A 262,325-nucleotide genomic window follows, 5' to 3' on the forward strand; every position below is an offset into this window, starting at 1 on the left:
TCTCTACAGTCGACGGCCACTATGAATACCTCGTTATGCCCTTCGGCCTAGCAAACAGTCCTTCCGTGTTCCAGGCTTTTGTAAACGAGATATTTCGAGACATGCTCAACAAATGGGTCATAGTATACATTGACGACATCCTGGTCTACTCCAACTCACTATCTGAGCACATTCAGCACGTCAGGGCAGTGCTCAAACGCCTCATCCAGAATCAGTTATATGCAAAAATCTCCAAGTGTGAATTCCACCAAACATGCATATCGTTCTTGGGTTACATCATCAGCCCCGAAGGCGTGGCCATGGACCAGCAAAAGGTCGACTCCGTGACGCAATGGCCACAACCTGAAACCATCCGACAACTGCAACGATTCCTGGGCTTTGCCAACTTCTACAGGCGCTTCATAAGAAATTTTAGTTCAGTTGCTGCTCCACTTACCGCCATGGTAAAGGCCAATAACGCTCGCCTAAAATGGAACCCAGACGCTACTCGAGCCTTTACTCAACTCAAAACCCGCTTCTCCAGTGCACCTATCCTGCGTCATCCTGATCCCGAGCAACCCTTTATTGTTGAAATTGACGCATCCAACACTGGCATTGGAGCCATCCTGTCCCAAAGATCCCTAGTCACGAAGAAACTCCATCCCTGCGCCTTCTACTCTCGCAAGCTCAATTCCGCTGAGCGGAACTATGACGTGGGAAATCGAGAACTCCTCGCCATGAAGGCGGCGTTAGAGGAGTGGAGACACTGGCTTGAGGGCGCCAAACACCCTTTCACTGTCATCACCGATCATAAAAACTTGGAATATATCCGTTCCTGTAAACGTCTGAACCCTAGACAGGCAAGATGGGCTCTGTTTTTCACACGCTTCGACTTCCAAGTCACATACATCCCTGGTTCAAAGAACATCAAAGCAGACGCTCTTTCCCGCCTCTCAGACGATGAGACCTCAGAAAACAGTGATGAACCCATTATCAAAGATCCTCTAATTGTCGCTCCCATCCAGTGGGACATCGAACACGAAATCCTTCAAGCCGCCGAAACCAGTTCCACGCCACAGTCCTGTCCAGAGAATAAGATTTTTGTTTCCCCGTCACTTCGGGAAAGGCTCATCTCCGAGGTACATGACCACCCCAGCTCCGGTCATCCAGGCAGCACGGCCACCGTGCAATTAATTCAATCCCGCTATTGGTGGCCATCCATAAACAAAGACGTCATCAGCTTCATAAACAAATGCTCACCCTGTCAGATGTCTAAACACTCCCGTCACCATCCAGCTGGATTACTCCAACCCCTGGAGGTGCCACAACGTCCCTGGTCACATATCGCCATAGATTTCGTCACCGATCTACCTATATCCCAGGGCAAAACCACCATCCTCACTGTAATAGATCGATTTTCGAAATCCTGCCGTCTCATTCCCATACCCAAACTGCCTACAGCCATGGAGACAGCCGAATTACTCTGCGAATGTGTGTTCCGATACTATGGTCTCCCCGAAGACATCGTGTCGGATAGAGGTCCCCAGTTCACATCTCGACTCTGGTCAGCATTCTTTAAAAATCTTCAGGTGAATATTAGCCTAACATCCGGCTACCATCCCCAATCCAATGGGCAGACAGAGCGCTTGAACCAAGAGATTGGCAGATTCCTCCGCACATACTGTCACTCTAACCAGAATGAATGGGCTTAATTTCTTATGTGGGCAGAATATGCTCAAAATTCTTTGAGAAAGGCATCAACCGGGCTAACTCCATTTCAATGCGTCCTGGGCTTCCAACCTCCTCTCTTTCCCTGGTCCGGCGAGACCTCCGAACTCCCCGCTGTGGACACCTGGTTCAAATGCTGCGAAGAGGTTTGGAACGCAGCTCACACTCATCTCTCTCACGCCGTACGGCGTTTCAAGGAACAAGCCGATCGACACCGACGTCCTGGTCCCACGTATTCCCCAGGACAATGGGTATGGCTTTCCACCCGTGACTTACGCCTCAGACTGCCGTGCAAGAAGCTCAGCCCCAGGTACGTGGGTCCGTTCCAAATTGAAAAACAAATATCTCCTGTTTCGTTCAGACTGACACTCCCTAATCATTTCCGTATTTCTCCCACTTTCCATGTCTCTCTGCTCAAGCCTGCTGTTGGTCCAGCCGAGGTGGATAGGGAGGTGGCAGCCGATGAACAGGGTCCCCCGCCTCTCATGATCGATGGTGAGGAGGCCTACCAGATCCACGAAATCCTGAGATCCAGACGCCGGGGTGGACAACTCCAATATCTCATTGATTGGGAGGGGTACGGCCCGGAGGAGAGATCTTGGATTAACCGCAAGGACATCCTAGACACTACGCTACTGGAAGAGTTCCACTCACAACATCCGGATATGCCGGCCCCTTGCCCCCGTGGAAGACCCCGGCGTCGAGACTTGCCTCACTTCAGGAGCCGTTCGTTGGGGGGGGGAGGCTCTGTCACCGACTCGGTCCCAGTCATTCCCCTCGCTGGCCAGCAGAGGCCACCATCTCCGGACTTCTAACCATTACGTCATCCCTTCACCCTGATTCCAGCACACCTGTTCTCCATTCCACTAATGACCCACGTACCACATATAAGCAGCTCTCACTCACACCTCAGTGCGAAGTCTTGTTCAGCCCCGGCCAGCATTTCTGAGCGTTCTATCCTGCCTGATCTCCCGTTTACTACCATAGCCCGTTTCTCGACTCTGCTCTGTCTTCTGCCTGCCCTCGACCAAAGCCTGTTTCCTCGGACTCTGATTCTCGCCGCCTGCCCCTGACTATAGCCTGTTACACGGACTCTGAATCACGCTGCCTGCCTCTGACCCAAGCCTGGTAATCACACTGTGTCTGTCATCTGCTACTTCCCCTTTGATGTGTATGTTGTATGTCCGCACAGCCGTGCGAGTTGTTGATGTTTAAGTGTGACTTAATAAATACTGCAAAATGGATCCCTCCGTGTCAGTCTCCCCATTACACACACACACACATTTGCATTCTAATCTTTTCTTCCTTCCAAATTGTTTCAGTAGCCTGATAATATATTGAAGCAATTACTGCAACACAGAGTCTCTAATTTTCAGCATCTAATTCATCTACTCTCAGTTACTTTGTACTGTATAATGCAAGAATAGCTTGGCATTGAGATTTTTCCTCTATTATTCTTTTTGAAAAATAAGTCTAATACATCAAACGTTCTCACTGAGCCATGCTTTCATTTTTCCCAGTCTAGTTAAATTGTCTTCAGTAAATCAATAGACTTTGTTCCTCCACTGATTTAGCATTAGTTGGTTACTTTAATACATGTTAGTCCAATTATCCACTGCTACTGTTCTTTGGATGCAAATAAATAAAAGCCACAAGACCATCAAATGTCAAACTATCAGTGGCTACTTGGTTTGATTTAATCATAGCCACACTTCATCTGCTAAAATTTTTTTAAACTACACTCAAAACTGTTTCAAATATAACATCGTCTTTAGACAAAACCTAACTACATCAGGACTGTGTTGTAATTTAAAACAGTTCAGTTAACCACAGCATTTCATGTGTAAAATAGTCTATCAAGTTTAAAACACTGCCACAGTACGTCAGGCAAAACTATTATCTTTTACAGTGTCAGACTCCCTAGCAAACACAATTATGTGATCATAATGCGTCAAGTCAATTTAGTTACTTTAAAATTTCCATACAATTATAAAAACCCTTTGATGCACACCATGGGTCTAAAGTGACCTAAGTTTATTTCTATATCTTTGAAAGATTTTAACTTCATCAATTAGTGTTCCAGGAAATCTTTAATAAACTAGTTTTTTATCAGCACAGAAGACTTGTATTGTTTTTTTTTTTAACTTTTTGAATAAAAATAATTTTTGTGTCACTACCCTTTTAATGCACACCATGGGTCTAAAATGAGCCGCATTCATTTCCTGTTGTTTCAATCATGGCTGAGCAATTTTTTTTTTTTAATCTTTAAATTAAATTCATTTTGTTATTAACAATTACATGTTTTCATAAAATATCTTGTTTTAAACTCACACAAATACTTATGTTTATTACAATTTTTGTATTTGTACATCAATTTAAAAATTAAAGTAAAAAATGACCCATGTAGGAACCTTTGCAGATTCATAATTGCTGAAAAAAGAAAGACATTTACTGCTAAATACTGTTCACCTGGCACGTTTCACAATTCATTAAGGCTGATTTCTGATGCTTGTTAGTATAAAAATGTTTTTATGTATATACATATTTATTTTATAGATAGAAAAAAAAAAAAAAAAAATATATATATATATATATATATATATATATATATATATATATATATATATATATATATATATATATTGTAAAAGACGGACAGACAGATAGAGCTAGATAAATATATAGATATAAAAATATAGTTGCACTTTGAATTTCTTTTATCCAGAGTGTAAGTATGGCTCGTCGCTGTCATTCTTTATTTACAGCTGAAATGGCTGTAGAGGTGCTGCAGGCTGGAAAAGATGAGGGAATTCTTTTGATTCAGAGTCAGATTTCTGATGCTAATGATCTAGATCAGTGGTTGTCAAACTCTTCATCAAGTACCACCTCAGAAAATAATTGTCTTTCCAAGTACCACCATAATGAGCAGTATTGAAATGCTGTAGCGTAGTAGGCCTGATGAAGCAGCTACAGCACTGCACAGTTAAAAAATGAGGCAGATTAATAATTATTAAAAATATTTATTATTGTCAACCATTTTAAACATTATAAATAATTAGAATATTAACACTGTACTGTGTTATATGTAAAAAAACTAACAAAAAAGTTTAAATTAAAATATGCTATTATTATTGCTTATTCTTAAAAAGCAAAAAATAAAAACTTTTGTACTTAAATGTAAAGTATTAATTTTGCCTAGACCTTAGAAAATAGGCTATATGTCATCATATTCATATATAAATCAATTTTGATACATTTTTAAATATATGTAGCTTGTACATATGACATATTTGATTCCTCCGCGTACCACTAGTGGTACTTGTACCACCGATCTAGACTATGTGCCACAGGCAGGGCCGGCGCGTCCATAGAGGTGACCTAGGCGGCCTCCTAGGGCAGCAGAATAGAGAGAGCGGCATCAGAACACCTTCTGCGACCGCAGTTATACCCGCACCTAGGGCGGCAGAGAGGGCGGCATCCGAACACCTCGTGCACCACCTGCATTCGCAGTTATATCTGCGCCTAGGGCGACAGAATAGAGAGGGCGACATCCGAACATCTCCCGCACCCGCGTCCGCAGTTATACCCGCGCCTAGGGCGGCAGAATAGGGTTCTTCACTTTGATAACCGGTCATTTCCGTTTTCACTTTCGGTTTAAGGGCGGCGTGATCGTCCTTTGCTTAGAGTGGCAGTTCAGCTAGCTCCGGCCCTGGCCACAGGGTCAATCCGAAGTTGCAAGACTGAGTAGACAAATAACAAAGGGTAATGCGGGAGCGAGCATAACCCTACTTTGGGTAGAGCAAGAAGCTACAAAGCCAATTGTGCTGTGGTAAATATGCTGGATGTCACCACCCTAAATGCCTACAACAGGGGTGTTCAACCCTGTTCCTGGAGATCTACATTCCTACAGAGTTTAGCTCCAACCTTGATCAAACACACCTGAAACAATTAATTAGGACCTGAGCAGCACTTGATAATTGCAAACAGGTGTGTTTGATAAGGGTTGCAACTGAAATCTGCAGGAAGGTAGCTCTCCAGGAACAGGGTTGAGCACCCCTGGCCTACACCAACTTACCCTAATTACATAGGTGGTGTGACCAATACACAGCATTTAATAAAATAGCTGGTCAAAGATCTTACTACATGAAGAGGCACATGAAAGACCCCATCTTCAAAACCATATTACAGAGGCAATAGGAAGGTGTGGAGTAAAACAAAATACAGCAACCACCTTGCCACAAGAGGACTTCAGGCAGGACGATGAAAGAAGAAGAGATGCAAAATCTGCCCAGGTAGAAAAGTTAATAGTTGGTGTTCTATGTGCAAGAGGCCTGTGTGTAAGCATAAACATTTAGTTGTCAGTTTTGAGGAATGCAAGCACTAAGATGGCAATATGAAATGGCACTGTTCATGTCTAATTTCATTATGTCAGTGTTTTGTTTTTTTATTAAGGCACACTCACTACAATTGCACTACAGTAATAAGAATAAATGATAATTTCAGTTTGTTATTATTTATCAGTGATTTATATGTATGGTAAATAATGGTAAATAAACATATTCCAGATCAGGCCTGGATTGGCTAATCAGGAAGACCGGGATTATTCCCGGTGGGCCAGTCCATTTTTTGGCCGTGAGGGCCGGTGTCCCTAGCTGCCCGCACTCTCAGCAGTCACACTTTTATATATTTATTTATTTTGCCATAGCCTCACTATTTTTATTCATTATTTTACAGCAGCTCTACTTTTTTTATTTATTTTCTCGTAGCACCGTGAGCAGAATGCAGTCTGCAGATTAATGATGACATAATTATCATTCAACTGCCCAACAGCGGCAGCGTATGTTGAAAGAAACGTGAGAGATGAAAAATTAATAATAAAAAGTGCAAAAGTGGCGCTGAAAAGGCGAGAATTAAGTACATTTTTTGTTTATAGTTGCAGTAGGTGATTGTATTCAGAAGCATTTTTTGTTGTGCTGGTTGAAAGTCTCTTTACAGTCTAATAGTAATGATTAAAGTAAATTATCTAAATGTATTTATATGTATTTTTATATTTTGGGTAGGGCATAAAACTAAAAAATGTCCATCCTTTAAAATCCAGTCGGGCCGACATCTCTCATATTTCCGATAATTAGGCCAAACTGTCAGCAAATGCAGATTTGAACAACTGCACAGTTATTTTTTATGCAGCTCCGCCAACCGCCGTTTGTGATGCGCGTTCACGAGAAAAAAGGAGAGAGAGCACGAGCACGTGCGCGTGCGAGATGGGTAAAAACCTGCTGAATAAAAACTTTTTAAAAACCTGAGTCAATATTGGAGTTAACTTTGCATGCTGGAGAAAGGATGACACATTTGCATTTTACATTTACATTTAGTCATTTAGCAGACGCTTTTATCCAAAGCGACTTACAAATGAGGACAAGGAAGCAATTTACACAACTATAAGAGCAACAATAAATAAGTGCTGTAGGCAAGTTTCAGGTATGTAAAGTGTAAGAGGCAAAACATTAGTAATTTTTCTTATTTATTTATTTTTTTGTAGTACAGTTAGCTGTGGAGCCAGAGAGGCAATTGCAGATTAGGAAGGAAAGTGGAGACTAAATAGTTGAGTTTTTAGTCGTTTCTTGAAGACAGCTAGTGTCTCTGCCGTTCTGATGCAGTTAGGGAGTTCATTCCACCAACTGGGCAGGTTGAATGTGAGAGTTCGGGAAAGTGATTTCTTCCCTATTTGGGATTGAACCACGAGGCCACGTTCATTCACAGAACGCAAGTTTCTGGAGGGCACATAAATCTGCAGAAGTGAGAGCAAATAAGAAGGGGCAAAGCCAGAAGTCGCTTCGTAAGCAAACATCAGAGCTTTGAATTTGATGCGAGCAGCAACTGGCAGCCACTGCAAATGGATGAGTAGCAGAGTGACATGTGATCTTTTAGAGCACAATGGCTGAAGGATTTCTCTTGGACAGGTGATGTTCTGTTTTAAAACTGTTTTAGCTTCACGCAAAGCTGATGTAATGTTAGATGTTGTTACAAATGTGTTGTTACAAATGTTACAAATATCTTCACAGAAGCGTTGTTCAGCCGATTCTTCCGATGAAAGATTGATAAGTCTATTTTCAGTTTCATAAGGGACCTTTTACAGCATCGATAATGTGGATTTTAATTAGTTTAACAACAAAACACAAGTAAATACCGCTATTCCACCTAGTCTCTCCCTATATTGTTTACCATACAACTCTAAATATACACTCTGAAATGGCATGCCAGCTTAGCTTGCACACCGCCGGACAAGCACTAGTCGCTTTTAACACAAGAAAGGGTTATTTTGCTGTGCTCATGTTTAAGGAGGCGTGGCTCTAGACGGCATGGGTGGGACTGTGATTCAGAGATTTATGCTAAGCTGTATTATTGTGGAAGATCACCTATTGCACCTTTCAGTACATTTCTTGTGGCAGCGAGCCTCTTATCCAGTTTACTGCTAACAGTGAAGAGCCATGCTCCATAACCAAGCACCAGTCATGAGCACAACACACTAGAATGGGCAGGTAGGACAGCCACTGAGTAAATATATGAATTAGAATTTTTAATAGTAATATTAATAAATATTACACCTGCTCAAAGAAAAGTGAATTCAGATGATTCACTACATTAATAAATCTGACTTGGATGACTTCCGGTATGCAGTTAGGAGAGTCAGACGTGTACGGGAGCCGCTCCGTAAATTCGATCTAATTTACCCAGTAAAAAGGGACACTCTGAGCTTTTAAAGACTAAAAGTGACGTTCACAAAGGTAAAGATCCTTTCGAATCTCCCTAGAACCAGTTTTCATTATCACGATGCCTAAAACCAAGCGTGTTTCTTCTGGTCCTGCTGAAACTGACGACGACGCCAAAATGGCTGCGCTCTCTTCATATTTAACGCCAGCTGTTTTAAAAGAGTTGCTCATTACAACTATACGTGAGGAAATAACTGAGTTGAGAACAGAATTCCTCACTGAAATACGCGCCTCTACAGCTACCCTTCAGGCCACCATTTCTTGTCACAGCACCAAGATCGCAGACATTGAAACATCGCAACAGCGTGGACGAAAGTCTCGGCGCAATGGAGCGTAAATGCCAATCACTAGTAAAGGACAACGAGGAATTGAAAACTAAAGCGGACGACCTGGAAAACCGCTTGCGGAGTAACAACCTTCGCATTTTGTGTATCCCGGAGAATATGGAAACGTCTAAGCCCTCCCAATTTATGGCAACGTTTTTCACAGAAGTTTTTGGAGATAAGATATCTACAGCGCCAGAGATTGAACGGGCACACCGGTCTCTTGCTACTAAACCGTGGCCTGGCGCACCTCCAAGATTAATGATTTTGCACTTTCTTCGTTTCCAAACAAGGGAGGAGATATTACGTCTGGCACGGGAACATGGAGAACTGCGTTACAAAGAATCAAAAGTTTTGATCTTCCCTGACTTCTCTGCGGATCTCCAGAAACGGCGAGACCAGTTCAAGTCTGTTAAGACAGATCTGCACACCGTGGGGGTTAAATTCAGAATGGTGTATCCCTGCAAACTCATCCTTTCATTCAACGGAGAAACGCGCAGTTTCAATACACCTGGCGCTGCGCTCTCTTTTTTTGCTACAACGATTAAACCTCTTCAGTCCAAGGAGATGCACGCAGCGGACTCGGGTACATAGCTGACCAACGACGAAGGATCTTTCTCTTTTGATAATACGTGAGTGACACTTTATAGAAAACACGTCTATAAGACTAATGTGGACTTGTCACAAAATGGGTGCATGATACCGGACAATTGACATTTGTGTTATAAATACTTATTATCCAGACACCCCAAAGTCGTTAATCTACAATATATGGTAATATTACATCTCACATGAGGTTCCTTACTTTTTTTTTTGGTAATATATTACGGAGCTCTCTCCGAAATGTTCGACAGAGAGATTGTTGTTGTGTGTTAATGGGGAATGTTTATTCAAGCATGCAAGGAAGGGTATTTTTTCTTTCCTCTTTATTTATTTATTTATTTATTTATTTATTTATTTATTATTTTCTTTTTCTTTTATTTGCCTTTTTTTCTTCTTTTTTTTTATTACTATTATCAGTATTTCACATGCCAAACTCAGAAGTTGCTATCCCATGTCTTTTTACTCGGCCAATTCGTTTACATCTATTGCCAGTCTTATAACCTATGACCAGTAATATTAAGCAAGGAAGCTTATGCGACCGTTTCACCAGTTGGAATGTTAAAGGGTTAAATAGTATAATAAAATGTAATAAGGTTCTTTCACATCTGGAACACTTAGGTACCCATATTGGTTTTCTACAAGAAACTCACTTAAAAAACTTAAGTCATACCAGATTGTGTAAGAAATGGGTTGGACAAGTATATCACACCAAATTCAACAGTAAATCCAGAGGGGTAGCAATTATTTTAAACAAATGTGTTCAGTTTTCTCCTTCGGATATTTTAACTGATCCTGGGGGAAGATATGTAATTGTTTCAGGTGTTCTATGGCGCACCTGTTACACTCGCCAATATATATGCACCGAACTATGACGATGAACACTTTGTCCAGAAAATATTTTCTATTCTTCCTGATTTTCTATACTTCCTGTCTTATTATGGGAGGTGATTTTAATTGAATACCTTTCAGGATCGCTCTTCCATAAAACCTATTCAATCTTCTAAAATGGCTACCTAACTTAAGTTGCTCCTAAACACTTGCGGTCAAGTCGATGGATGGCGCTTTTTTAACCCTTCAGCACAACAGTATTCTTTCTTTTCACATGTCCATCACAGTTACTCCCGCATTGATTATTTTTTAGACAAGAAGTGGCTATCTAATGTGAAGGACTGTTCATATAACAGTATTGTCATATCAGACCACGCCCCACTTACACTGTCTATCAGATTTCAGAATAAGATGCTACAATTTGGAAGTTGGAGATTTAACCCCCTTTTTCTGTCTGATAAAGAGTTTTGTAATATATTACAAACTCACTTAGATACTTTCTTGGACATAAATACAGCGCCAGAGACCTCACCATCTATGATTTGGGAAGCCCTGAAGGCCTATATGCGAGGGCAAGTCATCTCTCACTTAGCCTGTATAAACCGTCAACGATGAAAGAATTTAGAAGAACTGTCCATCCTTCAGCTTGATTCGACCTATGCAATCTCTCCAGATCCTGGTATATATAAAGAGAGACTGAAATTGCAGTCTGATTTGAATATATTATCAACTCACCAAGCTGAGAAGTTACTGCTTAAGGCTAAACATAAGTCTTTTGAATATGGGGAAAAGCCAAATAAACTTCTTGCATTTCAATTAAAAGAAAAATCGGCTCAAAATTTAATCTCTCAGATCCGCTCCCTGCTGGTGATTAAAGATTATTATGCTAAGCTATACAACTCAGAACCCCCAACCTCAGGATTCCTTATGGAGAGTTTTTTTGAACAGCTGTCCATACCTACTATATCAGACACAATGAGAGAAGAATTAGAATTGCCTTTTTCTTCTGAAGAAATAACTCTAGCTATTCAGAATATGCAAAATGGTAAGAGTCCTGGACCCGATGGATTCCCTGCAGAATTCTTTAAAAAGTTTTCTCAAACACTTAAAACGCCTTTTTTAAATATGCTCGTAAACTCCTTTGATAAGGGCTGCCTACCTCCAACCCTTCGACACTCCAGTATTTCTTGGATTTTAAAAAAAGACAAAGACCCACTTGAATGTGGATCTTACCGGCCCATTAGTCTCTTAAATGTAGATATAAAAATTCTAGCTAAAATGCTTGCAAAGCGCTTGGAATCTGTTTTAACTACAATTATACACAGCGATCAAACAGGTTTTATTAAAAATAGATTATTGTCACACAACATAAGAAGATTATTAAATATAATTTATACTTCTGATTCTCAACCACCGGAGGCTCTTCTCTTGCACGACGCAGAGAAAGCCTTCGACCGCGTGGAATGGGATTACTTATTTTATGTATTACAGAAATTTGGCTTTGGTAATAAGTTCATATCCTGGATTAAACTTTTATATTCTTCTCCAACATCCTCAGTTTGCGTAAACCGGATAGCTTCCTCAAACTTTCCTTTGAAAAGAGGTACAAGACAGGGCTACCCGCTTTCACCACTGCTTTTTGCATTGGCAATCGAGCCTTTGGCGATTGCCATTCGTACTGAGCAGACCATACAAGGCATTGGGAGAGCTGGCACAGACCACAAAATCTCACTATATGCTGACGATGTGTTACTTTACATGTCAAACCCAGATGTTTCTTTACCCGAATTCCTTAGGATTATAAAATCTTTTAGTCTTTTCTCTGGCTATAAATTAAATATAAATAAAAGTGAGATATATCCGATAAATTTTCCTACTTCTAAATTACCCCCCAAGTATTTCAACGCTCAAAGTGGCCACTCATAGTTTTAAATACTTAGGCATAATAATTACTCGTAAATACACAGAACTTTTCAAAGCTAATTTCACTGCGCTTCTCCTGCGAATTCAGGAAGACTTCATACGATGGTCAGTTCTCCCTCTGTCACTGACTGGTCGAGTAAACACAGTGAAGATGAATGTTTTACCCAGATTCCTTTTTTTTTTCCAGTGCGTTCCTACTTTCATACCCAAATAATTTTTTAAGATTCTAAATCAACATATTTCTTCCTTTATTTGGAATAAAAGACCGGCCAGAATACGGAGAGAAGTACTGCTGAAACCGAAGCTTGAAGGTGGGCTTGCTCTTCCTAATTTTTTACATCACTACTGGGCTGCAAACATACATTCCACACTTTTCTGGTTTCAGAGCCACTTTGGGCTCTGTGACTGGACTCCGGCTTGGGTCAGTATAGAGGTAGGGTCTTGTTCACCAGCCTCTCCGGCCGCATTACTTTGCGGTCCCCTCACCGCCATCTCACGATGTCCCTTTGGAAACTGCATTGTCCGACACTCATTACGAATATGATCTCAACTTCGGAATCATTTCGGTCTTCAACGACTTTCCTTGGTATGTCCTATTTACCATAACCCTGCATTTCCCCCATAACTTAACAATAAAGCATTTAATATTTGGCAGAGAGCAGGAATATCCACTGTCAATGATATTTATATTGATATTTTTCCCAGCTTTTCACAATTATTACAAAAATGTTCTCTTCCTAGCACTCATTTCTTCAGATACTTTAACAAACTAGAAACTTTGTTAAAAACTCATATCCAGATTTTCTGAACCTTCCACCAAAATCTCAACTTGACCAAATTTTTGAAGTACCCTTAGATAAAAAAGGTATACTGTCTACTTTATACAGACGGATCTCCTCTTTTTCTACTATCTCTCTTTTCTTTATTAAGCAACAATGGGAGTCAGACCTCAATCTTACATTTGAGGATGATACGTGGGACCAGATTCTGTCCCGCATTCATACCTCCTCTATCTGCGCACGACATAGCCTCATCCAATTAAAATTTGTTCATCGTATATACTGGAAAAAAGTGAGCAAAAATAACTCAGGACGTGGATCCTATATGTGATCGCTGTAATCAACCACCTGCAGACTTAATACATATGTTTTGGCTGTGCCCATCAATCACTTCTTTTTGGCTATAAATTTTTAAGTGTTTCTCTTCTGTGACAAAGATACACATCGAACCATGCCCTCTTATTGCACTTTTTGGACTTTCCCAGAATATAGTAGGGTTATCAAGCTGTACTGCAAATGCCCTTGCATTTTTGACACTGTTAGCAAGACGTTGTATTCTGTTATTATAGAAACAAAGATTTCCTCCGAGTTTTGACAACTGGTTGCGAGACGCAATGAGTTTCGTCCACTTGGAAAAAATTATGTTTACAATAAATGGCAATACTAGGGCCTTTTCTAAAACATGGGACCCATTTAGACTTTTTTTCTGAGCATGTCACATGACTAGGTACTTTATAAATATTCGAGGACTCATTTTTTATAATTTTGAGTTATTTATTTAATTTTAATTTTTTATAATTTATTTATTTTATTTACTTAATTGTTTCTGTTTATTTATTTTGTTATTATCATGAGTAATTTTTTTTCTTCTTTCTTTAAATGATAAATGTAATTTTAACTTATGTTATGTAGAGGGTAGGGGTGGGAATAATATGTTTAAATTTCTCTGTAAAAATACTGTTATATCTGAAAAGATGCACACAATAAACAATGCTGCACATTTAATAAACAAATAAAAAAAAATCTGACTTGACTTGATCAGAAAGCTAAAAATAGGGAAAAAAGATGAAGTCATTATTAGAAAGTAATACTGTGGTTAAAAATGTCTGGCAGACGCAATACTTGTTTTGTTCTTTATTTATGTCAAATAGTTGGATGTCTGTAAACATTACATTGTGTTAACTGTTCAAATAAATCTTCACTAAAGTACTGAATTGGAAATTATGTTTTATATTATATTTTATAATTATACTTTAATATAATCGGTCGTGAACTGAAGCTGGCCGGTTTAAGGCTTGAAACTTCAGGGCTGAAAAGGAGTCCCACTTTGTCCCTGTTCCAGATCTTAAATGTGTTTGTCTGAATAACTGCTAAAGCATGTATTGTTTTTGAAAAATTATTTTATTAATTTATTTATTGTTTCTCATGTTTTCAAAGATGGGTCATTTTTGACCCATGGGTGTAAGCTTGATGTAGTAATATGAAATTTGAAAAAAATAAATCATTTATTTGTGGTGCTGAAATGCTGTAATGCTGAAATATACTGCCTTCAAAAGATAAAACCAAAAAATGGCAGAGGAAGAAGGAAATAACAGGAAATGAATTTGGGTAATTTTAATTAATTTATTTAAGAGTTTAATTATTTAATTATTATTATTAATTAAGAGTTTTTGTAGCTTGTGCATCAAAGGGTTAATATTATTATGCACAAATACTCAGGAAAGTGTTTGTTCTTTAATGTAAAATTTAGAACAATATTAGAACAATAATTTTTTTTTCATTCATTTAATTTTAATTAGAATTTTTTTTACTTTTCAAACTAATATGTTTATATTACAACATAAAAGACATATTCAGAGATACATGGTGGTAATAAGAATTTTAGTAAAAAATGCTGTAAAATAAAAAAATAATTATCATTATGAAATTACACTTTTTGGCGGGGCAGTGGCACAGTAGGTAATGCTGTTGCCTCACAGCACGAAGGTCGCTGGGTCGCTTGTTCAAACCTCGGCTCAGTTGGCGTTTCTGTGTGGAATATGCTTGTTCTCCCTGCCTTCGCGTGGGTTTCCTCTGGATACTCCGCTTTCCCCCAAAGACATGCGGTACAGGTGAATTGGGTAGGCTAAATTGTCCGTAGTGTATGAGAGTGTGTGTGAATGTGTGTGGATGTTTCCTAGAGATGGGTTGCGGCTGGAAGGGCATCTGCTGCGTAAAAACTTGCTGGATATGTTGGCGGTTCATTCCACTGTGGCGACCCCGGATTAATAAAGGGACTAAGCCGACAAGAAAATGAATGAATGAATGAATGAATTACACTTTTTTATTTATAGTTTTTTTTTATAATACAATATGGCTAAGTTTCTTTATTGGAAATGTTAAGTGGGTGCTGTCTCCTCAATGCAAGAAGGTTGTTGGTTTAAGCCTTGGCTGTGTTAGTTAGCATTTCTGTGTAGAGTTTGCAGGTTCTCGTGAGTTTGTTTGCGTGAGTTTCCTCCGGGTGCTCCGGTTTCCTCCACAAGTCCAAAGACATGTTCTATATAGGTGAACTGGGTAAGCTAAATTGTCCGTAGTGTATGTGTGTGATTAAGAGTGTATGTGTGTTTCCCAAAAGTCGCTGCGTGCTGTTCACATTCTGGGCAAGCTCTCACGACAGCTCCTAACCCCAGGAGAAAGGTGACTCCACCGCGAGTCTGTTCAGCTGATATGGGCGCGCTTTGGGGAAGACCAGGTTGACCTATTTGCTTCTTCTAAGAAAGCCCATTCCAAGTGTTTTTTTTTTTCCTTGACCGAGGCCTCCCTCAGCTCATATTGGCATGCACAAATATGCGTTTTCCCCAGTGAGACTACTCACGCAGTTACTTTGCAAGGTCAGGGAGGACGAGGAGCAGGTCTTGCTAGTTGCGCCTTTGTGGCCCAAACGGACCTGGATATCAGAACTCCCCCTCCTCGTGACCCCCCGGCAGGACCCTTTGAGAGAGGACCCACTCTCTCAGGGATATGGCACCATCTGGCACCCTCGCCCAGATCTGTGGAACCTCCACGTGTGGTCTATAGACGCGAGGAAAATCAAGTTAACCTACCGGTGGCGGTGGTTAATACCATAACACAGGCTAGAGCACCTTCTACGAGGCATGCCTACACCCTGAAGTGGAGTCTAGTCTCAGTGTTGTGTTTTCTTTCCTTCAGGAAAGGTTAGAGCGAAGGCTGTCGCCCTCCACACTGAAGGTTTACGTGGCTGCCATTTCTGCTCATCATGTGCGGTGGAGAGGTATAACCAGCTGGTCACGTTGGCATCGATTAAGAGAGTTGGGGACCTGGAGGCATTTTCGGTCAGTGACTCGTGCCTAGAATTCGGCTATGTGGCCAAGGTTCCTACCATGCCGTTTAAGGATCAGGTAGTGAGCCTGCAAGCGCTGCCTGTGGAAGAGGCAGACCCAGCCCTTTCATTGCTGTGTTCTGTTCGAGCTTTGCAAATTTATGTGGACCGCACTCAGAGGTTCAGATCCTCTGACCAGCTCTTTGTCTGTTATAGTGGTTGGGAGAAGGGAAGTGCTGTATCTAAACAGGTTGTCCCACTGGATGCCATCTCCCTCGCTTATCAGAGCCAGGGTGAACCGTGTCCCCCGGGGGTAAGAGTGCACTCTCCTCGGAGCGTCGCATCCTCTTGGGCGTTAGCACACGGCGCCTCTCTGACATGACATTTGCAGAGCTGCGGGCTATGCAACACCTAATACATTTGCAAGGTTTTACAATCTGCGAGTGGAGCCGGTTTCCTCAAGGGTATTAGGTAACCCTTGGTTATTGAGGGAACGATTCGGTTAAGGTGTTGGAACACACTTGCTGCGCCATTCTCCCTAACATGGAGATGCGCTTTTTCAGCTTCCCCATTTGGCAAACCCTGCAGAGTTCCTCCGTGGCCCCCAGCATCTGACTCAGCGGAAGAGTCAGGTGTTGGCCCGTTATGTTGTGGGTATGTCTGCTGGTCAGCCCACATTCTGGGTATGGGTGCCTGCTATGTGTGATCTCCTGCTGGCGATCCCATAAGCTCACTCAACCATGGTTTAGTCCCCCCTTTTTTGGTGGCTCGTGTCTTCCCTCCTCGTTAACCATCCTTAGGCATGTACTCCCCCTCTCTGGGCTAGTCCACAGTTTGTCACCAGGTCTCTGCTCTTTTGGGTTGCAGGTGACCTCTGCAGCATCCTCCCTATCGAGACTGAATGCCTTCCCAATGTACTGTCATATTTAAAACCTTTTTTTTACTGGGTAATTGCGACTCCCTGAAAAATATAGTGAAACCTGAACAGGTAAGTAAGACAAGTAAGGGCCGGGGGACATGTTGGCAGACTGCCTCTCGGGGCGTTGCAGGTGTGCTTATAAACTCCAAACACCAATCACACTTAAAGTAAAACTGTGTTACGCTGCTCATTTGTTTGCCACAAAACGAGCAAAACAACCCAACCATGTCCATGTTCTGTCACCATAAACTTTGTTTACACCATGTACTCCACAGTACGAATTTACCTCGCTCACCAACAACTTTCCCCTGCGTCACTTCCGGTGTGTGGTACATTCCCTTTCCGTAAGGAATCTGTAATTGTAAATTTGTTTCGGGATTTGTAAAAGTGTTTTGCGTCTTGTTAATTTTTTTTCTAAAATGTAAATTTGTTTCGCCCTTGGTAAAATTGTTTTTACTATGTAATTATGTCTGATGATAGGTAAAAATGTTTTCTAAAATGTAAATTTGTCTGGAGCTTTGTAAAAGTGTTTCACACTTTGTAATGTTGTTTTGCACTTCCCGGCCCTGGGCGCACATAATGTCTCAGGGCAACTTTCACTTGGCAAAATCAGGAAGTGCATTGGTGGTTCATTCCCCTGTGGTGACCCCTAATTAATAAAGGGACTATGGCAAAAAGAAAATGAGAGAATGAATGAAACCTTAATTCTGTGTTGGTTTAATGGTTTTGTTAGAATAACCAGATTGTAAAATTGTATATATATATATATATATATATATATATATATATATATATATATATATATATATATATATATATATATATATTACTTTACAATCTGGTTAATCTAACAAAACCATTAAACCAACACAAATAACTGCTGTATGAAGCGATAAGTAATAATCAGGGATTGGCTGTGTTATCCAACTGCATTTAGGTCTGTTAAACCATAGTGCCTTATATCACCCTGAAGATTGATGCCCTACAAAAAATCATTTACTCTGTGATCTAACAAAGAACATTTTTTTTGTCTTTACAAATAGACACTTAAACACAGTACATAATGGGAAAACAAATCAGCAGAGTAGAACATCCCATTGACAAAAAACAAAAGACAAAAAAAAAAAAAAACTGCACCGGCCATTATATATATTTTTGTCTTTCTTCTATTTTGCCAATTATGCAAACTGTGCAACAGAATTGTGAAATACCTGCTTTGAGAATCTGTTTCCGAGTACGTCTGCAAGGCGCTGTGCACCTATTTGTGTTCCGCTACATAAGCAAAAGTGACTTTTTTTAAAAAGCCACAAAACCCTTCAAAGAGGGAGAGAGTGAGAGAAACAGCTAGAGTGAGAGACAGACAGATAATGTAAGAAAGAGAGGCCAAGTGTTCTTCCCAGAGATGGTTATCATACCTGCCCTATGTCTTCAGACAGACACACTGCTAAAAATAACCTTAGGAAATGGCCAACACAGCATCAAATATGAATTTTCTAAAAGTGTGGTCAAACGTCAGCCAACAGAGATTGCTGTTTGTGCCCCTGTGTGGGTTGGGATGGGGTTTAACAAGGGCCTTGTCAGTGATAATGTGTTTCTGCTTTCATGCAAGTAAAGCATGCTTTTGTGTTGGTGTTTTAAAATACATAGTGTAGTTTAAGCTTTTTAGTATGTAGGTGTGGGAATAACACTTATTTTTCCACACAAAAAATAATGCTGTAAAATGGCCAGATTCTACACTAAGTTTTACAGAAAAAAAACAATAATATTCAGTAAATAAACTGTGCTTTGAGTATTTTTTTTTCTTCCTGAGAAAGTAACCAAGAGCAGTAAACTATGAATAGACTGATTACAGAGAAAGTGACACAATTTTATCATTTCACCGCCTTCCGGGTGACCTGGAGGTCCGTTCTGAATGAATGGTGAATATAATAAGGGATATCAGAGCTCATTTTCAGCTAAGTTAAGGGAAATGGCACTAGTTAGCTAATGTTTTCTTTCCCAAACACACGTTTTAGATGCTATTTATCAAACTCGAGTTAATAAACAGATTCTTTCATTATATTAGACTTGTCACGATACTGAATTAAAAGAAAAAAACATAAATTTCCCGCAAACATAAAGGCACTGTTGATGGCTTTCTTAAAACAGTGCTGATTTGCCATTGTGGTCACGTGTTCAACAGAAATGATTGTGATTGGGCGAGAAGGTCATCAGTTCACCGCTGTTTACCGAGCACACACACAGCACAGACAGAGGAGCGATCTGCTTGTTGATTCGACTAAACTTTAAGGCAAGGCTGCTTCGCGCTTCAGTCTCTGTGTATATGTGTTTGCACTGAGTGAAGAGCAGTAACGGTTCCCCTTCGGTTGGGGAACTTCAGTGCTATAAGTGGATTTGATCTTGGAAAATCCACGTATGGGAGGATTCGGTTCAGAAGCCGCTTGTCTGAAAGAGTATTGAACGGGCCAATGAAGCAATGAATTGGCAGCGTAAGCTTGCACAGGTGTGCTTCATTGCCAATTATCCCAGCATATAAGCACATCTGGAGCGAGCAAACGCCATCCTTTTCGCTTCAGAGACTTTCTGATAGAGTCGATGAGGGTTCCTCCTGCTGTAATCCTGCTGAGAGCATTCTCCCGGTCCAGAGTGTGTACACGCAGCGGCAGACGGTTGAGCTGGGTTTCTCCCTTGCCTGGCATTCTTTGGGTCCAGTCCTCCAGAGCGGTGCGTATAAAGATGCAACTTCACAAAGAGAGCAACACAGTTGTGCAGTACGTCCTTTTCAGGACGGCGCTCCGACTGTGCGTTTCTGGATGCGGTGGTTTCCTGTCCTCGGATGATGGGCATTAGCACTGTGTTGCATGCCTGGGGGGGTCCAGCATGTTAATGCGCTGCTTGCGGGCAGTTCATGTCGTCATTGCGATGCCATGACTGTTGCGCAGTAAAGATCGCGGATAGCCTTTGCAAAAGGGCAATCCACCCCAGTTGTCCCCTGCTCTGTAGCAGGCACTCGGGCAGATCTGAGGGTTCAGTGAGAGATAATCTGTCGCCCACGGGCCCGCGGACCTCCCGCTCCTCCAAGCGCTCCATCCAAGCTTCGGGCGGGGGAAGCGATCCGTCTAACAGATGGTAGCTCTTACGCCTGATGACACCGGAGACCAGACGTCCACCGCGGCATCGGAGGGTGGGCTTTCATTGTCCGATGATGATCCAGACCCGCTCGCCCCCCTCCGGGCAGGTGAGCGCTGTCAAAACGGATCCTGAAACGGACATGTTACCCGTGCTTTCCCGGACTGCTAGACTAGAGGGGCGTCCCCTTCTTCCCGGAGGTGCACAGTAAGCTCACACGGTCTTGAAGGGCACTTTTTTCTGCTCGTGCTGTGTGTCCCTCCACCCTTACCACTCCTGACGGTGGAACAGCCAGGGAGTATGTGGCGATTCCTCAGGTTGTGTGCACGATGGCGGTCAATCTGCGTGGCGCCTCTTCTTGGCGGGGTCTGCCTCGTCTCCCATTCAAAGCCTGTAAGTTATCTGCCTTCCTCGGAGCTAGAGCTTACAAGGCTGCGGGCCAGGCTGCTTACGCCTTGCATGCGATAGCCACCTACCAGCGCTACCAAGCGCAGGTGCTGGCCGAGCTGCACGAGGGTGGGTCCAACCCAGGCTTATGAGCCTCTCTCCGCAGCCGACTAAGCTCTTCGGACTACTAAGTCCGCTGCGTGTGCGTTGAAGAGGACGATGTCCACACTAGTGATACAGGAGCGCCACTCCTGGCTGATATGCGCGAAGTCGACAAAGTCCGCTTTCTTGACTTCCCCATATCCCAAGCTGGCATGTTCGGCGACACCGTCTGTGAATTCACCCAGGAATTCGAGGCGGTGAGAGAGCAGTCTGATGGGTGATGTCTTATCGGCGGGTCCGTAAGCCCGCTCCACCCGCCGTGCCATCCATACCTGCTCCTCGCCGAAGGCGCCCGCCTACGAGAGCTGCACCGTCCCGGCACATCCTCTGGCGAAGAGAGCGCGTTGAGCACCTCGGAAGCAGGCAGCCCCCCCTGCCCAGAACGCCGCTAAGTCCGACAACGGACCGCGAAGCGTCCCTGGGACAGGTCATCTGGAGAAGTGGGAACTTGCTCTTTCCCCGCTGAAGGGCAGGGCCCCATTTCCAACGGCACTTTTTACTGCCATGAAAACATCATGAAAAAGCACTTTTCCACTTACCCAGAAGTGACAGCCCGAAATCTGCCAGTCTGGGACGCTATGCTTTCTAGCTTGCAGGTTCAGTGCGTTTTGCCAGTGGCTCACGAGCGCTGGGAGGACGGTCTCCTTTCTCCCACCCCTAGAGCCTCCCCTCCGGAGCTCAGGTGCGGAGTGAGAGCAAATCTCTCACCTCCAGCTCTTCCGTGGGACCCGCGTGCTTCCCGGATCAGCACACCCACTCCGCGCTGCCCCACTGCTGGTACGTCATCGATTGTAGTGATGAGTCCATTAGCGTGAGCTCTGCCTGCCTGTGTTAGCGCGGGCCAGCTCTTTGCGCAGGCTCATACGCACAATCAGACTCGGCTATGTGATTCAGTGCGCAAAACGGCCCCCCAAGTCACGGGTGTGTATTCACCAGGGTCAGCCCCCTGTCCGCCCCTGTCTTGCGAGAAGAGATTGCTGTCCTCCTGGCAAAGGATGCAATCGAGCCGCTCCGTCCAGTCGAGATGGAGAGCGGGTTTTACAGCCCACACTTCATCGTGCCCAAAAGAGCTGTGGGTCACGGCCAATCCTAGATCTGCGCGTTTTGAACCGCTGTCTGCACAAGCTACCATTCAGAATGCTCACGCAGAAGCGCATCCTCCGGTGCGTTCGTCCTCTGGGTTGGTCTGCAGCATTAGACCTGATGGACGCGTATTTCCATGTCTCCACTCTTCCTCGCCACCGTCAGTTTCTGCGATTTGCATTTGAAGGTCGAGCTTGGCAATACAAAGTCATCCCCTTTGGGCTCTCTCTGTCTCCGCGGGTCCTCTCCAAGCCCGTGGAGGGTGCCTTAGCGCCCCTTCGGCTCACGGGCATCCGCATACTCAATTTTCTTGACGACTGGCTGATTTTTGCCCACTCTCCGAGCAATTGATTATGCACAGAGACGAAGTGCTCCGGCACTTTCACCTGTTGGGGTTTCAGGTCAACCGAGAAAAAAGCAAACTCGCCCCCGTGCAGATGATCTCTTCTCTCAGGGTGGAGCTGGACTCGGTCACCATGGCAGCGCGCCTCTCTGGAGAGCGCGCTCAGCTGATGCTGTACTGTCTAAGAGAGCTCGACAGTAAAATAGTGGTCCCACTGAAACTATTTCAGAGGCTCCTGGGGCATTTGGCATCTGCAGCCGCTTCACGCCGCTCGGATTACTCTATATGAGACCACTTCAGCACTGGCTTCACGATCGAGTCCCCAGACTGCACCAGACTGTTGGTAAGGTGCAGTCATTGTGGCGTTTTCCATAGTTCACCCATACGTGGATTTTCCAAGATCAAATCCACTTATAGCACTGAAGTTCCCCAACCGAAGGGGAAACTCCTTCGTTCCCCAAGGAGTAACCTCAAGCGTTAAGCTGAGTGCAAACCAAACACAGAGACACGGATACTGATACGCGAAGCAGCCGTGAAGATCAGTCGAGTCATCCGCGCTCAGCAGCGCTTCCATGTTAGCGGGAAATAGCCAGGTTTAAAACTTCAGTACCGGGACATCACTGCAGTGTTTTATCGCTCACCGGGTTACATAGGCTGAAGCAGGAAAGCGTCCTCACGGTGTTTAACTGGTGCCATTAACTGAAGCCCAGGAGGACACTTTAGAGCATCACTAAGATTGTGATGTTATTTGATGCTAAATTACTTTAAATTGTTTAAAATAAACTTACTAAATAATATTAAAGTGATGGTTACATCATTTCTGCATTTTAAAATCTCAGCAACAGCTGGAGGTTTATAGTACATCGCATGTTACTGCAATGTTTACAGTGCTGGTCCTATACTTCCGGGTTTCTTCCCACTGCAGCCTCGCTTTGGTTCTTTAAAATGGCGGCCACGTGAAATAAGCGTATTACAGTACATTTGAAGTCTGTCTTTGAAATTACATGTTCTGTCCTCATTCACTAAAATGTACACTAGTTCACTAATATAGCTCACGTTACAGAATCAGTGGCCACAAATGAGTGAATTCAGACGCTTATAAACACCCGCGGTTAATAATTACAATCACTGAAGAAAAGAGAAACAATAAGCACAAATAGTGAATTACACTATTACTGCTACAGTGTTAAATAAAAACAACTAAAATTAAACCCCTTTAGTCTCAGCAAAGGATTATTAAACAACTTCACAAACAGCATCTTATTTGTATCACTGTAATGATTGTGAGGGACTGGTTTAGTTGGGCTCTTCACCCTTGATTACTTAAGATTACTTAACTTTATTTTTCTTTTGGCTGCTGTAACTTAAAGTTTATAATATATATATATATATATATATATATATATATATATATATATATATATATATATATATATATATATATACAGTATATATATATATATATATATATATATATATATATATATATATATATATATATAATTATTATTATTTTTTTATAGCAATACAGTTCAAATAAACTAATGTTAAAAACTAATGTTAATTATTTTTGATTGGGCTACTGACCAGCTGCCTATGTCTCCACTCAACTCTCAACGCTCTCTCCACCACAAATATATATATATATATATATATATATATATATATATATATATATATATATATATATAGCATATATATATATATATATATATATATATATAGCATATATATATAGCATATATATATATATATATCCGCTTGTTAAGTGTGACATCACGCGAATCAGCGTCCGGGTCCAAGCGCTCTATTCAATTGAATGGGGAGACTCATGAAATGGTAATAATAAACGTTTACAAAGTGATTTAAGGCTTTCGAAAATCACGATCGCAATATACTGTATATGTCCATGCCTAATTTCCGATAGCTAGAAAGTGATTATTTTTTTATAAATTGTTAAATTTTTGGTATTTTTTTATGCACCAAGCCCAGAGATTGTTGTGTACATTATGATTTTATATAAAATTAACTTTAATGTGTGATAGGAATAAAACGTGATCATAAACGAATGATTTCTCCACTCAAATGAGTGGCGGCTTGGACCCGGAAACAGTATACATACGCCACAAACACGTCACCACTTGACAAGCGGATAGGCATCTTTAGCATACTTCAAACTCCGACCAGATCCGAAGCCAGTTGTGAAATTCAGGTGAAGTCTCTTGACCAGTTGATCTTCCAAGGAAGAAGACTGTTTGTTTGACATTGGGGAAAGAAAGACTGAATTGGAGGTTTGTGAATAATTAAATTTATTTGTACAAATAAAGTTGACATTTCATACACTGCCTATTGAAAACCAAGCAAACACACGCCCTGTAAAATTGCTAATAAACACAAAGACCTTGGGCTCTATTTTAACAATCAAAGCACAAAGTATAAAGTGCAGGGCACAAAAGCTTTAAGGCTGTGTCCGAATCCACTTTTGTTATTTAAAGGACGGAAAAATTACACATGCTCTAATAGGGTTAAGCTTATTCTCTTAACGAGTTATGGGTGTGTTTTGAGAAAAACTCATCTCCTATTCCCTTTAAAGAGCATATTGTAGGTTAGACACCCCAGTGAGACAATGTGTGTAAGAGTAAAGTAGGAACTAAATTTTCTTTAAAATATACGTTAAAGTTTATTATTAATCCGTCTGGAGTCGTTTTTAATCACTGAAATTTACTTCCGCATATGAACAATCGCCAGACTGGACAACTGATCCGCGGTGCGCGTTTGGATGCCGAGACAAGATATTCTGAGAAACTCACACAAACGACAGATCACAGGCATACAATTATAAGCCTGTGGACAGAACAGCAGTCAGAGAATTGTAGTTTAACTTGAGGAGAACAGAGCAGGTTCATGGTGAGACCAGTGTTGGCTTACAGACAGATATGTAAGATAACAATGGCAAAAGCAAAGCTAATATTAATCACCTATAAGTATTAATACTTACCAGTAACAGAAACTAATGAGCATTAAACAGAGTTATGCCACATTGACCCTATTTTTTTAAAAGTAGATAAGTGAATACAAAACAGAAATAACACCGAACGTCTGGAATAATGCAGAAACATGTAAACAAGGTAACGTAGACTAACCATATTCCGTACACAACGATGTTCCGTACAGATTACCTTTTAACGCTAAATTCTGAATAAATACTTATAGGTCGTAGGCAAGCTATATATCTGCGCAATCTTTAATTCTCCCTCTTTCAGCCCCAACCACAACAGAGACCTTCCTACTATATGTTTCCTAGTAAATTCAGTAGGTTTGCTACGTCCACCTAATGCGCTTGAAAATAGACAGTGGGCAAGCTTAAAGTGCCTGGGAGGGGAGACATTTAAAGCCACGACAATATGCTTTTGCATTTAATTTATGCATCACATGGTATTACAGTCTTTTTGAAGTGAATATCATGTTATCACAAATTGTTAAATAACTTATCTTTTGTTGAATAAATGCTTTGAAATGGTGATATTTAAACGTCAGCTATGGGTGATGACCGCATGTCGCAGCTCTCCGTCAGAGAGACCCTAGAGACAGGCTGCAAACGCTGTTTAAATCCTCCATTTGCAGTGAGGATGTTTATATTCATAAAAGGTCAGTCAAGTTAGTATTAATGTGCATGAATTCAATGTTTTAATATTTTAAATTGTCATGCTGTAATGAAATAAACATGATATAAAAAGTAAATGATTTTGAAGCTATTTCATTTCAAACTTTTATAAAAGAGTTATTTAATATATCATTAACTTAAAGTTAAACACAATAATAGTATATTCTGACATAAGATTTTAATAAGACTTCAAACAATGCAAATTTTTGCCAGTAAATTAAAGTTATGTGCCCTGTATGGAACACTACTTTAGTCATGTATGGAACACCGTTAATACCTATCATCTTCCGTACACATGCAAAGGCAGTACTTATCCCATCTTTTCTCAAATACCACTGGTCCAAAAGACATCAATCAAGATTTGATTTGTACAATAGGTATTCCCCCAGAGAATGAACACACAAGCATGCTTATCTGAATGTCAATGACAGAGGAGTGGTCGTTTGAGTGCGCTGAATAGCAAAAAGTGTACGGAACATGGTTAGTCTACGTTACTTGAAAATCTTTTTATTATACAAAAGGTTTTCAGAGCTTTTATGTTAAAATAAAAACATCAAATATTAAAACAATTAAAATAAGTTTTAAAATACATGTCTTTTTTCCCATTGGGTATAAGATGATCTGTATTTGATCCCATTTAACCAACAATCCATAAAAAATACAAGTGCACTTGTTACTGTATAAAATATTTACAAAGACTTTATCAACAGATCTGATCTGCATTAATGGTTAAATAAACTTCAACCCTAATTCAAGTTCCAATTCTAGATGGAACTCAAATTCAAGTTTTATTTATATAGCACAAAATCATAAGAAGTGTAAATACCAGCATTTTTACTCTTTATACATGTATAAGTATCTGTGTGAGTGTGTGTGTATACCGAAAGAAAAATATATCATCTGACCAATTTAAAAGTAAACCTAAAATGATTTTTCAGAAAGTTGGCCAACATTTATATGGGTACCACACTATCATGTCTTTAATGTGTTCTAAATTGTGAATGCTGTGTAAAAAGATGCCGACAGCCTCATCCTTGTAAACCCGCTGGAAGGATCTAGAAAGGAGAGCAAATGTAGTGGCCACTTCTGCATTCTCGTCGAGCCTGTGATGACCTCCAGTATTCCACCGTCAGACACGCAATGAGGGATGATGCATATATTCTGGAAAAATAATGCAAAAGTTCAAATCATGTTTATTAATAATAAGAATTTTAAAATTAACCTTATGATTTTTAATATAACATAATACAGAAAACCCAGCCACATTTGCAGACCCCTGGATAGTGAACTTCAAACCATCTCACATATACAGTAGACTGTACCCATTATAAGTTGAGCATGTGTGAACAAACTTACATTTTTTGAATGTTATTTGTTTTTCTTCTACAAGATGAATAATCCCCTTATGTGAATAAAAAGTGCCTTTTCTCATTGACAGGACATTTTTTACTCTCCCTCAAGTGGTTTAAAACCTTATTGCATTTCTTCTGTTGATCACAAACGAAGGTATTTTGAAGAAAGCTAAATATCTGTAACCATTGACTTCTATAGTAGGAAAAACAGATACAAAGATAGTGTGAGTTTACCTGCCTGCATTTTATAGAAATATTCTAGGAATTCTTTGCCCCTCTATTTTTTGTTATCAAATTATACCATGTACAAGTAATTCACAATTGGGGTCATAATATTTTACCCGATGAACGAGGTGAAGGTCTGAGGTTAAATAAAGGTAAAGTTGGTTTTATATTCACACATTCTGACTTTCTCCCTAATAATATAATTTCAGAAGAGTATTGTGTGCTAATTACTAATAATAACATCATATTAGCACCCAATGACTATGAAAGTACATCAGTGTTTACTGTCAGTTTAATAGTGCTAATGTTGTTTTTAAGTCATATTTACGTGTGATTTCAGTCATTATATTCAAAGTACTATGGTAAGCAATACAGAAAGTATGTCACAAAAGCTGTCACTAAACGAATGTGCAAATATAAAATCCACTTTACCTTAGTTGAGGTTACTCTGTGAGCCTGTCACACAACCAGCGATCGCTTTCCAGAGATCGCTGGTTCTCACACAAACACCTGGGCCTGGTTTTTCAAAAGTAATCCACTAGGATTTTGGATAAGGGATTGGATAAAATCTTGAAAATGGATTTTTCAAAAGAAAAAAACGGATTACCTAATCGGATTAGATCACGTAATCTAATGTTGGTTTTGATCCGGATCAAACCTTTACTTTGGGTTTTTCAGACCTTTTTTGTAGGATTTGGATCACTTTGATCCAAAAAATATGGGTTAAACTGATCTCATCAGAAGGGTGGATTTAGTGTGGATTTCATGACCAAAATTTAATGAAAACTTAAAAAATGTATTAAATAATTTTATTTTTGGATCTTATGAGATATACTATTTATTCATAAAGTTTTAATTTTATTTGTTCATCTGTCAGGCTATAGTGATTATTGGCTTTAACGTATTCAGCCTTTCAGTATAGGCCTACAGCAAAGTAGAAATAGCTTGGCCTCATAAAACAATCCCCCAAACAGCTGTCAAAATTGACCAAAAACAATTCATTTTATTCTGTCAATAATTATATATATATATATATATAGTATATATATATATATATATATATATATATATATATATATATTATATATATATATAAGTTCAGCTTCATCTGGTAGAGGAACAACTGACTCTAACCAAACTGCAGCAAACCAAGGCCAGACTTGAGATTCGCCTCCTAAAGGCTTTGCTCAGCAAGCTGGTCTCTCCACATCAGATGAGAAAGATTTATTGTGGAGTTTTTGACATTAAGTCTTTTATTAGTTAGATCTATATTTGAAACTTATTATAAATATCCTCAATGTACAGTGTTTGTGTTTTAGGTCTCAGATGAGCAGACTGCTGGAAGAGGATGGGGTGGTTTTTTTTGGATTGTTTTTAGTTTTTTTTTTTTTTTCATTTTCATTTCAAATAAAAATAAAGTTATATTGACCCCACACTGGCTATTATACTTGTTGCTCTTTACATAGGCCTATCTATCCATCTACATTGTGATTGAGCACTGGTAATCCAGATTTAGTGATCCTGAAAAGTTCCTATCCGGATCAGATTGATCCAATCCAATGTTGCTTTGAAAAAATGGCTCAAAAAGTAAGATGGATTACTTGATCACGGATCGCAAAAACAGTATTACTAAATCTGGATCAATTTTATCCAGATTAAACCTTTTGAAAAACCGGGCCCAGGACTACACTTCCGCATTTCCCAGGACTACATTTTCATACATGCACTGCTCCCAGACACCCATGCTCATTCATCTGCTTGATTGCACTCACCAGCTGAACCCTGTCAGAGACTGATAACATACCATATATAAACCACTCATTCACTCACCCTGGTTGCCGTGTCTTGTTTGCTTTATTGTGACATTACAACGCGTTTCCCTGTCTTGCTTACTCCGTGTTACACCTAAGCCGTGTATTCCCTGTTAGCCTGTTTAGCCGCATGCCTTATGTCCTCTTGCCTGTGTATTGACTATGATTCTGGATTTGCCTGCACATACCTGTTTACACCTGATTTGACCACTGCTTGCCTGACGCTGAATAAACCTGCATATTGGATCTTACCTTCAGTTGTGTCAATGTCACTCCCCGGCGTTACAGAGCCAAAGTGAAGCACAGTTGAGCGAGAGGCCCGTGGAGAGAAAGCCTTCAGCTTCGGGTCATCATCTCTGTCTCCCAAAGTCTAATAAACACACCAAAAAGCAAAGAAAGTCACAACGCTGCAACTACACAAGACATTTATTATATTAGCAAACTGATGCTACCAGCTGTCTTATTATATGTTTAAATTTTTACACGCTTTAAAAAATTATATTTAATATGCTTAACAATACAAGCTAGCAGCAGTGCTATAGGCTAACTTACTCCAAAGTAAACACATCACATTGCTTCAAATTACTTAAATAATCATGCTTATGGACTTGAAAGTTGACAAACATAAACGAAAAACAAGTTGTCTTACCATGTACAGCTCCCGTTTTCATTGAGCTGCATCTCCGACTGATCCAGGAGTGTTTCTCGCCATTCGCGTGAGCTATCAGTCTTATGGTATTCATCCCATTTCATGAACCAAAGTAGCGACAGGAAACTTGTGGACTTAATCTGTTGACAGGCTGGAGTTTGTGCAGTTCCCATAAACGCAATAATATAGCACGATGATGATAAATTACGCCAAAACTAACAACCACTGTAAACATTGCATGCCTGTCAGATAAGTCACTTTTCTGACGTCACCGGGGTGGTTAAAAAAAGAAGTGGACTTTCCGGAAGTGGGAAAACAGACACATTTTTTTTTGTGCCCTTGCACTTCGTAAAACATTTTAATATGGTATTTTATGGTATTATAGAGCATTTTCACAAACGATTCTACCTTTGTTTGAGTTTTTTTAACCTACAATTTGCTCTTTAAAAGTCAGTTGCATTTTCACCATGGCGCATTTAATACTTAGATGGGGATTTTGTAGGTGTAAAAACTAAACGCTTCACTAGCGAGAAAACAGTTAAACAGAGCATCTGCAGCACGAAGATAAAGAATGAGCCTCTTCCATTCAGCCTTTACTTTTACTTTCTATTTCTATCTTTTGAGGATAAGGTAACGGTGTTGTATGCACAGACATCCATTAGCCTATACATAATTAATTTTGTTTGTTAAATGCAAAGATTTGTTTCAAAACTATTTCTAAATTCAGTTTTGATTTCAAGCAAACGAATAAATGAGCAATAGTAACGAAGTGTGTTCAAGTTGTAGTTATAGCCAACACACGTCCTATGCCCCATATGGTTCAAAACCTGACAGTTGGACAAATCTAAGCTTGTTTTAATAAAACAAATATAAAACTGCATATAATAAATACTTCTAGTAATAATATTAACATTATACAAAAGCAAGATGTCCTGAATAAACTGAAAAAGCCCCCGAGATGAAGAAGGCACAAAGGCAGTGGTTTTTATATTTATGTAGAAAATAATAATTTTGTAATATTTTAATTCATTAATTATTTTTTCATTTTTAAAGATATTTGCGTATTGCTGTACATCCTGCATGTTTTAAGCAATGTGTAAGCGAGGCGCACAACTAAATTGCTCTGTGCTGGACTTTAGGCCTGCTTTCAGCTTCTGTTTAATGTTTTAGGATGTAGAGTTAATTAGCGAGCATTTATGATCGCGACTGACAAGTCATCTTCTGGATAACCTTTTGCTGGGTCTGCAAGTCTAAACTATAGAAGAACAAAAATAAATAAATAAATACACAGACAAAAATCCACAATTAGTCTTTGAATCTCAACATTGGTGACAATCAAAAAAATATATAAAATAATTCTAATTATTACCAAAAAATAAAAAATAAAGACAAAAATATATATCACAAGTACAGTAAACTGCATAGTTTATTCATGCTACAATTCATGCTACAATGCATGCTGGGAGTTTTGCACTGTGATGACATGCATTATATCATATATAAATTCTGCAGCTTTTTTATATCAAACCTGGTTGCGGTTAATTGCCTGATTCTTAATGTCTTTGTGTCCTAAATGTTAAATGTGTAGCTGAAGCTCTCTGGGTATTTGTGCATAAAACATTTTTTTTAAATGTCTGTTAACTCCTCATGTGAAGCTATAGCATTATCCCCAACAACTTACATTAGTTGACTTTGCAATTTTAACTTATACATTGCCAGTTACTATATCATCCATTACAATAAAACATATACAATTTTTCATATTTCATATAGTTTCAGAAACACAGAAAAAAGTAATTCTATTAAAGTAAAAGAGTATATGTTTCACCCGTTAAGCATATGCAGGTTTTTTTTTTTTTTTTTTTTTTTGCATATCAGAGACCCCTGCCATTGTGGTTATAGGAAAGGGGCTTGTATCAGTGTAGCAAAGTGGTGCATAAATACACCTGTGAAGCAACACAATGCACCTGTATCCATGTATATTTTTATTCTGTAGCCACAAAAGCTGTGTGTTAAAAACGTGTGCAAAGCTACCGTACACACAAAAACATACAGTGACAGGTGCACAATGTAGCATTGGAATCAAGATAAGATCCAAATGTTTTTGTGTTAAAAAGTCCTGTTTTAAACTCTTCCCAAGCTTATGTCTTATTACAAGCATGCACGGTAAAGATATCTCATGCTTTTCTATTACTATTTCTTGATATTGATGTTTGTGACAGCTGAAAAAACATAAACACATTTATTTTATTCATTTTAAAGGAATGCTACCCTGTTCCAAAATGCTGACTCTATTGACACATTCCTTCCAATAGATAACAATAGCGTAGGGGACATTTACTGTATTTATGGACAAGAATGATGAGCAAACTAGATTAGCCTTGAAACGAGTTAAGTTGTTGAGTCACTGACAGCCAACATTGCGACACTAATCAAGAGTTTATTCTTGAGAAAATGCAAGATGTTCGAATAAAGAGCGGCGTACTAATAAACAAGTGAAAGAGGCCGAGCTACACATTTTAACTTTTGCAAACCCTACAGTTAAACAGAATTAAAATGTGCAGATGCAAAAGACGATTGCTGCTCTAACTGAATGGCTGGATGATCAGGAAAATAGGGGATAAAATTGCAATCTCAAGACTCATTGGTCTCTCAGAGAAGATGTAGTGGATGTCTGTGGTCAATTCCATGGAAAATGGATTCCCAAAGTACTCTGTATGGAAATTAAGAATGGTCGAGTGAAGTTAGAACAAACAGATTTTACAACTTTGCAGATTGACAATGAGCGATGGATGCAGCGAGAAAACTAAAAAAAGTGCAAGACGGAAAGATAACGTACTTCTTTCAGACTTTTCTGCTAAGAAGCAAAGAAAGCGGATTCAATGAGGCAAGGAATAGACTTTTGGGAATGGGATATTTCTACTTCCTAATCTACCCTGCTACCCTCAGAATAACATCTGATAACTTCTTGAAGGTATTTAACACTCGGAGAAAGCAATAACATTTATTGATTCTTTGTTTACTCTGGTAGCTGAGATGAACAACATCGGTTTGAACATTATTTCCCTTATATATACTATATACTTATATATAATACTTATTTCCCTTATACTACTTGTTAAAAGATTAAATGAAAATGGCTGTTATGAATGATTCAAATGCCAAAGTTGGAAACAACGTACCTGCATACATAGTCAGGATTAGGGTCTTTTGAGTCCTTTTTTGATGGTTACCGCCTTTTGGTACCATTAATTTGTTTTTGGTTTATATGTTGCGTTTTTGTGTTTTTATGTTTGCATTTGGTTTAGCTTATAGTTTAGTTTATAGTTCTTGTTTTTGGATGAAGACCACAGTTTACATGTTTTTGAAGTGTCAGCATAAATTGTCTCAGCAACAATAGGTCAGTCGACTTAATTTTTTTGTTTGTATAAAATAGATAAGCTGTCTTGTTCAAACTCTTAAAACACAATTTTATCAATTTATGTGAATAAATGTGCTAATATTATGGCATACATTGTACTTTGATGTGCTTTGTGCAGTTTTGTTAGTTAAAACATCAAATATGAATCACTTTGTGACTATGTTAATTGATGGGTTTCATCACAGTGTGTTAACGTCAATTTATGAAGCTTAAATGATGACGATGATCCTACTTCAATCGTATTTTGCATGAGTTTCTTAATCTCACTTTTATGTTCATTTAGTTTTGAGCAGTGAAATCTGAAGTAAAGTCTCTGTATTTAGCCTTCAAGTTTAGTTTATAAGGAAAAATCTGTGATGTTCAAAGTAGGTCAGTGTTTTGCTGTCAAAGCAGACAGGTCAGGACACACACTTAACAGTGCTGAACAGTGTCAAAAATTCTCAATCAACAACTGGTCCGGAATATTCTGGGTTGGAATCCAAGACCTCTACATCCTGGCCATAGCCCTCAGAGGCCACCAGATACTGATAGCCCAACCCTGTTGTCTTGCATCCAGCAGTCATTTAACCAAATAAACTGGAATGTCATCCACTAGAAGAGGAGGCAGAGGGGTCAGGAGGGGAATCACAGGATTAAGTTGGGCACCTAAACAGAGGCTTGACCTTTTATCAACACAAATTGCCTTGATTTCATGCTTTTAAATGAAACTCGGCTAGATGACAGTTGTAGCGCAGCAGTTCTGAATGAAGCAGCTTCTTTAAACTTCGACTTTGAGTGATTGCAGAGTTAATAGGACAGGTGGAGGCATCGCTGCCCTGTTTAAAAATGTCTATAAGTGTAAACAAGTGTCATTTGGTGACTATTTGTCCTTTAAATATCTGAGTATAGTACTAAAAGGGGCTCCACGCATCTTACTAATCATTATCTACAGACCTCCAAAATATTCTCCAGCTTTTATTGATGATTTTACAGAGCTGTTATCAATAGTAACCTCTGAATTTTATTATTTTAGTATTGCTGGGGATTTTAATATTCACATTTATAATCCAAGTCAATGCTGTAAAAGAACTGATGACTGTTTTTGACACTTTTGATCTGACTCAGCATGTTCAAGGACCCACACACAATCGTGGACACACTCTTGATCTACTTATAACTAAGGGATTACACATTTCATCAACTGTTGATAAGGATATGGCACTATCTGATCATTTCTGTGTTTTCTTTGATATATTGATCACTCCAGCTATTAAAGACAGATTTGTCTCTGTCAGAAAGAGATGCATAAGTAAGAACACATGTGAGCAGTTTATGAAGGCCATATCGCTAGCACCAACTATATCTGCAGACTCTGTTGATTCTCTCCTTGATTTGTTTAACTCTAAAATTAGATAATCATAGATGACGTTGATGCCCCTGATGCATTCCCCCTTTGTCCGGCCTCTCTCACCCGCTGCTCAATGTCTTTAGTAAGAGACCACACCACTGCCTCCCTTGCTAGGATGGTTTCTGGGGCAGCATCCTCTTCGGGAATGGGAACATCAAACAGCCGAGAAAAGCCAACCCTGTGTCTGCCAACTTCGACATTTAGCTGAAGCTCCTAGACAAAAGTGTTGAGTTCAGCCACCAGTGCAGTCAGGAACCTAATTTCTTTCAAATTGGCTGAACACTGGGTGGCATGATGCCCCAGGAAGATACCTTGCTGGATCACTGCATTCCGGACTTGATCAGCACCTGCTGCAACCATAGTCTGGTCAGACCAATCTGTCAGGAATATAAGAGGCTAAATTATCATATGCATTTGTTTATATGACAAAACATATCTTTTTGACTAAAGATCCATACTGAAGGTCCATACAGACTACAAAGGCAGATAATGATAAGATCAGGGCCTGTTATGTGGACTTTGGGGGTTTTACGATGTGGTCACATGTTGATTGGTCAGTTTGAATGTGTCAGCATTTGGGCTTTAGTCACATGGTCAAGAAAGATACAACATAGGTGTAAAACTTTGCTCTGTCTCTTTTCCTGCTCTCTCTTTTCCGTCTCTGCACTTTCCTGCTCTGCTCCTCTTGTCCTCTGGAGTCTATCTTCTCTGACTCTACTGCAATCAGGCTTCTGGGCTCGCTCTCTTTGTCTCTCTCTCCCTCCCCCTGTGTCTCTCCTTCTATCTCTGGTAACTAATTTTACATTTAAGCTGGGTCCAATTTATATTATATGTTTTATTATTTAATATTTTATCATTTTATACAGTTATTTGTAATTAATTCAGTTGTAACCATAGATAATTATTGTCATTAAATCATCTCATTTTCAAGTATTTGTGAATTACTTTTGATTTAACATCAACATTTAATTGTTCCATACTGCAATACAATACAATAACATAATATCAACGCTCTCTCACATTTATAGCTATTATTACTGCCCTTATTTCTGTTTTTGGCATGAGATTGCAGAAGAAAGGTTTGACTAGAATTTTTTTTAGTTTTATACCATCATGCTAATAACTTTTTAGTTATTCGGCAGAACTACATTTCGACCCGCTGTGGTTAAAACCCATTCTTACAAGAAGAATCACAGATTCAATATGGTAGGTGAAACAGATTTATTATATCGCACACTCTTAACAACAGATGGTATATTTTGCTCTTAATGTGTCCCTTTTCACCTTGTTTTGTCTTAGGATCATTACTATGGTGGTGAAAGTGACACCGGGTACTTGGCATGGAGAATCAAAACTATACAAGGCAAGTTTATTTATAAAGCACAATTCACACACAATAATCACTCAAAGTGTTTTACATAAACAATAATAAAAGAGACAAGTATAAGAAAAGAAAATCAAAGCATAAAAAATATTAACAACAAATAAAAATATGTTAAAACAGGTTTTAAAAGAATGAAAAAGAAAAATGTAGTGATCAATTAATTTATCAAAAATCTTTCCATCAATATTTTTAATTGATATTAATATTGATATTTTAGCCTCACACGGGCACCAGTTAATGTAGCAATAACAGATAAATAACTTTTGAACAGGTCACCAGACAGCTTTGACTGTAAAAATAATTAACAATCAAATATTGTAAATTAAATATACAAATGTAAAGGTGTTTATTATCTTTCCAAATCTAAAGAATAAAGAGATTGTCTGACTTGTAGAGCCTTTTACTGTATTATCAACACAAGGAATAAATGAGTATGCATTAACAAAAGCATAAACCAGAGTAACGTTCGAGGAGGGGAACAGAAAAGCTATAAGTGGATTTGATGTTAAAATCCACGTATGGGAGGATTCGGTTCAGAAGCCGCTTGTCTGAAAGAGTATTGAACGGGCCAATGAAAACAATGAAAGCAATGAATTGGCAGCGTAAGCTTGCACAGGTGTGCTGCATTGCCAATTAACTGAGCATATAAGCACACCTGGTGCCAGCAAACGCCATCCTTTTTAAGCTGAAGAGATTTTTAAACAGCTAAGGGACAGTCATTATGGCGACGGAGTATAGCACTTCCGTTCCCCTTCGGTTGGGGAACTCCAGTGCTATAAGTGGATTTGATGTTAAAATCCACGTATGGGAGCCATTAAAAGCGCCATAATGACTGCACCTTACCAACGCCTCCGATGAGAGGGCAGTCAGGCAAGCGTGACGTACCCAAATCATGGAAGGTGCGGTCCTCCAACGTGCCCTTGGCCCTAACTTATCCCCACTTCAAAAGAAGCTTTACAGAATAGGTATATTTTATCACCGAACGAGGAGCTTTACTGACAGACAGGAAGGTGCACATCTCTCCATGTTAGAGAAAAAGGCACCGCAAGCGTGTTACAACACCTCACTGAATTGTTTCTTCAATCACCAAGGGTTACCTAATACCCTTGAGGAAACCGGCTCCACTCGCAGATTGTAAAACCTTGCAAATGTGTTGGGTGTCGCCCAGCCCGCAGCTCTAAAAATGTCTGTAAAAGAGGCGCCCAAGAGGATGCAACGCTCCGAGTGGAGTGCGCACGCACTCCCGGGGGACGCGGCTGACCTCTGCTCAAATAAGCACATGAATGGCCTCCACAATCCAGTGGGATAATCTTTGTTTGGACACGGCACTTCACTGCTGCCGTCCGCCATAACAGACAAAGACCTGCTCAGAGGATCTAAAGTACTGAGTTCGGTCCACATAAATGCGTAGGGCGCGAACTGGACAGAGTAAGGAAAGGGCTGGGTCTGCCTCCTCCAGCACTTGCAGGGTTACTACCTGATCTCTAAAGGGAGTGGTAGGAACCTTGGGCACATAACCCGGGTGGGGTCTCAGGAAAACGTGAGAAAAATCCGGCCCGAATTCCAGGCACGAGTCACTGACCAAAAATGCCTCCAGGTCCCCGACCCTCTTAATGGAGGCCAACGCGACCAGCAGAGCTGTTTTCAAGGACAGAAATCTTAAGGATACTGAGTCGAGTGGCTCGAAGGTATCTGAACGCAGGCTCGTGAGGACGAGGGTGAGATCCCAAGAGGGCATGAGAGGGGGGCGAGTTGGATTAATTTGCCTAGCACCTCTGAGGAACCGGATGATGAGGTTCTCTTGAAGGAAAGAGAGCACAACACTGATCTGGCAAGTTCGGGGGTCTTCTCTGCGAGAGACACACCATTCAGTGAATAGACTCCACTTCAGGGCATAGGCACGCCTCGTGGAGGGGGCTCTAGCCTGAGTGATGGTATCAACCACCGCAGACGGCAGGTTACCTAAGTCTTCCTCGCGTTAAGGGACCACACGTGGAGGTTCCAGAGATCGGGGCGAGGGTGCTAGATGGTGCCCTGTCCCTGAGAAAGTAGGTCCTCTCTCAAAGGGATCTGCCAGGGGAGGGCCGTCGCGAGAGCTCTGATATCCAGGTCCGGTTGGGCCAGAGGGGCGCAACTAGCAGAACCTGCTTCTAGTCCTCCCTGACCTTGCACAGTAGCTGCGCGATTAGGCTCACTGTGTGAAACGCATACTTGCGTGTGCCCTGAAGCCAGCTGTGGGCCAGTGCATCCATGCCGAGAGTGCCCTCGGTCAGGGAATAGAACAACTGGCAATGAGTGTCTCGGAGGAGGCAACAGATCGATCTGGGCCTCCCTGAATCGCGCCCATATCAGCTGAACAGACTTGGGGTGGAGTCTCCATTCTCCAGAGTGAATCTGCTGCCGTGAGAGCGCATGGTTGAGCATACCTGGGATGTGAATGGCGCGCAGCGATTTCAGCCGCGGTTGACTCCAGAGGAGCAGACGGCGGGCGAGCTGAGACATGTGGCGAGAGCGCATACCCCCCATGCAGTTGATATACGCTACCGCCGCCGTACTGTCCGTCCTGACCAGCACGTGTTGCTGCTCCAACACCCGAGAAAAAAGGTGGAGAGCAAGGAACACTGCCAACAGCTCTAGGCGATTGATATGCCAATGCAGCTGGGCACCTTTTCACAGGCCCGCAGCTGCATGCCTGCAACACACGGCTCCCCAGCCCGTATTGGAAGCATCTGTTGAAACAACAACATGACTGGATGCCTGTCCCAGAGGCACACCAGCCTGCAGGAACGAGGGGTCGTTCCAGGGGCTGAGGGTGCGGCGACACAGCGCAGTAACAGAGACTCGGTGTGCGCATGCCATGCGCGTCTTGGAACTCGATCTAGAAGCCAGTGCTGAAGTGGTCTCATATGGAGCAGTCCGAGCAGCGTGACAGCCGCAGCAGATGCCATATGCCCCAGGAGCCTCTGAAAGTATTTCAGTGGGACCACTACTTTGCTGTCGAGCTCCCTCAGACAGTTCAGCAACAGGCAAGCGTGCTACCATGGTGACCGAGTCCAGTTCCATCCCGAGAAAAGATATCCTCTGCACCGGGGCGAGTTTGCTCTTTTCCCAGTTGACCTGCAACCCCAATAGGCGAAGATGCGGGAGCACCTCGTCTCTGTGCATAGTCAATTGCTCCCGTGAGTGGGCTAAAATCAGCCAGCGTCGAGATAATTGAGTATGCGGATGCCCGCGAGCCGAAGGAGCGCTAAGGCACCCTCCGCGAGTTTGGTGAAGACCCGCGGAGACAGAGAGAGCCCGAAGGGGAGGACCTTGTATTGGCATGCTCGACCTTCGAACGCAAACTGCAGGAACTGACGGTGGCGCGGAAGAATGGAGACATGAAAATACGCGTCCTTCAGGTCTATAGCTGCAAACCAATCCTGAGGACGAACGCATCGGAGGATGTGTTCTGCGTGAGCATTCTAAACGATAGTTTGCGAAGGCAGCGGTTCAAAACGCAGATCTAGGATTGGCCGTGACCCACCGCTCTTTAGGGGTACGATGAAGTACGGGCTATAAAACTCGCTCTCCATCTCGGCTGGAGGAACTGGCTCGATTGCACCCTTAGCCAGGAGGGCAACAATCTCCTCTCGCAAGACAGGGGCGGACAGGGGATTGACCCTAGTGAATACTTGGGAGGCCGTTTTGAGAACTGAAGCTCGTAGAGCTAACCAGGCCGGCAGAGCCCTCGCTAATGGCGTCATCGCAACAATCGCTGACGTACCCGCGGAGGGGCAGCACGGAGCGGGTGTGCTGATCCGGGGAGCGCGAGGGTCCCACAGAAGAGCTGGAGGAGAGCGATTCGCTCTGGCTTCGCATCCTGACTCCGGAAAGGGGGCTTGGGGGCTTGGAGAAGGGAGACCGTCCCCCCAGCTCCCGTGAGCCGCTGGCGCAGCATGTAGACCCTGGACGGCGCGTCCCAGACTGGCAGGGCTTGCAGCGCTCTTGAGCCACTGGCGGAGCGCACCGAACCTGCGAGCTAGAGAGCACAGTGTCTCAGACTGGCAGATTTCGGGCTGTCACATCCGGGGAAGTGGAAAAGTGCCCTTTTATTTCATGGCAGTAAAAGGTGCCGTTGGAAATGGGGCCCCGCCCTCCAGCAGGGAAAGAGCAAGTTCCCTCAACTCCAGATGACCTGAACCAGGGACGCTTCGCGGTCCGTTGCCGGACTTAGCGGCGTTCTGGGCAGGGGGGGCTGCCTGCTTCCGAGGTGCTCGACGCGGGGGTGGTGCAGCTCTCGTAGGCGGGCGCCTTTGGTGAGGAGCAGGTATGGATGGCACAGCGGGCGGAGCGGGCTTACGGACCCGCCGATAAGACATCACCCATCAGACTGCTCTCTCACCGCCTCGAATTCCTGGGTGAATTCGAGTCAACAAAGCGGACTGTCGACTTTGCGCATATCAGCCAAGTTTTAGTCAGGGGTGGCGCTCCTGGACCACTAGTGTGGACATCGTCCTCCCCAAAGCACACGCAGCGGACTTAGTAGTCCAAAAAGCTTAGTCGGCTGCGGTGCGAAGCTCATAAGCCTGGGTTGGACCCACCTTCGTGCAGCTCGGCCAGCGCCTGCGCTTGGTAGCGCTGGTAGGTGGCTATCGCATGCAAGGCGGAAGCAGCCTGGTCCGCAGCTTTGTAAGCTCTAGCCCCGAGGGAGCAGAAAACTTACAGGCTTTGAAGAGGATTAACCGCCATCGCGCACTCAACCTGAGGAATAGCCACATACCCCCTGGCCGCTCCATCATCAAGTTTGGTGAGGATGGAGGGACACGCAGCACAAGCAGAAAAAAGTGTCCTTCAAGTCCGCGTGAGCCTACTGTGCACCTCCAGGAAGAAGGGAACGCCCCTCTAGTTGGTCCGGCTGCGGAGCTGGGGGATAAACCATCTCCAACCCACGGCCAAAGCAGCCCGGGAAAGCACGGCTAACATGTCCGATTCAGGATCCGTTTTGACAGCACTCACCTGCCCGAAGGGGGCGAACAGGTCTGGATCATCATCGGACAATGAAAGCCCACCCTCCGATGCCGCGGTGGATGTCTGGTCTCCGGTGTCATCGAGCGTAAGGGCTACTATCTGTTAGACGGAACGCTTCCCCAGCCCGAAGCTTAGATGGAGCGCTTGGAGGAGTGAGAGGTCCGTGGGCCCGTGGGCGACGGATTATCTCTCGTTAAACCCTCAGATCTCCCCGAGTGCCCGCTGCAAAGCAGAGGACAACTAGGGTGGTTGGCCCTTTGCAAAGGCTAGCCGCGATCTTTACTGCGCAACATTCATAGCATTGCAATGATGACACGAACTGCCCACGAGCAGCGCATTAACATGCTGGAGCATGTAAAGCAGTGCCCGTGCCCATCATCCGAGGACAGAACCCACAGCATCCAGAAACGCACAGTCGGAGCGCCGTCCTGAAAAGGACGTGCTGCACGACTGTGTTGTTCTTTTAGGAAAACTTGCAACAATACGCACCGCACTGGAAGACCGGACCCAAAGGGACGTCAGGCAAGGGAGAAACCCAGCTTGACCGTCTGTCGCTGCGTGGACTCGCTCTGGACCGGAAGACACTCGTTCACTCGATGTCGCTGTAGCTCAGCAAGAGGAACCCTCATGAACTTGATCAGAAAAGTCTCTGAAGCGAAAAGGATGGCGTTTGCTGGTGCCAGGTGAGCTTATATGCTCAGTTAATTGGCAATGCAGCACACCTGCGCAAGCTTACGCTGCCAATTCATTGCTTTCATTGGCCCGTTCAATACTCTTTAAGACAAGTGGCTTCTGAACCGAATCCTCCCATACGTGGATTTTACCATCAAATCCACTTAAAGCACTGGAGTTCCCCAACCAAAGGGGAACCACCACTGCCCTCCCTGATCGTCGTTGACAGCACACACACACATCTTCAATCGACAGTAATGGCTATGTAATATTTACTTTAAGGTACATCAATAGAAGAAGCTGCATTAATAAAGTGGCTCAAAAAGGGATATAGATAAAGGATTTTATTAGGGTCTGTATAGTGAGTGTGTGTATATAGTAATGCCTTTTGTTCAGTTTGTTCATTTGTTTGTTTTATCATTTAACTCTTTAATCTCCATTAATTTTAGACATGGCATATACTGTATGCTGTATAATAAATGTATGTGAAAAACAACTGAAAAGTTATTTCTATATACGAGAAGTGTTTTTAAACTAAATATAAATTTTAATTTGGTTTGCACATGTACTTGCTCAATTATTTCAAGGAATAAATTGTGATATTTTAAGACAAATTAATTAAATTAATTAAAGTCACATTATTTTATTTACCAGAAACAAAAATATAACATTACACTGAATTCATTATTTTTTGGGGCGCCACTGTTAGTTGGGAGAAAAATACTAAATTTAATTAAGTTGACTACGCCAGAATGTAGCGGAGTGGTAAGTTGGGAGAAAAATACAAAATAAATTAAAGCTGACTATGCCACCCTGATCACAGGGAATTTAACACAGGTTCTTGGTGTAAGGAAAAGGCATGAGACATGAATACCAAAAATACAAAACTTTAATATCCTTAATTGTCCAATATAAAAAAATCTCTTTTAAAAAGCTTGGTTGCCAATAGTTGCCGCACAATCACATGAACAACAACAAGACAATGGGAGGAGTAGAGGCTTACCAGTGGCAGGTAAACTAGTTACGTAGCACCAAACTCTACAAAATTACTAATGGTCTTACTGCAAGTGCATCACACACACGCACACAAGCATACGTGAGCACACAACACACACACTGCACTCTCTGTCGTATCCCACCACTGCACGATGGACAACTAATGGCCTGCCTGGAAGCCTCAGCTCCTACAAAACAACGACAGTTAACAATTGTACAGTCACAATCTCACACAAAAGAACACAGAAATCCCAAAACTATCGATTCATAAAAATCTCCTTGCAAGAGGAGAAACTAAAATAATAATAATAATATTAACCGGTTCACTTCAAATCCAGCGAGTGACAGGTTGATTAATCGGCATAAGGCTCAAAGTACCATGAGAGCAAACACAAAGCGAGCATCTCTGTATGTATTTAAATGGCTCTCGCGATACACAGAAAGATCGGTCTGTGTAATGCCCCTTCTTGTCGAGCCAAGGCTGTGTATGTAACAATAAAATAATGTATGTATACGTAAAAGCAATTGTATTTGAAGTTTTTAAAAAAAGAAATACTAAATGATCATTATTGACTTATTCATTATGTATTTTCAGTGCTGGAAAATGAATAAATTATCAACATTTATTTAATGTGAGTATTTTTAACAATGACAAATTATTGAATTTTCAGTTTTTAATAAATTTAAGTTTTTTCAATGTTGGCGAACGGGTGAAATCGTCTGCATTGACTCATTGTAAGTATTTTAAATTTTAAGAAATGGGTAAATTATTAACATTTAATAAATGTCAGTATTTTCAACAATGGGAAGTGATTGCGTTATTAACATTGATTCATAATTTAATTAAATACTGAATATTCAACCTCAACCAAAAATATGATACTGATAGAATTTCAAGAGTGAATCAATTCCACTCTGCTATCTGGGACCTTGAAATTAGTTTAAAAAAAAAAAAAAAAAACTTCCTCTGATCCTCTGCTGAAAGGTTGATTGACTGAATGTGTTTGAAATGAATGTTGTCTGAAATCAGCTGTAGTTTCTCTTCAGTAATTCTACTTGTTAACAGCAGGTGTTTATCATTAATGCTCAAGTAATACTTAATCACTTATGATGAATCAATAGTTATCACTTAATCACTAATCAGATATCTTATTACTTTAACTTAAATGGATTAAGTTCACTATACTCAAAAATGTTGTTAAACTGTTGGAGTCGCCTTAAACTATTGGGTTTTCATACAGTACTCAACTGGTTTTAGTTTTCTTAATTCATTGAATGTTACTGTGCTCAAATTGTTTTATGTTCTCAAATGGATTGAGTTTACATGGTTTATTAGAATTAGTTTTTGAATCTAAATGATTTGTTGCAATTGGTATTCTCAAATGGTTAGTGTTACCATTGCTTAATGGGTTTCACAGTAAATTAAATAATTTAATGTATTCTAATAATATTGTTGATTTTGATATTGTTGATTTGTAGAGTTTAATAAAAACTTATTCAGAATATTTTAATATGAATTAAGTGTTTTTAGATTAGTGTGTCCAGTACTGGAGTGATTGAACATAACTGCTTTCTGCTGAAATATAGTCCACCTATAGACAGACAGAAAAAACAGCACATGAAGGTCCTAGGTTCATCTGTGCTCTCCTGAGAGAGAGTCTACATTTTACAGATCTGTCTATAGTTTGAAAGGGACAGACCTCTTTGAGACTCTCGGATATAAAGACACAAATGCTTTTTCTTTCTCTCTCTGTCACTTACCAAAGAAAGCCACCTAATCTCTCTGCCATCTCCCACACTGCGACAACATCACATGTTCAGAAGTTTGATTAACAGTGTGAGACTGAGCTGTCAGCAATATTGAGTGATTAAGACATAAATCTTCACGAGAGAGAGAGAGAGAGAGACAGCGGTTCACACATGCTGTGAAGATGATGCGAGGTAGGCATTTATGTTCTGTGTCTGACCTTATAAGTATGTAAATATTACTTTTTTTTTTTACAATTGTTTCTGTGGGTGTGTGACATGCTTGTTTACATCAAACAGAAATCATCATCATTATTTGTTAGCTATTTTTATTTTCATTTGTGCAACTTATAGTTTTCAAAACACTTGTTCATATTGCTTTTCTGTTTAATGCATCACACTTGTTTAGGACAAAATGAGTATATGCTCTTTAGGTGGCCTATTTATTTGCAAAAAGAATAGAGCGAAACTCCAAAAACTTTAGTTTTCTCTTGAATGCATGGGGCAAGGATTATAAAATCATATTATGATAACTTGTATTGAATGGATAAAATAATATGCAGTGTAGGTCTGATGGGCTATGATTTTGAAATCAAGTTTTTCATTTACAGTTTTAGTATAAAATGATGACATGTATTTTTGTGGCAATAATGCATGTGCCTTTTGTATTTTAATTTTGCTTAAATAATCTGTTTAGTATGAGAAAAGACTTTTGTAATTATAATTTTTTTTCAGAAAATGTATTCCATTTCAAATAATTTCTAATAATTTTCAAAATAATTTCTAATAGAACTTTGCCATGTAACTATTTTAATTCTTGTTATTTTACATGTTTTTTTTTTTTTTAGGAGTCAGGGAATGTGTGCAAAATGGTGCTGCATTGGTGTGTCATTATCTTATTCAGTTAGTCATAAGGATTTTCAAGCATACCAACATCAAGAATGCAATTTAGTTTTGATCATTAAGCCTTTATCTAAATTATCGTATAGAATAGTTTAAAATTGAATAATCATATTTCAAGGTGTAGAAACCATAGATTTTTTAACATTTTAGCTAGTTTTAATTAAGTTATAAAAAAACATAGTTGTACAAATATTTATTTTTTATAATTTTGCAAACATTATGTAAAACTTCAAATGAAAAAAAAATCCATAAATTATGTAAACAATGTTTTTTGTGCTAACATTTTTAAGCAATTATTAAAGAATATAAATATAATATATAAAACTTTAAGTGATCTTTATTCTATATGTCATAAATAATTTTAGGTAACATTAAGAAACATTTTAAGTAACAGGATTGTTTCTGTTATTATGCATGCAAAATGTAAAATGCATGATTAGCTAATGTTCAAAATAGGTGCAGTTTAAATAGTATAATTATCAATTATAATATTATAATAATATTGATTTTATTAATAATTTTGCAGTGTTTCAACAAAGATAAAATAGATAATTATTTAGAATTATAAAACTGTTTAAACTTAAATTGCATGTAGTCAAGAAGTTAGTAACGTGGACTGTAAAAGTTAATCTAGAGAAGTAAGCAATTAGTCAGACAAAAAGCCACATTATTATTAAATTAATAGATGTATCGGTATTTTGTTTATCTTGTGTTTTTGTGGCTACAATGATTCACAGCAGAAGGTATGATGAAGAGTCTTTTGATAAAACTTATAGTACATTGTATCTCTTTAAAAAAAAAGAACACTGCAAGAGCTCACTTTCAGAAACACTGAATACAACATACAGCCTTGTTCTTAATCAATGTGAATGTGACAAAGCCTTTAAAACACTTTCAATACAATATCTAAAATGATAAAGTCTCTGCATAGACCAAGTGGAGGACCCCAAAACTATCATACAATGTTCATTTGTGGCGCTTGTGGTTGTGGACATTGTTCAGAAATGACACATTCATTTTTGTACAGTCCCTTAAAACTAAATTTTCCGTAGCAGCCCACATTACATATGTTAAATATCTGCTCATCAAAATTGCTATCAGTTGCTGAAGTCAGCTGTATTGTATTTTATCACTTTGCATTATCAGATGCAGGTTTGCGCTAAAGCTCTTGTTGAAAATTTTTGTTTGGTCCGTTTTCAGATTTCTACCACAAAAAGTTTTATGACTTACCTCTTGTCATTGATTTTGCTGGATAAACAAATACAAATGTAAATGGTGACATGACTTGCCATCATAATGATATATGACGTGTCTTTATACAAACTAAAGTAAAAGTGTCATTATATTAAATCTATATCATATTAACAGTGAGTGATACAATTGTTACCATTTTTATTAATCTTTGTTTGTCTTTTAAGCTCAAGTAATTTAAATAATATAAACAAATACAACTTTGAATTTAATCATGTCATTATTAATGATGAAATTTAAATTTCATAATATAATTGCTATAGAAGTATTTTATTGTTAAGTCACAATACAATTTAGTACAACAATGTACTAAAGTTATCTAATGTTAAATAATTAATGTAAAGAAGTTGGATGTGTTTTGATGTTTAGATATATGTTATTATTATTATTATAATTATCCAATACAATAAATTAACTTATGACATTATTATTTTTGTAATACTAATGGTAAATGTTTATGTGACAAAGTTTGACAATACATTAATTTAAATATTATTCAAATTAGTGTTTTTACAAACAAAAACAGATCTTATGTAGTTTACTGCTGTTCTACTGCATTTTTTTCTGTGTTAGACATGAACAGCAGTGCATCCATCACAATAAGAAGGATTGGCCACACTGAAAATTATTTGCAGAAGAATGTTCTGGTGTTTCGATAAAAATTAGATGAACAGAACTCCAAAGAATTGTGCAAGTTATGCTATTTGAGCAAGTCATTGGACAACAGTAGTTAAATTCATAAAGGGCTAAAAATATTGATTTATTAGCCCCTATTATGGATTTTTTTTTTAATGCTTTTCACACTAATGTTTCAGATCATCAAACCCATTTAAATATTAGTCAAAGACAACATAAGTAAAAACATCATGCATTTTTGAAATGAAGGTTTTTATTATTTACGGAAAACAAAATACAATACTACGTAGCCCTTTGTGAAAAGTGTTTGGCCCAAAACCTAATAACTAGTTGAGCCACCCTTAGCATGCAATAAGCATGATATCTTCTAATGAGTCTGTTACAGCATTGTGGAGGAATTTTGGCTCTCCTGTCTTTGCAGAATTGTTGTAATTCAGCCACATTGAAAGGTTTTTTTGTTAGCATGAAATTATAAAATTTTTATGTCATGCCATTTTTTATGTCATACCACAGCATTTAAATTGGATTCAGATCAGGACTTTGACTAGGCCACTCCTAATACTTCATTTTGTTTTATTTATTTTTCTTTGTGTGTCTTCTGAGCTCATGCAATGTACAAAGTAAAAACAAATACAACTACAATACAATTGAAAATAAATAAATTTGACTTTTTAAGTAGTCATTTGTATTACTAATGTTATAGTGGTTATGTGACAGATACGATTTGAGAATACTTTTATTTAAATATTAATAAAGAGTATTAAATCAGATGTTTTGTAGACATTGTATTGTTGTTAATCTGTATATGACAAGAACAACAGTGCATCCGTCACACCAAAAAGCATCAATCAAACTGGAAACTATGAATAGAAAGATACTTAAGTGTGTTGATCAAAATCTGATGAGCAGAACTGCAAAGAAATTGGGTAAATTTTATTGAATACACCTTTTGCTATTATTGTTAATAATTTTTGGGCATTAAGAAAAAATGCATTTTGCAGTGTTGCACTAGTTTCTAACTGCACACACACACTTTCTGAATATACTGCCAATGAATCTTTCACCAGCTGCAAGGCTGTTCTGCGCTGTGGTCACCCGTTTGTGCATGCGCGCGTGTGTGTGTGTGTGTGTGTGTGTGTGTGTGTGTGTCAGCACACATACATGTTTACAGGTGTGCTTGCAGAGCTTGAATACTATATTTTCCATCACCTGCATTTTGGTGTTGTTTTTCTGCATTTTTATTAAGTAAAGCATTATAACAGAACAAACTAATATAAAGGTTTAAAAGTTAGAAATCAGAAATTGTATGTGATCATATCGACCAAACACTTATGGAGTTAAATGTTATGAAAGGAAATTTAAAACTCATATGTGTTCAGCACGCTGATATATTTACCACATTGTTGCATGTAGGGGTTTCACACCTTTTTTCACTCTTACTCTTATATGCATTTACGTCTTCAAAAGCTCTGAAATTATGACACATATTCAGGAACCAAAACCTTGAAAATCAAAGAGATATTATTTCCCCTTGAATTCACGAAGCTTTGGGTTTTTTGGTTTCTATAATCTTCTGAAAACTTGTTTTGACAATGACATGTGAGTATTAGAGAGAGAGAGAGAAAGACAAGCTAAACATATCTTGGGTTGAAAATAGGTGCTTATGGAAAACTAAATTTGGCTGTGAATGAACTGAAAGAGAAAGCAAGATGCATTAAGAAACGAGCTGTCAAATTTTGGAAACACAAAAAAGAAAAAAAGAGTGACCCCAACTCATCATTTTAAAGCTTTCAAAAACCAAGAAATGGACATTGAAAAAAGCCCCCTGATTCAGATGATCCTGAAGCTACAAACACAAACCAACACAACAAATATGACTAACAGCAGGCAGCATCAAGACACAGACATACTCATCCACAAACTATAGTCCGATTAAATGATAAATGCAGTAAAACTAGTACTGTGTCTGATTTATTGGAATGAAGTTGCAGGAAAACAAAATAAACTTAAATGTTATTTAGACCTAAATAGAGATTATACAACAGCAACATATCTGAGTGCAGTAAAGGACAGTAAAATAAGTACAGCAATGACCAAATACAGGCTGAGTGCTCGTAGTCTGACTGTAGAGACAGGCCGATACAGACAGAACTGGCAACCCAGACAGAACCGCATCTGCCCACACTGTGCCCAGGCAGAAGTGGGGACAGAGGAACACTTTCTCACTCGCTGTGCAAGCTATCAGCACATCAGAGAAACATTCAACCCCAAACTCCAGGGCATTTACCCTCAATTCACTGTGTTAGACAATAAAACACAGCTTCAGTAGACGAAAAACAAATTGTATCCTTCTAGCGGCACAATACATTAATGCCTGTCACAAAAAGAGAAAGGAGACCAATAAAAACATCAGTGATGTCCTTGCAAACACACACATCTAGATTATTGCAAATTAATGTTTTAAATATATTGATTATTATTGTTTTTATTACTGTTTTTATAACTATTATCCTAAAACGTTGATCGTTAAATGTACAGTTTATTCTGATCTGTTATTATATTTTTATTGATATATATATGAATAATATAATATTTTGAATAATTTAATATACTATCTTTATTTAAGTATTACTATAACTTTTTTACTGCTATTTACATTTTTTTTATCATATATGTATGTTCTTTTTTAATGTAAACTTTATAACTGCTTCGGCAATCGATTTGTACTTTGTACCATTTGTCATGCCAATAAAGCAATTATTGAATTGAATTAAAAAAGATAGAGTGAGTGAGATAGATTGATAGATAGATAGAGAGAGAGAGAGAGAGAGAGAGAGAGAGAGAGAGAGAGAGAGAATAAAGTAAAATGGCTTATTTTTCTGACATTTCTGTGACAGATGTTTATGCTTATTTTTGAAATATCTTAGTTTCACTGTGAACATACAGACTACAGACATTATACATTTTCCCTTGTATTAATTTAAAATTTAAGGTTTCCCCCACAGTCCAAAGACATGTGCTATAGGTGAAATAAATAAACAAAATTGGCCGTAGTGTATGTGTGTGAATGAGTGTGTATGGATGTTTCCAGTACTGGATTGCAGCTGGAAGCACATACATATGCTGGATAAGTTGGCAATTCTCTCCGCTGTGGGAACCCCTGGTGAATAAAGGGACTAAGCTGAAGGAAAATAAATTAATAATTTTATTTTTTTCTAAATTAAAACTGCTGAAATATTTTTTAATAATCTATTAAAGACAACTACTGTTTTATTTAAAAATTTCGATCTGTTATATTGCAAAACTACAGATCAAAACAAACTGCAACAAAAATATTAAAGTTTATTGTTAATTATTTTTATTTAAATAATTTTCAGCATGATATAGAGGTAAACCTTACATTACTAGCCCTCCTGTGGATTTTGTATCAATTTTGAAACATAATGTGTGGCTTTCTGTTATGTTTGTTATGTCTGTTATCTGTTAGTCACCTCAAGCTGAAGTGAACTTGGGTTCTGCAGCAGTACAATGATCCAAAGCATACCATCAAGTATGTCTGAAGAAAAAAAATAAAAAATAAAAAATAAAGACTTTGGAGTGGCCTAGTCAAGGTCATGACTCGAATGCAGTTAAGATGCTGTGGCACAAACTTAAAAAGGCATTTCATGCTTAAAAACCCTAAAATTTGGCAGAATTATAACAATTCTGCAAAATTCCTCCACAATGCTGCAACAGATTAATTGCATGTTCTGACCATATTCATGTGGGTTTCCTCCACAGTCCAAAGAGATGCTGTAAAGGTGAATTGAATAAACTAAATTGGCCGTAGTGTATGAGTGTGTGTGAAAAAAAGTGTGTATGAGTGTTTCACAGCACTGTGCTGGGGTTTTGGCATTCACTGCGTAAAGGCTGATTTATACTTCTGCGTTGAGTTATGCCTTGTGCGTAGTCATGCATTTATACTTCTGCATGCCCTTTGTCTTGCTCTACAATAACACTTCCGAAATGTTAGCTGGCAGTAGGTTTTTTATGTTCCTCTGTATCGATTTTCTTTGCGGTTGATCTGTGTTTTCTGAACATAGCTATAACTCAATCATTCAGAGGTGGAAACCAAAGAATACACAACAACTTTAATTATAATATAAACACGAAACAAAACTTTCCATCTGGAGCTCCTTCACAAGACTCCATACTTGCACACACTCACTCCATCAGGCTCGTGGCTCTTAGCACCGGCCACGCTTGTCAGAGCTGCCCAGCTGACCAATCACAGAGCTTGTACTACACGTCGTTGTGATGTGCAGTTACATTTTTTGAGGGCTACTCGACTGCAAGAAGGCTTCACCGGACCATTTTTGGCAGTTCATTCCACTGTAGCACCCCAGATAAATCAGGGACTAAGCTGAAGAAAAAAATAAATGAATGAATTAATGAATGATGATATGAAACATTGAAATGTAGCAATCATGAAAAAAAATCTGTAAGGGCAATAAATCAATATTATTAGCACATTAATCAATACCATTATTATTATTATTATAAGAATTTAACCATTAATCCAATCCCAAATTTACCCTTTGGCCCTTCCCCTGTCCCCTTCTCTTTAGTGCTTTAGAGAATTGGGACACCCCTACTCCTTTATGTGAAAAACAAGGGGTAGTCCCATTTTTTGCTACAAACAAGCTGATTTGTAACATTCATAATAATGTTAATGTGTTACAGTCATGATATTTAAAGAAACATTTTGAGAAAAAAGAGCTAATTTTTGCTATTAAAATTCCCTTAACTGCCGTAAAATATTAATGTATTTAAAATTCTGATAACCTTGCTCGATGACTAGACAGAATAGGCCAGTCTGTTAGAAAAGTCTGGTGGATGTTATTTACAGCATGTCTGATTTGCTGTTTTCTTGCAGTTACATCACTGAAAACGGGCACTGTAATGGTTTGTTCGCAAAATGCACTGCACTTCCTTATTTTACTATTAGTAAGTGTACTGTCCTTTTTTGTAACTAGGCAATTACTGTATTAGTGGTCTTGGTGCTGGAGCATGTGATGTCGTAATCACAATGCTCATGCAATAAATTATGCTCAACTTTCATATAAATGAATTTAAACGTAAAAACTGCACTAGTGACAAGATGATGATGATGTGTGCGTGTGTAGTAGTTCCATTTCCTTTAAGAATATTTTTATACATAGCCCTTACACCCTTCAAGTGCAGAGGGAAATAAATAGACATAAATTACTATTCTGCATAGTCTTGCAAAATAATTACAATATTATACTGTCCTCATGGCAAAGACAAAGGACATTGGTTCATTGGAAATTAGTTATTAAGCTATTCTAATTAATAATAATAATAGGAAAATAATTTTGCATTCAACTGTAGACTATTTATTTTGATAATCATTTATCAAATAGGCTTCAAAATGACAGTTTGTCGCTGGAGTGTTTGCATGTAAGATTTATTTAAAAAGTGATAAGCTCTTTATGTTCTTAGGTTTAGGTTCTCGTTTTGTCGCTTTTATTCTTTCTCTTGTGTGTGTGTGTGTGTGTGTTTTTTGTCCTGTCACAGCACTCTTGTGTTCAACTCAAGGATTTCCGTTAGTGGAACCTTGAGGTTTTTCACTACTTTACAATGCAGAATGTTGTGATGGAAAAACAAACTAAACTATTTACAAGTAACAACAATCAATGTCTTCAATCAATGTGAGTACATTTTGAGTACATTTGTCAAACAGCTACAAAGAAATGCATATTATTTTAACTAAGTGATATTGCAAGTGGCAAGTGCATCCTTGACAAAACATCCTAAAAACCTGAAGTCCTTACTTTGTCCTAACCTGTCCTTTAAAATTATACAAAAACTAATGGGAGAAATTGCTTATAATTGAGCTGTCCAACAATGGAATTACATTTATTGTTGACTAAAAATGAAGAATGAAGATGTGTAATGGTAGAAAGACTCTTGGAGGGCCCTTAAGATTTCAGTGACTGAACACTAATTTAAGGAATTACAGTCCTGCAAAACGTGATGTTACAGCAGATAAACTGGAACTAGCATAACAGATACTGACAAAGCATCACAGAGTATTAGTAGAGTATTTGTTTGTTTATTTTGTTTAGGCTAACTCATCAGCAGCCTGCACAGTGTTAGTGGTTTAGTAACAGACCTGAGAGTGAAGTGTCAAACTTAATGGCTTAATTTTAAATTTCCTAACTAAAGATGAGATGTAATTTTGTAAGGTAGGATAAGAATCTCAAATCATTAACATTTAACTATATCTATTTAGTTATTTTGTATTTACAAGTTTTAAAAATAATAATAATAATAGTAATACCATGCAGGGGTGTAGTTATATACATATTTGGACAATATTTGGCCAAAATAAAAACTCAGTTAATGTTTTTTTTTATTTTTTATTTTTTATTTTTTCTGTGTTAAATACTTCCCCGCAAATGTAACTTTTTTTGATAAAAGGATCCCATCAGCAAGATAACCTATGCTTAACTTTACAGACTTCAGTGAACATGGACTGGTATAGGTGTTTAAGATTCACAAAAATTACTAAAATAATCATTTGGTTATTCAATTTCCTTCAGCTTTTGTCTCTGCTTTATCAAGGGTTACCTAAGTGCAATGAACCATCAACTACCCTAGCATATGTTTTTTAAGAAGCAGGTGCCCTTCCAAGTAAAATATTTAGCTTACATATTTTGCCTTTTACATGAACGCACTTAACTCTTTTTACTACCTGTACTAAAATGTGCAATATTACATTCTATAAATGTATTTATTTTTTTATTAGCTTTATTTAATGTATTTTCTAAGAACTTATTATTTAAGCATTTAAGCATATTATTTTAACATTTTATCTATCCTTAAATGCTACAAAAAGTAAAAAAAAAAAAAAAGTAAATGATAAAACTGCATTAGCTGGACTTGCACCATTTATGTGGCATTCTCAGACCTAAATACTGAAGTTGTGGTACAGTTTTATGTAATTTTCTTTTATCAGTGGTACATCAGAGATAATCACTTACGACATATCACAACTTACATCTTACTTACAGTCAAGCTGCAATATTTAAGATAGTATCTTTACTTTCTGCAAATCATTTGGAAATTTCTGTATGATTTAAGATATGTAATCATTTTACAATCATCTTACAATCAATCATAGCTAAATTTTATCAGGTAACTTACTTTGTTCAGTTTTAGTTCATTATGAACATTCAAATAAATAAATAAATAAATCTTCGGCTGTGGTAAGTACCTGTGGCTTTATTAACTGATAATATTTTGTAAAATCTGGTAATACAAATTTTATGTTCATTTATATTAAAAATATGACGTGCCGGGGGAAAAAAAAAGAAAAAAAAAAAGATGTTTCTGTCTGCTGCCATCTGGCATAAAATTATTCTCCAGAAATATGCAATTAGAGCAAAAATTAGAATCATGCAGACTGCTCTTTCTTATCAAAGTGTGGTTTAAGTGAGCAGATAAAGAAGAGAAAAAGAAACATCTTCTCTTTATCAGAATGTGGTTTAAAAGATATAATGTGAATTAACTGCATATATGGAGAAATGATGTTCTTTTTCATTCATTCAATTGTTCATTCATTTATTTTGTTGTTGTTGTATAAATGTTGTAACATTTACAACAAAAATTTTAAACTGTAAAATACATGAATTTTAGATTCTAAAACGCCATGTGTAATTCAAAACATGAGTAAACACACATGAGATCAAAATACATTAATTGAAATAAAATAAACAGGCAACATTTATTAGCTAAAAAACAAAAATAAACTACACTAAATAAATTATTTTTTTTATAGAAAATAACATTTCAACAAAAAGTTATTCAATATTAATTGTGATGTCAGTTACTTGGCTAAAATGACTGGCCCATGGGTAAACATGGCAGAATTCAAATTTAAAATCAACAGTAGTCACATGCAACACATAGGTTGTCAACATTCACTCCTTTCCTCACAGATATACGCTCACACAAGATCCAGACCCCTGTAAAAAAGTTGCAAAGGACTTTCCTTTGGTGATCCAAATTATGACGCCCTACTCCAAAAAAATATATGTTGTTATTTGTTATAGATTTTTTTTTTTCAAACTAATTGTTTAAAATGAGCAGAAACAAGACAATTCTTTAGTGTTTGGGGGGGCAACAACTTAATTTTATGTTCAGTCAACTTGTTCAACTTAATGATTTACATTGGGACAACATGAAAGAATTGTGTGAAACCCAGCATTTTGTTTTACAGTTATAAACACAGTGATACAGAAAATGAAAATGCATATTCTAATTACTGTATATGCTCACAGATGATGTGTGTACTGGTTAATGGGTATGGAATTATACAGTGTTTATACTTATACAATATGATACTGTAGCTTTTATATTCTCCATAGAGTAAATAAAGGCTACTTATATTGTGTATGTATATTACAAAACACACACATTTATAAAATCTAAGAATGTCAATCTTCAGATTGTTTATACTCTTTTTATAAATTTCCAAAGAGTTCTATCTTGACTATATATTGTCATATTGTATCAAAGCATATTCATCTTTCAGAAGACATCTTTACAAATCTTAAATTCAAAATCAATTGTTGTATGTCTGTTTTTGTGGTCCAGCGTCACATAAGGATTTTTAGATGTGCTGTTTTTTGTATTTTCATTTGTTGATTTAAATCATTTTGCTATACAGTTCTAATGATCTCACTGATTTACATGTCAAGCTATTCATGATCAATATTGGCTTCCTTTCTAAAAACAGCAGCTTGTATTTTTTTGCTTGCTTTTAGTCTCTGTTTCAGATTTTTTTTCTTAGTATATTTTAAAAAATTCAGATTATTATTTTATTGGTCTGTTTTTACAGGTTGAATAAATATTTTTTGATAGTCAGAAAGTTGCATGATGACAGTTGTATTCTTACAGTGTGTCACTGAAACAACAAACAAAAAATATGTGTTTGGTTCATGATAATAATAGTAGTATTATAATAACAATATTATTAGTTCATGCATATTGTATTAGATTAATAATGTTCTTTTGGGAGAAGGTAAACTGGGAGATGATAGGATGAGAAAAAAAGGGGAGGAGTAAAAAAGGGGGTGGAAATTCCTGGCAGTAAAAACACAGATGAAAGAGCATATTACTGGCAGTCACATCCTTTGTGAGCGAGACAGAGAGAGGAAAAGAAAGAGTGAGATAATGCATGAAAGAGGGAAAGTCAAAGTGAAAGAGAAGCCAGTAAACCACTTAAAAAGACTCTTGAGGTTGACACCTTCATATCCACCTTCTCACACTCAATATTCCCCCACGCTCAGTCTGGGTGAATCTCCCTGTTTTTTTCATGATGTGTTATGGGCTGTTGTTTTTTTTTTTTTTTTTTTTGTGAGTGATTCACCCACTTTGTGTTTCATTAGACTATGGGAAAACTCAGCAAAACAAGCTTTAATTTGTCATGAAAAGGTGAGATTTTCTCCTCAAATCCCACTTTTTAAATAATACATATGAGCATATTAACGTAGTCATGAGGAAAAAAAACAAGAGAAAAGCATTGTGGGTGAAATGAAGTCATCTTTATCTTCTGGGCCTCTGGTTGAGAATTACTGCATTACATAGTTTCTGGCCATGAAAATGTATTTTATGCTCCATGGATTTAGATTTCATGGTAGCTTAAAAATGAATAAATACAAATGTAAAACATTTCAATATTATTATGAAAATTCCACAGAAAATGAATTGCTATCAAAGGCAGCATGGAGCATATGTTATACATCTTCCAGAAAAAACTAGAGCTGCACCCAGTATGTTCAAAGTAAAGATTTGTATTAAAAACCAACCACACAATAGTCTTAAAGGGCACAAAGTTTACCCCCTTTTTTATTTAATATTAATACTATGGTTCTTCTGAGTGTGCCAGTTTAGAGAGAAGCTAAGCTAAGCTTGAATGAGCATTCAGCCGTACATGTACAACTCGGAATACAGACCAAGCAGAGAGTACAAAATCATTTAGGATCAAAGGTACAAGCAATTATTCAGATTACAGCGATAATGTGGAGAATATCGATCTGAAAATGGCGGACATGCAACAAGAAACTGAGGATATGATCGTGATGCGAGGCTGTCAATCAATATTGGTGGGCGGGGGACCGCTCTCCTACTTAAAGTTGCGGTCGGTCTGAAAACCGCTCCAATTGGTCCACCGTTTTTGTGTTGTTAAATTGAAAAAAAAATGACTGTTTTTTATCACCCCAATATGACGGTCTATACACTATACTTACACACGTCTCTCCAAAAAGCTTGAAAAGTAACCATATTCAATTTGTCACTTAAAGAACATATGGAATGCAATGTAGCATATAGGAAATTGTACAGTAATAAAAATCCATGCTAAACGGTCTTGGAAGGTACACACATTGTATTCAACAACTATTAAAGTTTTTACATTTTATGATTTAATTTATTTTAAATGGTTGAGGGATGGATGGATGGATAAATGAATACATGGATGGAGGAGGAAGATTGGATTTAGTGGGGGTAGCTGTTCCTTGGACTGGACACACTGTTGGATTCAAATAAATAAGTAGATTGGGTATACTGTATTTTTACTGAAAACACACACATTACAAAGTTTCTGGCCATGAAAATGTATTTTGTGCTCCACGGATTTACACACACACACACACACACACACACACACACACACACACACACACACACACACACACACACACACACTCACACACACACACACACACACACACACACACACACACACACACACACACACACACACACACACTGTACCATTAATACCTAATCATAATAGAATAGCATGTAATATTATAATAATTTCTGAAGGATCATGTGACACATGAATATTACAGAGGTAACGATGAGCAAAATTCAGCTTTAAATCATAGGAATAACTACATTTTGAAACTACATTAACCAAACTGTTATTTAAAATCTTAAAATTGACTCTAAATCTTAAAATTTTAAATTGACTCTCTTCCTCCATCTTGCAAACTCTCTACACTTGATACGAACAGTCCCACTAATACACTCTGCTCCACACTAGAAGGACTGGCCTGTGCCAGTCCTCCTGCACCCTGGCTCTCTGATGTTCTCCGTGAGCATCGCTCAAAACTTCGGGCTGCAGAGAGAATTTGGCGAAAAACAAAAAATCCTGCACAGCTCATAACATACCAAACTCTTCTGTCCTCTTTCTCGGCTGATGTTACTTCTGCAAAACAGGCATACTTCCATCAAAAAAATCAACAATGCCACCAATCCTCGCTTACTTTTTAAAACATTTTCCTCCTTTCTCTATCCTCCTCCTCTCCACCCTCATCCTCCACACGTACTACTGATGACTTTGCTACTTTCTATTGCACCAAAACTGCAAAAATCTATGCTCCGTTTACTGCACCTACAACAAACAGGCAAAATACACCACCATCACCACACACACTCACCTCTTTTTCTCAGCTCTCTGAGTCGGATGAGACCAAACTCGTGCTATCTAGCCATGCAACCACCTGTCCGCATGATCCCATTTCCTCTCATCTATTGCAAGCCATTTCTCCTGCACTCATACCAACACTGACTCACATAATTAACACATCTCTTGACTCTGGTTTATACCCCACTTCATTTAACCCTCTGGGGTCTGAGGGTGTTTTGGGGCTCTGGAGAAGTTTTGACATGCTCTGACATTTGTGTTGTTTTCAGTATCTTAAAAACATATAAATGGCTAAAGTGTGATAACACTGTAAACAGCACAAGTTGAGCTTCAATCATACCTAAGCAGCATGTTTGTATGTGTTTGTGTTTTTGAGAAAGAAACATTTAGAAGACTTTTGAGAACTGGATCTGGTAGTCTAGTGTTTTTGCTTCAAAATGATGTGAGAATCATCTTGTTAACTTGCTCACAGAAAACAATATAATGAATTAAAAATTCCAAGTCACTTTTTAAGTGAAATTGGTTTATGAGGAAAGGCGTGTACTATCATTACTATGCACACCTGAGAAGACAAAGACCTCCATAATGAGCTGCATAATGAGCCATCAGACAGGTACAGTATGTGACTAGGAGGGAAGAGTTTCAAGAAGGATTCAGTGAAAAGTTTATATACTTTTTTGTTTGCAGATTGTTTAAAATATATTAATCACACAAAATAACTTGAGATACTTTTGTGAGAGTCAGTACACTTTATTAAACTCTGCAAACTTTTAAACTTACACATAGCTAATCTACTGTTTTATTTTTTTTGTAAATGAAGAGTTTAGTTGCAAAATGAGATTTTTCCATTTTGAGAAATGTTGGTTTTTTTACATTATTATTTAAGACATCAACGGTCAAGCTCATTCATAATTTTATACATTAAGCTATTAAGCTCAGGAACACAATATTCTGCAAACCCAGGATTTGATTTTTTTTATTTAACTTTATGTCTATAAATAGTTTATAAATAAGTCAAAAAACATACCAAAATGCAACATATTATCTTATATTGTAAAACATCTTAAATTGGTTAAAAAAATAATACATAATAAATATATGGAATAGTATATACAAAGTTTGAATTATAATAATACGATTCAGAGTTCGTTTTGGTAATCTTATATTAGAGCAATGTTATTTTAAAGAATGATAATTGATCCATATTAACAAAAATAACTGAGCAAAAGAAAGCAGGTGAAAAACAACACCATGTGCGATAATGAAATATTTTAAACATTTGCGCGCATCACAGCAGCCTTTGGCGCAAGTTATCATCCTCTCATTCGGTATTCACAGTAATTATTTAAAGAATAAACATACAAAGGACACTTGGAAATGTAGCCTTGCAGACAGGTATCTTGTGATGAGGAGGGGCGCAGGAAAAAGGCAGTATTTCACTGTAACAACTGGCCTTTGTCTTGACATCAGCGGAGACTCATAGAGCCTGGATTATTTGATCCTGGTCCACTTTTGTAGCGTTTTTATACATTTTTGTGACGTTGAAGGCTACATCTTCATCTAACAGTTTGTCGGCATAAAGCAGACCATCATTACTCGCATTATACTGACCAAACTCGGAGCACTTCTTGTCTACTTTAGCACTCTTTGTCACTGGTCCTTTACCTTCGTTGTGTTCACATCTGGATTTACATATGAAGCACGCTTACTGAGAGGCGGGACCACGCTGCTGTAATGAGGCGATATAGGAGAATCCGTACAGTCCTTACTTTTATACGGATTACATAAAAAGAGATCATTTGTTTTCGACTTGTATTGGTTAATGCAAAAGTAGACATAACAAGCTTTATATAGATATCAGAAATCATAATCTTTGTTGACTATTTGCCGAGTTTCCTTTAGTGATGTGTTTTTCTGACCACAGTCTGCTCGCGTCTTCAGAAGCTTGTAATAACAATGCCTCGTGGGCGTGGTCACATTAAAACTAATGAGATCAGACTGAGAAACTAGACATAGCGTTGATTTCATACTGATTAATTTAAGCAATGTTTGTTTTCAACATGCATAGCTGCCTTTAAAAGCAGACACTTTAAGCTTTCTAGAAATACATGTCTCATATGTGTGCGTTTTGTATTTGCGGAGTTTCAGCACATTTTACTGACGCGTTTCTAAAAGCAGTTCACAGAGAGAGAAAAGACAAAATGCCTACACTGTTTGTTTTCCTTATTTTGCAAAAGCACACACATTTGTTGTTGTTGTGAGTGTACACAACAAAAAGTAGACACATAACAGATTCGATTGATGTATTGATCTTATCTGTACGATCAAAACTGAAAGTGTAATTTAAGTTCATTTCAGCAGTTTGACTACACCACAGGTCAAAACGTGTAAACGCGGTCTTCGACCCCAGAGGGTTAAGCAGGCTAGGGTAACCTCACTGCTAAAGAAACCCAACCTGGATCAAACACTACTTGAAAACTACAAAACGGTATCCCTGCTTCAATTCATGGCCAAGATTCTGGAGAAAGTCGTGTTCAATCAAGACCTGGACTTCCTTACTCAAAACAACCTCATGGACAACAAGCAATCTGGCTTTAAGAAAGGCCACTCAACTGAGACTGCCCTGCTCTTGATCATGGAGGATCTCAGACTAGCTAAAGCAGACTCTAAATCATCAGTCCTCATCTTGCTGGATTTGTCAGCTGCTTTTGACACTATAAACCACCAGATCCTGCTATCTACACTTGAGTCACTGGGCTTTGCAGGCACTGTTATTCAGTGGTTCAGATCTTACCTCTCTGACAGGTCATTCAGGGTGTCTTGGAGGGGAGAGGTGTCCAACCTACAGCATCTTAACACTGGGGTACAACAGGGCTCTGTTCTTGGGACACTCTCTTTTCCATCTACACAACATCTTTAGGATCAGTCATCCAAAAACATGGATTTTCCTACCACTGCTATGCTGATGCTACCCAGCTATACCTCTCTTTTCACCTTGATGATCCCTTGGTTCTGGCTCTCATCTCAGCCTGCCTGTCAGACATTTCACACTGGATGAAAGATCATCATTCTCAGCTTAACCTTACGAAAACAGAAATGCTTGAAGTTTCTGCCAACCCGACTCTACATCATAACTTTTCAATCCAAATAGTTGGGGCAACCATTACTGCATCCAAAATGGTGAAAAGCCTTGGAGTATCGATTGATGACCAACTAAACTTCTCTGACCACATCTCTAGAGCTGCTCGATCTTGCAGATTCGCACTCTACAACACCAGAAAGGTTTGACCCTTCCTATCTGAACATGCAGCTCAACTCCTTGTTCAAGCTCTTGTTCTCTCCAGACTGGACTATTGCAACGCTCTACTAGCTGGGCTTCCAGCTAACTCTATCAAACCTCTTCAGATGCTTCAGAACGCAGCAGCACGAGTGGTCTTTAATGAACCTAAAAGAGCACATGTCACTCCGCTACTCATCCGTTTGCACTGGCTGCCAGTTGCTGCTCGCATCAAATTCAAAGCTCTGATGTTTGCTTACAAAGCGATTTCTGGCTGCGCTCCTTCTCTGCTCCAACTTCTGCAGACTTATGTGCCCTCCAGAAACTTGCATTCTGTGAATGAACATTGCCTCGTGGTTCCATCCCATAGAGGGAAGAAATCACTTTTCCGAACTCTTGCGTTCAATCTGCCCAGTTGGTGGAATGAACTCCCTAATTGCATCAGAACGGCAGAGTCACTCGCTGTCTTCAAGAAACGACTGGCCAAGATTCTGGAGAAAGTCGTGTTCAATCAAGTCCTGGACTTCCTTACTCAAAACGGCTTCATGGACAGCAAGCAATCTGGCTTTAAGAAAGGCAACTCAACTGAGACTGCTCTACTCTCGATCATAGAGGTTCTCAGACTAGCTAAAGCAGACTCTAAATCATCAGTCCTCATCTTGCTGGATTTGTCAGCTGCTTTTGACACTGTAAACCACCAGATCCTGCTATCTACGCTTGAGTCACTGGGCTTTGCAGGCACTGTTCATTAGTGGTTCAGATCCTACCTCTCTGACAGGTCATTCAGGGTGTCTTGAAGGGGAGAGTTGTCCAACCTTCAGCATCTAAACGCTGGGGTACCACAGAGCTTGGTTCTTGGGCCACTTCTCTTCTCCATCTACTTGACATCTTTAGGATCACACAGAAACTTGACACAACATCTTTAGGATCACACAGAAACTTGCAATCTGTGAATGAACGTCGTCTCGTGGTTCCATCCCATAGAGGGAAGAAATCACTTTCCCGAACTCTTGCGTTCAATCTGCCCAGTTGGCCCTAACTGCATCAAAACGGCAGAGTCACTCGCTTTCTTCAAGAAATTACTAAAAACTCAACTATTTAGTCTCCACTTTTTTTTACTAATCTGCAATTCCCTCTCTGGCTCCACCACTAACTACTAAAAAAAAGGAATGTTTTGCTTCTTACACTTTCTTTACATACCTGAAACTTGCCTACAGCACTTATTTTACACTTTCAGTGTTTTTAAATTACACTTTCAGTTTTGATCGTACAGATAAGATCAATACATCAATCGAATCTGTTATGTGTCTACTTTTTGTTCAATCTGCCCAGTTGGCCCTAACTGCATCAAAACGGCAGAGTCACTCGCTTTCTTCAAGAAATTACTAAAAACTCGACTATTTAGTCTCCACTTTTTTTTACTAATCTGCAATTCCCTCTCTGGCTCCACCACTAACTACTAAAAAAAAGGAATGTTTTGCTTCTTACACTTTCTTTACATACCTGAAACTTGCCTACAGCACTTATTCATTGTTGCTCATATAATTGTGTAAATTGCTTCCTTTGTAAGTCGCTTTGGATAAAAAAATCTGCTGATTGTCTAAATGTAAATGTAAAATTGTAATAGTATTTCAAAATGTAACAGTATTTTTCATCAAATAAATGCAGCCTTGGTTAGCATTGGTTAGCATTAATTCAGTAATTTTTTTGGCTTGGTCCCTTTATTAATCCGGGGTCGCCACAGTAGAATGAACTGCCAATTTATCCAGCATATGTTTTACTCATAGAGAGGCAACTTTAACTCAGAGTCAGTTACTGTGGTAACTTACTCTGTGAACCTAATCTGGTCGGGTGAAAATGTGTGTAAATGGACAAACTAGCGGGCTGAGCACACTATAACACATCTTAAATGTTGTTTTGCTCATTCATTCTTAAAATCCTTAACCGTTTCAGTATTAATGGTATTATATTATCAATGACCTCCAGAGCGTCTGGAGCGTGTCAAGAGCGTATGTTCCCCTTCAGTTGGGGAACTTCAGTGCCATAGAGTGGATTGATTGAAATCCACGAAATGGGAGGATTCGGTTCAGAAGCCGCTTGTCTGAAAGAGTATTGAACGGGCCAATGAATGCAATGAATTGGCAGCGTAAGCTTGTGCAGGTGTACTTCATTGCCAATTATCCCAGCATATAAGCACACCTGGAGCGAGCAGACGCCATCCTTTTCGCTTCAGAGACTTTCTGATCGAGTCGATAAGGGGTTCCTCCTGCTGTGACCAGCGATTCTGAGCGAACAAGAGCATTCTCCCGGTCCAGAGTGTGAACATGCAGCGGCAGACGGTCGAGCTGGGTTCTCCCTTGCCTGGCGTTCTTTGGGTCCGGTCCGTATAAAGTTGCAAACTTCACAGAAAGAGCAACACAGTCGTGCAGCACGTCCTTTTCAGGACGGCGCTCCGACTGTGCGTTTCTGGATGCGGTGGTTTCCTGTCCTCGGATGATGGGCACGAGCACTGCGTTGCATGTCTGGGGGGTCCAGCATGTTAATGCGCTGCTCGCGGGCAGTTCATGTCGTCATTGCGATGCCATGACTGTTGCGCAGTAAAGATCGCGGCTAGCCTTTGCAAAAGGGCGAACCACCCCGGTTGTCCCCTGCTCTGCAGCGGGCACTCGGGCAGATCTGAGGGTTTTAGCGAGAGATAATCCATCGCCCACGGGCCCGCGGACCTCCCGCTCCTCTAAGCGCTCCATCCAAGCTTCGGGCGGGGGAAGCGATCCGTCTAACAGATGGTAGCCCTTACGCCCGATGACACCGGAGACCAGACGTCCACCGCGGCATCGGAGGGTGGGCTTTCATTGTCCGATGATGATCCAGACCCGCTCGCCCCCTTCAGGCTGGTGAGCGCTGTCACTACGGATCCTGAAACGGACATGTTAGCCGTGCTTTCCCGGGCTGCTTCGGTCGTGGGTTGGAGATGGTTTATCCCCCAGCTCCGCGGCGGGACCAACTAGAGGGGCGTTCCCTTCTTCCCGGAGGTGCACAGTAGGCACTTTTTTCTGCTCGTGCTGCGTGTCCCTCCACCCTAACCACTCTTGACGGTGGAACAGCCTGGGGGTATGTGGCGATTCCTCAGGTTGAGTGCGCGATGGCGGTAAATCCGCGCGGCGCCTCTTCTTGGCGGGGTCCGCCTCGTCTCCCATCCAAGCCTGTAAGTTATCTACCTCCCTCGGAGCTAGAGCTTACATAGCTGCGGGCCAGGCTGCTTCCGCCTTGCATGCGATAGCCACCTACCAGCGCTACCTAGCGCAGTTGCTGGCTGAGCTGCACGAGGGTGGGTCCAACCCAGACTTACGAGCTTCGCACCGCCGCCAACTTAGCTCTTCGGACTACTGAGTCCGCTCCGTGTGCGTTGGGGAGGACGATGTCCACATTAGTGATCCAGGAGCGCCACCCCTGGCTGATATGCGCGAAGTCGACAAAGTCCGCTTTCTTGACTTTCCCCATATCCCAAGCCATCTTTGGCGACATCGTCTGTGAATTCACCCAGGAATTCAAGGCGGTGAGAGAGCAGTTGATGGGTGATGTCTTATCGGCGGTCCGTAGCCCGCTCCGCCCGCCGTGCCATTCATACCTGCTCCTCGCCGAAGGTGCCCGTCTACGGGAGCTGCTTCGCCCCCGCACACGCCTCTGGCGAAGCGAGCGCGTCGGGCACCTCGGAAGCAGGCAGCCCCCCTGCCCAGAACGCCGCTAAGTCTGGCAACGGACCGCGAAGCGTCCCTGGGACAGGCCATCTGGAGAAGAGGGAACTTGCTCTTTCCCCGCTGGAGGGCGGGGGCCCCATTTCCAACGGCACTTTTTACTGCCATGAAAACATTATGAAAGGGCACTTTTCACTTCCCCGGATGTGACAGCCCGAAATCTGCCAGTCTGGGACGCTATGCTTTCTAGCTTGCAGATTCGGTGCGTTTCGCCAGTGGCTCACGAGCGCTGGGAGGACGGTCTCCTTTCTCCCACCCCTCGAGCCTCCCCTCCGGAGCTCGGGTGCGGAGTGAGAGCAAATATCTCACCTCCAGCTTTTCCGTGGGACCCGCGCGCTTCCCGGATCAGCACACCCACTCCGCGCTGCCCCACTGCTGGTACGTCAGCGATTGTAGCGATGAGTCCATTAGCGGGAGCTCTGCCTGCCTGGTTAGCGCGGGCCAGCTCTTCGCGGTGGCTCATACGCACAATCAGACTCGGCTATGCGATTCAGTTCGCGAAACGGCCCCCCAAGTCGCGGGTGTGTATTCACCAGGGTCAGCCCCCTGTCCGCCCTTGTCTTGCGAGAGGAGATTGCTGTCCTCCTGGCGAAGGATGCAATCGAGCCGCTCCCTCCAGCCGAGATGGAGAGCAGGTTTTACAGCCCACACTTCATCGTGCCCAAAAAGAGCGGTGGGTCACGGCCAATCCTAGATCTGCGCGTTTTGAACCGCTGCCTGCACAAGCTGCCGTTCAGAATGCTCACGCAGAAGCGCATCCTCCGGTGCATTCGTCCTCTGGGTTGGTCTACAGCATTAGACCTGATGGACGCGTATTTCCATGTCTCCACTCTTCCTCGCCACCGTCAGTTTCTGCGGTTTGCGTTTGAAGGTAGAGCTTCCGAGTCTCGCTCGCGGGTCCCGAGGCACACCGAGTCTCTGTTACTGCGCTGTGTCGCCGCGCCCTCAGCCCTTGGAGCGACCCCTCGTTCCTACAGGCCTGGGTGTCTCTAGAACAGGCGTCCAGTCTTGTTGTCGTTTCAGCAGACGCTTCCAACACGGGCTGGGGGGCTGTGCGTTGCGGGCATGCGGCTGCAGACCTGTGGAAAGGTACCCAGTTGCATTGGCATATCGCCTGGAGCTGTTGGCAGTGTTCCTCGCTCTCCACTGTTTTTTTCCGGTGCTGGAGCGGCAACACGTGCTGGTCAGGACGGACAGTACGGCGGCGGTGGCGTATATCAGCCGTATGGGGGGTATGCGCTCTCGCCGCATGTCTCAGCTCGCCCGCCGTCTGCTCCTCTGGAGTCATCCGCGGCTGAAATCGCTGCACGCCATTCATATTCAGGCAAGCTTAACAGTGCAGCCGATGCGCTCTCACGGCAGCCTTACGTCCTGGAGAATGGAGACTCCACCCGAGTCTGTTCAGCTGATATGGGCGCGATTCGGGGAAGCCCAGATCGATCTGTTGCTTCCCCCGAGATCGCTCATTGCCAGTTGTTCTTTCCCTGACCGAGTGCTCTCGGCACGGATGCACTGGCTTACAGCTGGCCTCGGGGCATGCGCAAATACGCGTTTCCCCCAGTGAGCCTGCTCGCGCAGTTACTGTGCAAGGTCAGGGAGGACGAGGAACAGGTTGCTGGTTGCGCCCCTCTGGCTCAACCGGACCTGGATGTCAGAGCTCTCCCTCGCGATTGCCCTCCCCTGGCAGTCCCTTCGAGAGAGCACCTACTCTCTCAGGGACAGGGCACCATCTGGCACCCTCGCCGATCTTTGGAGGTCATTAGACGCGAGGAAGACTTAGGTAACCTCCGATTGCGGTGGCTAATACCGTCACTCGGGCTAGAGCCCCCTCCCCGAGCGCGCCTATGCCCTGAAGTGGAGTCTATTCACTGAATGGTGTGTCTCTCGCAGAGAAGACCCCCGTAATTTGCCATATCAGCGTTGTGCTTTCTTTACGCCGAGAGAAGCTGGAGAGCAGGCTGTCGCCCTCCACACTCAAGGTTACGTGGCTGCCATCTCCGCTCTCATAACGCACTGGCTGGCAGCACCGTGGGAACGCATAACCTCATCATCCGGTTCCTCAGGGGCGCTAAGCGAATTAATCCACCCCGCCCCCTCTCATGCCCTCTTAGGATCTCGCCCTCGCTACACAAGCCGCGTCAGATCCCTTCGATCCTCGACTCAGTATCTTTCTGTCCCTGAAGACAGCTCTGCTGGTCGCGTTGATATCGATTAGAGGGTCAGGGACCCGGAGGCATTTTTCGGTCAGTGACTCGTGCCTGTAATTGGGCTGGCTTTCTCTCACGTCCTGAGACCCCGCCCGCGATATGTGCCCAAGGTTCCTACCACTCCGTTTTAATACGAGGTAGTGAGCCTGCAAGCGCTGCCCTCGGAGGAGGCAGACCCAGCCCTTCTTTATTGTCCAGTTCGCGTTTTGCGTATTATCCGGACCGCACTCAGAGTTTAGATCATCTGAGCAGCTCTTCGTCTGTTATAGCAGTCGGCAGCAGGGAAGTGCCGTACCGAAATAAGTTCCCACTAGATTGTGGATGCCTTTCTTTCACTATCAGAGCCGAGATGAGCCGCGTCCTCACGTGCGCGCGCACGCGGCGCCCCTCTAACAGACATCTGTAGAGCTGCGGGCTGGGTGACACCAACACATTTGCAAGGTTTTACAATCTGCGAGTGGAGCCGGTTTCCTCAAGGGTATTAGGTAACCCTTGGTGATTGAGAAAACAATTCGGTAGGGTGTTGAAACACGCTTGCTGCGCCATTCTCCCTAACACGGAGGTACGTGGGCCTTTTTATCTGTCAGTAAAGTTCCTCGTCAGGTGAGCCCTGCAGATTCCTCCGTGGCCCCCAGCACTGACTCAGCGGAGGAGTCACTTGCTGGCCCACTACGTTGTAGGTCTGCCCGCTGGTCAGCCCGCGTTTTGGGTATAGGTGCCTGCTATGCGTGATCCCCACTAGGCGATCCCATATGCTTATTTCGCCACGGTTAAGTCCCCCCCCTGGGCGGACCGTGTCTTCCCTCTCCGCTAACCACTCTTTTGCTATGAGTACTCCCCCTTTTTAGGGCTAGTCCATATGTAAATTCTGCCATCTATCCCCCCCTTGGGTAACGGATGGCCTCCGCAGCGTCCTCCCTATCGGGATTGCAGGCTTCCCAACGTACTGTCGTATTTCCTAGAATTATCTAGATGCTCACGACTTCCCAAAAAATATATCTAAATCCGTAAAACTTCTGTTGAAGTAGGATAAATTAGGGCCAGGGACACGTTGGACGACCGCGCCTCCCATGATGTGGGTGCGTCACGCTTGCTTGACTATCCCCTCATCGGGGGCGTTGGTAAGGTGCAGTCATTATGGCGCTTTCCATACTTCTCCCATTTCGTGGATTTCAATCAATCCACTCTATGGCACTGAAGTTCCCCAACCGAAGGGGAACGTTCGAGGTTACAGAAGTAACCCTTCGTTCCCCGAGGAGGGGAACGGAAGTGCCATACTCCGTCGCCATAATGACTGTCCCTTAGCTGTTTGAAAGTCTCTTCAGCTTAAAAGGATGGCGTCTGCTCGCTCCAGGTGTGCTTATATGCTGGGATAATTGGCAATGAAGTACACCTGTGCAAGCTTACGCTACCAATTCATTGCATTCATTGGCCCGTTCAATACTCTTTCAGACAAGCGGCTTCTGAACCGAAACCTCCCATTTCGTGGATTTCAATCAATCCACTCTATGGCACTTCCGTTCCCCTCCTCGGGGAACGAAGGGTTACTTCTGTAACCTCGAACGTTCTCCGCGACTCATGGCTTTAAACGCCCCCAAATGTTCATTGTGTGTCAGCATTGTCTTTTGAGGCGCAAGTACATTTATTAAAAATAGAAAAGATTGACGCTGCCGCAGCTACTTCTACCGCAGTAAATTCTGCTTTTACTGTTGATATTTGGTGCCCGTTTAATCAGGAAGTAAAGATTTTGTTTTTCGTTAGATGGAAACGCTGCTTTATTCGCACATATCTTTTTTGCGATTTTCCAGTTTTGCACATAAATTTAATTGATATTATTGTATGAAAACATAGCTATTGCCTACATTACAGTCACACAAAGAACAAAGTCGCGTACAAAAATGCCTTGTCCTTTTTTAATGAATAAAGCTTAAATTCACTGATCTTCAGCAGGGAAAACTAGCTTAGATTATTTAGGATTATTATTCTTTCTAACAAATATAATATATAATAATTCTTTCTTTTTAAACAATTTTTAGTTCTGCTTACATTCTAAATGTCATATTAACCTCTATCACTTGATCAGTAAAAAAAAGGCAGACAAAGTGCACTTTGAAATATATTAAAACTGATCAACGTGTATAAAAGTGGGAACGTGTGTAAAGATGTGATTTTATAAATGTCACACATAACATTACTTATTTTATTAAACTTAAATATTTAAATTCTTTAAATGTAAAATTATGCATTAACTTAAGCAGCTTATTTTCCCATGCTAACTGTCTCTGTTTCACTGATGCATGTCTTTTCAAAATATATGGTCATATTTGCTATAACTATGCATGAGCAGATCTCTTTTTTTTAAGATATTGCCATAGTCTTATTCTCCAGCTGAACTTGATGTGATCACAAATATGAGAGTATATATTTAAAAAGAAGCAACCATCAGTGACACAAAGACAGCATGGGAAAACAACTGCTCAAGTTAATGCGTAATTTTACATTAAAAGTATTTAAATATTTAAGTTGAATAAAATAAGTAATGTAATGTGTGACTTTTATCATTTTTTTCTAAACTTTTATACAAGTTTATCAGTTTGAATAGATTTAACAGTGCAATTGTGTGTCTGCCTTTTTTATTGATCAAGTTTTAGACGTTGATATAACATTTAGAAGGTAAGCAGTACTAAAAATAATTTTTAGAAAGAATAATAATCCCACTAATCTAACTACAGAACGCATGAAATTTCCCGGATATGATCTTGATATCGAGGATGCACAAATGCAGACTTGAGCACCAAACTCGCTCTGGAAGTCCCAGAAGTCATTGCAACTGGAGGTGGGAAGCGCAGCATTTTATTTAGATTTATTATTAAAGTTCAGAGAATGAGATATAATTTATTTACCACAGGAGATTCCCTAAATGAAACGGTGAAAGTAAACATTACCACGGACATCTAAATAAAGGAATTAACATATTAAGGGTGTTTGTTTACTGAAATCCGTATTAAAATCTGTTTCTTCTTATATTGTGCAGAGTATATTTATAATGTTTGAATGCAAAGTATATTTTTTGAAAAGGGGAAAAAAAAAAAATTGTTTTATGAATGTTGCACTGTTTAAATAATTTACCATTTAAAACGTGTGAAGGTCATGTGATCATCAGGAAGAACAAAGCATCTCATTTGTCAAGGGACGAGTTCTTTGCCCTCGCGGTCTCCTGAGTTTGTTTTAATAAAACGTCACTATTTTTGCTGTGTTATATGATGAGATGTTTCCAGTTTCTAACACTTAAAGACATAGAAGAGTTTTATTTTTAAAACATTTATTAAACATCCATGTGCACCATAGTAATAACATAAAAAAAACATTTAAATATAAGTAATACAAGCAGAAATGTAACTGAAATAGAAAATAGGTAAAAACTTGATAAGGTATTATGCCTACTGTACTATTGCCTCTTCAAATAAATCTCACTATCAATCTCATTTTATAATAGCAATTAAAATAAACTAGTCTCTGCTGTACAGTGTTTTGTAAAGTACAATAAAATACTTAAATTAATCTGTTGTGGTAATACTGTAGTTGCTATGGTAACACAAAAAGTGTAATATAAACAAATTACTCAGTGCTGTAGTTTTTTTTTGTTTACAATATAGGGTATATTATACTGCAATTCACCACACTTTACTATAGTAAAACTACACTGTATTTCATTTTATCAAGTCACTGTTCTTAATACTACAGTATGCTGAAGCATCTCTGGAGAGCAAAAGCACGAAAAGAGGAAACACAAGACACAAAAATTATGAGTCCGCATCATCCGACAGAGCGAGAGCAGATCATTCACACGTGAGCAGCAGGAGTTTTGAGAGCTCCCGAGCAGATTTGTCCACAAACAGAGGAAACCGGCGCGTAAGCAGAGATTCGCTCTCTCGTATTACATAAATGCGCTCCCGACTTGTAAAACTGCGCTTACGACATTTGTCAGTAAAATAATAACTTACTCCGCCAGCCAAAATCATGTGGTGTGCACCCACAGCGAACCTTCACAAACACATCGATGACAACACATTCGCTGCACGCACTGAGTCAATAACAGAAAGCTGATTAGCTATTGCAAGTTGACCTCATTTGTAGTTGTAATACCCCAAATCACAACTGGACTTGTGAAATAAAGAACTACAACAAAGAATGAATTACAACAAAGAATTACAAAAACAATATAAATGAGCATTAGATGTAGCGTTACATGGAAATCGCAAAATAAAACCTGTGCAAAAACATTTAAGACCTAGAACAGCAAATTTAAGACTTTTTAAGGCCTTTCGATTTTTAAATTTTAGACTTTTAAAGAGTTCGTGGAAACCCTGGATATGCAAAATGAAGATCCTCCCTGAACATACAGATGGACTTTAACTTTGAGCATCAAGCTGTACAAGTTATTATCATGCACTCATCATCATGTGTTGTAAAATAGCAGAAGAAACGTAATGATACTAAACATGACACTCTAAACACACATTAGATAGCATCTAGGCATTTCTATACTATATATATATCTATATATATATTTTTTGGGGGGGGGGGGGGGGGGAGTGGATCTTGTTTTGTGTATTGAAAGAAAATTGTAAAGATGCTATGACCACTCACATGTAAAATCAAAATCAACAAAAACTTAATTACAAAAAAAAGAAAGACGATTAAGGCACTTGTGTTGATCCCAATAAGCCTTACATTCAAAAATAGAGCAAGTGTGTGTCTCTGGTGACATCGATTTGACTCACATGCTGAAAATGGTGGACGTGAAACAACAAACGGAGGATATGGTAATGCACGTCTGTCAATCAATATTGGTGGGAGGGGGGACCGCACTCTTACGCCATGTTACAGGTCAGTCTCAAAACCGCTCCAATTGGTTGATCGTTTTTATGTTGTTAAACTGAAAAAAAAGGACAGAGTGTGATTGCATCACCCCAATATGATGATCTATACACTATACCTACACACATCTGTCCAAACAGCTTGAAAAGTAGATTTTTTTTTTTATCATAAGTGCCCTTTAATTAAAAATTTTTTACTTTTAATCATCCATGTTTACAATTCAAATCCAATTAGATCCATTTATTTGATAAACAAAGCATGTTTCTCATATAAAATATCTACTAAAAGTTAAAATAATACTTTACAAACTGTATTGTAAAAAATCATATGAACATTTTCATATTAGTCAATTAAATTACTGAAATTAATTTAAAAACTGGATAAAAATCAATTTAAAAACTAGATCTGTTAATATACATAAAACAATTCACCATTGTTTTGCAAAGTTGAATCCATTATTTAAAAAAGTTTAAAGGGGTTGTGCAGAGCATATTTTTAAGGTGTGGTTCTGTTTATGAGTTGCAAAACAATGTGTGCTCAAGCAGAATTAAAAAAAAAAATTAAAATTTTTCTTCCACATTTCTTTCTTTTATTTTATACTACACTGTCAGAAATTAAGGTACATGAGCTGTCACTGGGGTGGTACCTTTTCAGTTAACGGGACGGGATGTGGACAGACGGAAATAGCCTATACAGCAGCTTTAAATATGCTACTGTGCTTGTAAAAGAGATTAAACAATAAGTCAAAGCTTTATAATTCCTTCATTAATCATTTAAAATTTGTTAACACAATTTATTATTATTGTAAACTTGTAAAGTGCAAAGAGGATTCGTTTTGGAAAAAAGAATTGAAGAAATAAAAGACTGGTAAAACATTGGCGAAACACTGAGAAACGGTCACACGCATGGGCTAAAGAGCTGAAGTTGAAGGCTGCTTCATCAAAAGCATAAAAATGAATTGACCTACCTCAAGCAGATCACACAAAGTATAATGAAAATAATTTTGCCACAGGACATAAATAAGTCTCACATGTTTGTTTTTAATAATTTAGTTTCAGTTCAGTTTTTTTTGTTTCAAAACGTCAATGTTCTTTAAAGAATAATGGTTATATATATTTCACCATCAAAATGTAGCCTATTATATGTATCATTAACTTTTGATGTGAAACTGTTGTGTAATTTAATTGATTGTTAAAAATTAAACAATTTGAGTGCTATATTTTTATTAGTGAAAGTGCCCGCTCACTTTTGGCAAGGTCTGTCAAAAAATATATTTCCACCACTATAATACAAATACACTATTATTGTTGCATTATCATCGTTTATCTTTCTGTTATGTACAGAGATTTGAAACATCGATTTATTTATTTTCCAATCATTTTCATTCATTCACATTTACATTTACATCAATGTAAATGTGACCTTAATACAGTTTAAAGCGAAGTAGTCTGAAAGGATGACGGGCATGGCATGTCTATTGTTTTGGCTCGCGTTGTGCATATTTGAAAATAACTGTCGGGTGAAGGCTTAAGGGCCGTGCGGAATTGTCTGCTGCTGTCGCTCTGGCTCAGCAGGCAACACACTATTTAGCTATGTTCTGTGTTTTTTACGTAAAAATATTTTAGTTTTGGGGAATGCTACGAGCGTAATATAGATATTTTAATTAACACCTTTCAGTCCAGAAGTTGCTGTGCATAGAAACATTCATTTTCATAAAGCCCCATATTTACATTAATGCGGTTTCATTTAAAAGCGCATAGGTTTTGCTATTGTTACGCCATCCGTCCTATGTAGAGTTTTGGATTTTGTGTATCCACGTTTGTGAAAAAATACTTGTTGAGAGTGGAGACATACCCCTTCCCCCATCTCATAACCAAAAGCTTGTCTGTCAGGTGTTAATGGGCATCATTGTGCTTTAACCGAAAAAAACAAAAAAAAAAACAACAACCCAAAAACACTGCATAGATTACAAGGGTTGCTACAGAAAATAGCCCAACAACATCAATAATAATACTGCTACTAATACTAATATTTCGTAGTGATGCTAGATAATATGACTTTCATTCCGCTGTGTTGATTACAAACTAATAAAGTGACTAAACCGAAAAAAGAAAATGAATGAATGAATGAATAAATGAATAATAATAATAATAAAATGTAAATAAGGTAATAATCTTTACACACAAATTTTTGACAGTTTTGACCAGGTTTGCGCGCAAGCGGCCTTTTTTTTTTTTTTTTTGTTAGAGATGATACATTTGAATTGCCTCTGCCTACTTCCCCCACCTCAAACCTGAAAGTTGCAGAAAGAACTATAGCCCATTTACACCTCAGGACAGAGTTTAGCGGAAAGAAGATTGAATGTCACATCAGAATCACAAAGATAAAGCACACCATTGCACCAAAATGAAAATAGTGACAACCGAAGCAAACAAATTACACATTACTGCACCGAATTAGCTTCATTAAATGTCTATATGCATAAGCCAATGTCTTTTCATTCATTATATTTGTTTATTCAACTGACAGCGACAGCAGAATTTCTCCGGTAATAACTTTGGGAAACTGCAAATCAACAAACTATGTTTGTAAAGACATAACTTGCGACTTTAGCTGGCAAACGATGGTGTTGGAAACGCATCTCAGGTTGTGAATTATATTTTTTCACACTACAGGCTAGCCTATGCCATGCAACAGGTAACAATTTTGCTTTTGACCTAGATATCCAGTCAAAGCACCATGCAAGCTTAATTAGCTTATATATCCATAATGCCGGGATTATTATTATACATTCGTGGACATAATGCGCTTTTTTAAACAGGCAGATTTGAAACAGAGATTTGAAATATCTATTTATTTTCCCTCCAATCATTTTTAATCATCGGTGTAAATGGGACCTTAATACAGTTTAAAGTAAAGTTATCTAAAAGGATGTCAGGAGCGTCATATCTATTGTTTGGCTCGCGTTGTGCATATTTGAAAATAACTGTCAGGTGTGTATTGATAAGTGTTTTAAAGACCTATCATAAGAGGCCACTAGATGGCAGTATGAGGCCATGGTAAGCCTAGTTGAGAGGTGAGAAGAATAAAGCATTCTGAAAAAAGTACTCGGGTGTGTGAGCCTCGTCAATACGTGGTACCAGGAGAAATAACGAAAATAAAACAGAGAAATTATGAATTACATCCGTTCACCAGACGAATTGAAGTTGATGGGAAATGTCAAAGAGAACTGGAAAGTTTTGAAACTAAGTTTTGAACTTTGAGTTTATGCACTCGCTATAGGGCTGGATGGAAATGAACTGAGGAATGAGGAAGATTGCGTTGCTCTTAACAGTGGCAGGACGCAGTGCACTGGATGTGTATAACACGTTTGTCTTTACTGAAGAAGAAAAAGATAAATATGAGGCTGTAATAGAGAAGTTTGAACAATACTTCACACCAAAGAAAAGCAAGACCTATTGTAACAGAAATTAGCTCATTTTATGGATATTAATAATCAACAATAATGGTTTATTCTTAATTACTAATATTCTGGCTTAAGCTTCAGTCAATCTGGTCAAACAAACATATGATTGTATTTGATCATGCCCGCTCGACCGAGCGGACTCTCAGATTATAAATATTAATTATCAACAATAACGAATTATTATTAATCATAAATATTCTGGATCAATTTATTGTTAACTTGACCAAACAAACATAACTAGAACCTCTTCCGAGCGGCCACGGCAATAGTCTATTCATTTAGAAAAAGGGAATTTAATTGCTACTTCTTGTGAAGTAGATTAATCATTCATAAGTTTTAATCAACTTATAACAGCTAGGCAGTGGAATCTGTATTTCAGTGACATTTTCTCGTGAGGCAAACAATACAATTCATTCGATTACAATAGGATTTATTGACTAGTCAGACAGATAACGAACAACGCACAAACATACATTAAACATTAAACAAAGGTACATACACAAAAAACAAACATACATTAAACAAAGGTAAACCACGTGGAGATCTCGGGTCTATTGAACGTGTAACAACAAAGAGAAATAGTAAAGCGAGGAAATAGAGATTTCAGATAAAAGAGTGACAAAACTTTCAGTTCCACACGCACCATTAAGGATCACCAAGATTATAAGAACAAAAACACCTTTTTTGATAAAAGGGGCACAGCTTAATCGCATAACTAAAAATACCTCTTTATGCGAGTCTCTCTTCCGTCGTGATGGAAAATCCTTTGATGTCCTTCTTGATGCGTTGAGTTTGTAATACAGTTCAGAGGAACGCGATCACAAACTTTAAACTTAGTTTACTTTGACGGAAAATAAGAAAGCGTGGCGGGAAAAGTCCATGCGGCGTAGAAGAGCCGCGTGGCCCTCCAAAAGGGCCACCTTTTGATGGGTTCTTTGTTCGGACTACTCTCTGCCCAGATGTTGGGGAGAAGTCTGGTTATACCAGACGGGTCACGGGTCACGTGACAACCCGTTCAGCATTCTTGACCAATGATTTCAGGGTAAAGTTTGAGCGCGAAACCTTCCTTTGTCTTGAGGCTACTCGTATGCAAATTTGAGTGTCCGCCCAAAGCATGCGGAGATGCATTTAATGCAGGGATTTAAAAAATAAAGCAATGCGAGTTATGATCTTGCTCTATGCATCATGTGTTGTAAATTGTCAGCAGAAACCCATCGGTACCAAACATGGGGGGGTTTAAAAGTACATCAACATAATTTTTCACATCCTTACATTATTTAAACTAAAAAGCCCAGACCGTTTTCATGGAATGTTGCATGGAATGTTTACCTCCAGCATATATGTTACAATATATATGTTACCAGTTATGTTACACTATGAAAGGTGGGTCTTCAGAAACAGACTGCAGAAAGAGTCAGAATCCAGTGAACAGTATGTTACAGATCTGAGATTAAAGAGCCAGACATACAATTTTGGAACGCTGTGTGACTCCATGATTAGAGATCAAATAGTAATTGTAGTACAAGATAAAAGATGCAAACACCAAAGAAGTTATGCACAGTGACTGGTTAAAGCAATATAAAGAAGTGTTTAGAACAGTGGTTCTCAAACTTTTTTCACCAAGTACCACCTTAGAAAAAAATTGTCTCTCCAAGTACCACCTTACGACGTTATTTTTTAACCAGTATTAAAAATAGCGTTGTGGGCCTAATTAAGCAGCTACATGTGTGCACAGTTTAAAAACGATGCAGATTAATTCCTATTATTAAGAATATGTATTATTGTCAGTCACTTTAAACATTTTAAATAGTCTGAACATTAACTGTGCTTGCAGGTAAAAAAAAAAAAAAACCTTTTAGTTAAAATGTGCTTTTAAAGGTTCATAAAAAATGGCGCTGTTCTTAAAAAGTAAGAGAAAACTGCTGCACTTAAATTTAAAGTATTCATAATAGCCTATTCATCAAAAGCTGTAAATGTTGCTTGGACCTCATAAATATAGGCTATATGTCATATTCATACACTTTTAGACAAATCTTGAAATGTTAAATGTACATATGACAGGGTTCATACAGGCACAGCCTAATGAAAATCAATTCCAGCACCTATTTTTTTTTTTCAAGACTGACATGCTATGTATTGAAGACCTGAAATGTATTCTCAGCAACCCATAAAACAATGCATAGAAATAGATACACATAAAAACCATTAATAATAATAATAATAATAATAATAATATTTATTAATCATATATTAATAATATAATAAACCTGCACTTAATGTTTGTGAAAACTTGTTTGTACTCAAGGAAAAATACTATTACACTGCTAAAATAAAACAAATTTTAGTAAATAATACTAATATTAGGTAAAAGTACAAAGTACTCTTTTAAAAAGTACTAGTTGGTTACTTTTGAAAAATAATAATCAGATTTTCATTATGAAATCACTTTTTTTAAGTGTAAACCTGATTGAATGGTTTAATTGCTTAAATCTCAAAGCTACACGTATAGGAATTTGCACTAACAAAGGAAGTATGGTCGATTTTTCCTTTCATGACAATTAATCTTTTTTCAATAGCACTGGCAAAACTATCACATAAACTTTAAGGCCATAGAGACACTTTTTGCCCATTTTTAAACAATATTTTCAAGCTTTGAAAGGTTTAATTAAAGTATATGGTAAAAATATTTAAATTTAGCCTTTTATTTACATATTTTACACTATTTTTCTTTACAATATGGCAAATCTGTTTCTTAAATAGCTGTACATCACATGTTGATTTTATTTTACACTTGATCTTAATCTAAAATACAAAAAAAATAATACAAGTACACTGTCAGTAAAAATAAATAAATAAATGACTTCATTTTACTTGAAGTATTTGAAATATGACAACAATACATTTATCAAAGCAGTGCTTTAACACCCTTATTGTTAATTTTGATAAAAAAAACAATACGTAACAACGAATTGTTTTGACCTGCAATGCTTTAAGACAGATCAGAATACAGCTAAATGTATAAATCACACAAATACCTCATCCAGAAACATTTCCAGCATAATTCTTTTGTCGTAAAGAAATAAGTCCCCCTTTGCTAAAAGTAAGTTTCACTTCACAATACAGCCAAATAAGAAGACCATTTGCATTGTCATCGATCATGCATCAATCTAATTCTAAATATTTGATAACTTTGAATACTTTTGACTAAATTTAGTCAAGGAATAAAGATAAATAATGTCTACTTTAATAGTGGAGAGATCGCGATTGTATTCTATCTGAGCACACAGGCGATCCTGAGAGGACTTGCAGTTCATTTAAAAAAAGCGTATTTAAGAGCTCACATATCTGTTTTAGCGATTTGCGTACATGAATGCGCTCTCTCGTGTTAAAATAAAGCACTCGCCACATTTGCAGAAATGAGTAATTGCGCAATACCTCCATTCCCGCGCCGCCATTCAGACTGTATAGAGGAGTGACAGGTCAGAGGTGAGTCGACTCGCTGTCGGGAGAGCGAAACGTGTATGTAGATCATCAAATAGGCAGGAAATATGTCCGCGGTTTAATTACTCTGCTAGACATATCTATAGTGAAAACATCCGAGAAGCATTATTCCAACAAAACATTTGTTTTTAAGTTGTTTTCTCTGTCTCTGCAACACAGAAAGCCTTTGTCCCGCCCTTACGTTTCACGCAACTAGTCAAGGTCGACTGTGATTGGCTACTTTTCATGTCAGTCAAATCACCCTTCAGAATCAATGCTTAAACTTCGGAAACTGATTTTCAGCAGCTTATGTCACAAAGCACTAAAATAAACATTCTAAGCACAGCGTTGTGATCGTACGCTTCACCAAGCAGACAATGCTGATCACATCGATGTTATATTACGCATCAAAGGATTAAAAGTGTTAATTGTTTCTTTCATTATTTGGCGATTCCTCCGCGTACCACTAGGAGGAAGCCCGCGTACCACTAGTGGTACGCGTACCACAGTTTGAGAACCACTGGTTTAGAAGAATAAGACGGTTACCAGGAGAACACAAGATAAAGTTGAAGGAAATGGCAGAACCTGTTATTTACCCAGCAAGAAAAGTGCCAGTTGCTTTAAAAGAGACACTGAAAGAGAAACTGGACACACTGATAAAAGAGGGAGTCATCAGGAAAATATAAGAGCCCACAGAATAGGTGAACTCACTTGTAATAGTTGAGAAAGCAGATGGAGATCTAAGACTGTGTATAGATCCAAAAGACTTAAAGCGATTCAAAGAGAACACTAAAGAGTTCCAACAAAGTCTGATATAACAAGTGCAGTGAGTGGAGCATGTTACTTTTCCAAATAGGATGCCTCATCTGGATTCTAACAGATGGTCCTGGATAAAGAAAGAGCAAAGCTGTGCACTTTTAATACACCCTTTGGAAGGCATTGTTTCCTAAGATTACCGTTTGGCATCAGCTCCACCCCAAAAGTATTCCACAGAACTGTGCAGCAGCTTTTTGATGGAATTGAAGGAGTATGAGTTTTTATTGATGATGTGGTAGTTTGGGGACGTACAAAGAAAGACTTTGCAAGACTTTGCAGAGTCCTAAATCAAGCACAGAAAACAGGATTAAAACTGAATTAAAAAAAGCGTGAGTTCAGAGTAAGAGAAATTACATTCCTGGGAGAGAGGTTGTCTGAAGAAGGGGTACAACCGGACAGAGAGAAAATCCGGGCAATCAAAGAAATGCCAGAACCAAGAGACAAAAAAGACCTGCAAAGGGATTTAGGGTTAGTAAACTACCTAGGAAAGTTTGTTCCAAATCTGTCAGCAAAAACAAGGTCATTAAGAAACCTGTTGGAAGCAAACATAGAGTGGCAATGGCAAAGGGAACATATAGAAGAGTGGGTGTGGTTGAAGGACAGTTTGACCAAAGAACCTGTCTTAAAGTTCTATGATCAAGATAAGCCACTAAAAGTCTCTACGGATGCATCAAAATTGGGTTTATTAGCAATTGTGCTTCAGCAACTTGACATGGAGTGGTATCCAGTTGCATATGCATCCTGCACAATACCGTCTGCGGAAAGAAACTATGCACAAATAGTAAAGGAAACTCTAGGTGCAGTGTTTTTCTAGGTGCAGAAATTCCATGAGTATGTTTATGGAAGACTGGTGATCCTGGAGACAGATCATAGGCCTTTCATAGCAATCTCAACCACTAGGAAAAGTGCCACTTCACATACAAAGACTAATGCTACGCTTACAGAAGTATGATCTGGCCTTTGAGTTTAAACCAGGCAAGCACCTCATTGTGGCAGATGCCCTGAACAGAGCTAGTTTGCAGAATAGCACAAGCAGCACAGAGGAGGATGTGCAAGTTCACGTAGACTCTATCAGAGTACAGATACTAGTATCTACTGCAAAGTGGGCAGAAATAGCTGAAGAAAAGCAGAAGGGAGAACATTTAAAGAGAGTGATAGAAATAATTAACTTGCCTGAGAAGGGAATGTTGGAAAAACCATACCGACACTTTCAAGATGAACTGACAGTGCTAGATGGAGTTCTGCTTAGAAGGAACAAAAATAGTTGTACCCAATACCATTAGGAAAAAGATGTTAAAACTTGTGCATGAGGGACACTTGGGAATAGAGAAATGTAAGAGTCGGGCACGAGAGGTACTGTACTGGCCAGGCATGCACAGAGACATAGGGACATTAGTGCAGAAATGTGAAGTATGCCAGCGACACAGATACCAGCAACCTAAAAAGCCCATGATACCACATGACAAACCAAATGAATCCTGAAAAAAAATTGGAATGGACTTATTTCAACTAAAAGGCAAAGATTACTTGTTGCTTATTGACTATTATTCAAATTACCCAGAATTTGTGAGACTGTCAAACACAACATCAGAGCAAGTAATTGTAACAAAAGCCATATTTGCACGTCATGGTATCACAACGACTCTAATAAGTGATAATGGACCACAGTTAATCAGTCAGAGCTTTAAAGACTTAGCAAGAAACTATTGATTTGACCACATAACATCGAGTCCTCTTTATCCACAATCCAATGGCTAAGTGGAGAAAGGAGTCCAGATTGTGAAGCGCCTGCTGAAAAAAGCCGCAGAGACAGGAGAAGATCATCACCTGGCTGTTATTAACTACAGGGCATCACCTCTAGAAAATGGCTTTTCATCAGCGGAAATTCTCATGAATCGGAAACTGCGAAAAAGACTTCCATCAGCTAATCATCTCATGATACAAAGTTCTGTAAATCATGCTAAAGAGAGGCAGATTACCTATTACAACAGAACAGCAAAACCATTGAGTCCACTGGCTCAAGAAGACATGGTACGGGTGAGATGTTATGGATAGAAAATGGAAAAGATAATGAGGTGGAACAGAAGACACCTGCTGAGAGTGCCTCAGAGAGCCATAAGAAGCAAAGAAAGTGACTTTCAGGATGTGGAAATCTCAAAGCAAAATGAACAATCAGAATTGCAAGACAAGTTAACAGAGACTGACAGAAAGAATGATGTTGAGAGACTGACAGAACGTCCAAAGAGGCAAATACAAAAACCAAAAAGGCTAATAGAAGAAATGTAAATTGTTCATATAAATGTAAAAAAGTAAAAGTTTCCAAAAAAAAAAACAGGGAAATATATCGATAGGTGTTTTGAAGACCGAGTTCCGGGCAAGAGGGCGTGTTGAGCGGTTAGCGTGCAATTAACGGGAGCTAAATTGTCCCAAATTTCGGATACGCACTACTAAAAGAACACTCAAAATACACATTAAGTAATAGCGAGATATGATCAAACCTACAAGACTGAGAATTAAAGAAAAGGATAACGTAAAAACACAGGCTGCGATGAATACAGAGGTAAACAAGCTGGATTTGACTGGCGACTACGATTATGCAATGGAGGTTACCGTAGTTAATAAGAGGAAAGACTCCACACCGACAACTCCGAGTAAAATCCCAGCTGGGAAAAAGAGTAAACCCGCTTCCAAGGATGATGAGATCTCAAATCTAACCATACTGGAAGCCATTCAAAACATGGAAAAGAACTTCAAGGAGCAGTTGTCGGAGTTACAAGAGCAATCCAAACAAAGCAGCTGCATGATCGCGAGCTTAGCCAAATCGGTACAGTTTAACGCAGACGAAGTTAAAGACTGTAAGAGAAAAATTGGCGATATTGAGAAGTGCAACGAGCGTTTAAGTATTGAAAACAAAGAACTGAAAGAGCGAATCAGAGAGCAAGAAAGATACAAGATGCGATGGTGTCTTAAAATAAAAGGCTTAACAGAAAAAAAGGATGAAAATATTAGAGAGGACGTCGTTCAACTTTTTCATATGATCACCCCCGACATGGATGAGCAAAAGATCGAAGAAGCAATTGATGTCGTTCATAGAGTTGGTCGGATAGATGGCAACAGGAAGAGGCATGCCGTGGTATTATTCATTCGGAGGCATGTTAAGGAGGAGATCTGGCGGCGTTGCAAGGATTCCCAGGTGTGCAGGGAGAAAGGCATCCATCTCGCTGAGATGTTACCGCTAGAAGACAGGGAGGCAAGAAAGCAGCTGTGGCCGCAGATCGAACAAGCCCGCCGTGAGGAAAAACGAGCGTACTATCGCGGACCGCATGGATACATAGGTTTGATTGTTAAGTTAAATGAGTGTTTTAAGAAGACACGGGACTAATTTTGTTACTAAAAAACTAGTGCAAGTAAGCTTGAACTGAGCACTTTATAGTATTTAATTATTTTTTTTGGTTGGTTGTATATACACCATTTATACTTTATTCAGAAATGTTCAATTGTTCTATTTCATTGGCTTCGTTAAATGTGAGGGGTCTTAAGGATTTGGTTAAAAGAAAGGCATTATTTTTTTTGTAAAGGGCAAAAAGCACAATGTTTCTTATTACAAGAAACTGATTCCTCTGAAGTGGATGCTAAATTTTGGGTAAATCAATGGGGTGATCGAATATTATTTAGCCATGGGACCAATAAGTCTGCTGGTGTTGCTATTTGTTTAAATAGATTTCCAGGTGATATTATTACACACAGGAAAGATGACCAAGGCCATTGGTTGATAGTCGTTTTAAAAAAGTGGATAGTGATTTTTTAATCTTAACAAATGTGTATGGACATAACTCCAACACCAAAAATAAACAAATGTTTGAAGATATTACAAGCACTATATCAGAGCTCAAAATTATGTACTCAACTGATTTTATCCTAATGGGAGGCGACTGGAATTTGACACCTGATGAATGGGAAGATAGATGGCCCACTAAATTTGACAGTTTCCATTTTAATCACACAATTGGAGAATTTATTAATAGCCATTTTTAGTTGATGTATGGAGAAGGATACATCCAGGAGTAAAGCAGTATTCATGGCATAAACCTAATAATGCTTGCAAATCTAGAATTGATTACTGGCTGGTTGCTGATGCACATGCAAATTCGGTTTCGAACATTTCAATTTCTAAAGCCCCATTAACAGATCATTGTATAATAGAAATCAAATTAAATTCTGCTGAGAATAAAAGGAAAAATAAAGTTTATTGGAAGTTTAACTCCAGTCTGTTACAGAATAGTGATTTTTGTTTAAAGATTAAAGAGATTATAGCAGAAATAGATAATGATGAGTCAATAAATACATATAGTAATAAATGGGAATTTGTTAAACATAAAGTTAGAGAATATTCCATTAAGTTCTGTAAGGAGTTAACTCTGGTTAAAAAAGAGGAAGAAATCAAACTTTTTCAGGACATAAATAGATATTGTGAAAAGATAGAATTAACAAATGATGAAAAAGATACACTTTTGACATTGCAAAACAAATTAGATGATACAAAAGCTCAAGGTGCCTTTGTGAGAAAAAAGAAGACAGGACAAAAAGGCTGTATCAAATCTGCTTATAAATGGAGTTGAATGTAAAGATGATAGAATTATTGGAAATGAGGTTTTTACTTTCTATAAAAACCTCTACTCCTCTAAATACTCTCATTCTGATTCTTCCAGATTTTTAGGTACCATTAAAGATTTTATACCCAAAATTGATGATCCATTTAAAGAACTTTGTGAGGCTGGTTTAAGAATAGAAGAATTGGATGAGGTATGTCTAAAGTTATCTTTAAATAAATCCCCTGGATTGGATGGGCTCACCGCTGAATTTTACCAAGTTTTTTGGATCAATGTTAGACATTTGTTATTTAAAGCAATCCAAGAATGTATAGAGAAAAAAGAATTACTATCAAGTATGAAGCAGGGCCTAATAATATTGATTCCTAAACAGGGCAAAAATAAAAGATAACTTGATAATTTAAGACCCATTACACTTCTTAATACAGACTACAAATTATTTTCTGGAATTATAGCAGCTAGGATGAAAAAAGGCCTGCCACAGATTATAAGTGAAACTCAATCTGGCTTCCTTGGTGGTCGTTCCATTCACAATAACATAAGACTGGTTTTAGATTTGATTGATTATAGTAAAGTGTTACTCGAGGAAGGTTTCATTGTTTTCTTAGACTTTTATAAAGCCTTCAACTCAGTAGAACATCCTTTTATTTTAGAAACTTTAAGTCACTTTGGTTTTGGAAAAAAATTTACCAATTTAATTAGCATACTTTATAAGGATATAAATAGTAGTGTATCCTTAGAATATGGTACTTCCTCAAGATTTTCTGTTAATAGGGGCATCAGACAAGGCTGTAACAGCTCCCCCCTACTCTTTTTAATGGTTGCAGAATTACTGTCCATCATAGTGAAGAATAGTAATTTGGAAGGTTTTAATATTGCTGATAAACACATTATAATAACACAATTTGCAGATGATACAACATTGTTCTTAAAGAATGAAAACCAAATCAGTTTATCATTAGACATAATCAAGCAGTTTTCTAATGCGTCTGGTGTAAAGTTAAATACTAATAAGTGTGAAATTCTTGCATTGCATGTAGATGGTTCCCAGAGATGGGTTGCGGCTGGAAGGGCATCCGCTGCGTAAGACATTTGCTGGATAAGTTGGTGGTTCATTCCGCTGTGGCAACCCCAGATTAATAAAGGGACTAAGCCGATAAGAAAAATGAATTAATGAATGATGATAGTAAATTAAAAATAAAATAATAATCTTTACACACAGATGCCACGCAAGTGGCCAACTATTTTAGAGGAGATACATTTGAATTGCTGCTGCCCCCTTCCCCCACCTCAAACTTGAAAGTTGCAGAGAGAACACCTTGATGCCTTAGCCTCAATAGCAAAAGATCATAGCCCATTTACACCTCAAGACAGTGCAAGTTTAGCGGAAGAATGTCAAATCAGAATCACGCAGATGAAGCACACCAGCTGCTACTATCATGAAACTATTAAAATGGTATTGGCATAACTTTGTTAATTGCAGCAGCTTTTTTTGTGCAATAGAAATGCGGCGTTGGGAAGCATTTAATGAATAAAAACAGGGTTAATAGTGAAATCGGCTTTTCATTGCATCCCTATTAACTATATCAGTGTATTGAAGGCCTTTTATAGTGTCATATCTCGATAGAACAGCCTAAATTATATTGAAAAAATTAAAGAATTAAAATATTGGATACAAAAAAATCACATTAAATAAAAAAAAACAATTATAAATTTGTTTTGGTTTTCTTAATTTTAATGCCTTCGTGATGATGCGATGGTGTGCTTTATCATTATGGGCGTTTTACGTTATAACTAACGTGATTCAAATGATGGATGTGCGACAGAGAAACTAGGGTTTTGGGAACCACTCATCACTATATCCTTTTTTCCCCCACGCTATGCATTGTTCAGCCGCTAGTTATGAACATCTTTGATTGGGAAACGCACCGAAGGTTCGCTAGTACCCCACGCCTCTTTCTCTGGGCCCAAGCAGGTTGATTTTTTAAATATTAAAGATATAAATTAATTAAATATTCAGCAAAAGAGACATTTATTTCATATGTCACTATGCATTTCGTCTGATAGGCTAATCTTTATAGCTTAATTAAACATATTGTCCATGGCTATACATTTTTCACATTTTTACATTTTAGGTGCTTTATTGGCATGACAAATATCTGTACATTCATATTGCCTAAAGCAGTGCAGCGTTGCTGCGTACAAACAAGACAGTGCAAAAAGGGCAGTAGTGCAAACAAATATGAATATAACATATAATAAAGAAAATAAAATTAAAAAAAAGATTAATAAAAATAAAAATAGAATAATAAAAATGTGCAGCCATGTTTTTTTCTGTGCTGGCCTCTACGGCCAGCTGCTGTCCGCTGCCCGCTTCTAACATGTTAGAAAATACTGCAAATCAAGTTGTCTCCTCGCGGTTGAAATTATTTGTTATTTGAAAAAAAAAAAACGAATATCAGCGAGCAGTAGTTGTTTTTTAGATTTATTTTAGCCCTGTATTCAGCTGACATCGCACTCACAGCCACGATACCGAGAGATTAAATAATCTAAATGAGACGATGCAGTGGGTAGCACGTTCGCCTCACAGCAAGAAGGTTGCTGGGTTGCTGGTTCGATCCTTGGTTCAGTTGCCGTTTCTGTGTGGAGTTTGCATGTTCTCCCTGCATTCGCGTGGGTTTCCTCCGGGTGCTTTAGTTTCCCCCACAGTCCAAAGACATGTGTTACAGGTGAATTGGGTAGGCTAAATTGTCCGTAGTGTATGAGTGTGTGTATGTTTCCCAGAGATGGGTTGCGGCTGGAAGGGCATCTGCTGCGTAAAAACTTGCTGGATAAATTGGCGGTTTATTCCGCTGTGGCGACCCCGGATTAATAAAGGGACTAAGCCGACAAGAATTAATTCAAGAGTTGAATGAATGAATGAATTTAAATGACTTTGGCTGTACAGCCTATTCGGAGTGGACGAAATGACATCCCAACTGGCTGCAAAATTGGTTAATCAACCCATTTGCCTTATTTAAAAAATCTACTAATTTTATAATTAACTTTCAGAGATAATGTCTGTTTTATCAACTTTTCTGTCATTTATTTCTCATTTGCTACTTATTTTATTATTTTGTAATGTTAATATATTACATAGGCTATTTTATATACAAATCTAAAATCCTTTGGCATTCAATGAAAGAACTTGATTTGACCTGTAAGAGTTAGCACGTTGCTTCTGAATAGCATTTCTTTTTTATTTCAGTGTTTTCTTTAACCTATTAAAAAGAAAAGTGTCATAATAAATACAATTATTATTATTAAAGGAATTATGGATTTATGGAATTATGTTTTGTTTATCGCATATAGTTAACTATTTATTTGATGTAGGTAAATGGTGCGTTTCAATCCGGCTACCACCGCAAGTGCGGGAAGCCCTGTAATGGATAATTTTTTTTCCATAGGGTGAAATAAATACATTAAAATTTTTATTAAGAGTTGTTCACATGAAATAATAATAATGAAAAAAATGTATTTAAAAAGTATTTTGTGACACCCACATTCGTCATTTAAAATGCAGGTTTATGTTTTAAAAAATAACTCAGAATCCATGCGTTAATTTTAGTCAGATACAAACTAACGTCTATGCAATACTATATGTAAAAACTAAACTATCATATACTAACTTTCGGGAAACGGCAAATCAACAAACTATATTTGTAAAGACGGTAACTTAGTTGGCTAACGATGGTTTTGGGAAGCTCATCTAATTATATTTTTCCACACTATAGGCTACCCTGTGCTGTGCCACAGGTAACAATTTTCCTTTTGACCTGGATATCCAGTCAAAACATCACACATCCCAGCATTATGTATATAGGTAATTACTATTAGCTAATTATTATTATTATTATTATTATTATTATTATTATTATTATTATTATTATTATACATTAGTGGACATAATGCGCTTTTTTAAACAAACAGATTTTTTTTCTTTTTCTGCATGCATGTGAAAGAGAAATGAACAAAAAAATAAACGGGCGATAAATAATATGAGGCTCACTTTGCGTGATACTTGATAAAGTAAGTTATGTAACAATCAGCTGATGTGGTCCACCGGCATGATAATCTTAATATTATTTTGCTGTTTTTCATATGCGCACGTTTAAGATTTGAGGTAATAACATCGCCATGATGGTCAAAGAAATCGAAACATTATTTTTACCCCAACCCAATTTAATAGGGCACTAAAGGCTAAAGAACCTAATTCTTATATTTGCTCTTTGCAGCCTATGGCTATGCTTTTAACCATGTATCTTTTTTAAAACATAGTGTAAGAGCATGTGCACCAATTACCGCCGTCGCCACGGTATGAATGGCGGCAAAGGGAACACATTGAAGTTGTGACATCTGTATTAGCACCGAAAAAGTACAATTGTGTTCTTTTTAAAATCTGTAGGTTCTAATATATACTTTTGAGGTACCAATATGGACCACGTACCTTTATTTGTAAAAGTGTACACATACTTTATATATGCTACTCAGCTAACAAAAATTGCAATCATATTTCCTGGTACCTCTGAAGACCCACCCTCAAGGGGCTCTGAGCTAACCTAATGTGTTGAGATTCTCAGATCACCTTCATGTCACCAGAAAATGTCACGCCTTTATTAGTAGGCGCTTTGCCTCTGTTGTGTAAATAATGTCAGTGTAGCCATATCAGTTTGTGCATGTATTTGACAGAGAAAATGAAATAGATATAGCTGAACCTCATGCCTGGTCTCTAAAAAAAAAATTTGACAAGTGTCTTTATTATGTATTCGGGTTATAAGCATGTGTAAGTATTATGTAACAGTCATATATCTTTTGCGAAATCAAGTTTATAATTTCATTAGAACACATGAAAAGAGGCCACTTATATATATATATATATATATATATATATATATATATATATATATATATATATATATATGTATATATATATATATATATATATATATATATATATATATGTATATATATATATATATATATATATATATATATATATTTTTTTTTTTTTTATTTTTTTTTTTATTTCAAATAACAAATAGGTATTTTCAACTTCTATTGTTAAACTTATAACATTATATCCAAGCAGCATATAATAAACAAAACAGTACAAATTAATAATAACATAAAAATAAACCTTAAATAATACAAAAGAAAATACATTACATTCAGGGGGGTCAGTCCATAAATGTTGACAAAAGCTTAGAGAGCTTTAAGGCACCTTTTGTTTTTACTTGTTTTATATATTTATATAACATATTGAAATCATTTTTAAATGCTTTGAAACAAGGAGAAACTTTAACAAATCTGTGTATATAAAATTTTGCTACAATCAACATATTATTACATAGAAATTCAACGTCCTTATTTTTCATAAAAATGCCAAATTTCACAATGTGATAGTCAAACACAGGTATTACATTTTTTGTTATCAACCACTCATACAATCTGTCCCAAAAGGATTTGACAATGGAACAATTATAAAAAAGATGTTCCTGGTATTCAATATCTTTCATGCAAAAAATACAAGCATTACTGTCTAAATTAAATCTTATTCTTTTTTTAAACATTCTCTTTATTGTATTTTTACATCAGTACAAATAATAACTTTTACATATGTGTACTTTTTCCTTTTTAAACACAAAATTGTAACATCACGTTACTATTATATAAGAGAACAAAAAAAAAAAAAACGGAGAAATGGGGGGAAGGGGCAAAGAAAACAGAAAAAAGAAGAGAAACAAAAAAAAAATGAAAAGAACTAAATAAGGTGGAATATTTGAAGTGCATTTACTAGGGTTCAATCACTGCTCTCTTGTTAAAGTATTCAATAAATGGATTCCATATTACATGGAAATTCTTTGTTTTATTTTTTAGGGAAAGCCTTAGCTTCTCAAGTTGCAGACAGGACATGACATCCTTTATTAGTGTGGAGCAACAAGGAGGATCTTTTCGTTTCCAGTTTAGTAGAATCAATCTACGCGCCAAAAGGGTTATAAATCTAATCACTGTACGTTGATTATTAGATAAATCTGCATCATCACTGACACCAAATATAGCTAAAATAGGCCCAGGAGAAATTTGTTTTCCCACCACTTCTGATATTAATTTAAAAACTGAAATGCAATAGTTAACCATTTTAGAACAACTCCAAAACATATGACCAAGCGAAGCCGGGGTTTGATTGCATCTATCACACAGTGGGTCTACGCCAGGGAATATCCTAGAGAGCTTTAATTTAGATAAGTGGAGTCGGTGCAGAATCTTAAATTGTATTAAACCGTGCCTGATACACACAGAACTAGAATGAACTTGTTCCTGTGCTTCCTCCCATTGCCAATTTTCAATTTCTGCTCCGAGATCCTCTTCCCATGCCAATTTGAGATGCTCTAATGACACATCACATTCTAACTGAGATAATTTATTATATATAATTGAAATTCCTCCTTTCGTAAATGGGTTCTGTAAAAACAAAGTTTCTACTAAGGATGTTTGTGGTTCATTAGGAAATGTTATAAAATTCTTTTGGGCAAAACTGCGAGCTTGTAAATATTTGAAAAAATGGGTAAATAATGCTGAGATGGGGTAAATAAATGGGGTAGATAATGCTGAGTAAAGTAGAGCTGGCCAAGAGGAAGGGGAACATGACTTATTTTCCATATCACCTCAATCTGTTAATCCCTCCTTTATCCCAAAAGAAAGTGCTCTTATATTGCATGCCCAGTAATACAACTGAAAATGTGGCAAACTCATCCCTCCTTTCATTTTAATTCTTTGTAAATATATCTTCTTGATTCTAGGATTTTTTTTTATTCCAAATGTATTGGGTAATCATTCTATCTATTTTCTTAAAAAATATTTGTTAATAAATACTGGGATACATTGAAAAAAGAAAAAGATATTTGGGCAAAATAGTCATTTTTTACTGTGTTAATACGGCCAGCTAACAAAAGGGGAAGATTGGTCCATTTTTTAAAGAGTCGTTCAGTGTTTTCATATGGTTTTAAGATATTTTCTCTAAAGAGTAAAGGAAAGTGTTTTGTAATGGTAATCCCTAGATATTTAAAGGAATTTACTACTTTAAAAGGAAAAGTTAAAAATGATTCTACTTGATCTTTAGGGTTTATTGGATATATAATGCTCTTGGAAAAGTTTATCTTATATCCTGAGATTTTACCAAATTGATCTAAAATTGACATGATGGCTGGTATTGATTGTACGGGATTGGAAATATATACTAAAAGGTCATCCGCATAATGTGACACCTTGTGTTCTCTTCCTGCCCTCACTATTCCCCTGTAGGCCATAGATGCACGTAAGGCTATTGCTAAAGGTTCTATTGCCAAAGCAAATAGAAGGGGGGACAGAGGACAACCTTGTCTTGTAGATCGCTCTAATGGAAAATAACTAGAACTGTTATCATTTGTTTGCACAGAGGCTTGTGGATGGACATATAGTAACTTATAAATGAAATAAAGTTTGAACCGAATCCAAATTTAGCAAGGGTGGCAAAAAGATAATCCCACTCTACCCGATCAAAGGCTTTTTCAGCATCCATAGAAATAAGTATTTCAGGTTGAGTTGGACTATGATTAGATGTATAAATAATGTTTAATAGTCTTCTGATATTAAAAAATAAAAGACGATTCTTAATGAATCCTGTTTGGTCTGTGGAGATCACTGCTGGAAGAATTTTCTCAAGGCGAGTGGCAAGAACCTTTGCCAAAATTTTTTGGTCCACATCAAGAAGACTGATCGGCCTATAGGAACCAGGATCTAGGGGATCTTTGTCTGTTTTGTGGATTAAAGAGATATTAGCCTGGTAGAATGTTGGCGGTAAACAGCCCTTATCAAATGATTCATTAAAAACGTCCAGAAGCATTGGCGAGATTTGATCACTAAATTTTTTATAAAATTCGGTTGTGAAGCCATCTGGGCCTGGGGCCTTAGAACATTGCATGTTAGTCATAGCCTTTTTTATTTCCTCAATTTTCAGTGGCTGTTCTAAAATTTCTTTGTTTTCTGTGTCTAATAATGGTATATTAAGTGATTCTAGAAACTGGGTTAAATCAGATGGGTTGTTAGTAGATTCAGAGGAATATAATTTGACATAAAAGTTTTTAAAAATATTATTAATTTCTAATGGATCGGATATAACTTGTCCTGTATTATTTTTAATTTCCATTATTGTTCGTGATGCTGCTATTTCCTTAATTTGCCAAGCTAGTAATTTACCTGCTCTCTCTCCGTGTTCATAATATGTGGCCTTTGCCCGTATCAAACGATTTTTTATTTCTGTAGTGGATAATAGTTTAAATTCTGACTGGAGAGAGAGCCTTTCCTTATATAATTCTGCTGATGCGGAAATTGCATATTTTTTATCTATTTCTAATAGTCTGTTAGTCAATTTAGCTTTTTGTTCTCTTTGCGGTTTCCTAATTGAGACACTGTGAGAAATTATTTGTCCACGCAAATATGCTTTAAATGCTTCCCAAATTGTAGATTTGGAGACATCTGTTGTGTTATTTGTCTCCAAGTATAATCCTATTTGAGCCTTGGTTTGTTCTATAAAGTTAGTTTTTGCTAATAAGTTATTATCAAATCTCCATTTAATCATGCCATATTTAGACTCAAACTTTATTTTAAGAATTAAAGGGCTATGGTCCGATATTACCATTGCATCATAACCACAATGTGTTACCTCTGGCAAAAGTTTGTGATCGATTAAAAAATAATCTATTCTTGAAAATGTATGATGAACGGGTGAAAAAAATGAATACTTTCGTTGGTTTGGAAAAGTGTACCTCCATGGATCTATTATTTTAAAATTGTTCATAAACATTTGTAGCAATTTGGCTGATTTTGGCAAAGGTATTAACCTATTTGATGATCTATCTAAGATAGGATCCAGCACAAAATTAAAGTCACCTCCCATAATCAATTGGTGAGTATCTAAATTAGGCAGGATATTCAAAATAGAGGATATAAATCGATCATCATCAATATTGGGGGCATATATGTTAACAAATAATGTTGGTGTGTTGTAAAGTTGTCCTGTTACAATAACATATCGTCCATTTGAATCCGAAATTACTTTTGTGGCCGTAAATGGTATACCTTTCTTTAATAATATTGCCATACCTCTAGACTTAAAATTAAAATTTGAATGGAAAATTTGTCCGACCCATCTTCCTCTTAAACGGTACTGGTCTTGGTTCTCTAAATGAGTTTCTTGTAAAAATACAGTGTCTGCCCCTAATCTCCTAAGATGAGCTAAAACATTTCCTCTTTTTATTTCTCCATTAAGACCCTTACAGTTCCATGAAATAAACTGGACCGAATTTGTATTGGTACATAGTGTCTTCTTAGTCATGATCCGAGTTTTGAGAAATATTGTGAGAAGCAGTTTTTAGAGTGTACAGGGAAAAAATAAATAATAATAATAAATAAAATAAAAATAAATAAATAAATAATATAAAATAAACAAAAGAGTTGGGGGTTGAACATAACTCTCAGTCCACTGTGTGTATGAACATCACACAAAAAACAGCAGAGTAAGTTTAGAAGACTTCTGTTGTTAACGTTACCCATTACTTCAACCAAAGGGTAGTAAACCACTTAGCTCCTTTACAAAAACAAATAAGTTACTCATTAGACCAATTTACATGTACTATTTTCACTTTACTATAATCATTGCGGTTCTTTTTTTTTTTTTTTTAATAAAGTTATGTATATGTCCAGCAATATATTAATGCTATTTTTTCTTAAGTATCCAAGCCTGATAAAAATAAGAACAGACACCACATTTATTTTCAGTCAGATGATCAAGCCTCACAGTTCAGCCATCTAGGTTTGAGACTTCTTTTCCAGAAATGTATCAGCTTCTCGAGGGTGCTCAAAAGTGTACCTGATTCCGTCCACAGTAATTGTTAATCTGGCAGGGTAAAATAGACTGTAGGTTATTCCGGCGGCTCGCAGCTTGGCCTTGACTGGATTGAACGCAGCGCGAAGTTTGCCAACTTCTGGACTCATGTCAGGGAAGATGTGTACTGGGGATCCCTTATAGTAAAGACGGCCTTTATTTCTGGATAACTTAAGAAGTTTCTCTTTGTCCGCATAATAGTGGAAGTGGACGATTAATGCCCGGGGTCTCTCTCCCGTTGTAGGTCTCGGAGCAAGGGTCCTGTGCGCTCGATCCACCATCATATTAGAATCCCCAAGTTCGTCAGCTCCAAACAGCTCCAGTAGCAGGTCTTTGATGAATCGAACCGGATTTCCCACTTCAACCCCTTCAGGGACTCCAACGAATCTTAAATTTTGTCTCCGGCTACGATTCTCTAAATCCATACACTTCTCTTGTATTTTTTTGTGTTCTTTACTCATGCGTTCGTAAGACTGTTCAAGTACTGCCACTCTATCCATGGTGTCACTCAAAGTTTTTCTAATCTCTGTGCACTCCTTCGCCGAATCGGATTGCGCTTTGTTCAAGGTTGCCAGTTCCGGGAAAATTTCTTCTCGTAGCGCATGCTGTTTTTTTTGCATCTCCAGGTGGAGGTTTTCGATTTGTGATTTAATGTCCTTAATCACCGCTTCCCGATGAGTTTGTAGCTCTGATCGGAGTGTTGTTAGCGAGATGGGAGAGCCGCCGTCTTTGTCATCAAATTTGTTATCACTGCCTTCTGCTTTTGTATTATGTTGAATTGACGAGGTAACTTTCTTGCTCGAACTCGGTTTCATGTCGAAAAGTTTGTTATTATGATTATTTGACTGACCTGTGAAGATCGCACGGGGTTGATAAGTCTGTTGAGAGATAAATGATTATTTATTTGAGGAGCTCCCGTCTGTCTGGCTCACTCCATGCGGGCGGAAGCGGAAGTCTAAATCTTATTCTAAGAAATTTGTTACATGGATAGATGTCATTAATTGTTTTGAAATGTATTTCTTTCATTTTAGGTAACAAGGGAAATGAAAGGTATCTTTTTCTAATTTCAATAGTCCGCTTTAGAAAATCTCTCAGATAAAACTTTTCTTTTAACAGGAAGAGGAAAATATTCTTTTGTCAGTAGTGATCTCAAGACCTTATTGTTACATTTAATATCCAAAAATGAATAATTATTTATAAACAAATCAACTACACTAATAACCCTTACTGTAGATTATGCAGTAAATAACTGTAAAATAGCCAGTGTTTAGCTGTAATGAAAGGAAACAGTATTTTACTGTAAAAGAAGCAGGATTTGTATGAAATTCTGTAGTGCAAAAAATAAATCACAGTAATTTACTCTATGTACCCATTACATATATTTACTGTCATAATAAATGGTAAATTACTGATCAACCATTACTGCCCCATCTACTCTGATGCTTTATGTTGCTATTTATATTTATTATATAAATTTATGTATATATATATATATATATATATATATATATATATATATATATATATATATATATATATATATATATATATATATATAAATTTATATAATTTACTGTTCAGTTTTGATATGTGAATGGTCAGTATTGAGGGGAGAGTGGGACATTGCATTGATGATAAGCTGAATTTCACTGCAGCCATTTCTGTGTTTTCTTTTGTTTCTTTTATGTTTTAACATTGAGTATAAGGAGTCAACCAATGCCACAGAGATCATTAAAAGCTAAGCATAAGATTTCGACGAGATGCATTTAAAGACAAAAATATTCACACAGAGCAAAGAAATTGTCATAATAATTCTTACAACTTTGTTTACGTTCCTATAATTAGTCTAATTTGCCTAATTTAACCTATAGTTAAGCTTTTAAATTGCACTTTCAACTGAATATTACTATTTTGCTAAATAACTAGTAAAAATGTGTTATTTAAAAAAAATATCTTAAACAGCACGTACATAAATGTTTGCAGAGACTCAATGTATTTGTCTGGAAAACTTCCAATGAAGTAAGTAAAAGTAACATTAACAGTATAGTATAAAGGTTTTCCTAAATAAATGTTTTGTAAATTATGTAATTTTTGTGTTTTTTATTATTACTACAGATTTGGAACAACATGAGGATCAGATAATTTATTTTAGTTTTTAGCTATGGATGAAGTTTGCATATGAAATGTTGAAATGTTCATAATTGTGATAAATGTAGGCAGTTGCTTTGAAAATATGCTATGCACCAGGGGTGTCAAACTCCTGGAGGGCTGCAGCCTAGCAGAATTTAGTCCCAGCCCTGCTTCAACACACTACCTTTACATTTAGTTTGATCAGGTGTGTTTAATTAGAGTTAATGCTCAACTGCACTGTTACCCTGTAGATTATGCAGTAAATAACTGCAAAATAGCCAGTGTTTTGCTGTAATGAAAGGAAACAGTATTTTACTGTAAAAGGAGTAGAGTTTGTATAAAATTGTGTAATGCAAAGGATAAATTACAGTAATTTACTTTATGTACACTTTATGTGACAATAAATGGCAAATTACTGTTCAACTATTACTGTCCCATTTACTCTGATGCTTTATGTTGCTGTTTATAGAGACGTGCATTTTAAAGGCAGAAGACAATGATTTAGGCCTCACCACACTTTTACAGGCTGTCTTATTCTAAACACAAAGGTATTAGAAAAAGTTTTCAGAAAATTCTGGCCCTTTAAGGGAGTCAGGTGTTTGATTTGTTTACTGCTGAGTGTGCTCTATTCTCTGTCTATCAATTCAGATGTAGAGTCTGATATGTTTTAGGCTTTAAATAAGAATCTACAATGAGTAAATAAAATTTGTTCAAATGTTTTTGAGGGTTTCTAAAATAAGGCTGTGTTTTAAGTTATATTGTTGTTATCTTGAACTGTGAACTTGAAAGCTACATTGTTAGCTAGTTAGTCTCTCCTCGCTTTTGTTTAAGTATATTTATTTATTGGATATTGCATATTGCCATAATGTACAGATGCTAACAGTTTATGCACATAAAAACCAATAAATTCCATCACCTCAGTAAGGTAACATGTGCACAGAAACCATCACAGGGAAAAACAAAAATTAGGATACAAATAACTATCCACACACTAAAGCTCCACTGTCAGGTCAGAGGTTGTGAGTTTGTTGCTAAGTATTTTTCAGAGCTGTGTTTCCACCTATGAATTTATATTAGAAATAATAAAATAGAAAAATAGAAAATAGAAAATATAGAAAAAAAAATAGAAAAATAGAAAATATTGCTGTCATGAGATTTTTAAAGTAGATAATAATTTTACAATAAAAGATTGGATCCTTTAGATTTTCGGTGTTGCCGATTTTGTTTTTGGTTTTTTATAATTATTTTAAACTTTTTATTGAGAATTGTCACAGTATGTCTGTGTTTCACAAACACCCATTCTATATATTCTCTCTCTCTCTCTCTCTCTCTCTCTCTCTCTCTCTCTCTCTCTCTCTCTCTATATATATATATATATATATATATATATATATATATATATATATATATATAGAGAGAGAGAGAGAGAGAGAGTATGTGTGTGTTCTTTTCATATGATTATTTATAAATAATTATTTTGTGTTTTTTGCTGTTTATTTTTTATTTTTTGCATGGTCAGCATTGAAGAGAGAGAAACACATTTTACAGCATCACTTTCTGTGTGTGTGTGTGTGTGTGTGTGTGTGTGTGTGTGTGTGTGTGTGAGTGTGTTTGTGCATGTGTGCGTTTTTTTATTTGATATGTGATTGTGATAAATGTTGGCAGTTGCTTTAAAAGTATGCTATATACCATGGGGGTCAAACTCCAAGTTCCTGGAGAACTGCAGCGCAGCAGAGTTTAGTACACACCCTGCTTCAACATTACCTGTACATTTCTAACAAGCCTTAGTTTTATCAGGTGTGTTCAATTAGAGTTACAGCTTAAAGTCCCAGTCACACTGCACTTTTCTCCCTATAGACTTCCATTCATACGCATGTGATTGCTGCAGACCTGGGGCCTCATGTATCAACGCTGCGTACGCACAAAAACTTTGCCAGGTTTCATGCTCAGAATCGCTCACGTTTGGATTTACTAACAATGAACTGAACGTGGGAATGTGCGCAGCTTCACGGCAGCTTTCTGGCTGGCGTACGCACATTTTTTGTGCGTGTCTTTTTTATTTCCATTGGCGCCTCCTAGAGGCAGTTGTGTTAAATTCCTCTCTACAAAGTGTCTGAGCCTTGCAATGGCAGCTGTATGAGACGGGTTCATCTAGCAGGTATATAAGGTTTCCATACCATACAGTTGACCAGCTAAACATTAAAGCACAATTTGCAGCAGTCGCCTGTGTTCCCAATGTAATCTGAGCGATCTACCGCACATACATTGCTATAAAGACACTATCTGAAGATGAATTTGCATGAGTAAATCAGAAACATTTCCATTCAATAAATGTGCAAATAAAATATGATGCACAAACTTATTGATGATTCCTACTTGTCTTTCTCGTGATAAATAGTGGGCAAAATCTGATATGTAGCGGGGAAAAAAAGAAGAAAGAGTTCATCAGACGCTGGATTCGAGCCGAGTTCATGCTCGAACGTGTCAATACTTGATCTCATGCGTCTTACGAGGTACGCCACTGAGACTGTTAAGGGTACTGCAACATTTTACAGATATAAACCACACTATTTCTTCTTTTAATGCACTCAGTGCAATGTTCAGACCCAACTGTGTTAACCGCATCAGCTAAACTCTCCAACTCTATTTTTTTCTTTTGTTGTTAATTCCGGAGAACAAACTTGCAAATAACACCGCTTTTCTCCGTCTACCTCCGAAAGCAGCACCTCCAATTTACATTCTGTTCAAAGTTTCTCTTTTTGCTTGCTTTTGCCTTTGCTTTTTCGTTGGGTTTTGCCATTAGCATAGTCATTAGCATAATCATACGGTGAAGGAGGCAGGGAGGGGTTTTGTGCTCGTGCATGTTGGGCTCAGTTTCACGTTCATTCGGATGTACAAAAGAATATGCGTGAGATTCGGCGTACGCAGTGTTTCATACATCTGATATTTTTTTCTGCGTACGCACATTTACAGCTTTGTGCGTACGCAATGTTTTAGTATGATTTCCACGCAAGTCTTCGTACATGAGGCCCCTGGAATGCTAGCTTGTGCTAAAAATTTCACTGTTCGCAGCATTGGAAAGTTCTAGCTTGGAGAGCTCTGACCTGCGAAATCACAACATGTGATTGCTTGAGACCAATCAAAAATCAAAATATGACCTGTCTAAACAAAAATTTAAACTATGGACCAGTCGCTTGCTTTTTTCAATCTCTAATTATTTTGTTTAATCCCACTTCTTTTTGCAGTGCCGTATCACAGAATTTTGCATGCTCAAATGTTAGTGTGACCGCAGCCTTACTTTGCAGACCTGTAATATTTAAGACGATATTTATATCTGCTGATTTCTTAATTTTGTTATTAACATTTTCTGGTGTATATTTGTTTGCTGCCAAAACAATAAAATACATTTGTCTAAATTTTATGCATTCTATTTTTAATAACAGGTTAGAATACTAATTAATTTTAGTAAGACTAAAACATACTATTAATGTGTATGCAGTATGATGCTGTGAATTGTAACACTACAGTACAGTAATTAACTGTGCACAGTTTCCAGTTAGTTACCACTACTGCTCTATTACAGTAATTAACTGGCAACACTGTTGCCAGCTACTCACTGTAATGGTTCGGTTACAGTAAATAACTGGCAACACTGTTGCCAGCTACTCACTGTATTGGTTCAGTTACAGTAAATAACTGGCAACACTGTTGCCAGCCACTCACTGTAATGGTTCAGTTACACTGGAAACACTGTTGCCAGTTACTTACTGTAACCAAACTTTTACAGTGAGTAACTGGCAACAGTCTTGCCAGTATTCTACTGTGAAAACGCCCGGTAAGGTCTAACAGTGTAGTTTAGGTATTACAGGGGAGTATTGCACTATACCTTTAACTAAATTCCTCAAAGCTACAAGAATAGCTTTGACAACCAAAGAGAATTATCTATATGCACAATTAAAATTGCATTTTAACTTGATCATAACTCAACATATTACCATCATCATCCATTAAATGAATTACATTCCAAATTCCTTTGTCAAACCAGTCTTTAAAAAATAAAGATTTCCGCTTATGTAGAATACACCTGTTATTCCAAATGATAACATTATGTGGAGAAAAACTGTGCTTGTACAACATTTTCCAATATAGTAACACTTGCACATGAAAACCAGACAATTAAAATGGCAATTTTAGTAAGTCAAAATCACAAGAAAAAGAAGTAGGCTGACTAGATCTCCCTGTCGTGTACCCCTTCTGATATCAAATCTCTTTGTAGTACCCGATTGAAGTAAAACAGCACTTGTTATTTGTTTGTACAACATTGAAATAGTATTAATCAATTTTGTCCCAAATCCAAAATATTGTAGAGACTGAAAAACAAAAGGGTTTTCAAGGTTATCAAAAGTAGTAATACAAAATAGTTTTATACCATCACCCTCTATCAAATGTGAATAGTCTAATGAATCTAACACCATGCGAATGTTATTATGTATTAGTCGATTTGGAAGAAACCCAGATTGTGTATCACTAATAATTTTACCTATACCACCTATAAGTCTACTTGCTAATGCATGAGTGAATATTTTATAATCAATGTTAAGTAAAGTAATTGGTCTTAAGTTATCAATAAGAGTGTTGTCTTTTTTTTGGTTTGGGTATTAAAATAACTATAGCCTGTTTCATTGTAGTTAATAGTGTATTACTTTCTAAGCATTCTGTTAGTGCTTTAAAGAGCATTTCTCTTATATCATATCATTATAGACTTTTTAGAAGAAATTCTCAGAATTTGTCACAAAAAATGATGATGAACATAGGTTTTGATAAAATTAAAAAATCCTATTACTTATTTCTTTTGGATCAGTTACAATTTTATTTTTTAGATTTAAGGTTGTAATTGCATTTCTATTTTGTCAATTTTTTTTCTAATCTACTAAAATAAGAGCTCTTTTTCTTACCAACTTCCATCCATTTTGCTCTAGATCGTATATGTGCCCCTTGTGCTCTATTTAAGTAAAAATCATCTAATTTAGTTTGTAATCTAATCATTTCCTCTTTATTAGGTTCTAATGATCAATCCTTTTTACAACAATCATTAAAGGCTTTTTATCAGCTGTTTTTCTAATTCTTTTTGCTTATTGCACAATATTTTACCATAATTAATTGAGTACATTCTCACTTTATATTTAAAGACTTCTCACTTCTTTCCATATGAATCAATCTCATCATTTGTCATAATTTAATATAAGATTTTTTTAACCATGTCACAAAAATATTCTTTTAACAAAATTGCATTAAATTTCCAATATTTTTGCTTACATGTTCTTTCAGAGCCGGGGATCAGTGTGACAGTAATTACACAATGATCAGTTGTAGGAGCTGCAGAGATATCAGCTTGCAAAACATATTTTAAAATTTCTTGGGTTACCAACCAAAAATCTATTCTTGATTTACAATTTCCTCTGGGTCTAATCCATGAATATTGCCTTACTTCAGGGTTAACATGTCTCCAAACGTCTATTAGGGAGTTATTAATACAAAAATTTGTAATACATTCATTATTTTCATAATGACCATATTTTGTTGGAAATCTATCCATCCATTCATCGGGGACACAATTAAAGTCACCCCCTACCAACATATTTTCAGTTGAGAAAAATGTTTTCAACTCTCTAATAGTTTCTGAAATACATTCCAGCAAAATTAGTTTTTATATTGACCATTATATCCGTAAACATTTAGAAGAATCAGTGGAGTACCTTCAATCATCAAAACTGCAGCAATCCAGTGTCCATCCTTATCTTCTTTAACTTTAACTACTTTACCAGGACAGTTATTCAAGCATATGGCTACACCAGCAGATCTATTAGTTCCCCTTCGGGGGGAACTCCAGCACTATAAGTGGATTTGATGTTCTAAATCCACGTATGGGAGGATTCGGTTCAGAAGCCGCTCGTCTGAAAGAGTATTGAACGGGCCAATGAAAGCAATGAATTGGCAGCGCAAGCTTGCGCAGGTGTGCTGCATCGCCAATTAACTGAGCATATAAGCACACCTGGCGCCAGCAAACGCTATCCTTTTCGCTTCAGAGACTTTTCTGATCGAGTTCATGAGGGTTCCTCCTGCTGATCTACAGCCACTTCGAGCGAACGAGTGTCTCCCGGTCCAGAGCGAGTCCATGCAGCGGCAGATGGTCGAGCTGGGTTTCTCCCTTGCCTGGCGTCCCTTTGGGTCCGGTCCTCCAGAGCGGTGTGTATTGTTGTAGCTAAAAGAGCATCACAGTCGTGCAGCACGTCCTTTTCAGGACGGCGCTCCGACTGTGCGTTTCTGGCTGTGCGTCTGACTGTGCGTTTCTAGCACCTACCAGCGCTACCAAGCGCAGGCGCTGGCCGAGCTGCATAAGGGTGGGTCCAACCCAGGCTTATGAGCTTCGCACCACAGCCGACTAAGCTCTTAGGACTACTGAGTCCGCTGCGTGTGCTTTGGGGAGGACGATGTCCACACTAGTGATCCAGGAGCGCCACCCCTGACTAGAACTTGGCTGGTATGCGCGAAGTCGACAAAGTCCGCTTTCTTGACTCGCCCATATCCCAAGCTGGTCGGCGACACTGTCTGCGAATTCACCCAGGAATTCGAGGCAGTGAGAGAGCAGTCTGATGGGTGATGTCTTATCGGTGGATCCGTAGCCCGCTCCACCCGCCGTGCCATCCATACCTGCTCCTCGCCGAAGGCGCCCGCCTACGAGAGCTGCACCGCCCCCGCACACGCCTATGGCGAAGCAAGCGTGTCGAGCACCTCGGAAGCAGGCAGCTCCCCCTGCCCAGAACGCCGCTAAGTCCGGCAACGGACCGCGAAGCATCCCTGGGACAGGTCATCTGGAGAAGAGGGAACTTGCTCTTCCCCGCTGGAGGGCGGGGCGCCATTTCCAACGGCACCTTTTACTGCCATGAAATGAAAGGGCACTTTTTCACTTCCCCGGATGTGACAGCCCGAAATCTGCCAGTCTGAGACACTGTGCTCTCTAGCTCGCAGGTTCGGTGCGCTCCGCCAGTGGCTCACGAGCACTGCAAGCCCTGCCAGTCTGGGACGCGCCGCCTCTCAGCTCGCAGGGTCTACATGCTCCGCCAGCGGCTCACGGGTGCTGGGGAGACGGTCTCCCTTCTCCCAGCCCCCAAGCCCCTTTTCCGGAGTCAGGGTGCGGAGCCAGAGCGAATCGCTCTCCTCCAGCTCTTCTGTGGGACCCTCGCGCTCCCCGGATCAGCACACCCGCTCCGCGCTGCCCTCCGCGGGTACGTCAGCGATTGCTGCGATGATGTCATTAGCGAAGGCTCTGCCTGCCTGGTTAGCGCGGGCCAGCCCCTCGCGGTGGCTCATACGCACGATCAGACTCGGCTACGAACTTCAGTTCTCGAAACGACCTCCCAAGTTCACGGGTGGGTATTTCACCAGGGTCCATAGCCCCTGTCCGCCCCTGTCTTGCGAGAGGAGATCGCTGCCCTCTTGGCGAAGGGTGCAATCGAGCCGGTACCTCCAGCCGAGATGAAGAGCGGGTTTTACAGCCCGTACTTCATCGTACCCAAAAAGAGCGGTGGGTCACGGCCAATCCTAGATCTGCGCGTTTTGAATCGCTGCCTTCACAAGCTGTCGTTCAGAATGCTTACGCAGAGGCGCATCCTCCGATGCGTTCGTCCTCAGGATTGGTTTGCAGCCATAGACCTAAAGAACGCGTATTTTCATGTCTCCATTCTTCCACGCCACCGTCAGTTTCTGCGGTTTGCGTTCGAAGGTCGAGCATGGCAGTACAAGGTCCTCCCCTTCGGGCTCTCTCTGTCTTCGCGGGTCTTTACCAAACTCGCGGAGGGTGCCCTAGCGCCCCTGTGGCTCGCGGGCATCCGCATACTCAATTATCTCGACGACTGGCTGATTTTAGCCCACTCTCGGGAGCAATGGACTGCGCACAGAGACGAGGTGCTCCGGCATCTCCGCCTATTGGAGTTGCAGGTCAACTGGGAAAAGAGCAAACTCGCCCCGGTGCAGAGGATCTCTTTTCTCGGAATGGAGCTGGACTCGGTCACCATGGTAGCGCGCCTCTCCGGAGAGCGCGCTCGCCTGCTGCTGAACTGTCTGAGGGAGCTCGACAGCAAATTAGTGGCCCCACTGAAATATTTTCAGAGGCTCCTGGGGCATATGGCTTCCGCTGCGGCTGTCACGCCGCTCGGATTGCTCCATATGAGACCACTTCAGCACTGGCTTCAAGATCGAGTTCCAAGACGCGCATGGCATGTGGGTCTCTGTTACTGCGCTGTGTCGCCGCACCCTCAGCCCCTGGAACGACCCCTCGTTCCTGCAGGCCGGTGTGCCTCTGGGACAGGCGTCCAGTCATATTGTTGTCTCATATTGTCGCTGGTCAGCCCGCGTTTTTGGGTACAGGTGCCTGCTATGGCCGATCCCCGCTGGTGATCCCCATATGCTTTTCCGCCACGGTTAAGTTCCCCCCCCTGGGTGGACCCGTGCTTTCCCTATCCGCTAACCACCCTCTTATGCGCACTCCCCCTTCTCAGGGTTAGTCCATATGTAATACCATTTGTTTCCCTATTGGGTGCGGATGGTCTCCGCAGCGTCCTCCCTACTGGGATGGCATGCTTCCCAACGTACTGTCGTATTTCCTAGAATTATCTAGACGCTAGCGACTCCCAAAAAAATATACCTATTCCGTAAAGCTTCTTTTGAAGTGGGATAAGTTAGGGCCAAGGGCACGTTGGAGGACCGCGCCTCTCATGATTTGGGTGCGTCACGCTTGCCTGACTGCCCTCTCATGGTGGGTGTTGGTAAGGTGCAATCATTATGGCGCTTTCAATACATGGATTTAGAACATCAAATCCACTTATAGTGCTGGAGTTCCCCCCGAAGGGTAACGTTCGAGGTTACTAAAGTAACTCTTCGTTCCCCGAGGAGGGGAATGGAAGCACTATACTCCGTCGCCATAATGACTGTCCCTTAGCTGTTAAAAGTCTCTTCAGCTTAAAAAGGATAGCGTTTGCTGGCGCCATGTGTGCTTATATGCTCAGTTAATTGGCGATGCAGCACACCTGCGCAAGCTTGCGCTGCCAATTCATTGCTTTCATTGGCCCGTTCAATACTCTTTCAGACGAGCGGCTTCTGAACCGAATCCTCCCATACATGGATTTAAAACATCAAATCCACTTATAGTGCTGGAGTTCCCCTCCTCGGGGAACGAAGGGTTACTTTAGTAACCTCGAACGTTCCGTGACTAAACAGTATAGTATCACCCCATTGGTTTCTCCAGAAGGTTGAGTCCTCTGCACTGGAATATGTCTCTTGCAAAAATATGCATTGTGCCTGTTGACTTTTGCAAAATAAGAATATTGCTTTTCTCTTAATACTGTCTTTAAGTTCCCTGGTATTCAATGAAATAAAAGAAATTTTAGAACAAAATTTAAACATATTATTTACTTACACTACAAGTAGCTTTAACAAGCTAACAAATAACACACAATATCACAATATCTGTGTGGAGAAAAAAGAAAAAGAATAATTCTGTTAGTTCTTCTAAATATAATCACGTGTCTCATTTGTCTACATTAACAGCTCCCATGAACTATTTAGTATACATTTTCCTTTTCAAGAGAAAATCTGAACATTTTCTATGAACCCAAAACCCAAAGTTAACAAAAAAATTCAATAAGAGATAAAAGTAAAGAGGCAAAAACAGAGTCTTTCAAGATCCAAAAAAACAAAACTCAAAATTGGCAAAAAACTCCAGAAACTCCAAGGAAAAAAGTCATTTAGGAGCTTAGGACAATAACTAAGAGGCTTTGCAAAGGAATAACTCACAGTGGTTGACAGGCTTGAATCCACAATAACTGAGCAAAGCATAGATAAAACTGAGGCTACTTAAATACACGAAAATTAACAAGGCACATGTGAAATCAATGACAATGATTACGGATACCAAAATGAAAATAACTAAATGACAACATTGAGTGGACAAAAAAGGACATTACAAGAAAAGCTAAAATAACAAAGGGCAAATCCCTGACACTTCTGGGGCATATGACATTTGTAGCCATTATCACATCGCTTAAGATTGTTCAAATGAGACTACTTAAGTGCTGGCTTCACGATCGGTTTCCAGGTGGGCATGGCATATGGGGATGCACTAGGTCAGTGGTTCCCAACCTGGGGTCCGCGCCCCCCTAAGGGGGGCGCCAGAGTTCACAGGGGGGGCGCGGGAGAGGATAAGTATTAAGGTAGAAAAAGGCATAAAAATGCTCCACTATTATAAAGGGCTTTGCAATTAATCGAAAATCCAATTTAGATTTCGGTTTCAAACTATTATAAAAAAGCATTAATCGACATAATTGATTATTGCATCATATTTCGCCACAGTTGTACACGTGTTGCTCTTAAAAGCGCGAAAGAGCTTATGTGTGTGTGTGCAGCACAATCACGCAGTCAGAAGCATGCGGCCGGTCAGCATTCGCTCTCATTCACACACTGAGACGAGCAGAAGAGCGCAGACATCTAAAGTCATCGTAACGTGAACGCTTTAATAGTCAAATAGGTGTCAAAACGCGGTGTTTAGTGATTATTTACATTAACCCTCATTTGTGTAATAAACAAACAAGTTGAGGATCAAAAGACGTGAAAGAGAAACCATTAAAGAGACAGTGCGCTATAATCCTTCTGCCGCCTGTTTTTATCATTATTAAACAAACATAACGAGAAAACCCTCGCTGCTCTTGACTGAAGGACTGCTGTAGCTAAAGTGTTTTTCTTACAGTGAAGATGCTTAAAGCACACTTTGTTTCATTTTTTATTCTATTGTATTTATTTCTCTTTCCTTTGCAGGGTGGAAAATAACTGTATGTATACAGTTGAAGTCAGAATTATTAGCCCTCTTAAATATAAGCAAACCTTTTCCTGCCCAGTTTCTGTTTCATGGAAAGAATATTTTATTAACTTATTTCTGAACATAATAGTTTTGATATCTCATTTCTAATTACTGATTTCTTTTTGTCTTTGCTATAATGACAGCACACAATATTTTACTAGATATTTTTCAAAATAAAAGCATTCAGATTGAAGTGCAGTTTAAAGGCTTAATTAGAGTAATAAGGCAAGTCATTATAACGGTAGTTTATTCTGCAGACAATCAAAAATATATATTGCTTAGGGGGGCTAATAATATTGACCTTAAATTGGTTTAAAAATATTTAAACCTGTCTTTATTCTAGCTAAAATAAAACAAATAGAATAAAAAATATTATAGGAAATACTGTTAAAATTCCTTGCTCTGTTAAACATAATTTGGGAAATATTTATAAAAAAAAAAATCTCAGGAGCGCTAATAATTTTGACTTTAACTGGCAATGGTTTTGAATAATCGTGATTACAATTATGACCAAAATAATCGTGATTATGATTTTTCCCAAAATCGAGCAGCCCTAATATTATAAATGTATTTTTAAGTACCAGAAAATAAAAATAATCTAAACACATGCTTAAAATTAAAAGTGAAAATAATTAAAATAAATAACTTTAAATAATTATTTAAATTTTGCTCACTCGCGCAATCTGCTTGTCAACGTGTCGTAAAGGCAAAATCAAAACAAAAATGGCAGACAAACGTAAATGCAGTGATTCTTCAGAGGCGAAGAAAAAGATTAGACAGTATGACAAAGCCTACCTAAATTTTGGTTTTATTGAAGGCCAAGACAAGATAAAACTGATTAATTAATATTTTCTATACATATTACTATATATTAATATTACACAAACACACACACACACACATATATATATATATATATATATATATATATATATATATATATATATATATATATATATATATATATAAACAGTACATATGTGTGTGCGTGCGTGTGCATTTATATGGTGGGGGGGCTCCAATGTTTGTATATGTTCATGGGGGGGGCCCCAAAGAAAAAGGTTGGGAACCACTGCACTAGGTGACCATCCCTCTGCTGTGTTATTGCACCTTCAGTCTTTGGATGGACCTTGCCTTCTACAGCCTTGGTGCCCTTAGAACAGTGGTGGGCAAACTTTTTAGACCCAAGGGCCACATCAAGTTTTGCAAACCGAGTGAAGGGCCACATGTCAAATCCTTAAAAAAAAACTTTTATTTATAGTGGCAGTATGCATCAAACATATAATATTAGACAGAAAAATGTCACATTAATATAAACCAGATTTTTTAATAGTTATTATTAAGGCAAGGCAAGGCAAGGCAAGGCAAGGCAAGTTTATTTATATAGCACATTTCATACACAGTGGCAATTCAAAGTGCTTTACATAAACAGGAATAAAAAATACAAGTTTAGGACATAAAATGCAGACAATAAAAATGATTAAAAACAGATAAAAACTATTTAAAATGTGTTAAAATAGGTTATAAAAGAATGAAAAAGAAAACGAAAAAACATAATAGTGCAATCTGTTGGAGGTAGCACAGTGCTCATACAGTAAAAGCACAGCTAAACAGATGTGTTTTCAGTCTTGATTTAAATGTGCCTAATGTTGGAGCACATCTGATAATTTCTGGAAGCTGATTCCAGCAGCAAGGCGCATAGTGGCTGAAGGCAGATTCACCCTGCTTTGACTAAACTCTTGAAATTTCTAGTTTATATGATCCTAAAGATCTGAGTGATCTGTTGAGTTTGTATTCAGTGAGCATATCTGTAATGTATTGAGGTCCTAGGCCATTTAGTGATTTATAGACCAGTAATAATACTTTAAAATCTATTCTGAATGTAACTGGGAGCCAGTGTAAAGACCTGATGACAGGTGTGATGTGCTCTGATTTCCTGCTTCTGGTCAGAATTCTGGCTGCAGCATTCTGGATGAGCTGCAACTGTCTAACTGTCTTTTTGGGAAGGTAGGTGAGGAGACCATTACAGTAATCCACCCTGCTTCTAATAAAAGCATGAACAAGTTTCTCTAAGTCTTCCCTGGAAACAAAGCATCTAATTCTTGCAATATTTTTGAGAGGATAGTATGCTGATTTACTAACTGCTTTGACATGACTGTTGAAACTCAGATCTGACTCTAGAGTCACACCAAGATTCTTGACCTTATTTTTTGTTGTTTGACCTTTAAAGCCAAGGTACGCATTCACCTTGAGAACCTCATCTCTGTTCCCAAACGCAATGACTTCAGTTTTCTCTTTGTTTAACTGAAGAAAATTTTGGCACATCCAATTGTTAATTTCATCAATGCATTGGCAGAGGGTGTCAATGGGGCTGTAGTCATTAGGCAGTAAGGCTAGATAGATCTGAGTGTCATCAGCATAGCTGTGGTAGGAGATTTGGTTCTTTCTCATTATTTGGCTCAGGGGGAGCATGTAAAGGTTGAACAGGAGAGGTGCCAGAATCGAGTCTTGTGGGACTCCACCAAGTGTGCCGCAAGCCTACGTTTGAGTGAGGGTCTCGGCCGTTAGATCGCCCCCTGGGGGCTGGCTGCAGTACAAGTCATAAAGCCCGCCTCCTCCGTGTTAATGAAGGAGACTTGAGCCTAAATAAAAAAAAATATTACACTTGCAATAAAATGTCCCGAAAGATAGTTCTGGTCGATTAAGGCACTGGTTATTGTGCTGAAATAGGTGCAGATCTTCATTTTTGTAAACAGTTTGTTTTTAGCAGTAATTTAATGCTAGGCGTGTCATCGTGATTGACAGGTGTGATTGACAGTTTCTAAAAGCGCGGCGTCTGAGCTTCGGCAGGAGACTGAAGTAGACTGAAATGTTATTATTCGATTTCTGTGTTTTTTTACCATGACAAAATGAGTTCAGCAGTAAACTATAGTTTCTGACATACATGATCCTGGTGGAACACTGTTTATTCGCTAAGTTCAGGGCTTTTTTCGGGCTTTATTAGTTTGCTGATACACACCTAGCCACCCAGATAGCAAAACAGTTCCGGCTAGATTCTCGCCTGCCGGAGACTTATCTCTTAGAGCTCAGACTGACTAACGTTACCTCTGCTGGACCTACTCCGGATGCCTGGACTCACTACCCAATTCCAGCCCGAGTCAATCGAGCCAGATGCGGCGGCCGAGCGAGCAGGCGCTGCCGCATGCGAGCCGGAATCAGCCCGCGACGCCGCGAGTAAGTTATGCGCTGCGGCCTGGAGCTGGCACGATTGAATATATAAAACCCTCATATTTGTTAACGTTATTACATCCATTTGTGTTGATATGACAGCAAACGCATGCTGAGAAGTTCAGGGGGCGTAGTTGATTTTACATAAAGCGTTTGATTGGAAGCTCGACTCTGGCTCCATCAGAAAATCCTTCTGCGCATGTCAAGGCTCCAATTTCAGCAGTCAGCAGCAATGGGAAAAAGGGCTGTCGCGTCGTCCATATTTTTTACAGTCATTGGACTCCACATATCATGGGTGTCCACCTTGACCTATGGTCACCTATACTTACATAGTAACCTCTCCCTTCAAGGTAAGATCTGAACAAGGTAAGATCTGATCTTGATTTTATTTTAAAAGCATAAAATCAAGGCAATTTGTGTTGATAAAATCATTGACTAAAAGTGACTTATTATTGAGTGATCGAATGTTTAAACGTGCTAACTTAACAGTTTTAGCCGTTTTCACTACAGAAGTCTCAGATATACATTTAATAGACACCAGATTTGAATGATTTGCTATACGGTCTGAAAGAGTCTTTGGTTTTCTGTCACGTAATAAGACACATATCTGCGTAGAGAAAGCTACAGACACACTGGGTTCCTGCTTGTTCTGTAAACATCTGATGAAGACACTGTTATCTAGGCAGGCCCCCGAGACACATCAATGGCAGATTTTAAGTTCACCAGCTAAAGATGAGGTGTGTTTTGGGACCTGGCGCTGTCGCAAAGACCTAAGGCCTCTCCTAGGTGTAGGGCGAGGTGGGCTTAGAGATGGCCGTGTGGCTTGATGATTTTTGGTTGCTAACTGGGGCCTAGCAGCAATGGAGTGTGAGAGTTTAGTTCCAGCACATACCAGTTCCTCCATCTTTTTTAAAAAATCCAAGAGAGGCGAGGCTGTGGCAGTGGTTTCTGGCTGCTGAGATATGTTTACCTGGCTTCTTTCCTGGGGATCATCCATGAGTGCTGAGACTGCTGAGACTTGATGCTGTTCTGATGCATCACAGTCTGCCTGTGTTGAGCTCAGTGTGCAGGGCGCAGATGGCAGTTTGTCCGTTATCAGCGGTTGTTGTGGCTGCGTGGTGTTATCTCTGTCCTTGTAGGATGCGTCAGCCACAAGTCCACTCAGGAGCTGATTTGAAGTCCTGTGGTCATCCGGACATTTGCTAGGTGTGTGTGTGTGTCTTTCAGTTCAGTGGCATACACAGCTGATGGATGATGGAGGGAGAAGAGGATGTTTTTTTTTGCACCAAGCTTGTTTGGATGAAGGCCGTCTGATATAAACAGCTGTCTTTGGTTCCAGAAGAGATTGAAGTTGTCGATGAAATTCAGTCTTTTCATGTTACATGTTTTCTGCAGCCATGCATTTAGACCAAGAAGCCTTGAAAAGATATTTGTCCCTCTTGCAGGGAGTGGTCCACTGATGAACGGCTGAATTTTCAATCTTTTAACTGTTTCCAAAAGCTCACAGAAATCTTTCTTGAGCAGTTCTGACTGTTCCTTACGAATATCATTCTTCCCCACATGGATGATAATCCGTTTTGCAGTTTCATGTTTCCTTAATATGTTCTCAAGTTCTTTATTTATATCAGAAACTGTAGCATGAGGAAAGCAGTATGTCATGGTAGCTCTGCTCCTAAAATTTTTGATTATTGAGTCTCCAACAATCAATGTTCTTATCTCTGTTGCGATCAGAGCAGAATGCCGCTGTCTAGTCGGCCTTGAGCCTCTGTTCAGAGCAAAGTTAATTGTTGAATCATGCGATCTCTGTCTAACTGCATTTGGGGATTCTTCACCCATATTACTCAAAACTTCATATCTGTTCTGAAGCTGTATTTGAGTCAGAGCTGTATTTGGGGTAGAGAACGCTAATGCAGCAGCGTATGACCTTCGTGATCTGACCCCACGAGTACCCTTTGGTCTCACACCTTGTTTATGCCATAGTTCACGCTGATTTTCAACAGTTTCAATCTGTTTTTCTGTTCTCAAAACAGTAGCTGGAGTAGATTTATAGGGCTTACCGGCTGAATGCTGTGAGGCTCCACGATAAACCAGTCCTGTGTAATTCGACAGTTCTGGTCGGATCGCAAGTAACTTTGTTTCAAGAACTGCAATCTTTTGTAAAAGTTTGTGGCAGTTGGTGCAGCAGGGAGATTCCAAATCAATATGATCCAGAGCCATTTTCACAGCCATGTTTTCCCGTCTCAGGAATGAAAGCAGCTGGTAGCGGGAGGATTGTTTAGACGATAATTCCTCTTTTGTTGGTAAAGTTGTATTCCAAAATGTTTGTAGATTCGATGTTGATCTTCAAGCTGTGTCGTTTGAGCACTGTGCTGATAGGCTCAAGTTAAAATTAGAGTAAAATATATAAAAGCAGGAGTGCAAGGAGCGGAGCAGTAGGCAAAGACGTCCGAACAGTAGCAAAGCAGGAAGCAGGAAGTCAAATTTAAGTCAAATTTACAAGTCAAATTAATTTGCACTGCTATTTATATTTACTTATCAATCATCATAAAACAATAACATAATCCCTTATAACATATAATAATAATAATAATAATAATAATGTAATCATTTTTACAGTGGAGAACAGAAAGATATTGTCTGATAGAAAAAAAATCTAATTTTAACACATTAAAAATAATTTTTTTAAGTTTACTATTCGGTCATATTTACAACAATTTAATTTGCACTGCTTTTAGTATATACAGCTCAATCACCATAAAACTTAATAAAACCACAAATCTTTGATAAAATAACTTTTTAAAGTGGATGTATGCATGGAAAATATATTTTATTTAAAAAAATGACACATTTAAACAGCAATTATAATATCATTTGAGTCAAACGTACAACAATCTCATTTGAGCTTTTATAAATATGCTCATATCAGTCATAAAACAATGAGATAAAACGGAAGAAGAATCTTAGTCTTAGGTTAATGTGAACAATGAGCCTGGTCCCCTCTCCTCGTAAGGCCTAGTTTAAACTTCTGTGTCAATTGAACGGCGTGATGCATACAACGTGCGTGGCTGTGCATTTATACTTTTTTTTACAGAACGTGATTCATGTACGTGGGGTAAGATGCAAATTAAGTGTTGTGGTCGGCAGGGTAAACTGCCTTTTTCAGGCCTGATCTCATTAAAACCGTGTGCAAAATGATGTTCTGGAGACAAAAACCTTCTAACCAGTTGACCGAAAAGAGAAAACAAGTTACACAGGCGTGCTGTGAAACTGACACTTTGCATAACTTTGGAATATAAATGTATATTCCCACATTCTTAACGCATGAATCATTATGGCAAATTACAATCAGACTGCTATGTTTGTTATTTTGAATTGTTTCCCTGGCTGCGTATTAATCTTTTCGGATTTACTAACACAATAAGTTGGGGGGGTTGTTCTCTCCAGATCTGAACCGGAGTCTGGACTTTGAGAAGCCCTGCTTTAGTCTATTTTTCCTGAGCTGTGCTGCCATCTGCTATTATAGTCTAAATAATCGTTGAATTATTGAAATATAATATGAGGAATTATTCAAACCTTTTATTCTGTGATGTCTCCACACATTTTTATTAATGCACAGGATCATTCTGTGTTTTTTTGCTTGTGTCTATAGCTCAGATTGAGGTGATCCCATGTAAGATCTGTGGAGACAAGTCATCAGGGGTTCATTATGGAGTCATCACTTGTGAAGGCTGCAAAGTAAGAAAAATCACTAATGTGCATAACACTCTGTTTGCTATATGTTTTGGGTATGTTTAAAGTTATTTCAGATAGAATCTGTGTTATTAGAAATTTTCAGTGAAAAGTAAATTTTGTTTCAAGTTGATAATGCACATTTTAAAAGAAAGCTGCTTGGTATGCTAATGACTTTTGTGTGAGCAGTGCTTAAAGAACATTGAAATTTCTTTAGACTGGATGTTATGTTACCAAAAATCTGCCCTGATAATTGTTTTTTTTTTTTTCCACAACCGTGACAGGGTTTCTTTCGCAGAAGTCAGTCCTCTAGCGTGCAGTACTCATGCTCCAGACAAAGCAATTGCCCCATTGACCGTGCCAGCCGTAATCGTTGCCAGAGCTGCCGTCTAAAAAAATGTGTCGCTCAAGGAATGAGCCGAGATGGTTAGAAAGGATGATTGGATACTATTCTTGAATGACACAGAAACAAAATTTTGATAATCATTTTGTACTCGTTTTCTTGTCTCTATTAGCGGTGAAGTTTGGGCGAATGTCCAAGCGTCAGAGAGATTCACTATTTGCAGAAGTTGAGAGACATCGCCAGCATCAGCGTCTTCAAGCCAACTCAGTCCAGGAGCCCCAACCTCTCCAAGCCTACCGATCCAGCAAAGAGACCAGAGAACAGCCATCACATCTCATCCCACCTCTACCGGCAGCCTACCCTTTTTCTGTAGAGCCAGAACTTGCAGGCTGCCCAGCAGAAGTAATTCCATACCTGGACTGTCACATAGTTGAGGCCCAGACTCAGGGTTTGGCCTATAGAGTCCCCCTCAGGAGAGGTGAGAACAACAGCTTGTCAGCTGGGAGAGGTGAGAATATGTCTAATTGATTGTACTTCCCTCTAAAGTAATATATACACATTTATTGAGATTTTTTAAACATTTTTTTCTTTCAGGATTTGAGTCCACAAGATCTACACCTGAGTCTATTCTGAACATGACTGGGAGTGAAATGGGGTTTCATCCTTTTGATCCTGAGAGCTCATTCTTTTCCTATCCAACCTCTCTACAAACAGGTGAGAAGAAGTTAGTTTACCCCGAAACACTTTTTTTTTTCTTTAATTACCCATGCTGTTTGAAGCCCATATCTTAAAGAGCCCCTATTATACATGAAATAGGGTCATATTTTGGTCGTAAGGCAACAGTCTAATATGCATGCAAGGTCAAAAAACACTTTCAGAGTCTTATAGTATGCATTCATTTTTACCTAATTATCCCAGCGACTCCCATATGAATCATTCAGCGATTCATTTGTTCCTAAACCCCTCCTTAGCGCGAAGCTAATCTGTGCTGATTGGACCAATGACAGCCTGCTGCGATTGGTTGACACTGACAGTCTTCAGCACGAGACAAAGTAAAATGCCCAGCAGCTACAATATAACAATATAAAAAGTAATATAAAAGTAGTCACAGTGCATACACGCTTCATAGTGTAAGGCATGGATTTTGGCTGCCAGTGGGTCAATGCAAATACAGACGATAGACTTGAAAATACAGACGACTAACTATTTTATTGAAAACTCCAATAACTGGGGAGGAGATCAACACAAGTCTTCCAGCCTTCACACTCTACCTGCTATTTCTTCACACAAACACACACACACACACACACACACACACACACACACTACACTACACTACCCTCCTTAAAAGAAGAACTCGGGAGATCTACACGAATCTCCTAGCCCCTAGCTGACGATGGCCATAGCCACGACAAACAGCAGTGGAACGCAAGCTCACAAGCGCATTTAACATTAAATGTGTAAACAAAGCGACTCACGTCGCGTTTTCAATCTGGCTTTACACGTGATATTAGAATATAAAGCGTTAACCTAATACAGTACACACAGTTACAAGTAACAAAACACAATTAGATACATAATTTGCAAGCTAGAGTAAATGAGGCAACAATTTTAATAGCACTTACTTACACTTGTGAAATTGAAGAAACTAATCTATAATGCACTGAACCAGGTTCTGATGTAGTCCCTTACATTAGTATTGTATGAATTCTCCCTTGTAATCTTGTAGTGTCCAGAAGCATTTGAACTGCACCAATTTTATTATTTTAGCAAAAATAAATGTCAACCACTGACACTTCACAGTTTCATCAGCGTAACTTTATTCAACCGGCATCTGTGTGTGTCTAGCCTTTTTTTTCTGTGTTACTGGGCAGGGCCAGAGATTTTTAAATCTCCCGGCTTTGTGCATGCAACTACTGGGCGGGGCTTGTGTTTTGTAGCCATGTCATCGCAAAACACCTAATGACTAGTTATCAACACAACTCGTTTGAAGCACTATGAGTCGGCTCTTTTATAGATGAATCACCAGTTTTAAACACTGTACACTTACAGATTTAAGCCTTAGCTGGATATTTCACTTCAATTAGAGCTGTGTTACACACTACAAGAAAGGTCATTTTCAAAAACCCATAATATGGACTCATTAATGTATCCGTGGAACACAAATTAATATATTTTGGATAAAATCCAAGAGCTGTCTGTCCCTCTAGACAGCAAGGGGCATGAAATCAAAAAAAGTTTGGACAGTATTTAAAATGCAAGCAAAAAAAAAAAAGAAAGTAGTGATTCCAAATTTACTTTGACTTTGCAGGCTATATGAATACAAAATGTTTCATGTTTTGTCTCATCAACTTTATTTAATTTTTAAATACACATCTTTTCCTGTCATTCAGACCGGCAACAAATTCCAATGGGTAAATAATGATGTGATTTGAAACAGGTGATGTCAACAGGGTGTAGTGATAATTGGATTTATTAAATATTAAAATCAATATTTAGGTATTGATATTAATAATGATATTTTATCCTCACATGGGGGCACCAATTAATGTAGAAATAACAGATAAATAACTCATTTTAAACAGGGCACCAGACAGCTTTATACTGTCAAAATAAATAACAATCAAATATTGTTAATTAAATTATACAAATGAGGAGTTTATTATCTGGCCAAATCTGAAGGATAATGAGATTGTTTGACTTGTAGAGCCTTTTTCTGTATTATCAACACAAGGAAGACACAATTGTAATAAAGGTGTATTTATTAACAAAATAGTAATCAAGGGTAACTACAATTACTAAATGTACAATAAATGAAGTGCATAGGCGAGTGATGAAGGTGATTAAGTAATGTAAGGTAAACCTTATTTTACAATAACAAAGAACTGAGGAAGTTTTTGTTATTAAAGAATATCAGTTATAAACATCTAATTAATTAGAATATTTTATGCTGAAACACACTATGCCAAGGTCTAATTTAAAGGGTTGGAAAGTGGAATATTTACGTTTCTGCCTTTGATGCAGTGGATGGAAGAAATTGGATCTTCCTGCAGATCTTGAAGCATGAAACGAGCAGACTTGGCTCTCTTGAGCTTTAAGTGGAAGAAATCTGTATCTTCTGGAACACGCAAAAATAGGAGATTTCTGGAGGTGGTGGTCTGATGTCGGGGACACGCTGACGTCTTTATCCTTGACCGTAGAAATCTGTATCTTCTGGAACATGCAGAAATTGGAGATTTCTGGAGGTGGTGGTTCGATGTCGGGAACACGCCGATGCCTTTTCTTTGAAGGTAGAGTTCCTGGAAATCTGGGACACGCAGATCTTTGGAGGTGGTGGTCTTGATGCGATGGTATCAGACGCCTTGGAAAAAGCACTGTGAATCCAATTACCAAATCCTTGCTGGAACACGCAGCAAAAGTTCTGATGTCTAGAACAAAACCCCGCAAACCACCATGAGCCGCACTTTGACCACTCTTCGACCACCTTTTAGGACACAAACTTTTTACCACACTTCTTAACAGGCACACTCTTCTGCACACACTCTTTTGGACCCACCCTTAACAGACGCTTTAGGACCCACATTGTTTTAGAGAATGTCTTTAATACTTTCTCTGGAAGGCGTGATTGAAGGATGTCACCTTTCAAATCCAGCATTGTAATTGGATGATCCTGTGAGTTGGTCACTGGGAGGTGTCATCCATAATGTGGCCTGCATTTGCATAGTCATAGTCCACCGCTTAACTACTATAATATTTAAGAGTCTTGAATATTTTCCTATACATAATTCACTTTCCAAACCACATCTAAATAACCCAAGGCATTATTTGCAATATATAGAGTCTAAACATCACTATGTATTGTTGATCTTTACCCAAGCATTCATATATAAACCTTAATAAGCAAAGTTTCATACAGTGAAGTATTTCAAGCAGTGCATATTAAATATATACATGATCATTTGAATATACAGGTATATGAAGTGAAATTTTCCATTTGTGTCTCTTTTGTGAAATGCAAGTTTACTGATCCATGTGTATCTCTGAGTTTGAGACGATGTCAAAAGTTGATTGGATCAAGAAGCAAGTTCTGGGCTCTTAACACCTTTGTCTTTTAGATAAACAAAAGACAGATGGTCACTGTCTCAATTGCCACTTTCTGATGAGCTTAAGAAAAGGGTTTAGTGTTAACTCTGCAGCATTTGCTTATATTGGAAATTAATTTTCACAAGTTTCTGGCTTTACCGCTGATCACTACAAGGGTGATTGTAATTATGATTTGGTACAAAAGCAGCAGGTGGCGCAGTAGGTAGTGCTGTCGCCTCACAGCAAGAAGGTCACTGGTCCGAGCTTCGGCTCAATTGGCATTTCAGTTGGCATTTCTGTGTGGAGTTTGCATGTTCTCCCTGTGTTTGCGTGGGTTTCCACCGGGTGCTCCGGTTTCCCCCACCAAAGACATGCGGTACAAGTGAGTTGGGTAAGCTAATTTGTCCATAGTGTATGAGTGTGAATAAGTGTGTATGGATGTTTCCTGGAGGTGGGTTGCAGCTGGAAGGGCATAGTTGCACTTATTGATGGCACCATAAATGTGAAAAAAAATACATAGAGATTTTGGAGCACCTATTTATATTTCAATAAAACAATACAAAACCATATTCTGCACACAATACAAAATCCTAGCTGCGAAGGAAGAGGATACAGGTACTTGACTGGCCTGCTTGCAGTCTCAACCTGTCTCCAACAGAGAAAGTGTGGTGCATTTTAAAGCGCAAAATGCAACAACAAAGACTATGTACTGTTTTCATTCCTAAACATATTTTAAGTGTTGAAATGGCAACATTACAAAGTAAATGCTCTACTGTAAATGCTTTACTGTTCCAACTATTTTTTTAATTTGTTGCAAGAACCAAAATTGGAATACGTGTTTGTTTAAAAAAACTATAATCATGAGGAACACATTAAATAATGTGCTGTTGTATTGTCTATAATAAACTACAAGTCAAAGTTAATTTTGAATTTTAAAATACATTTTAATGTATTTCTGCATACCACCACATTTAGTGCTTTCAAGAATGTGCATTCTAAATGACGATCCATGGACTGTTTTGATAATGTTCTTGGTACCTTTCTAGGTTTTGAATACAACCCCAAATCAGAAACCCTAAGTTAGAACCGTATGGAAAACGCAATTAAAAAAAAAATTATTAGATCATAAAACTGAATGAAGTTGACTTAATAAAACATTTATTAACATACAAGGTAAATATTATTTTATGCGGGAATATAATAAGTGTAGTGATCAGTGGTAAAGCCAGGAAGTTGTGGAAATTAACTTGTAGAAATTAATTTCCAACATAATCAGAAAGCTCATCAGAAAGTGGCAATTGAAATAGTGACTATCTGTCTTTTGTTTATCTAAGGGCCTACTCACACTATGCCATCCGTACCGTGCCCAGGCCCGTTTCCCGGATCGTTTGAGAAGTGTGAGTGCGCTGAATCGGACTCAAGCACGGTTCACTTGGCCGGCCCTGGCCCGGTTGGAAGAGGTGTGCCTGAGCGCGGTACACTTGGGCTTTGGCACGGTACGCTTGTGTGTGAGCGCGAAACGCGCCAAAGCCCGAAACCGAAAGCGAGACGTGACTTTTAAGGGACTGTTTGATATGGATTTATTAATCATTCTTACTGTTCAGTGATCGCAAACTGCCGTAGTTTATTAAAGACGCAAACTCCTCACAGCACGCCAGCTGCGCGCCTTCAGCAGATCTCCTCATTCCTGCAGCACGAGAGCTTTGATTGTTTATGAGCGCCAAAAGTGGCGGATCTGTTCGGTAAAATATCTGACTGCGTGTCCCTGCATCCCTAAGGACTGTTTGGCGAAATATTTGACTGCATGTCACTGCATAACAAACGACTGAAACGATATAACTAGAGAACTCTCCACTGTGCTGCTGAGTGAGAGAGCGTATGGCAAGCCGTTTTAACATTTAAACCTTGTTCTGACTATCCATAAATATATTTAGAGATATAATTATATATTTTGACAAGTCATTATTATAATTCGACTTGTCAGAATGACAATTAGAGATATCTGCAATTACAATTGTACTAGTACAAAATCAGATTGGAGATATCTGCAAATATATTATGACTAGTCATATTCCTCCATTGACTTCCATTGAAAAATATTTGCAGATATCTCTGAGTTTTGACTCGTCAAAAATCCAATTCAAGATATCTACAACTGTAATTCGACTATTAGTAAATTAATTAGAGATATCTTCAAATATATTTGTAAATATCTCTAAATATTACGAATTAAAGACATCTCCAAATGTATGACTAGTAAAACTCAGTTAGAGATATCTCTAATTACAATTGTGACTAGTCAAAACTCAGTTAGAGATATCTGCAAATATTTTTCAATGGAAGTCAATGGAGGAATATGACTAGTCATAATATATTTGCAGATATCTCCAATCTGATTTCGTACTAGTACAATTGCAATTGCAGATATCTCTAATTGTCATTCTGACAAGTCGAATTATAATTATGACTAGTCAAAATATAATAAGAGATATCTCTAAATATATTTATGGAGTCAGAACAAAGATTTAAATGCTAAAAAGGCTTGCCATAGAGAGCGCTTCTGAACAGCGCAGCAGCGATGACGTAAGCATGCTGAGGCCCGATATGGTGTGAGCGCAGGCCGTCGGGGGAGACGGGAGGGGGGACAAGCGTGCTTTGGCCCGATTCGAGGCAACTGTACCTAGTGTGAGTACGGCCTAAAAGACAAAGGTGTTAAGAGCCCAGAACTTGCAAAACAGCTTCTTGATCCAATCAACATTCGACATTGTCTCACGACACAGATATACACATGGATCAGAAAACTTACATTTCACACAAGAGGCACAAATGGAATATTTCACTTCATATACCTGTAGATTCAAATGATCATGCACTGCTTGAAATACTTCACTGTATAAAACTTTGCTTATTAAGGTTTATATATGAATGCTTGGGTAAAGATCAACATTACATAGTGATGTTTAGACTTGCAAATAATGCCTTGGGTAAATTAGATGTGGTTTTTGTTTTAATTATGCATAGAAAAATATTTAAGACTTTTAAATATTATAATAGTTAACCAGTGGACTATGACTATGCAAATGCAGACCACATTATGGATGACACCTCCCAGTGACCAACTCACAGGATCATCCAATCACAATGCTGGATTTGAAAGGTGGCATCCTTTCAATCAAACCTTTCAGAGAATGTATTAAAGACATTCTCTCAAACAAAGAATGGGGTTCTGTTTTAAAGGGGGTTCTGTTCAGAAGGGTGGTTCAGTTCAGAGCAAGAGTGGTGCAGAAGCGTGGTAGTAACAACAAGTGGTGGTATCGGAACTTTTGCTGTGTGTTTCAGCAAGGATTTGGTTATTGGATTCACAGTGATTTTTCCAAGGCATCTGAAACCATAGCTTCAAGACCACCACCTCCAGAAATCTGCGTGTCCCAGATTTCCAGGAACTCTACCTTCAAGGAAAAGACGTCAACGTGTCCCCGACTTCGATCCACCACCTCCAGAAATCTCAATTTCTGCGTGTTCCAGAATATACAGATTTCTATACTCAAGAATAAAGACATCGGCGTGTACCCGACATCGAACCACCAACTCCAGAAATCTCAATTTCTGCATGTTCCAGAATATACAGATTTCTACGCTCAAGAAAAAAGACATCGGCGTGTACCCGACATCGTACCACCAACTCCAGAAATCTCAATTTCTGCGTGTTCCAGAATATACAGAGTTCTATGCTCAAGGATAAAGACGTCAGCTTGTCCCTGACATCAACTACCACTTCCAGAAATCTCAAATTTCTGCGTGTTCCAGAATATATACAGATTTCTACACTCAAGGAAAAAGACGCCAGCGTGTCCCAGACATCAAACCACCACCTCCAGAAATCTCCAATTTCTGCATGTTCCAGAATATAAAGATTTCTACATTCAAGGATAAAGACGTCGGAGTGTCCCCGACATCGAACCACCACATCCAGAAATTTCTGCGTATTAAAGAATCTACAGATTTCTTCTTCTCAAAGCTCAAGAGAGCCAAGTCTGCTCGTTTCATGCTTCAAGATCTGCAAGAAGATCCAACTTCTTCCAACCACTGCATCAAAGGCATAAACGTATTTATTACACTTTCCAACCCTCTAAATTAGACCTTGGCATAGTGTGTTTCAGTATAAAATATTCTAATAATTAGATGTTTATAACTGATATTCATTAATAACAAAAACTTCCTCAGTTCTTTGTTATTGTAGAATAAGGTTTACCTTACCTTGACAATCACCTTCATAACTCGCCTATGCACTTAATTTATTTTACATTTAGTAATTGTAGTTACCCTTGATTACTATTTTGTTAATACATACACATTCATTACAGTTGTGTCTTCCTTGTGTTGATAATACAGAAAAAAGGCTCTACAAGTCAAACAATCTCATTATACTTTAAATTTGGCCAGATAATAAACTCCTCATTTGTATATTTTAATTAACAATATTTCATTGTTAATTATTTTGACAGTGGAAAGCTGTCTGGTGCCCCATTTAAAAGGAGTTATTCATCTGTTATTTCTACATCAATTGGTGCACCCACATGAGGCTTAAATATCAATATTAATATTAATACCTAAATATTGAATGTAATATTTGATAAATCCAAATACCACTACATAAGATATATAAATGCTAATTTGAATAGTTTATTAATCATTTACTTATGCAGTCCAAATGATCTTTAAAAAAACACAATATTTGTATATTGTTCATTATACACAACGTTTGTATATAATGAAGTTAGAATGTGAAACGAAAAATGAATCATTAACAAAGTATGAAAACACAATCATTAAGCACATTATACATGTGCGTTTAAGTCAATAACACAACATTTTTAGTTGTATTTATAAACTGCTAACAAACATTTATTAATGTAGTGTTAATGCAGTCATAAGCATCAGCAGTCCTGTCACGGTTTGTTAAGGGACAGAGACAAAAAGGGTGTTGGATCCAAGTGCAGTTTTAAATAAAATCGTGCAGTAAACAAAAAAACAAGACATCCAAAAATCAAAGTAACAAAATAACAACAAACAAACAAAACAAGGAACTATAGCAGAATTTACAAGACTTACTAGACCAGATAGACAAACGAACAAACAAACAAACGGGTGAAATGGAGACAGTTGTTTATTGCAATCAGTATAAATGGAAGCGGCATGTGTGCACGAGGGAATGTATGGATGTGTAGTTCTTAACAACTGTAGTTTACCACATAAGTTCGCTGGTGAACTACAGTGCCATCTTGTGGTCCAAGACAGTCATGACATTACCCCCCTCTTAAGGAGTGGATTCCAGACGCTCCCAAATGTGTCCCGGTGGGAGGGTGGAGGGGTGCTGGGGGGGTTGGAGCAGAGGAGGAGCAAGGGGAGGGATGGGAGGTTTAGACCAGGGAGGATCGAGAGGGAACCTCCAGGGTGGGTTCAGCAGGTCAGGGGCCCCAGCAGGAAACCAGGGTGCGGGAGGGATGACCCAGGGACAATCCAGCAGAAAAGACAAGGCAGGAGGTCTATGGGGAGCTGGCTGGATGAGAGGCAACTGGAGCTGGAGGCAGCTTGACAAGAGCCGGCGGGGCTGGAGGCAAGTGGACTGGAGCCGGCGGAGCTGGAGGCAGCTGGACTCGAGCCGGCGGGGCTGGAAGGAGCCGGGCTGGGGTTGGCAGAGCAAGGAGCCGGGCTGGGGTCCGTTCAGTGTGGTTTAATTTTCACTGCTGAAAGTCCAAAAACTGAAGACCATATCCATGGATGCACAGCTCCACAAGTCCCAAACTATGCAAGCCAGTAGCGACAGTGACAAGGAACATACTACGCCAATTGACAAAAGTGAAGAAAAAAAACTTGAGTGAAACCAGGCTCACTTGGGCACGACCATTTCTGCGCTGGTCAATCTTCTTGTGCAGAGCTGCAGTCTAGGCGCTGGTGCCTGGGGAACGCTGGACATCCATCTTGGAGAAGCTGCAGGAGGGAGAGGTCACTGACTGGTGTACAGGCTGGCCCATCAGGATCAATGTGAAAACTCATCTCATCTCGGCCTGGTCTAGGATTATGAAAATCTCGGAATAATAAAAACAGACTAACATAAACGTAGATGCCATTTCAAATTATAATGTTTTTTGGGAAGTGTTCCCGGCTCCGGTTGCCCTAAATAATGCAGACTAACAATATTTTAGAAGATTTGGATTTTAAAAGCATTTGTGTTTTATCTGTATGTTAGTCCAAAGAAAGGTGTCTTTAATCTAGCTTTAAACTAACAGAGTGTGTCTGCTTCCCGAACTGTGCTAAAAAGGCTGTTCCAGAGTTTAGATGCTAGATATGAGAAAGATCTGCCGGCTACAGTTTATTTTGATATTATGGGAATAATCACTTGTCCAGAATTAATGGAGACGCTCAAGGAAAATATTATGATCAATTGTATCAGCTGCAACACTGAAGTGCCATGATCGGATGACAGAAGGAGGTAATTTGTAAATCTTAGGAGTGCTGTTTCTGTGCTATGAAATGCTCTAATTACATATTTTATCCACATATTGTTTCTCTGTAGGAAGGAACATGGTTGAGCACATACAACTTTTTCTAGTATCTTTGATAGAAAAGGCTGGTTTGAAATGGGTCTATAAATTACAAATTCTTTGGGATCAAGCTGTGGTTGAGACTAAGGCCCAATCCAAATTTTATTTTTTTACCCCTACCCCTTCCAGCCCTAACAACCAGGGGTGAAGGGGAAGAGCTTCAAAATTTACCTCTAAGAATTGGGACAGCACTACACGACCTGCACACGCCATCATATGTCCTCGCGATCTCTTGCTACATGTGAGATCAGACAATCACAACTGCTGTAGTTACTCAAGATGTTTTATTTTTTGGTTTTTATCTTCGGGAAATCTCTGAAAGCATATATTATGTCTTCATAACGATCTAATGTGGCAATAGGATCATAACTTTACTGTGTATTTAAACATTGGCCATATTCATCAATGTAAACACCAAAAACATTAACATTACAGCAGACACTGAAAAAAGCCCATTGACAGACACTAGACATTATTGACAGGGTATTCGAGTGTCAGAATGTTGTGGGACTGCTGTACAGGAGTTATTAATAGGAATTATAGATTGCAAAATTTAGCGTATTTTTCCGTTTTTAAAAAAAAGCATGACGGTAAAACAAACGCATTTATGAATATGTTAAAAAATATGTTTGTTTGTCTTAAAAATTCGCAATAATGACAAAAAAAATACTTATTTGTGGATCTCTTTACTTCCGGGTTCAGCAATACTCCCTTTGTGACAGGTGCATTCTAGGAAATTTTCTTACCCCTTGGTTTCAAATGTGGTCCTGAAAATTCTTCGTTCAAAGGGCAATTCACCTCTTCCTCTTAGCCCTACGCCTTCAAGCTAAAGAGAATTGGGACACCCCTACCCCTTGGCGTGCACTCGCTAAACGAGGGGTAGGGGTAAGAGGAAGAGCTAAGGGGTAGAATTGGGATTAATGACAGTTAGTTTAAAAGTTTTTGGAACAAATCCTAAGAGTAAGGATGAATTCAAAGCGTTTAGAACAGGTTCAGAAACTTCTGAAAACAATTGTTTTAATAATTTGGTGGGTGTAGGATCTAGCATAGATGTTGTTGATTTGGACGAATGTATCAGTTTGGACAGTTCTTCCTCACCTACTGCTAAAAAAGTTAAATTTTTTTTTTCATAATGGTCTGTAGTGTTATTATTGGGACAATGATGTAGGAGGCAGCTTGATGATGCTTATTTTATCTCTGATATCTTGCATGTGAAAAAAAATCATATTGTCATTATTGTTTTGTTGAGAAATGCATGTTTAGTTAGATTGGCTGGGTTTCTCCCTTGCCAGGCGTTCTTTGGGTCCGGTCCTCCAGAGCAGTATGTATAAAGTTGCAAACTTCACAGAAAGAGCAACACAGTCGTGCAGCACGTCCTTTTCACTGCGTTGCATGCCTGGGGGGTCCAGCATGTTAATGCACTGCTCGCGGGCAGTTCATGTCGTCATTGCGATGCCATGACTGTTGCGCAGTAAAGATCGCGGCTAGCCTTTGCAAAAGGGCGAACCACCCCAGTTGTCCCCTGCTCTGCAGCAGGCACTCGGGCAGATCTGAGGGTTTCAGCGAGAGATAATCTGTCGCCCACGGGCCCGCAGACCTCCCGGTCCTCTAAGCACTCCATCCAAGCTTCGGGCGGGGGAAGCGATCCTTCTAACAGATGGTAGCCCTTACGCCCGATGACACCGGAGACGTCCACCGCGGCATCGGAGGGTGGGCTTTCATTGTCCGATGATGATCCAGACCCGCTCGCCCCCTCCAGGCAGGTGAGCGCTGTCACTACGGATCGTGAAACGGACATGTTAGCCGTGCTTTCCCGAGCTGCTTCGGCCGTGGGTTGGAGATGGTTTATCCCCCAGCTCCGCGGCCGGACTGACTAGAGGGGTGGCGGAGTCCGCCTCGTCCCCCATCCAAAGCCTGTAAGTTATCTGCCTCCCTCGGAGCTAGAGCTTACATAGCTGCGGGCCAGGCTGCTTCCGCCTTGCATGCGATAGCCACCTACCAGCGCTACCAATCGCAGGCGCTGGCCGAGCTGCACGAGGGTGGGTCCAACCCAGGCTTACGAGCTCCGCACTGCCGCCAACTTAGCTCTTCGGACTACTGAGTCCGCTGCGTGTGCGTTGGGGAGGACGATGTCCACATTAGTGATCCAGGAGCGCCACCCCTGGCTGATATGCGCGAAGTCGACAAAGTCCGCTTTCTTGACTTCCCCATATCCCAAGCCATGTTTGGCGACACCGTCTGTGAATTCACCTAGGAATTCAAGGTGGTGAGAGAGCAGTTGATGGGTGATGTCTTATCGGCGGTCCGTAGCCCGCTCCGCCCTCCGTGCCATTCATACCTGCTCCTCTCCGAAGGCGCCCGCCTACGAGAGCTGCTCTGCCCCCGTACACGCCTCTGGCGAAGCGAGCGTGTCGGGCACCTCGGAAGCAGGCTCCCCCTGCCCAGAACGCCGCTAAGTCCGGCAACGGACCGCGAAGCGTCCCTGGGACAGGCCATCTGGAGAAGAGGGAACTTGCTCTTTCCTCACTGGAGGGCGGGGCCCCATTTCCAACGGCACTTTTTACTGCCATGAAAACATCATGAAAGAGCCCTTTTCCACTTCCCCAGATGTGACAGCCCGAAATCTGCCAGTCTGGGACGCTATGCTTTTTAGCTTGCAGATTTGGTGCGTTTCGTCAGTGGCTCACGAGCGCTGGGAGGACGGTCTCCTTTCTCACCACCCCTCGAGCCTGCCCTCCGGAGCTCGGGTGCGGAGTAAAAGCAAATATCTCACCTCCAGCTTTTCCGTGGGACCCGCGCGCTTCCCGGATCAGCACACCCACTCCGCGCTGCCCCACTGCTGGTACGTCAGCGATTGTAGCGATGAGTCCATTAGCGAGAGCTCTGCCTGCCTGGTTAGCGCGGGCCAGCCCCTCGCGGTGGCTCATACGCACAATCAGACTCGGCTATGCGATTCAGTTTGCGAAACGGCCCCCCAAGTCACAGGTGTGTATTCACCAGGGTCAGCCCCCTGTCCGCCCCTGTCTTGCGAGAGGAGATTGCTGTCCTCTTGGCGAAGGATGCAATCGAGCCACTCCCTCCTGCCGAGATGGAGAGCGGGTTTTACAGCCCATCCTCCGGTGCGTTAGTCCTCTGGGTTGGTCAGCAGCATTAGACCTGATGGACGCGTATTTCCATGTCTCCACTCTTCCTCGCCACCGTCAGTTTCTGCGGTTTGCGTTTGAAGGTCGAGCTTGGCAATACAAAGCCCTCCCCTTCGGGCTCTCTCTGTCTCCGCGGGTCCTCACCAAGCCCACGGAGAGTGCCTTAGCGCCCCTTCGGCTCGTGGGCATCTGCATACTCAATTTTCTTGACTAGCTGATTTTTGCCCTCTCTCAGAGCAATTGATTATGCACAGAGACAAAGTGCTCCGGCACTTCCACCTGTTGGGGTTTCAGGTCAACCGAGAAAAGAGCAAACTCGCACCCATGGAGAGGATCTCTTCTCTCGGGCTGGAGCTGGACTCGGTCACCATGGCAGCGCGCCTCTCCAGGGAGCGCGCTCAGCTGATGCTGTACTGTCTGAGAGAGCTCGACAGTAAAATAGTGGTCCCACTGAAACTATTTCAGAGGCTCCTGGGGCATATGGCTTCAGCAGCCGCTTCGTGCCGCTCGGATTACTCTAAATGAGACCACTTCAGCACTGGCTTCACGATCGAGTCCCCAGACGCGCATGGCACGCGCGCGCACACAGAGTCTCTGGTACTGCGCTGTGTCGCCGCACCCTCAGCCCTTGGAGCGACCCCTCGTTCCTACAGGCCTGGATGTCTGACGCTTCCAACACGGGCTGGGGGGCTGTGCGTTGCGGGCATGCGGCTGCGGACCTGTGGAAAGGTACCCAGTTGCATTGGCATATCGCCTGGAGCTGTTGGCAGTGTTCCTCTCTCTCCACTGTTTTTTTCCGTTGCTGGAGCGGCAACACGTGCTGATCAGGACGGACAGTACGGCGGCGTTTCCCCCAATGAGCCTGCTCGCGCAGTTACTGTGCAAGGTCAGAGAGGACGAGGAACAGGTTGCTGGTTGCGCCCCTCTGGCTCAACCGGACCTGGATGTCAGAGCTCTCCCTCGCGATAGCCCTCCCCTGGCAGTTCCCTTCGAGAGAGCACCTACTCTCTCAGGGACAGGGCACCATCTGGCACCCTCGCCGATCTTTGGAGGTCCTTAGACGCGAGGAAGACTTGGGTAACCTCCGATTGCGGTGGCTATTAACTTCACTCGGGCTAGAGCCCCCTCCCCGAGCGCGCCTATGCTCTGAAGTGGAGTCTATTCACTGAATGGTGCGTCTCTCGCAGAGAAGACCCCCGTAATTTGCCATATCAGCGCTGTGCTTTCTTTACGCCGAGAGAAGCTGGAGAGCAGGCTGACGCCCTCCACACTCAAGGTTACGTGGCTGCCATCTTCGCTCTCATGACGCGGTGGCTGGCAGCACCGTGGGAACGCATAACCTCATCATTCTGTTCCTTAGGGGCGCTAAGGGCCACCCCGCCCCCTCTCATGCCCTTTTAGGATCTTGCCCTCGCTACACGAGCCATGTCAGATCCCTTCGATCCACGACTCAGTATCTTTCTGTCCCTGAAGACAGCTCTGCTGGTCGCGTTGATATCGATTAGAGGGTCGGGGACCCGGAGGCATTTTTCGGTCAGTGACTCGTGCCTGTAATTGGGCTGGCTTTCTCTCACGTCCTGAGACCCCGTCCACGATATGTGCCCAAGGTTTCTACCATTCCGTTTTAATACTAGGTAGTGAGCCTGCAAGCGCTGCCCTCGGAGGAGGCAGACCCAGCCCTTTCTTTATTGTCCAGTTCGCGTTTTGCGTATTATCCGGACCGTACTCAGAGTTTAGATCATCTGAGCAGCTCTTCGTATGTTATGGCGGTCGGCAGCAGGGAAGTGCCGTACAGAAATAAGTTTTCCCACTGGATTGTGGATGCCATTCTCTCGCTTATCAGAGCCGAGGTGGGCCGCGTCCCCCAAGAGTGCGTGTGCACTCCACTCGGAGCTTCGCATCCTCTCGAGCGCGCGCACGCGGCGCCTCTCTAACAGACATCTGTAGAGCTGCGGGCTGCTCTACACCCAACACATTTGCAAGGTTTTACAATCTGCGAGTGGAGCCGGTTTTCTCAAGGATATTAGGTAACCCTTGGTGATTGAGGAAACAATTCGGTAGGGTGTTGAAACATGCTTGCTGCGCCATTCTCCCTAACACGGAGGTACGTGCGCCTTTTTATCTGTCAGTAAAGTTCCCCGTCAGGTGAGCCCTGCAGATTCCTCCGTGGCCCCCAGCACTGACTCAGCGGAGGAGTCACTTGCTGGCCCACTATGTCATAGGTCTGCCCGCTGGTCAGCCCGCGTTTTGGGTATAGGTGCCTGCTATGCGTGATCCCCACTAGGCGATCCCATATGCTTATTCCGCCCTGGGTGGACCCGTGTCTTCCCTCTCCGCTAACCACTCTTTTGCTATGCGTACTCCCCCTTTTTAGGGCAAGTCCATATGTCAATTCTGCCATCTATCCCCCCTTGGGTAACGGATGGCCTCCGCAGCGTCCTCCCTAACGGGATTGCACGCTACCCAACATACTGTCGTATTTCCTAGAATTATCTAGATGCTCACGACTTCCCAAAAAATATATCTCAATCCGTAAGACTTCTGTTGAAGTAGGATAAATTAGGGCCAGGGACACGTTGGAGGACCGCGCCTCCCATGATGTGGGTGCGTCACGCTTGCTTGACTATCCCCTCATTGGGGGCGTTGGTAAGGTGCAGTCATTATGGCGCTTTCCATAGTTCTCCCATTTCATGGATTTTCACAAAGATCAAATCCACTTAATAGTGCTGAAGTTCCCCAACCGAAGGGAACCGTTCGAGGTTACAGAAGTAACCCTTCGTTCCCTGAGGAGGGGAACGGAAGTGCTATACTCCGTCGCCATAATGACTGTCCCTTAGCTGTTTGAAAGTCTCTTCAGCTTAAAAAGATGGCGTTTGCTCGCTCCAGATGTGCTTATATGCTGGCATAATTGGCAATGAAGCACACCTGTGCAAGCTTACGCTGCCAATTCATTGCATTCAGTGGCCCGTTCAATACTCTTTCAGACAAGCGGCTTCTGAACCTAATCCTCCCATTTCGTGGATTTTCACAAAGATCAAATCCACTTAATAGCACTTCCGTTCCCCTCCTCGTGGAACGAAGGGTTACTTTTGTAACCTCGAACGTTTTTGTTGCAGTGTCATGCTTTGTAGGCCCTGAGACATACTGTTTCACTCCAACAGAGGCTAGTAAGTCTAAAAAGGCCAGATGTAAAGCATTTTTCATTATCTAAAGGAATATTAAAATCACCAATAATTAAAATTTTATCTTTGGCCAGAAGTATTTTACATAATAAAATCAGCAAATTCTTGCTGATTGCTAATATACAGTTGCTAATATAAATTTAGATTGAAATTATTGTTTAAATTGCATACTAAAATAAAAAACTATTACTTCAATTGAATTATAATTGAGTCAGATCATTTAGTAACACAAACCTGTTCCAGATTGCCAGTGATTACACACACACAGCTGGGGGTTTGTCAAGGGCTGATGACGAGGCTATTTACACAGCACGCGCACACAAACACATCAGTGCTGAGTCTTGTAAGCTGTCAAATTAACATTGCAACATTTCTTGCCTTGTCTTGCCAATACTTGCCAAGTCTAATACTTCACTTTCTGTCAAGAAAAGTGAAGACACTACAGAAAATTGAAAGTGGTTATATCCTCTGCCAAATATTCATTAAAAGACAGCCTACATAATATAAAACATAAGGGAGTAACATTTTCAAAAAACATTATTAGTATTCCCAATAATATTAACTTGAGTTGACTTGACTGGTTCCAAATGATTCCAAAACTCATACTGGATTTTTGTTTTTTAAAACATAATTTTTTGCTGCTACAGTATAACTAATTTCAAATACTTCTTACTGAATTCTTACATCAACTGTTAAACCATCAGGCTTACAGTGCGTCCAGAAAGTATTCATAGCGCTTCACTTTTTTTTTTAATGTTACAGCATTATTCTAAAATTAATTAAATTAATTTATTTCCTCAAAATTCTACACCCAATTCCCCATAATGACAATGAAAAACCTGAAAAATCACATGTACATAAGTATTCACAGTCTTTGCCATGATGCTCTAAATTAAGGTCAGGTACATTATGTCTCCATTGATCATTCTTGAGATGTTTCAGCAGCTTAATTGGAGTTCACCTGCCATAAATTTAGTTAATTGTACATGATTTAAAAAGGCATACATCTGTCTATATAAGGTCTCAGGGTTGACAGTATATGTCAAAGCACAAACCAAGCATGTAGACAAAGGAATTGTCTGTAAACCTCCGAGACAGGATTGTCTAGAGCACAGGTGTTAAAGCCAGTTCCTGGAGGGCCGCAGCCCTGCACAGTTTAGTTCCAACCCTGCTTCAACACACTTACCTGTAGGTTTCAAACAAGCCTGAAGGGCTCAATTAGTTAGATCAGGTGTGCTAATTAGGGTTGGAACTAAACTGTGCAGAGCTCCGGCCCTCCAGGAACTGGCTTTGACACCTGTGTTCTAGAGGCACAAGGCTGGGGAAGGTTGCAAAAAAAGTTTCTGCTGCTCTGAAAGTTCCAATGAGCCCAGAGCTAAATCCTATTGAACATCTCTGGTGTGTAAGCCCCACTCAATGGTTTGGATGTTGAATGGTGGTTTCCATGGATGTGGGGGGAAGAATTCTGTGTGTCAGTCTATTCTCGCGCAGTTGTAAACAAATAATTAAAAAATTATTAAACTTTTGTTTTATAAATCCAATTTTGACCCTTATACTTATCTGACTACAAATTTATAATAATTTAATTTTAGATTCATCTAATTCTGGCTGATCACCTTATATGTTTTGATTAGGTCTAATTTAGATTGATTAACCTAATAAATCCTTATTCCCAATTATTGGTTCATCGTTTACCCGAAGTCGCTTGGAGTCAGTATGCTGGCCAATTACATTTGCTCACAGACACATCCTCGCCAGATCCGATTATTAGCAGATAAGCTAATTTCCTTTAATAATAATAATAATAATTCCTTACATTTATATAGCACTTTTCTGGGCACTCAAAGCGCTTTACACACAATGGGGGGAATCTCCTCATCCACCACCAGTGTGCAGCATCCACCTGGATGACACAACGGCAGCCATTTTGCACCAGACCGCACACCACACACCAGCTGATTGGTGGAGAGGAGACAGCGATGAAGCCAATTGGAATATGGGGATGGTTAGGAGGCCATGATGGACAAAGGCCAGTGGGCAGATTTGGCCTGGATGCCGGGGTTAAACCCCTACTCTTTTTGAAGGACATCCTGGGATTTTTAACGACCACAGATAGTCGGGACCTCGGTTTAACGTCTCATCCGAAAGACGGCACTCACTGAGCAGTATAGCGTCCCCGTCACTATACTGGGGCAATTAGGACCCACACAGACCGCAGGTTGGGCGCCCCCTGCTGGCCTCACTAACACCACTTCCGGCAGCAACCTAGCTTTCCCATGTGGTCTCCCATCCAGGTACTGACCGGGCGCAGCCCTGCTTAGCTTCAGTGGGCGACCATGTGAGAGTTACAGAGAGCTAGCTGCCGGCACAGCTATAGGGGAGGTAATAATAGGCCTCCCCATGCTTGATTTAGCCCCTAGATTATATCAGTGATTGTTACAAATCATCAGGTCTCTGATGCTGTGCCCATGCTACATCCATTGAGCCTGAATGTATGACTAATCCTGGTCGTAGGCTGAGGAAACTAGATTTAAATGATTTCAGGAGATATTAGAGTTGAACAATAATAATTTTACATTTATTTACCAGGCAGTGATTGATTAACATATCACAATCAAAACATGCAGAAGAAGTACAAAATGATTACACAACATGATCAGCATAAAACACTAAGGCAATTTGTAAAATAAACAATTGTCAAAGAGTCATCATACCTAGCAATGTAGACACATAGAGACTGTGCGGGAAGTTTCATATGATTACAGATGCTTCCCTGAGTGTTTCGCCAAATTTCCTTTAATACCCAAAAGGTCATAAATTCAAATTGATTAAAACTTCACAAAGACTTGTCCAGGGGTTTTACCCTGAAGCCAAATACCATCTGAGAAAGAAGACAAGACTTGACAAAAGATCTTATACAGGACATCCTCTCCCATGAGAGAGGACAAAATTTACCCAAATCTGAGATCATCTATTTTGTTCTATGATATTGAGATAAAACTGAGATCACATTTATACTCGCACTGAGATCTTTAAAATGATACCAAGCATGACAATTTAAAATTACAAATACTGCAATTATACATATCACATAATTTCACCGGGGAAGCAGTGGTGCAGGAGGTAGTGCTGTTGCCTCACAGCAAGAAGGTCACTGGGTCGCTGGTTCGATCATCGGGTAAGTTGGCATTTCTGTGTGGAGTTTGCATGTTCTCCCTGCGTTTGTGTGGGTTTGCTCCGGTTTCCCCCACAGTCCAAAGACATGTGGTACAGGTGAAATGGGTAGGCTAAATTGTCCATAGTGTGTGAATGAGTTTTTGTAAATTTTTCCTAGAGATGGGTTGCGGCTGGAAGGGCATCCGCTGCATAAAAACATGCTGGGTAAGTTGGCGGTTCATTCCACTGTGGCAACCCCAGAATAATAAAGGGACTAAGCCGACAAGAAAATTAATGAAGGAATGACATCATTTCACCATAGAAACTTGAAATGTGGTCATTGCTGAGTAACTTTTCAATGACCCAGGCCGTATAACTGGGGAGGGCAAGAGGGTCTGAGGATAGTTGATGGGTCAACTGTCCAGATGGCTTTCTCGAGATCCTCTCCGAAGATTAAAAAGTTTATAGTTTTATAGCATGTTATTTCTCATGGTCTGACCTTAGAGAATTTCACTGCAGTTTACAGCATTTGATATTATGGAGAAATATAACCATCTTACAGGTGAAATCTGCTGTACACCATCGTTTCCCATCCAACCTGATGCAGCTTAAAATCTACTGCAAACAGGAATGGACAAAAATTCGCAAAGACAGGTGTGCCAAGCTTGTGGCATCATATTCAAAATGACTTGAGGCTGTAATTGCTGCCAAAGGTGCATAAACATAGTATTAAGCAAAGGCTGTAAATACTTATGTACATGTGATTTTTCAGGTTATTTTATTTGTAATAAATTTGCAGCAATTAAAAAAAGTTTTATTTACATTGTCATTATTGGGTATTGTGTGTGGAATTTTGAGGAAATAAATACATTTATTTCATTTTGAAATAAGGCTGTAACATAAAAAATGTTTAAAAAACTAAAGCACGATGAATACTTTCTGGATGCACTGTATCTCTCTGTTCTACACAAAATCTAAACTATTATGTTCCTCAGACCTTGACAACCCTCACATACATAAAGTGACTCACTGCTGCATTAGCCTTTATGGCAAATTACTTAGTCTTAAACTCAATTCTCTACTTATTTTCTCTGTACTGAGGTGAGGGTGCTCTCTGGAAAATGTGGTTATTGACTTAGTCAATGTCACTGTTTTAATGCCATCAAGTCAAATAATATTTACCTTTAACATTCAGATAGCAAAGCAGACCTGTAGTCTTGGGGGTGCGGGTGATTTGAAAGACCCATCCCTCAATAACAAAGGTCCAGAATTTGAAAATAACCCATCAAAAAGGCTTTAAGACCATGCTGAATTCTCTTTTAACCATCACATCATTGTGACTAGTTAATCAGTTTTGGCCAGTGCAAACAATTATTTTTCCAACAATTATTTGTCCAACATCCAGCTGTGCAAGAAAACATAAATTTAGATGTAAGTGAAGTCAATTTTTACTACTGTATTGTTTTTAAATAGAGAAAACATTTACGATTTAAAACATTTACAAGTAATTCTAAATCTTGAACCTTTTTCTTAAAACAAAAACATGACAGATAAAAAGGTGTGAAGCACCAAAAGCAGCTTATATTAAAATTAAGGGCCTACTCACACTATGTTTATTAAATACGCAAACCCCTCACTGCACGACAGCTGCGCGCCTTCAGCAAACCTCCTCATTCCTGCAGCACGAGGGCTTTATGATTGTTTATGAGCGCCAAAAGTGGCGGATCTGTTCGGCGAAATATCTGACTGCATGTCACCGCATCCCTAAGGACTGTTTGGCGAAATATTTGACTGCATGTCACTGCATATCAAACCGACTGAAACGATATAACTAGAGAAATCTCCATTGTGCTGCTGAGTGACAGGGCTTCTCACTGAACAGCGCAGCATCGATGACGTAAGCGTGCCCAGGCCTGATTGTGGTGTGAGTGCTGGCCGTCGGGGGAGACGGGAGGGGGGACAAGCGTGCTTTTGGCAACTGTACCTAGTGTGAGTACGGCCTAATTTGAATACTAATTTGGGTGTTTTTGTTATCCATGAATTTTCAATCAAATGTACTTTTTACAAGAGAGGCTAGAAAAATTATGAAGCTCTTTACTAATATTATTATGTTTTAATTTTTTAGTATTTTCCCAGAGCTGGAAGGGCATCCGCTGTGTAAAACCGTGCTGGATAAGTTAGCGGTTCATTCCGCTGTGGCAACCCCGGATTAATAAAGGGACTAAGCCGACAAATAAAATGAATGAATGAATGAATGAATTATTAATTAATTAATTAATTAATTTTTTATTATTCAAATTGCCAAATTCTGGCTGAGGAAAGTTGAATATGCTGTCCAGTTTTTTATTTGCCTAATAACTTACAAAAGGCTAGAGTTTATAATATATTGACAACGTAAACAGATTCCTATTTTTTCAATGATGTAAAAAATGTGTAATTTAAAAAGTATTTGTTTATAGTTCTATATTCTAATCCTTTAGGAAATATTTTGGTTCATTAGAAAGTTTGGTTATGATGACCATCTTTTTTGAGGCATTTTGATAAAAAAGAACCACCTCTTTCACCAGACTGTCATCAGGCCTACAAAAAAGTTAACTGTACTTAACTTTACGACCCTTAGTTAGGCATGGGTTTTTAACCCAATCTGCATCAGTAAAATACTCTAAAAAATCAGACACATCAGTTAAAAATCATCTCAGCCTTACATTTAGAAATTCATCTTAAAAACCAGGCCTTACATATTCAGTGCTTTTAAAGCAGCCAACCAGCCAAATTACTACAGTCAACATCCAAACTTACAGCTTGCTAAGACAAAGAAAGTATAGCCTGCAAAAAATAATTTACTTCAGAATAATTAACACATAAAATAAGTTAAACTCAGGAAACAGTTGTTTGCAATCATTCAAGAGTCCAGTTCTACTCAACAGGTGTCCATGACCTCTGACCTGGCTTGGTATATCTCGAGAAAACAAATCATTTGGCATACTAAAAAGCAATAAACACACAAATTATTTCAGTTTTACTGTACAGAGCTGTGACACTAATGTCATCATATAATCTAGAATCTAAAACATTAAACTTTACTAATAATCATAAAGACATAAGAAATTATATGTGTCGTGTTACTCCATCCTGAAGCAGACTTTCATCAGAAAACCCAGGCCTTCTCAACACGGTGACCCAAGAGTAGTAACCTAAATTTCAGTTGCCAGTAGCAGTAGCCAGCCTAATAGCGCATTTCCATTGGCACATTGCAAGTTCAGCGTAACAAGGGTTTCAGTTCATTTATATAGAGTTTGAACATAAATGATCTTGCCTTGCATAATCAGATTGAAAGCAGCACTAAAAAACATTGAGAGCAGCCAAGAGTATCAGAAAGATTGGCCAATTCTCCACTGTATGCAAATGTCAAGTGAAAAGTGACAGGTGACAACCACAATCTTGAAGCAACAATTACACCATGTCTGTCAGCTGACAGACCAATCACAGCAGTGACATGGAGGACCTGCCTCTGACATATAATAAGACACAGTCTGCGATCAATACTTCATTCTCGATCTCTTCCCCATGAAAGTCTATTTTGGAAGCTATCCTCCCTCATGAGATTGCAGTAGAGTGGCCCAGAAGTAGAATTGTTCACACAGACAAGCCATTTTTCAGATACATCTCCAAATGAGGCTACTGGGGAGATCATAGTAAGTATTCTTCATAGTCATAGTGAGTATTTGTCTTCTGCTGTATTTTCTGCAGTGCGAACCAGCGCATTAAGGCAGGTATTCACCCCTTTTTTTCCCCAAGTGGTTACAGCTTGTATCAAAAAGCACATTCTAGTGATCTCGTTTTTCCTTGAGAGTTTGCGTTTTCTGTCATGGCAACCAAGAGCACCTCCAGCACCTTGGCGAAAGGAAAAGAGACCTCTCGCCTATGTCTGTGCAGTCTATGATCTTGTACAAGGATTCTCAACATCTGTGCACAGCGAGTTTAAGAGTTAGACACGTCCTTGCTAACCCCGAGTGCTGCCCACATTGCTCTTTATTCCCATTAAAGGATTTAAAATGCAGTGTACGGGTTGCAGCCACGCCCAAAGGGCATCTAATGCAGAGTTCAGACAGCATGATTTTCAAAGTAGTCATGTCACAGATGTTTTCACACTGCATGACTATCTGGGCTAGCGTTTCATCGCTGCTTTGTTTACACTGCAAGATGGATCGGTGACAGGGACATTCACATTGTATGACTTTACTATAGGAAGAATCGCCGACAACTTCATCCAAACTACGTCTCACAGCCAAAAACACGTAGTATATCTTTTGTTATTAACCACATAATGAGAAAGAAGCCTTTAATGGGGTAGAACATGTACATGTTTGCTCACCTGGGTTTAAAGGGAATTAGCCATTTCTCCTCAACGTTGATAATAAACTAATTTCTTTCTGTATGAAACGTCAAACAGACACAGTTGCTCCTGAGTCCTGTCAAACCTCCACTAGTTTTTCCTCCATGTCGTGGGTCCAAATAAACCGAAAATGAGCGCTTTTAACTTTTAACTGCCTGCAGCAGGTATACACACGTGCACACACAAGTGAAAGCTGCTCTCTCATTGGCGGTAGGCGATGGCTGATGTTATTTTCAGTCAAAACTCAATTCACACGGCATGATTTGAATCGCCGACAGCTCCAGATATTTAGCACGCCAAATATCTCGCAGGCATCGGCAACTCATCGGCGATTCTCTCAGATCGCGTCTTTGAAAGCTCATACTGTGTGATTGTCACTCACGTGCACGAGCAGCGATTTGCCTGTGATTTCAGGCATTTGTCGCGATTTCTCAAAACCTGTCGGCGAGCCAAAATCGGGGCTAAAATCACGCAGTCTGAACTAGGCATAAGTCTCTTTGCTCCCGCGGAGACACAGGAGATCAATCCTCAGCCTCAGTGCAGCTGAAGAGATAATGGATGAGTTTTCTCCCACGCTTTCTACCCTCTTTGATATTGTAAGGAGCCATCTATTAGTCCAATAATGGAACCAACACCATGGCTGAAGGTTAAATGCATGTACAGTATGAACAAATCCCTGTCATAGGTTGCAGAAACATCAGCCTAAACAATTTACTAGTTACAATGATTTTTGGAAGGTTAAACAGGAATTTTACATTTATTTGGAGGGCAAAGATTTTCTATGTCAATTCACATAATTAAAAAATATAAGCCAATTCAGAAATGTACAATATCAATTACCCAAGATATATGTAAGAGTTAGAGATTAATACCTGACCATGTAGAAGTACATTGCAGCATATAAGTCTTGGTGCAGATCTCAGATACTCAGGCCCCTTTTACACTAATGCGTTTTAGTTTGAAAACGCATAAGCTTTGCTACAGTTACGCCATCCGTCTACACTACGCCGGAGTTATCGAGCGCCAAAAACAGATCATTTTGGAAACGCTGGATTAGCCGTTTTCATTCTAAAATGCTGCTGCTCCGTCTCAGTGTAGAGACATCTGAAAACAGAAGCTAAGATTCGCTACCTGATAGGGGATTTTGTGTCATTGCGTATCCTTCCCTTCTTCGTCAAGCCCCTTTCACATGACTATAACACAAAGAAGACAGCAGACCAGCCTTTCAATGTAAACAACTACATGGACACTGAAATGGGAGCATTGTTTGCACTATTGTCTGTTTTAGGTGCCATTTTGCAGTTATTCATTTGTTACGTTTAGTAATAACTCAACCTCATCATCTGGTTGAGTTATTACTAAACACATGCTTCTTGTTTATACTTGAACGTGCGTGCCCAGAGTGCGTGAATGGTCACATGATATACGTTTTTGGTGGCTTGGTGTGGACTGAGATATGTTCAGAAATGCATGGTGAAACGGTTGTGTGGACGCGGATCGTTTTTGATCTAAAACGCCGTTTTAAAACTAAAAAGCACTAGTGTAAACGGGGCCTCAGACACAGAAACAAGGTATCCTGGTTACAGGATCCCACATACACTTTTTCACATTTCCCTTAAATACTCAAATCACAACAAGCCATCATAAATTCAAGACAATAAAAGCTTCACAAAGACCTTTGTCATAAGTTGATATGAAGACAATTTTCCTTGGAGTGGAGCATTTGGCTAAGATCTTATCGAAGCTTATCACTTATCAAAGTGAAATTGAGACCAATTTACCAATCACACAGGGACAATTAAAATGATACAAAACATGAATATAGAGCCACAAGATACACAAAATTAAAAACTTGGACATTCTGTGTGGAATGTGCGTGATCTGCTCTGGTGGAGAAGGTAAAGTCAAAGGCAAAAGCAGATCATGATGCATGATCAAGACAGTTGAACAACTGGTTCCAAGCTGATCTTCTCAGATTAGAAAGTTATTGTTTTAGAGCCTCACAATTCTCATGGTCTTGCCTCGTGGAATTTCATAACAGTTCTCAAGGTCTGATATTATGGAGAGACTTAGCCATCCTTACAATATGAACTCTTTGACGGGTGACAAAGACAAGTAGGATGAGAACGCCGAGGCAATTGCTCACCTCTTGGAGGATGACTTGGGTAACGATAAAGGGCTTGCTATTCTCCCTAAAAATCCACTCTAGACCGGGCAGCGCCATAGATTGGCCCCCCTCTCCAGCACCAGGGGAGTTGGACCTGATTGAAATATGCAGGAGAGCTGCTGCCAAATTTTCCATCGGCTGGCCATCTCAGGAGGAAGGTCAGGATGTGATGAGTGTAGATAGGTGGCCAGCTGCAGTCAATTATATCACGTGCTCCTCTCAAAATTAGTTTAAAAACTTCACTTCAAGAGTTCACACTTAGATATTGCTTGACAACTGTAAGCAGGTTTGCTGTCCCGGGAGAGAACCCTGAGCTCGGAGATAGTTGAGAAATTACTCCAAAGGAGTAATTTGCTCGAGGAACACTCCTTGAGGAGATAGAGCTGGGAGGTGACAGCACTATAAATAATTATATATTTATATGAAACATATAGATTTATAAATATATAATGGGGTAATCTAGGGCCTTGGAGGAGCGTTTTTACTGACTCTTGCGAGAGTCGAAGCTCTTGGCACTCCTGCAGGAGAGAGAGCTGTATGTGCCGTCTCCTGCTGGAGTCGGGAAAAGGAAGGGTCGGTAAAGCCCCAGCTGGAGGGTGAATGGCAGGGGGTCCGTAGCTCGGGATCAACTCCGCGGGAGTTAGAGCTTGAGGGTGACAGCAATATATATATATATATATATATATATATATATATATATATATATATAAATTTAGAAAAATAAAAGATAAGTGTGAGAAATTAAACAAAAATTAACATAATTATAAGCTAAGGCCGGGGAGGGTCGGTGACGTGACTCGTGTCACAGCTAGGGGTTGGGTGAGCTATTTAGCTGGCTCCAGTAGGAGTCGGGAGAGATGGGGGGGGGAGGTTAAGACTCCTACTGGAGGGTGACGAGCGGCATAGGTGCTCTGGGTGTGTTTCTGCGGGAACAGAGCGTGAGGGTGACAGCACTATATATAAATGAATATTTATATGCGTGGGTGCATATAGATATAAATTTATATAAATAAAATCAAACAGAGAGATAAACAAATAGTGCTATACTATATGTCATCATGGAATGACATATAATATATAAAGCTAAAGCCGGGGCAGTGAGATGATTCCTGTGGGAATCGAAGCTTGGGGTAACGCCCCTGTGGGGGCGAGAGCCATGGGGGGGTGGGGGGGGGGGGTCCTACAGAAGTTAGAAAAGTTGGGGGGCAGTGAAAACTTCTGTGGCAGCGGCCGGGGGTGGTGGGGGGGTGGGGCAGGGAAAGAACTCCTGCTGGAGTTAGGAGTTAGGTGAGTGAAAAGGGGGAGAAGGCTGAGTGCAAATCAGCTTGAAGGAAGAAAGGAAGTTAGATGGCTTTTTCGTGCCCGCGCCCTTGAGAGACTGGGTAGTTCCTCTGCCCTCGGGAAGCTGGTATGGTTGGGTAGTATTCTCTCCCTGGACTAGGCCCGTGCCCTTGGCCGCTGGGATTACTGCTTCTGCTGGTGAGGGTCCTCTGAGCTTCACTGAGATGGCTGTGGCTGAGTCGGATATAAGATTTGAAGGCGTTGGAAGACCACCTTCCTAGTGTTTGTATGTGTTGTTGCGATAACCCTTTGTGTGCTGCTGTGGTGGCAGCTCCAATTCTGAATGAGTGACTGGAGTATGAATCTGGTGGGAAGCCTCAATGGTCTTATGACTTTAAGGTGTTTTGGAACCAAAAACATGTTACTGGGTGGTGTGTGTCGTCTATGAAAAGGGGGGCTGGCGGACTTGTGCTTAGTGTTTTCCTAAAGTGTATGAAGCTAGGAGTATTTGGAATGGGCTTGTGGAGGAGGGAATATTGAATATGAAGATGTAATGTCTTTTCTGGATTGATCTTTTTACTTTGCTTGATGAGGAAGGAAATTGTTTGGGTGGTAATTCTGAATGCCCTTAATAAGGCTGGTTTGTGAATTAGCAATAGAATCAGAAATGGAGTCGTACATGAGCTTGTGGAAGAATTTAATTCCATTTAAAAAACTCTTGGAGTTGTCTTGAATGTGTTTGTAAGAATGCAAGTATGTGACGTATAGACTGATTGTAAGCAGGGAAAACAGAAATGAAGTGTTGTGTGGGGAATGGAATGTGTGGATGTGTTGAGCAGTGAGAAACTGATGAGGTGTTCTGTGGTAACTTAAAATGTATATATGAATGTTGATGCAAATTGTGTATGCTGTGGTTATGGGATTATCATCTTAAAAGGAGTGATGGGGTCAGCTGCGGCTCTGCTTCTGGTACCAGTTTCTGGAAATAAAGCAAAAAGAGAGTCAGCGATTTCCTTATGCAACTAGGAACATGTACAACAGTTATCCCCTACGGAGGCGGTGGCATCTGTGTAAAAAGGATATACTGAGGATGAAATTGGATAGCTAATAAATGAATGGGCTTCTATTCCAGGGCTTAAGGAAGGAAAGCATAAAGCAGGTCGCATGCTTTAAGCGCCGCCTGATGGTTACAAACCTTTATGAATTTCTTTCTTCTGTTAAACCAGGGGTCACCAACATGGCTCACCATAGCGCCACTTACTAGTAAGCTTTATCTAATATAGAAGTAATCATTTAAAAATGTAAATGTTTGCATAGATATATAAAAATAAAGTGTTGCACATTGATATATTAAATACAGGGTATTTCCTACCCTGTTAAATCATTGTTGGTAACTTTCTGAGAATCATTAACATGATCAGTTTCTGACATGGATGAATATTATTAATTATTACCAACTGTCACGTTCAAATGAATGTTCGGTAGGATCCAATAGCGAGTGAACAAAGGAATTTATTAGACACAGTCAAACTCAAGAAACAGGTGCAACAAAAGAGTGTGGTGCTAAGGCTATGGGAACAGGACAGGAATCAAAACAGGAAATCAGGCTCTAGCAGATACTCCTCACGGTCCTGAGCACAGACAGAGAGACACACATGAGTACACGTAACGAACTGACAATGAACATTAAACACGTAGCACTTATATAGTCACGATGATGTATATCAGCTGGCGAAAAATCAATCCAGCGGAGTGACGTAAGGCCACGTGACCAAAACAATACACGTGGGCCACAAAAGCAAAACAAACCCACATGATCACACAGACATTCCGGGAGAGCGCACAAACCTGCAACCGTGACAACCAACAACATTTTTTGAAGAAAGCTGAAAACTTGTAACCATTGACTTCCATAGGAAGGAAAATATATACTATGGAAGTCATTGCGGCTGTCCTCAGTGCCCAGCCACAATTCAGAACACTTCGTATTCTGCAGCGCCGCGGAGCGCTATTTGTACATTTAATTAGTTTATTTTTAGATAACGTATGAATGCGTGTGTCTGGTGAATCTCTTGTCATGTGCGCGCCGCGTCACCGCACCGTCGCGCACCTTCATGCTTAGTTTGTTACGGCCAAGATCGGATATAGATAATTTCTCCTCTACTCCGGAGATTGATGCTGTAAGATGGAGGTGAGTGATGAAAAGGCATCCCTGCGGGATAATGCACATGTATGTTTGATGTTCTGAGATGGAGAGCAGTTTGTGCTTAGCGTGATCTTGTTTCTTCCAGAATATAAAAGGGAACTAATTTGTCGATTTATTCAAGTAGCCTTATGGATGCTTGGAATTCTGCCACTCCAAATTGATGCTTAAGAATTCTATAGAAGTGCTTAAGTCAGAGGTTCTTCCGTGATGGGAATGCAAATATTAGAAAACCGGTCACTAAATTTAGCTGGAGGATATTAGGGAGAGAGAAACGGGAAACTTCTAGTAGATGAATTAAATGCAAATGCCATAGTTATTGGCAAGAATCCAGCGGATCATTTTATAAGGCATAAATGCGTGTGCTACTTCTGCATCCGAATGTTAAACGGACTACGAAATATAATTGTGACCTCCGATTAATGCCAGAAATTGGGGTATATAGGAAGGCGGGTGTAATTTTGATTTGCAACTTTTTTAATTCAGTAAAAGCTTAAACGTATTGACAAAAGTTGCCGTATTGACTGTTTTCACTAGACTTAGCACTTGGCTGACGGCGTATGCGTCGCCGCAGTAGCTGCAAGTGTGTAAAATGAGAGGGGAAAAGCAGGGATACGCAAGGTAGAGGGGCGGTGTACGTAGCCCGTAGGTGGTAAGGATCGCTGGAAGAGGAGGACTGGAGTTTGCACTGGATTGGGGAAACGGCACAACACCAGCATGGCTCCTCAGCAGCGGCTGCACAAGACGCGCACAGAAGTTCGGACCTTCATCAGGGCAAGATACGGAGAGATTCTCAGCAAGTACGGGTCATACTCTCCAAAGAGAGACAAGATTGCGAGGATCAGTCAGACGCGCTGGAAATCAAAAGCCACCCCGACATACGCTCAGCTTCCGCTTATAAAGGCGACAGGTTGAATTAGCGGCAGGTGCAAGGCGGAGCCAGCCTCAAAGAAAAGAAATTGCAATTAATAAAACAATCTCCACCACAACACAAAAATCACGAAGAGAATAATAATGATAATACTAATAATAATAAAGGAAGGCTAAATAAAGAATAAACCGTGACACCTCCCCCCTGAAGAAAGAAACAGTTTTTACTTCTCCCATCCTTGTTTTCCCATTGGAAAAACAAGGAAAAATAAACAAGGTTTCAACAAGGTGATTAAGCATACAATCGGGACAGTGAATCCGCCACCACATTTTCAGTTCCTCTTTTATGACGAATTTCAAGATTGTATGGCTGTACCATAAATGCCCAACGCATCAAGCGCTGATTATGGTTATACATTCTGCTCAGAAAAACAAGAGGATTATGGTCTGTATGGACAATAACTGGATATAAACTACCTGAAACATAGACATCAAAATGTCTCAACGCTAAGAGTAGTGCCAGGGTTTCTTTTTCTATGGTGGAACAGTTTAACTGGTGTTGATTAAACTTAGCAGAAAAATAGGATACAGGATGCACCAATCCGTCAGCACCCTCCTGGGGAAGAACAGCTCCTGCTCCCACGGCACTAGCATCCACCTCCAGCTGGAACGCACGAGACACGTCAGGAGCGGAGAGAACAGGAGCACTGCAAAGAAGGGATTTTGCAGACAAAAATGCCTGTTGGCAGTCATCAGTCCAACAAAACTCAACTTTCAGACTGCACAATCGTGTTAACGGAGCTACCACGCTTGAAAAGTTTTTACAAAAGCAGCGGTAAAATCCCACCATACCCAGAAATCGATGCAACTCTCGTCTCGTAGCAGGTACAGGATACTTTAAGATCGCAGAGATTTTTACATCTACGGACTTCACAAACCCATTTCCCACTTGCTTACCTAAATAGGTAACAGAAGCTTTAGTTATTTCACACTTTTTGAGATTCAAGGTGAGGGAGGCAGCAGATAAACGGTGAAAAACGTCAGAAAGAGATGAAAGATTTTCAGACCAAGTCAGAGAGTGAATTACTACATCATCCAAGTAGATGTTACAGTTTGGAACATCACCCAACACGATCAACATTAAACGCTGAAAAGTTGCCGGTGCGTTTCGCAAACCGAATGCCATCCGCGTATACTGTAGAAATGCGTCCGGAGTCACAAACGCAGAGATATTAGATGCGCGCTCCGATAGTGATATCTGCCAATAACCTTTTAAGAGATCTAATTTCGTGATGTATTTCGCAGCACCAAGATTTTCGATGCAGTCATCATTACGGGGAAGTGGGAACGCATCAGGCACAGTAACAGCATTAATTTTTCAAAAATCCGTACAAAAACGGAAAGATCCATCAGCTTTCGACACTAATATGCATGGAGAGCTCCACGAACTACTACTTGTAACAGCAAAACCATTTCGCAAAAGATAATCAACTTCGGCTTTCATTACCTCTCTCTTATTTATTGGACAGCGATAAGCATGTTGCTTAATCGGTAATGCATCTCCGACATCAATGTCATGCGTCAGGACTGCGGTACCACGGGGCACATCACTGAACAAATCTGGAAAACTCTGCAAAAGCTTTTGTATATCCTGCACCTGATCATGGGACAGATAAGTAAGCTGAGAAGGCAAAGTTAGTAACAATTCTGAGTTTTTCATTAATCCACCGTTTAACACTTCAATCGGCATACTAAAGCCATCATCCACATCCTCAGGTAACGTGCGAGTCAGCAAAGACACACCCTCCTTTATGTCAGTCGCTGGTTTACACTAACCTGCAGAAACACTAAGTCTCAGTATCAGCACGATCGAAATATGACTTAATCATGTTGACATTAGGGTTGTAACAATATACCGGTATGACGGTTTACCACGATTTGAACGTGCACGATTATCATACCATGAACAATTGCATATCAACGGTTTTAACCTATAAAGACCGAGACAGCCGCCCGCGGCTAAAAATAAGTATTGCTCTTAAATGTTTAATAACTTTTGATCCGCTGATCCGATTCATACAATTCAAAGATTGGCATAAAGAAGAGAATCTCAGCTTTCCATGTGCTGTATCACATAACATTCGCGGACTTTCAGAGGCTCCGGAATCAGTGCGGTTACGTCATCAACATTTGACAACGCTGATTTGACAAAGAAACGCTCGTCACTGTGTCTCCGGACAAATCAGACATGATACATTGATGCATTGTCCCTCCTCCATGCCCAGATTGGTTCAAACTCGCTATATCACAACCAATAAGCATAGGTTTTGCTTTTGTTTGTGGACCAAGCTTTTTGAACAACACGGAATGAGAGATAGGCATACATTTATGCGCGGCTAAATAAATTGCAAAAAAAAAGTTTTGCATGAAATAATTCTCATACTAAGTACTTTTGCATGCACAGCAGCACAGAAACATGACAAAACAGTGACACAGCAAAGACGAACTGCTGCTCTTGCTGTTTTCAAAAGACGCAAATGAAGATGCAGCTGTTTGTCTGCATTGCAGACAACCACATCCAAATCCATATCGATAGACAACCATATCCATGCTGGCACATAAAACCTAAGGATGTTCCATATTGAATCTAGTTTCGTTATGTAACTATTTATAGTATAGTAAATATTTATATCTATTTTTTACTGAGGATTTGCACCATGTTTATTTGGACTTTATTTGGACTTTGACACATTGTTTATTATTTTCTTATTTTTATTTGTTCATTGTAAGTGGTGTTGTTTATAGTAACTAAAAATATATTATTTGGAAAAAGTCAAATTTGCTTCACTGTTCTATTATTTTGTAACATTTGTAACATACCGTATACCGCGAAACCGTCAAACCGTGGTATTGTTTTAGATGATTATCATACCGTGAAAAATTCATACCGTTACAACCCTAGTTGACATGGCAAAAACGAGTCTTTCTCCTCCGATCAGGAGTATGGATTATATAGCCCATTTCGCCAACCTTACTTTTCACAAGGTACGGACCAGAAAACCGCGCAGTTAGAGCAGACCCAGGGGTAGGAATTAAAATCAACACTTTCTCACCTGGCAAAAAATTATGCAACACTATTTTTGGTCATAGAAACGCTTCATTTTCTGTTGAGAGAGTGAAAGAGCTTCCCTAGCAAGATCACAAGCTTTTCGTAAGCGCTCCCGCATACGAGAAACAAAGTCGATCACGTTAGTCTTACAAGGACTGGTACCAAGGAATTCCTCCTTTAGCATCTTCATTGGCCCTCGAATTTCGAAACCGAACACCAACTCAGATGGGCTAAATCCTAGGGAATCTTGTCGTGCTTCACGCATTGCAAATAAAACAAAAGGAATGGCTTCGTCCCATTCGTTTCCAGTTTCAACGCAGAATATACGGAGAGCAGATTTTAATGTTTTATGCCAACACTCTAAAGCTCCTTGCGACTCTGGGTGATACGCACTTGAAACAACATGAGAAACTCCTAATGCTTTTAGTGAGTTTTTAAACACGCGAGAAAGAAAGTTTGAACCCTGGTCTGTTTGAACAATTTTTGGCAATCCAAAAGTTGTGAAGAATTTTGTTAACGCTTTTGTGACAGATTTAGCAGTTATATTCCTTAAAGGAATTGCTTCTGGGAATCGAGTAGCGGCGCACATAACGGTTACTAGATATTGGCAACCAGATTTTGCACGAGGAAGAGGACCGACACAGTCCACCAAAACTTGTTCAAATGGCTCATCTACAGCAGGTATAGGACAGAGAGGAGCAAGTGGCACAGACTGATTCGGCTTTCCACTCACTTGACAGACGTGACAGGACTTACAGTATTTGGCAACGTCCGATTTTCACCCGATGGTAGGTCTTATTAATTCCGAGATGACCGGACCAAAGATGGTCATGAGCCAAACTCAACACAGACTGTCTAAATTTAGATAAAACCACAATTTGATATACCCAATCATCCTCATTCTCTTGCTCACTCAAAGTACTAACCCACTTTCGCATCAGCACGGAGTCTTTCCAAACATAATGACAGTTTCGCCGGCACGGCGAACTAACCTCAGCATTTGTGCGACATTTTTGTAATGTTGGATCACCCTTCTGCGCATCAATCAAAGCTTCTCAGGAAACAGGCAAATCCGTACCAAGATCAAAACGAACAGACGACGTCGCCGTTTGATCTTTAACCACAGATTCTGGAAGCACATCATCTCCTAGAATCTGGGAAAAAATAGAGTCGTTAAGGCAATTATTTTCTAAACGATCACATTTTAATTGTGCCAGAGTAGTAACGACACTAGGAAAAACATCGGGAAAAGTTTCAGCGCATAAATCAAGTTGCTTTTCACAAGAAGGAAGATTAGTCACCTGCACAATCGGCATAACTTTACCACCAGCAATATCATTGCCCATAATAAAGTCAATTCCCTTTACTGTTAACAATGCACGCACTGCCACTTCAAAACATCCAGACGCCAACTCCGATGTTACCCACACACGATGCAATGGAACGGTTACATACCCCATTTCAATGCCTTGGTAAGTATCAGCTCTTTGGGTTAAATCATGTTTAAAAAGATTCGAACATGATTCACATAGAATTATTGAAAGCTTACACTTAACTTTAGTATTTGTCCAGCAAAATAGAACGTTTAGTGTAAAGCAATTCTGTATTATATTATTACGTGGCCAACAATAACAATATAAAAAACAGTATCTAATTATATAATGAGCAAGGTAGCAGTATCTAAAGCTGAGGCATTAACTCATAAAGCACTCAACACACCAACACGGATCTTAAAACGAAACAAAAGTTTATTGCTACTCTATAACACAAAGTACTAATCTACCTAAAACAAACAAATGCATATACATACACACATGCACAAGCAGTTTGAGGAGAGTTTTGGCTGAGTGGATTTAACTTCTAGCCTTTCCTAAGTTCTTAGCATTGCAACCTGAGAGAAACCATAAAAGCAGAGAATTTTGCTATTCTTTACTACTTAAACATAATTCACACCAGATTCAGCAATGGGTAGAAACCTTGTTTGTGCTACTTGCGTTCTGATGTAATTTTGGTTTCCTCGACTGGTCCAAAGGGAAATCCCGGCGAAGCTGATTGGTCAGCGTAGCAACTTCAGTGACGTGATGGAATTCCCTTGTCGGTGAAGAGGGGTTTCCTTAGCCGGTTGCTAGGGATACGGATGTTGGACAAGGCGGCGTTCGAAGTCCTTCCTGGGTTCCTGTAGTTATGATGAGTTTCAGAGTTTGGATGTGTTGACCCGATGGCTTGTTGTTGAAGTGGTTGCACAAGCAGATCGGGGGTCGAGCCGGCAGCAAGTGAAGGTCGCGGTCTGCTCCGTGATGTAACGAGACTTCCAGCGAGGCGATGTAACGGCCACAGCACGAGAAGAGCGACGTTCGGGCAGTGACGACTGGCAAAGATGACCGGCAAAAGACGACGATGAAATTCCTTTGTTCAAAGTTTTATAGGCTTTGGTAGAGGCTGGGTCTACACAATACTTGTCCAATCAGAGAAGGTGCAGGGTGGAGTCACACCCCAATTCTGCCCTCTAGAAGGCCGGGTTAGCAAATTGTGTCGGTGCTGCTTTGATAGCATAGTTGTTAAAATAAAGTCTCATAACATGGACACCTTTCATAATATGGTTTCTTCATATAAACCAATGCATTTGAAACATTCCTAGCTTTCAATCAATACCAAACATGAAGTATTTCACAAACATTCTGTAGATTTCATTTGTCACTGAGGGCTATTACTCAATAACTATCCATGACAGTTTTGTTAAACACATGGAACATGTACACACAAAAACCTACAGAAACATAAAGCAAACGTACATTACTCAAATAAACTGTTTTACTTAAATGTCCATTAAACTTTGGAAGCGTTTCTGATCGCTTCTGTGTCTGCATGAGAATGTGTATTCCTTGCAGACGCCAAAGGGCATGCGAACCAAAAGGTACTTCTCAAAAACCGGTTTGGTGGGTTTTTGATTGTAGAGCCTCTTATTGTTTTAAGGTGTAAAGTTAATTAACACACAACTGTGATGTTGACTGGCTAGTCATCCTGTGGATTGCCTTTTGCTGGGTGCCTGTGGATTGCTTTGAAAATGAAATCAAAGCTCAGACATGTAGGCACCAACCAATCTTTTAAGGATAACATGGTCTGTGGCTTGTTCGGTTCTGGAACGATCCGTTGACTCCCTACATGCTGGTCTCACATGCAGTGGAGTCGCAAAAATCTAAAGCGTCTGCTAAAATGAAAGATTGAGATCCTCCAGTATCACGAAGAATTCGTACGGATTTCCTACCACCATCCCCCTCATTCAGTGATAAAAAACCGTCGAAGACAAAAGGTTTGAAACATGGATCTGGTTCGGGAATGGAAGAAAAAGGCAGAGTTTTGACTAAAACCGAACCTCGAGGCTGCATTGATTCCTGTCGCTCCTGTTTTCGTTGTAAAGTACGGCATTCAGACATTATGTGTACCAAATTATGGCAAAACCTGCATTCTTTTCAAGATTTTAAGTTAGAAGAAGCCCACACTTTATTTTCAGGAATTTTCTCATTCTCGTGTCCGGATGACACATTCTCACCTGTACGCTTAAACACAGTTTTGTGCATTAACGCATATTCATCCGCTAATACAGCTGCTTGTTGTACAGTGCTGACCTTCTGTTCATTTAAGTATAAAGCAGTACGTTCAGGAACGCAATTTTTAAACTCCTCTATTAACATAAGCTCTCGCAAAGAGTTTAAGTATGTAACTTTACATGCTTTTACCCAGCGATCAAACAGTATTCCTTTCTCACGCCAAAACTCAACATAAGTTTGAGATGCAGATTTTTTCGTAGTGCGAAAACGCTGTCTATAATGCTCAGGAACTAACTCATATGCCCGCAAAATCGCAGCTTTCATAGCCTTATACTGAATGCTATCCTCCACAGAAAGTGATGCACAGACCTCCTGCGCCTTACCTGTTAATTTGCATTGAAGCATCAAAGCCCATACCTCGCTTGGCCACTTCAAAGCAGCCGCAATTCAATTAAAAGCTTGAAAATATGCTTCAACTTCTTTTTCACGGAAACATGGAACTAGTGCAATATTCTTTGCTACATCAAAATACCTTGACGGAACTAATGCATCGGGTTTCGCATCAGATGGAACAGAATTTGCAACGATACTGGCATCAGCTGGAGCAGTAGCTACGTCTACGCTACCATTTACATTAATAGATGTCACAGGTGTTTTAGATAAAAGTCTGAGCAGCCTGCAATTCTAACTCTCGCTTACGCACTTTCATATCCGCATCAATTCAATACATTTCAAGTTGATTTTGAATCATCTTGTCTTGCTTGAGCTCGATCTTGTGTTTCAAGTTGTAATCGCGCTAAACAAAGTTTTAAACGCCAATCTGAACGAAATTCAGGTGATGCCTCAGAAAGAGAAGCTGGTTCAAACTTAGGCAGGGAAAAAGGTGGACATACCTCCTCATTAACCACATCCCCTGGTGTAGTCAAATCACCAACTCGCACTTGTGAAGAACCTTCTGCATCCACTAATGATTCAGCAGCTTGGATAACCACTATCTCTGTTACAGGAAAGATACCTTTGTCAATCAGAAAATCACTTATACACGCCTTTATCTCTGCTTTACGCTGTGTTCTAACAACAGGAATTTCAAAATGTTGAGAAATCAAAAATAAATCGGTTTTAGGACACACTTCCAATTCCTCAACACTAGGTTGATCTATGAAATTATTTAAATCAAAAGTTGCCATCCTTCAAAACATATGTTGTGAGCAAAAAATAAAAAATACCAAACACACAGCCCAGTCCAACACCTACCTAACCAGAAAAGTAACTAAACTCAGCTAGTCTTCAGAGGGTACCGATTAAGAGCTTGTTCTCTCCCCCGGAATACCTCCAAAAATGATAAACTAAAATATAAAAAGCAAAACAATAAACAGTCAGCCGTTGCCAGACTGGCGCAAAGCACAGCCTGTTGGCTTACTCTAACTCACCCAGGCAGGAGTCGGTAAATGATTTACTCACCACATAAGCTAGTCACTGAAAAACACTAATTTTATGAATTTTACTTAATTCAGGACGAGCTCCCATTTATGTTACGAACCCCAGTTTTTTTAAGGCTCGTCTAGGGAAGGGGTTAGCAACATAAAAGGACACAGAAACCAGAAATACAATTCTCTATTTATTTAGAGACCAGAATATAGGTGTCCTAATTAATTAAGGTGGCAACAGAAATATAAATCATTAATTAAACAATAACCAAGTCAAAGCAATTGCTTTAACAAACAAACAAACAAACAAAAACATATATTATAAAGAAAATATTGATAGAAAACATAGATCAAAGAAACGGCACAACACCAGCATGGCTCCTCAGCAGCGGCTGCACAAGACGCGCACAGAAGTTCGGACCTTCATCAGACTCTCCAAAGAGAGACAAGATCGCGAGGATCAGTCAGACGCGCTGGAAATCAAGAGCCACCCCGACACACGCTTAGCTTCCGCTTATAAAGGCGACAAGTTAAATTAGCGGCAGGTGCAAGGCGGAGCCAGCCTCAAAGAAAAGAAATCGCAACTAATAAAACAATCTCCACCACAACACAAAAATCACGAAGAGAATAATAATGGTAATACTAATAATAATAATAAAGGAAGGCTAAATAAAGAATAAGCCGTGACACCGGGAGATTAGTTTTATTCATGTTTAGAATTAATGATTGCTGCAGTATGTCCAAATCCATATTGTTTTTAAAATGCTTTCCTTGATGCCCCAGGGAGGCGGAGTGATTTCAGTATATAGACTGTTGGGGATGGGGGCGTGGCAAGAGCGTGTTATGTCCTGGGGGGTGGGGGGGTTGTGGGGGTGGTGAAGACGTGGATTCGTAAGTCTTTTGGGTTTAATGCAGGTTTAAGTTTAATTGGGTTTAAGTTCAGTGATAGTCGTTGTTGGATTTGAGGGACACATGATGATGCTGGAGAAGGTACGTAGCGGAGCTGGGGATAACATTGTAGTCTGCTTGAGTGGATAGGCCTACGGCTTCTTATTGGAGCCTCGGTCTTGAGCTGACTCTCAGGCTGGGCTGGGTGTTGTGGAGACGGGGCTGGTGTTTCAGGGAGCGCGAAGCATTCTTTCTTGTCTGTAGCTGCACTGATGCTGTTGTGATCTTCGCCGCCATCGCTGTTGTTATTGTTTTTTGTCATTTTCGTAGTTGCTGACAATGGTAGTAATGGTGGTGTGGTATTGAAGTTGAAGAATAGTAGGAGATGTGGAGGATCTGGTTTGTCCGTGAGTAACTTTCGGAGGAGCTGGAGCGGACCTGTCGTTAGCTTTTTCGGAAAATGAAGATAAGGGAGTAATATCTAGCTAGGCTACTTATAGTGAGTTAGGATAGATCTGATTGGCTAACTAATGAGTGTAGATAGGTGGCCAGCTGCAGTCAATTATATCACATGCTCCTCTCGAAAATAGTTTAAAAACTACACTTAGTGTCATATGCAGCTGCCAGAGTTCTCACCAGGTCTAGAAAATATGATCATATCATTGCAAGTATATCCTCCATACACTGTTAAGTTCCATATTGATTATAAAATATTGATTCTTATCTATAAAGGTTTGAATAATCTGGCTCCTGCTTATCTAACCAACCTTCTGTCTCCCTACAATCCAACCTACTCTTTAAGATCTCAAAACTCAGGACTTCAGGTAGTATCTAGAATAACAAAGTCGAATAAAGGAGGTCGAGCCTTCTCATTCATGGCTCCTAAACTCTGGAACAGCCTTCCCAGATGAAAATGAGGCTCAGTCACACTCTCTCAGTTCAAAACTAGATTAAAGACCTATCTTTTTAGTAAAGCATACACACAATGCATCACATAACAGTATGATGCATAAGTGTGCTCCACACAGACAACCACCTGTAAGATACACTCCTTCTGTCTTAATATACCAGATATTTTGTTGGAAATACTCATATGCTTTACATATTTGTTTGTATGTTTGTTTATGTTACTACTATTTTCATTTTAGCACTTCGTTTTTTTATTTTGTTTAAATACACTATGAACAGCTATTTCCAACTGGGGATACTCAATACTCAACCCGATACTCAACCCGAGACCTGTGAAAAAATTATACCAAGGTATCCATAATCCTGGACTGGGCCGTATCCTGAGCTGATGCTCTGGTGGTCATGAAGGAGCAGAGAGGATGACACTGATTCCTAAAAGAACACAGTGACAGATGAGTCTCCGCTTGATCCTGTAGGGCAGCCTGAACACCCGCCAGTGACCTACTCACACCTGCAGTTTTCCATGATGGATGTCCAGTGTTATCCAGCCTTCACTGGCTATGTAAGCTTTCACACTGTATGACCATCTGGGTTAGCGTGTCATCGCTGTTTTGTTTACACTACAAAGTGGATTGGCGACAGGGGGTTTCACACTGCAGGACTTTACAATAGGAAAAATCGGTGACAACTTTGTCCAAACTACGTTTCACAACCAAACACATGAGAACTGACATGGAAACAACACAAGGTCACATAGCATATATTTTGTTAAAAACTACATAATGAAAAAGAAGCCTTTAGTGGAGAAGAAAAATGACATGTTTGCTCATCTGCATTTGAAGGAATTATCAATTTCTTGATTTCTTGTGATACTGCACAGATGAGGCATCAAACACGCGTGCTGCTGTCAAATTTTCACTAGTTTTGCTCCATTTCTTGGGTCCAAATAAACTGAAAATTTAACTTCTAACTCTTTTAACTTCTCTCCCATCCTCCCACTGGCCTGCAGGTACACATACTAGTGAATGCTGCTCTGTCATTGGCTGTAGGTAATCGTGGATGCTATTTTCAATCAGAACACATTCACATGGCATGATTTGAATCCCTGTGTCACGATTACCAGCGATCGTATTCCACTAGATCACTGGTTCTCACTCACAACAAACCATGGACTACACTTCCGCCTTTTCCTGGACTACATATTCAGACATGCACTTCGCCTACACCCACGCTCACTCATCTAGATTGATTACACTCGCAACACCTGTGGACTATCAGAGACTGATTGCATTCACTACATAAGCCACTCATTCACCCTTTCAGTTTGCCGAGTCTAATTAGCTGTTTAGATGACATTACAACTGTCATCTACAATCCTGCCTTGTTTTCCTGTGCTTTCGACTTAGCTTTGTATTCTTGTACTCCCTGCCTGCCGCCTGCCTTTTTGACCTCTCGCTTGTGTACTGATTATGATTCGGGACTGCCTGCATATATCTGTTTGTACCTGTTGACCTTTGTTTGCCTGACGACGGTTAAACCTGCATTTGGATCCTACCTTCTGTTGTGAGTGTCATCTCCCCGTTGTTACACCCTGACAGCTTCAGATATTTAGCATGCCAAATATCTCACAGGCATTGTTGTGGTTTTTAGCTTTTCTCTTAATGAATTAAACTCACACTGGGGGTTATGAATATCAGAAGAATATACTTCATTGGAATTTTTTCCAAAAAAGCATAGACAACCTGGAGCAGAACCATCTCAGTCTCTCCCCAGGACAAATCCTATGTCCCTCAAATTTGCTATCCCCTTTATCCTTGCTTCCTCCCACCTTGTGTTTTCACAGCTGTTTACTTGTTCAACAGGCCTATCCCAGCTCCTACTCCTTTACGACAGCTATGTAAAGACTCCTCTTTTTGTTGGCCCATATAATGTACAGATCGAATATAATCATCACTGTTTTTCCACATACAGTTCACATTTGGAAATCATGACTAGTATCTGTTTCAAATATCTAAACTGGACTCTTCTCTCACACACAGTATGTGTCTTTTCAAATATTCATGACATTTTCAACATATGTTGTATACATTTCATGCTTTTCTGACACAGTTGGTTATCATTGTATCCCCAAGTCCTCTCTCGTGCTCTTTTATGACCCCTTTGCCTTAACCTGTCAACTGTTTTTAAGGACATATAATTTTAAGGACATATAATGGCAGATTCATAGGGCCCATCATTCACCCAATTAAATGTGTCTTCACATAGGTTTAGTAAATAAAATAAATCTGCCTAAGCATCTGAGACTCATTGGCGATTCACTCATATGGCGTCTTTGATAGTTCACATTGTGTGATGTGCACGAGCACCGATTTGTCAGCGATTTCTCAAAACCTGTCAGCGAGTCAAAATCAGGGCCAAAATCATGCAGTCTGAACTCGGCATAAGTGAGTGGCTATCAGTATCAGTGTCTATCTTCTTAGTATACTTTTTAGTATTTAATTTTCTTGTTCAACAGAGAGTGAGTATGTGGTGACAGCCTATTCTATGGACTATATTAAGCTAATAGTTATTGCTAATCTGGTACAAATAAAGTGATCATATTTTTATCCCATTCTAAAATACCCATCAAACCAGTGTGATACAGATAGAATATAGTTAACTGTATAACAAATGCAAGTTGAATGAGGTCACATTTGAAGGTCACAAAATAAGGACATAAATTCAGAAAGGTTTTTTATGAGATTTTTTACTGGTTAAACATATAACACAATATAAGCAAATTAATTTGCAAGATCATCTGTATAAAAGTATGCAACATTAAGTGAATTCACCAAACCAGCTGTCAAATTGACTGTGTACCAATGAATGAAATTGTGAGCAACACTCTCAAATGCCTATCTAATTTGAGAATTACAGATAAAAAGCCCTCGCATTTAAAAAATTATCTACTAAAGCTCTAAAGACACAATTAATGATAAATAAAACCTTGAATTTTTCAACTTACCATGAGTTATAGCATCTTCCTCGTCTTTTACAGTTGGTGTGCTCATTTCTACTGCCAGTGATGCCTTTTCCGCTGGATCCTCCACTTATTTTTTTTTGGATTATCAATAGATTTAGAATAAATGCTTCTAAATAAACAGAACAAGACGGTAAATAAGGCCAAATAATGAGCTAAATTAGGTATGTTTACATTGCCATATTAAGAGAAACAAAATGAGCTGTACAAAAAAAAAAAAAAAAAGCGGGGACCACAATTCCCATTCGATGTGAATGTTTGATGTAAATGACAGCTGATGTACTGCTAAGGTACTGCAAAAGTAAACTTAACACCACAACCAGCTGTTAAGTTGGTTCTGTCACAAACTTACTTTACTATAAGTACTTTATTATAAGTTCTGCTTCTGTTCTTTCACTCTAAAAGCCTCACACTATGGATTTTTTTTATAACCCTGAAAGATTGTAGCATGTTAGACTGCACAAACATGGCTCTCATTTAAAACTGTAAGATCTCAGCTGTCATAAAGGCAAACTGAATGATAATGCCAAACATGAAAGAAAACGTCCCTGGAGTTAGATGTCATCCACCCGTAACACTTTCACGATCCCGCGTTCTGAAATGATTCCTCACAGCAAAGGTAAACAATCTGTAGCGGCAATTTTGCACACAGTGTGTTTCAATAATAAAACCAGGAAGAAAAAAAAAAAACATTTTGACATTTCCCCACAGTCATTTGAATCGTCATGGATTGCATCACCAAAAAAAAAAAAAAAATGTTATTTTGTTTATTTGACTCTCGTGATTCATAATTCTCTTAAAGATTCAGGACACCCAAGAATACTTTTTTTTACATTTAAATTTTTTATTTTTTTTTGAGCATCAGTGAGGACAACTTTAGCTCCTGTCAGCTTTAACTGTGGTAAAACTGGATAATTTGGAGCTTTTAATGCCTGCAAGATACCTGCTGCACTGTTATCCACTATGTCTGCATTCAGACCCAGGGGTTGAGGAGGATGAAACTCCTCATTTAAGGCTCGTTCACCTCAACGCTTTTTTTTCTTATCGATGTTTAACGCCTCATGACTAAACATAGGCTGCCAATGTGATTGACTGCATCAAAAACTTCTCCGACTGAGTCACAGTAAACACCACTTGGAGGCGCTTCTATAGCTGCAGTTACATTTAGTGACCAAAGCCATTCTTTTTTCAGCTTTTAAAAAATTGTTACATTGTTACATTTTTGATTTTTTATAAAATGTGTTGAATTTTTCAAAATCATTTTTAAAGATCATATTACCAAAAATCATGATTTATTGATGTCTGAATTAATCAGTGTATTTTCTCATCATGTATCACTGTGCAATTAAAAATATTTTATTTTGCTTTTCTTAAAAAAATGAAAATAAAATTCACCAATATTTTAATAAAAATTTTTTAAACTGTAAACTATCAATACTATTACCACAATTACAAAAGGAAAACTAAATATTTCAAAAATCACAATGGACAATTTAAAAATATTTTAATCCTGATTTCATGAGTATCATGTGATCTTTGCAAGTTATAGCAAGTAGAATATTTGGCTAAAAAGTTGTAAAACTGTAAATTGTTACTGTCAATTCAGTTTCAATTTGGTAACTACCTATTAGGATTTTTCTTATGATTTATTGTTATTTCTACACATTACTAAGATCATCCATGACAGAGTTGACAAACAATAAAAAACGATTTATTCCATCAAATTAAAACATTTAATAATTTATGATTGGCAAAAGCTGAATTATAAAAACTAAATACTTTCTATAAGATACTGGAAATAATTGCTGTTTTAAAGAGATTTATTGCTTAACCTTTTTAAATGTAAAATATACATGCAATATAATCACTATTGGTTTTAATGCACAAAATAATCTTTACAATAACTGCAGTGTTGACACTATGCTGGAATTTCCAATTTTGATTTGATACCTTAAAAAATATCAACATTCGATACTATTTTCTGTATTTTGTGATATAAAAAAATAAAAAAATATTAAGAATATTAAAAATATTATTAATTACTATTTAATGCACCCGAGCCAATATGGACATTACTGTTTTTATAACTTACATAAACAAATTTTTGAATGGCACATCTTTGCATATTAGCCTACTTGTCAGAGGTAAATAGCTAAACATTATCATTAATAGTATATCAAAAACATTTTTTTCAGAGTTTGTTTCGCATATAACATGTTTTAGTCGTTTAGTCGTTTGGCGTTTAGTGTGCTTTATCATAGGGCTCTTTGTGTGTGCAACATGCTCCCTGAAACATCTCGAATTATCAATATTTATTTATTCATTTATTCATTTTCTTGTCGGCTTAGTCCCTTTATTAATCTGGGGACGTCACGGCGGAATGAACCGCCAACTTATCCAGCAAGTTTTTTATGCAGCGGATGCCCTTCCAGCCGCAACCCATCTCTGGGAAACATCCACACATACACACACACTCATACACTAAGGACAATTAAGTCTACATTATTCACCTGTACCGCATGTCTTTGAACTGTGGGGGAAACCGGAGTACCCGGAGGAAACCCATGCGAACGCAGGGAGAACATGCAGGATTGAACCAGCGACCCTGCGACCTTCTTACTGTGAGGCGAACGTGCTACCCACTGCGCCACTGTGTCGCTATCAATATTTATTCTATTCAATATTGAATCCTGAATTTTCAATATTGCAGTACACTGCTGCTAAGTACAACAGTGAACAGTGAAAGTTTAAGTGACCTTGTGTGTGTTTTTGACGTTTTTCCCTTGTCAGTAAAAAAGTCCAATAACAGAGGAGATCACATATGATAATTTGAGATATTTAAAGAAAAAAAAGACAACAGGTCAATTGACAGCACGTTACACGGCTTTCCTATTTAATTAAATGAGTCAGTGATATTGAAATGAGTTCAGTTACTAACTTCTCTATATTGTTAATACAGATGACAGACATGCAGCAGCACACGTCATGAGAAGAGTGCGCGTTTAAAGAGAGCAAAGCGAAAGCAAGATTATGTGTGGATATGTATCGAAATATAGATATTTTTTACTCAAACTGCAACAAAGTGCTTTACACTTGTGTTTCAATTTTGTATGTTGCACTTTGCACGAACTTTATACTACTGAAACTGCCTGTGATTTGTTCGTTTATGTGCGTCATTAACAGATAGTAAACTTAATATTTGCTTTTTCTGTGAGAAAATATAAATTAATAAATTTAGGCGGGCCCAATAGATCTCCTGATTATCCTACTCAGTGCTGCTGAACTGTTTTCTTTAAGACTTAAAGAACGTTCGAGGTTACTAAAGTAACCCTTCGTTCCCCGAGGAGGGGAACGGAAGCACTATAAGTGGATTTGATTGTAAAATCCACGCATTGGGAGGTTCGGTTCAGAAGCTACTCGTCTGAAAGAGTATTGAACGGGCCAATTAAGAATGAATTGGCAGCGCAAGCCTGCGCAGGTGAGCGGCATAAGCAATCAACTGAGTATATAAGCTCACCTGGCGCCAGCAGACGCTATCCTTTTTAAGCTGAAGAGACTTTTAACAGCTAAGGGACAGTCATTATGGCGACGGAGTATAGTGCTTCCGTTCCCCTCCTCGGGGAACAAAGGGTTACTTTAGTAACCTCGAACATTCCCCTTCGGGGGGAACTCCAGCACTATAAGTGGATTTAATTGTAAAATCCACGCATTGGGAGCCCATTGAAAGCGCCATAATGACTGCACCTTACCAACACCCACCATGAGAGAGTGGTCAGGCAAGCGTGACGCACCCAGATCACGAGAGGCATGGTCCTCCAACGTGCCCTTGGCCCTAACTTATCCTACTTCAAAAGAAGTTTTACGGAATAGGTATCTTTTTTGGGAGTCGCTAGCGTCTAGATAATTCTAGGAATACACGACAGTACGTTGGGAAGCGTGCAATCCCGATAGGGAGGACGCTGCGGAGGCCATCCGTTACCTAAGGGGGGATAGATGGCAGAATTTACATATGGACTAGCCCTAAAAAGGGGGAGTACGCATAGCAAAAAAGTGGTTAGCGGGCAGGGAAGACACGGGTCCGCCCGGGGGGGGGGGGACTTAACCGTGGCGGAATAAGCATATGGGATCGCCTAGTTGGGATCACGCATAGCAGGCACCTTTACCCAAAACGCGGGCTGACCAGCGGGCAGACCTACAACGTAGTGGGCCAGCAAGTGACTCCTCCGCTGAGTCAGTGCTGGGGGCCACGGAGGAATCTGCAGGGCTCACCTGATGGGGAACTTTACTGACAGATAAAAAGGCGCACGTATCTCCGTTTGTTTCCTCAATCACCAAGGGTTACCTAATACCCTTGAGGAAACCGGCTCCACTCGCAGATTGTAAAACCTTGCAAATGTGTTGGGTGTCACCCAGCCCGCAGCTCTACAGATGTCTGTTAGAGGGGCGCCGCGTGCGCACGCTCGAGAGGATGCGAAGCTCCGAGTGGAGTGCGCACGCGCTCTCGGGGGACGCGGCTCATCTCGGCTCTGATAGTGAAGAAAGGCATCCACAATCTAGTGGGAACTTATTTCGGTACGGCATCTCCCTGCTGCCGACCGCTATAACAGACGAAGAGCTGCTCAGATGATCTAAACTCTGAGTGCGGTCCGGATAATACGCAAAACGCGAACTGGACAATAAAGAAGGGCTGGGTCTGCCTCCTCCGAGGGCAGCGCTTGCAAGCTCACTACCTCGTATTAAAACGGAGTGGTAGGAACCTTGGGCACATATCGCGGGCGGGGTCTCAGGACGTGAGAGAAGCCAGCCCAATTACAGGCACGAGTCACTGACCGAAAAATGCCTCCGGGTCCCCGACCCTCTAATCGATATCAACGCGACCAGCAGAGCTGTCTTCAGGGACAGAAAGATACTGAGTCGAGGATCGAAGGGATCTGACGCGGCTTGTGTAGCGAGGGCAAGATCCTAAGATGGCATGAGAGGGGGCGGGGTGGATTAATTCGCTTAACGCCCCTGAGGAACCGGATGATGAGGTTATGCGTTCCCACGGTGCTGCCAGCCACCGCGTTATGAGAGCGGAGATGGCAGCCACGTAACCTTGAGTGTGGAGGGCGACAGCCTGCTCTTCAACTTCTCTCGGCGTAAAGAAAGCACAACGCTGATCTGGCAAATTACGGGGGTCTTCTCAGCGAGAGACACACCATTCAGTGAATAGACTCCACGTCAGGGCATAGGCGCGCTCGGGGAGGGGGCTCTAGCCCGAGTGACGGTATTAGCCACCGCAATCGGAGGTTACCTAAGTCTTCCTCGCGTCTAAAAATCTCCAAAGATCGGCGAGGGTGCCAGGTGGTGCCCTGTCTCTGAGAGAGTAGGTGCTCTCTCGAAGGGACTGCCAGGGGAGGGCTATCGCGAGGGAGAGCTCTGACATCCAGGTCCGGTTGAGCCAGAGGGGCGCAACCAGCAACCTGTTCCTCGTCCTCCCTGACCTTGCACAGTAACTGCGCGAGCAGGCTCACTGGGGGAAACGCGTATTTGCGCATGCCCCGAGGCCAGCTGTAAGCCAGTGCATCCGTGCCGAGAGCACTCGGTCAGGGAAAGAACAACTGGCAATGAGCGATCTCGGGGGAAGCAACAGATCGATCTGGGCTTCCCCGAATCGCGCCCATATCAGCTGAACAGACTCTGGGTGGGGTCTCCATTCTCCAGGACGCAAGGCTGCCGTGAGAGCGCATCGGCTGCACGGTTGAGCTTGCCTGAATATGAATGGCGTGCAGCGATTTCAGCCGCGGATGACTCCAGAGGAGCAGACGGCGGGCGAGCTGAGACATGCGGCAAGAGCGCATACCCCCTATACGGCTGATATACGCCACCGCCGCCGTACTGTCCGTCCTGACCAGCACGTGTTGCCGCTCCAGCACCGGAAAAAAACGGTGGAGAGCGAGGAACACTGCCAACAGCTCCAGGCGATATGCCAATGCAACTGGGTACCTTTCCACAGGTCCGCAGCCGCATGCCCGCAACGCACAGCCCCCCAGCCCGTGTTGGAAGCGTCTGCTGAAACGACAACAAGACTGGACGCCTGTTCTAGAGACACCCAGGCCTGTAGGAACGAGGGGTCGCTCCAAGGGCTGAGGGCGCGGCGACACAGCGCAGTAACAGAAACTCGGTGTGGGCGCGCGTGCCATGCGCGTCTGGAGACTCGATCGTGATCAGCCAGTGCTGAAGTGGTCTCATATAGAATAATCCGAGCGGCATGAAGCGGCTGCGGATGCCATATGCCCCAGGAGCCTCTGAAATAGTTTCAGTGGGACCACTATTTTACTGTCAAGCTCTCTCAGACAGTACAGCATCAGCTGAGCGCGCTCTCAGGAGAGGCGCGCTGCCATGGTGACCGAGTCCAACTCCAGCCCGAGAGAAGAGATCCTCTGCACGGCGGCGAGTTTGCTCTTTTCTGGTTGACCTGAAACCCCCACAGGTGGAAGTGCCAGAGCACTTTGTCTCTGTGCATAATCAATTGCTCCGAGAGAGGGCAAAAATCAGCCAGTCGTAAAGAAATCGAGTATGCAGATGCCCGCGAGCCGAAGGGGCGCTGAGGCACCCTCCGCGGGCTTGGTGAGGACCCGCGGAGACAGAGAGAGCCCGAAGGGGAGGGCTTTGTATTGCCAAGCTCGACCTTCAAACGCAAACCACAGAAACTGACGGTGGCGAGGAAGAGTGGAGACATGGAAATACGCGTCCATCAGGTCTAATGCTGCAGACCAACCCAGAGGACGAACGCACCGGAGGATGCGCTTCTGCGTGAGCATTCTGAACGGCAGCTTGTGCAGGCAGCGGTTCAAAACTCGCAGATCTAGGATTGGCTGTGACCCACCGCTCTTTTTGGGCACGATGAAGTGTGGGCTGTAAAACCCGCTCTCCATCTCGGCTGGAGGGAGCGGCTCGATTGCATCCTTCGCCAGGAGGACAGCAATCTCCTCTCGCAAGACAGGGGCGGACAGGGGGCTGACCCTGGTGAATACACACCCGCGACTTGGGGGGCCGTTTCGCGAACTGAATCGCATAGCCGAGTCTGATTGTGCGTATGAGCCACCGCGAAGAGCTGGCCCGCGCTAACCAGGCAGGCAGAGCTCCCGCTAATGGACTCATCGCTACAATCGCTGACGTACCAGCAGTGGGGCAGCGCGGAGTGGGTGTGCTGATCCGGGAAGCGCGCGGGTCCCACGGAAAAGCTGGAGGTGAGATATTTGCTCTCACTCCGAACCCGAGCTCCGGAGGGGAGGCTCGAGGGGTGGGAGAAAGGAGACCGACCTCCCAGCGCTCGTGAGCCACTGGCGAAACGCACCGAATCTGCAAGCTAGAAAGCATAGCGTCCCAGACTGGCAGATTTCGGGCTGTCACATCTGGGGAAGTGAAAAGTGCCCTTTCATAATGTTTTCATGGCAGTAAAAAGTGCCGTTGGAAATGGGGCCCCGCCCTCCAGCGGGGAAAGAGCAAGTTCCCTCTTCTCCAGATGGCCTGTCCCAGGGACGCTTCGCGGTCCGTTGCCAGACTTAGCGGCGTTCTGGGCAGGGGGGCTGCCTGCTCCCGAGGTGCCCGACGCGCTCGCTTCGCCAGAGACGTGTGCGGGGGCGGAGCAGCTCTCGTAGGCGGGCGCCTTCGGCGAGGAGCAGGTATGAATGGCACGGCGGGCGGAGCGGGCTATGGACCGCCGATAAGACATCACCCACCAACTGCTCTCTCACCGCCTTGAATTCCTGGGTGAATTCACAGACGGTGTCGCCGAACATGGCTTGGGATATGGGAAAGTCAAGAAAGCGGACTTTGTCGACTTCGCGCATATCAGCCAGGGATGGCGCTCCTGGATCACTAATGTGGACATCGTCCTCCCCAACGCACACGCAGCGGACTCAGTAGTCCGAAGAGCTAAGTCGGCGGCGGTGCGAAGCTCGTAAGCCTGGGTTGGACCCACCCTCGTGCAGCTCGGCCAGCGCCTGCGCTAGGTAGCGCTGGTAGGTGGCTATCGCATGCAAGGCGGAAGCAGCCTGGCCCGCAGCTATGTAAGCTCTAGCTCCGAGGGAGGTAGATAACTTACAGGCTTTGGATGGGAGACGAGGCGGACCCCGCCAAGAAGAGGCGCCGCGCGGATTTACCGCCATCGCGCACTCAACCTGAGGAATCGCCACATACCCCCTGGCTGTTCCACCGTCAAGAGTGGTTAGGGTGGAGGGACACGCAGCACGAGCAGAAAAAAGTGCTTTACAAGACCGCGTGAGCCTACTGTGCACCTCCGGGAAGAAGGGAATGCCCCTCTAGTCGGTCCGGCCGTGGGTTGGAGATGGCTTATCCCGCAGCTCCGCAGAAGCAGCCTGGGAAAGCACGGCTAACATGTCCGTTTCAGGATCCGTAGTGACAGCGCTCACCAGCCCGAAGGGGGCGAGCGAGTCTGGATATCATCGGACAATGAAAGCCCACCCTCCGACGCCGCGTTGGACGTCTGGTCTCCGGTGTCATCGGGCGTAAGGGCTACCATCTGTTAGACGGATCGCTTCCCCCGCCCGAAGCTTGGATGGAGCGCTTAGAGGAGCGGGAGGTCCGCGGGCCCGTGGGCGACGGATTATCTCTCGCTGAAACCCTCAGATCTGCCCGAGTGCCCGCTGCAGAGCAGGGGACAACTGGGGTGGTTCGCCCTTTTGCAAAGGCTAGCCGCGATCTTTACTGCGCAACAGTCATGGCATCGCAATGACGACATGAACTGCCCGCGAGCAGCGCATTAACATGCTGGACCCCCCAGACATGCAACGCAGTGCTCGTGCCCATCATCCGAGGACAGGAAACCACCGCATCCAGAAACGCACAGTCGGAGCGCCGTCCTGAAAAGGACGTGCTGCACGACTGTGTTGCTCTTTCTGTGAAGTTTGCAACTTTATACGCACCGCTCTGGAGGACCGGACCCAAAGAACGCCAGGCAAGGGAGAAACCCAGCTCGACCGTCTGCCGCTGCGTGTACACACTCTGGACCGGGAGAATGCTCTCGTTCGCTCAGAATCGCTGGTCACAGCAGGAGGAACCCTCATCGACTCGATCAGAAAGTCTCTGAAGCGAAAAGGATAGCGTCTGCTGGCGCCAGGTGAGCTTATATACTCAGTTGATTGCTTATGCCGCTCACCTGCGCAGGGTTGCGCTGCCAATTCATTCTTAATTGGCCCGTTCAATACTCTTTCAGTTAGTAGCTTCTGAACCGAACCTCCCAATGCGTGGATTTTACAATCAAATCCACTTATAGTGCTGGAGTTCCCCCCGAAGGGGAACTGTGTTCTTTAAGACTTTATATTGAATGAATTAGGCTATGACTGCATAAAATGATATAAAAGGGATGTGGTTTGGTAATGCGCGCTCAGTCGCTTGATGCGCACAGAAACCTATGCTGAATTAGTTTCTCTTTCATCTTTTGAAGCCTAAATAGTTTCAAATTATTAAAACAGAATACTTTAATCAAGATTGTAAATCAGCCAAAACATGCTTTTTGAAGCTCATGGTCAAATCTTATGCTGCTTTCTCAGTTATGAAACGCATAGCAAAAAAAAATAGTTGTTATCTGATGTAGGGCCAGGGTGGGCTAAGCTTCTGATTAGGTGGGCCAGGCCCACCCAGGCCCCCCTGTGGAGTTGGGCCTGATTGCACCCAATCCCTAGCATACTTCCAGAAGTTAACTTTATGGTTAACATTACACTGTAATGCAATCTAACTGTAAGTTTAGACCTATGAAGTATCCGTTTGTAAACCTGTACCTATTGCAGTAATGACAATGGTTCCAGCTAAAGATATTCGTCGGTATATTATTTCGAAAGTGCATTTCCAAAGAAAAACACGTTTGTGGTATATGCTATTGTGGAAATGCAAACGTCTGAGTAGTCTTCTGGGGCCTCATGTACAAAGACTTGCGTAGAAATTCTTCTAAAACTTTGCGTACGCACAAAGCTGTAAATGTTCGTACGCAGTAAAAAGGGGGGTATTCCAGAAAGCTGGGTTAACTTACCATCTGCTAAACCTTGAACTCTTGGTTGATTTACCCAAAACCTGCTTACCGCGAGTATGTTGGTTCCAAAACAGCTGGTAAGAGTTAGTTAAATCAACCTCCTAAAGATAACCACGGGTTAATGCGTGTGCACGGCACATACCTGAAGACATTTTCAGTAGATCGCCGAATTCACGAGTCACCATAGAAAGTCACGGTGGGAAAAAGGGCAAAGCACTTTACAGAGGCGAAGCTGGAGGTTTTAATCACAGAGATTACACATCTGCATCAACGAAGGGAAGAAATATAGGATAAAAAATAGATAAGAAAAGAAAAAAATATTAAGAAAGTTTGTTAGTTCATTAAATTACACATGCCACCTTCCATTTCCACCACCATCTATTTTTATGCTTTTTATTTTGCATGCACACGAAGTTCCTTTTGTCTCAACCAACAAGCAGTGTGTGAATTTGTTAGCACTTTTCCATATTTAAATTTTACTACTGGATCACAAAACAATTATTTATAAATATATTTAAATTCTAAAGTAGCTGTATAAGGTCCATCTTCAAAGAAATACAGTCACATGAGCATCATCTTAAGCTGAGAAATGCATATAAAAAATGTTATTTATTAAGGTCCGTGTATAAAGCAGTGTAAAAAATCATTCACTTTATTTCAGGAAATAAAGAAATGAACAGTGCTTCAGACCAAACTATATGATTAAACATATTTTTTTTTGACAAATTATATTTCTTAGCACTCTTCAATCTCTTTTGTCTGCTTGGGTCACTGAGGTTTCCTCTGGGTCTGGTGGCAGGTGCATGGGGTGTCATTATATAAGGCAGTAAAGGGAAACCTTTGTCCTCCATGCAAGTAACAATGTAGTGCCCAGTAATGATTCAATTGTAATACAAATATAGTAAAAAAAAAAAAAAAACATTTGCTTTACACAGTTTTTTTTTTACTAAATTTGTATTATACATTTAAATCATTACCCCCTGAAAATCAGCCATTTAGCTTCAACATAGTGATGAGGTGGGGTCATCACATATGAGCTGGTAAGTGGAAGCAGTAATGAGTTGTACAGTTGAAACACCAAAGGATTAAGGACAGAAAATTAAGTTGTACCTGCACATTTATCCTATGAACAGATTTCATAATATATCCGTGTCCTTTAGTGACTGATGGAGCTTTAAAACTGGCTGCAATTAATGCACACAATGACATTTTGAAACCCTGAAAAAAATTATATAAAAAAATTATAAAGTGCGTGTGAGCGCGAAGAGATGTATACATAGGAACGACGTCCTACATCTTAAAATATGGATATATTTTTCTACAAAAGACAAAGCTGCCACTTCATATAATATTATATTTATAAGCTACAGAAAATGTGAGGGGTGCAGAAAGAGAAATAGAGTAAAACACAACATGTCTATGAGAGATTCCGTGATCCCTTGGTCATTAACGACGCACTGTCCACTACGCTATTGCCTCACTCTGAATCAGCTGTGTAATGATACACAGTCGTTTTCGACCAAGCAACTGTACAGTAGTGTATAAAAGAGTTCAGTGCCAGGCATACTGTACAGATGGTCCTACACGCTATTGCCACATTGTACAGTTGCCTAAAATGCCCTGACGCGAATACAAAGAGCTGCACTGAATGTTTTCTATGGTAAGCGCAGACCCGTGGTTTGACACGTTTGATTTCAAAAGGTTTGTTAAATACATTAACGATTATTTTAAAAAAAACAACAACGTTCATTCAAATATACATTTGATTATGAAAAGAACTATGCACTTATAACCCTCTCACAACAAAAAAACTTGTATGTCTGTGTTTCTACATCCATAAATATTCTCATCAAAAGAACATGCAATGATCAGTTTCTGAAACAGACAAAGGCTGCGTCTGAAACCGCATACTTCCATACGATATAGTATGCTAAAACCAGTAGTATGTCCGAATGCTTGCATGAATGCTGCGCTATCCCATGATGCACTGCAAGTGAATTAATGAATGGGAGTAAAGCGACTCAAATTACGCAGGTATGTCACGTGACTGTCAAAATGGCAGATGTAGTATGTCTGAATTCCATTCATACTTTTCACATTCATACTGTATAGAACGTACTTTTGTAATGGTCGAGTAGTACGTTGAAATTCAAATGCAGTACCTACTGAACAGTAGACGGTTTCGGACGCAGCCGAACTCTGGAGCAGGTTATCTTCAGAGAGTAAAGCCTGGTTTATACTTCTGCGTCAAGTGACCGGCGTAACCCACGGCGCATGCAACGCGCGTAGCTGTGCATTTATACTTCTGCGCGCTGCCTCTGTTGGTCTGCATTAACACTTCGGAAACACTAGTTGGCAGTGAGGTGTTAATGCTTTATTTAAGTTTCTTCGCTGATATTTTGCTTTTCCTGAACACTTCCTGAATGTACAAGTAGCTCAAACTCGCTCATTTTGAGGCAGGAACCGGCGGACGTGCACAACTTTAACTATGAGGTAAACACAAAACAAAATTTTCCATTTCCATTTCCAGTTACTCTTCACAAGGAAGACAAGTAGGAATTATTGCTGTGCATCATATTTTATTTGCACATTTATTGAATGGAAATGTTTCTGATTCACTTTGCAAATTTATCTTCAGATGGCGCCTTTATAGCAATGAGTGTGTAGTAGATCGCTCCGATTACACTGGGAATAATGGCGACCGCTGCAAGTTGCGCTTTGTTTGGCTGGTCAACTGCATGGTATGGAAACCTTATATACCTGCTATACATGAACACGTCTCATACAGCTGCCATTGCACGGCTTAAAGACACTGTGCAATTTAACACAACTGCCTCTAGGAGTTGCCAGTTGAAATAAAACAAACACACACAAATGCACGTACGCCAGGCATGAAGTTGGCGTAGGCCAGCGCACATTCCCACGTTCATTGTTAGTAAATCCAAACCTGAGAGTGACACCTGGTGCCTGTTTCAGAAAGACGGTTAAGTGAAAACAAGTAAAAGAGTATTTTAACCCTGAAATGAGAAAAACTCTGGTGTGGAGAGGTAAGCATGATCGAACACCCAATAAGGGGGGAGAGCATGCTCTGAGCCCGGCGGATAATCAGCAGGTCAATCAGAAATGATAAATAACACTTGTCTTTCTAGTGATTGGGCTGAAGACATTCCCTTCTTAAGGAGAACGGGAGGAGCGGTAGGTGCTGTACTTGGTTGCACTTCCTGGTTTAGAGATGGAGTTGGCGTGAGCGAGTAGAAAATATATTTATATGGTTAAAACTTTGTGGAAACAACCCAAACAACGGGAAACCTCGGATGAGTCAGTGGTGATGATTAGGCTGCCAACTGGCAACCAAATCGGAAACTCAACAAATATGAGGAAAAGCGACTGGAAGAAAGTGGTGGCGGGTCGGCACAACTATGCTGTGAATGAACCGGAATGGGGAGAATCATATCTAAAGTACAGTGAGGACAATATGGAGGTAAATCAAAGAAGTAAAAGACACAAGGAAAAAAGAACAGATCAATGCACAGGAGGCAGATGTAAGAAAATAAGAGGTAATGTAGAAGAAAACGAGGAAAGAGAACAGGTGGAGAGAGCAGAGGAGAGAGATGTAGCATCAATGAGTCCGGTAAAGTTAACAACTGAACAATTAAAAAATCGGGTGGGTGAAATTCACATGGCAAAGGTGTTAAAAGATGGTAACTTGCTGGTTATCTGTAAAAGTGAGGATCAGAGACAAAGGGCTTCTAGGATGAAGGAGATAGGAAAGAACAAAATTATGAGTAGTTCTTGTATCGGGAAAGAATTGAAATGGCTTTAAGGGATATTTGGGGAGTACCAGTCAGTGTCACTATAGACGATGTTAAAGCTAATTTAAAAGGAGGAAATGTGAAGAATGTATTGAGGATGCAGATAACCCGTGAGGGAGTAAAAATGGATAGTGAATCCATAAGGATTGAATTTGAAAATTATATTCTTCCCAAAAAAGTGACATTAGGATACATAAGCTACAGTGTGAGAGAATACGTTCCCAAGCCAATGAGGTGTTTGGCTTTGAGGCACTTTGTTTAAATACAACAAACGAGAGTACAGGGCAAAATGTCGTATGCAGAAGCCGTAAGGATGGTAAATCAGAAAAAAAGAAATTGTGAGGAAAAGAAGGTAGGAAGGCAGGAGAATTCCTATGCTGAGGAAATGATTGAAGAGAAATTGCAAATGGATAAGAAAAAACTAGTAACGTTTATAGCAGGAGTCCTTAATGCTACAATGGGAATTAGTTCTAAAACAGAGAGAATACAAATCATTGTAAAAGCAGCAGCCCACCACCTTGAAATCAGAGGACTGACCTGGTAGGAAGTTAGAAATGACTTAAGTGTGCAAACAAGTAGAGAACAGGTAGGAACCGGATAGGAGTGTAATGTTTTACTGTTTACACTGGAATGCGAGGAGTTTATTGACAAATGGTCAGGAATTTAAACAGTTTTTAGATGAATTGTCCATTAAACCTCATGTCATTTGTATTCAAGAAACATGGCGAAGGTTAATTTGGATTTAAAAATAGCTGGATATTTTTCTTTTAGAAGAGACAGAGAAGGAATGGGAGGAGCATGTGCTATTTTTATTCAGGAAGATATGGCATTCGGAGAGGTGAGTAAAGGGAAAGAGCAAGAATATATTGTTGTAGAAATATGGATGAATGGAGAAAAATTTGTAATTATTAATTTTTATAATCCTTGTGAGAGACTAGTTTTAGATAATTTATTGGAAATTGATGGGCTGAATAATGAAAGAGTGTTGTTATGTAGGGATTTTAATGCACATAGCACTTTATGGGGAGGAAACATAACAGATGCATATGGGCAAGTCATAGAAGAATTATTAGATGATAAACAAATGGTGTGTTTAAATGATGGGAAAGGAACCAGAATAGATGTACGCACGGGGAAAATGTCTGCACTAGACCTTACATTAGTATCTAGGAATTTAGGTGGAAGGTGTGAATGGGACGTATTAGAATGCTCATTAAAAGGCAGTCATCATTTTTCAGTATTGTGTCACTTACCATCAAGAGATAACAAAAAATCAGGGAAAAGAATAGGAAGGTGGATTTTTAAAAGTGCAAAATGGGAATTATTTATGTACCTGTGTGAAATAGAGATGGATAAAATAGATTTAAATAAAGACATTATAGAGGTTGAAGGAAAGATTAGAGCAATACTTATAAAAGTTGCAAACCAGACTATTTCTAAGAGTAAAGCAAAGATGAAAAGGAAAGCTGGGTAACGCTTTCTTTTACAACCCGCAAAGTACCGCGTAAGTACAGTGAAATGACTGTGTACTTTTCTGTACATACTGTGTAAGTATAATGAACATGTGTAGGTATAAGGGAACAAACCGTAATGCTTGGGTAATAAGGGGGTAACAACCAGATGTTCATCACGAAAATTACCGCGTAAGTATAGTGAAATAACGGTGTACTTTTCTGTACGTATAGTGTAAGTATAAATAACGCTTACTTAGGTATAAGGGAACAAACTGTAATGCTTGGGTAACAAGGGGGTAACAACCAGATATTCAGCATGAAAAGTACCGCGTAAGTACAGTGAAATAACGTTGTACTTTTCTTTAAATTGCAAAAGAACAAACCATAATGTATGCGTAATAGGGGAGTAACAATAACATATTCATCAAGCAAAGATCCGCGTAAGTATATTTGTCACGTTCCGGTAAAGGGAAAAAGGAGCAAGGACCCAAGCGCAGAGTGAAGTAGGATTTATTAATTAAAAAATAAAATAAAAGGCAAAAATAAACAACCCCGAGGGGGAAAACACTACTAAAACACTACTACAACAAACAATAAATCAAACAAACAAACTTGACTGGGCAGGCACAACAAGGCAGGACTGGACACACCAAGACAGGTAAACATCGACTACATATAATGACGAACTCGCAAAGGACTGAAAACATGAGGGGGATTATAAAGCAAAAAGTAAATTGACACACAGGTGAACATGACAAACTAATAATGGGTTAACAAGGAGGGTGGGACTAGACAATAGACGGGAGAGCGCATGACACAGAGAGACAATACAAGCCATGCGCTCACATAACACAACACTGAAGCACACGACAAAAGCACGTGACCACAATGTAAACACCGAGCCACGTGCTTTGACAAAAGACGCAAGACACGAGCACACGATGAATGAAAACTCACCATGCGCTCACATATGCAGCATGCATGCTTCATCCCAGCGCCGACCAAAACCGAAACCGAAATCAACAAGACTGAGACGCTGGGAATGAAACACCATGCTGCTGACAGACGAAAACACAAACACGAGTACAAGAGCGCACGCGTCTGAGGGACGCAGAGCGCACGCGGCCGCGTCAAGCAGGAGCGTGCACACTCTGCGTACACCCACGACGGCGCGCGCGCACACAGAGACAGAAACAGGACCAGACACGAGTAGTGTCAGAGATCCGCCACCAAAACAAGAATTTACAAGATCAGAGTGGCAGAACCCTGACACTACCCCCCCCCAAAAGGGACGCCACCTGGCGTCCCTAAAGGGAACATCCAACAAGGTACAAGAAAGACAAGAAACACCACAAGACAGCAAAACAGGCAACATCAACAAACACAAGACAGGGAGGTGAACAGGCAAGACATGAAGGGGGGGAGGGAGGGGAGCCAAGTAAGACCCAACAAGACAAACAAGGGAGGGATGGGAGGGCAAAACCAGGGAGAATCAGGAGGGACAGTCCAGGACAGGTGCAATGGGTCAGGGACCCCGGCAGGGAACCAGGGTGGAGCCGGAGGATCAGTCCAGGGTGGCAGAGGCATGCTCCAAGGTGGAGCAGGAGGGACAACCCAAGGAGGATCGGCCTGGGATAGCAAGGCAGGAGGCCTGTAGGGAGCTGGCTGGGATGAAGGCCTGTGGGGAGCCGGCTGGTCTAGAGGCGACTTAACTAGAGCCGGCGGGGCTGAAGACCAGAGGGGAGCCGGCGGGGCTGAAGACCAGAGGGGAGCCGGCGGGGCTGAAGACCAGAGGGGAGCCGGCGGGGCTGAAGACCAGAGGGGAGCCGGCGGGGCTGAAGACCAGAGGGGAGCCGGCGGGGCTGAAGACCAGAGGGGAGCCGGCGGGGCTGAAGACCAGAGGGGAGCCGGAGGGGCTGAAGACCAGAGGGGAGCCGGAGGGGCTGAAGACCAGAGGGGAGCCGGAGGGGCTGAAGACCAGAGGGGAGCCGGAGGGGCTAGGAGCCGGGCTGGGACCGGCTGGGCAAGACGTCTGGGGTGCGCCGGCAGGGCAAGACGTCTGGTTGGGGCCGGCAGGGCAAGACGTCTGGTTGGGACCGGCAGGGCAAGGAGCCGGGCTGGGGCCGGCAGGGCTAGACGTCTGGTAGGTGCCGGCAGGGAAAGACGTCTGGTAGGTGCCGGCAGGGCAAGGTGCCGGGCTGGAGCCGGCTGGGCAAGACGTCTGGGTGGTGCCGGCAGGGCAAGGAGCCGGGCTGGAGCCGGCAGGGCTTGACGTCTGGGAGGTGCCGGCAGGGAAAGACGTCTGGTAGGTGCCGGCAGGGAAAGACGTCTGGTAGGTGCCGGCAGGGAAAGACGTCTGGTAGGTGCCGGCAGGGAAAGACGTCTGGTAGGTGCCGGCAGGGCAAGGTGCCGGGCTGGGGCCGGCTGGGCAAGACGTCTGGGTGGTGCCGGCAGGGCAAGGAGCCGGGCTGGGGCCGGCAGGGCAAGACGTCTGGGAGGCGCCGGCTGTGCAAGACGTCTGGTTGATGCCGGCAGGGCAAGAAGCCGGGCTGGTGCCGGCAGGGCTAGACGTCTGGTTGACGCCGGCAGGGCAAGACGTCTGGGTGATGCCGGCAGGGCAAGACGTCTGGGTGGTGCCGGCAGGGCAAGGAGCCGGACTGGGACCGGCACTGAGCTGCGCTCTGGGGCTGAAGCCGACACTGGAGGGCGCTCTGGGGCTGGAGCCGACACTGGAGGGCGCTCTGGGGCTGGAGCCGACACTGGAGGGCGCTCTGGGGCTGGAGCCGACACTGGAGGGCGCTCTGGGGCTGGAGCCGACACTGGAGGGCGCTCTGGGGCTGGAGCCGACACTGGAGGGCGCTCTGGGGCTGGAGCCGACACTGGAGGGCGCTCTGGGGCTGGAGCCGACACTGGAGGGCGCTCTGGGGCTGGAGCCGACACTGGAGGGCGCTCTGGGGCTGGAGCCGACACTGGAGGGCGCTCTGGGGCTGGAGCCGACACTGGAGGGCGCTCTGGGGCTGGAGCCGACACTGCAGCAGAGGTCTTCCTCTTTAACCTCCGCTTTTGAGTGCGGGTCAGCCCTTGCGGGCTGGACATGTGTTGGGAGGTGGCGCTGGTGTAAGGGATCCTCTTCTCTTGAAGGATCACTCTCTCCTTTAGCTGCAGAGCAGAGGGCAACAGAGAGCTGGGATTGGGATGTTCGCCATAAGCAGCCTGATGAACCAAATGCTCCACAAACTGATGGTAAGATAGCCCTCCCAATTTCAGCATCTGCTGGATATTGAGGGGCTTGTCGAGGGCATAGTTAAGGAGGTTCACCAGGGCTTGATCATTAAACCCCAGCCCCTCTGCTGCCACACAAAATCTAGCCGCAAAACTTTCCACCTTCATGCCACGTTGCCGCAGCGACTGCAGACTGATGAGCTGCAGTATGCGGCTGGAGAAGGGGCTGTCTTCACTCTGCTGGGTCCTCATTTTTGGTGAGTTCGTACTGTCACGTTCCGGTAAAGGGAAAAAGGAGCAAGGACCCAAGCGCAGAGTGAAGTAGGATTTATTAATTAAAAAATAAAATAAAAGGCAAAAATAAACAACCCCGAGGGGGAAAACACTACTAAAACACTACTACAACAAACAATAAATCAAACAAACAAACTTGACTGGGCAGGCACAACAAGGCAGGACTGGACACACCAAGACAGGTAAACATCGACTACATATAATGACGAACTCGCAAAGGACTGAAAACATGAGGGGGATTATAAAGCAAAAAGTAAATTGACACACAGGTGAACATGACAAACTAATAATGGGTTAACAAGGAGGGTGGGACTAGACAATAGACGGGAGAGCGCATGACACAGAGAGACAATACAAGCCATGCGCTCACATAACACAACACTGAAGCACACGACAAAAGCACATGACCACAATGTAAACACCGAGCCACGTGCTTTGACAAAAGACGCAAGACACGAGCACACGATGAATGAAAACTCACCATGAGCTCACATATGCAGCATGCATGCTTCATCCCAGCGCCGACCAAAACCGAAACCGAAATCAACAAGACTGAGACGCTGGGAATGAAACACCATGCTGCTGACAGACGAAAACACAAACACGAGTACAAGAGCGCACGCGTCTGAGGGACGCAGAGCGCACGCGGCCGCGTCAAGCAGGAGCGTGCACACTCTGCGTACACCCACGACGGCGCGCGCGCACACAGAGACAGAAACAGGACCAGACACGAGTAGTGTCAGAGATCCGCCACCAAAACAAGAATTTACAAGATCAGAGTGGCAGAACCCTGACAATATTACGTTTACGATGTACTTTTCTTCAAGTATTGTATACATATGAAGAATTATGCAAGGATGGTGACAACCTATTGCTATCTGCAAATGTACTGTACATGCACCTGCGTAAGTACATTAGTACTCTTATTCAGTGCTTGGGTTTTATACGGGGTGTTTAATGAATAAAAGGTTTACAACCTGTGAAATTATGAACCCTTATTGTATACTGTTTGCATTTTAAATCTGCAATTCAATATAAAATATATTTCCATACACTACTTACCTTATGTTTACTCGTCGATCTCACCAAAGCCATCAATGTCTCCATAACTCACTATCAACAAATAACTTTGCATGATATAGGCCTACCGTCAGGGTTCAATGTAGATTAAAACAGGATCGCATCTTTATTGCTGTTTGCACAGGGGGGCTAACTGTTGCATTTCAGTAAATGTATAGCTGATGCTTTATAGAAAAATGTAGTAATTTGGTCTTCAATCAATAAAAACTGCTGCTGTAGTTTACTCTGTTCTTAGTGTTCACGTATACACTAGTGTGTTAAAGTTCAGCTTCTTCCCTCTGTTCCCTGTAGTTAAAGGGTGAATACAGTATTTGTTCCCTCCTTGTTCCCTGTACTTACAGGGTAAATACCACATTTGAGGGTTGTAAATTAAAGTGAAGCACTGTTCCTCCCTTGTTACCTGTACTTACAGGGTAAATACCACATTTGAGGGTTGTAAATTAAAGTGAAGCACTGTTCCTCCCTTGTTACCTGTACTTACAGGGTAAATACCACATTTGAGGGTTGTAAATTAAAGTGAAGCATTGTTGCTCCCTTGTTCCCTGTACTTACAGGGTAAATACCACATTTGAGGGTTGTAAATTAAAGTGAAGCATTGTTCCTCCCTTGTTACCCCCTTGTTCCCTGTACTTACAGGGTAAATACCACATTTGAGGGTTGTAAATTAAAGTGAAGCATTGTTCCTCCCTTGTTACCCCCTTGTTCCCTTTACTTACAGGGTAAATACCACATTTGAGGGTTGTAAATTAAAGTGAAGCACTGTTCCTCCCTTGTTACCTGTAGTTAAAGGGTAAATACAACATTTGTTCCCCCCTTGTTCCCTTTAGTTTACAATGTAAAATCTTGAAGGCAGTAAAATAAATATACAAACACACAATATATTTCTTCTTTACTTTGTAACCTTTATTTTAATAAATAAGCTTTTTAAAACACTTCATCTTAATCAAACATTGTCTTGTCTATCATTGCCTATACTCATTCATTTTCTCTTCGGCTTTGTCCTTTTGTTAATCTGGGGTTGCCACAGTGGAATGAACCACCAACTTATCCAGCATATGTTTTACGCAGTGGATGCCCTTCCAGCTGCAACCCATCTCTGGGAAACATCCATACACACCCATTCACATGCATACACTACAGACAATTTAGTCTACCCAATTCACCTGTACCGCATGTCTTTGGACTGTGAGGGAAACCGGAGCACCCGGAGGAAACCGACGCGAACGCAGGAAGAACTCCACGCAGAAACGCCAACTGACCCAGCCGAGGCTCGAACCAACAACCTTCTTGCTGTGAGGAAACAGCACTACCTACTGTGCCACTGTGTTGCCACCCAGCTGCAACCCATCACTGGGAAACATCCATACACACTCATTTACACACATACACTACGGACAATTTTAGCTTACCCAATGTCACCACATAATTTTGGACTTGTGGGAGCACCCGGATGAAACCCACGCTAACATTGGGAGAACATGCAAACTCCACACAGAAATGCCAACTGACCCAGCCGAGGCTCGAACCAGCGACCTTCTTGCTGTGAGGCGATTGTGCTACCCACTGCACCTGCCTATACTCAGACAGCAAAATAACAAAATATTTCATTCCCCCTTTTTTCTGGCATCTCTTGCTTGGCTTCCTCTTCTGCTCTTCTCAGCTTCCACTGAGGACTCTGATGGTGAGTGGCTGATGAAATCCCATGGGTCTTGCTGCTCTGCATTTATATAAAATATATGCACAGACATAAAGGCTTTTAGTAAGCTGTAGACATGTTTATTTTGCTGTTTTATGTGTGTGTGGTGGTTGTCCAACAATTTCACATACTAAATATTTACAGATACCATATAGACACTATACATTACTATCAAACAAAAGTACTATGATTAGATCATATGGGAGATTGTGATCATTTATAGTGATAATAATTAAAGTGCAGAGGGGAAAAGGCTTATATAGTAGGCTACTGTGCTAAAGTCCAAGGCTAACGTTACTAGTAATTGTGGGGGGTGTTGATATTTTCTGTAGCATGCCAGTTTGATATATCAATTTACATTTCCAAACATTATTTTTGTCATTAACTTTAATAGTTATTTAATAATTCATTAGCTGTAATTAACGTATACAGGGAGAAAATAGTCTGAGTATGACAACAGCCACAGAGATCTGAACTGATTATAATCCAGTCTATCTGGAATGACATGAAGAAACTAAATTCAGAGGAACTTTGGCAACATCTCTAAGATGTGCAAAGTAAACGACAGTAAACATTGGTAAATATTCGCTGCTGGCCGTTTAGATTCGGCCATGAACTAGCATTAATTTTACGCTAAAACAAATGAAACCTAATAAATATAATCTGGTTAATGCACAATTTCTAATCGTAACAGTAGCGTTATTTACTAACAACGATTTACTCACATGTGTTACATAGTGACGAGACGGAGCAATTCCAAACGTCCCAAAAGTCTGAGAAAAACCTCGTGGCGTGCTGCTGCAGTTTGATTCGGTTCTTTAGAGGCTTCTTGATTCACAACTCGTTTGAATCAACGAATCTGTAGGCGCGTACCTGAAGTGATACAATATCGCGAGATGGATTCAAATGCACACAGAGCTGTCTGTTGTTCTCGCGATGTTTTGATGTCACACTGATCGGTTTGTTGAAGACGAATCGATTCAACTCTCCGTCCTCCATTCCCAGAATTTCCTGTTCACGGCAGTACAAGGAGGGCAGCGCGAGGTACATAAAACAAGTATTTTTATGATGTTATGTACATAGAAGTGTTTGTTTAGGTTTTTGTTTCTATCTGATGTTTGTACCTATTTTTTAACAATTCCCTTTCCACAATACTGTTATGACGCGTTTTACGATCATCAGCATCTAAAATCCTTGAGTTTTTTGTATGATATTTTTAATAAAATAACATTTATTTGTATTTACATATGTATTATATAATATGATTACACGTGCGAGGTGTTTCAAACAGTGTCTATGGACATGAGTAAATGAGATGTTATTCTCTCTTCTTGCTGGTGTTATCAGTTTCACGCAAATTTTTTCTTTTTCTAATTGTCGACACAACACCATCATAAAGTTTTCATTTTATTTGAGCAAAGAAGATTGTAAAAAAAAAATGTGTTGTACTTTCCCATTCACTGCGCTGAAATGTAAAAAGGGTCCATAACAGTACATCAACCATATTATGATATCTTTCACTTTATTTAGGACTAATGATGGGTTAAGACATGTACTTACTTAATCAAAAACTAACCTTAGGGGTAGTTCACCCAAACGTTACATTTACTTACCATTTAATGAGTAACACAGAATTTAAATGTGTACACTGAACTGCAAATAATCTGTACTTCAAAGTCTGTAATGCCTGCACATATATTTAAGCCTTTTCCCCTCTGCGCTTTAATTATTATTACTATAAATGATCACAATCTCCCATATGATCTAATCATAGTACTTTTGTTTGATAGTAATGTATATATACATTATATATAGTAATGTATATAGTATATAGTAATGTGTCTGTATGGTATCTGTAAATATTTAGTATGTGAAATTGTTGGACAACCACCACACACACATAAAACAGCAAAATAAACATGTCTACAGCTTACTAAAAGCCTTTATGTCTGTGCATATATTTTATATAAATGCAGAGCAGCAAGACCCATGGGATTTCATCAGCCACTCACCATCAGAGTCCTCAGTGGAAGCTGAGAAGAGCAGAAGAGGAAGCCAAGCAAGAGATGCCAGAAAAAAGGGGGAATGAAATATTTTGTTATTTTGCTGTCTGAGTATAGGCAGGTGCAGTGGGTAGCACAATCGCCTCACAGCAAGAAGGTCGCTGGTTCGAGCCTCGGCTGGGTCAGTTGGCATTTCTGTGTGGAGTTTGCATGTTCTCCCAATGTTAGCGTGGGTTTCATCCGGGTGCTCCCACAAGTCCAAAAATATGTGGTGACATTGGGTAAGCTAAAATTGTCCGTAGTGTATGTGTGTAAATGAGTGTGTATGGATGTTTCCCAGTGATGGGTTGCAGCTGGGTGGCAACACAGTGGCACAGTAGGTAGTGCTGTTTCCTCACAGCAAGAAGGTTGTTGGTTTGAGCCTCGGCTGGGTCAGTTGGCGTTTCTGCGTGGAGTTCTTCCTGCGTTCGCGTCGGTTTCCTCGGGGTGCTCCGGTTTCCCTCACAGTCCAAAGACATGCAGTACAGGTGAATTGGGTAGACTAAATTGTCTGTAGTGTATGCATGTGAATGGGTGTGTATGGATGTTTCCCAGAGATGGGTTGCAGCTGGAAGGGCATCCACTGCGTAAAACATATGCTGGATAAGTTGGTGGTTCATTCCACTGTGGCAACCCCAGATTAACAAAAGGACAAAGCCGAAGAGAAAATGAATGAGTATAGGCAATGATAGACAAGACAATGTTTGATTAAGATGAAGTGTTTTAAAATGCTTATTTATTAAAATAAAGGTTACAAAGTAAAGAAGAAATATATTGTGTGTTTGTATATTTATTTTACTGCCTTCAGGATTTTACATTGTAAACTAAAGGGAACAAGGGGGGAACAAATGTTGTATTTACCCTTTAAATACAGGTAACAAGGGAGGAACAGTGCTTCACTTTAATTTACAACCCTCAAATGTGGTATTTACCCTGTAAGTAAAGGGAACAAGGGGGTAACAAGGGAGGAACAATGCTTCACTTTAATTTACAACCCTCAAATGTGGTATTTACCCTGTAAGTACAGGGAACAAGGGGGTAACAAGGGAGGAACAATGCTTCACTTTAATTTACAACCCTCAAATGTGGTATTTACCCTGTAAGTACAGGGAACAAGGGAGCAACAATGCTTCACTTTAATTTACAACCCTCAAATGTGGTATTTACCCTGTAAGTACAGGGAACAAGGGGGTAACAAGTGAGGAACAATGCTTCACTTTAATTTACAACCCTCAAATGTGGTATTTACCCTGTAAGTACAGGGAACAAGGGGGTAACAAGGGAGGAACAATGCTTCACTTTAATTTACAACCCTCAAATGTGGTATTTACCCTGTAAGTACAGGGAACAAGGGAGCAACAATGCTTCACTTTAATTTACAACCCTCAAATGTGGTATTAACCCTGTAAGTACAGGTAACAAGGGAGGAACAGTGCTTCACTTTAATTTACAACCCTCAAATGTGGTATTTACCCTGTAAGTACAGGTAACAAGGGAGGAACAGTGCTTCACTTTAATTTACAACCCTCAAATGTGGTATTTACCCTGTAAGTACAGGGAACAAGGAGGGAACAAATACTGTATTCACCCTTTAACTACAGGGAACAGAGGGAAGAAGCTGAACTTTAACACACTAGTGTATACGTGAACACTAAGAACAGAGTAAACTACAGCAGCAGTTTTTATTGATTGAAGACCAAATTACTACATTTTTCTATAAAGCATCAGCTATACATTTACTGAAATGCAACAGTTAGCCCCCCTGTGCAAACAGCAATAAATATGCGATCCTGTTTTAATCTACATTGAACCCTGACGGTAGGCCTATATCATGCAAAGTTATTTGTTGATAGTGAGTTATGGAGACATTGATGGCTTTGGTGAGATCGACGAGTAAACATAAGGTAAGTAGTGTGTGGAAATATATTTTATATTGAATTGCAGATTTAAAATGCAAACAGTATACAATAAGGGTTCATAATTTCACAGGTTGTAAACCTTTTATTCATTAAACACCCCGTATAAAACCCAAGCACTGAATAAGAGTACTAATGTACTCACGCAGGTGCATGTACAGTACATTTGCAGATAGCAATAGGTTGTCACCATCCTTGCATAATTCTTCATATGTATACAATACTTGAAGAAAAGTACATCGTAAACGTAATATACTTACGCGGATCTTTGCTTGATGAATATGTTATTGTTACTCCCCTATTACGCATACATTATGGTTTGTTCTTTTGCAATTTAAAGAAAAGTACACTGTTATTTCACTGTACTTACGCGGTACTTTTCATGCTGAATATCTGGTTGTTACCCCCTTATTACCCAAGCATTACAGTTTGTTCCCTTATACCTAAGTAAGCGTTATTTATACTTACACTATACGTACAGAAAAGTACACCGTTATTTCACTATACTTACGCGGTAATTTTCGTGATGAACATCTGGTTGTTACCCCCTTATTACCCAAGCATTACGGTTTGTTCCCTTATACCTACACATACGTTCATTATACTTACACAGTACGTACAGAAAAGTACAATGTAGTTTCACTGTACTTACGCGGTACTTTGCGGGTTGTAAAAGAAAGCGTTACCGAAAGCTGTTCCTTGGTGGACAGAAGAATGTTCCAAAGCAGTGAAAGAAAGGAATAAAGCATTGAGAATGTTAAGAAGAACACATAACTTAAAAATTTTATTGAATATAAAAAAGCTCAAGGAAAGGTTAGGAAGATCACGCCATGAAACAAGGTTGGAATAATTACTGTAATAAAAACAGGAAAAACAACCCCAGTAGGAGAAATAAGGGTATATGATTAAAAGAATGAGAGGAATTAAAAAAGAATATCAGTATAAAGTCATGAAAAAAGATGAGGAAATAGCAGTGTCTGAAGAGGAAAAAGCAGAGATGATTGCAAAAGAGCTAGTAAAAATTCATAGTTCCCATAATTTATCAGAAGAGGCTATGAAAGGTAGAGTGATTACTAGATTACTAGGTAGAGTGAAGAAACATGGGACTGTTGTTAATAACTTTGGAAAATACACATAAAAAAACGTGCATAACTGAGTGGGATAAACTTTTATTAGCAAAGAACAAATTACAGTATGTGCATTAAAAAAGGTTCTTTTTGATGATGAAAATGTGTGTGAATAGACAAACTAGCAGGCTGAGCACACTATAACACATCTTAAATGTTGTTTTGCACATACAATGTTTGTTTTTTTTTGCAAAAATCCTTAACCGTTTCAGAATTAATGATATTACATTGTTAATGACCTCCAGAGCGTCTGTAGCATGTCAGGAGCTTCTGTTCTCCGTGTCTCATGGCTTCAAACGCCCCCACGTGTTCATTACGTGTCAGCATTGTCTTCTGAGAAGCAAGTAGATTTATTAAATATAGAAAAGATTGACGGTGCCGCAGCTTCTTCTACCGCAGTAAATTTTGCTTTTACTGTTGATATTTGGTGCCAGTTAATCAGGAAGTGAAGATTTTGTTCTCTTTCAATCGTTGGATGGAAACTTTGCTTTGTTCCCACATATATATTTTTTTTGCAATATTCCAGTTTTGCACATAAATTTAATATTATTATTGGATGGAAATATAGCTATTACCTACATTACAGTCACACAAAGAACAAATGAGAATGGCTTGTCCTTTTTAATAAATAAAGATTAAATTCACTGACCTTCAGCAGGGACAAGTAGCCTAAATTAATTAGAATTATTGTTCTTTCTAAAAACTATTTTTAGTTCTGCTTACATTCTAAATGTCATATCAACCTCTATCACTTGATCAATAAAAAAGGCAGACACACAAGTGTACTTTTAAATCTATTAAAACTGATCCATATGTATAAAAGTGGGAACGTGTGTAAAGATTTTATAAATGACACACATGACATTACTTATTTTATTCAACTTAAATATTTAAATACTTTAAATGTAAAATCATGCATTAACTTAAGCAGCTATGTTTTCCCATTCTAACTGTCTCTGTTTCACGGATGCAGTGGTGTAGCTTTTTAAAATATATTTTCATATTTGCTATAACTATGCATGAGCAGATCAAATTCAGCTGGAGAAAAAAATGGTGATCTTTTTTTTAAGATGTTGCCATAGTCACTTGTAATATATACGCTCCATTGATAAGGCCTATTTATAGTCACGATGCGCACGCTTAACTTGATTGACCTAACTCAGATCTGGTGTTCTGAAACCGAAAACTCAGTTTTTAATCTCTCGGTAAATCAACTCAGAGTTCAAGTTTAAACTTCAAGTTGGTTGAACCTCTTTACTGAAACAGGCCCCTGGGGTACGCAAAGTTTTTGTGTGTACGCAGCGTTGATACATGAGGCCCCAGGACTGTAGATGACGTTCTGCAGTTGGATGAATGGATGTATCAAAAATTGTGCGCTAGATAATAGGAAGTTATTATTTTTTTTCAACAGGACAAAATAGTTTGAAGAACAACATGTCTGGATAACAAACTTCTCAATCTCCTGTATGGAAATTGGTCTGCAAAAAGAGAAAAAAAGCCTTTACTTTATGTTCAGTTAATCATAAATTATGTGTTTGCTCATGCTTAACTGATGCATAATTGTGAACAAGTTAATCATGATTTACAAGTTTACCTAAGCTTAATTAATGCATAATAAATGCATCACCCTTAAATGAAGGATTGGACTGTTAAGCATTCAAAATAACATATTTGTTTTTGTGTGGTTTTTGATAGAGGAGCTTGCTGCAAGTATTATACGCTCACATAAAGAGACCACTCAGTATCGACTGGAAGAACTGCAGGCTCTCAGATGGAAGGTTTTCAGCAGGGAGGAGGTCCACATATACCAGAGCAAAGTACATGTTGTTTATTATTTTAGAACTACGCCAATTTTATATTCTATGTATATGTGTGTTTTTCCAAGTGGGCTATGCTCAATTTCTAATGAGAAATAAATAACTGATGCTATGCCCAATGAGGAATATTTGTTCTTCTTCAAACAATGTTGCCACCTAGAGGACAAACTATCAAAACAAAACATTCATTGCACATAAGCAACTTAAGCTCATACATTATGTGCAGTTAGAAAGGTCAGACTTCATGTATACATTACACTTTGTTCTTAACTGTGAGAACCATGTGAAAAACTGCAATATTAGTCACATATTTGTTTTTCTGCAGGAAGATCAATTGTAAAAAAGTTTCAAGTATGGTACATACATTTCTTAGACATACAATTTACTGTTAAATTATCTGGCATGAAGTCACAAATACAAGAAATTAAATGACAATTATGTTACATATAAAGTAATGACTTAAAAAAAATTGAATCTAAGTTTTGATTTGGTCTCTTTTCAATTTTTTTCTCTCCTCTCTCTGTAGCCAGTGGATGAGATGTGGCAGTACTGTGCTGTACGTTTGTCAGATGCCGTTCAGTATGTGGTGGAATTTGCTAAACGTATCCCAGGGTTCCGCCAGCTTTGTCAGAATGATCAAATTGCTCTCCTCAAGAGTGGTGAGGCATATATGTCAATAAATTAAAGACTGATAATGTTACTTCTGTTACTACTGTCCTGTTTCTATATTTAATTAAAATCTTGTTACTTTCCTGGCTTTGTCTCCTTTTAAATCTTATGAGAATGTCTCCTTATTCTAATCCTTCTTTCTATAATTATTTTTATTGTATTCTCTCCTTTCTTTCTGTGTGCTTTTGTGTTGTTGTCATTAGGGTCCATGGAAGTGGTTCTGGTCCGGATGACTCGGATGTTTAACACAGCAAACAACACAGTATTCTTTGATGGCAAATATGCAGGGACAGAACTCTTCAAATCTCTTGGTGAGCTAAAGGAATATTTTGGTTTATGTTGTCATTGTAGGCCCTATTGGAATTGCTTTATTTACTATTTATTATCATTATTATGGACCGAGCATGGGCAGTGCGTAGGCCCTATTGGCAGCCTCAAAAACATTGATGTTTCACCACAAAACAAGAAGTTGTTATAACTCAGGCATGCATTGTCTGATCTGCCTCAAAATCCACACATTTGATAAGTCCTTACCTGAACAGGTTTGCAGGCCAATACCCAGTTACAGTGATTTTGCCACCAGCTGGAAACAGGAAATCACCTTGTACACCAACAAAGTCTTCTTAGAAATGTTATCAGCTCAAAAAATGTTTTATCAGTATAATCAGTTTAATTGAAAAATATAGAGTTTTCGTTGAACAGCATGTCCTTGGTCAACTGACAAAGGTCAGTGTATTGCCATGCAAGAAAACTAGAAATTTCTTCTCAACTTTCCTTTTTTGACTTTCTGTATGACACGTCATACAGACATGGGTGCTCCTGTCAAATTTCCACAATTTTTTTCCCCATTTCTTGGGTCCAAATAAACAGCGCTTTTAACTTTTACCCTAACGCTGGCCTGCAGGTACAACATAGACTGTAAACCTTAGTTTGTTTTTTTACACCAAAGATTGTAAAACATATGGATGTAGTACAAGTGACGTCACCCATAGGTTTCTTAACACTGACAGACTTTACTTTGGGAGAACGTTTAATAGTTTATTACCGGTGACTCATTTGTGTTTGTCTTGTTTGTGTTCTGACCACATGTGCTTGGTTGTTTCAACTATCGCGCCTAAAGCGAGCTAGCCAAGGCCAGTCGCGTTTCCACTGCCACTTTCGCGGCCTGATCGGGCTGAAGCGGGGCTTTCTTGGGGGCAGCGGCCGGCCTTTTTTGGCCTGCGGAATACCTTGGGCCAAAGAGGGCCAGCTGGGGCTTTGAGGCAGAGTGAAAGGAGAGGCGGGCTTTGCCCCGAGTCTGGTAAAGATGGTATGCCATCATTACACTAGTTTTCCCAATAGCACATGAGTGCATGCTTCAAAATAAATAAATAAGGAAAAGAAAATGTATAGCCTCATAGGCTGCGGGTCTTTTAAAATGTAAGGGTGTTGCATAAAATAATAAAATTTAAATTTATAAGTGGCTTTTCTTTGCTGCTTCCTCCTTAATGTTTCAGTAATGCACAATAATCTTTATACCATATAAAAGACACAGCAGCCAGGAAAGGTTGTTGAGAGTTTTTGTCAAGTTTAAAAGATGTGTTTGTGCATGATATGTGCGTGCTTTTAGATGCCTGTATGTGAATGTGAGACTGGGCAAAAGAGCACTCCCTTCACAGCTTCACGCAAGCAGCTTTTTTCTTTATTTAAGAGATAATACAAAATATAAATACAACAGAAAGACATAAAACTTTATAAATTATGTGTCCACTTTTAAAAGCTCAAAACAAGTGATAAAATAGCCTAAAATATATTGAAATAATTTAAAGAAGCACAAATATCAGATATAAGAAAATCACATTAAATAAATAAACCAGTATAAAACAAATAAAAGCTAGCTATAACAATTTAGATGTACAATACATAAATCTAGGCGACCTTTTATTCTGTCATGCACCACTTTACAAATGCATACGAGGATCCAGGGGGCTATTTCATAAAGGTGGTTAAGAAAAGCGGGGATTAAAGTCAATAGCCTGACTTCGATGAGCCGAACTAAACGTCCACGCTTAAATTGGTTCCATAACAGCAAGTTGAAGGTCATTTGATCTGACTTGTCTGAGTTTAGTTTAAATAATCTAGATAACTGCTCGTGCACGTTTCTGTCGTGAAACCTGAAAAGTCGAGCATAGATACATTGATGATGTTGTTTGCTACCATAGCAACTTCAAGAACTGAAAGAGCTCTAAAATTAGACATAGCTGTTCACAGCGAGTGAGCCGCGAAACTGCAGATTGTTCAATAGGCTACATTTCTAGCAATATACTTTTTAAATATAGGTATTATTTAGGGCTATTAACATGAAATTGAATGTTCCCCTTCGGGGGGAACTTCAGCACTATAAGTGGATTTGATTGTAAAATCCACGCATTGGGAGGTTCGGTTCAGAAGCTACTCGTCTGAAAGAGTATTGAACGGGCCAATTAAGAATGAATTGGCAGCGCAAGCCTGCGCAGGTGAGCGGCATAAGCAATCAACTGAGTATATAAGCTCACCTGGCGCAGCAGACGCTATCCTTTTCGCTTCAGAGACTTTCTGATCGAGTCGATGAGGGTTCCTCCTGCTGTGACCAGCGATTCTGAGCGAACGAGAGCATTCTCCCGGTCCAGAGTGTGTACACGCAGTGGCAGACGGTCGAGCTGGGTTTCTCCCTTGCCTGGCGTTCTTTGGGTCCGGTCCTCCAGAGCGGTGCGTATAAAGTTGCAAACTTCACAGAAAGAGCAACACAGTCGTGCAGCACGTCCTTATCAGGACGGCGCTCCGACTGTGCGTTTCTGGATGCGGTGGTTTCCTGTCCTCGGATGATGGGCGCGGGCACTGTGTTACATGTCTGGGGGTCCAGCATGTTAATGCGCTGCTCGCGGGCAGTTCATGTCGTCATTGCGATGCCATGACTGTTGCGCAAGATCGCGGTTAGCCTTTGCAAAAGGGCGAACCACCCCAGTTGTCCCCTGCTCTGCAGCGGGCACTCGGGCAGATTTGAGGGTTTCAGCGAGAGATAATCCGTTGCCCACGGGCCCGCGGACCTCCCGCTCCTCTAAGCGCTCCATCCAAGCTTCGGGCGGGGGAAGCGATCCGTCTAACAGATGGTAGCCCTTACGCCCGATGACACCGGAGACCAGATGTCCACCGCGGCATCGGAGGGTGGGCTTTCATTGTCCGATGATGATCCAGACCCGCTCGCCCCCTTCGGGCTGGTGAGCGCTGTCATTACGGATCCTGAAACGGACATGTTAGCCGTGCTTTCCCGGGCTGCTTCGGCCGTGGGTTGGAGATGGTTTATCCCCCAGCTCCGCGGCCGGACCGACTAGAGGGGCGTTCCCTTCTTCCCGGAGGTGCACAGTAGGCTCACGCGGTCTTGTAAAGCACTTTTTTCTGCTCGTGCTGCGTGTTCCTCCACCCTAACCACTCTTGACGGTGAAACAGCCAGGGGGTATGTGGCGATTCCTCAGGTTGAGTGCGCGATGGCGGTAAATCCGCGCGGCGCCTCTTCTTGGCGGGGTCCGCCTCGTCTCCCATCCAAAGCCTGTAAGTTATCTACCTCCCTCGGAGCTAGAGCTTACATAGCTGCGGGCCAGGCTGCTTCCGCCTTGCATGCGATAGCCACCTACCAGCGCTACCAAGCGCAGGCGCTGGCCGAGCAGCACGAGGGTGGGTCCAACCCAGGCTTACGAGCTTCGCACCGCCGCCGACTTAGCTCTTCGGACTACTGAGTCCGCTGCGTGTGCGTTGGGGAGGACGATGTCCACATTAGTGGTCCAGGAGCGCCACCCCTGGCTGATATGCGCAAAGTCGACAAAGTCCGCTTTCTTGACTTCCCCATATCCCCAGCCAGGTTAGGCGACACTGTCTGTGAATTCACCCAGGAATTCAAGGCGGTGAGAGAGCAGTTGGTGGGTGATGTCTTATCGGCGGTCCGTAGCCCGCTCCGCCCGCCGTGCCATTCATACCTGCTCCTCGCCGAAGGCGCCCGCCTACGAGAGCTGCTCCGCCCCCGCACACGCCTCCGGCGAAGCGAGCGCGTCGGGCACCTCGGAAGCAGGCAGCCCCCCTGCCCAGAACGCCGCTAAGTCCGGCAACGGACCGCGAAGCGCCCCTGGGACAGGCCATCTGGAGAAAAGGGAACTTGCTCTTTCCCCGCGGGAGGGCGGGGCCCCATTTCCAACGGCACTTTTTACTGCCATGAAAACATTATGAAAGGGCACTTTTCACTTCCCCAGATGTGACAGCCCGAAATCTGCCAGTCTGGGACGCTATGCTTTCTCGCTTGCAGATTCGGTGCGTTTCGCCAGTGGCTCACGAGCGCTGGGTGGACGGTCTCCTTTCTCCCACCCCTCGAGCCTCCCCTCCGGAGCTCGGGTTTGGAGTGAGAGCAAATATCTCACCTCCAGCTTTTCCGTGGGACCCGCGAGCTTCCCGGATCAGCATACCCACTCCGCGCTGCCCCACTGCTGGTACGTCAGCGATTGTAGCGATGAGTCCATTAGCGAGAGCTCTGCCTGCCTGGTTAGCGCGGGCCAGCTCTTCGCGGTGGCTCATACGCACAATCAGACTCGGCTATGCGATTCAGTTCGCGAAACGGCCCCCCAGTCACGGGTGTGTATTCACCAGGGTCAGCCCCCTGTCCGCCCCTGTCTTGCGAGAGGAGATTGCTGTCCTCCTGGCGAAGGATGCAATCGAGCCGCTCCCTCCAGCCGAGATGGAGAGCGGGTTTTACAGCCCACGCTTCATCGTGCCCAAAAAGAGCGGTGGGTCACGGCCAATCCTAGATCTGCGCGTTTTGAACCGCTGCCTGCACAAGCTGCCGTTCAGAATGCTCACGCAGAAGCGCATCCTCCGGTGCGTTCGTCCTCTGGGTTGGTCTGCAGCATTAGACCTGATGGACGCGTATTTCCATGTCTCCACTCTTCCTCGCCACCGACAGTTTCTGCGGTTTGCGTTTGAAGGTCGAGCTTGGCAATACAAAGCCCTCCCCTTCGGGCTCTCTCTGTCTCCGCGGGTCCTCACCAAGCCCGCGGAGGGTGCCTCAGCGCCCCTTCGGCTCGCGGGCATCTGCATACTCAATTTCTTTACGACTGGCTGATTTTTGCCCTCTCTCGGAGCAGTTGATTATGCACAGAGACAAAGTGCTCTGGCACTTCCACCTGTGGGGGTTTCAGGTCAACCGAGAAAAGAGCAAACTCGCCCCCGTGCAGAGGATCTCTTCTCTCAGGCTGGAGCTGGACTCGGTCACCATGGCAGCGCGCCTCTCCGGAGAGCGCGCTCAGCTGATGCTGTACTGTCTGAGAGAGCTCGACAGTAAAATAGTGGTCCCACTGAAACTATTTCAGAGGCTCCTGGGGCATATGGCATCCGCAGCCGCTTCATGCCGCTCGGATTATTCTATATGAGACCACTTCAGCACTGGCTTCACGATCGAGTCCCCAGACGCGCATGGCACGCGCGCGCACACCGAGTCTCTGTTACTGCGCTGTGTCGCCGCGCCCTCAGCCCTTGGAGCGACCCCTCGTTCCTACAGGCCTGGGTGTCTCTAGAACAGGCGTCCAGTCTTGTTGTCGTTTCAGCAGACACTTCCAACACGGGCTGGGGGGCTGTGCGTTGCGGGCATGCGGCTGCGGACCTGTGGAAAGGTACCCAGTTGCATTGGCATATCGCCTGGAGCTGTTGGCAGTGTTCCTCGCTCTCCACCGTTTTTTTCCGGTGCTGGAGCGGCAACACGTGCTGGTCAGGACAGACAGTACGGCGGCGGTGGCGTATATCAGCCGTATAGGGGGTATGCGCTCTCGCCGCATGTCTCAGCTCGCCCGCCGTCTGCTCCTCTGGAGTCATCCGCGGCTGAAATCGCTGCACGCCATTCATATTCAGGCAAGCTCAACCGTGCAGCCGATGCGCTCTCACGGCAGCCTTGCGTCCTGGAGAATGGAGACTCCACCCCGAGTCTGTTCAGCTGATATGGGCGCGATTTGGGGAAGCCCAGATCGATCTGTTGCTTCCCCCGAGATCGCTCATTGCCAGTTGTTCTTTCCCTGACCGAGTGCTCTCGGCACGGATGCACTGGCTTACAGCTGGCCTCGGGGCACGCGCAAATACGCGTTTCTCCCAGTGAGCCTGCTCGCGCAGTTACTGTGCAAGGTCAGGGAGGACGAGAAACAGGTTGCTGGTTGCGCCCCTCTGGCTCAACCGGACCTGGATGTCAGAGCTCTCCCTCGCGATAGCCCTCCCCTGGCAGTCCCTTCGAGAGAGCACCTACTCTCTCAGGGACAGGGCACCACCTGGCACCCTCGCCGATCTTTGAAGAGATTTTTAGACGCGAGGAAGACTTAGGTAACCTCCGATTGCGGTGGCTAATACCGTCACTCGGGCTAGAGCCCCCTCCCCGAGCGCGCCTATGCCCTGACGTGGAGTCTATTCACTGAATGGTGTGTCTCTCGCTGAGAAGACCCCCGTAATTTGCCAGATCAGCGTTGTGCTTTCTTTACGCCGAGAGAAGTTGGAGAGCAGGCTGTCGCCCTCCACACTCAAGGTTACGTGGCTGCCATCTCCGCTCTCATAACGCGGTGGCTGGCAGCACCGTGGGAACGCATAACCTCATCATCCGGTTCCTCAGGGGCGTTAAGCGAATTAATCCACCCCGTCCCCTCTCATGCCCTCTTAGGATCTCGCCCTCGCTACACAAGCCGCGTCAGATCCCTTCGATCCTCGACTCAGTATATTTCTGTCCCTGAAGACAGCTCTGCTGGTCGCGTTGATATCGATTAGAGGGTCGGGGACCCGGAGGCATTTTTCGGTCAGTGACTCGTGCCTGTAATTGGGCTGGCTTCTCTCACGTATGAGACCCCGCCCGCGATATGTGCCCAAGGTTCCTACCACTCCGTTTTAATACGAGGTAGTGAGCCTGCAAGCGCTGCCCTCGGAGGAGGCAGACCCAGCCCTTCTTATTGTCCAGTTCGCGTTTTGCGTATTATCCGGACCGCACTCAGAGTTTAGATCATCTGAGCAGCTCTTCGTCTGTTATAGCGGTCGGCAGCAGGGAAGTGCCGTACCGAAATAAGTTCCCACTAGATTGTGGATGCCTTTCTTTCATTATCAGAGCCGAGATGAGCCGCGTCCCCCGAGAGCGCGTGCGCACTCCACTCGGAGCTTCGCATCCTCTCGAGCGCGCGCACGCGGCGCCCCTCTAACAGACATCTGTAGAGCTGCGGGCTGGGTGACACCCAACACATTTGCAAGGTTTTACAATCTGCGAGTGGAGCCGGTTTCCTCAAGGGTATTAGGTAACCCTTGGTGATTGAGGAAACAATTCGGTAGGGTGTTGAAACACGCTTGCTGCGCCATTTTCCCTAACACGGAGATACGTGCGCCTTTTTATCTGTCAGTAAAGTTCCCCGTCAGGTGAGCCCTGCAGATTCCTCCGTGGCCCCCAGCACTGACTCAGCGGAGGAGTCACTTGCTGGCCCACTACGTTGTAGGTCTGCCCGCTGGTCAGCCCGCGTTTTGGGTAAAGGTGCCTGCTATGCGTGGTCCCCACTAGGTGATCCCATATGCTTATTCAGCCACGGTTAAGTCCCCCCCCCGGGCGGACCCGTGTCTTCCCTCCCCGCTAACCACTCTTTTGCTATGCGTACTCCCCCTTTTAGGGCTAGTCCATATGTAAATTCTGCCATCTATCCCCCCTTGGGTAACGGATGGCCTCCGCAGCGTCCTCCCTATCGGGATTGCACGCTTCCCAACGTACTGTCGTATTTTCCTAAAATTATCTAGATGCTCACGACTTCCCAAAAAATATATATAAATCCGTAAAACTTCTGTTGAAGTAGGATAAATTAGGGCCAGGGACACGTTGGAGGACCGCGCCCCCCATGATGTGGGTGCGTCACGCTTGCTTGACTATCTCCTCATCGGGGGTGTTGGTAAGGTGCAGTCATTGTGGCGCTTTCAATGGGCTCCCAATGCGTGGATTTTACAATCAAATCCACTTATAGTGCTGAAGTTCCCCCCGAAGGGGAACGTTCGAGGTTACTAAAGTAACCCTTCGTTCCCCGAGGAGGGGAACGGAAGCACTATACTCCGTCGCCATAATGACTGTCCCTTAGCTGTTGAAAGTCTCTTCAGCTTAAAAAGGATAGCGTCTGCTGCGCCAGGTGAGCTTATATACTCAGTTGATTGCTTATGCCGCTCACCTGCGCAGGCTTGCGCTGCCAATTCATTCTTAATTGGCCCGTTCAATACTCTTTCAGACGAGTAGCTTCTGAACCGAACCTCCCAATGCGTGGATTTTACAATCAAATCCACTTATAGTGCTTCCGTTCCCCTCCTCGGGGAACGAAGGGTTACTTTAGTAACCTCGAACGTTTGTTATAATACATAGCAATTGGGTTTGACTGGCGCATGTGCGTAAGAGAGAGAGAGATAATTTGCACTTCCAATTGTTGCTTGCAAGGAAAAAGTTTTAATGCATTGCAGGCTCACTGTAACATACAAAATGTTCTAAATGTATGCACATAGGTTTAAAATAAACAAAGAGCTGTGGTAGCACAAGCAGTGGGATTTTAATTTGCTCCTGAATCTGCAGCAAATCATTGCTTTCCCTTTGCCACTTGTTTTCCGTGGCCTGTGGGAAAATATCTTTACATTAAAGTGAGGCTGCTGCTCAGCACGGATCATCTCCTGATTATTCCACTCATTTTATAGCTTTAAAGTCATTATTTAAGAAATGTAGTCTTCTTCTTTACAATAGTCAGTGTCTTTCTGACCCTTGTGCTTGCGTGGGTTTTCTCCAGGTGCTCCGTTTTACCCCAAATCCAAAGACATGCTGCATGTGCTTTAGGTGAAATGAATATGCTAAATTGGCCATAGTGTAGGAATGTAAATGAGTGTGTATAGATGTTTCCCAGTGATAGGATGCAGCTGGAAAGGCGTGTATATATATATATATATATATATATATATATATATATATACACACACACACACACACACACACACACACACACATATATATATATATATATATATATATATATATATAAATGAGAGAGAGAGAGCTAAGTACACCCCTCACAGATCTCTCTTTTAAATTAATATTTTCTACAGGATGCTTTACAATAATATATTTGTGCATATACATTAGATAATTTAGTACCAATGCAAAGTATATATATATATACTATTATATAATATTTGCTATTAAGTGACTGTAAAGTTTTAATAATTATTACGAGGTTAAGTGAATTAAAAAAGGCATCAGATTATGGCAGGTGAATGTTAACATTACTTTGATTAGGCTTGAACTTAAGACTTAGCCTGAGAGTTAGCCTACCCCAGACCAGGCTAGTTTCCCAGCATAAGTTGCCAGGGTAACTAAGGCCCCGTTTACACTAGTGTGTTTTATTTTTAAAACGGCGTTTTAGAATTAAAACGATCCGCTTCCACACTCGCGTTTTACCCAGCGTTTCTGAACAGCTCTCCGTCCACACCAAAATGCTGAAAACGCACATCACGTGACCACACAGACACTCTCGGGCAAGCGCTGCAGCCCATCTACCCAGATGAGAGCTGTGCTAGTTGGACTTCTCATCAAGCATCTCCCACTAGATCTAATCTCACTATATTTATTTAACGGGATATTTCATTCATCTTGTTGTCTTTATCTAACGACATATTCCCTGACTTTGGTCATTGGAATCTATTACTTGTTCTCAAGTAACGTGTTTTGGCTAAGCGCAAAGATAAGTTAATGATTAATGTAACCACGTTGCCTACATTCTGTATATTGACTGATCGCTTGCCTTTATTTCCTATAATGTATGAACTTATTGTATGTTATACTTTTATAATGGCCATTATTGATTATTAAAACTGATATTCAGCAAAAGAGAGGGTATGTTTCGTATTTTCACTGAAATTGAAAGGAGGCAGTTGTTATAGGCTCCGTTTTGTTATAAATATCCACACAGTGAAGATGACGCTCATATATGCAGCACGACGCCTAAACATTTCTGCTGTCTAAGTTGCTAATATTAAAATGAAAATAGGCAGTTGCTTAAATCATGTTTACATTTTATTGTTGAGAAAGTGAAACAACATAGCCAGGGTGATGTGAATGAAGTTATAAAGTACACTGTTCCCTTTAAAGATTTACCCGTGTCCTCGGTATAGTCTGTTTTCCATTTCAAACTGAGAAGAAGAGACTGCAGCCTTGATCAAACTTGAGAAGTCTGAACTTACAAAGAGAGAATGCAGAACTGACCTGTGTGTGTTAGGCTACTTAATATTGAGGAAAAGCCCCAATCAGAGAGGCGAATGTCTACAGCCCCGCCTCCGTTTTCAGATGTCTCCGTTTTTGCTCATCTACACTGAGACGGAGCAGCAGCGTTTCAGAATGAAAACGGCCTCTCTAGCGTTTTCGAAACGATCTGTTTTCGGCGCTCAAATACTCCGATATAGTGTGGACGGTTGGCGTAACCATAGCAAAACTTATGCGTTTTCAAACTAAAACACATTAGTGTAAACAGGGCCTAAGTTTGAACTATCGTAAATTTGATTTATGAAACCGAATCCGCCATTAATAAACCTGACTTACCAAAATATGCCTGGCTTTTTCTGCAAGCTTGGTTAATGGAACAACCCCCAGGTCTCTGGCATGGGAGGTGAGTCACATTTCTACTGAGCTATTGGGAGATGATGAACCCAAACAACAAAAGGCAACTTGCTTCTTAGTGGAAATTTATTATAAACATGAAATCTTCAATATGAGATAAAAGTAAATTAAGGCAAAAATAGAGTGTTCCAAAATCCAAAAATACAAAACTCAAATAATGCAAAAAAACTCCAGAACAGTTTAACTTAAAAAAAAAAAAAAAAGCTCCAAACATACAAATCATTGAAGAGCTTAGCATAATAACTAAGAGGCTTTACAAAGGAATAACGCACAGTGGTTGACAGGCCTGAAGCCACAATAACTGAGCAAAGCACAGATGAAACTGAGACTACTTAAATATAAGAAACTAAACAAGGCACATGTGAAATCGATGACAATTATTAAGGATACCAAAAGGAAAAGAATGAAATGACATCTAGTGGACATAAAAGGGAATTACAAGAAAAGCTAAAGTAACAAAGGGCAATACCCTGACAACGCATCAGGGAAAACTGCAAATACAAAATGTGTTCTGTGTCCTGAAGTGTTTATGTTTTATATGATGTGGTAAAATGTAAAATACATATAGAGCTTTATTAGTGAATAGCTGCTGAGAGGAATAGGCTAAATTTTACTACCCGTAACACTTTCCTTTATTTAAGATTACTGAATAATATGCAACATCCTTAAATAAAGGGGAATTACCTATGAAGTGTCATAAAGCCTAGGGAAATATTAATATGTTTTAGGTCTCTCTGGAGCATTTGGGCTGAATATTTGACGACGTCAATCAAAACGAAGATGTTATAAAATATACCGGAGAATTTCTGTGGTTTTATATTATGGATGGTGCGCTCACTGTGCTGGGTCCCTCCGTCACGAGACCACGCGATGCACAATGCCGACAGTTGGTTGGTGTGTGTATAAAAATAATGAATGGAAATATGTAGGCATGTGTGTATAGACATGTCATTTCTTTATTTCGGTTGTCCTAATTTTACTTGTTTCGTGATGATGCAATGGTGTGCTTAATTTGCCTGATTGGTTGTGTGACGTTTGATTCGGGGGACGTTCTGGGGCAGGGTTTGCGTGATGCGCTGCGAGCTACTAGCCTGACAGTGGAAACACGACATGATTTCGGCCTCACTACTCAACCTCCCAGGCAATTGGCCTGGCCCAATAAAAGCCCTGGCTCTTACTGAGCTGACAATAGAAATGAGGCTACTAAAATGTTTAGACTTTTAAACAGACTTTTTTATAGTCTGTGTTAGTAAATGCATGGCTATTGATGAAACCCAGGCATAAAACTGTATGAAAACGTTTCAGATGTTTTATAGCCTACAGTTAATCAATCTGTTAGATTTTGGATTGCATTACAAGTCTAAAGAAAATTATAAATAATCTAAAATAAAACAAATACATTTATAGAGATGGGATAAGAATGTAACTCTACTCATCTCAGAAATGGAGGCAACTTGAACGGTTTTTGAGCACAATTAAATGCACACAGCATGCCATATTATCTGATAATTTTAGAAAATAATCCCAAAAGGCAATTTACTGTGTAAAGAAACAATAACCAAAACAAAAAATACGATGTATATGCCAAGCTCAGCAGCTAATCAGCCAGAATCATCTGAGGTGATGAGACAGCGAGCAGCGAGACCTAGCTGTCACTCAATCTGCCATGCTCTTAATTATGCAAACTTAATAAAATCTAAACAGATGAGTTTTATAAAAAATTCACTCCCTCACAGTTGTCATGAAAGGTAATCATAGCTATATGCACCAAAACCATCTTTTTATACCAGGCTGTAAACTTGTTTTTAATAGCTGTAAAGTTTACCAAGGCAGTCAGAAATCTGGATTTCCTAGAGTCAGTGCCAAAGGTGAGTCGATGAATTGCAGTTTCAGTTACTTCCGTATTAGCTTCCTGAGGGAGAGCGGGAGGTTGCCGCTTGACGTACACACACAAGTGAATCCTGCTCTCTCAGCTGTTGGCGATCAAAGTTATTTTTAGTCAAACCTCATTTCACACAGCATGATTTGAATCGCCGACAGTTCCAGATATTTAGCATGTCAAATATCTCACAGGCATCTGTGACTCAGGGGCAATTCTACCAGATTGCGTCTTTGATAGTTCACATTGTGTGATTGCTACTCGTGTGAACGAACACCGATTTGCCTGTGATTTCAGGCATTTGTCTGCGATTTACTCAAAACCTGTGAGCGAGGCAAAATCGGGCCTAAAATCATGCAGTCTGAACTCTGCAATAACCACACAATGTCTTATCTGCCTGAAAATTTACATGTTAGATAAGATTCTTTTTTTTAAAGTCATCTGCATGCCAATACACAGTTACAGTCTTAAAACCACCTACTGACAAAGGAAGTTTGGCACAAATCAGTGATTTTCTCAGGATTTTTCAATATTTATCAAATTATTATTGTCCTATCTTCTGTCATCCTAAGGCCACAGGGGGGTGGTGAGCCTGGGTGCGATGTGCTTTTCATTGCTGCTTGCAGCTTTAAATCATCTTCTCTAGAAAGAATCATAATTTTAAGGGGCTAAACATGCTCAAAAACTCACAAAATGTTGTGCACACACCAGAAGTAGTTAAAATTTGTGTTTGTTTTAGGCAAGGGTGGAAAGTAACAAATTAAATTTATTCACGTTACTGTACTTAAAGGAGCAGTACGTGATTGTCTTCAGAAACAATTTTTGTTGTGCTGGTTCAAAGTCTCTTCCCAGTCTAATAGTAATGATTAAAGTAAATGATCTAAATGTATTTATATGTAATTTTATATTCAGGGTAAGGCACAAAACTAAAAAATGTTCATCCAATTAAATATTGTCAGGCCGACATCTCCCAAAATTCTTATAAGTAGCTCAAACTGTCTGTCAGCAAATGTAGATTCGGACTTCTGCGCATTTGTTCACTCATATCTGCCATTCGTGCATGCCCGCCTGCATGAGCACCGCGCGTTTGTGAGACAATCACAGACATGGTGAAATAAAATGTTGAATTAAAGAGTCCATATTATACATGAAATAGGGTCATATTTTGGTTGTAAGGGTCTCCAATAACAGTCTAATATGCATGTAAGGTCAAAAAACATTTTTATTATCTTGTAATCTGCATTTATTTTTACCTAATTATCCCAGCGAATCCCATATGAATCGTTCAGTGATTCATTTGTTCCCAAACCCCTCCTTAGTGTGAAGCTAATCTGCGCTGATTGGACCGATGACAGTCTGTTGCGATTGGTCGACACTGACTGCCTTCAGTGCCTAATCAACAATATAATAGTCACAGTGGATACACGCTTTGTAAGGTCCACCCAGTTGGCCCAATGCCGGTGTCCACTGGTGGATGAAGGTTCACTGCATGTTCGGTCTTTCCAGTGCACAATGTTGATTTATATTAAACTTAACTCATATCTGACTCCAATTTTAATATGAGGTGGTTTAGAATATTAATATATTTATCCTCGTTTTATCTGACTCCAATTATAAAACATTAAGAAGATTATATCAATATGTAATTTAGATAAATGTTTGAACCGTTTGTCTTCACTAGTAACTATTACATCCGTTCATTCGGGTGCTCATGTCGCTCAGAGAAATCGCCTCGGCCGAAGGCGTCCCTCACGGTCACACTCCGGTCAGTCTTGAATATTAAACAGAGGTAAATTGACTAATACTTTAGATGGCCGCTACCAGCGCGCTCGTTCTAAAATACTTTAGTTAGTCCAGCTTAGATGTACACCTTTGAGTTAAGACAATCATCATTTCTAATTAGAGGTTAGGGCATTAATATAAATGTACCCGACTACTGGACTCTATAGTAACTTTGGTTTTCACCAAGCCCATGGTTTCCCATATGAACTTAATTTAGAATAATATTACCTTCAAACAAAGGTTGGGTACCCAATCTAGGTTAGTCGTGCAACACCTTGTTGACCTAGACGGAAGTTATCGCCCTTTCCACCTAAGTACACATGAATCAATATCAAGAGTCAGCCGGATCGCTAAAACACAATTAGTGTGCCAATGCTCCATCTCAATTGGATTTTAGTCCGTCTACTGACCTGACGCAAGACGTGCGGAAACAAGGATACAGCGTAATCTACTTGAATTAATAATTACAGAGTGAGCAAAATATGGTCAAACATTATAATTTATTAGTCAGGTAAATGTATTATGCCAATTCAATCAGTCAATTCATAAATGATCAATACAAAACATCAAATTATCAAAGATAAATCCAAGATGAAAAAGATACATTCCTGACTTTGAAATATACATAACATGGAACAAGCCATGTTATGGGCTGATCTGGTTAGGCAGAATCGCGCTGAGTTTTTCTTAGACCTTACCTTAAATAATCCAAGAATTCCCTCAAGGAAGGGGGTGTGAACAAAAGGCATTCACACTTAGTGGCACACCCCTCTAAGTGGTTCAAAAGATGCCTGAAGTTATATATTTATTGTTCTGATTATGTCTATTTCTGAGAGAATGAGACCATTGTACCAATCGCACTGAGACATTTCAAATGATATCAAACATGATAGTTAAAGTCAGTTTGGTTAGTCTAAAACATTGAAACATTGAAATGACCATATGTGTGACTTGGGGGGATGAAGCTGAGTCTCAGCATAGTCAGATGCAAATGCAGCAGGAACTGGTTTTTCACGCATTCCCCCCTGGTGGGTTGTGGAGTCCATTGGCCCTGTCTTCAGCTCATGTTTTGAATTGTCAAAGATATCAGAATATTTGCAATATTTCAATTCTTACAGCTTCATAGTGTAAGGTGTGGATTTTGGCTGCCAGTGGATGAATGTAAATACAGACGATGGACTTGAAAATACAGACGACTAACTATTTTATTGAGCAAAAACTCCAAGAACTGGCGAGGAGATCTCCTAGCTTGTCACACTCTGCTCTTTTCACACACACACACACACACTGCAAGGAGGACACAGCGCGCACACACACACATTACCCTCCTCCTCGTATGACACCGCACGCACGCTCACACACACACACACATTACCCTCCTCCACGGAGGTCCGTAAATAAAGCGCCACGCGTCGCGTTTTTGATGTGTCTTTACACGCAATATGAGAATATAGCGAGTTAACTTAATACAGTACACGTGGTTATAAGTAACAAATCACAACTAAATACATTTGCAAGCTAGAATAAACGAGGCAACAGCTTTAATCGCACGTACTTACACTTGAGAAATGGAGGAAGAAACCGATCCAGGTTCTGACATAGTCCATCCAGTAGTCTTTACTGATCCTTCCTTTAACAAACGGCCGATGAAGTCTTCTTTGTAGCATGTAGTTTCCAGAAGCACTCAAACTGCTCAAGGCAGAGCTCTAATGCTGAGGTTTCATCTTTGGGTAGAGACTCAATAATATCCATCTGCACATTGCGCCTTCATTTGACCGGCGTGTTTGTGTGTGTGGCTTTTTCTGTGTTAGAGGGTGGGGCCGCAGGTTTCAAATCTCCAGGGTTTGCGCACGCAACTACTTGGTTTCGTTGTCACATCATGGCGACCTAATGATTCGTTATCAAGAAGACTCGTTCGAAGCATTATGAGTTGACTCTTTTAGAGATTAATCAACAGTTTTAAACACTGTACACTTACAGATTTAAGCCTTAGCTAGATACTTCATTTCACTTCACTTAGAGCTGTGTTACACACTACATGGAAGGGCATTTTCAAAAACCAGTTATATGGGCTCTTTAAAACTTTTAATATTTATCCTGCATCAATATTGGAGTTACTTTTGCACGATGGAGGAAGGACGACACCATAGCTGAAGTATTACTGTTAGACAGATTATGTTCTGTTTTAAAACTTTTTAAGTCAGGCTAAGCTTACAACACTTATTGTGTTGTGTTATGAATGGGTTATATGCACAGATGTGTAGTTCAGCCACCATCTCCTGGCGAAAGATTGATGTGACTATTTTCAGTTTTATAAGGCACCTTTGACAGCATCGATAATGTAGATTTTTATTTAGTTAAACAACAAAACATCAGTTAACAGCGCTATTTTTCCATCTTTGCACAATCGAGTAAAGTCCCAAACAAAGTCATCAACTCAACTTTATCAAAATGAAGCTTTAGGGTTAATTATCATGATATGTCTGTTGTTATCGGGAGACATTCATCCCTGCCCTGGTCCTCACTACGCAAAACCAGAGAATTTTTCGGATTTTATATCAAATCCCATTTCCTCCCAATGGCATGCTGAGGGTCCAAGAGCGCAGCAGTTTGGTTACGTGCCGGGGTTTGGTGACGGTGTTTTGCCCATGTGTAATCTAGAGATTGGTGTGGAGGTGGTGGAGGCCCGGCAGCTGGGCACTGCCGGCATGGATCGACGTTATGGATATTCCAGCCATATGGAGTCCGTGTCGGATCCAGCTATCCTACACTCTCAGAAAAAAAGGTACAAAATTGTACCTTTTAGGGTACAAATGGCCCGTTACTGGGGTGGTACCCTTAAGGGTACAAATTTGTACCTCTATTTAAAGGTTCAAAATTGTACCTTCTACATTTGTACCCTTTAAGGGACAATTTTGTACCCCCAAGGAACAAAATTGTAGACACTGAAGGTACAAAAACGTCTCGGGTTACGTATGTAACCATAGTTCCCCTAGAGGGAACGAGACACTGCGTCTAACCATAACGCTAGGGGAACACCTCTTTTATACGTGTCTTGAAGCACATGTGAAATCAATCTAATGTAATTAAGCAGGTGTCGTCAGACCAGAGAGTATAAAAGCCTGTACTGAGCATTCAGTATCAACTTTGAATTTGCTTGAAAGAAGTAACAGGCAGAAGAGAGTATGGCGGAATACGCAGTGTCTCGTTCCCTCTCGGGGAACTATGGTTACATACGTAACCCGAGACGTTCCCCATCTAGGGAAGTTCAACACTGCGTCTAACCAGAACGCTAGGGGAACGCAATACCCACTAGGCCAGACTCACTGCTGACTGTGAACGCAAACTACGCAGTGAGAATAGAGGACCCTGGTGAGGGGTCTACATCGAGTTGATAGTGATGCACAAATGTATGTGGAGTCGACCATCCTGCCGCCAAACAAATGTCAGAAAGGGCTGAGCCCGAAATAGAAGCTTTGGAGGCCCCTACAGCCCTTGTGGAGTGGGCCTTAACAAATTTAGGTGCAGGGCGTCCAGCAGCCTGATAGGTAATTGAGATAGTCTCAACTATCCAATTACTTATTGTCTGCTTATTCACCGGACTGCCCCTTTTTGAGGGTCCGAAGCAGACCAGTAACTGTTCACTCTTTCTCCAGTTGATAACCTGGTTAACATATGTATTCAGAGCTCTAACTGGGCAGAGTAAGTTTAACTTCTCTTGGTCCGACGACTGAAATGGGGGCAGGTGAAAGGCCTGTAGCAGGTCTCGCCACATGAGTGGGCACCTTAGGCACGTACCCCGGTCTGGGATAAAGAAAGGCTTTGGACATGCCTGGAGCAAACTCCAGAAATGAAGGTGCAACCGACAAAGCCTGGAGGTCACCAACCCTTTTTAAGGAAGACATAGCTAATAAGAAAGCTGTTTTTAGTGTCAGAAACTTATCTGACGCCTCCTGCAGTGGCTCAAATGGGGGAACAGAGATCCCCTCGAGCACCAATGTTAAATCCCATGTCGGTACCCTGTGTGTGCTGACAGGCCTTAGCCTTATGGCTCCACGAAGGAAGCGACGAATTAGCGGATCCTGTCCTAGTGACTCGTCATCTAGGGGAGAACGGTAGGCCGCTATAGCTGACACGTACACTCTCAGAGTGGATGCAGCTAACCCAGCAGACAGGCGATCTTGGAGAAATTCTAGCACTGGGGCTACCTGACAGCTGACTGGGTTCAGCTGGTGTTCTCTGCACGAAGCTGAAAAGAGAGCCCCCTCAGGGTTGCTCCCCAGCCCGTTAGAGAAGCATCTGTCATAAGCATGACGCGATGACAGACAGCCCCCAACACTGGGCCCTGGGACAGGAACCAGGGCATTTTCCACATACTTAAGGCTCGAAGGCAGCGCCGCGAGATCTTGTTCATGCGGATTAAGCCCGTTGCTCCCCAGCCTGTTAGAGAAGCATCTGTCATAAGCATGACGCGATGACAGACAGCCCCCAACACTGGGCCCTGGGACAGGAACCAGGGCATTTTCCACATACTTAAGGCTCGAAGGCAGCGCCGCGAGACCTTGATCATGCGGAAAGGATTCCCCTTGAGGCAAAACCCCCTGGATTTGAGCCACCACTGCAGGGGTCTCATGTACAGCAGACCGAACGGAATCACGCTGGCTGCTGCTGCCATGAGACCCAACAACCTCTGAAAAGTGTTTCACAGTGATGAACTGGCCTAGTTTGACTATGTGTACGGCTGACTGAATTGAAGCGATTCATGGCGGGGACAGACGTGCTCGCATAGTCATGGAGTCCCATAGCACACCTAAAAAAATGGTCGTCCTGGCTGGAACAAGCACACTTTTTGCGGTGTTCAACCGAAACCCCAACCTTCTGATATGGGTGAAAACGACATCTCGATGCCGAACTGCCATATCGTGTGTCTGAGCTAGAATTAGCCAATCGTCTATGTAGTTTAGGATACGTATACCCTGCATACGAAGTGGAGCTAGTGCCGCTTCGACTATTTTGGTGAAGGTTCGAGGTGACAGAGCTAGGCCGAATGGAAGAACCCGATACTGGAACGCTTCGCCCCCGAAAGCGAACCTCAGGTATTTCCTGTGTTGGGGAAGGATGGAAATATGGAAGTATGCGTCTTTCAGGTCTACCGTCACGAACCAGTCCTTGGACTGAATTTGTGACACCACGTTTTTGATGGTTAACATCCTGAACCTGAGGGCCCCGACGGACCGATTTAGATTTCTCAGATCTAATATGGGACGCAATCCCCCATCCTTTTTGGGAACTATAAAATACAGGCTGTAAAACCCTGACTCTCTGTCGAGTGGGAGAACACGCTCTATTGCGCCTTTTTTTAATAAGGCCAGTACTTCCTGTTCCATAACCAGAGCCTGTTCTGGCTTCACTATGGTGGGTGCAATACCGTTAAAGCAAGGTGGGCGTGCACAAAACTGTATTTTGTAGCCATGTTCCACTGTGAACAGGACCCACTGGGACACCATCGGCAGGTGTTTCCTTGCTGCCAAAAAATGTGCTAGGGGTACCAGCCTCTCGAGACTGGCCTCTGGTTGTTCTTTGACCACCCCGCAGAGGGGGTGGGGCCCCCAATGCCCTCAGACACTGAGGAACGCCCACCCCGGGAGACACAGAGCCCCCACACTGGTGAATATTACCATGCTACTCTGAATATTCGCTGTGAAATAGCATGCAAGTATAGCTTAGTAATGAATGTAATTCCTGCATGTTGCTGGTCAAACACTAATTAACTGGCAAATTACATGAACTAGTGGGTTGTCTCCTGTTGCGACTCGGTGCACACGTTCGCAATTTCAGGAGGCGTGGCTTCGAATCACAGTCCCTCCCCGCCGTCCAAAGATAATATGCTAAGCGGTTAGCATTTTGGCAGATCACATACTGCACCGTTAAATAGTTTTTGGTGAATTTGTACTTTTAAGAGTAGTGTTTAAAAAAGTATGATCTGCCTAAAGTAGTGTACTTCACTACATTTAAATCATATCCGTTACTGAGTAAAACATAAAAATATAAAATAATGCAATGGAAAAAGAAAAAAAAATCGGGCCCAGAAACCATTTCACCATACCTGCTAACACTCCCGTTTTTCCCAGGAGTCTCCTGTATTTCAGACCCATCTCTCGTTTTGGTCACCCCAAATGTGTTACACTACTTTTGTATAACTTTTAGGTTACTTCAACCAAAATAACCACAGAAGTATTCAGAGACATTAATATTGTAACTAATTACCAAAAAACAAACAAACAAAAAAGCAATGGTAACTATAAAAGCACTATCATATATTACATTATGGAAGTAACTTGCCCCACTGCGTTAGTGACATTGCTAATGTTCATTAGCACCAGGATTAGATGTTAAAATGTATGCATAATTTACCTAACATGTTTAAATTGTTAAATAGGATAATCTGTAAAATATTTTAAATAATTATTTATTTTTTGTTATTGGTCTTTATTTTTTTAAAGCTGCATAAACATCTAATTGGAGATTTATATCATCTCGTCCCTTTTGTGAAATAGTCACTCTTTACTCATAAGTTTTTAATGAGATAATTTTTACTTTTACTTGAGTAGATTTATAGACATGTAACTTTACTTTTACTTAAGTAGAAATTTTTGAAAGAAACAATACTTTAACTTGAGTAGAAGATTTTATTACTCTTTCCAACTTTGGTTTTAGGTTTCAGAAATGAGAGTGGCAAAATAGCTCGACAGAGCCACCTATGCACTTTTTGACAGAGTAGCCTCCAAGCTACATTTCTTTTTTTTTTTTTTTAATAATAATTTTTATGACAAATTACAGTAAAAAAGAAAAAAAAACAATAATATTTTTTAAAAAGTATAGATAGTTTCAACAGCACATACATTATTTTATTCATTTTCTTTTTGGCCTAGTCCCTTTATTAATTAGGGCTCACCCCTGTGGAATGAACTGCCAACTTATCCACCATATGTTTTTTACGCAGCAGATGCCCTTTCAGCTGCAACCCATCTCTGGGAAACATCCATACACACTCATTCACACACATACACTACAGACAATTTTGCCTACCCGATTCACCTAAACCGGAGCACCCAGAGTAAACGTATGGGAATGCAAAGAAAACATGCAAACTTCACACAGAAATGCCAACTGACCCAGGCGAAGCTTGAACCAGCGACCTTCTTGCTGTGAGGGAACCGCACTACCTACTGCGCCACCGAATCGCTCAACAGCACATACAATGAATAATAATAATAATAAATTAATTAATAAAAATAATGCTGAAAAATAAAAGGGTAAATAATAATGTGGTTTAACAAATAACGTACAATTTGTATCAAACAATGCACTCTACTTTGAACTTGAACTCTACGAATCCACTGTGATGGGGTTGGAGGTTTCTGATCCTTCCACCTAAGCAATATTAGGTGTCGTTTGGCCAGGAGCACAAAAATGCTATGCAAACAGTTTTATCTTTGTAAGATTTTATGACATGGAAAAAATCCCAAAAATGGCAATCAGTTGTCCCAAAAGCAGTTAAGCTTTATACAAGACCAAAACATATGTGTGTGAGTGGCTGGGGTGGAATTACAGCGATTACATGCAGGATCTATATTCTGAAAGTGCTTTGAGAGCTTTAGGTTTGTCCTCTGAAAATCCATGTCTTGCACAAACAGAGGACTTGCGAATTCGGCATAAGACTGATTCCCAATCCGCATCTGACATTGTACTTCCCAGATCGTCTTCCCACACAGATTTTATCAAGGATTTATCAATTAGTGCCCTAATTTTACAATAGAGTAATGATAAAATCCCTTTCCAAACTGTGGGCTTCTCTAGTAAATCCTGAAACTCAAGGAACATTTTACACCCAAATTTTGAATTTGTAGATAATGGAAAAAAGCTGTTATTTGAAATAATAAACTTTTCAAATAGCTGCTGAAATGAAGAGAAAACTCCCTCCTGGTATAAGTCATTTATTTTCTTAACACCTTTACTATGCCAGGAAACAAATGATTTCTTCTTTTTTTCTTCTTTTTTTTTCTTTGCCCTTAGTCCTGTATTGTTGCGGGGTCGGCTCTATTGGAACAAGTCCTCCATTTAGACTTGTCCATATGATAACGACTTTTTTACACATTCCGGCCGGCCTGTCACCCTCATACACTCATAATTTACGGCAATTTAGCCTACCCAATTCACCTGCAGCATGTCTTTGGACAGTGAGGGTAACCGGAGCACCCGGAGGTAACCCATGCGATCACAGGGAGAACATGCAAACTCCACACAGAAATGCCAACTGACCCAGCCAAGGCTCGAACCAGCAACCTTCTTGCTCTGAGATGATTGTGCTACCCATTGCGCCACTGTGTCACTCATCTTTTGGTTAATAAATTCCTTTTTGTTTTATTGAAGATGTTTTGTTTTGATAATACGAGGCTCTACAAGTTGGTAAAATCACACTAATGCTTCAAATTTGGTCAGATAATAAACACCTTTATAATTTGTATAATTTAAATTTGATTGTTAATTATTTTGACAGGCAAAGCTGTCTGGTACCCGGTTTTAAATAAGTTGATATTTGCACTTACCTTAAGTAAGTGACTAAAACACAATATTAATTTCAATACTAATATTGATATTTAATATTTAAGACAGACCGAAGCCATTATCAGTACAGTATTGGGGCCCTGTGTGAGGCTAACTTAGACTGAAAAGAGCCCTTTTGTTTATCAACAAAATTGAATGCACCAAAAAACAGTAAAAGTAAAGATTTTGAAAACCAGGTTGCCACTAGTTACTAGTTCTGAAATTAGAATCAATTTTCAGGTGGTTGTTACCTCCAGACATGATCCATAGTTTCTCCATTCATATTCACAGCAGGGTCATCAAATTGGGAAAAAATCTGGCTAGTCATTGGACCTTTTCGGGTTAGCGTATCTGAAACTTTTCCTTGTTAGGAAGTTGTGGAAGTAACAGACACTGGAACCAGTAAGCATTTGTTATTTTATGCTGTTATAAATATAGTGTAGGCAGTAGGGCTGCTAGATATTGGAAAAAATTGACATTTCGATATTTTTTTCTGTGCGATATATATTGCGATATTTTTTATATATATACTTAAGACTAGGGCTGTGACTGTCAGTTGCCACCGGTGGTAGTACAGGACGTCACACACTTTGAAACACAGATTACTGTTATGTTGCCAAGTATTACATATCTGTTAGAATATAACATTAGGCGAGATTCAGCAAGTTCAGGTTTGGATTCGTGCCGCACGAGAAAGGTGAACGAATTAATTTGGATTACGCTTTTTGTAGGGGTTTTTAAGTGTTAAAGTGTGTTTTAATATTTACTGCTGAGAGTCCAAAAACTGAGAAGAGCAAATCCATCAATACGCAGATCCATGGGTCCCGAACCATGCAAGCTAGTGGCGATTGACGACGAGGGAAAAAAAAGCCATGTATGCTTCAATCAACTCCTGTCTTTTAAACGCAAAAAAAAAAAAAAAAAATTCACATTCGCTTTTCAGTTAGGGATTAGGTCTATTAGAGTAACCTAATAAAAATGTTTTGTTGGACACTGTAGTCTACACAATAATCAATATTATAATTTATTAAATACATTATTATTGAAAATAAACTATACAATTGATAAAACGAAACCCTTTTTAATGTTTGCTTTCAATTTGACACCGCTAACAGTTGTAATAAGAAACATCACATTATGCAGAAGCAGTCTCAAGTTAAAAATACCTTTTGAGTTTAAAGATGATCAGTCTGCCAAGTCAAGTTTACAGTGTCATAAATGAAATAGGTAGCATGAGTAAAGGGGATTTGCCCAGCACACAACCTCTCATATGCGCTGCAGGTAGGCTGAATGATAATTTTAAAAACTATATATGCAATACAAAACTTTAAACATTTATGTTTTTAAAATAAAAAGAAAAGAAATCAGGAGAGTAAAATGTAATTTAAACCACTGGTCTGGCGCTGATACTTTATTGTTTATAGCGAGAAGAAGAAAAAAAAGCAGATGAAAACCTGGCTGGGGAGACAGCAATAACATGGATTATCTGTTCTTCAGAAAAGATCACAACATTGTGAGGCGTTTATCATACAACGCAGTTCGTGTTCATAATCATTAATATTAGCTAATATTAATTCTCTCTCCAGACTTTTTTTTAGGGCTTGTTCTTGTCAGCTCAATATAGCCTCGGCTTATTGCACGTACAAATCCGATTGTGAAGAATGATTAAGCGCTTGCATTTTTTTATTGCATCCTTTTCGCAAGTTATCTATTTAGTTTTTTAAAGTGGTGAGAACATTATTTACTGGCAAACATGTTCCTCGATCTCGTACATTAACAAATAAAGTAGCCTACCTAAGTTAATTGACCTTTTATGTAAAAATTAAGGAATAACTTAACTTAATTAAATAATAATAAATAAAACATCCATATAAACGTACGTGTTTATTTTTGAACTTTCATTAATAAAACAACACATAACTGTTTATAAATATTATAGTTAAATATTAAATAACTTTGACTTTAACTGCTTGAAACCGTATAATAATAACAATTAAATGTTACATTTTACTTAACAAATAGCCTAAATGGCACTTTACTAATCAGTTACAAAGACCATCATTACTCGCATTATACTGACCAAACTCAGAGCAATTCTTGTCTACTTTAGCTCTCTTTGCCACTGGTCCTTTACCTCTGTTGTTTCACATCTGGATTTACATATGAAGCGCGCTTACTGAGAGGCGGGACCACGCTGCTGTAATGAGGCGATATAGGAGAATCCGTACAGTCCTTACTTTTATACGGATTACATAAAAAGAGATAATTTGTTTTCGACTTGAATTGGTTAATGCAAAAGTAGACATATCAAGCTTTATATAGATATCAGAAATCATAATCTTTGTTGACTATTTGCTGAGTTTCCTTTCATTTTAGTGATGTGTTTTTCTGACCACCGTCTGCTCGCGTCTTCAGATGCTTGTAATAACAATGCCTCGTGGGCGTGGTCGCATTAAAACTAATGAGATCAGACTGAGAAACTAGACATAGCGTTGATTTCATACTGATTATTTATCAAGCAATGTTTGTTTTCAACATGCATAGCTGCGTTTAAAAGTAGACACTTTAAGCTTTCTAGAAATACATGTCTCATTTGTGTGCGTTTTGTATTCGCGGAGTTTCAGCGCATTTTACTGACGCGTTTCTATAAGCAGTTCACGGAGAGAGAAAAGACAGAATGCCTACACTGTTTGTTTTCCTTATTTTGCAAAAGCACACACGTTTGTTGTTGTTGTGAGTGTACACAACAAGAAGTAGACACATAACAGATTCGATTGATGTATTGATCTTATCTGTACGATCAAAACTGAAAGTGTAATTTAAGTTTATTTTAGCAATTTGACGACACAACAGGTCAAAACGCGTATAATCGGTCTTCGACCCCAGAGGGTTAAGCACAACCTGTCTTGTTGATATGATTATGCACGTTACTACGGAGACATGTTAATACATGTCAATCAATTTGGTGGGTGGGGAAACCGCAATCCTATGTCAAGTTGTAGTTTGCCTTAAAATGGGAGAATTTGGATCCTATTTTAGCATCAGGAAATAAAAAAGAGACTTATATTTCTATTTCTCCAAAATGACAGTTTACACAATATACCTACACACAGTTCAGCACAAACAGCTTACAAAAGAGGATTTTCATCATAGATGCCTTTTAAATCTTTCCTAGCTTCCAATCATTACCAAACATAAAAAATATTTCACAAACATTCTGTAGATTTCATCCACCGCTAATGGCTATAACTCATTAACGATCCATGACAGTTATGTTAAATACCTGGAACATGTACACATTAAAACCTACAGAAACTTAAAGAGCCCCTATTATAGGGTCATATTTGAAATAGGGTCATATTTTGGTTGTAAGGGTCTCCAACAACAGTCTAAAATGCATGCAAGGTCAAAAACACTTACATGGTCTTATAATATGCATTTATTTTTTACCTAATTATACCAGCGACTCCCATATGAATCGTCCAGCGATTCATTTAGTCCCAAACCCCTCCTTAGCGAGAAGCTAATCTGCGCTGATTGGACCGATCACAGCCTGCTGCGACTGGTCGACATTGACAACCTTCAGCGCAAGACATAAAATACCCAGCAGCTAATCAACAATATAAAAGGAGTCACGGTGCATACACGCTTCATAGTGTAAGGCGAGGATTTTGGCTGCCAGTGGGTGAATGTAAATACAGACGATAGACTTGAGATTACAGACGACTAACTATTTTATTGAGCAAAAACTCCAAGAACTGGGGAGGATATCAACAAGAGTCTCCTAGCCCGTCACACTGTTCCTGCTTTTTTTTCACACACATGGTTATAAGTAACAAAACATAACTTAATACATAATTTGCAAGCTAGAGTAAACGAAGCAACAATTTTAATCTCATATACTTACACTTGTGAAATGGAGGAAGAAACCATGATCCATGATGCACTGATCTATGTTCTGACATCGTCCATCAGTAGTCTTTTCTGATCCTTCCTTTAACAAATGGCAGATGAATTCTTCTTTGTAAGCATGTAGTTTCAAGGAGCACTCAAACTGCACAAGGCTAGGCTATAATGCTGAGGTATTTTTGCAAAAATAAGCCACAACCACTGACTCTTTATAGTTTCATCTTTGTGTAGAGACTTTCAATAATATCCAGCTGAGCACAGCGTGACTTCATTCAACCGGCGTCTGTGTGTCTAGCCTTTTTTTCAGTGTTAGTGGGTGGGGCCGCAAGTTTCAAATCTCCAGAGTTTGCTCACACAACTACTGGGTGGGGCTTGTGTTTCGTAGCTGCGTCACCGCGAAACACCTAATGAGTCGTTATCAAGACGACTCATTTGAAGCACTATGAGTCGACTCTTTTATAGATAAATCAACAGTTTTAAACACTACACTTACAGGTTTAAGCCTTAGCTGGATATTTCACTTCACTCAGAGCTGTTACACACTACACGGAAGGTCATTTTCAAAAACCCATAAATAAGGCTCTTTAAAACAAGCATATATTACTCAAATAAACACAGTTTTACTGAATGTCCATTTAACTTTTGATGTTTTTTTTTTTTATCGCTTCTTTGTCTGCCTGAGAAATGTGTATTCTTCTCACAGATGCGGTTTGCAGGCGCGAACCGAAAAGGCTTGTTGAGCGATCCCTGTTTGAGAGGTCGTTGAGTTTAGAGCCTCTTTTATTGTTTGAAGGTTAAGTTAATTAGCGAGCATTTGTGATCAACTAGCAAGTCATCCTGTGGATTACCTTTTGCTGGGTGCTTTGTGGATTGCTTTAAAAATGAAATCAAAGCTTAGACATGTAGGCACCAATAAGGAAAATATGGTTTGTCACTAGATCAGTTCTGGAAGGATCCGTTGATTCTCTACACTAGAATAAATTACTCACACTCATGTAAATCCAATCCCCTGACACCTGTGTTTATTCACAACTTCACAGCACAAATTAAGATATTTGGATGAAATCTAAGAACTATCTCTCCATAGACAGCAATAGTCACAGCATTCAAAGTGCAGAAAAGGAACCAAAAACATTGCCAAAAAAATCCATGCAACTAGCTTGTTGTAATTGTTATCATAAGAGGTTCCAAGAATAAGTGTTTGTGCAGAATAAAAAAAAAAAAAAAACTTTGTTTATCAGTTTCTGTTTTGTACCAAAAAACTGTAAAAACCACATTGTTTGTAATTGTCTTCTCTCCAGCATCAAGTCAGGGTGCCGGTTTACTATGGGCAACACACTATGGGCAACAGTGTCCCATTGCCCATAGTAAACTTGCACTTTATCTGACACAGAAGACGTAAGTGAACAAAGTCATTTTTACATTTTTTAAGCACACAAACTTATTCTTTGAGCGGCATATGATTACAGTTGAATCACTGAAGTCACATGGAATTTTTTGACTACATTTTTTGTTTCATTTTCTGGACTTTAAACCTCCCTGGATCATTGCTGTCTATGGAGAATAAGGAATTTGTATTTCTAAAATTAACAAAGATCATGGGGGATTGGAATGACATGAAGGTGAGTAATTAATAACAAAATTTTATTTTGAATTAACTAACCCTTTAAAGCTCTGAGAAACATTGTTTTGCATCATATATATCCACAAAAAGGGTGACACAGTGGCACAGTAGGTAGTGCTGTCGCTTCACAGCAAAAAGGTTGCTGGTTTGAGCCTTGGCTGGGTCAGGTGGTAATTCTATGGGGAGTTTGCTTGTTCTCCCTATGTTCGGGTGGGTTTCCTCCGGGTGCTCCAGTTTCCCCCACAGTCCAAAGACCTGCGGTACAGTTGAATTTGGTAGGCTAAATTGTCCGTAGTGCATGAGTGTGAATGAGTGTGTGTAGATGTTTCCTGGAGATGGGTTGGGGCTGGAAGGGCATCTGCTGTGTAAAAATGTGCTGGATAAGTTGGCGGTTCATTCTGCTGTGGCGACCTCGGATTTATAAAGGGACTAAGCCAAAAAGAAAATGAATGAATTGACATTCTTATAAACTGTCCTTTTAAAAGTGTACATAAGTGTATTTAGTACATGAGTGTATTTTTTTTTATTTTAAGAAATTTCTAGTACATTTTTTAAATTATACTTTTAGGATTTAAAGTGCACTTTCAGTACAATTAAGCACAATTTTTTGCAATCTACCCAAAATAAAATCAGCATGGTTCAACTCATTGTGTTTCTAATTGGTTTTATTATTTTTTTCTGCAGCATGTAGCGATCTAATAGCTGCAGTTTTTGAATTCGCTAACAATCTGTGTGCACTGAGACTGAATGAACAGCAGATGGCGGTGTTTACAGCAATGATCCTAATCAATCCAGGTAAGTAAAATAAGCCACATTACTACATAATTGTTTTATTTTAAATTAGGATAGACTAACTCTCTTTTTATTCTCTGCATTTTTCAATAGATCGACCATGTCTGGAGGACAGGGAAAGAGTTCAGAGAGTAAGGACAGAAGTTGAGCTTGCCCTTAGACACATACTGCACAGAGATAATCAAGAGAGTCTACTGCAGAAGGTAAAAGAGGATGTAGATGGAACTGAGACAAAGATATGCATAAAGTGAAAACTTAAATCAGCTGGAATGGCTTTTAACTGGTAATTTTGTTTTTGTGTGATTGCAGCTGTATCAGAGAGTGCCGGTGTTGAGGTCTATGTGTGCACTGCATATTGAGAAACTGCAATGGTTCCGGCAGCTTTACCCTCTCACTGTTCATTCCCTTTTCCCTCCACTATACAAAGAGCTTTTTGGCTCTGACGCAGATATACATTCACTGACCACACACTAAACAAACACTGACACATTTCAGTTTCAGATATAGAAATGATATCATATCACATACAGTAGTGTATGCATTAAAGGTTTAAATATATTATTAACCTGATAAAATAAACATTCTTGCAACTCCTAAAAAAACATAATGTCTATTGTCTACCGTTTAGTGTAATTTCTAATCAAAATATCTCACTTTGATTATTCTAAAACATTATATATTTGAATGTTTTTTGAAAGACCTTTAATCCTTACAATAAAACTTTACTGCTTATAAAGATATTGATATGACCAAATACACAATTAAAGATTTCAAATCTCTGTCAAATATAGTGAGTTCAGGAACTGGCATCTTTGAACTGAAGTTATTTAGCAATTGTGAATTATTTTTTCTCAGATACATGTATGCTTAGTGATTTGTTACCTATAGCCTACTACATTACTGCATTAATTTAACTATGGTCATCTGTTCTGACACCTGATATGTCACTTTTCTATACTTCTTTCACATTAAAGCTTGTCTTGGTAATTGTAATACTGACTTTTCATTAATGTCACATTGAAGAACCTGTTGTTTTTTGGCTATGGGTTGTTTTTTAGTTCACCGTATGCTTTAAACAAATGTTTTAATCAGTCTTAGGTCATGTAGGGGTGGTTTCACAGACCAAGATTAAATTAGGACAGGAGTGATTTTAATCTAGAATAGTTAATCATGTTTTAAAATATGGCTTTCTGAAACACAGATTAAGTACAAATTACTATAACCTGGATAATAGAGTCCTCAACTAAAATACACTCAATAATTTAATACCACCTGTGCAAATCAGGATTAGCTGGATTGAGGTTGCCTATAAAACATGGAATGAACCAAGAAAAGGTTAAAATTGTATGCAACTGAGAGGCAAATGGCAATGGATGTTGAATAGAGAGTACGATCAAAGAACTTTACTGAACATGAGAAAAGTCCTTTATAGCAAATAATTTCGACACATCCTGTATTTGAAGATAAACTGCACACATTAACTGTTGAATCAAAGATAAGGAATGCCTGGACATCTATTTGTAATGAATTTAATGCAAATGAACACACATCTACAAGAACAATTCAACAACTTTAGGTAAGAGTCATTAGGTTTATTATGGCCTTTTAAAATCACTGTGGTATTTAATGCAGGTGTTGTGGAAAAAAAAAATCTAATTGAACCTCAAAAAAAAAAAAACTTGCTGACGCTCGAAGTGAAGGGTTTAAAGGGGTGGTCCACTATGATATCATATTTTAAACTTTAGTTGATGTGTAATGTAGCTGTGTTAACATAAACGGCATCTCTACATTTAAAATGCTCAAAGTTCAATGCAAAGGGAGACCTTGGTTTTTACAGAGGCTTGGCAAAGCCTAAAATGAACAAATTTTGGAAACTACAAAAAAATACTTCCGGGCCTTGTGAGATCACAAACATACGTTTACCGTGCACACACACTGCCAAGCTAAGGGCCGTGGCCAGAGGCGCTGTAATGTTACAGCAAAAGGAGAAATGCCCTCCTGCTATTTCCACAGAGCTTCTCTGTTTCTGTATTTGGGCTTCAAAAGGACACGACACAGAGACAGAAGTGCTTACAGTTCAATATTAATTATGTTCCAGAGAATTATAAAATACATAGCAAGCATGATTTGAAAAAACACAGCTTCCAGAATCTCTCCTAGTTCAGTGCTGGATTCAGTTAAAATCTCCTCAAAGATGGACCAGCTACAACAAGCTGATGGTATGAATTCTGAGCCACAAGCTGTAAGTGTTTTTATTTGTTAAAATTGATTATGACATGGACAGTGTCTAGCCTTAATGGTATGCTGTAGCAAAGATGTAAACAACGGGAAATGCTGTTCGCCACCGCTAACCATTTAGCAGCAAATTCAAATTTATTAGTCAAACTGCTGTAAACACACACACACAAACTTTAACAGCGCGTGGGTGTCTCTCTATGTGTATGCGACTGCAGTGTCTATAGGCAGCTTTTCCATGTGTTTTACATCTAAGATACTGAACTCGCAAAATATATGTGAACGATTCATGTTACTTACACATGTTAAAAAAAAAATACAGCAGTGCTGTAAAATAAATCAAGCAGCAGAAAAATAAATCAAGGCACACACAGGTCGCATCCCACACCTTGTGCTTTATTCTCCTGTCAGTGTCACTGAAAATTACAGAAAATAAAATAATCTGAGCATCAGAGAAAAAGAAAATAAAGATCGGTCGCGCACACATGCGCTTCTTGTGTTACAGTTCATAGTATACACGTGAAACGGAGGCCAGCTAGTGTGTGCTGTGCAGGTAAACCTCACTCCTCTGACCTCTAAAGGTGCTCTAGTGACTGATGCTAGAGGCCATGGTCTTTAGCCTCCTTGGTAGAGCAACCAACTCCAATGCAGAAGGTCGCTGATTTGATCCCATCTCGGAGCGGGTTGGGTAGTGTAGGACTGGTGGGGTTACATTGGTGCGGTGTCCCGGATGGGAATGAGGTTTAGGAGGCTGAGTGTAACGGAGGCCAGCTAGTATGTGCTGTGCAGGTAAACCTCACTCCTCTGACCTCTAAAGGTGCTCTAGCGACAGATGCTAGAGGCCATGGTCTTAAGCCTCCTTGGTAGAGCAACTGACTCCCATGCGGAAGGTCACCAGTACGATCCCAGCTCGGAGTGGGTTGGGTGGTGTAGGAGCGGTGGGGTTACACATGCACATGCATAAACACACACTCTCTTAAAGGAGCAGTACCCCATTTTCACTCGTTACAGACACTTGTCAGATGTTATTTTAGAGAGTGGGCATGAGGTTAACTGACTGTTTTCACAAAATGCGAGTGCTTGTACGGGCAGGACGTGGAGCCAATCTGCGAATCACAGCACATTGACACATGACCAATCAGAATCACTCAAGGGCGGGCCTTTTAGAGTAACTAGGAAATATATCAGTTGTTTCATTTTAGCTGAGTAGCTGTAAATAATCAAAGTGAAATTTATGAAAAAATATATGATTACCTTCAAGTGAAACATTAGCACACATTGCTTTGCATCTTATTAACACAACCAAGCCTTAAAATTACATTCTGGACCACCCCTTTAAGACTGGCAGCGAGGACCTGTAAATAAAGACTGTGATGTGTTTGATGAGTTACTTACAGGAATACTGGAGAATCAGCAACCTTGGAAAACAAACCAGATAATAACCATCTGGACAGTTCAAATGATGGCTCACATGCACTTATATTTAGTATTTGAATTTGATTTTGGCTTTTGATTCTCTCCTCTCAAACTTCTATTTGCTTTTGTCAGGTGATGTGAATCATTTTCCCATTTAATCTGTATTTATTTGACCATATATAAATGGTTCATGTTTCAAAGAGGTTAAAACAGAACTGGGGAATAGGAAAGCAGCTTACCCTCAGAAACAAGGTTGTCAATGTCTTACCTGGTTGTCAGTCCAGGTAAACAGATGAAAAGACTTACTGTAAATGAAAAATTGGCTTATGATTGGGTAACACTTTATTTTGATGGTCCCCCTTTAGATAGTCTGTTGACCATATGTTACTTTTCAAGTTCTTATTTCTTTACTCTCATCTGGGTAGTATCTGTAGATTGTCTTTTAAATTTTCTGTCAATCATTACAATGTCTACAACATGTAAACATTTAATAAAGTTTTGGTAAGTTAAGTGTTACCAACATAGGTTCTAGATGGTCAGCAATGTTTTAGTAGACATGCAACAAACTATCAACATTTAGGTTGTAGATATTCAACAATGTTACAGTATACATGCAACAAATCTTCAACAAATGTTCATCAAAGTATGAGTAGATATGCAACAAATCCTCAACATTTATTAAACCTTTGGTAAGTTACATGTTACCAAATTAGGTTGTATATGTTCAACAGTGTATTAGTAAATATGCAACAAATCCTCAACATTTATTAAACCTTTGGTAAGTTACGTTACCAAATTAGGTTGTATATGTTCAACAGTGTATTAGTAGATTTGCAACAAATCCTAATTATTTATTAAAACTTTGGTAAGTTGTGTTCCCAAATTAGGTTGTATATGTTTAACAATGTATTAGTAGATATGCTACAAATCTTCAACAAGTTTTCAATACATTTAGCACCAAGATTGTTTTGGTTGTAATTGTCTGCGTGTAGTTGTTAACCAGTTTATCAATAGGCTTTCAGTAGACATTCACATGCCTATAAGTAGCAACACAACATAATTTAAAATGAACTTTAATCAAATATAAAATAGGGTTTGGTACAATCTTCATACAAGTATTTGCAAGAGTGTTCAATTAACTATTTGTTGCATTTAACTTAACTTTCAGTAGATAGTTATTTTACTTGAAAGTACAGTTATCTGCTCATCTGTTGTCACACTAGGCCCATCAAAATTAAGTGATGCTTCAGAAATGCTGTTGAAGACGCCAACATCAGACAGCATGGCTACTAGCAAGTAAACGTTCAGCAGATAGTCAACAGACTGGTAGTAGCAACACTGATGCAAGTATTTGAAGACAAAGACACAACAGCACCACATATACAAGAACATAAAAATAAATACCAGAGTCATTAGTTTGCAAATGGACCAAATGTTTTAAATGCAAAGTGTGGTCATACCAATAATTCATTTGATTTAGTTAATATAAGTTAATTGATAAATAAAAAGCGTGTATGCATTATTTTTGATCGCATCCTCATTTTACAGCTAGCTTGCACAAGTGCCTAAAACTGAACAGTACTGTAGCTTTGCAGGTAGGTATTTGAAGCATCTTGGAGATGTTGCCAAAGTTCTTCTGAATGTACAGTTGTATGTCTCAGTTTGTTCTGTTCAGTTTGCACCGCCTTTTGTCAGACTTCTTGTGCAGACAATAATTTCACTGTAGAATTACAATTAATGACAAAAATAATTTTTGGAAATGTAAATTGATATTTCAACTGACATGATAGAGAAAAAAAATAAAAGAAACTGTCATAAATCCCTGTTTATATATTCAAAGTGCCTATATAAAATCATACATACTCACATTGCACCCTGCTTTCAAAAGACCTTTAGGATAAAGTTGTAGAGAGGCACAAGTTAAAAAAAAAACTTGTACATAAACATTAGACAATAAATATTAATATTAATTATATATATATATATATATATATATATATATATATATATATATATATATATAAAAGCATATACTATACACACACACGTCAGTGGTAGAACTGACTGATGTCATGTGTAAGCCTTCCAATAATCTCTTGTTTGTGTTTCCTGCCCAACCAATAAGTCTATTCTATATAAATTAGATGGTTTTTGAGAGACTTTTCTGTCCGGTTTCCATACCATCTCCATCTCCATACCTTTTGTAGTTTGCCCATGCCCTTTCAGTGTTTTGTGTATGTACTCCTGATGATGGATTAACAAAACTAATGCTGTGGTTCACTGTGTGATGTTGGTATCCTCTCTCTGACAGACTTGAATATGCACGCCACTCATCACTATGAATGATGCTGCCTTTCTTTACATGTTTCGCTATGATTGGTATAAGCGTCTTCTTGTCCTGTTTGTCCACCAGCCGTAAAACTGTTTTTTTGTGATGGCAAAATTTCAACCATTCCCAATACCTAGCTTTTCCTTTTTCACGGAACATCAAAACGCCCTCTGGCATACTGAAAAAAGTAAAAATAAATTGGGTTAAACCTTTTCAAAAACTTTGAATGGTCAGAAGCCATGCATCTTTAAAATAAAGTTAAACATTGTGAGTCTATATAAAAATTACTTTTTACAACGTGGCAATTTAATTTTTTAGATTAGAACAATGTAACAATAATGATTTTTTGTCTACATATATGAAGACTACACAAAATCCCTTTAAAGAATTGCATACTTTTCCTGAATCAATTTTTCAGATTTCTATAGAGATTTTTCTGTCCATAATTAACTTAGAATAAAAAATAAATAAAAATGCTGCATTATGAGTCAGAATCTCTTTGCTAAATTCTTGCAGTTAAACTGTGGCTCATTTAAGTCAGTTACCACCAAGTTCAAGTTTAAAGCACTGCATTTTGTTAAACTGCAATGCTAAAATGGTGCAATGTCATTCATTCTTGTCATGAGAATTTTAATTGTGAAACTTTAAACCCTACAAAAATAGAAGGGATGTTCATGTACAAATTACCAGGCAACAGAGTTAAATTCCTCTGACCTTTCTTTACTGGCTGTTAGCACTCACAAACTGTTTAACAAATATTTATTAATTTATATATATATATATATATATATATATATATATATATATATATATATATATATATATATATATATATATATATATTTTTTTTTTTTTTTCTAAGAATAATTAATATTTTTATCTTTGGAGTGAAATTAGGGGGTGAGTAACAGTTACATCAAAAATGTAAATGTATTGTTAACTGACTCTGCAAAGAAAAAAATCTATCTACACATAAAGTTCTGTGTAATAAAATGAAATGACACAGATAAAAAGAATTGAACACACGAGAAAAGGGATGTGTAGAAAAACAGCAGCTGAAATCTCTCAGTAGTTCTTCAGCAGCCATCTGTCCTTCCTCACTAAAAATGAATAGTAGCCGCTTTATTTCAACATATACATTAGCAGGATGAAAAGATGAAACCAGGGTGGAGATTTCAGCAAGACAATCATCCAGAACACAGCCAAGGAAACTCTTAAATGATTTCAGAGAAAGAAAATCAAACTGTAGAATGGCCCAGCCACTTAAATCCAATATAAAATAAAGCTTACATTTGATAGACGATGTGGCGAGATGGATGCTTTTTATTGTTTATTTTTCTCAAGTGCCACTAGGGGGCGCTGCTCCGACCGGTCCTTCCTATCGCTTCCAGACAATACTTCCGGGGGTCGGAAGGAAGCGGAAGGGCAGGTAAACAATCGGAGATTATAAAAGAGGGAGAAAAGGCCAGAGAAAGGGCTTCTGGTTGTTTTGGTGTCGGGTATTTGGTGGCAAGAATTGGAGAAGGAGGAGAAGAACGGTGTAAGGTGGAGAGCTTGTTGGTTTCAATGACTGTGTGAGGAAAAAAACTGAGGGGTGGAAGCAATTCGTGGACGTGGTGACCAGGCGATTTCTCGAGTATTGTGTGCGAGGGGTCTGAAATTCTGATGGGAAAAGTGGACCTGTGCAGAACGGCTTCGATGTCCCTGGGTCAGTAACTTTTGTCCATTTGCACCCATACATAACGTTACACCCACACATTCCACACACACATTACAACGTTATCACATAGGCTTTCTTTACATTTTTCTTTCCTCTCTTGTTTCCATTCGATCAGACACACATTATTATTGTTTGTTGGTTTGTTTGTTTGTTTGTTTTCTTTTGGGTTATCTAAACGTTATTATTGAAGTGTTTGAATTGTTTGTTTGTTGTTTCCTTTTCATTGTACGGGTTGTTAAAAATATACCAGTTAATTTAATTTAAAGTGTGTGTTGGGTAATCTTTATTTTCTTCTCTTTGTGTGTATGGTGGTTAAGTGTTTGCCGCGGCTATCCAGGGTTTTAATTTAATTTTTGGCAAGTTAATCTTGTCTGGCGCCCAAAGATTTATCAATTCTGGTAACTATTAATTTTTTTTTTTGTTTGAGGTCCGCTGGCAGTGGGATTAAGGGACGTGTGAAAGTCAGCTAGTGCAGTACCCACGTGGACCAGCGGTTGAGCGTTCGGCTGCGGTGCAGGAGGTCCCGTGTTCGAATCCCGCGGAGTTCAGTTTTTGAGATTTGAATTATTATTTTTTTTTTCTTATTATAAACTGTATATAAGATTTATTTATTACAAACAACCACCGTCACATAAGTGGCGCCCGAACAGGGACCCTGAACACTTAAAAAAAAAAAAAAAAAAAAAAAAAAAACTGAACACTTTAAAAGACATTGAACACCATTGAAACCTTACTTTATTTTGGGAAATTTTGAACTTTGAAACTCATTTGAATTGTTTGACTGATTTCAGTTGACAACAACCTTTTGACTTTTTGAACTGTTTTGCTTTACTGACAAAGACTTTGGAAAAAAAAACAATTTTGTTAAAAAAAAAAAAAAAAAAAAGTTGTTATAGAACATTTGTGTCATTGTACAGGAATTGTACTGATTTTGTATACCTTGTGAATTTGGTACTTGTGGTACTTTTGACCTCTCTCTCTATATATATTTTTGTGACCACATTGCCTAAAAAGTCAACATTTTCTTTTTTGATTTTTATTTTTTCAAAACCCTTAGATTACACTCATACACACTATAAACATGGCCAACGTCAATCCTTCCCCTTCAACTTCCGTGGATATTGATCCACCAGATATAGCCACTCCAGTTTGGCCACCAATGCAGCAAAGACAGTTCTCATCACCTTCCAACATTCCCACATACCACTCCACACCCACTCAGTTAGACCCTTATGGAAGGACTCAAGCGCATTTCCACACCACCACTCCAGGTGTTACTTCTACAGTTCAACCTGACCCAATGCAACTGTGCACAAGTGCATCCACGGTAGAATCACCGCCCTCCACAGCAACCCAGCATGCTCTTCCTGGATACCTCCCTACACCTGGAAGAGAAATTCATCAACTTACTGCTCATGTACAAGGAAACTGGGATCGTGTATTTGACTGTCTGAAACGGCAAGATAAAGCTGTGAAGGAACTCACCGAAAAATCGTCTAAATCTTTTTCCCTGCATGAAACAAAGCTTGCAAAAATGGAATCCACTCATCAGCAACTCCTGAACACCTTAACTGCACAACGAAAAGATGACACAGAAACAGCGGATCAACTCACTAAAGCTGTGAAGGTGATGGTGACACAAGAAATCCAAAGGAGTGAAAGTACCTTAATTTCAGAGATTCGCTTCATGGTGGAACAAGCTCAGTTGGAATTGCAGAAGGATATTCAAGCTACCAAGGAACACTCGGACAAGAATTTTGAACGCCTTTCCAGTGATCTAAATCACTGCAGCACTGAAATTAATGCCATAAAAAACCAACTTGACAATCTTCAAACAGAAATAAGTGATTTCATCCCACCTATAAAGCAAGTGTCTGATCCTCCAAGCAGTGCACCTGTATCCGTTTCAACACAGTCTTCATCTTCAGTGACTGCTCCAATGCCTTTTCAAACACCTGTTATAAAAAGTGATCATTTAAAGTTAACTTTTCCAACGTTTGGAAGACCTTCGGATGATGCTGATCCACTGCTATATGTAACACGCTGCAAAGATTTCCTGGCCTTACACCCTCTAGATGATCCAGACATTCTAGCTACCTTCCGCACTGTCCTGTACGGTACAGCCCGGGATTGGTGGGAAGTGGCTCGCTCTGCTATTTCCACATGGAGTGAGTTTGAAACTGCTTTTCTCTCAGCTTTCCTTTCAGAAGACTATGAGGATGAGCTGGCAGAGAGGGTTAGAACTAGAACACAAGCAGAGAAAGAGTCAATTAGAGACTTTGCTTTTACATACAGAGCAATGTGCAAACGATGGAAGCCCACACTAACTGAGAGTGAATTAGTAAAAATGATTCTAAAAAACATAAAACCTCACCTAGCCAGTCAACTTCGAAGCCGTGTCCATACAGTGGATGAGTTGGTTAAACTGGGCCTTCAGCTTGAGAAGGATTATGTTCAGCAGTTACATTATGTAGAACATGTGACTCAACCCTCACCACAAAGAATTGCCCCCAACCGAGTTGAGAAACCTCCAGTTTTGTGTTGGAGATGCAAAGGTCTGCATCCACCAGGTAGTTGTCCTCACTATTCCTCCTCGGTGCAAACCACTCAATCATCTAGTCACCCTCCTCCTACAGGAAATAAACGTCATTTTCAGACCCAAAAGCACGGAGGTAATCCATCTAACAATGCCATGTCTATTACACTTCCTTCAAAGCCATTACCCAAGTCGACTGTTACTAAATCTGTGGTCATACCACAACAGCTGATAGTTCCAATTTACATTGGGGCTTGGAGAGGAAAAGCCATATTGGATACGGGTGCCAGTTACACTTTACTCCATGAGAGTTTGTGGAAGGAGATCGATCCTCAAGCCAGCCTCCATCCCTGGACACATGGCCCACTCTATCTGGCCAATGGAGAAGCCGAAGTTCCTTTAGGATGGACGAATTTTGAAATCATATTGCATGACAAAGTTTTTCCTACTCAAGCTGCCATTCTCACTCCAAAAGCCTTGGCTTACTCTGTAGTCTTGGGTTTAGATTTCATTTATTCAAGTGGTCTACAGATTAATGTAGTTGACCAGACATACTCTTTTAAGTCCAACCCTAATGAAGAGTACCCTTTTCAACCTGGACATGCTAGTGTTCCTGTGGGAAGATCCCAAAATTTGAACAAAAATGCACAAACCCAACATTCAAGTAAGACACTATCTCTGCTCAGCTCTATTCCTCCACCATTACCGTTTCCAGTAGTATCCCAGCTTGCACCCAGTAGTGATGATCAAGCTCTGATTGAGATGGCTGTTGCCGAAGCCCACTTACCACTAGATAATAAGCCACAGTTACTTCATCTTCTCCAGTCAAACCCAAAAGTCTGTACTCTTCAGCTTGGAAGAACCACTGTTCTTCAACATTGCATTTACACCACTCACCCAGTACCCGTTAAGCAACGTCCTTATCGGTTGACACCTGGAAAACAAGCCATAGTAGAGGAACAGATTGAAGAGATGCTAAAGGCTGGTGTCATCGAACAGTCTTGTTCTCCATGGGCATCTCCAGTAGTTCTTGTTCCTAAGAAAGACAACAGTCTTAGGTTCTGTGTGGACTACAGAAAATTAAATGCGATGACAGAAAGTGATGCTTATCCAATACCTAACATCACAGAGATTTTAGAGTCTCTTTCTGGAGCATCCACATTCTCATCCTTGGACCTCAACTGTGGATTTTGGCAGGTACCAATGGATGACAAAAGCAAGTTGATGACTGCATTCATCACCTCTAGAGGGTTATATCATTTCAATGTTATGCCCTTTGGACTGAAAAATGCTCCTGCTACCTTCCAACGTTTGATGGAAATCGTCCTGAGAGATTTACTTGGGAAAATTTGCTACGTCTATATTGACGACATTGTCATTTACTCACCCACCTTGACCCAACATCTTCACGACATCCAGACCATCTTGGAGAGACTGGAAAAAGCAGGTCTAACCCTAAACCTAAAAAAATGTTCCTTTTGCCTACCTGAAATTACCTTTCTAGGACACGTAGTGAGTCACCAAGGAGTTGCAGCTGACCCCAAGAAGGTGGAGGTCATTCACGCTTACCCAGTCCCACAAAACCTTAAGGATGTTCAGCGATTCTTAGGACTGGCAGGATGGTATCACCGTTTTGTACCAAATTTTTCACGCATTGCTGAACCACTGAATAATCTGAAAAAGAAAGGACGACAATTCAAGTGGGATTCACTATGCCAGCAAGCATTTGACAATCTAAAGTTCTGTCTTACCACACCTCCCATCCTGGGCCATCCAGATCTTAACATACCTTTTACTGTGTATACTGATGCCAGTGACTCAGGACTAGGGGCTGTTTTGACCCAGCGTAAAGAGCAGGGTGGCGAAGAAGTAATTGCTTATGCCAGTAGAACCTTGACTAAGGCAGAAGTGAATTACTCCACCACGGAGAAAGAGTGTCTGGCTGTGGTGTGGGCTTTAGACAAGTGGCAACACTACCTGGAACCTAGAATGTTTACAGTGGTTACAGACCATTCCGCTCTGCAATGGGTCATGAATTCCACCAAACCAGCCAGTCGACTCATGAGATGGGCCTTGCGCTTGCAACGCTATGATTTTGTGATCGAGTACAGAAAAGGACGGCTGAATGTTGCTCCTGATGCGTTGTCCCGTATGTATTCCATGCCAGGCTGTAACTTGTACACCACGGAAAAGGATCTGCCTGATTTCCCTGTCACCCCACAAACCATCTGGGAGGAACAACATCAAGACACAGACATTATGAAGATCTTTCAAGCTCTGGCCAAAAATGAGCAACAGGAACAAGCCCAGTACACTGTGTTGGAAGACAAGCTGTATCACATCACCCACCTAGCAGATGAAACTGTTCACTACAAAGTAGTCATTCCATCTACTCTTAGACCAACAGTACTAGAATGGTACCATGATACTCCCTTAAGCGGACACTTGGGAATTTACAAGACGTACAAGCGAATACAAGATGTTGCTTATTGGCCAGGAATGTGGACAGACATAAAAAAATATGTCAAAAATTGTGCCAAATGTCAAGTCACCAAATGGGACAACCGGAAACCTGCTGGCAAGTTACAACAAGTTACAACATCACGACCAAATGAGATGTGGGGAGTGGATATAATGGGTCCAATGCCGAAGTCTGGAAAACAAAATGAGTACTTACTCGTATTTGTCGACTATTTCTCCAAATGGGTTGAACTGTTTCCCATGCGGCATGCCACAGCACAGACCATTGCCACCATACTAAGACAAGAAATGTTGACTCGGTGGGGAGTCCCTGACTTCATATTGTCAGACAGAGGAGCGCAGTTTGTTTCTTCTTTATTCACAGAGCTGTGTGGAAAATGGAACATCACTCCAAAACTTACCACTGCTTATCACCCACAGACCAACATGACAGAAAGAGTGAATCGCACTTTGAAGTCTATGATTGCAGGGTTTGTGGAGGACAACCACAAGACCTGGGATACATACTTACCAGAGTTACGTTTTGCTTTAAATTCTGCAATACAGGAATCCATTGGGATGACGCCTGCCGAACTTCACCTAGGTCGGAAAATCCACAGTCCCATGGATAAACTGCTGCACAGACGTGATCTCTCACCAACCAAGCCTGCATACGACATGGTACACAAAATAATACAGTTACAAAGGCAAGCCAAAGAAAATTACACAAAAGCTCAAAAACGGCAGTTAAGGAGCTATGACAAGAACAGAAGAGACGTGTTCTTCAGAGAAAGAGAGCGTGTATGGGTCCGTAATTTTCCCATCTCTAGTGCACAACATCACTTCAGTGCTAAACTAGCTCCAAAGTGGAAAGGACCATACCGCATTATCCAGCAGCTAGGTCCTGTGAACTACCAGGTATCTCTTGAAGACACTGGTGAGGATGTGAGAAATGTTCATGTGTGTAATCTTAAACCATGTTTTCCCACGGCAGAGGAGCTGGAAGCAAGGGAGAAAAATTGCACAAAGATCCTCCCACAGCAGGATCAAAAAAGATTTTAAAAATGTAAATCCTCGTGAGCATTGAACAACATGGGTTGTTCTCACGAAGGGGGGGAGAGTGTGGCGAGATGGATGCTTTTTATTGTTTATTTTTCTCAAGTGCCACTAGGGGGCGCTGCTCCGACCGGTCCTTCCTATCGCTTCCAGACAATACTTCCGGGGGTCGGAAGGAAGCGGAAGGGCAGGTAAACAATCGGAGATTATAAAAGAGGGAGAAAAGGCCAGAGAAAGGGCTTCTGGTTGTTTTGGTGTCGGGTATTTGGTGGCAAGAATTGGAGAAGGAGGAGAAGAACGGTGTAAGGTGGAGAGCTTGTTGGTTTCAATGACTGTGTGAGGAAAAAAACTGAGGGGTGGAAGCAATTCGTGGACGTGGTGACCAGGCGATTTCTCGAGTATTGTGTGCGAGGGGTCTGAAATTCTGATGGGAAAAGTGGACCTGTGCAGAACGGCTTCGATGTCCCTGGGTCAGTAACTTTTGTCCATTTGCACCCATACATAACGTTACACCCACACATTCCACACACACATTACAACGTTATCACATAGGCTTTCTTTACATTTTTCTTTCCTCTCTTGTTTCCATTCGATCAGACACACATTATTATTGTTTGTTGGTTTGTTTGTTTGTTTGTTTTCTTTTGGGTTATCTAAACGTTATTATTGAAGTGTTTGAATTGTTTGTTTGTTGTTTCCTTTTCATTGTACGGGTTGTTAAAAATATACCAGTTAATTTAATTTAAAGTGTGTGTTGGGTAATCTTTATTTTCTTCTCTTTGTGTGTATGGTGGTTAAGTGTTTGCCGCGGCTATCCAGGGTTTTAATTTAATTTTTGGCAAGTTAATCTTGTCTGGCGCCCAAAGATTTATCAATTCTGGTAACTATTAATTTTTTTTTTTGTTTGAGGTCCGCTGGCAGTGGGATTAAGGGACGTGTGAAAGTCAGCTAGTGCAGTACCCACGTGGACCAGCGGTTGAGCGTTCGGCTGCGGTGCAGGAGGTCCCGTGTTCGAATCCCGCGGAGTTCAGTTTTTGAGATTTGAATTATTATTTTTTTTTTCTTATTATAAACTGTATATAAGATTTATTTATTACAAACAACCACCGTCACATGATAGAGAAAAAAAATAAAAGAAACTGTCATAAATCCCTGTTTATATATTCAAAGTGCCTATATAAAATCATACATACTCACATTGCACCCTGCTTTCAAAAGACCTTTAGGATAAAGTTGTAGAGAGGCACAAGTTAAAAAAAAAACTTGTACATAAACATTAGACAATAAATATTAATATTAATTATATATATATATATATATATATATATATATATATATATATATATATATATATATATATATATATATATAAAAGCATATACTATACACACACACGTCAGTGGTAGAACTGACTGATGTCATGTGTAAGCCTTCCAATAATCTCTTGTTTGTGTTTCCTGCCCAACCAATAAGTCTATTCTATATAAATTAGATGGTTTTTGAGAGACTTTTCTGTCCGGTTTCCATACCATCTCCATCTCCATACCTTTTGTAGTTTGCCCATGCCCTTTCAGTGTTTTGTGTATGTACTCCTGATGATGGATTAACAAAACTAATGCTGTGGTTCACTGTGTGATGTTGGTATCCTCTCTCTGACAGACTTGAATATGCACGCCACTCATCACTATGAATGATGCTGCCTTTCTTTACATGTTTCGCTATGATTGGTATAAGCGTCTTCTTGTCCTGTTTGTCCACCAGCCGTAAAACTGTTTTTTTGTGATGGCAAAATTTCAACCATTCCCAATACCTAGCTTTTCCTTTTTCACGGAACATCAAAACGCCCTCTGGCATACTGAAAAAAGTAAAAATAAATTGGGTTAAACCTTTTCAAAAACTTTGAATGGTCAGAAGCCATGCATCTTTAAAATAAAGTTAAACATTGTGAGTCTATATAAAAATTACTTTTTACAACGTGGCAATTTAATTTTTTAGATTAGAACAATGTAACAATAATGATTTTTTGTCTACATATATGAAGACTACACAAAATCCCTTTAAAGAATTGCATACTTTTCCTGAATCAATTTTTCAGATTTCTATAGAGATTTTTCTGTCCATAATTAACTTAGAATAAAAAATAAATAAAAATGCTGCATTATGAGTCAGAATCTCTTTGCTAAATTCTTGCAGTTAAACTGTGGCTCATTTAAGTCAGTTACCACCAAGTTCAAGTTTAAAGCACTGCATTTTGTTAAACTGCAATGCTAAAATGGTGCAATGTCATTCATTCTTGTCATGAGAATTTTAATTGTGAAACTTTAAACCCTACAAAAATAGAAGGGATGTTCATGTACAAATTACCAGGCAACAGAGTTAAATTCCTCTGACCTTTCTTTACTGGCTGTTAGCACTCACAAACTGTTTAACAAATATTTATTAATTTATATATATATATATATATATATATATATATATATATATATATATATATATATATATATATATATATATATATTTTTTTTTTTTTTTTTTTTTTTTTTTTCTAAGAATAATTAATATTTTTATCTTTGGAGTGAAATTAGGGGGTGAGTAACAGTTACATCAAAAATGTAAATGTATTGTTAACTGACTCTGCAAAGAAAAAAATCTATCTACACATAAAGTTCTGTGTAATAAAATGAAATGACACAGATAAAAAGAATTGAACACACGAGAAAAGGGATGTGTAGAAAAACAGCAGCTGAAATCTCTCAGTAGTTCTTCAGCAGCCATCTGTCCTTCCTCACTAAAAATGAATAGTAGCCGCTTTATTTCAACATATACATTAGCAGGATGAAAAGATGAAACCAGGGTGGAGATTTCAGCAAGACAATCATCCAGAACACAGCCAAGGAAACTCTTAAATGATTTCAGAGAAAGAAAATCAAACTGTAGAATGGCCCAGCCACTTAAATCCAATATAAAATAAAGCTTACATTTGATAGACGAGACCCACAGAAGCATCAAGACTTTTACAGTCTGTTGAAGTCTGTGAGAAACTCACACCTGAGTAATGTATGTGACTTCATTCTCCATATGGGAGGCGTTTTTAAGCTGCCATAACTATAAAATACAGTTCTTTCTCCTTGTGTCATTTCATTGTTATCCATACAATTTTTTTTTTAGATTTTTACAAATTTTGTTATATTTCTGTTACATCTGTATACATGGTTGAAGGAATTATTAGCTCCCTGAATTATTAGCCCCCTTGTTTATTTTTTTCACCAATTTCTGTTTGACAGAGAGAAAAAAATTTCAACACATTCCTAATCATAATAGTTATAAACTCATTTCTAATAACTTATATATTTTATCTTTGCCATGATGACAGTAAATAATATTAGACTAGATATTCTTCAAGACACTTCTATAAAGCTTAATTGACATTAACTGGGTTAATTAGGTTAACCAGGCATGTTAGGGTAATTAGGCAAGTTATTGTATAATGATTGTTTGTTCCCCTTCGGGAGGTGAACTCCAATGCTATTAGTGGATTTGATTTTAGGGAAATCCACGAATTGGGAGGATTCGGTTCAGAAGCCGCTTGTCTGAAAGAGTATTGAACGGGCCAATGAATGCCAATGAATTGGCAGCGCAAGCTTGCGCAGGTGTGCTTCATTGCCAATTAACCCAGCATATAAGCACAAGTGGAGCAAGCAGACGCCATCCTTTTCGCTTCAGAGACTTTCTGATCGAGCCGATGAGGGTTCCTCCTGCTGTGATCCAGCGATTCCGAGCGAACAAGAGCATTCTCCCGGTCCAGAGTGTGTACACGCAGCGGCAGACGGTCGAGCTGGGTTTCTCCCTTGCCTTGCGTTCTTTGGGTCCGGTCCTCCAGAGCGGTGCGTATAAAGTTGCAACTTCACAAAGAGAGCAACACAGTCATGCAGCACGTCCTTTTCAAGATGCTTTTCTGGATGCGGTGGTTTTCTGTCCTCGGATGATGGGCACGGGCACTGCGTTGCATGCCTGGGGGGTCCAGCATGTTAATGCGCTGCTCGCGGGCAGTTCATGTCATCATTGCGATGCCATGACTGTTGCGCAGTAAAGATCGTGGCTAGCCTTTGCAAAAGGGCAAACCACTCCAGTTGTCCCCTGCTCTGCAGCGGGCACTCAGGCAGATCTGAGGGTTTCAGCGAGAGATAATCCACCACCCGCGGACCTCCCGCTCCTCCAAGCACTCCATCCAAGCTTCGGGCGTAAGAAGCTATCTGTCTAACAGATGGTAGCCCTTACGCTCGATGACACCGGAGACCAGACATCCACCGCGGCATCGGAGGGTGGGCTTTAATGGTCCGATGATTATCCAGACCCGCTCTCCCCCTCCGGGCAGGTGAGTGCTGTCAAAACGGATCCTGAAACGGACATGTTAGCCGTGCTTTCCCGGGCTGCTTCGGACCGACTAGATGGGTGCTAGGTAGAGGACCAGTGGGCAAAGCCTTCAAAGCCTCTCGTCCCCTTCTTCCCGGAGGTGCACAGTAGGCTCACGCGGTCTTGAAGGGCACTTTTTTCTGCTCGTGCTGCGTGTTTCTTCAACCTTTACCACTCGTGATGGTGGAGCGGCCAGGGGGTATGTGGCGATTCCTCAGGTTGAGCACGCGATTGCGGTCAATCTTTGTCCGTGCGGCGCCTCTTCTTGGTGGGATCTGCCTCGTCTCCCATCCAAAGCCTGTAAGTTATCTGCCTCCCTCGGAGCTAGAGCTTACAAGGCTGCGGGCCAGGCTGCTTCTGCCTTGCATGCGATAGCCACCTGCCAACGCTACCAAGCGGAGGCACTGGCCAAGCTGCACAAGGGTGGGTCCAACCCAGGCTTATGAGCTTCGCACCGCAGCCGACTAAGCTCTTCGGACTACTAAGTCCGCTGCGTGTGCATTGGGGAGGACGATGTCCACACTAGTGGTCCAGGAGCACCACCCCTGGCTAAAACTTCGCTGATATGCGCGAAGTCGACAAATCTGCTTTCTTGACTCCCCCATATCCCAAGCTGACCTGTTCAGCGACACCGTCTGTGAATTCACCCAGGAATTCAAGGCGGTGAGAGAGCAGTCTGATGGGTGATGTCACCTTCGGCGGGGCCGTAATCCCGCTCTGCCCGCCGTACCATCCATATCTGCTCTTTGCCGAAGGTGCCCGACTACGAGAGCTGCACTGACCCCGCACACGCCTCTGGTGAAGCGAGCGCGTCAAGCACCTCGGAAGCAGGCAGCCCACCCCTGCCCAGAACGCCGCTAAGTCCGGCAACGGGCCAGCCCTTCGCGGTGGCTCATACGCACAATCAGACTCGGCTATGCAATTTAGTTCGCGAAACGACCTCCCAAGTTCATGGGTGTGTATTCACCAGGGTCAGCCCCTTGTCCGCCCCTATCTTGCGAGAGGAGATTGCTGTCCTCCTGGCAAAGGATGCAATTGAGCCGCTCCCTCCAGCCGAGATGGAGAGTGGGATTCAAAGCCCGCACTTCATCGTGCCCAAAAGAGCGGTGGGTCACAGCCAATCCCAGATCTGTGCGTTTTGAACCGCTGTCTGCACAAGCTGCCATTCAGAATGCTTAAGCAGAAGCGCATCCTCCGGTGCGTTCGTCCTCTGGGTTGGTCTGCAGAATTAGACCTGATGGACGCATTTCCTCTGTCTCCGCGGGTCCTCACCAAGCCCGCGGAGGGTGCCTTTGCGTCCCTTCGGGTCGCGGGCATCCGCATACTCAATTTTCTCGACGACTGGCTGATATTTGCCCACTCTCGGAGCAATTAATTATGCTCAGAGACAAAAAAGTGCCCCGGCACTTCCTCCTGTTGGGGTTTCAGGTCAACTGAGAAAAGAGCAAACTCGCCCCCGTGCAGAGGATCTCTTCTCTCGGGCTGGAGCTGGACTCGGTCACCATGGCAGCGCACCTCCCTGGAGAGCATGCTCAGCTGATGCCGTACTGTCTATGAAAGCTCGACAGCAAAATAGTGGTCCCACTGAAACTATTTCAGAGGCTCCTGGGGCATATGGCATCCGCAGCCACTTCACGCCGCTCAGATTACTCCACATGAGACCACTCCAGCACTGGCTTCACAATCGAGTCCCCAGACGCGCATGGCATGCGCGCGCACACCTAGGCTCTGTTACTGCGCTGTGTCACCGTGCCCTCAGCCCTGGCAGCGACTCCTCTTTCCTACAGGCCTGAGTGCCTCTAGGACAGGTGTCCAGTCTTGTTGTCATTTCAACAGATGCTTCTAACACGGGCTGGGGGGCTGTGCGTTGCGGGCATGCAGCTGCGGACCTGTAGAAAGGAACCCAGTTGCATTAGCATATCGCCTGGAGCTGTTGGCAGTGTTCCTCGCTCTCCACCATTTTTTTCCAGTGCTGGAGCAGCAACACGTGCTGGTCAGGACGGACAGCACAGCGGCGGTGGTGTATATCAACCGCTTGGGGGGTATTTGTTCTAGCCGCATGTCTCAGCTTGCCCGCCGTCTGCTCCTCTGGAGTCATCCGTGGCTGAAATCGCTGCACGCCATTCACATTCAGGCAAGCTCAACAGTGCAGTCGATGCGCTCTCACGGCAGCCTTTACGTCCTGGTGAATGGAGACTCCACCCCGAGTCTGTTCAGCTGATATGGGCGCGATTCCGGGTAGCCCAGCTCGATCTGTTGCTTCCCTCGAGATCTCTCATTGCCAGTTGTTTTTTTTGCCTGACCGAGGGCTCTCGGCACGGATGCACTGGCTCACAGCTGGCCTCGGGGCATGCGCAAATACGCGTTTCCCCCAGTGAGCTTGCTGGCGCAGTTACTGTGAAAGGTCAGGGAGGACGAGGAACAGGTTGCTGTTTGCACGCCTCTGGCTCAACCGGACCTGGATGTCAGAGCTCTCCCTCCTCGTGATGACCCTCCCCTGGCAGTTCCCCTTGAGAGAGCACCTACTCTGTCAGGGACAGGGCCCATCTGGCACCCTCGCCGATCTTTGAAACCTCCGGGTGGTCCTTAGACGCAAGGAAGACTTAGGTAACCTACCGATTGCTGTGGCTAATACCGCCACTCGGGCTAGAGCCCCCTCCCCGAGCGCATCTATGCCCTGAAGTGGAGTCTATTCACTGAATGGTGCGTCTCTCGCAGAGAAGACCCCCGTAATTTGCCAGATCAGCGTTGTGCTTTCTTTACGCCAAGAGAAGCTGGAGAGCAGGCTGTCACCCTCCACACTCAAGGTTACGTGGCTGCCATCTCCGCTCTCATGATGCAGTTGCTGGCAGCACCGTGGGAATGCATAACCTCATCATCCGGTTCCTCAGGGGCGCTAGCGAATTTTTCCCCCGCCCCCTTATCATGCCCTCTTAGGATCTCGCCCTCGTTACATGAGTCGCGTCTGATCCCTTCGATCCTCGACTCAGTATCTTCTGTCCCTGAAGACAACTCTACTGGTTGCGTTGATACCAATTAGAGGGTCGGGGACCCGGAGTCAATTTTCAGTCAGTGACTCGTGCCTGTAATTAGGCTGGCTTCTCTCACGTCCTGAGACCCCGCCCACGATATGTGGCCAGGGTTCCTACCACACCGTTTAATACCAGGTAGTGAGCCTGCAAGCGCTGCCCCCATAGGAGGCAGACCCAGCCCTTTCTTTATTTGTCCAGTTCGCGCCTTGCGTATTTATCTGGACCGCTCTCTAAGTTTAGATCATCTTAGCAGCTCTTCGTCTGTTATGGCGGTCGGCAGCAGTGAAGTGGCGTATCGAAACTAAGATTTCCCACTGGTTTGTGGATGCCATTCTCTTGCTTCAGAGCCGAGGTGAGCCGTGTCCCCCGAGAGTGCGTGCGCATTTCATCGCATCCTCTTGGGTGCGCACACGCAGCACCACTCTAACAGACATCTGTAGAGCTGCGGGCTGGGCAACACCTAACACATTTGCAAGGTTTTACAATCTGCGAGTGGAGCCGGTTTCCTCAAGGGTATTAGGTAACCCTTGGTGATTGAGGAAACAACTCGGTGAAGGTGTTGAAACACGCTTGCTGCGACTTCCGGTTGGAGATCGACAAGATGGCAGCATAGAATCAGTGCTCCCGACACAGAAACAATTAAAACCCTCTAAAATCATAAAATTAACGATTTAAATAACTGATACATTAAAATAAGAGGGGAGGAAGATGGGAACTAGGTGTCAAACAAAAAAGGGTACACAATCTACTGAAATACACGATGATGACTCAGCGCGCTCTCCTCAGGAAGTGCAATCAGGTGGCCATGAGGGAGATCCAGCAGATCACACTAAAGAAAGGGTTGATTTAAGCCTCATTTTAAAGGAGGTAAGGGACTTTCTTCATGACAACAAAACTCAGCTTGAAGAAATTAAAACGGAAATTTTGAACACCAACGCTAGACTTGAAGAGGTAGAGGGCCGAATTGTGACGGCAGAAGAGAGAATTCAAAACGCAGAAGAGGTACTTACAGGCCTATTGAAGTTACACACCAGAATGGAGGAGAAACTTATGGATGCAGAGGGTCGTTCCAGACGCAACAACCTTAGAATATATGGAATACCCGAAGGGGCGGAAAACGATTTCACGACGACGGCTGAATTTCTTGAACTTTTTCTGAGAGAAAATTTAAATCTACCAGACATGCCACTTCAAATTGAACGCGCTCATAGAGCGCTCGGGAAACAACCACCGGCCGACACACAACCACGGTCAATTGTGGTTAATTTTCTAAGTTTCTCCACCAAAGAACGAATTCTTCAGCAAGCTTGGCAAAAAAGAGGGTTCTTTTGGCAAGGGAAACAGATCAGCTTTGACAACGATTACGCCCCAGAAGTACTGCAGATGAGAAGGGAATACAGAGAGGTACGTAAGGCTTTGAAGGACAAAGAAGTGAAATTTAAAACACTATATCCCGCCCGTCTGAAAGTGTTATATGAGGAAGGAGTGAAGATATACAATACGGTCGAGGAGGCAACGCACGACATGTCCAAAAGAGGGTTCCCGGTGCAGCCTATTAGCCAACCGAACACCCTCACGGAACAGATTCGACGCATGTCATGGCAGAGAAATACTCGGGCGCAGGCAAACGTGACACTCAGCAGAGAAGAGGACCATCAATCAAGGAAAAACTACAGCCTTTCCGAAGAAATGTGAGCGCCCAGCCATTGTAATCCACGCGAGATCGTAATATTAAAGCTGGACTGTAATTAATGGTCAGGATGTGAAAATATTGCAGAGAGGAATCACCCACTCACCAGACTGTGAGAACAGGAGGCGCAACGTCTACATCACGTTTAAAAAACCTAGTCTATAAGAGTCCAATTTTAAGCTGTCGGGACATGTTCTATGGGTAGCTTTAATGTTTACTCGTTTTTTTGCCATCCACAAGGGCCCCTTCTATAGACTTATAAAGGGGGGTTTTCCCTTGGAGCCTTCAAGTGATGGCTCGAGTGTAGTCATAGTAATGACGTCAGTTATGGAAGTACACTTAATAGAGTTCTTAAGGTTAATATTGTCCGTTTTGTTTCGGTTTATTTTGTTCAAGGGGAAGCTTTGTATTAAGATACTTTTAATATTATTTTTCAAGTTTACTGTAAAATATGAAGATTGCTTCATTTAACGTTAATGGTGTACTCCAGTTAAAATGGTGTGTCCAGTTAAAAGAGGGGAAATTTTGTCAAAACTCAAAAAGGCTAGAGCAGAAGTTGTGTTTCTACAGGAAATGCATTTAAATGATACAGAACACTCCAAACTAAACAAAAGGGGTTATAAAGAAGTATACTTTGCATCTTACAAATCTGTACGTAAAAGAGGTGTAGCCATAGTTATATCTAAATTGTTGAATTATGAACATATATCAGACATAAAAGATAAGGAAGGAAGATTTGTATTGATAATAGGAAAAATAGAGGGAAATTTGATAAGTTTTTTGAATGTCTATGCTCCCCCTGGTTCGGAGTGGATTTTTTATCGTGAAATATTCAACTTAGTTGTTACTAAAGTCCAAGGAATTCTAATATGCGGAGGTGACTTTAACATACATTTAAACCCAAAATTGGATTGCTCTAGAAACACTGAAAACTTAAAGCCACTAACCAAAAAGGTGAACTGCTTGTTAAAAGAGATGGGACTCATAGATGTATGGAGAGAATTAAATCCTAGGGTTCGAGATTATACACATTATTCTCATCCCCACACAACATACTCTAGAATAGATTACTTTTTTACTCTCAAAAAAGATCTGCATTTAATTGAAAAATGTGATTTGGGCACAATAGATATCTCTGATCACAGTCCTGTTTATTTATCAGTGGGTTTGAGTAAGAAAAAAAGGTCAACAATTTGGAGAATGAATACAGATATATTGAATAATTCGCAAATTAAGCAAAATTTAGAAAACATGATTAAATCATACTTGGAGATAAATGATAATGAGGAGGTGACACCATCAATACTCTGGGATGCATTAAAGGTAGTGGTAAGAGGGAAAATTATAGCCATAACATCTAACTTGAAAAAACTTAGAAAGCAAAAACTACAGGACCTTGAAATTAAATAAAAAAAACTACAAAATGAACACAGGACTACAAAGAACCAAAAGGTTAAACAAGATCTTAAAAAAAAAAAAACTAAGGACATTGATGAAATATATTCTAAAGAACTACAAAATAAACTTTTATTCTTAAAACAGAGACATTATGAAGCAGGGGGTAAATCATTAAAACTACTAGCATACAGACTAAGAAAACAACAAGCTGATAGAGCCATCCATAGAATTAGAAACCCTCAAACGGGGGAAATGCATTGTAAATTAGAGCAAATACAGCAGAGTTTTGCAAAAATTTTATAAAGCTTTATATTCACAACCTAAAAATAATAATGATGTGCAGGTAGATTCTTTTCTAACCACATTGGACCTATCTTCAGTGTCAGAGCAACAAAATAAATCTCTATTAGCAGAAATTACCATGGAGGAGTTAAAAGCAGCCATAACAAGGCTAAAGGCAAGTAAATCGCAAGGAGCAGATGGTTATCCCGCAGAATGGTACAAATCCATGTTTGAACACCTGGCTCCAACTTTATTTAAGGCTTTTAACTGGGTAATACAAAAAAATTAAATCTTACCCTCATGGCGAGAAGCCATTATATCAGTTATCCCGAAGGAGGGTAAAGATAGAATGGACTGTGGTAATTATCGGCCAATTAGTGTGTTAAATGTTGACTATAAACTTTTCACTTCTATTTTAGCACGAAGACTAGAAAAAGTTCTTCCAGAAATTATTAATTTGGATCAGACAGGGTTTATTTGTCAAAGGCAAGCAACAGATAACATCAGAAGAACTCTACACATTCTTAACTTCATTTCAAACAACAAAGCAGAGGCTGCCATGTTAGGTTTAGATGCTGAGAAAGCCTTTGACTCAGTGAGATGGAGTTTTCTATATAAGGTACTAGCAAAATTTGGATTTCACAATAACTTTATTGAAATAATTAAAACATTATATGATAGGCCTCAGGCAAGGATTAAAATTAACGGGGACTTATCTGGTTCTTTTAATTTAGAACGGGGTACGAGACAGGGGTGCCCCATTTCACCCCTTCTCTTTGCCTTATTTATTGAACCTTTAAGCCAATGGATTAGGCAAAATCGGGCAATTAAAGGTATAGATATGGGATCTGGGGAGCATAAACTAGCCCTCTTTGCTGATGATATATTGATATATATGTGTGAACCCTCTAAGTCACTCCCAGTATTATTTAACTTTCTTGAAAGATATGAGGCCATATCTGGTTACAAACTTAATGTCACAAAAACTCAAGTAATAACATTTAACTATAAACCACCAAGACAACTTAAAGAGAAATATAACTTAAAATGGGATACTGAATCAATTCAATATCTGGGAGTGAATTTACCTGCAGATCAATCAAAGACATTAAATTATGGTCCCCTGAACAAAAAATTAAAATCCGATTTATTATGCTGGAGTCTTATTCCCCTCTACAGTCTAAGCTCAAAAGTAGATTCAGTGCGAATGATCATTTTACCAAAATTATTGTATCTATTTCAAACTCTTCCAGTAGAAATAGCAAATCAACAATTTAGTGAATGGAATAAAATTAATATCTAGATTTTTATGGCAGGGGAAAAAACCCAGAGTAAGATTTAAAACACTGCAATTAAGCAAAGAAAAAGGTGGATTAGGTCTCCCATGCTTGCAACAATATTATTATGCGGCTCAATTGAGGCCTCTAGTTTGCTGGAGTAGTCCCACCTATTCAGCAAAATGGATTGAAATAGAAAAAGGGATAATGGAAGAATCCCCACTATCGGCCCTAATTGCAGATAGTAAACTAAGAATTAAAATCAATAAAGAAGCAAACCCATGGATTAATCTACTATTTAAAATCTGGCAGCAAACAAAAAAAATATGTGGTTTGCAAGATGCATCAAGAATATTAAGATGGTGTGCCTACGATACTGACTTCATCCCCAACCAAATAGATGACAGATTTCGAATATGGACCAAGTTAGGAATTTCTAACTACTACACCTTTTTTGACAAGGGTACATTTCAAACCTTTGAATCTTTAAAGGAAAAATACGGGTTTAACCAAAGTGACTTTTATAGATACCTTCAAATAAGACATTATATTAAATGTAATATTAAACCAGAAACATTAAAAGCTGCAGAGACAGGAATAATAAAAGTGTTTTTATCAGTGAGCAAGGCCCAATCATGTACTAAGATCATTTTGAAATTATATAAAGGATTTCGCAAATCAGTATCGGAAAATACATTATATGTCAGAGATAAATGGAAAATGGAGGGAAATCTGAATATCTCAGATGAAGATTGGGGGAATATTTGTTCAACCCAATGGACATGTACCAGCTCTGCCATGTGGAGAGAATTCTGTTGGAAGAATGTCTTAAGGTTTTTTATCACACCATCACAGAAAATACATAGAGGAAAGGGTACTAGCTGCTGGAGAATGTGTGGGGAAAAAATAGCTAATCATTATCATGTTTGTTGGAATTGTCAGAAATTAACCCCATATTGGAAAGAGATTAAAATACATCTGGATGCCATTTTTGAAGTAGAGATTGCCTTTACCTGTGAATCTTTATATTTAGGTAATATAAATTTGGATGGATGGATTAATAAAGACAAGAAACTGCTATTTATTCTTTTGGCAGCTAGTAAAAAAGTAATCACAAAAAATGGTTAAAATTAGAGTCACCTACAGTTGAAGAATGGATTGATACAGTGCACACTATATATGTCATGGAAAAACTATCGTTTTCATTAAGAACACAAACAGAATACTTTTTTCTAATTTGTAGTAAATGGACTGAGTATATTTCACCAATATGCCGAATTTTTCTTGAATTGTAACCTAAATGTAACATTGTATAAATAAGTATCTTTTCTTCTTTAAAGGAAAACTTTTAAAGGACTTGTAGCTCCCCATGTTTTACTGTTCATAGTTATTCTTGTTGTTAAAGAGAAGAAAATACAAAGCATATACAAGATCTGTAAGTCTCTTTCTGTATGAGAGAATATGTAAGATATATATGTATTTTCTTCTAAAAACTCAAAAAAAAAAAAGAAAAAAAAAAGAAAAAAAAGAAACACACTTGCTGCACCATTCTCCCTAACACGGAGATACGTGCGCCTTTTTATCTGTCAGTAAAGTTCCCCGTCAGGTGAGCCCTGTAGATTCATTCCTCCATGGCCCCCAGCACTGACTCAGTGGAGGAGTCACTTGCTGGCCCACTACGTTGTAGGTCTGCCCGCTGGTCAGCCCGCGTTTTGGGTATAGGTGTCTGCTATGCGTGATCCCCACTAGGTGATCCCATATACCTATTCCGCCACGGTTTAGTCCCCCCTCTCGGGTAGACCCGTGTCTTCTCTCTCCGCTAACCACCTCCTTATGCGCAGTCCCCCTTCTTAGGGCTAGTCCATATGTAATTTGCCATCTTCTCCTCCATTTGGTGCGTATGGTCTCCACAGCGTCCTCCCTTTCGGAATTGCACGCTTCCCAACGTACTGTCGTATCTCCTAGAATTATCTAGACGCTCGCGAATCCCAAAAAATATACCTAAATCCGTAAAACTTCCTGGGATAAGTTAGGGCCAGGGAAACGTTGAAGGACCGCGCCTCCCATGATGTGGGTATGTCACGCTTGCTTGACTATCCTCTCATCGGAGGTGTTGGTAAGGTGCAGTCATTATGGCATTTTCCATAGTTCTCCCAATTCATGGATTTTCCTAAAATCAAATTCACTAATAGCATTGGAGTTCCCCACCCGAAGGGGAACGCTCAGGTTACGGAAGTTGAACGGAAATGCTATTTACCATCGCCATAATGACTGCCCCTTAGCTGTTAGCAAAGTCTCTTCAGCTTAAAAAGGATGGCGTCTGCTTGCTCCACGTGTGCTTATATGCTGGGTTAATTGACAATGAAGCACACCTGCGAAAGCTTGCGCTGCCAATTCATTGGCATTCATTGGCCCGTTCAATACTCTTTCAGACAAGTTGCTTCTGAACCGAATCCTCCCAATTCGTGGATTTTCCTAAAATCAAATCCACTAATAGCATTTCCGTTCCCCTCCTCTGGGAATGAGGGTTACTTCCGTAACCTGAGCGTTCTGTGTAAGAATTGAAATATTACAAATATTTTTGATGTCTTTGACAATTCAAAACATGAGCTGAAGACAGGGCCAATGGACTCCACAACCCACCAGGGGGGAATGCGTGAAAAACCAGTTCCTGCTGCATTTGCATCTGACTATGCTGAAGCTCAGCTTCATCCCCCCAACTCACACATATGGTCATTTCAATGTTTGAATGTTTTAGATTAACCAAACTGACTTTAACTATCATGTTTGATATCATTTGAAATGTCTTAGTGCGATTGGTACAATGGTCTCATTCTCTCAGAAATAGACATAATCAGAACAATAAATATATAACTTCAGGCATCTTTTGAACCACTGTGAAAGGTGTGACTTTTTCCTTTTGTTATACATTCACACCCCCTTCCTTGAGGGAATTCTTGGATTATTTAAGGTAAGGTCTAAGAAAAACTCAGGGCGATTCTTGCGCCATGTTATGTATATTACAAAGTCAGGAATGCATCTTTTTCATCTTGGATTTATCTTTGATAATTTGATGTTTTGTATTGATCATTTATGAATTGACTGATTGAATTGGCATAATACATTTACCTGACTAATAAATTGTAATGTTTGACCATATTTTGCTCACTCTGTAATTATTAATTCAAGTAGATTACGCTGTATCCTTGTTTCCGCACGTCTTGCGTCAGGTCAGTAGACGGACTAAAATCCAATTGAGATGGAGCATTGGCACACTAATTGTGTTTTAGCGATCCGGCTGACTCTTGATATTGATTCATGTGTACTTAGGTGGAAAGGGCGATAACTTCCGTCTAGGTCAACAAGGTGTTGCACGACTAACCTAGATTGGGTACCCGACCTTTGTTTGAAGGTAATATTATTCTAAATTAAGTTCATATGGGAAACCATGGGCTTGGTGAAAACCAAAGTTACTATAGAGTCCAGTAGTCGGGTACATTTATATTAATGCCCTAACCTCTAATTAGAAATGATGATTGTCTTAACTCAAAGGTGTACATCTAAGCGGGACTAACTAAAGTATTTTAGAACGAGCGCGCTGGTAGCGGCCATCTAAAGTATTAGTCAATTTACCTCTGTTTAATATTCAAGACTGACCGGAGTGTGACCGTGAGGGACGCCTTCAGCCGAGGCGATTTCTCTGAGCGACATGAGCACCCGAATGAACGGATGTAATAGTTACTAGTGAAGACAAACGGTTCAAACATTTATCTAAATTACATATTGATATAATCTTCTTAATGTTTTATAATTGGAGTCAGATAAAACGAGGATAAATATATTAATATTCTAAACCACCTCATACTAAAATTGGAGTCAGATATGAGTTAAGTTAATATAAATCAACATTGTGTACTGGAAAGACCGAACATGCAGTGAACCTTCATCCACCAGTGGACACCGGCATTGGGCCAACTGGGTGGACCTTACATCTGTATACTATAAAAAATATATAGCTAAAAGGGGCTAATAATTTTAACCTTAAAATGGTGTTTCAAAAATGAAAAACTACTTTTATTCTACCTGAAATAAAACAAATAAGACTTTCTCTTTAGAAGAAAAAATATTATCATACTGTGATAATATTAAAATATTATCATTTTCATACTGTGAAAATGTCCTTACTCTAGGGATGTAACGGTATTGTAAATACCGTCATACCGCAATATAAATTTTTTTCGATATTACCGTAGTCGCATGACTCTGTAAAACTATAGGTCTTCTGAGAAAATTTGCTCAGGCGAATGAAGCGAACGGGAGGTAGCGAAAACTACAATTCCCATCAGCCCATGCTTGACCATCATCCCTTGCGGTCTGTTGTCGCTACAGATCCAGTAATGTGGAAATGGAGTGTGCTGCTAGAAGCGGGGATGAAAAGACTGGAAAGACCGAACATGCAGTGAACCTTCATCCACCAGTGGACACCGGCATTGGGCCAACTGGGTGGACCTTACAAAATGGTGACCCATCTCCGTGATCTCCCAACTCAGGCGAGTTACGTCTTTCCAGCACAAAATGGATTTATATCAACCAAGAGGTTTGGATCTTCTACTCTATCTTCAGCTGCTGTGTTAAGTCAATTCTTCTTTGCCTATTACAAATGTTGAGGGAAAGCTGGACGCACCCTATATAAACACATTGATAGAATGAGTCGGAAATGCTCAAAAATGTTAGACCGGAATGCGTTATCCGGTGGGGTTGAGAATTAGACAAAACCACTTTGATTATCAGGGACATGATAGCAGCAGTATAGATAAACGCCATCTCTTGCTCTGAAAAATCTCTTTGTCTGCTAGGCAGCAAGAGTTAAAGCTTAAAATTGGAATAACATCATCCAAATTATATTCTGGGACTCAGTGGAGAGTCACAAATTAGATCCTAAAAGTTTAAATCAAAAGCTATCCATTGTTTTAATCTACTGTTTTATAAAAAAGAGAAAAAAGGGAAAAAAAATGGTTAAAGATTTAAAAACATTTGTAAACTTTTATATTGGATTAATTACAACAGTCTGTTTTAAGGCATTTGCAGGTGAAAAATAAAGGTGAGCAGAACAGAATGATTTGATTGCAAAAAAAGACAAAGGGCTCTAATGAAAACTCTGCCTTTACAAATCAGAAATTTGCCATTTAAATTTAATGGTGATAAATTCAAATATGATGCTGATCAACTACACTGTAATCCCGAATAAGTTGACAAAACTCAAAAAATTTTGAGGCAATCAGTTATGTCAAATTTTTTAAGTTATAAAATTATCTATTTTAAGTGAACAGAAACATTAAGTTTTGAGTTTGTTATACTCATGCAAGACACTTCAACTAACTTAAAATACTTAGTCGCCCAGCTCATACATTTTAATACCAATTAACTTAATTGCTTTAATTTCTTTCAACTTTAAATACTTAAATCACCCAGCTCATACATTTTGATAGCATTTTTTTAAAGATTACATTTTTTCAAACTCAAAAATAAGAAAAAGTTCTGAATACTCATTAAGGTTAATTAAGATAAACGAATTTTAAGGATTTAAGTTAATAGAGCTCAATTCAATTAATTAGTTACAGCATTAGGGTTTACAGTGTAAAATATCCACTATACTTTAATTTAATCTCAAAACAGACTAAATATAAAAGAAATTCTAAGATTTTAACTTTAAATCAGCCCTTAGACCTCCTGATTGCTCAAACCTTTTCATATTCAAATGTCCTGACAGAGAGCAGAGAAATCTCACCTCAGTGATAATAAGATGCTCAGAATGTGTTTGCTGTATTTGCATAAAACAATTACACTCTTCCATTTGGCCACAAGCCTTTGCTGACCCTTTGTTCTCCATGCAACCTAGAAGCAAACACAGCCCTGATCACAAGATAAAAGCATTAAGCTAAAATGCACTGCCGTTCTAAAAACACTCTCCAGAGACCAGATATAATTAAATTTTAATACTTACTATTTTAATATAATATAATTACATTAGGAATAAACAATAATGTACATTATATTATAATCGCCAATTCATGGCACTAAAGACTAGAGATGAAACATTCACCTTGAGGAGGTTTGCTTTCTTTATGCTTAATGAAAACACTGACAGAATTACTATAGCATAACTGATTGTAAACCAATAAAATCCTCGCTGAAAAACACCACCTACAATTAAAATTTGATCAGAGAGTTAAGCTCACCAGAAAAAACATAATGAAAGGGGGATGGATATGATAACATTCAGAGTTACCAAAGTTTTTATGGGTCAAAAGATCTAAGAATCTGTGAGTCACACCATAAAATGACAACCGTTAAGCAGAGAACACCAAAAGGGTGAAATGATTTCTGCCAACAGATCTGACTGTTAATGAGAGCAAAAAATGAACTATGGGTATCGGCCCATTAGATTGTGAACTGAAATTAATGAAAAATCATTGATTGATTCAGAAAAATGTCCCCAGTGGAACTGGGAGATAATGCTCAGAATACAGCAGACTGTGTAAACAGGTGTTACACACTCACAATATGCTGAAATCAACAACAGCAATTCAGATCTGACCAGCAACATCATGTGGCTTCCAGAATTAATATTGCAAGATGATGCATTAACATTAATTCCACATGATTGAATTTGAAACTGATGAAAATTCTAAAAATGGTTCTCTCTGCTTTTGTTCTCATCTTAGGCGGACCAATAACAAAGAACACTCCAGATCCGGTCCACATCAAACAAATACAAATGAGGGCAACAAAAGGTTAGGCCATAACCTGAGGCCAAAAGTCTTCCATCTTGCATCTCAAAGCAAGAACCCCTGTGGTGCTAACACCTCACCTGCAGTGAGTCCTCTGAAAAAAGTCTTTGATCAGTCATCAGAATAACAATTATCCACAGCTGATCTTATCAATGGATTCAGCATTGTAGGAGGCTTTGTGATTTCACAAAACATCTTACTTCAACTAAGATGTAAATTATTATATGTTAAATTAAACAGAGACATGAAAGATCTCATAGTTAAAATCTTCCCAAATTGCTTAATAGCAATGGGACTAAAACCCTGGTTACCTAGAGGCGATAATGAACTTTACTGCATTGTTCCTGCAAAGACCAATAGCAACAGACTCTATTGTCACGAATCCTGGTGGCATTTTTAAATTTGTTTTTATACTATACACATGTTAAACCACATGTCCTGTATGAAAATGGAATTAACTATGTTGAAATTCATGATATTTGTTTCTTTGATCTCCAAAAGTAGAAAACTCTGCTATCCCCTGTATAGCTGCAGTTTGAACTACAAACAGGAGTATAGAGTGTGATAATTAAATTAACCATGAAAATGCATTTTTTACAGGATCCAGCTTTGAACATTGCACCTTAACATACTCCGTAAAAGATATTATATGGAATCAATTTGAGCCAGAACACACCTCATGTTCACATTCTTATGCTGGCTCCCTGTTATAACAGGATTAAAATTTTGCAACACAATTATAAAAGTTGATTACCATTATTCGGAGCATTACACGGACACATAGCCACAGGTAAACCCAGGCACATAGATAACACCTTAGTCTTCAAAGACCCAGGAGTCAAATCTCCTTAATTAAGATTGTTTGTCCATGTTTATACAAACAAAACACATTAGCCTCACACACATAGAACAGAATAATTAATCTGATGACAGACGAGACAACAAACACCCTCTGACACCCTCTGTCAGCTGAAAAGAAATTACACATTTGCATGGCTTTGACAACAAATTGATGGTATAAAACTTCAATAGAGGCGAACTTGCCAATAAATTTAAAGATAGATACACTGACTGTTATGAGGATGGTTGACAAACCAGAGGGCCCCTGGTTTTCCAATCTATCACCAATAACAGGTATAAGTGCTAAAGTGATTAAAATTAAACCGAAGTGAGGACACTTCTTATAATCACTAGGACATTTTAAATTTGACAAATACCATCAATTGTGTTCAAGCCCCCCCACACACACATAAACACACACACACACAAACACACACCACACAACATACACACACAAACACACACATTATTATAGATATACCTTCATAATTATGGTTAAATAATGTGATTACTATCATCTATGACAAATATCTTCACGTTTTTTCATTTTGAAAATGAATGTCATTTATTTGAATGTATTGTCATGATGATATGTTTTATGATGCATACTGCCTGTTATACTGTTTTAATAAGTTGCACTGACCTTTTGATAGCTTTACTTTGAGTAATTCAAACCAAGAATATTTAATATTCTCCCTATCATTATACCCCATCTCAGTGGTGACAAAGAATTATCTGTTTTTGATTGGACCTTTTAAACAGATTGAAAGAGACCTGAGACCAGTTGTACAACTCGCACTTGCTGACTTTTATATTTTGATCATATATTTTATGCTTAACCTCATGACTTTCTCCAATGCAGAATGACACAAGTTCATAACTGTTCAATCGCTGAGCCATCAAGATGCTGTTTAGGTGTCCGGGAGAAGGCAGTGTATACACACTGTAGGCCCCCACATGCCGATGTCTGCATGTCTGGAGGTGACCAGATTCATCAGAAGAAGCAGACTATGAGAAGCCCACACGACGTGGACACTTTTGCCAGGGGAAGGACACAGTGGAAGCTATGAAGGCCTGTATGGACTGAATGAACTGTGCATTCGAATCAGGCTCATCAAAAGAGGTGAAAACAAGCCTGGACCTGTTTAGCTACCTGCTGAACACGACTTACAACTGAAAATGCTGCAGAGACTGTCTTGTATTGCCCCTGAACGACCTCAACAAGGATACATAGTGACCCCATGGACACATTTATATCTGACCCACGGGATCAAATGGGGGTTATCTGTAAGAATTGAAATATTACAAATATTTTTGATGTCTTTGACAATTCAAAACATGAGCTGAAGACAGGGCCAATGGACTCCACAACCCACCAGGGGGGAATGCGTGAAAAACCAGTTCCTGCTGCATTTGCATCTGACTATGCTGAAGCTCAGCTTCATCCCCCCAACTCACACATATGGTCATTTTAATGTTTGAATGTTTTAGATTAACCAAACTGACTTTAACTATCATGTTTGATATCATTTGAAATGTCTCAGTGCGATTGGTACAATGGTCTCATTCTCTCAGAAATAGACATAATCAGAACAATAAATATATAACTTCAGGCATCTTTTGAACCACTGTGAAAGGTGTGACTTTTTCCTTTTGTTATACATTCACACCCCCTTCCTTGAGGGAATTCTTGGATTATTTAAGGTAAGGTCTAAGAAAAACTCAGGGCGATTCTGCCTAACCAGATCAGCCCATAACATGGCTTGCGCCATGTTATGTATATTACAAAGTCAGGAATGCATCTTTTTCATCTTGGATTTATCTTTGATAATTTGATGTTTTGTATTGATCATTTATGAATTGACTGATTGAATTGGCGTAATACATTTACCTGACTAATAAATTGTAATGTTTGACCATATTTTGCTCACTCTGTAATTATTAATTCAAATAGATTACGCTGTATCCTTGTTTCCGCATGTCTTGCGTCAGGTCAGTAGACGGACTAAAATCCAATTGAGATGGAGCATTGGCACACTAATTGTGTTTTAGCGATCCGGCTGACTCTTGATATTGATTCATGTGTACTTTGGTGGAAAGGGCGATAACTTCCGTCTAGGTCAACAAGGTGTTGCACGACTAACCTAGATTGGGTAGGTAATATTGTTTGAAGGTAATATTATTCTAAATTAAGTTCATATGGGAAACCATGGGCTTGGTGAAAACCAAAGTTACTATAGAGTCCAGTAGTCGGGTACATTTATATTAATGCCCTAACCTCTAATTAGAAATGATGATTGTCTTAACTCAAAGGTGTACATCTAAGCGGGACTAACTAAAGTATTTTAGAACGAGCGTGCTGGTAGCGGCCATCTAAAGTATTAGTCAATTTACCTCTGTTTAATATTCAAGACTGACCGGAGTGTGACCGTGAGGGACGCCTTCAGCCGAGGCGATTTCTCTGAGCGACATGAGCACCCGAATGAACGGATGTAATAGTTACTAGTGAAGACAAACGGTTCAAACATTTATCTAAATTACATATTGATATAATCTTCTTAATGTTTTATAATTGGAGTCAGATAAAACGAGGATAAATATATTAATATTCTAAACCACCTCATACTAAAATTGGAGTCAGATATGAGTTAAGTTAATATAAATCAACATTGTGTACTGGAAAGACCGAACATGCAGTGAACCTTCATCCACCAGTGGACACCGGCATTGGGCCAACTGGGTGGACCTTACATCTGTATACTATAAAAAATATATAGCTAAAAGGGGCTAATAATTTTAACCTTAAAATGGTGTTTCAAAAATGAAAAACTGCTTTTATTCTACCTGAAATAAAACAAATAAGACTTTCTCTTTAGAAGAAAAAATATTATCATACTGTGATAATATTAAAATATTATCATTTTCATACTGTGAAAATGTCCTTACTCTAGGGATGTAACGGTATTGTAAATACCGTCATACCGCAATATAAATTTTTTTCGATATTACCGTAGTCGCATGACTCGGTAAAACTATAGGTCTTCTGAGAAAATTTGCTCAGGCGAATAAAGCGAACGGGAGGTAGCGAAAACTACAATTCCCATCAGCCCATGCTTGACCATCATCCCTTGCGGTCTGTTGTCGCTACAGATCCAGTAATGTGGAAATGGAGTGTGCTGCTAGAAGCGGGGATGAAAAAGAGCTGGAAAACTCTAAAGCGGGTGTTGTCGCCACGCGCGCTCTGAATAGCGGTGTTGTCACGCGCGTACTGAATAGCGGTGTTGTCGCGCGAGTTCTTATCAGCTGTGTTGTCGCGCGCGTACTGAATAGCGGTGTTGTCAGCACACTGTTCAGATTGATGCAGACATGAGACCTCTATCTTACTCATGGTTTGTCCTCTCAAGTAGGGGAAAGACAATGCACGTTACCCACTGCTGTCAACCTGGGCCAAGTCATATCTCTCTTGTCCCAGAAACCTCAGTCCCAAATGAGAGGGTTTTTTTTCTGTTGCAGGGGACATTGTAAATGCCCAGAGATACCAGCTTTTACCAGATTATATTTATATGATAATTTTCCTTTAAACCCATCTCTATCTAAGTGAGTGAGTGATTAAATGTTGAATGTGATGAGTTTTCAACAATACTAAATTGAAACTTTATTTTTTTACATGGTTTAATATTTTTTTGTTATTAAAATTGAAGTTCCTGTTTCAAAGCTTACAGATAGATGGCTAATTTATATGTCATTGACACTTTTGGCACTTTTTTGGAGTATTTTCATAAGTTTTGTTTTTTGCTGTAAATGATTTAATAAATACCGTACCGTGACATTAATACCGAGGTATTACCGTACCGTGAAATTCTGATACCGTTACATCCCTACCTTACTCTGTTAAACATCATTTGGGAAATATTAAAAAAATAAATTAATAAAATTAAAGGGAGGTAATAATTCTGACTTCAACTGTATATATATTCAGTTCAGTGGCGTTGCGAGGGGGGGCTTTGGGGGCTTAAGCCCCTGATGTAGTGTCAAAAGCCCCTGATCTTTTGCAATATGTTGCACTTAAATAAAAATATAAGTATATATAATATATAAGTATATATAATGGTGTGTAACATTTAATTTGTTATTTAAGTACTGAAAATTACAGCGTACATCACACACATTCCACCTCACGCAGTGTTTGTGTCGGATCAGCTGTTCAGCAGTACCTGTATCTACCGGCAGGTGGGAGTGGCACTGTTGTCACATGATGTTTAAAAAAAATCCGCCACTGCACTTCATTTATTCATTATTTTGAGGAGCTGAAGCTGATGAGGTAATAATACAACTCTTTCGCGAAACTGAACAGTTCTAACTACTAATGAAGCTTAAGATTTGTTTCCACAGTATAAAATGTGTGTAGTTTTGGTGAAATAAAATAACTGTAATCGATAAAATGTGCATCATATCAATACATGCAAATTAGTCAGAAAAATTTAAATTGTACTACCTTTCCAGATATGATATAAATATCTAGGCATATTTATCTAGATATGATATAGCCAGTCACATCTGTTTCTGTAATAGTTAAATCACATTGAGCTCATGCATCTAGCATATTGTATAGCTACATTCTACTGGGGAGTTCCGGCAAGATGGCGAACTGAGCACATGTTCTTATCGTGACTCTACTCATCGTTAGTCCCATATCTTTGTATGGCTTGTCCTTCTTGATATTTTTTTAATACGAAAGGTGCACAGCTACATAGTAGTCTAAAATTGAAGAGATTTTCTGTTTATGATGTCAAAGTCGAAAATGTGTGTAGCAAATGACGCTGGTCTTGGGGTACACCCATTAACATCTCACGACTACGCAACCCCTGCAAGTGAAGAAATGGAAACTATGTCGGTGAGTGTAAGAAGACCATTAGAATCTACACCAACCAAAATTCCGGTGCCACAAAAAAAAAATAAAAGGGGATACTCAGTCTGAGGTCTCCAACGCCGCCATTCTCGATGCAGTTAATAATCTAAGAGAGATGATGGAGTGTTTTGGGACTCAGATAAAACAGAACTCGATCATGATCGCCGAACTGTCCAAAGGGATTGAGTTTAACGCAAATGAGATCAAAGACGGGAAAGCTAAGTCCAGTGCACTTGCAAAAGAGGTATCCAAAATGACGAGAGAAAACGCAGAGATAAAGGAGCGTGTACAGGAGCTGGAACGTTATAAACGGCGTTGGAATCTCAAACTTCGTGGCCTAAAGGAGGAAACGGAAGAAAAAACACGGGATGTTGTGCTTGAGATCATGACAAAGATCATTCCACAATGGTCCACAAAATTGGAGAATATAGTGGACTCGGTACATCGTTTAGGAAAGAAGGAGATGGGGCGAAACTGACAGGTGGTTGTAATGAGGCATTACAGGGATGAATTCTGGCGTCTTACCAAGAATTCTACAATGTGCAAGGATTCGAATATTTCTTTTGCCGAGCACATTTTGGCAGCAGACAGGGATGCAAGAGCATTACTTTGGCCCCAGATTAAGCAGGCGAGAGATGCGGGTCACCGAGCCTATTTCAGAGGTCCGTTTGGCTACATCAATGGAAAAAGAATCTCTGCGTCATGACTGTATTATGGACTTTTTTTTCTCCGACAAGAAGGCTATTAATGACTGAATAAGGGACATCAAAGTAGGTTACTTCGTATCAGCAAGGTTACTGATTTCATTTACCATATTGTTCCCCTTCGGTTGGGGAACTTCAGTGCCATAGAGTGGATTGATTGAATCCACGAAATGGGAGGATTCGGATCAGAAGCCGCTTGTCTGGAGAGTATTGAACGGGCCAATGAATGAATTTAATTGGCAGCGTAAGCTTGCGCAGGTGTGCGGCATCTGCAATTATCTCAGCATATAAGCACACCTGAAGCCAGCAGACGCCATCCTTTTCGCTTCAGATCCTTTCTGAGTCGATGAGGGTTCCTTTTGCTGATCAGCACTTCAGAGCGAACGAGTGTGTCTCCCGGTCCAGAGTGGGTCTTCGCGGTGGCAGACGGTCGAGCTGGGTTTCTCCCTTGCCTGCGGTTCTTTGGGTCCGGTCCTCCAGAGCGGTGCGTATTGTTGCAAACTTTCCTAAAAGAGCAACACAGTCGTGCAGCACGTCCTTTTCAGGATGGCGCTCCGACTGTGGGTTTCTGGATGCGAGGGTTTCCTGGCTCCGGATGATGGACACGATCACTGCATTGCATGTTTGGGGGTCCAGCATGTTAATGCGGTGCTCGCGGGCGGTTCATGCCGTCATTGCGATGCCATGACCGTTGCACAGCTAAGATCGCGGCTAACTTTCGCAAGAGAGCGAGCCACCCCAGTTGCCTCCTGTTCTAAAAAAAGCAGCGGGCGCTCGGGCAGATCTGAGGGTTTCAGCAGGAGATAATCCGCCGCCCACGGACCTCTCGCTCCTCACGGCGCTCCATCCAAGCTTCGGGTAGTGGGAGTGATCCGTCTAACCAGATGGTAGCTCTCACACTCGCTGACACCGGAGATCAGATGTCCTCCGCGGCATCGGAGGGTGGGCTTTCACTGTCCGACGAAGATCCGGACCCGCTCGCCCCCTCCGGGCAGGTGAGCGCTGTCAAATCGGATCCTGAAGCGGACATGTTAGCCGTGCTTTCCCGGGCTGCTTCGGCCGTGGGGTTGGAGATGGTTTATCCCCCAGCTCCGCGGCCGGACCGACTAGATGGGTGCTACGTAGAGGACCAGAAGGCGAAGCCTTCGAAGCCTCTCGTCCCCTTCTTCCCGGAAGTGCACAGTAGGCTCACGCAGTCTTGGAGGGCACCTTTCTCTGCCCGTGCTGCGTGTGCCTCCGCCCTCACCGCCCTTGACGGCGGAGCTGCCAGGGGGTATGAGGCGATCCCGTCAGTGGAGCGCGCTATCGCGGTCAATCTTTGTCCGCGCGGCGCCTCTACGTGGCGGGGTTTGCCCCGCCTCCCGTCCAAAGCCTGTAGGTTGTCTGCCTCCCTTGGAGCCAGAGCTTATAAGGCTGCGGGCCAGGCTGCTTCTGCTTTGCACGCGATGGCCACCTACTAGCGCTACCAAGCGCAGGCGCTGGCCGAGCTGCACGAGGGCGGGTCCAACCCAAGCTTATTACATGAGCTGCGCACCGCGACCGACTATGCTCTTCCGACTACTAAGTCCGCCGCGTGTGCGCTGGGGAGGACGATGTCCACACTTGTGGTTCAGGAACGCCACCTCTGGCTAAACCTGGCCGGTATGCGCGATGTTGACAAAGTTCGCTTTCTTGACTCGCCCATATCCCAGGCTGGCCTGTTCGGCGACATCGTCGGTGAATTCACCCAGGAATTCAAGGCGGTGAAAGAGCAGTCGGATGCGATGGGCAATGTCATCTATCGGCGTGGCCGTAAGCCCGCTCCGCCCGCCGAGCCATCCACCTCCGCTGTTCCTCGCCGAGGGCGCCCACCAACGAGTGCTGCCCCGCCCCCGCCTGCGCCTCCGGCCAAGCGGGTGCGGTGTACACCTCGAAAGCAGGCAGCCCCTCCTGCCCAGGGCGCCGTTAAGTCCGGTAAACGGACCGCGAAGCGTCCCTGAGACAGGCCATCCGGAGAAGAGGAAACTTGCTCTTTCCCCGCTGGAGGGCGGGGCCCCGATAACAACGGTACTTTTCAGTGCCACCAAAACATCAGTAAAAGAGCACTTTTTCCCTTCCCCGGATGTGACTGCACGAGTTCTGCCAGTCCAGGACGCGCTGCCTTCCGGCTCGCAGACTCTACGTGCTTCGCCAGTGGCTCACGAGCGCTGGGGGGACGGTCTCCCTTCCCTCAGCCCTCCAGCCCCCTCTCCGGAGTCAGGGTGCGGAGCCAGAGCGAATCGCTCTCCTCCAGCTCTGCCGTGGGACCCTCGTGCTTCCCGGATCAGCACACCCACTCCGCGCTGCCCCACCGCTGGTACGTCAGCGATTGTAGCGATGACTCCATTAGCGAGGGCTCTGCCTGCCTGGTTAGCGCGGGCCAGCCCCTCGCGGTGGCTCATACGCACAATCAGACTCGGTTACGCGATTCAGTTCGCGAAACGGCCCCCCAAGTTTACGGGCGTGTATTTCTCCAGGGTCAGCCCCCTGTCCGCCCCTGTCTTGCGAGAGGAGATTGCTGCCCTCCTGGCGAAGGGTGCAATCAATCCGGTTCCTCCAGCCGAGATGGAGAGTGGGTTTTACAGCCCATACTTCATCGTACTCAAAAAGAGCGGTGGGTCACGGCCAATCCTAGATCTGCGCGTTTTGAACCGCTGTCTGCACAGGCTGCCGTTCAGAATGCTCACGCAGAGGCGCATTCTCCAATGCGTTCGTCCTCAGGATTGGTTTGCAGCCATAGACCTGAAGGACGCGTATTTCCATGTCTCCATTCTTCCACGCCACCGCCAATTTCTGCGGTTTGCGTTCGAGGGTCGAGCGTGGCAGTACAAGGTCCTCCCCTTCAGGCTCTCTCTGTCTCCGCGGGTCTTCACCAAACTCGCGGAGGGTGCCCTAGCGCCCCTTCGGCTCGCGGGCATTCGCATACTCAATTATCTCGACGACTGGCTGATTTTAGCCCACTCGCGGGAGCAATTGATTATGCACAGGGACAAGGTGCTTCGGCATCTCCGCCTACTGGGGCTTCAGGTCAACCGAGAAAAGAGCAAACTCGCCCCCGTGCAGAGGATTTCTTTTCTCGGGATGGAGCTGGCCGCTGTGCCTCTAGGACAGGCGTCCAGCCATGTTGTTGTTTCAACAGACGCTTCCAACACGGGTTGGGGGGCCGTGTGTCGCTGGCATGCGGCTGCGGGCCTGTGGAAGGGTGCCCAGCTGCATTGGCATATCAATCGCCTAGAGCTGTTGGCAGTGTTCCTCGCTCTCCACCGCTTTTTACCGGTGCTGGAGCGGCAACACGTGCTGGTCAGGACGGACAGTATGGCGGCGGCGGCGTATATCAACCGCATGGGGGGTATGCGCTCTCGCCGCATGTCTCAGCTCGCCCGCCGTCTGCTCCTCTGGAGTCACCCGCGGCTGAAATCGCTGTGCGCCATTCACGTTCCAGGCACGCTCAATCGTGCAGCCGATGCGCTCTCACGACAGCTGTTACGCCCTGGAGAATGGAGACTCCACCCCGAGTCTGTTCAGCTGATATGGGCGCGATTCGGGGAGGCCCAGATCGATCTGTTTGCTTCCCCCGAGAACGCTCACTGCCAGTTGTTTTTTTCCCTGACCGAGGGCTCTCTCGGCAAGGATGCACTGGCCCACAGCTGGCCTCGGGGCATGCGCAAGTATGCGTTTCCCCTAGTGAGCCTGCTCGCGCAGTTTCTGTGCAAGGTCAGGGAGGACGAGGAACAGGTTCTGCTAGTTGCGCCCCTTTGGCCCAACCGGACCTGGATATCAGAGCTCTCACTCCTCGCGACGGCCCTCCCCTGGCGGATCCCTTTGAGAGAGGACCTACTCTCTCAGGGACAGGGCACCATCTGGCACCCTCGCCCCGATCTTTGGAACCTCCACGTGTGGTCCCTAGACGCGAGGAAGACTTAGGTAACCTACCGACTGCGGTGGTTAATACCATCACTCAGGCTAGAGCCCCCTCCACGAGGCGCGCCTACGCCCTGAAGTGGAGTCTATTCACTGAATGGTGCGTCTCTCGCAGAGAAGACCCCTGAAATTGCCAGATTAGTGTTGTGCTCTCTTTCCTTCAAGAGAAGTTGGACAGCAGGCTGTCGCCCTCCACTTTCAAGGTTTACGTGGCCGCCATCTCCGCTTATCATAGCGCGGTAGCTGGCGGCACTGTGGGAAAGCATAACCTGGTCATCCAGTTCCTTAGGGGTGCTAGGCGAATTAATCCATCTCGCCCCCCTCTCATGCCCTCTTGGGATCTCGTCCTCGTTCTCACGAGTCTGCAATCCGATCCCTTTGAGCCACTCGAATCAGTATCTCTAAGATTTCTGTCCCTGAAGACAGCTCTGCTGGTTGCGTTGGCCTCCATCAAGAGGGTCGGGGACCTGGAGGCATTTTCGGTCAGTGACTCGTGCCTGGAATTCGGGCCGGATTACTCTCACGTCATCCTGAGACCCCGCCCCGGTTATGTGCCCAAGGTTTCTACGACCCCCTTTAGAGATCAGGTAGTGAACCTGCAAGCGCTGCCCCCGGAGGAGGCAGACCCAGCCCTTTCTTTACTTTGTCCAGTTCGCGCTCTGCGCATTTATGTGGACCGTACTCAGAATTTTAGATCATCTGAGCAGCTCTTTGTCTGTTATGGCGGCCGGCAGCAGGGAAGTGCCGTATCGAAACAAAGATTATCCCACTGGATTGTGGATGCCATTTCACTCGCTTATTCAAGTCGAGGTCAGCCGTGTCCCCCGGGAGTACGTGCACACTCCACTCGGAGCGTTGCATCCTCTTGGGCGCGTGCACGCGGCGCCTCTCTAACAGACATCTGTAGAGCTGTGGGCTGGGCGACACCCAACACATTTGCAAGGTTTTACAATCTGCGAGTGGAGCCGGTTTCCTCAAGGGTATTAGGTAACCCTTTGGTGATTGAGGAGACAACTCGGTAGGGTGTTGAAACACGCTTGCTGCGCCATTCTCCCTAACACGGAGGTACGTGCGCCTTTTTATCCGTCAGTAAAGTTCCCCGTCAGGTGAGCCCTGCAGATTCCTCCGTGGCCCCCAGCACTGACTCAGCGGAGGAGTCACTTGCTGGCCCACTACGTTGT

General features: G+C 40.8%; 1 protein-coding gene across 1 annotated transcript; it reads left to right on the top strand.

Annotated features, from left to right (window-relative positions):
- Nucleotides 1-35,417: 35,417 nt before the first annotated feature.
- On the top strand, nt 35,418-219,110 carry rorc (RAR-related orphan receptor C). Its single transcript, XM_087286850.1, has 13 exons — nt 35,418-35,990; nt 36,084-36,147; nt 44,613-44,787; nt 115,255-115,340; nt 115,619-115,760; nt 115,850-116,185; nt 116,272-116,391; nt 188,035-188,156; nt 188,683-188,815; nt 189,029-189,136; nt 218,010-218,120; nt 218,211-218,320; nt 218,427-219,110. Exons 3-13 carry the CDS (start codon nt 44,778-44,780, stop codon nt 218,589-218,591), a joined length of 1,443 nt encoding a protein of 480 aa, XP_087142976.1. The 5' UTR covers nt 35,418-35,990; nt 36,084-36,147; nt 44,613-44,777; the 3' UTR covers nt 218,592-219,110.
- The last annotated feature ends 43,215 nt before the right edge of the window (nt 219,111-262,325 follow it).

Source organism: Danio rerio, chromosome 16 (genome assembly GCF_052040795.2).
Source record: "Danio rerio strain M-AB ecotype USA chromosome 16, GRCz13ab, whole genome shotgun sequence".
In the NCBI taxonomy this organism is placed as follows: Eukaryota; Metazoa; Chordata; class Actinopteri; order Cypriniformes; family Danionidae; genus Danio; species Danio rerio.

What these genes read in the sequence shown, in the direction of transcription:
- rorc (XM_087286850.1), top strand. An exon ending in TCAAGGAATGAGCCGAGATG is followed by an intron (nt 115,761 to 115,849) that starts GTTAGAAAGGAT and finishes TGTCTCTATTAG; the next exon opens with CGGTGAAGTTTGGGCGAATG. An exon ending in AGAACTCTTCAAATCTCTTG is followed by an intron (nt 189,137 to 218,009) that starts GTGAGCTAAAGG and finishes TTTTTTCTGCAG; the next exon opens with CATGTAGCGATCTAATAGCT.